This window comes from Peromyscus eremicus, chromosome 1, assembly GCF_949786415.1.
Source record: "Peromyscus eremicus chromosome 1, PerEre_H2_v1, whole genome shotgun sequence".
NCBI classification, from domain to species: domain Eukaryota; kingdom Metazoa; phylum Chordata; class Mammalia; order Rodentia; family Cricetidae; genus Peromyscus; species Peromyscus eremicus.
Window position 1 is genome coordinate 54,715,919 of NC_081416.1, and position 274,483 is coordinate 54,990,401.

Genomic DNA, 274,483 nt, shown 5'->3' on the forward strand with positions numbered 1-274,483 from the left:
TTGGGCTCTAGTGTGAGGAGATTCAGTCCATGGTGGTGGAGAAGTCGTGAATGGGAGTAGATACATACACTGTATCTAGTTAGGAAGCAGAGAGAAAGGAAAGCCAACTAGCTGAGCTACTTCCTCCTTGCCTCTTATTCCCTGGGACTCCACTCCATGGAATGGTACCACTCATAATCTCCCATTGGTTAAACTCACTGGGATTCCAGCTCAAACATGACAGACCTGTCTTCTAGATGGTCTGAAATCCCGTCAAATTGACAATGAACCCTAACTGTCACAGGGACTGTAGTGAGCAGCCTCGTGGGGCAGTGTGGAAGGAAGGGAAAAGCCCTGGCCACTCTGGGGTTGTGTCTGCAGAGCTCTGAGATGTGACCTGTGGTTGATGTTTAAAGAGTGATAAGGAAGGTCTGGGTGTGAGCTATTTGGCTTCAGGGAGGCTAGTGAGGAGGAGGCTGTAGCAGCTGTCCTGGAGGCAAGAGCCGCTGACAACCGGAGTGGGCGGATTTCCCTGGACCTCATGAAAGGCTGGGTGCACGCTGGTAAGGGAGAAGGGGTGATATCCACAATGGTGGCCAGGTTTCTGGCTGGAGCCCCTAGTAGGTGGGAGGGTGATAGTTGAGACAGAGGAAGAAGGAGGTAGACACCCTAGGGTGACTGCGGTCACTTGGAGCAGGGCGAGTTTGAGTAAAACTGTCCAGTGGCTATCGCTCAGGGAGACAGAATCCTGGGTTAGAAACGAAGACTTCGGACGGATGAGCCATTAGTATGGTGAGGTCATTCAGGGAGTGTGGGAAGGACTAAAACAGGGCTTCCGGGGGTCACCGGAGGCTACTGCAGGACACTGGGAAAGCCAAGAGCAAGGCACTGCCTAAAATGAGGCTGAGAACCTATACTAAGCACCGCAGCAGGATGCCCTTGGATTTCAAGCCTCACTCCCCTCGGCTTCTCCAGGGCGAGTTCTGGGGTCTGATCCCAAGCCGGCGGCTCTGCCCCAGCTGGAGTTGTGTTTAGCCAGGTCCTTGGGTAGTACACCCTTGCTTCAGGCCCGCCCCTGGGCCCGCCCCCTAAGCTTGTGCACCCAGCGTTTATGTAGGAGACCACAGACCAGCTGCCCAACACTTGCTGCTGCTCCGCAGGGAGGAGTCTTCACAAGGGCCTGTTGTTCCCAGGGGTCTAACTTTTGCAGCTCGCCCATCACATACTTAAAGGCTCTCAGCACAGGGGTTTCCCCACAAGCACGTCGCCACACCACCCGGCGCTAAGTTCTCGCAAAGCGTGTGCGCGGCCGAAAAGACTGGCCCTCTGGCCGGTACTATTAGCTGCTACGCCTGCGCAAAACAAAACCGGAAGTGTATCCAGCTTTAGCACAGGAGCCATCGTCTGGCCTTTGTTTAGGTTTCTGGGGCTGTAGGTTTTAGAGATCCTCTCGGAACATAGTATCAAAAGTACTGGGGCAGGCTTGAGATTTTTGTTAGTTTTGCTTTTGTGAAACAAGGTCTCCCTGTGTAGCCATCACGGGCCTTGAACAGATCTTCCTGCCTTTGCCTCCGGGGAGCTATGATCAAAGGCATGCGCCACCAAGCCCAGCTTTTTGGGGAGCGGTGTGGTGGAGTGAACAAGCTGTTCTGAGACAGTGTTGCACATAACTCAGGTTGGTGTCAAACTCAAAGTCCTCGAGATGACCTTGAACTGATCACCAGGGATGCAAAGTAGCTGTTTTGTTTCGGCCTAAGCTCCCACCTCAGCCTCCCAACTGCTATGCAGGGTTCTTCATTATTCCCGGGGTAATCTCAGCACCATCTCCTTGCCAGGCTGTGTATCTCTGCTAACACAACACCTGGAACAAGTGGGATCTCCAGCACCGGAAGGGACTTCACCCCACAACTCCTGGGCCCTATTGGGCCTTTTGCGATGGTGGTGGGAGCCCTGCCCTAGTAGCTGGTACATCTACCAGATGGGAACCGAGATTTTCGGGGGCACCCGCAGGTCCCAGGCCTCTAGACGACAGTACAAAGTCACTCAATTATTTCACCATCGTCAAACCTAAAATGATCAGCAGTGTTCAGTGTTTGCTGAAAGACTGCGACTCTCTTGCCAGCATGGTAACACATTTATTAGTTCAGAGTTAGAAAGAGCAAGAGTCCAATAGCTTTCTCAAAGACCGTCTTGTGGCTGAGCTTCTAGCCTGCCCTCCTGGCTCCACACAATTGCCCTGCTATTAAGGCACTTGAGAAAAAGGGGAGCAGGGATGTCTCAGACCAAACTCCCTCAGGATCCTGAAGGTGGCCAGCACTATCCCACCTGTTCCCCTCAGCCACAGCTCAGCATGGAAAGAGCCGGCGAGGCAGGAGTGCCACAGGAGGGAATCGGGCCGTCATGTGCTGGTGTCAGGCAGCGCCACACAGGGGCTGCTCTTAGGAGCATTGCTTTGCATCAAGGTGTACAGGAATCCATGTTGAGGAAGACACTTGATAATAAGGCTTTATGGCCTTTAGGCCACAGCTCCAGCAAGCCCCCCTCTCTAGGAGAGTGCTAGAACTGGAGGATGGAAGAGAGATTCCAGAGGCATGGGAGAAGAGTCAGTCCTCCCAGCTCCATCCAGAGAAGTTAATGCTTCTGCTTAAGCACCTCCAAAAAGAGAGTGAGATACTGCCAATAAAAGAATAAAATGTGCCACCCCAGAAGATATCACCCAAAGAAGTCAGGAGCAGTTGGAGCATGCTCCCCAGAATCAGTAAGTGCTTTGGGAAGGCTCCAATACCCTGAAACCTGGTGCTCCGAGCAGGGCCGGCCGGCGTCAGCCCCTTACGAGCTGATCTGACTCAGAAGAGCTGAGAAGTCCATGTCCGCAATGGAGGAGAAGTCTTCATCCCCTGAGAGGCCATTGGGAAGCCCCGAGGTCCCCAGGGATGTGGGAGCTGGGTCAGGGGGCCTCTGGGACCCTGTCACTAGCCGAGTTATAGCTTCGGGGTACTCCATCAGCATGGGCTCAGCTGTGGGGTGAGACATGGACACGCCCTGGTTCAGGAGCTGCTGAAACTCTGAGTTGTCGACAGATGCCAGGTCTGAGAACACACCCGGGTCTGTGCTGCCGCCAAGCAAGGCCCCCAAGTCTTCATCAGCATCAAACTGCAGGTGTAGCAGAGCTTCGGACAGTGTGCCTTCCCCAGCCGGGGTGCTCTTTGGAAGAGGTGGGGCCAGGCTTTGGGGAGGACCTGGGGCTAGAACTGAGACAGGGGCTGGGGGCTGTGCCAGAGCTGGTACCATGGCAGAGGAGGGGACCAAGGTTTGGGCCAGGACTGGAGCAGAGGATGGGGCTAAGGACAAGGCCTGGTTTGAGATCTGCCCAGATGGTAACACCATGGGGGAAAACTCCTCAAAGCTGATGGTGCTGAGGGGTGCTGGAAAGGTATAGGACTGGGGGGCTGGAGGAAAAGACAGAGAGGGAAGGGTCAGAAAAAGTACTAGAGACATACCTACCTACTCGTCCTCCACACTCAGCCCCTCACTAGAATGCTTAGACTCAGTCCCCTTCTAGGGGATCAAAATCTGACCTGTAGGGTCCACTTCCAAGGGCCACACTGAGATGTTCCCTGACTACTGGAGTTCACAAAGCTCTCACCCCTCATGTTTAAAGTTCTCCTCACACAACAAATGCAAAACCAACTGAGAGGATGAACCATGGAACCTGGGTTGGTGGTGAGCATGTGCCACTTTCTGAGCCACACACCAGAACTCACGACCTGTTGTTTCGTTTTACTACACTGTGTGTGAATGTTTTGCCTGCTCTTACATATGTGCACTGCATGAACGTGGTGCCCTTGCAGACCTGAAGAGGGCAGTGGATCCCCTGGAACTGGAGTTGCAGACAGTTGTGAGCCACCATGTGGGCGCTGAGAAAATAACCCAAGACCTCTGCAAGAGCAGCCAGTGCTCTTAAGCACTGAACCATCTCTCCAGCCCCATAACTTCTATCTTTGGAGGTGATTTCTTCTTTCTAAATTCAATCAAGAGCCAAGGGCAGAGACTATCTATTTCCAATGTCTGTATCTCAAGGTATCCAACTCAGGGTTTATTTAGCCCCTTGGTACTGGGTATTGAATCTAGGGCCTCATGCATGCCAGGCAAGCACTCTATCACTGAGCTATATCCTAGCCCTGCTTTTACTTTTTAATTTGAAACCAGGTTCTTCAAGATGGCCTTGAACTAAACCCTGTAGTCCAGGATGGCCTTGGACCCATGACCCTCCTGCCACACCCTCCTGAGCAGCTGGGACTGCAGGCCGTTAGCACAAGGCCTGGACCTAGCTCAGACTTTAACTGGATTATGGCTGCAGACTTCCATGGACACTAACACTCTCAGGAAATTGCTGGTTACCGTGCCACACTTTCAAAGCCTCAAGTTTATCAACCTGTGTGGAGCCCAAAAATCCACACCTGCACTGCTCCCTGGATGATCCTGACAGAACCGCAGGCCTCACCCTTGAAAAGCATGGGCCCTAGAGAGGGTAGGCTTCAGAACTCTGCAGGTGAGACCAATGTCTGCTCAGTTCCCCTCCAGAAGATACTGCAACTTCAGTCTGAACAAATGTGACCCTCATTCAAGTTGGACAAGGGGGTTCCTTACCTGGCTTGGGGACAGTTGCGCTTCGAGAAGGCACAGCAATACGCCGTGGTGGAGGCCGGGGTTCAGTGGGTCCTGCAGGACAAAAGCTAGGTCAGCTTTAATTCTCCAGGTGTCTCTCACCTCTCACCGACTCTAGAGCTTGGCCATCAGCTCACTCCTCCCCTCAGGCCCCTCATCTCACCAGTGAAAGGACTCTTCTTCATGATGCTCTTGAAGGTCTCATAGGTCCTCTTGCGTTTCTCTTCAATCCGGTGGCGGTCATCTGGGAAAACATATGGACGGTAGGTAGGGTTTCCACTCCTTAGCTGGGCTCCAGTTCTCCCTGGGGCCCTTTCAGGAGGGCAGTAGGGTCATATTTTCCTAAGACCTATTCTCCCAACAGTTAAGAAGGGATGTGTGACTCTCTGAGAAGGGGCTGAATGGATCTCCCTGCTCCCCTTTGGTTTTTTGGAGACAGACTCTCATTATATAGCCCTGGCTGTTTTGGAACTCACAATGTAGACTAGGCTGACTTCAAACACTGAAATTCACCTGCCTCTGCCTCCAGAGTGCTGTGAGGAAAGGCCTTTGTTGGTTGAATCTTGGCCCCTGGGTGATGCTAAGTAAGGGATCCGTGCTCCAGGGAACAAGAGGCTGCAGCTCACTATCACCTGTGCTGCTCACCTAAGCATCCACCTAGGCCTAGAGGGAAAGAGTGCACTGAGCATCGCATGTCAGCCCAAGACTTCCACAGACTCATCTCAGGTAAAGGCTCCAGCCTTCAGCTTGAAGCTTTCAGAACTGCTTAGAGTGCCTCAGTTTCTTTCCTCCAAAGTGAACTTCATCAATTCATGTCACACAATTTCTTTTTCCTGTCTCTCCCATTGTCTGTCCTAGCACCCAAACCGGAAACTGTGGAATTATCCTGACCATTATCTACCAATACTACCTCAACACAACTGCCAAGCACATCCTCTGCTGGCTTTCCTCCTAGCCACTGGAGATAGGTAAACACAAGAGGCTTAATCCTCAAAAACATGACCTTCAAGAGTGCCAGGATGCCCATTCTAACCTTTGGGCTAGTGAGCTGGCTCAGCAGATAAAGGCAAGTTCAGTTTCTAGGACACCATGGTGGAAGGAGAAAACCGAAAACTGACTCCTGCAAGTTGTTCTCTGACCTCCATCTGCATGACCTCCACACATGCAAATAAATAAAAGGTAAAAATAAATAAATAAATAAAAATTTAAAAAAGTGTTGCCAGGTGTGGTAGCACATATATTCAGAGGTTGGCAGATCTCTGCAAATTCAAGGCTGGCCTTGTCTACATAGCAAGTTCCAAGGAAGAGAGGACTGCATAGCGAGATTCTGCTTCAAAACAAAACAAAACAAAAGGCCAGGAGCACCAAGGATGCTCACACCCATGAACAAGATAAGGAGCAGCCCCGGAAGTGAAGTTGGGAGGTCTGACAAGAGATGCTCAGGGAAGACAGGTGGTGTGAGATGGTCATGAACACTCAGGCCAAGCATTCCAAGCAGAGGCCATGGCAACACACACATCCTGAGGTGAAGCTGCTCGTGTCTGTCACAGGCAAAAAGGCCACGGTGCCGAAGGGTGACCTAGGAGGACAGCAATAGACGTGATCTTCACCTTTGCCATCCCCTCTACAAGGCACACACTCCATCTTCTTTTCCTGAACCACTGCACGGTCTTCCAAAATGGCCTCCCAGCCTCAGTGTTTGCCCCCCAAGACAGGGTTTCTCTGTGTATCCCTGGCCGCTGTAGAATTCGCTCTGTAGACCAGACTAAAGAGATGCGCCTGTCTCTGCCTCCCAAGTGCTGGGATTAAAGGCATATACCACCACTGCCCTCAGTCCAGATTTTTAAAAACTAATTTATGGAGGCTAGAGAGATGGCTCAGTGGTTAGGAGCACTGGCTGCTCTTCCAGAAGTCCTGAGTTCAATTCCCAGCAACCACACGGTGGCTCACAACCATCTGTAATGAGATCTAATGCCCTCTTCTGACAAGCAGGCATACATGCAAATAGAGCACTCATATACATAAAATACATAAATAAATAAATCTTTTAAAACAATTAGCTGGGTGGTGGTGGTGAATGCCTTTAATCCTCAGCACTCAGGAGGCAGAGGCAGGCGGATCTCTGAGTTCAAGGTCAGCCTGGTCTACAGAGCGAGCTCCAGGACAGCCAGAGCTACACAGAGAAACCCTGTCTTAAACAAACAAACAAAACCACTAATTTATTATGTTTAGAGTGTGTGTGTGTGTGTGTGTGTGTGTGTGTGTACCACAGCAAGAGTGAGGTCAGAGGACAACTTGAGAGTCAATTATCTCCTTTTATCATGTGGATCAAACTCAGGTCATCAGGCTTGGTGTCACGTGTCTTTACTCAGAGCCATATTGCCAGCTTTCTTCTTTTTTGAGACAAGATCTCATGTAGCTTTGGCTGGCCTCAAGCTTACTATGTAGTCAAGGATGACCTTGAATTCTGATCCTCCTGCTTCCACCTCCCCAGTGCTGGGATTACAAGTGTGTAGCACCATGCCTGGTCTAAGTGATGGGATTGAATTCAAGGTAATGGAATGACAGACGACCCTCTATCAACTGAGCTGTGGCCCTGCCCCAAGTCTCTCCATCTCTAACACTCTGCTCAGAGAAGCCAGACTAAGCCTCCAGCTCAGCTCATGTCAAGTCTCTTCCCTGGGGCTTTCAGAATGAAACCCCAGATGCAGCTAAGCCTAACAAGGTCACCCTTTGTCTGGGCTTGCTCACTGCCTGAAGACAGCTCCCACCACAGATGTCTCTGAATAGGCTGTATACTCCCCAACATCCCTGTCCTTCCAGGACTAGGCCACTGACCTGAAGAAAACACTTCAGGTCCTTCTCCCAGGTAAATGCCACCTCCTCCATCTTCAGCTCCCTGCATCTGCACTTTCTTAGCATTCGAACACATCCCCATTTGGTGTGTTATTTACATATCTGCCTGTCTACTAAGCTTGTGAAGGGCAGGGAATTTGTCTCATTATAAAACAAAACAGCAGAGCCTGGTGGCGCACACCTTTGATCCCAGCACTCAGGAGGCAGAGGCAGGGGGATCTCTGTGAGTTGGAGGCCAGCCTGGTCTACAGAGTGAGTTCCAGGACAGCTAAAGCAACACAGAGAAATCCTGTTTGAAAAAAAAAACAAAAACACAGCCCCCCCCCCCATTTAGTTATTTACTTCCTGTGTATGGTTTTGCCAGCATGTATGTTTGTGCACCATGTGCATGCCTGGTGCCCTCGAAGCCCTGGGACTGGAGTTACAGTGGTTGTGGGCTGTCATTTATGTGCTAGGAATTGAACCCAGGTCCCCTGGAAGAGCAGCCAGTGCTCTGAACCACTGAGCCGTCTGCAGCCCTGTCCCGTTTGTTTTTTCACGTAGAGCACAAGGCATGGGCCCTGACTGTGCTCTAAGCCTCGAGCAAAATGAAGCTGGGTTACATGGTAGTGGCAAGGGACACAGGTGGCTCGAAGTCCACAAGCCAAGTGACCTTGGTCCAGATGCACCACTGCCTCTACTGCTAGGGAGTTCAGGTAACTCTCTCCCTCAGAAGGTGACGAGAGGTTAAAGTCATTTAAGGAGCTGCTCACAGCAAGGGCAGATACAGCAGACAGAGCTGAGCAAGTTGGGTGCCACATTACATAAGGGAAGAAATGGATTCTGACTATAATTCTATGTTGCTGAACAGCGGGGACAATCTTAAGACATGCTGTTTGGCAGATCTGTCATTGTATGAACATCTATTTTACTATTACTATTTATTTATGTGTGTGTGGTGCTTGCACGTGTTCATGGAGATGTATGCATGTGTGTGCAGATGTGTACATGAGTGTGTCAAGGCTCAATACTGACTGTCTGCCTCTACCACTCTCCACCTTATTTTTTTGTTTTTCCCCGAGACAGGGTTTCTCTGTGTAGCTTTCTGCCTGTTTGTATGTGTGTACACCACATGCTGCCTAGTGCCCGCAGAGTTCAGAAGAGTGTCAGATCCCCTGGAACGAGACATGATGTGAGCCACCATGTGGGTCCTGGGAATGAAGCCTGGCTCCTCTGGAAGAACAGCAAATGCTCTTGACCACTGAGCCACCTCTCCAGCGCCACCCACCTGATTTATTTAGTTATTTATTCTATTTATTTATTTATTTATTTGAGACAAGATCTCACTATATAGCCCTGGCTGGCCTGGAACTTGTTATGTAGACCAGGTTGGCCACAAACTCACAGAGATCTGCCTGTCTTTGCCTCCCAAGTGCTGGGATTAAAGGAATTCACTGCCATGTCCAGCCCACTTTATCTTTTGAGCCAGGACCTCTCACTGAATCTGGATCACCTTGATTCAGCAAGGCTGCCTGGCCAAGTAGTTCTAGAGGTCTGTCTGTCTCCATACCATCCACAGGCTCGTTATACTGGAGCACCCAGCTAGTTATATGAGCATCTTAAAGCATCCTTACACAGACTAAGACACTTACATCATTAGACAATGTAGTCCTCCCCGCACCCACAAGACAGGGTTTCTCTGTGGAGCCCTGGCTGTCCTGGAACTAACTCTATAGACCAGGCTGGCCTCGAACTCAGAGATCCATCTGCCTCTGCCTCCCAAGAGCTGGGATTAAAGGCTTGATCCACCACTGCCCATGTAGTCTTATGTGACCACCATGGTGTATATGTGTGGTCTGTCTTTGACAGAAATATTATGCGCAATGAATATAGTATGTATAAATCCTAAGTGCTGGTTCTAGACATCCAGCCTGGTCTTTCTCCCAGCTGTGGTACAGAAACAAGCCTTGGTACTGCCCTCCCTAGCTTCACACCTGTGTCTGGCAGGTACTGGAACTCCATGGGCTCACTGAGCTCCCGATCAGAGGGCCGCCGAAGCTGCATGGAGACACGCACAGGAGCCTGCAGGCTGGGGTCAGCATATGGAGGCGTTCGGAACACAATGGCCACTTGCCGGTGCACATCAGCTTGAGAAAAGGAACCTCGTGCCTCCCAGCCTGGTCCGGTGAAATATACCTCGATGTCTTCTGCAGGAGATAGCAGCAGTATGGGTCAGTATGTCTGAACCCCAATAGACCTCAGTCCCCAACTCCTGATACATTTTCCCTGAGACATCACCCTGTTTCCCCTGAAGCCACTGAGAGTCCGGGCACTCGTCACCCTACTCAGCCTCACCCCTCCCCTCTCGGTGCACAGAGCCCAGTGTGTACCTTTCTGCACCTTGTCACACAGCAAGAAGATCTCATCCCCACCAAGGCAGCTCCCAGAGTTTCGGTTTACTCGGCAGATCTTGAGCTCAGCAGTGTTGGGGGCGCCTGAGAGTGTGACAAGGAAGGAAACCCTGAGCCATCAGGGTTCTCCAGTGTACCCCACAGGAGAGGTAACAGCCATGCCCAGCAAGCTCCATGCAGCTTGCTGACCAGTCTGCAGACCGTTCTACCTGCTCTTCACCTCAACCAATTCAAAAACTGTGTCCCTGCTGTGGGGGGCACGGCTTTAGAAAGAGGGACACAGCAACACAGAGAGCAAGCTGCTGTCCTTCACAGACCGGACAGCCCAGAGGAAACAGTCTGACCACACCTTGTCTCCCTCCAGCCAACCAAGCATATTTCCAGCTTTGCTTCATCCCTCCTCACTCCCAGTTTGTACTGGTTTCCGGTCCTTGGGGCTCCAGAGTCCCTCTGTTCTCATTTACCCTGCTGCCTGTTAAAGACTGCAATCCATCAGCCCAGGTCATCTGACAGCTTCCTGTGAGCTGCTACTGTTGAAGCATCACAGTCTAGCATTATCTGGTTCCTGGGAGTTTGCTTCCTAAAGTCCTGAGCACAGTTCCTGGCACATTAGCATCTCAACACAAGATATGGGAAAACAGCCACTCCCCATCAGGCTCCTGGGCATCCTGGAAGCTTCCAATGGAGGGCAACTCTGGGTCTTCTCTGCCCTGTCCCCTGCCAGCATAACTGGAGGACTAAAGGGAGGCCAGACCTCTTCTCACACACCACACCCACCCACCCCAGCCTCCTTTCTCTTCCCAGGCCCTCCCTTTCCCTCACTGTAGATGGCCACTCACGGTTATCAAAAATCGGATGAGAGAGGACAGGGGTCAGGCGGAGGGGCCTGCCTGATGGGTCCCGCACTGTCACCTGGAAGCAGAGGCGCACTGCATTCAGGTCATAGTCCCCACGCTGCTCCTCTATGGGAACTGTCAGAAAAACAAAGAGTCAGGGTGGGCAGGCAGTTCTGAGTGAAGAGGAGACACGTAAAACACAAGGCTTAGAGAGGAAGACAAACTGTAGACCCATCACTGGCTCTACTGCCACGTGGAAGACAGGACCCCTCTCTAGGCCTGACTCTCAACGGTAAAATGTGAGTGTATACCACACTGGCACCGAGATTCCACTTAACTGTCTGCCTGGCCATGGAGGGAGATGCGTGCCAGAGGCCCTGGGGAGGTGATGGGGATGCGTGTACCCCAGGTAGGCCTGTCTTTGCTTTGCTCCTACCTTGAAAGGGGTTGTTGTTGGTCTGGATGCGCTGGCTGATGGCTTGCTCCAGGTCTCGCTTCTTCACACACTGGATCCCCAGGTTCTGGAAGCTACGGTGTCTCAGGCATCAGTTAGCCGCCTTCGGCAAAGCCCCTTCCTCCTTTCCCCCTCCCCAGGCCCCGGGTCTAGGTTTTGCACACTCTATCAGCTTCCCACTGCGCTGCGATGAAACCCACTCCTTTGGGAGGCCTCTGTGGGACCCGGGCCGTCAAGTCTCCAGGCCAGTGTCCCACCCCCAGCCACAGGGGCGTCTTTTCCCACTGCTAAGCACACTACACTTATTCCCTCCTCAAGGTCACTGCATTTCTTTCTTGTGCATGGAATGTTCTTTTCGCCTCGTCTGGTTTTTCTCACCACTTAAGTGTTAGCAGAAAGGCCTTCTGTAACCTTCCAACCCACGTCATGAGACCAACGGCAGGACATGGTGGTACATGCCTGTTATCCTTGGAGTTGAGAGGAAGAGGCAGGTGAAATCTAGTGAGTTCAAGGCCAGCTTGGGCTATATGAGACTGTCTCCAAGTAATGAGGCCATCCTCCTTCTTCCAATTTATTCCTGTGTTTTCTTTTCGTCATAGAAATTATTATTCTCTAGTGGTATCTCGTCTATCTGTTTATACAATTATTTATCAGCTGGTTTTACCAGCCGGTATTTAAGCTCCAGGAGAGTCGTTACGGGTGTCTTTCTCATACAGGAGACACTAAGGGACTGGCTTGTCTAGCCTCAAGGGTCTGTGGCTCTAAGGTGATAAGGTGATCCTTATCTCATGGAGTTCCTGTCTGTCAAAGAATTTAAGACAAAGGAGACCTGTTTGCAGAGCCAGGAACAGAGAGAGCACGGACTCAGAACTCTGCCTGTGTCTAGAAAGGGGTAACACTGTAACAGCTGCCTGGCCCTCTGCCTGCTCCTACCCTGCCTCCCATCCCCTGACCTCACCCCACCCCTGGCCTGTAAAGAACTCACCTATGGATGCAGCGGTCTGGGCAGAGCTCAGCCTCATAGAAGCCATCCCGGCAGTCTTTCCCCACAAGTTCGTGTGGATGCGGCCGGTGAGGTGGGTCCTTGGTGACCAGGGAGATGCGAACCGTTCCCGGTCCCGTGTAACCATTGATCTGTCCAAAGTACAGAGTACTCTAGGGGCCAGCAATCCCAAACCTGGCTCCTAGACACAGGGCACGGTGGCAGGGAGGCAAGTCCGCCGGGGGGCTCCACGGTGCCTTCCAGCACATCGGTCCCCAGCTCCCGCCCCTGGGGGCTGGTGCCTACCTTGATGGTGGGGTGCGTCTTGGTGGTATCTGTGCTCCTCTCACCGGGGATGCTGCCTGCCGAGCGACCCTCGCACTTGTAGCGGAAGCGCATGCCCCGCTGCTTGGGCTGCTCGATGATCTCCACATAGGGCCCAGAAGCCTGGGCCGGCTCTGTGGGTGACAAAGCCGGCCATCAGGTGCTGCCCCCATGACCCCTCCTCCAGGCCAGCCCCTGTCCACTGAGGGAGGATGGCCCACTTACCCGAGGGGAAGATGAGGGGAAATAGATCTGAAAAGGAAAGGCACATTGTCAGTAAACTCCATGGCCCATCCTCACCAGGGAAGGCGCGACAGAGCCAAGCTCCCTCCCAAGGAAACTGAGCCAAGACCCCACAACCTGCCTTGATAGGGGACCCCGTAAAGAAGACAGCAGCATCTCTCTACTAGAGAAAAGGGGGCAGAGAGGCATCCCTCTGCCCGGGGAAACTGAGTCAATGCCTATTTTACGATCATAAGGGGCACTGAGGAAGGACACTACCCCTCTCTCTTCTTCAGGGGGCACTGAGTCAGATACTTTCTCCCTTACAAGGAAAGGAAGACAGAGCTAATCGCACCGACACGGTGTGGCGGGGGTGGGGGGCGCCGAGGAAACTGAGTCAAAATTCACCCGCACTCCCACCCAGGAAGGACACTGAGTCAAGCCGCCCTCCACTGAGAGGGGTAACTGAGTCAGACCCCTCGCAGCCCGCCCCGCCCCGTGCCACCCTCCGGCCTGAGGCTCCCTGCGCAGCACCCCGCGGCGCAGAAAGGGGCGGAAGACGGCGCGCGCGCGCGGGGGGGTGGGGGGACTCCCGGCGCGGGCCCCGGGGCTCGAGGACAGCCACCCCGCGGGGCCAGAGGGCCGCCTCACCTTCCATGGCCGGGGTCCCGGGGGCGGGGCCGGGGTCGCAGCTCAGCCCGCGGCGCGCTAAAGCGAAGCCATTCGCCAGAGGCGGAAATGCGCGGCGCGCGCCCGCCGTCGCGTCACTGCCCGGAATCCGGCCGCGCCTGCGCGCTGCGCTGCCGCCACCGACGCGCGTGGGGGCCGCGGGCAGGTGTGCCGCTGGCGCCGGGCCCGGGAGGTGTGCGGCGCTCAGGCGGGGGACACCGGGGCGCGGAGGGGGGGGCGCCGAGGCTCTTCGTCCCGAGGCCCGGCCCGGCTGCAGGCCGCTCCCGGGCTGCGCAGCGCAGCTCGCTCGGGGTCCCGGCCCCGCCTGGAGGGCGGGCCCGCGATTACTCACTCTGTTTTTAGGGGATTTCGGGTCCTGTTCCCCGCCCCGCTCTGATCGCAGACGTTTGGTGATGTCACCCTGGCCGGCTCTGGAGCAGAGCCAGGGCTGCTGGCAGGCTGCGGCCCTTCGCCGTGAGCAGGGAGAGGCCCGGGCCTGCTGCGCCCGCAGAGGCCGGTGACTGAATTCCACACGGTTTCCTAACCGTGCCAGGCCTTCTGGGGATCGCGGCGCGTTGTAGGCCATATGATGCTCCCCAACCTAGATCCAGTGCGCGCGGGAGTCGGGGAGCCGGGCTCCGCGTTGCCCGCTTCACCGTGACTGAAGCCGTGGGGTGAGGGCTGGACACCTGTGCCTCTCTAAGGACTTGATTTAAGAGTCCCGGAGGGCAATGAGTGCTGGAAGACACCCTGGGTCAAACCCCAGGGCTTCGGCTCTGCAGATAGGTGCTGTCTGCTAAAGTCTAACCCTTAGGGATCTCCGGACCAGCCAGGGTCACACCTTGCTTGCATCTCCTGAAGGCCGACTTGGGCCCAAGCTCCAGCGATGAAACCATTTGCAGGGTGCGAAGATTGCCACCTAGGTGTGCCGTGGAGTGTGGGGACCCGGGCTGGAGTACTCTCCACCCCAGGCTGCTTTCCCAATGCCAGAATGAGAAGGCTTCAGCACATGGAGAAAGACTTATTTTCTCTGAATTCATTCTAAATTAGGAAATCATGTGGGAATTGGAAAAGATTGGAAATTCTGACTTGCTTTCCCAGGCTCTGAAAAAACAGGAAGACAAAAGTGAAAATAGTTACCGCCCCTCCCACTCATTTCAGTCTTCTCAGTTGGCGAAGAGTAGAAAAAGCAGTTTACTGTTTTGCGGGGGCGACTTCAAGGCGACAGAATGAATTATGATCTCTGATTAATGGCGCACAGCCATCATTGAACCTCTCATGTACCACTTTTAAAAACTGACATATAACTCAAATCAAAACGAATACCAGTGTGTGGGGGGCCATCCCACCCCTACTTTTCCCCAGAGTACTCTTGAGTAGAAGTACCAGGAAATATTAGATAGAAGGATAGAGGGGAGAGAAACAGATAGAAAACACAGGATAAACTGGGTGCTGGTGGCATACGCCTTTAATCCCAGCACTCGGGAGGCAGAGGCAAGAGGATCTCTGGGTTTGAGGCCAGTGTAGTCTAGTCTACATAGCAAGTTCCAGGACAGCAAAGACTGCGTAGACCCTGACTCAAAATAAAAAAATAATGAAAAGAGCTTTGTTTACATAGGGAGTTCTGGACCAGCCAGGGCTACACAGTGAAACTTTGTCTCAAAGTGCTACAACACTTGCCTAGCATGCTGGAGACCCTGGTTTCCATCCAATACTCCAGGAAAAAGTCAAGAAAATTAAGGGAATACATGGGACACTGACTTCACTCATGGTCACCAATGTGCCCCTCACTGTCCATTCCTTTTTTTTTTTTTTTTATCTCTTGAGTTCAGGCTCCTCCCATGCATATTTCTGCATTTTAAAGAAAAACCTGTTCACATACACACATCCGTGTGGGAGCATGCTACCATCACGTGGAGGTCAGAGGACAATTTGCCAGTCAGTTCAATTCTTTCTTTTCACCATGTGGGTCCTGGGGATCAAACAGACCCTCAGACTTGGTGGCATGTGACAAGTGCCTTTCTGTCTTTCTTTGGGGGAGGGGTTTTTATGACAGGGTTTCTCCATGTAGCCTTGGCTGTCCTGAAACTCACTGTGTAGATCAGGCTAGCCTTGAACTCAGAGATCTACTTGCATCTGCCTCCTGAGTGCTGGGATTAAATGCTTTTACCACTACTGCCCAGTGACAGGTGCCTTTCTGAGGCATCTCAGCCAGTTTTGTTTTGTGAAATGGGGTCCTGCTATGTATCCCAGGCTGGCCCAGAACTCATTGTGCAATTCAAGGTGGCCTCACTTTGGACAATCCCCTTGCCTCAGGCTCCTAAATGCTGGGACTGTAGGCATCACCAGCACAACCAGTACTGCTAATTTGGTTTTTGTTTTTTTCATGTTACACATTTCCAAAGTTCATCTATCTTAAAGTTCATTCATCCCCTGTCCTCAAAAAGGGTACTCTTTGAGACAGGGTCTCCACTATGTAGCCTTGGCTGGCTTGGAACTTGCTGTGTACACAAGGCTGGCCTTGAGCTCCAAGAGATCTGCCTGCCTCTACCTGCCTCTCCTCCTGAGTGCTGGGATTAAAGACACACACCAGCACACACAGCAGAAATGACTTAGTTAGTTTAGAGTCTATTATTACTGTGTGTCATGCCATGTATGCACGTGCGGGGCAGAGGGCAGCTTGTGGAGGAGTCAGCTTTCTTCTTCCATCACTGTGTGGGTTCTGGAGATGAAAGTTTGGTCACTGGGTTTGTGAGCGAGCACCTCACCCACTGAGCCATCTCACAAGCCGTAAATCGATTTTTCAAAGGAATGGACTTTGAGAGAATGAGGAGAAAAGAAAAAACCACAAGGCAGAGAAGTGTGGAATAGAAAAGAAACAAAGACATTAGCTGTTTGGGTAGTTTTCTCTTGTGAAGGAGTAGAGAAAGTCAATGCTATGTGCTAAAGACAAAAGTCCAAAGATCATGGTGTCCCCTCAAAAGGCTGAGGACTCCGGTCTGGGACTCCAGATATAGGATGCAGTCTTTGTTTCTGGGTGGACCTTGGACATAGGTACACCACACATTCACTCAGATTAAGCAAAACAATGGCCACTAAGTCCATGGTAAGCACTACCGTGGACTTCTGGTCCCCCTTCCTCCACCTCTGCATTGCTAGGGTTTCAACCCCTGAAAGCCCATGGTAGAAGGAGAGACCGACTTCCAACCTCCACATGCCTGGGCATGCATCCCCCCCCCCACTAAATAAATAAAGAAGAAGTAAATCTAATGAATGCTCATTTTTAAGCATATTTAATGTGCTTCAGTTGATTATGAAGTTAAAGTTGTTCATTGTTGGCTAGTGGAGACCTCTTCAGGTTGGTTCTTTAGCCCTGTTGACACTATCCTGGAAGCCTGGTAGCTTCCTTGCTGTCTGGTGTGAAATAATGTTCCCAGGCTTATTTGGTAAATTTTCTGCCCAGAGCTATGACTTTTATTTATTTATTTACTTATTTATTTATTGCTACAGGTCAATCCTAGAGCTTTGCAGCAAACTGTTAGAGAATTTTTATTTTATTCTATTTTATTTTAGTTAGGTTTTTTTGAGACAGAGTCTTTTATTTTGTTTTCTGTTTGTTTTTTGAGACAAGGCTTTTCTGTGTAGCCCTGGCTGTTCGGGAACTCACTCTGGCTGGCCTCCTCCCTCTGCCTCCTGAGTGCTGGCATTAAAGACGTGAGCCATCACCACCTGGCTTGAGACAGAGTCTCATGTATGAGTTTGTGTGAACTTGTGCATATGAGTGCAGGTGTCTGCAGAGTCCAGAAGGGGATGACAGATTCCCAGAGCTGCAATTACAGTTACTTGTGAATGTGAGATGCCAGATGTGGGTGCTAGAAACCAAACCAGGATTCTCTGCGAGAACAGTACCTGTTCTTAACTGCTCAGCCACTGCTTCCTCAAGTCTGATGGCCTGCATGAGTCTGATGCCTGGTGGAAGGAGAGAGCCAATTCCTACAAGTTATCTTCTGGTCTCCATACATGTGCTGTAGAATGTGCTCACACACACACACACACACACACACACACACACACACGTAATAAAAATTTTAACGTAGTATGTCAGGTGTTCATTCCAATTTATGATTACAGACTACAGTTGAACTTAGCATTGTTTGTTTCCTTATGTATTTATTTTGTGGTACTGCGGATCAAACTCAGGCCTTGCATATCCTAGGCACGTGCTCTATCATTGAGCTACATTCCTAGTGCCTTCATTATTTTAAACATTTCACTTTTGTCAAAAAACAGGCAAACCAGGTGGTACAGGTCTGTAATTCCAGCTTCTTAGGGAGGTTGAAGTAGAAAGATTAAAAGTTCATGTGGTGATATTTTGTTTGTGATCTAACAAATAAAGCCTGCCTGAAGATCAGAGGGCAGAGCCAACCACTTGTTACCCTTAGAGGCCGGGCAATGGTGGCATACACCTTTAATCCCCATACTCGGGAGGTAGAGGCAGACAGATCTCTGTGAGTTAAAAGCCACCCTGGGATACTCAAGACTGATCCAGCCTAAAAGAGAAACAGAGCCAGGCAGTGGTGGCACACACCTTTGATTCCAGCCCTTGAGATCTCACACCTTTAATCCCAGCACTAGGGAGGTGGAGACAGGAAGTGATATGGCTGGGAGGAGAGAGGAATATAAGGTAGTTGGAGCCAGGAGCTCACTGTATTTAGTCTGAGGATTCGTGGAGACAGGATCTTGCTCCCTTTCAGGCTAAGGATTGGGTAGAGTTAAGAAGTCTCTCTAGTGGCTGGCTCCTTTATCGATCTTTCAGCATTTACCCTGATATCTGGCTCCAGGTTTTTATTATTAAGACCAATTAGGACTTGTATTACAAGTTCAAGGCTACCTGGGCTACAGAGTAAGTTCAGAGCCAGCCTGGATAACATAGTGAGACACTGGAAATGTGTGGTTCAGTATAGGGCACTTGCCTATAATGTTCCAGGTCCTAAGTCTATTAACATTCTCTCTCTCTCTCTCTCTCTCTCTCTCTCTCTCTCTCTCTCTCTCTCTCTCTCTCTCAACACTAAATACATAAGTGTACAAAATGTTTTAAGTTAGTGTAGTGGTTTAAATACAAATGGCCCCCATAGGCTCATATTTCAATGTTTGATCATCAGAGTGGCACTGCTTGAGAGGGATTAGGACATGTGGATTAGGATGTGCCTTGTTGTAGTAGGTGTGGCCTTGTAGTAGGTGTGGCCTTGTTGTAGTAGGTGTGGCCTTGTTGTAGTGGGTGTGGCCTTGGTGGAGTGTGTCACTGGGGGTGGGCTTTGGGGTTTCAAAAGCCCAAGCCTGGCTTAGTGGCTCTCTCTTCCTGCTGCCTGCAGATCTAGATGTAGAACTCTCAGCTACTTCTCTAGCGCCATGACTGCCTGCATGCCACAATGCTTCCCACCATGATGATAACGGACTAAACCTCTGAAACTATAGGCCACCACCTCAGTTGAATATTTTCCTTTATAAGAGTTGCCATGGTCATGGTGTCTTTTCACAGCAATAGAGTAGTGACCAAGATAGAAGTTGGTACAGTGAGCAGGGTATTGTGACAGGCCCGAAGACATGCTGCTTGTTGGTGGAATGTGGATTTTGGATTAGGAAAGCAGTTGAGTGCATTAAGCAGAGCTTATGGGCCATACTAGTGGAAGCATGAAAGACAGCACTGGGGATGATTTGAACTGTGGAGGCCCAGCTCAAGAAGTTTTCAGAGGGGGAGAATATTAGTAAGTATCCTAGACACCATTCTTGTGATATTTTGGTGAAGAATGTGGCTGCTTTATGCCCTTGTCCAGAAGAAAAAAAAATCTGCCTGAGGCTAAATTAAAGAGTTTTGAATTAATAATGTTGGCAGAGATTTCAAGATAGCTTAGTATTGACTGTGTCGAGTGGTTATTAGTGGCCAGTCCTATGAAGGTCTATAATGAGAAGGAGTAAGCTGAGAAAGGAAAAATACAAAAGGTATAGTTTGAGGAGAAAAGGAGCGTCAGGAAAAGTAATGGACCTAAGTCCTGTGCTCAAGAAGATAAGAAGCAGGGAAAAGCCTGATGCTAAATGGAATAAAGGGAGTAGTGACCTCAGGACAAAATCCCACCCAGCTAAGCTTTCAACTTGTGAAAGGGATTAAAGAAAAGCTTAAGCAGTGAAGGAAACTATCAAAAACAGAAAGCTAGTGGAAATGTGTTTGAACGAGGGGACCAAGTTCCAGCCCCAGCAATCAGAATTACTTGTTAACTTCAGCCATGTGGTTGTGGCTTTAGAGATGCCAGAGTCATGGGATACCTGCTGAGGAGAGCTGCTAACAAGGAGTGACATCAGACATTGGTGATGCAGAGTTTGGAGTTTGCCAAGTGGTTTGGTTTGTTTTTTTTTTTTTTTTTTTGTTTTGTTTTGTTTTTGTTTTTCGAGACAGGGTTTCTCTGTGTAGCTTTGCGCCTTTTCCTGGAACTCACTTGGTAGCCCAGGCTGGCCTCGAACTCACAGAGATCCGCCTGGCTCTGCCTCCCAAGTGCTGGGATTAAAGGCGTGCGCCACCACCGCCCAGCTGCCAAGTGGTTTTTGATCTTGGTTTGGTTCAGCATTTCCTCACTACTAGGCTCCCTTTCCTCCCTTTTGAAATGGTGATGTATATCCTGTGATCTGCTTTTTAATTATGATTTTACAGAGGGTTACAGTTAAGTGGTTGTCATGAGACTCAGAAGAGACTTTGAGCTTTGGAATCTTAAATAGTATTGAGACTTTTATAGATTATGGGGACTTCTGAAGTTGAACTGAATGCATTTTTGCATTATGATGTGGGGGCCAGGGAGTAGAATGTGGTGGTTTGAATAAGAATGACCTCCATAGGCTTATATATTTGAATATTTGATCGTCAGGCAGTGGCACTACTTGAGAGAAATCAGGAGGTGCAGCCTTGTTGGAGTATGTACAGCCTTGTTGAAGGAAGTGTGTCACTGGGGGTGGGCTCTGGGGTTTCAAAAGCCAAGCCTGTCCCAGTGTCTCTCTCTTCCTGCTGTCTGAGGATCTGGATGTAGAACTCTGAGCTACTTCTCCAACACCACGTCTGCCTGTGCGCCACCATGCTTTACACCATAATGATAAAGGGTTAAACCTCTGAAACTGTAAACTGTAACCAAGCTAGTAACAGCACTCCTGCATGGCCTCTGCATCAGCTCCTGATTCCAGGTTCCTGGCCTGTCTGAGTTCCTGCCCTGATTTCCCTCAGTCACAGACTGTTCCCTGAAAGTGTAAGCTAAAATCAATTCTTTCCTCCCCAAGTTGCTTTGGTCAAGGTGTTTCATTGCAGCAATAGTGGCCCTGAGAATAGTTAGATTTGAGGGCTGGGGGATGGCTGGGAATCCCCAGCATCCACAGCAATTCTGGGCAGGAATGGAGGCGCAAAGGAAATTCTAGTTCCCAGCACTCACTTAGGAGGCAGGAACAAGGAATCCTGGAGCAAGCTGCCTAGATTGACTTCCTGAATGGTGAGCTCCTGGTTCAGTTGAGAGACTACCTGAATCTGTTAGAGGAGCATTGTAGGGAGCACAGCTTGGACTAAGCATGGGAGAAACCAGGACTGTCAATCATGCAGGCCTGTTTTCTTCAGTGGAAGGAAATGAATGATGCCTAGTTACCTGGAATGTCAGAGTGAAAAGTGGTCTATCGACCTGGTGATTTCCTTGCTACTGTGTTAGGAGCCAGCCTCCACCTGAGTCCCCCATAGCCTGAGCACTGTTCAGGCCCTAATCCTGCAGTGAACTGAACACATCCCTATGAAATAGCTCTCACGTTCTTTGCATCCTCCACAATAGACTCTATCCTTACGCTTATCATAGATGCTTCTTTAGGCCCTAGCCCTGAGCTCTGTGTATCAGCCAATAGAATCCACTTTTATTATTAAGGTCACAGATCACAAGTTCAACTGTTTTTAAATGTGTAAGGAAAGTAAACCCCAAGGTCATTCTCTGGGAGGCTATGACCCACTGTCTACAAAGATAGCACTGTCCCCAATTTCCTTCTTCACCTCTCACAGATCGTCCCCCGCTCCTTCCATAGGCCATGGTCAAGGAAAACATGCCGTGTCAATCTCCATATGCCTGCACATTCAAGTGCATGTGTACACACAAACACCTACACGGGAACCTGAGTACAACACATGCACACACGTGCGCTGGCTAGTTTTCTGTCAAGCTGACACAAGCTAGAGACATATGTAAGAATAATGAACCTCAGTGGATTCAGCCCTATTTTATTTTATTTATTTTTTAACTGCCGTTTCTATGAGTTCTAGGCCAGCAAAGGCTATACAGTGGGTCCCTGTCTCAAAAATAAAGTAAAATAATGTGTGTGTATATATATGTGTTTGTGTGGGGGTATACACACTTAAGTGCCCTCATAGGTCAGAAGTGCAGAACTCCTAGAGCTGGAGTTACAAGCCCTTGTGAGCAACCCATTGAGAGTGACTGGAACTGAATATGGGTCCTCTGCAAGAGAGCAAGTACTCGAAACCACTGGGCCATCTTTCCAGCCTCCCATGTATATTCTTTACCCACGGCACCCTCTTGATCACTATAGCTCTGTAGTAAGTTTTGAAATCAGGAAGTGCTACTTCTCCAAATTTGTTCTCATTTTCAGATTGTTCTGGCTATGAGGAGTCCCTTCAGATCACCTCCCACTCTACAGACCCAATGTGGATTCATATTCAGTCACTGTGGGCCAGACAAGATGAGCACTAGGAACTGAGCCCCAGTTCTCTGCTCTTTCTGGACTACCGAGCTGTTTCTCTAGTTCACTATTCACGAGTGTAGTGACCTAATATTGACAAGAAGACCAACAACACCTCCAAACAATTCAAAAATGGATGTGGAATTTAAATAGACATTTCTCCAGAGAAGAAACATCAATGGCCAATAGGTCATGAAAGGATGGTTGAGAACATTAGCTATCAGGGAGACAAAACCCACTGAGAGCATGCTGGGATGGCGTTATCAGGAAAACAGACGATAGGAAGGATGGAGGAGATCTGAACCACATAGACTATAAGTGGGAATATAAAAGAGTGCATCCGCTGAGGGATAAAATAGCTCTCCTGAAAAAAGATAGGCAGACTTATTACACAATGCAGCATTCTGCTTCTAGATACAGACAGGAATCATTGGAAAGCAGGAAGCCAAATATGTTTGCACCTCCATCATTATAATAATCCAAATATTCATCAATGGACAAGCAATGATTAGCTTCATTTGTCAACATGATGGCCCAAGAGACGTGCAGATGGCTGAAAAGACACTTCTGAGTATTAGTGTGAGGGTGTTTCTAGAAGTCAGCACAGAATCAGTAGACTGAATGAAAACGACTAGCCAGGTATGGTGGCCCTTACCTGTAATCCCAGCACCCAGAAGGCCGAGGTAGAAGATATCAAGTTTCAGGACAGTGCGAGCGAGCTATGCAGTCAGACTCTGTCTCCTAACATCAAACAAACAAACAAACAAACAAACAAAAACCCCAGCAGGCTAGGGAGATGGCTCATGGGTAAAGTGCTCACTATTTAAGCATGAAGAGCTGCGTTCGAATCCTCAGAGCCTATGTGGTAGCAGTAGCACCTGTAATCCCAGCACTTAGATGAGAGCCAAAGGCAGGAGAATTTCCAGAAGCTCAAGGGCCAGCTATAAACAGCTGTGGGATGGTCTGTATGTCAAGTGTGTTGCTGATTGGTCAATAAATAAATCACTGATTGGCCAGTGGCCAGGCAGGAAGTATAGGCGGGACAAGGAGGAGAATAAAGCTGGGAAATGGAAGGCTGAGTCAGAGAGACACTGCCAGCCGCCACGATGACAAACAGCATGTGAAGATGCTGGTAAGCCACGAGCCATGTGGCAAGGTATAGATTTATAGAAATGGATTAATTTAAGCTGTAAGAACAGTTAGCATGAAGCCTGCCACGGCCATACAGTTTGTAACCAATATAAGTCTCTGTGTTTACTTGGTCAGGTCTGAGAGGCTGTGGGACTGGCAGGTGAGAGAGATTTGTCCTGACTGTGGGCCAGACAGGAAAACTCTAGCTACAAACATCTTCAAACAAGAAAGGGACTGTTGTGTGGTATTTTGTTTGTATTCTGACAAATAAAGCTTGCCTGGAGATCAGAGGATGGAGCTAGCCACTAGTTAACCATAGAGGCCAGGCAGTGGTGGCACAGACCTTTAATCCCAGCACTTGGAAGAAGGAAGCAGGAAGATCAGGAGTTCAAGGCCACCCTGGGCTACACGAGATTGAATCAGTCTAAAAGAAAAACAGAGCAGGCCGGGCAGTGGGGGTGCACACCTTTAATCCCAACACTCAGGAGGCAGTGGCAGGAGGATCTCTGTGAGTTCGAGGCCAGCCTAGGCTACAGAGCAAGTCCAGGACATCTAGACAGAGAAACCCTGTCTCAAAAAAACAAAGAGAGAGAGAGAAAGAGAGACAGAGAGAGAAAGAGAGACAGAGAGACAGAAAGAGAGAGAGACAGAGAGAGACAGAGAGAGAGACAGAGACAGAAGAGAGACAGAGACAGACAGAGAGACAGAGACAGACAGAGAGAGAGACAGACAGAGAGACAGAGACAGAGAGAGGGAGAGAGAGAGAGAGAAACAGAGCCAGGTGCTGGTGGAACACACCTTTAATCCCAGCACTAGGGAGGCAGCGATAGGAATATAAGGTGGGTGGAGACAGGATCTCATCCCATTCAGTCTGAGGATTTGTAGAGGTGTCACAGTAGCTGACTGCTCTGCTTCTCTGATCTTTCAGCTTTCACCCTATCTGACTCCGGGTTTGTATTAAGACTATTTAGGATCATGCTTCATCTGGCATCCAAGTTTTGGGGCACAAATGTGTGAAAAAGCCACTGGCAGGTTGCTTTGTGGCCACTGGCACATGCCTGAGCTGGGGGAGCGGGAGGGGGCGTGGGGGCGGGAGGAGAGCAGGAGGGGGGCAGAAGGGGGGGTGAGGGGAGCAGGGCTTCTGCCAGAGTCACTGCCTCGCTGGCTAAGTTTTCCTTTCTTTTTTCCCCAAGCCCTCTGAGTGAGGTTGGGATTTTTCTTTTCTTTTTTTGGTTTTTTGAGATAGGGTCTCTCTGTGAAGCAGTCCTGGCTGTCCTGGAACTCACTCTGTAGACCATGTTGGCCTCCGACTCACAAAGATCTGATTGCCTCTGCCTCCCGAGTGATGGGATTAAAGGTGTATGCCACCACCGCCCAGTGGGTTTGGGATTTTTTTTCTGTTGCAGCCTCTCAGCAACAAAGTCCACAGTCACTTGGGCTCCAAATGCTGCCAGTGCAGCGTGCCGCAATCAGCGCCGTTTACCATCCTTTCGGTTTCTCTCTAAAAAAGTTGGTTGATATTGAGTGGCTCAAAGCCCTTATGATTCTGTTCAAAAGTCAGAATTATATGCTATTCTCATGGTATTATTAGATTTTCTAGAACCTCTTAAGACAGTTACTGACTCTTAATATGCAGAAAGAGTTGTTTTACATATTGAAATTGCTGAATTTATTACAGATGACACAGAATTGACTTTGTTATTTATTTAGTTATAAGAAATAATCAGAAATAGAAATCATCCCTTATATATAACACATATTAGATCCCCTATGGGTCTGCCAGGCCCTCTAGCACAAGGTCATGATGAAATTGATCAACTATTGGTAGGAAATGTGCTAGAAGCCTCAGAATTTTATAAAAAACATCATGTCAATAACAAGGGTTTGAAAAAAGATTTTTCTATCACTTGGCAACAAGCCAAGGAAATTATAAGAAAATGTCCTACTTGTTCCTTGTATAACCAAACTCCACTAACTGCAGGAAGTAATCCAAAGGGTACTCAAAGAAATGAAATTTGGCAAATGGACATGTTTCATTTTGCAGTGTTTGGAAAATTAAAATATGTATACCACACCATAGATACATATTCAGTATTTCAATGGGCAACTGCTTTGAGTTCTAAAAAGGCTGATTCTGTAATCACACATTTGTTAGAAGTTATCACCATTATGGGAATACCTGTACAAATTAAGACTGACAATGCTCCAGCATATGTCTCTGTTAAAATGAAACAAGTTTTTTGCATATTACAATATAAAGCATATTACAGGTATACCACACAATCCTACAGGGCAAGCAGTTATAGAATATCTAATCAAAGTCTAAAAGATATGCTTAATAAACAGAAAGGGGTAATAAAGACCCCCAGAGATAGATTGCACAGTGCTTTATTAACTTTAAATTTTCTGGTTTTTCAAGACAGGGTTTTTTTGTTTGTGTTTTTGTTTTTTTCTGGAGCTGAGGACCGAACCCAGGGCCTTGCGTTTGCTAGGCAAGCACTCTACCACTGAGCTAAATCCCCAGCCCCTAAATTTTCTAAATGCTAATGAGAAAGGAATGACACCTGAGGAGAGACATTGGTTAATAGAAAAAAACTGCTGAATTAAATCAGCCTGTATACTTTAAAGATGTGTTGACCTCAGAATGGAAACCACGATATGTGTTATGTTGGGGAAGAAGATTTGCTTTTGTTTCCACAGAAGAAAAGCTATGGCTACCATCAAAACTGATAAAGATTGATTCGAACAGGAGAGACCGCTTGATTAGAAGAGGTGATAGTTCATCAACCAGCATGACCATTCAATCTAAACTAACTTCTAAACTAACAAGTGCTTTTCATTTGATCAGATATAACTTGTCAATAGGGAAACTCCCCAAAGTTAGGGTTGGGGCAGGGTTTTGTTTTTGTCTTTCAGGTGAATGAAGGCAACCAGCTATGGAATCTGAAGACCACTGGACAAATTTGATATCCGAAGAAAAAGAATGAATTATTCAGAGAAAATGTCCCAAGAAAAAGAGTAAATTGGCCTATTGATCTGTCACATTTCCAACAGAATAAAATTTCATAAATCTTCCCAGATGTTTGTTTCTGTTGTTTTCTAAAAACATATAAGGCAAATGGTCTTTTTGTAGTCCCAATTCAATGAAAAATTAAAACTGGCACCAGGTAGTGGAGTGGTGGTGCATGCCTTTAATCCCAGCCCTTAAGAGGCAGAGCCAGGTGGATTTCTGTGAGTTCAAGGCTAGCCTGGTCTACAGAGTGTGATCCAGGACAGGCACCAAAACTACACAGAGAAACCCTGTCTCGAAAAACAAAAACAAAAACAAACAAAAAAATTAAAGCTGGCTTTGGGGTTGTAGTGTGGCTCTCTCCTTCTCTAAACTGAAGCATGCTTGTAAAAGGAAAATCTAAAAATCTCTGTCTCATGTCAGAAGAGCCACCTGATATGGGATAGAAGAAAAATCAAATAAGGGACTATTCTATTGCCACTAACCTCATAATCCTTTGGTTTTATTTTGACCCTTTAAAACTTCTTTAGGTATAAATATTATCTAAAAATTTATAATATATATATTTTAAAAGACTTTTTGTCATGATATTAATGGTCATATAGAGTACTAACTAATTATAGAAAAAGACTTCATTTAACATCCTGTACATGATTTCAGGTTTGAGTCTCTATCAGGTAACTAGGAATTAAGCTTTTGTACTCTGTATATAACAAATTATGATTCTTTAACCTCTTTGAGATCTGCTGCATATGACATTTAAAATATTTAAGTTTTATGCAGTGAACCATGACCGTGCCTAACAGCAATCTTTGAAGTCTCCAAAAGGAGAATGGGGCCCCACAAGGACGATTCCACCAGGACTAGGGTAATGCCACTAAGCTAACAAACACCACCCAAAGATCGGCTTTGGACTACAAACAGCTAAAGACAATTTCAAGGTGGCTAGCTGAGATGGTCCAGCCTCAGAGACTGCTCTAGCCAGGACTTGAGTTAAGCCCTGCACTTTGCTATTACACAGAGACTGGACAACAAATGATACAGCTAGCTCTCCCAGGACTTGACAATTATTTCAATTTTTTTCAGGGTCCCCTAAAGATGCCACCATCCCCAGACAGCAGGAAGTAATTTTAAAAATACAACACCCACATTCCTAAGAGGTGGGTGTTATTAAGTGGTGCAATGTTATTCATTAAGTGGCACTGTTTACCATGAAGAAAAGCCATGAGGTACAACAAAACCCACTATAAGAGTTTATTGAGAAGGGAACAGAAGGGTGCACAGGCCTATGGAACAACAGTGCAGGAAGAGCGGGGAGGAATAGGTGGAACCTGCTTTTATAGGTTATCCCTGCACATGTGCATATGGGCTTACGTAGCTACACCACGTGTGCTCATAGATTACATGACCACGCCATGCTCAGATTACGTGATCACACAGCACACAGATTACATAAGGACATAAGGCCCTGGGATGACTAAGCATCTTGCCTAGCTACTGGAAAGCGCATGTGCAGTCATGGGGGCATGGCTAGGAATTCTAACAGTGGAGTGGGAGGGTTTTGGTCATTCAGTGGGTTATGGATACTTGTCATCATTTAGGGGCATTAGTTCCAAGTTGTTATTGGTAATTCAGGAAAAAAGCTGAACAAAGGAGATTAGATTCAGGGATCTCATTCTAAAAAGAAAAAGGAAGGTACATAAATAGGATAAAAGGGTAGATTATTGAATCTACTTTTTTATTTTTCTTTCAAGACAGAGTTTCTCTGTGTAGTTTTGGTGCCTGTCCTGGATCTCACTCTGTAGACCAGGTTGGCCTCGAACTCACAGAGATCCACCTGGCTGTGCCTCCCAAGTGCTGGGATTAAAGGCATGCGCCACCACTGCCTGTCTTGAATCTACTTTTAAACCAAAAAAAAAAAAAATCCAACTACTAGTCTTAAATATTTTACATTAATATGGCTTTTTGTTTATTGATACAAATTTGAGGTTATTTTTGTTATACTATATATATGTTTCTACTCTTGTTTAAGATACTTTTGTATATTGATACAAATTTAACAAAAAAGTTATTTTTGTTAGAATGTACTGTACATACATTTCTACTCTTGTTCAAGGTATTATACCTATACAGCTCATTTAACAATGTAATATAAATTTCTAGTGCTTGAACATTATTACAAACTATTCAGGATAATAAAGAAATGAAGGATAGTAGTTAGTCACTTATTACAATCAAACTTGTAGTCAAGTTAGGTATGTTTTCAAGGTTAAACAGGTATCTATTTTAGATAGACAGGTGGTCTTCAAACAATTCAGAGATCTATAGAATATGGCATTTAGGATGTATTAATAATGTAATGTTTTTTATGACAATGAGACAGGTCTGCTCCTGGCAGCACCAATCTACTTCAGAGAAAATCATGGGCATCAAAAAATTCCATATGGAGTTTACTTTCTTCTTGGCAAAAGTTAGCCACTGGGCAAGAAACTGCTCTTGCCTCGACTGCTGACAGTATGCTGCTGGACAAGCAGGACACAAAAGAAAGTGACTGCAGAACTTTGCCAAGACAAGGGGGACAGTCCTTCAAAAATCCTGCTTCACAGTTAAGTCTGTCAGATATTCTAGGCCTGCAGACTGAAGATGGATGCTCCAACATTGCAGAGGAACCTTGGGTGACTGTCCAGGCAGCCAGCTGTTTCTGTCATTTCTTAATGTTGGAAGTTGTTTGCTCTGTACTTCCTGTTTACTCAGGTAATATTATAGCCTTCTCAGGTCTCTGATATAGTTGAAGACTAGATAGTTATAGTTTTCCTTGTCAACAAATTCAGAAAAGAAACTCACAAGAGGTGTAAAGTGTATAAAGTTGAAAAACATTAAAAGATAGTTTTCGGTTGGTAATGCAAGTTAGGATAGAAAGTAAATTAGGTACAACACTTTGAACTCACCAAGATAAGATTGATAATGGAGTATTTTCTCTGAAGTTGTCAAATGCTAATGGACTAGACATTGTTAATGTAATTATGGCCTGTATATATTTGTATAGTTATTGTACTTATTGTATATAGTTTTTCTATGTTAGTTAAAAACCTCTTTTTATTTAGACAAAAAGTGGGGGAAATGTGTGATATTTTGTTTGTGTTTTGACAAATAAAGCTTTCTTGGAGTCAGAGAGTGGAGCTAGCCACTACTTATCCATAGAGGTTGGAGGACCATAGAGAGAGGGACAGGAAGCATTAAGGTAGGGCTGAGACAGGATCTCAGCCCAAAGGTCGGAGGAACAGAAGTAGGAAGTCATTAGTGACTGCTCCTCTGCTTCTCTGACCTTTCAGGTTATTAGCCTGATATCCGATTCCTGGTTTTTATTGATAAGATTAATTGGATTTATGTTTCATCTCTGTGTAGCCCTGGCTGTCCTGGATCTTACTCTGTAGACCAGGCTGTCCTTGAACTCACAGAGATCTGCCTGCCTCTGCCTCCCAAGTGCTGAGATTAAAGGCATGTGCTACCACCACCTGACACTGTCTCAATTTTGTGCTTGTCTTGTGTGAGTCAGCTGTTGAAAGTTCTAGAGTGCAATGATGCCATACCAGGAAGACAGCATTCCATACAACTGTACCCCTTCCTCCAGCTCTGTTCCCTTCCACATCCTCTTCTATGAGAGTCTCTGAGCTTGGAGGGGTGATACAGATACTAATTCTCTTCAGTGTGGCAAGCTATAAGTCTCTTCAGCAACAGCTGCCTACTACAGAACACACACACAAAACAAAACAGCAAACATTGAAAAAAACCATAGCCAGACAGTGGTGGTATATCTTTATTCCCAGTACTCTGGAGGCAGAGGCAGACTGATCTCTGTGAGTTCAAGGCCAGCCTGGTCCTACACAGCTAGTTCCAGGGCTACACAGAGAAACCCTGTCTCAAAAAACAAACAAACAAAAACATCAATATGTCTCTGATCAGAACTGATCAGCTGTAATTATGGGCAAAAGTGTAAACATTTAGAAGGCATTGTGACAGGCATGTCCATTTAATAAAACAACATCAGATATGGGATGTGGCTGCACATGCCTTCAATCGCAGCACCTAGGAGACATAGGCAGAGGCAGGTAGGGTTCTCAAGTTTGAGACTAGCCTGTTCACATAGCGAGTTCCAAGCCAGCCAGCACTGCATAGTGAGACCCTGTAGTGGTTTAAATGAGAATGACTTCCATAGATCCTTATATTTGAATATTTGGTTCCTCATTAGTAGACTGTTTAGGAAGGATTAAGAGGTATGGCATTGCTAGAGGAGGTATGTCACTGGAGGTAGGCTTTGAGATTTTAGTCCAGGTCTAGTTAGTCTCTCTCTCTCTCTCTCTTTCTCTCTCTCTCTCTCTCTCTCTCTCTCTCTCTCTCTCTCTCTCTCTCTCTCATCATCTCTCCTCTCCCTCCTCTTTCCCTTACTGCTGTGTACAGACGGGGTGTAAAGTTCTCAGCTACTGCCCCAGCACCACACCTGCTTGCCAGCTGCCATGTCTTTCACCATAATGGTCACCCACTGTAATCCTCTGAAATGGTAAGAAAGCCCCCACTTAAATGATTTCTTTTATGAGAGTTAATTTGGTCATGATGTCTCTTCACAGCAGTAGATCAGTGACTAAGATAGACCCTTACGCAAACAAACAAGTAACTTCCCTAATAGGACATGACATTCCCAGCCCCATGTTTTTTAACTAGGTTTACAATAAATTTGTTTATTCATTTATTTTTGAGATGGGTCCTCTTATAGCCCAGGCTGGTCTCCAGCTAACTATATAGCCAATGATAACCTTGAATTTCTTAATTTACTGTCTCTAACTCACAGGCATATGAAACCATGTTGGGTCTATGTGGTTGTTGGGGTTGAACTCAGAGCTGCGTGCATGCTAGGCAAGCACAAGCCTGATCCTTTTCATTCTAATTAAATTAGAATTAAATTTTAATTAATAGCAAGTTCCAGGCCAGCCAGGGCTTGAAGAGAAAAGAAGAAAAGAATGAACACGAAGAATGTAGCTTAGTAATAGAATGCTTGCTTCTTTTAATTCTAATGTTAATTTGTTATCATTGTGTGTGTGTGTATGTGTATGATTACTAGCTTGCACATTCCACAGCATGTATATGGAGGTCAGGGGACTTTTAGGAGTTGGTCTCTCCTTCCATTATGGGATCCTGGGAGTCATCACAAGTCATAGTCCTTTTACCTGCTGAGTCATCTTGATGGTCCTTATTCTCTTAAAATTACATTTTAAATGTGTGCATGTATGTGTGTGTGTGTGTGTGTGTGTGTGTGTGTGTGTCTGTCTGTCTGTCTGTCTGTGGTCGAATGCTTGACATGGATTGTATGTGAAGGTCAGAGAACAGCTTTCCAGAGCTGGTTCTCTCCTTCCACCGTCTGAGTCCTGGAGCTGGAACTTGGGTAGTAAGGCTTGGCAGCAGGCACCTTTACCTGCTTGCTGAGCCACTTCACTGGCAGCGGTCTAGTTCTCACAGGAGGAAGTCACGTTGCAAGGATGTCGCCAGAGAAGGAAAAGATTAGGGGCCATTGTTATAACCAATCTACCACAAAGAGTCCGGATCCTGATTTTAGAGATTGTACACGATGTTGATTTTTCCAAAGATAAGTGTGTGATTTCAAGGAGCTGATGACAGTCTTTCCTAAACAATCACACAAATTAAAAGTTTTCAGTGGAGATTGTCTAAATTTGGAGTTCATGCCCATGATCAGGTTATTTTAATTTCTTGTCCTATTTATTAACAATGTTTGTGATAAAATGAGTATTGATTTTATTAACCACTTTCCTTTTATCTACAGAGGATCTGTGGTTTTCTTCCTTATCTCCTACTGTGGAGAATGGCATAATTCTCCTAATAGCACCAACTATACCACCTCGTATAATGAAGCTGGCCCTAACTTGGTGGTGGTGCATTGATCACACTATTGAATTTAATGCATTGGTATTCAGTAGGGGCTTTAGTTTCGCTGTCATATTTGTAAATGAAATGGCAGCAGTTTTACTCTTTTGAAACTATTTGAGGGGAGCTGGGGAGATGGTTCAACAGTTACGAGCACTGGCTCCTCTATCAGAGGGCCAGATTCCCAGCACCCATATGGTGGCTTATAACCATCTACAACTCTAGTCCCATGGGATCCACTGCCCTCTTCTGGCCTCCACAGGCCACTATTATATTGTATGTTGTCATGCATGAGAACATTACACTCATACATAAAAAATTAAATAAATCTAAAATAAAATAGGCATAGAGGCAAGCATTAGAGTTAGAGACCCAGAGCCTATGCGAAAGCTGGACGTGGCCTGTGTCTATAACCCCAGCACTGAGTGGGGATGGAGACAGGAAGCTCCTGGAGGGTCCGTGTTTAACCAAATCCATCAGTAGTAGGCTCAGTAAGAGACCCTGTCTCAATACAAAGTAAGGTAGAGGGGCTGGGGCTGAGATGGCCCAGTTTAGGTGTTTGTGGAGCAAGACCAGAGTTCTGATTTCCAGAACCCAATGGCTATCAGGTGTGTGTGGTGAGTCACCTGCAATTCCAGCCTTGGAAGGAAGAGACAGGATATCCTGGGAGAACGCTGGCTAGTGTTCCCAAGTCTGGATTTGTTTTAGAACTTCTGCCTCAAAGAATAAGGTGGAGGGGCTGGAGAGATAGCTCATCAGTTAAGAGCACTTGCACTCTGTTCCTAGCATCCACATCAGTCTGTGCAGGGGCAGCTTGAAGGGATCTGATGCCCTCTTCTGGCCTCTAAGGGTGCCAGCATACACAAGCACATATTAACAAACACACATAAATAAAAATATTTTTTTTAAAAAAGAATAAAGTGAAAGAGTAATTAAAATTAGGGATATCAACCTAGAGCCTCCACAAGCATGTGCCCACACATATGAACACACATACATATAGGCACACACACCACACTCATACACATGAAAGAATTAAAAAGGAAAAGGAACAAATAAGAAAATAAGGTGGGGGGCTGGAGAGATGACTCAGAGGTTAAGAGCACTGACTGCTCTTCCAGAGGTCCTGAGTTCAATTCCCAGCAACCACATGGTGGCTCACAACCATCTGTAATGAGATCTGATGCCCTCTTCTGGCCTGCAGGGATACATGCTGTATACAGAATAAATAAATAAATCTTTAAAAAAACAAAAAAGAAAAGAAAAGAAGGTGGAAGCCAGGTGGTGATGCACACCTTTAATCCCAGTACTTGGGAGGCAGAGGCAGGCAAACTCTGTGAGTTTGAGGTCAGTCTGGTGTACAGAGTGAGTTCCAGGAAAGTCAGGACTGTTACAGAGGGAAAGCTTGTCTGAAAAAAGTCAAGAGAAAAAAGAAAGAAAATAAGTTGGAGATTAACAAGACACCCAAAGTTGACCTCTGACCTACATACACACATACACAAACACACACACACACACACACACACACACACACACACACACACACACACAGAGAGAGACCAGTGCACTCTCATACACATGCACGCGCGCGCGCACGCGCACACACACACACACACACACACACACACACACACACACAAATGCATATACATGGACATTAAAAAATGAAAAGTAAAATTATGTTTCAGGGATGAAAAAGCATGGTGAGTTGAGGTCAGCCTGGGCCACATGAAACTCCATTTGGGGATTTAAGTCAACTGGATACACCTCTAGCACCACATAAACTTGGTGGTTCATGCTATACTTGAGAGATGAAATCCAAGGTCATCCTTGGCCACACACTGAGTTCAGGACCAGCCTAAGACACAAGACCCTGTCTCAAGAAATTGTTCTGATGAACTGAGCCACACCCACTGTGCCATTGATTCCTAATACATTACCTGTCCTTTCTGCTTTTCCCCTGCCCAATGCCTCGGAGAACCCAGGTCCTTGCTAAGCAAGTACTCTACTACTGAGCCACATTCTCTGTATCCACCCTTTTTCTTTTTCTCTTTCCTTCCTTCCTTCCTTTCTTCTTTTCAATACAGGTCTTACTCTGTAGCCCTGGCTGGCCTGGAACTTGCTATGTAGATCAGGCTGGCCTCAAAATATTGTATTTTGTTTTGTTTTGAAGGAAACAAAAGGCAGCTGGATGGTGGTGGCACACAACTTTAATCCCAGCACTCAGGAGGCAGAGGCAGGTAAGTCTCTGAGTTCCAGGCCAGCCTGATCTACTGAGTGAGTTCCAGGACAGCCAGGGTTACAGATAAATCTGGTCTTTGAAAAAAACAAGAAACAAGAAAAAAATGAGGGGGGGAGGCACAACAAACAAGCAAACCAAACCCCACCACATTTATTAAGTGCCCACAACCTAACAAGGCCGGTTTCCCAGGAGGGACTCTGTGTACAGAGTCATAATGTGAGGATCCAAGTGAGGAGCTCCATCTTCTCTGAATGGCCTTTCTTGCCAGCTATGGGACCTCTTTGGTGCCAGAGATTTGTGACACTGGACTTTATTTTTTTTTGCCTGAGGACTTGCCTACTGGCAAATATGGATGGGGACCCTGGCCCAGCTTCAGGCCCTTCCCCAGTTTGAGTTTGTCCAGCCCTGTGCCAACCGGGGCTCCTCAGCACCAGCATAGCCTCTGGGCTGTCTTTGGCAGTCAAGTGTCGAGACCATATGTGAGGGAGTACTCCTGTCATGGGAGACACAGATACTGTCAGAGACGGTCAGTGTGATGGCCTGGAAGAGATTAGAGCTGGCATTTCCTGCAGAGATTGAAAGATGCCACAGGACACAGGAGAGGATGTAGCATGGTGAAGTGGCTCCATCGGGGAAGAAATTGGTGTGGAGGGTCATATCCCCTGCTGCTGGGTAGGACTTGAAGATGGGGATGACAATCTGGATGAACACAGAGAAGACAGGTTGCTCCCTTGACTTGAGAGCAAATGGACAACGTTGAAGAAGACGATCAGCCCAGAAGGATGCTGTTCAAACATTTCTGTAGACAAACCAGGAAAGCTGACGTCTGGAGCAGGATCTGGAACAGGAAGTAGGGAAGTGTAGACTGCAGGGGAATATTGGGAGCTGAGCGGAATGAGGAATAAAACTATCACCACCAGGCTTCCCACATACACTATGCCATAGTCCCAAGAGAAGACCCAGGGACTTTGCTCTTTACTCCCACGTGTCTATACTGCCGCTGGAGAAGATAAAGAATTCCTGGGACAGGGACAGGCATGGTGGCGCATGCCTTTAGTCCCAGCATTCAGGAGGCAGAGGCAGGCAGATCCCTGTGAGTTCAAGGCCAGCCTGGTCTACAGAGTGAGTTCCAGGACAACCAGGGCTACACAGAGAAACCCTGCCTTGAAAGACCAAAAATTAATTAATTAATTAAAAGAATTCCTGAGACAAACAAGGTGATTGGTGGCAGAGACTAGTATGTTTCTAAGGCAAGAGAAATAACACCAATGAGTGCATTAATTATTTTTCTTTTTTTCCAAGACAGGGTTTCTCTGTGTAGTTTTGGTGCCTGTTCTAGCTCTCTCGCTCTGTAGACCAGGCTGGTCTTGAACTCATAGAGATCCGCCTGGTTCTGCCTCCTGAGTGCTGGGATTAAAAGCATGCGCCACCACCACCAGACTGAACACACTAATTTTCATCATGGTGTTAAAAATAAGAAAACAGCAAGCCAGGCAGCGGTAGTGTACGCCTTTAATCCCAGCACTCAGGAGGCAGAGCCAAGTGGATCTCTGTGCATCCCAGGCCAGCCTGGTCTACAGAGCGAGATCCAGGACAGGCTCCAAAACTACACAGAGAAACCCTGTCTTGAAAAAGACCAAACGAAATAAAGAAAGAAAAAAAGAAACAAAGAAAGAAAGAAAGGGAAGCTAGAGAGATTGCTCAGTGGTTAAGAGCACTGACTGCTCTTCCAGAGGTCCTGAGTTCCATTCCCAGCAACCACATGGTGGCTCAAAACCACCTATAATGAGACCTGGTACCCTCTTATGGCCTGCAGGGACACATGCAAGCAGAACACTGTATATATAATAAATAAATCTTAAAAAAAACAAGACAAAAAACCCCAGCAAAGGTGTTGTGGATAACACAGGTAGATTTAGCAACACAATACAATTTAGGCCATGTCGGAATTTAGCAGAGGCAGGTGAGTTCAAGGACAGCCTGGTCTACAGAGTGAGTTCCAGGACAGCCAAGGCTACATAGAGAAACCCTGTCTCAAAATAAATTATTTTATATGTGTGAGTGTTTTGCCTGCATGTATGCATGTGAACACATGTGTTCCTGGTTTCCAAGGAGTACAGAAGAGGATGTTAGATTGTCTAGAATTGGGAGTTACAGATGATGAGCTGCCATGTGGGTGCTGGGGATCAAACCCAGGTCCTCTGGAAGAGCAGCAAGTGCTTTTAACTATTAAGCCATCTCTCCAGCACCAAGTTAATATATATTTGTCTCCCTAGTGCTGGGATTAAAGGCATCTACTACCATATCCTCTGTTTTTCTTTTGTTGTATTTAGATAACAATGTAAGTCATCTTGGAATTCTACTCTGATCCATTCCCTGGAAAGATGCCAAGTTTGAGTAGGACCCAGAGAAAAGAGAGCTCTACTCATGTTCAGAAGGCGGTGGCTGGGCCCCTGATCATCATAAATTAGGGACTATTAGCCTCACCAAGTTCCATGTAATGTATCAGGCTCGGGAAGATCCAAAAGGCCCAAGTTTCATAGCCATATGGCCTGAGCTCTACCTGTCTCTGTTGCCTCAATACCTCTTCCTTAACTCTTGGGAGTTTCCAATGGCCAACTAATGGAGAAGAAAAACTCGGGATGGGCCAGTGGAAAGCAGAAGGAGCCAAAAATGGTCTGCTTGGGTTCTTCAGTCTCAACCAGGGTAAAAAAAAAAAAAAAAAAAAACCAAAAAAAAACCAGCAGTGTGTAAGGAAATGTTTAAAAACTTCAAGCATCAGACTTGGTCATGTACTTCGTGTGCAAGGAGAAATAAGTGGCCTGGAAGAGGGGTATGCATGGAATCCTGAGCAGTGGTGAATGCTGTAGATGGTCAGTCAGGGGCCTGGAAGTGCGGGATTGAGAGATCAAAGGCAAGTGGGCCTGGGAGAATGATGGCAGCGTATACATGTCTGAGTCTCATCATTTTATTGTGGATGCTGGCCAGCTTTTGTTTGGGTCCATCCTAATGTTATACAACTGGTCCACAAGTGTAGTACCATAATGACGTGAGATGCAGGGTATATATGGCTTAATAACGGGCTTCCCTTTGATCACAGATGGTGCCAAGTTAATCGCATTCGAGGTCCCTTCTGCTCTAGGGTTTTTGTGATTGGTTCATAGTGGAACCAGTGAGTTGTGGGAACTGTGAGGAGTGGAGGAAGCCCTGAGTGGATATGTGCTGCTGACATCAGCATGGCCATGTTAAGGACAATTGCCTCAGACCCACGGGAAAAATGGCAAAGCCTTCCCCCAGGAGCGAGCCTCAGAGGGCTGACAAGCTTTCCCTGGCCCATGTTCAGATCTTGATAGTATGTGCAGAAAATGTTCACCATAGCTTTTTCTCATATTTACAGCCTAGTACTGCTCACCTACAAAGACTACTCCTATGAAATTAGCTAACCCTGCTGTTTGAGCAAAAACCATTAAAACCCACCTCCTTGATTCATCTGTAGGTGTAACCCCAATTATCTGTTCAACTATAGAAACACTGAGCTTCCAGGGGACTGAGGCTTCTCCATCAGAGAGCCCAGGTCACCTGATCCCAGATGCTCTGTCTGTGCATCTGTCTTTTCTTCATTCTCTTACTACTCTAGTCAATTCCCAGGGCACACAAGGACTCAGCAGGCCAGGGATTGCCTTCCCTGCTTGTATGCTTTTGTAAGGCTTACCTGGCTCTACCAAACTGTCCTTGATTTTTACCGAAGTATAAGGTAGCAATGGCCACATCACCACTGAAAGATGATGCCACTGACTTGACAGGATGCTGGCGGGACCCAGGCTGGAGAACTGAGGTGTGAGGATGGAAATGGTGCCTGTCACCAGTCCCAGTGGCTATCTGGGACAATTTGTGTCCCCTGTCCTTATAGCTCTCAACCCTCTGGATGAGTGCTCCTGGTTGGGGTGGTGAGAGATGTTTCTAGCAAGGATGAAAGCAAGCTTCTGCCAAGGAGCCCGTGACTGCTGCTTAGTCATGCTGAGATTCAAGCCTGGTAGCTAGGCAACCAGCAGAAAAGCAATTCTGGGTTTGGAGGGCTAGTGCAGTAGGTATCAGTACATACTATTTCTGTGGAGAAAATGAGTTCAGTTCCCAGTACCCACAACCACCTATAACTCCAGTTCCAAGTAATCTAATACCTCTTCTGGCCTCCTCAGGCACCTGCACACTTATGCACATGTAGATACATTCATAATAATAACAATTAAAAAAAGGCTAGGTGGTAGTAGCACGTACCTTTGATCCCAGCAATCAAGGCAGAGGCAGGCAGATCTCTGTGAGTTTGAGGCCAGCCTGGTCTACAGAGAGAGCTCCAGGACAGCCAGGTCTACACAGAGAAACCCTGTCTCAAAACAGACAAACAAAAACATATCTCCAAAAAGCAATAATAATAAATACTTTAAACTCAGTTAAATCAAAAGACAGAGAGAGAGCAAGACTAGTCTGTAAGCCCCCCTCTTTAGGTACACGATTTCAGAGTCAAGCTGTCAGTTTCTCTGAGAAACATCTGTACTGTCAGGATTTGACTTCTGCCTCCGGTGCTCTCCTAATAACGGCACCTTCCTGGAGCCTGGGATAGTACCCAATACTGACAGGGAACTGTCTAACTCCAAAGTACACCACACTAGAATTCACTTTGGATATTTAAGGATAGCACAACCAAGCATCTTTGTACCTGCTAACTGGTTTGTTTACCTTGCAAGTGATCTATCTTAGTTCCCTGGCCCTGGGAACCAGCCCTTGGGCTCATGTCCAGCATGGTAATGATAGCCAGTGTTTATTGGGATGGGCTGTGTGCCAAATGTTGAGCTAAATACTGTTCAAATGTTATTATCACTACATCTAACGATTACAGCCAGCCTTTATAGTACCGTTAATATCACACCATTATAGGTCAGTTGATATGCTGGATATCAAGTGACATGTCAGGCACACAGCTTAATTGGGGGCAGGAGTGGCAAGGAGATGACCCAGTGCTGTCTCTCCTGACTAGTTTTATGTCAACTTGACACGAGCTAGAGTCATCGAAGAGGGACTCTGAACTGAGAAAATGCCTTCATAAGATTTGTCTGTAGTCAAGTCTGGAATGCATTTTCTTCATTAGTGATTGATGTGAGAGGCCCCAGGCCACTGTGGGTGGTACCATCTCTGAGCAAATAGTCCTGGGGTCTGTAAAAAAGTAGGCAGAACAAGCTACTGGGAGCAAGCTAGTAAGCAGCATTCCTTCATGGCCTCTGCATCATTCCTGCCCTGACTTCCCTAGATGTTAAATAAGCTGTAACATGAAATAAACCCTTTTCTCCCAGGGTGCTTTTGGTCATGGTGTTTATCACAGCAACAGAAACCCTAAATAAGACAGTCTGATTCCAGAGATATCGAACATGCTCCTATAATTACAGTTCTTGGGAGGCTGAGGCAGGAGGATCATGTATTTGAGGCCAGCCTAGGACTCAGGAACAAAGCAATAAAAAAGAGAGGGAGGGCAAAAGCTCCCTTCTAAACGGTAGCTGTCAGAGTGACGGACCTGCTGGATGGCGCCTCGGGCATGTCAGAATTCCTTCCGTCCTCCCTGTGGCCCCACAGCACTGAGCTCAGGTAATGGGATGCTGCTCTGAGCAGTGCTAGCAGACCAAGGTCCTTAATGTAGCACAAAATCTACTTCCCTTCGACTTCGTGGGATGGTCAGCTTCCTGCCTGATGGAGTTTTATAAAAAACACAGGCTGGCGCCTCCCACCCTAGGGAATCCTCACACTGGTATTTACCTCAACTGGTATTTACAGCAGCCCTGGATATAGCAATATAGGTAAGCTAAGTGGTCACCCAGGTAGAGTGACATATTTTATTTTACTCTCCCCCAACAGAATCTCTCTGTGTAGCCCTGGCTGTCCTAGAACTCTCTGTAGATCAGGCTGGCCTCAAACTCAACTTACAGAGATCCTCCTGCCTCTGCTCCCAAGTGCTGGCATTAAAGGTGTATACACCCAGCTATTACTTTACTTTTTTGTTGTTGTTGTTTTGTTTTGTTTTGTTTTGTTTTGTTTTTTTTGAGACAGGGTTTCTCTGTGTAGCCTTGGCTGTTCTGGAACTTACTCTGTAGACCAGGCTGGCCTCAGACTCACAGAGATCTGCCTGTCTCTGCCTCCAAAGTGCTGGGATTACAGGTGTGTGCCACTACCGCTCAGCTTTACTTTTTTTTTTTTTTTTTTTTTTTTTTGGTTTTTCGAGACAGGGTTTCTCTGTGTAGCTTTGCGCCTTTTCCTGGAACTCACTTGGTAGCCCAGGCTGGCCTCGAACTCACAGAGATCCTCCTGGTTCTGCCTCCCGAGTGCTGGGATTAAAGGCGTGCGCCACCACCGCCCGGCTTCAGCTTTACTTTTTGAGACAAGTCTTATTATAAAGTCCTGTTTGGCCTAGAATTCATTAAGCAGACCAGCCTAGCCTCAAAGTCAGAGCTCTGTCTGCTGCTGTCTCCCCAGTACTAGGATTAAAATACAGCTTATTTTATTTTATACAAATTCTCACTACATAGCCCAACCTGGCCTTGAATTTGATAGCCTCTTGCCTTGGCCTTCCTCTTATTGGGACTGCAAATATGGGCCACCACACCTGGACAGAGATGACATTTTAGAGGGGAGACAGCAAGTTTCCATGTTGACAACCCCTCATACCCTGTTTCTGTGATCTTTCCAGCTTTTTGGATCTGACAGCCTTTGGATATGTAGTCCTAGATAAGATAGCTACACAAAGAACAATACCTTGGGTTTGGGTTTGACTCTGATGACCCATGGGGTGCTCTCCCTCATTCCCTGGGCTTGGAGTGTCCAAATATCCAGGACAACCTTCACGATTCGCTCTGGCCATATGCTAAGTAAGAAGGAAAGAAAACCCTACTGCCCCATCAGGACACAGCCAGTAAGAAGTCAGCAAGACAAGCCCAACTCGTGGCCTCCTTCCTCTTCCGAATCCCATTCTGGTTGATCTACTTTTAAAGGGTGTCCTTGATGCTGGAAAGATGGCTTAGTGGTTAAAAGCACTGGCTGTTCTTTCAGAATACCCCAATTATTTCCCAGCACCCATATGCTGGCTCACCATCTTTAAATCTAGCACCAGGAGATCAGATGCTCCTTCCTGGCTTCTGCTGGCATCAGGCAGTCATGTAGTGCACAGACATACATGAGGCCAAACACCCATACATATTTTTTTTTTTGTCCTGAAGCTCACTCTGTATACCAAGCTGACCTCAAACTCACAGAGATCTACTTGCCTCTGCCTCCCACCATCCCGCAGAAAGATCCACTTCTAATCCGATCTCTGGGGTGGGAAAGACACTCTTTTAATCTGGATCTTTAAAATGAGAAGACTCACCTCTAATTTCCGGACACACCTGCTGCTGGAAGCCTATATAAGGGCACGGAAGGAGGGTTTGCCTGCGTAGTCTTGGCTGTCCTAGATATCGCTCTGTAGACCAGGCTGGCCTTGAACTTACAGAGATCCCCTACCTCTGACAGGAGTGCTGGGATTAAAGGTGGGATTACCATCGCCTGGCAGAAGCTTTTACACGTTGCCTACTTGCTCTCATTCTCCCTAGCAAGTCCATTCCTTCACTGTCATTAAAGTCTACTTCTTTGAGATTCCTGTATATACTGAAGGCCAGCTGAGACAGCCATCCTTGTGGACTGATTAACTACTGGATTATTGAACCTTCCGTTTATAGGGCCACATATATACTTTCTTTTTCTCGAGACAGGGTTTCTCTGTGTAACAGCCCTAGCTGTCCTGGAACTTGCTGTGTAGACCAGGCTGGCCTCCAACTCAAGAGATTTGCCTGCCTCTGCTCCCCCCCCCCCCAGTGCTAGGTGCTAGGATTAATGGCGTGCGCCACCACGCCTTTAAAATAGCCTTCTGATATTTTAAAAAGAGAAACCCAATAAAGAAAACTTAAAGAAAAAACTTGCTAAGTCCCTACGCCTTTGCAACGATATGCAAACACGTGGCTGGGTCTTTAAATCTCTTTAGCCCTATGGACTCTCCAGGGTTAAAACCTCACTTCCCAGCTTCTTACTCAGGGCGACGCTTCCCGCTGCCACTACGAGGCGCCCAAACAAAGCCTCGGGTCAAAGCCTAAACACTTCATCTGCGTGACCCGCGTCGCACCCGTGGGCGTCACGTGACAGGCTCGGTTTTCCTCCAATCGCAGTGCGAGTTGTGGGGATTCCATCTATGACTTGGTCTCAGGCTTACACCACCCTGTTCTTCCATTCCTGAAATGGGCTTGATCCCTGCTATCAGCCAGCCAGTAGCGACTCTCAAGTGTTAGACTCTCAAGTAACTTCGAGGAGCTCGGGCCTGTAGCTCACTCACTTCCGGAAGTGACGTTTCCCAGAGGGGCCGGAAGTGGCCGTGGAGGGAGGGAAGATGGCGGAGGTGGTGAGTCCGGTGCCCGGGGCGGGGCGGAGGGAGCCAGGGGAGGTGGGTAGAGCCCGAGGCCCCCCAGTAGCCGACCCTGGCGCCGCGCTGTCTCCCCAGGGGGAGATAATCGAGGGCTGCCGCCTGCCCGTGCTGCGGCGCAACCAGGACAACGAAGATGAGTGGCGTGAGTGACGTCGGGGGGCGGGTCCAAGGAACCAGAGGGCGAGGGGCGGGAGGGAGTCAACGAGCACACGGGAGAGGGAGGGGCTTCTGCAATCCTGGGGCGGTCGCAGATACTCGGAAGGAGGGGCGTGGCTTTCAGACGTACGGAGATGAGCCGGGCGGGGCTTGCAGAGAGGTGTCTCTTGGAGACTAAATAGGTCTTGAGCCAACCCTTCTAGGTGCTGGGGCATAGGAATCCAGCCTGGAGGTGGAATTCAGGTCGAAGGGTGGAGTCTCATGACCTGGCTTGGCTAAGACCCCCTGTCTGTGTTGTTCCCATAGCCCTGGCTGAGATCCTGAGCGTGAAGGACATCAGTGGCCGGAAGCTTTTCTATGTCCATTACATTGATTGTGAGTCCTGGGCCCGGCAAAGTGGGGTTGCTGGATAGGGTTGAGGGCAGCCTCTGGCATTCCCTCCTGAACCATTTCCACTGCTGCAGTCAACAAACGTCTGGATGAATGGGTGACTCACGAGCGGCTGGACTTAAAGAAGATCCAGTTCCCCAAGAAAGAGGCCAAGACCCCTACCAAGAACGGACTTCCTGGGTCCCGCCCCGGCTCTCCCGAAAGAGAGGTGGTGAGTAGGTCCCCCATTTCACGTTTCTCTCCTGCCTCTTCCTTCTCGCATCTCTTGGCCTCGGGTTCCTGAATGGGCAGGAGGCAGCATTCTCCTGCCATGACTTCAGCTTGCAAAGGATGGGGGCCAAATTGCAGGTGTAGCTTCCAGAGTCCACTATTGCCTTGCTTTAGAGAAGGCAGAGGGTGGGATTGGATCACTCCATGTTGAGGGGCCCATCAGCCCCTTCGCCATCCCACCACCATCCCCACCCCAGAGGAAGACTCTGGACCTATCTCTACAGCCGGCCTCCGCCCAGGCCAGCGGGAAGACCTTGCCAATCCCGGTCCAGATCACACTCCGCTTCAACCTGCCCAAGGAGCGGGAGGCCATTCCCGGTGGCGAGCCCGACCAGCCGCTCTCCTCCAGCTCCTGCCTGCAACCCAACCACCGCTCAACGGTACCCTCAGCAATTCCAGGGACCTTGCTTTCTTCTCAGGTCCCACCTTCTCTACCTTCTGACCCACCTTTCTTGGTTTCTCTCTGCAGAAACGGAAGGTGGAGGTGGTTTCACCAGCAACTCCAGTGCCCAGCGAGACAGCCCCAGCCTCAGTTTTCCCCCAGGTGAGTCTTCCAGTTCTTTTCCGTGTTTTACAAGATTTAGTTTTATTTTATGTGTATGATTGTTTTGTCTGAGTTATGTATGTGCACCACTTGCATGCCTGGTGCCCATGGCCAGAAAAGGGCATTGGGTCCGTTGAGACTGGAGTTAGAGATGGTTGTGAGCCACCGTGTATGCTGGGGAAGGAGTCCTGTCCTCTGGAAGAGCAGTCAAGGTTCTTAACTGCTGAGCCACCTTGACAGCCCTCCAGTCTTTCCTCCCTCTTCATCTTTCTCTTCTTCTCATCCACAGAATGGGTCAGCCCGTAGGGCAGTGGCAGCACAGCCAGGCCGGAAGAGGAAATCTAATTGCTTGGGCACTGATGAGGTGGGTATCAAGGAATAGAGAGAGGAAGAGGAAAGCTGGGTGAAGGAGACGGATTTGGGCCAAGAGAGTTCATTCAGTGACTAATTTAAAAGCAAACAGGAAGCTGGGCGGTGGTGGCGGCCCACGCCTTTAATTCTAGCAACTTGGGAGGCAGAGGCAGGCAGATCTCTGAATTTGAGGCCAGCCTGGTCTACAGAGTGAGTTCCAGGACAGCCAGGGATACACAGAGAAACCCTATCTCAAGGGGGGTGAGGACGGACACAAAAACAAATGAGGTGGTAGGCAGTAAGGGTGTTGATGAGATTAAGAGCCAGGCAGAGGTCAAGGGGGCACTTCTGGAGAAGGAACTGGTTAGGCAAACCAGTCTTTGTCAGGAATATTTTACTGAAGCTTCTCCCCAACTAGCAAGCCAAAAATAGTTTATTGTTTTGAAGATTTTTTGTTATAAAGCTGTTATTCTTAGCAAAATTAATGCATGTTCATCTCAGGAAGTATGAAAAATACAAATAAATAGGAAAAAAAAAGGAGCCAGGCAGATTAGCTATTGGGTGATTTTTTTTTTTTTTTTTTTTAATCACAGTTTCTCAGTTTTGGTTTATTTCGGAAAGAAGATTATGGTGCTTTGCCCTTATTTGATGTTATGCTTGAAGGAAGAAACCTGTGTCTGGGTTGAGAGCCATGTTCTGCTGATCTGTCTGCTACACTCTACTATCTCCCACTTGCCTTGGGCAGGACTCTCAGGACAGCTCAGATGGAATACCATCAGCGCCACGAATGACTGGCAGCTTGGTGTCTGACCGGAGTCACGACGACATTGTCACCCGGATGAAGAACATCGAGTGTATTGAGCTTGGCCGGCATCGCCTCAAGCCGTGGTACTTCTCCCCGTACCCACAGGAGCTCACCACACTACCTGTCCTCTACCTGTGCGAATTTTGCCTCAAATATGGCCGTAGCCTCAAGTGTCTGCAGCGCCACTTGGTATGAGGGGTCTTGGGAGGCTGCCTACCCAGTATACCCACACCAGTCCCCACCTGATCCTCCTTTTGTCCTTAGACCAAATGTGACCTCCGGCACCCTCCAGGCAATGAAATTTACCGCAAGGGCACCATCTCCTTTTTTGAGATTGATGGACGGAAAAACAAGGTTAGTGGCTGGGGCAACAGGCCCAGAATAAGTCATATGAACAACTTTTTCCTGCCCACAACACTTGACAACTCCGGTTCAACCTGTTTTTATTGAAGCCCGGATGTAGAGCAGGGGCTGCAGGAATGTACAGAATACTAGGATTTAGACATGCTATTCCCTGAGAGTCACTGTCCATGGCAGGCAGTAGCACACATACCACAGCTCTTCAGATCCCAGTGTGAGAAGTGTTGTGAAGCACAGGGTAAGTTAGCCGAGTTCAAAGGAAGCCATCAATCAGAACTTTTAGGCAGTGCATGCCTGTAATCCTAACACTCAGAAAAGTCCTGAGTTCAAGGTTAACCTGGGCTATAGTGAGTTCCAAGCCAACCTGGGCTATAAAGTGAGAGAGACCTTGTTTGGAGGAACCCAAAACAAACAGCAACAAAAATAAAAACTTATGGTGGCAAAGGTCAAATCTAAAATTAGAAGCAGTTTAAAGAACAGTTTAACCCAGCATGGTAATCACAGCACCCAGGAGGCTGAGGCCGGAGCATTTGAAACTCAAGGCTAGCTAATAAGATCCTTTCTCAAAAACAAAAAGGATCGTGGATGGGTATGATGGCACATGCTGTAATCCCAGCACTCAGGAAGCAGAGGCAGGTGGATCTCTGCTGGTCTGTAAGGAGTTCTGGGCCTGCTAGGGGTATACAGTCAAATCCTATTTTGAGAAAGTGTCCAGGTTGACCTGTGAACCTGGACATGAAGGAGAGAACATGTCTAAGGCAGTTCTAAGCAGCTGAGTTCAGAGATGCGAGACTGGCACAGGACAGTATGTGTGAAAAGTACAAGGAAAGGGGCGGGGATGAGGCAAGACTTGAAGGCCAGAGGTCTAGTGGCAGGAACAAGATCAGTGGAGGAGCAGGTTTGGGTCTTGTAGGTGAGAAGTTTAGAGCCCCTTGAGATACACACCTCTCTTGGGCCTCCAGGATAATTGAGGGAGAGAGGCAGGTACCAGGATTAGTGTGTGTGGCGGGGGGGGGGGGGGGGGGGGGGGGGGGGGGAGCTCAAGAAAAAGACAAAGTCACACACTCTCCCCCTCCCCCCCCTTTTTTTTTTCCTTTGGTTTTTCAAGACAAGGTTTCCCTGTGTAGCCCTGGCTGTCCTGGAACTCACTATGTAGTTCAGGCTGGCCTCAAACTCACAGAGATTTGCCTGCCTCTGCCTCCTGAGTGCTGGAATTAAAGGTGTGTGCCACCAACTGCTCTGTGTTAAGTGTGGTGTCTGAGAAAATGATCAGCAGGTGGTTACAAAGCTATCTAAAATTCCTCTAGAAATCATGTGTGTGGTAAAGCAGCCAGTCCAAGTTTTACAGGAAGAACCACTAAGGCTGGCATTTTCTTAAACCTCCACTGGAGAATAGCAGACCAGTTCCCAAGAGGCATCACTATGGCTAGAGCATTAGGGTTTTGACACCCAAGGACAGCCACATGGGTAGAACTTCTCTCCTAAGACTGAGCGTGAGGCTAACTTCATGGGAAAACCTTTTTAAAAGGGGGGCAGGGGACAGCAATGATGGTGCACGCCTTTATTCCCAGCACTGGGGAGGCAGAGGCAGACAGGTCTATAGAGTGAGTTCCAGAACAGCCAGGGCTACAGAGAAAACAAACAAAAAGGTCTCACTAGGTAGCCCTAGCTGACTAACTTCAAACTTAACATCCTGCCTCTGCCTCCTAAGTGCTGAGATTATCAGCATACACTACCACGCCTGACTTGGAAGTTGACTCTTGTTAAGTGGGACAGGGCAGGGCCGGCTTTACTGGGTATATGCTCACCAGGGGGGCAGGCAGCTAGACACTAGTACACATGCTCCTAGACACTTACGTGGCCCTTAGCCAGGTGGTGGTGGTGGTGGCACACACATTTAACCCCAGCACTCCGGAGGCAGAGGCAGGTGGATCTGAGTTTGAGGCCAGCCTGGTCTACAGAGTGAGATCCAGGACAACAAGGACTACACACACACAAAAAAAAAAAAACCCTGTCTCAGAAAAAAAGAAGTGGTCCTTACCTAAGCAGTGATGATGGACTGACTGGTGGGTCAGGGTCCTAGGAGGGAAGCTCACCACCAGTCAACTGCAGTAGCTCATCCTCAGAGCCCTTGAAATGGCTCAGTGGGTAGAAATCCTTGTCACACAACCTGAGCACTTCAGTCCACTGTGGGCGGAGAGAATGGACTCCCAAGAGGCTCCTGACTTCCACATGCATATTGTGGTACATGTACCCTTGCAGTCACATATGCCACAGTAAAAAGTAACTCTTTATAGTACCCCCAGAGTGCTGACAGGCCCTTTTCTTTACAGAGTTACTCACAAAACCTGTGTCTTCTGGCCAAGTGCTTCCTCGACCACAAGACACTGTACTATGACACAGACCCCTTCCTCTTCTACGTGATGACGGAGTATGACTGCAAGGGCTTCCACATTGTGGGCTACTTCTCCAAGGTCAGCGCTCACCCAGACTGTCCCTCAGCCGTGCCCTGAGCCAGGCCTTCCATAAAATCCACCTATTCTTCCAGGAAAAAGAATCTACAGAAGATTACAATGTGGCCTGTATCCTGACTCTGCCTCCCTATCAGCGCCGGGGCTATGGCAAGCTGCTTATTGAGTTCAGTGAGTATGTGCTGCCTGACCAGGAGTCTGGGAGGCTGACAGGCCCAAGCGGGTATGGGTGTCCCTTCATCTGTGCTTCACATGCAGACATGCCAAGCACCAGGAGAGCTGCCAGAAATAAAGGGGGCACTCTCCCAAGGTCCTTTCCTCAAGTAACTACCCTATTTCTCGGAGTGGGTACCCAGCACCCACTTCTCTTTGGTTAAAGGTTTAAGTGTCACCCAACTTTTCCCGTCTGGAGCAGCTCAGCTCCTCATGTTCATCTCTGGGTGTGTACCATAGTAAGTACCTGGTTATGTCACCAGGCATGCCCTGAGCCTTGTAGGCAGTAGATGTCCAAAAGGCTGTTTAATCCACTAAAAGATGAACTTGTACCCTGTTCCTTTGTCAGGCTAGTCTTTTAAAGCCTGGGAGGGCTTTGACCCCTTCTCATCACAGGTGGGCTCTTAACTCTGCAATCACATTTTGTTTTCTAGTGTTAGTTAACCCATCCATGCCCATTCCATTCACTTAACTATTCTCTGATCTAGGGAAGAAGCCTTAGCTTTTCTGCTGGTGAAACACAGATGCTTTACTTGTTCAAAGTCAGGATCTGTTTGGAATATTTTATTAGTTGAGTGGTTCCAAGTTGGGAATCACATTCTCTGGAAACTCAGCCCGGGAGAGCAGGTGAAAGGAAACTCAGGGGACAGACCACAGAAGTGCCATGAGCCTGATAAAAGGGCAGGAGGCAATCACTGGACAGGGTCAGGAACTCAGAACTATAGAGGCAAGTATGGCATCCAGTGGGTTCATGGGACTGTACACCATGGATCCAACAGTTGAGTAGGAACCCCTATGTTCTCTTCCCCTTCCGGCTTCCTCTCTAGACACCAGCCTCTCCGGCCCATCTTGTCCAGGGGAGATTGAGCAAAGAGGGTAAGACTAGCCAACAGAGATATAGCCAGGAGCAGAAAGTGTTGTCAGTATAGCTGAAGGTAAGGGAGGGTTTCTCCAAACTAATTGGGACATCTCCCAGGGCCCTGGCGAGAGAATAAAGAGCTGTCAGCTCTGCAGGACCTAAAGGTCTCATCATGAACTGTCCGGCAGTGCCTAGTGGTCAGCACAGTAAGAAGGAAAGGGCCATTACAGAGGTCAGTTACCTGGCTCTGAGGAAGCACCACTGTACTTTTTTGTTACATCCTCAACCACCCAGCCCATCCTGGTGGTAGGAGCAGCTGACACTCCCAGGATCACAGCTAGGGAAATCAATGACACTGAAAAGTATCCTCCAAGTATACTCAGATCATAAAGGACTCCCTTACCACCCTCCCAATGCCCCAGACACAGGCTGGGATGGCAGAGGAAGATCTAGCACTTGCATCCCATTAGCTTTCAGTGGCTAGCAAGTGCCCTGTTATAGCCGTTTGTCTAGGTGCTTTCAGCTCCCCTCTATCTCAGCAGGCAGGGAAGCTACTCATCCATTACCAGGAGTACCACAGCCTAGCTCTACCAGTATCTGCTCTTTCTTACTGCTGTGTACACCTGTGATGCTTATTCAGCCTCTTGTGCTCCATTGCTTTAGGCTATGAACTCTCTAAAGTAGAAGGGAAGACGGGGACTCCTGAGAAGCCCCTGTCAGATCTTGGCCTCCTATCCTATCGAAGTTATTGGTCCCAAACCATCTTGGAGATCCTGATGGGACTGAAGTCAGAGAGCGGGGAGAGGCCACAGATTACCATCAAGTGAGCCCGAATGCCCAGCTGGGGGTGCATGGTAGGACCTGTCTGTTCCTGGGGCTCCTGGGGACAGATGAATACCCTCAGGGGTCCTAACTTTTGCCCTCCCGCAGTGAGATCAGTGAAATCACCAGTATCAAGAAAGAAGATGTCATCTCCACGCTGCAGTATCTCAATCTCATCAATTACTACAAGGTTAGGAGGCACACTAAGGGGATAGGTGAAGGGGTACATGTGGGAGACCCTATGCGCTGACCACATGCTGGGTCTACCTCTTGCCTAGGGCCAGTACATCCTCACTCTGTCAGAGGACATCGTGGATGGGCATGAGCGGGCTATGCTCAAGCGGCTCCTTCGGATTGACTCCAAGTGTCTGCACTTCACTCCCAAAGACTGGAGCAAGAGAGGGAAGTGGTGACCAGACACTGCCCATGGCAGCACCGAGAGAGCTGGCGGAAATGGGGCTGGCAGGCTGCCCTGTCCCTTCCAAGAGGCACACCAAGGGAGGCGGGCTGAGGACAGCTCCAAAAGGAGAGGCCTAGGAGGGGCCAACTAGTGGCCAGTACCAAGGCAAGCTCAGGGCTAGGCCAACTCCCAGGATAGCTGGCTTATCGGCCCAGGTCTGCTCTGAACACAGGGACCAGAGGGATCCAGGCAGCTGTGTACATTGAGACGGGTGGGAGCATTCTGTACAGAGGACTGGCGATTGTAAACATTTCTTTTGTAAAGGAGGAGCTGGAGGATGGGGTGGGTGCTGGTTGTAAAATTCTGGCCCCTCTTGCCCCCAGCAATAAATTGTTTATATAGGCAGAGGTATCAAAAGTTCTTGCCAGGTGGGGTGTCATGCCAGGGTGCTAAGGTGCCCACAGACGCACAGGTGTTGTGAAGAGCTCATTTATTGGGATTAGAACAGTGGCTCCAAAGTGAATTTATTGCTGGCTTACTGGTGTGAAGGGATCTGTGACTTTCATTTTCATGCTCTGGCTCTCAGTCCTCAGGCACCTGTGCGTGAATCTGCAACAGGAGTCACTTCTACTATGTGACTTCTCATACAAAACAGGTGGGAACCCAGCTGCTCAGGGTGATAGCCCCTTCTAAGAAGGCCAGATGATAGAGGTGGGGAGTGCCTCCCACCACTCCTCAGTCTGATCCTCCAGAGTCATGGTCCCCATGGTGCTCACTACCCTAAAAACCCCAAATCACTAGGGATGATTCAAACCGGGTGGGAGGGCGGGCCGAGCCTAGCGGGGAAAGGGCTCATGTGTGTACTCACCGCTGCAGCGAGGCTGGGCCAACCTAGGGCCCTGTGCACTTTGGCATCCGGGCCAGGGACCGTTTCAAGACCCCACAGGGTGAAGTGGCTAAAACTGCCGGTGGCTCCGATAAAGCGGTCCTAGGAAAGGCCGGGTTCAGAATCATGACGGCAGCTACTACCCTCACCTGTGCCTACCCTCTCCCTCTGCTCACGAAATCGCGCTCCAGCGGTGCCTGCGCCTCGTCCGTTTTGTCTTCCGCGTCCCCCGAGAAGTTCAGCTTCTCTATCAGCCCCTCTCCCATCTCCTCCGTCACCATCACGAATCCCGAAAAACCGGGCGGCACAGCTACCTCCTCGCCCCGCAGGCTGCGACCCCGAAACGACACCTGCAGCCCTGCGGGAGGAACATTCAAAGCCCATCAGGCAGGCCTGGCCCCCTGGGAATGTGCCGGCGGCTTCTCCCGCGAACCACCAAGCCCGTGAGCTCCGTAGCCTGCGCGGGGCCTGCCGGGACTTACCGTCTGCACCGCGGCGCACCGCGGGAGTGAAGAAGCGTTCCACCGGAGCGGGCCGGCTCACCAGAACCTCGCAGGGCAGGAGGTGCAGCGTGGCCGGCTCGGCGTCATGCAGCGAGCCAGGGCGCAAGTGGACGCGCTGTTTACCGCCCGCCGTTTCCTCTGGGCTCTCCATCCCGGACGCTCCCGGGCTCAAGCAAAACCTGGCGGGTGAGGCGCGCGGGGCCTGTCGGGAGACCGAGCACGCTCGGCGCAGAGTCTTATGGGAATCGTAGTCCTTTCTCGGGGGCGCCCTCTGCGAAGACACGCCTTCTTGTGGTCAAGTCTTCATTTTTAATTTTTTAAATCTTTAATTGGGTGTGATCTCATCCTCGGGCCTCCACTTCCCGGTGCTGAGGTTTACAGGCTTGTGCCACCACGCCCAGCCCTAACATTTTATGGTTTTTGCTGGCTGTAAAAAACCGAAATGGATTCCTAGAAGAGTCCTATTTATATAGGTTGTCTGGTAAATTATTAATTTGTTAGTTTGTTTGTTTGTTTTTGTTTTTTCGAGACAGGATTTCTCTGCGTCTTTGGAGTCTATCCTGGAACTCACTCTGTAGACCAAACTGGCCTCAAACTCACAGAGATCTGCCCGTCTCTGTGTTCTGAGTGCTGGGACTAAAGGCATGCGCCACCACTGACCGGCAAATTATTGATTTTTGATAGTGATGAGGATTGAACTCAGGGCCTTGAACATAATAAGCAAATACTTCAGAATCACAACTCTGTAGGATAAAGGACCACGAAAAGAACACCCTATCCCTGACTTGAACCCCATTCCTGGAACCAGGGCCAAGGAAAGAACACCTTGCCCCTGTCCTGTCTCCTAGCCCCAAGACTTGAAAATCCCCGGTGACTCGCAGGCCAAACAATGTTTTAAAGTTGGCAGCCAATCGATACTTCCGGCTGCGTTGTAGTTTTCCCCTAGCTCACTCTGTGTGTGTGTGTGTGTGTGTGTGTGTGTGTGTGTGTGTGTGTTCCAAAAACCCTATAAAAGCCCTCCCTCCTGCCAACTCTCTGCTGTCTCTTCCCCGTTCAGAAGCAGCTGCCACTCTGGGTTTCTCTCCAACAGATACCCTTGTACTGGAAAACACTTTTAGACCCCAGTCTAGGTTATTTGTTTTTTAAATAAGGGACATGAATCCATTTCTCAAATGCATTTTTCTCTGTGTTACTTGTCTTGCAGAGCTTTGTATATGTATGGTAATTCTTGCTGTAAAGAAAAAAAAATTTTTTTTTGAAACAGGGTTCCTCTGCATATTCCTGGCTGTTCTGGAACTCACTAGGCAGAATAAACTGGCCTTGAGCCCAGAGTTCTGCCTGTCTTTGACCCCCACGTTCTGAGATTAAAGGTACATGCTACTACTGCCCAACAAAGACAACTTTTTATAGTCACTGTAAGAGATTGGTATTGGCTCAGGACCCCAAGACCAAGTTCTCAGCACAAAGGAGATTTACTTGCCCCAGAGTGCCAGAAAGTAGGAAATGAGACAAAGAAAAGAGATAGAAGATGAGGGAGAGGAAAGAGGGGTATTTGTCCAGGAGTGGGACAAAGGACTGCCTTTGAATAGAGATGAGACAGATGTGGCCCATAGGCAAATGGCAGTTTATAAAGGTACGGAGGAAACCCTGTATTAGGATGAGGTGTTTAAATTTAATTGGGCATGTTAATTAGGTGAGCCAAAGGGGGCTTTTGATTGCTGGACTTCAATACTTTGATTGCTGGACTTTGGTAGTCAGCCTCAAGAGGAGGAAGTGGCCAAATAAGGGCATAGACCTTGGCGGCTAGCTTTAGGAATGTAATCTAACGGTTTTTAGCAAAGAAGAGGGAGTGGGGGAAGGGCAAGGCCTGCCAAAGCCATGTTTGTCATGCTCAAGTTGGCTAGAATTCCTTCAGTCACGGCTGTGGAACAATCTTTGTACATTGTAAATACGTATTACTCTCATAGGTTAATAGAGAACTGACTGGCCTATAGCTAGGTAGGAAGAGATTGGGCTGGAGAGCCAGACTAGGAGAACACTGGGAAGAAGGGCAGTCTGAGGAGTCTCAAGCCAGACAGAGGAAGCAGGAAGTGTAGAAAATGAGGTTGTAACAAGCCATAAGCCATGTGGTAGAACTTAGATAAGAAATATCATTTAATTTATGAGTTAGTAAAAAGCCTAAGCTATTGGCCGAACATTTATAATTAATATTAAGTCTCTATGTCAGTTATTTGGGAGCAGCTGGTGGGACAGAGCTGACCTGTGGTCCTGACCAAAAAAAAAACTCCACCTACAATTTTGTACACTGTAAATATGTATTACTCTCCTTGATTAATAAAAAGCTGATTGGCCGATGGCTAGGCAGGATATTTGGGGCAGAAAGAATGCTAAGAAGGAGGGCAGAACTCAGGAGTTACAAGCAGACTCAGAGAGAAGCAAGATGAACGTACCATGTTGAAAGAAGGTATCATCATGTGGCAGAGGGTAGATAAGAAATGTGGGTTAATTTAAAATGTAAGAGTTAACTAGCAACAAGTATAAGCTATCAACTGAGGTTTCATAATTAATAAGTCTTGGTGTCATTTATTTGGAAGCAGCTGCCAGGACACAGAGAAACTCTGCCTATAAGTCACATTTCCTTTTGAATTTTAAATCACTTATTTAGGGGAGGAGTGTGCCATGGAGCACTGTGGAGACCAGAGGCCTAATTGTTGGGCTTGTTTCTCTCTCCACCATGCAGGTCCTGGGTTCTCAAAATCAAATTAAGATGGGCACAAGCATCTTTACCTGGTGGACTACCTTGTCAGGCCCCTGTAGTTGGATTTTCAACATTTTCTCATGTCAGTTTTTTGAAACGCCTTTTGGTTTTCAGTTCAGCTCTTTTTTGTTTGTTTGTTTGTTTTTGTTTTTCAGATACAAGGTTTCTCTGTGTAGCCCTGGATGTCCTGGAACTTGCTCTGTAGACCAGGCTGGCCAGGAACTCACAGAGATCCATCTGCCTCTGCCTCCCAAGTACTAGAATTTAAGGTGGGTGCCATAACCTCCTGGCTCTTCAGCTCTTTCTAATGTTCATTGGTTCAGATACCCAATACATGATGTCAAGTTTTTCCATAAATCAAATAAATATAGAACTGTAAATGAGGGGAGGGGGAAACTATAAATGTTAGTCAAATTTCATTAAATCATAGATGTATTATATAATTTATTATATAAGTATATAGTTTATTAATTTATAGAATGGAAAAAGCATTGTTAGACAGCCAAATATTCTATACAGATATTAATTTTTAAATTTTAATTGCTTACCTAGATACTTGAAGAATAACGTTTGCTGTTCCTAGTATTTTCATTTTCTTGGCTGTTCTCCTTCAAATTGTGATGGATTTGCTTTATTACATGTTTAGTTCTTTTTTTAATGGCACTGTTGTTCAGTTGAACATATGTTCACCAAATATCAACACTGGATAGGGCTACTTTGTGGTTTTTCAAGGGCAAAACACAAATGGAACCACTCCACAGTCATGCCTGATCACTGGCAAAATATGGGCGGGCACTGTCCAAATCACAAAATTAAACATCCTTCTCTTTCTAGTGACAGTGGTTGCTGCAGCTTTACTAATTATAGTATCACCTCAGTCTGGTCTTTCTGGTCTCTCTGTGAAGATTTGTTGAGCCATTCTATCACAGGGCCTAGAGAGAAGGCTCAGAGCTGGCTGGCTAACTTAAAGAAAGTCTTGCTTTAGTTTTTGATCAAAATAAAATCGGCAGCATGTGGTGGTGTGAGCCGGTAATAGCAGCACTGAGAGAGGCGGAGGCAGGAGGATCAAGAGTTGAAGGCTGGGGCAGTTCAGATGGCCCAGCAGGCAAAGGTACCTTGCCACCAAGCCTGACCAAACTGAGTTCAATTCCCAGGACCCGCTGGTAGAAAGAGAATCAACCTCCAAAGATCGTCCTGTGACCTTCACACATGTGCCTAAAGACACACACACAGAAACAAGAATTGAAAGTCCTCTTCAGCTGTATAGTAAGTTTGAGGATAGCCTGGATTGCATGAATCCCTGTGTTGAAATAACAAATGAATAAGTTATTTCATTTATTCGCTTGTCTGTTTTAAGTCTATTTGTATAGTGGTGAGGTTTTCCTGGTAAGTTCTATATTACATATAATAATATATAATAATATATATATATTTCTCGGTAATTTATATTTGTTTCTATTATAATTGGTTTTTCTATTGTATTTTCTAATTTGTCCTTAGCTGTACCAAGGACTGACACACTTTTTCTGTGTGAGTAAACCATTTAGTTTTAATGAACTATAGTTTCTCTAACAACTACTCAGCCTTGCGTTCCAGTATAAAAACTGCCGCAGATGGGGCTGGAGAGACAGCCCAGTAGTTGAGAATGACTTCTGTTCTTCTGGAGCACCTGAGTTGGGTTCTCAGCACCCAGGTTGGGCTGTTCACAATTACCCATAACTCCAGAGGCTCTGAAGCCCTCACCTGGATCCTGAGGGTACTACACTCACGGAAGTGTACATACCCATACATAGACACACAAATATACACATAATTAAAAATAAAAATAAAGGCCTGTGTGGAGACACACGCCTTTAATCCCAGCACTCAGGAGGCAGAGGCAGGTGGGTCTTTGTGAGTTTGAGGTCAGCCCAGTCTATCTAGAATTCTAGGCCAGCTGGGCCTAGATAATGAGACCTTGTCTCAAAAAAATAGAAACAAATAAAAATAAAATATTTAAAGAAACAAACAAACAAACAAAAAACCCTCAGCCACAGACAATACATAAATGAGTGAGCATAGCTGTGCTCCAATAAAACAGTATTTGCAGAAGCAGGCAGTTGGGCTAGATCGGCCCTACCAGCCATAATTTTCAGATCCTTCCTCTCAGGTAAAGTTGTTAGCTGTTAATATATTAATTTTCCCTGGGTACCTACCAAATTCTTCCGTTGCTCTTGATATTTTCATTGTGTCTTCTTGGGTTCTCCAGAATTAGTCTTCTCACTTTCAAATGATAATTTTGCCTTTCGTTCCATCTTGAAATTTGTTTTCTAACTGTCTTGACTAGCGCTGCCGGAAAATCCCAGACATTACTAGTATTATGTCTAGAACATTCTTTTCTGTTTTCTGAAACTTCGATGGGAATTCTCCTGCAAGTTCAATCATCATGAAGTTACCATTTGAAATGTTATGTCTTGTTAAGGCATCCGATGTCTCTGGCATCCTCAGACACCTGTGCTCTCTCTCTCTCTCTCTCTCTCTCTCTCTCTCTCTCTCTCTCTCTCTCTCTCTCTCTCTCTCTCTCTCTCTCTCTCTCTCTCTCTCTCCACACACATACACACACACAAACAAACAAACAAACAAACAAACAAACAAACACAAAATAAAATCTGAAGGTGGGGAGGAGCGAAGGTCAGTCTCTCTCTGGCCCAGAATGGCCCTGCTTAGACAATCCAGGTAATCCAACACTGGCTACCTGCATGCTGAGGAGGCGGAGAATTTGATGATTCCATAAAGTTGGCCATCTCCTTCCACAGAACCAATCTGGTGCTTGTGGCCTGGAGTTTCCTGGAGAGTTGTCAGTATCCAGTCCCAGTTGGAAAGTCTAAGAGGCTGGAATCTCAGATAGCAGAAGCCATCTGAGTGAGGAGGTAGGTGGGGGTGGGGTGAAGGCAGACAGATGGACTGAAATAGGAAGGTGCTGCCCCCTTAGGGTGAGTATTCCCTCACAGACAGGCCCAGAGCTTTGTCTACTAGGTGATTGATTCTAAAGCCTGTGGCTGTCACAGGACAACTTTCAGGAGTCAGTTCTCCCTGCCACCACGTGGGTTCCGAGAATTGAACTCGGGTTATCAGGCTTAGTGGCAAGCACCCTTATCAACTGAGCCATCTCACCAGCCCAGTAGTCTGGCTGTTTAACTTACTATATTATATAAACTTTAGAATCAGCTTGTTGATATAAAAATAATAACTATTGCCGGGCAGTGGCAGCACAGACCTTTAATCCAGCACTCAGGAGGCAGAGGCAGGTAGATCTTTGAATTCTACGCCAGTCTAGTCTACAGAGCAAGTTCCAGAACAGCCAGGGCTACACAGAGAACACAAAACAAATAAACAAACAAACAAAAAACTGGGGGAGCTGGAGAGATGGCAAAGCAGTTAAGAACACTGGCTGCTCCTCCAGAGGACCCGGGTTCAATTCCCACAAGGCAGCTCACAACTGTCTGTAACTACAGTTCCAGGGCATCGGACACCGCCACACAGACATCCATGCAAGCAAAACAACAATGCACAGAAATTATTTTTAAATCATTAAAAAAACCTTTCTGATATTTTGATTGACATTTCATTTAATCTAGATATCAAGTTAGGTAGTACAGATATCTTCCTAACCATGAACATGAAATAGATGGCCAATTATTTAGTTCTTTGTTTGTTTGTTTGTTTTTCGAGACAGGGTTTCTCTGTGTAGATTTGGCACCTTTCCTGGAACTCACTCTGTAGCCCAGGCTGGCCTCGAACTCACAAAGATCCTCCTGGCTCTGCCTCCCGAGTGCTGGGATTAAAGGCGTGCACTTTTTTATACAGCTATGCCATCTGTAAACAGTTTTATCGTCCTCCCCCCCAGATCTTTCTTCTTCTTCCTCTTCTCCTCCTCCTCCTCTTCCTCCTCCTCCTCCTCCTCATCCCCCTCCTCCTTTTCTTCTTTTCTTCTTGTATTAGTGAGGACTTCCAGTATGATTTCTGAAAGGAGTGTGGAGGAAAGACATCCTTGGCTTCGGTCTGATCTTACCTGGCAATCTAGCTTCTCACCATTAGGTAGAACATTAGTCGTAAATGTTCTTTTCTTCATCTCCTTTTGTGGTGATGAACCCAGGGTCTCACACACAGTAGGCCAGCACTCTACACTGTCATGTATCCCAAGATCTTCTGGGTTTTGTTTGTTTGCTTGCTTGGTTTGTTGAGACAGTGACCCAGGCTAGCCTTAAACTCACTGTAATACTACTACTTCCACCCAGCTTTATTACTTGCTTTTTGTTTTTTTGAGACAAGGTTTATTTGTGTAATAGCCCTGGTTGTCTTGGAACTAGCTCTGTAGACCAGGCTGGCCTTGAACTCAGAGATCCGCCTGCCTCTGCCTCCTGAGTGCTGGGATTAAAGGTGTGCGCCACCACCACTGCCCAGCTTTATTACTTACTTCTGCAAAAAGTTTATTACAATGTACAACAGACTTCAAGATAACACTTCATTCTAGCTACAGGAGGCAAAAGATGTATTAGGTAATCCAGATGTTAATTAGGCATGGAAGAGGGGACACCTCAGGGACAAGACACAGCCTCCTCCTGACCACATCTCTTCCTTCCACCTGGGGCCAGGCCCTTCCCTGCAGCCTTGGCTTTCCGCTGTCAACCTTCTGCTCCACTTTGTTCCTACTCTGCCTCTCCTTGTCCATCTCCAGGGTCTGCTTCTTGGGCTCTTTCAGCGGCTCTTTCTTGTGACCTTCACCAGATCTTGGTCCTTTTGTGTCCTCACGTCCCCGCCACCCCAGGGTCTCACTAAATTGGCCTTGAATTTATGACCCTCCTGCCTAATTAGTTGGGATTATAGGCCTCTCCCAGAGCTTGTTTTTATATAATTCTAATAATTTACCATTACCTCCTCACTCTGTTCCACTTGTAGGAAATAGTTCTTTTTTTGTCAGCTTTTATTTATTTTTTTATGTATTATAAAATCTTTATTGACAAATAATTCACATAGTATACAATTTCTCTGTTTGCACAATTTGATAGACTTTTTAGTCCAGCATCCTCATAGGCCCATGACACCATCACCACTTTCTATTCTAGAACATTGCTGTCTTCAATTTCATACACACATATAATGTATGGTGATTACATTCCACCTTATTTATTTATTTATTTATTTATTTGGTTTTTCGAGACAGGGTCTCTCTGTGTAGCTTTGCGCCTTTCCTGGAACTCACTTGGTAGCCCAGGCTGGCCTCAAACTCACAGAGATCCGCCTGGCTCTGCCTCCCGAGTGCTGGGATTAAAGGCGTGCGCCACCACCACCCGGCCACCTTATTTTTTTAAATGAACATAATATTTGCAATTGTAATCATTTCTAAGTTCACTATTCAGTGGCATGAATTACATTCAAGATATTAATTACACTCATGATATTCATTAATTACATTCATGATATTAATTACATTTGTGGTATTCATTGATTACATTCGCAGTATTCATTCAATAACTATATTTATGATATTCATTAATTACATTAATTGTATTGATTTATTACACTCATGATATTATGTCCTGATACTACTGTCCATTTGTGGGGCTTTTCCATCACACAAAACAGAAACTCTGTACTTAGGAAATCATTGCTCTATATTCCTTTCTTCTCCATCTTGAGATAACGTCTAATCTTTCTGTCTCTATGAATTTGTATATTCTATATATTTCATGTAATACAATTCTAGGGAGCTGGAGGGATGGCTCAGTGGTTAAGAACACTAGCTGTTCTTCCAGAGGTCCGGAGTTCAACTCCCAGCAACCACATGGTGGCTACAACCATCCATAATGAGATCTGGCATACATGCAGACAGAACACTGTATACATAATAAATAAATAAAATCTAAAAAAAAAAAAAGAAAAAAAGACAAAAAAAGGGTTGGGGATTTAGCTCAGTGGTAGAGCACTCGCCTAGCAAGCCCAAGGCCCTGGGTTCGATCCTCAGCTCCAAAAAAAAAAAAAAATACAATTCTATAGTATTTGTCCCCTTTTTTAAATGTAAAATTTTATGTAAAACTGCATGAGAAATAATACACAGATAGCTTGAACATAAAAACAGGTTATAATTTAAGAGTCCAGGGTTATTTGAAACTGGAAAATATTTTCTCTGTAGAAAATAGTAAAAATGATAACATTTCCCAATAAGCCCTTTTAAGCCAAATAATAGCTGGATTGTACATATAAATATTGATTAGATTCTGGGATACAGAAGAAACCTGTCTTCATCTATTCAGAAAGCTATGTTTTACTTAAGTTGTGTAAGTGAGATTCCTATTCATCTTCCCCTTCATTGTTTGATTTACGGCAGACATTTTTCTATAGGCTAATCCATAATCTAAAAGGATTTTAGCCTCCCCTTCTGAAAGTACAGCCAGCATATCCTTTCATCAGCTTGATACGGTACAAATTCTTATCCCAATAGTGAAATGTTTCACTAAAGCTGGCCCAGTGATTGGGCAAAACCAAAACTTATTATAAGCCACAGTCATCCTAGGGTCCTCCCTGCTAGGGAGCCTCGCTGGATCTGTGGGTTGCAGTCTGATTGTCCATTGTTTTATATCTAGTATCCACATATGAGTGAGTACACACCATGTTTGTCGAGAGTCTGGGTTACCTCACTCATGGTAACCCAGACTGGATGATATTTTCTAGTTCCATCCATTTGCCTGCAAATTTCATGATGTCATTGTTTTTCTCTGCTGAGTAGTACTCCATTGTGTATACACACCACATTTTCTTAATCCATTCTTCAGTTAACAGGCATCTAGGTTGTTTCCAGGTTCTGGCTGTTACGAATAATGCTGCTATGAACATAACTGAGCATGTAACTTTGTGGTATGATTGAGCATTCCTTGGATATATGCCCAAGAGTGGTATGGCTGGGTCTTGAAGTAGATCGATTCCCAATTTTCTGAGAAACCACCATACTGATTTCCACAGTGGTTGTACAAATTTGCATTCCCACCAACAGTGGAGGAGTGTTCCCTTTGCTCTGCATCCTCTCCAGCATAGACTGTCATTAGTGTTTTTGATCTTAGCCATTCTGACAGGTGTAATCAGAGTCATTCTGATTTGCATTTCTCTGATGACTAAGGATGTTGAGCATTTCTTTAAATGTCTTTCAGCCATTTGAGATTCTTCTTTTGATAATTCTCTGTTTAGCTCTTTAGCCCACTTTTTAATTGTTCAATATTTTGATGTCTAGTTTCTTGAGTTCTTTATATACTTAGGAGATCAGTCCTCTGTCAGGTGTGGGGTTGGTGAAGGTCTTTTCCCATTCTGTAGGCTGTCTTTTTGTCTTATTGACTGTGCCTTTTGCCCTACAAAAGCTTCTCAGTTTCAAGAGTTCCCATTTATTAATTGTTGCTCTCAGTGTCTGTGCTGCTGGTGTTATATTTAGGAAGTGATCTCCTGTGCCAATGCGTTCAAGAGTACTTCCTACTTTCTTTTCTGTCAAGTTCAGTGTAACTGGATTTATGTTGAGGTCTTTGATCCACTTGGACTTCAGTTTTGTGCATGGTGACAGATATGGATCTATTTGCAATCTTTTACATATTGACATCCAGTTATGCCAGCACCATTTGTTGAAGATACTTTCTTTTTTCTATTGTATAGTTTTGGCTCCTTTGTCAAAAATCAGGTGTTCATATGTGTGTGGATTAATGTCAGGGTCTTCAATTCAATTCCATTGGTCTGTATGTCAGTTTTTATGCCAGTACCAAGCTGTTTTTATTACTATAGCTCTATAGTAGAGCTTGAGTTCAGGGATGGTGATGCCTCCAGAGCTTGCTTTATTATACAGGATTCTTTTAGCTACCCTGGGTCTTTTGTTTTTCCATATGAAGTTGAGTATTGTTCTTTCCAAGTCTGTGAAGAATTGTGTTGGGATTTTGATGGGGATTGCACTGAATCTGTAGATTGCTTTTGGTAAGATTGCCATTTTTACTATGTTAATCCTACATATCCATGAACATGGGAGATCTTTCCATTTTCTTATATCTTCAATTTCTTTCTTCAGAGACTTAAAGTTTTTATCATACACGTCTTTCACTTGTTTAGTGTTACACCACGATATTTTATATTATTTGTGGCTATTGTAAAGGGTGATGTTTCTCGGATTTCTTTCTCTTCCCTTTTATCATTTGTATATAGGAAGGCTACTGATTTTTTTTAGTTGATCTTGTATCCTGCCACTTTACTGAAGGAGTTGATCAGCTGTAGGAGTTCTCTGGTAGAATGTTTGGGGTTACTTATGTATACTATCATATCATCTGCAAATAGTGGAAGTTTGACTTCTTCCTTTCCAATTTCTATCCCTTTGATCTCCTTTTGTTGTCTTATTGCTCTAGCTAGAACTTCAAGTACTATATTGAATAAATATGGGGAGAGTGGACAGCCTTGTCTTGTTCTTGATTTTAGTGGAATTGCTTTGAGTTTCTCTCTGTTTAATTTGATGGGGGCTGTTGGCTTGCTGTAAATTGCTTTTATTATGTTTAGGTATGTTCCCTGTATTCCTGATCTCTCTAAGACTTTTATCATGAAGGGGTGTTGGATTTTGTCAAAGGCTTTTTCAGCATCTAATGAGATGACCATGTGGTTTTTTTTCTTTCCGTTTGTTTGTATGGTGTATTACACTGACAGATCTGAATGCTTGAACCATCCCTGGGATGAAGGCTACTTGGTCATGGTGGATAATTTTTTTTTGATGTATTCTTGGATTTGGTTTGCCAATATATTTTTTTTTTTTTTGGTTTTTCGAGACAGGGTTTCTCTGTGTAGCTTTGTGCCTCTCCTGGAACTCACTTGGTAGCCCAGGCTGGCCTCGAACTCACAGAGATTCACCTGGCTCTGCCTCCTGAGTGCTGGGATTAAAGGCGTGTGCCACCACCGCCCGGCGGTTTGCCAATATTTTGTTGAGTATTTTTACATCAATGTTCATGAGGGAGATTGGTCTGTAATTCTCTTTCTTTGTTGCATGTTTTTGTGGTTTGGGTATGAGGGTAACTGTAGCCTCATAAAAAGAGTTTGGTAATGTTCCTTCTGTTTCTATTATGTGGAACAATTTAAAGAGTATTGGAACTAGCTCTTCTTTGAAAATCTGGTAGACTTCTGTGCTGAAACCATCTGGTCCTGGACTTTTTTTTTTTTTTTTTTTTTTTGGTTGGGAGACTTTTAATGACTGTCTCTATTTCCTTAGGGGTTATTGGTCTACTTAAATATTTTATCTGGTCTTGATTTAACTTTGGTATGTGGTACCTATCCAGAAAATTGTCCATTTCTTTCAGATTTTCCAATTTTGTGAAGTACAGGTTTTTGAAGTATGACCTGATGATTCTCTGGATTTCCTCGTTGTCTGTTGTTATCTCTCCCTTTTCATTTCTGATTTTGTTAATTTTGGATGCTCTCTCTCTCTGCCTTTTGGTTAATTTGGATAGGGGTTTGTCTATCTTGTTGATTGTTTTCAAAGAACCAATTCTTTGTTTCATTGATTCTTTGTATTGTTCTGTTTCTATTTCATTGATTTCAGTCCTCAATTTGATTATTTCCTGGTGTCTATTCCTCCTGGGTGAGTTTGTTTCTTTTTGTTCTAAAGCTTTCAAGTGTACTGTTAAGTCACAGCATTAGTGTGAGATTTCTCCAACTTCTTTATGTAGGCATTTAGTACTATGAATTTTCCTCTTAGCATTGCTTTCATAGTGTCCCATACATTTGGATATGTTGTACTATCATTTTCATTGAATTCTAGGAAATCTTCAATTTCTTTCTTTATTTCTTCCTTCACCCATTGGTGTTTCAGTTGGGCATTATTCAGTTTCCATGAGTTTGTAGGCTTTCTATAATTTTTGTTGTTGAAATCTAACTTTAAGACATGGTGGTCCGATTAAATACAGGAGGTTATTCCAATGTTTTTGTATCTGTTGAGATTTGCTTTGTGACCAAGCATGTGGTCAGTTTTCAAGAAGGTTCCATGGGGTTCTGAGAAGAAGGTATATTCTTTTGTGTTAGGGTGGAATGTTCTATAGATATCTATTACGTCAATTTGAGTCATAACACCTGTTAGGTCCTTTATTTCTCTGTTAAGTTTCAGTCTGGTAGATCTGTCTATTGGTGAGAGTGATGTGTTGAAATCTCCCACTACTAGTGTGTGGGGTTTGATGTGCATTTTAAGCTTTAGTAATGTTTCTTTTACAACTGTGGGTGCCTTTGTATTTGGGGTATAAATGTTCAGAATTGAGACTTTATCTTGGTGGATTTTCCCTGTGAGAAATATGTAATGTCCTTCCTGATCTCTTTCAATTGATTTTAGTTTGAAGTCTATTTTATTAGATATTAGGATAGCTACACCAGCTTGCTTCTTAAGTCCATTTGATTGGAAAGCCTTTTCCCAGCCTTTTACTCTGAGGTAGTGTCTGTCTTTGAGGGGTGTTTCTTGTATGCAGCAGAAGTATGGATCCTGTTTTCATATCCATTCTGTGAGCCTGTGTCTTTTTATAGGTGAGTTGAGACCATTGATATTGATGGATATTAATGACCAGTGATTATTAATTCCTGTTATTTTTTGGTGGTAGTGTTGTGTGTTTCCCTTCTTTGGTATTTGTTGGTGTGGGATTATGGAAATAGTTCTTTAAAAAATATATATTTATGTGTATGTATGTGTACCACAGGAGCCCAAGGAGTTCAAGAAGGCATTCAGTCCTCCAGAACTGGAGTTATGGATGGTTGAGAGCTACCGTGTGTGCTGAGAATTGGACCTAGGTCATCTGCAAGAGCAGCCATTGCTCTTAACTGCTGAGTCATCTCTGTAGCTCCATGGATATATATATATATTTTTTTTTTGGTTTTTTTGAGACAAGGTTTCTCTGTGTAGCTTTGTGCCTTTCCTGGAACTCACTTGGTAGCCCAGGCTGGCCTTGAACTCACAGAGATCCGCCTGCCTCTGTCTCCCGAGTGCTGGGATTAAAGGCATGTGCCACCACTGCCCGGCCCTGGATAAATTCTTTATCAAAATGAAGAAGTTTCTGTACTAGTTCGCTGAGTTGGTTTTGTTTTTGAATCATGAACAGTGCAGGGTTTTTGTCACATATTTTCTCCATGTATTGGTATTACATGTAGTATTTCTCCTGTAAATTGTTCTTTAGTATATCACATTAATCTTGTTTGTTTGTTTTTGAGACAGTTTCTCAGTAAACAGTCCTGGCTGGCTTCAAACTCACTAAGTAGACCAGGCTGGCCTCTAACTCCCAGAGTTCTGCTTGCCTCTGCCTCCCAAGTGCTGAGATTAAAGGCTTTTGTTCTTGGAGCTCAGAAAAGGACGTCATAGTGCAGGCTTTCTGGTGACCATCTCCTGTGCTGGTACTCATCAGGAGCCAAAGCACTGGAACAAACAACTCCTATACTCACTAACTATCACTAACTTGTTAGTAATTTACCATTGTACTCCTCCAGAGATCTCCAAGTAGCATAAAAGTATGGAGATGTTTAAATTTTACATTATGTTATGGTAAACAGTCAAATTTCTACCTCAAAGTGGGGGTGTAGGTGAAGAAACTTTTTCCATATATATGTGTGTGTGTGTGTGTGTGTGTGTGTGTGTGTGTGTGTGTGTGTGTGTGTGTAGGTTTCTCTGTGTAATTTTGGAGCCTGTCCTGGATCTCTCTCTGTAGACCAGGCTGGCCTCAAACTCAGAGATCTGCCTGGTTCTGCCTCCCGAGTGCTGGGATTAAAGGCATGCACCACTGCCACCTGGCCAAAGATTATTTTTTATATTTATTTATTTATTTTTAGAGACAGGGTCTCTCCACAGCTCTTCCTCTTTGCTTCTCCGTCTCCCCAGTGCTGGCATTAAAGGTGTGTGCCACCATGCCTGGCTAAAGATCATTTTTTAATTAACTGTAGATTTGTAAGTCAGCTTATTAAGTATTTAGGAAATATAGTGAGATTTGTAAGTCAGCTTATTAAGTATTTAGGAAATATAGTGAGGCTGTGAAAATTTTGTCTGATACTTCTGCAGTATAATTTGCTATATTAAAATTCATTTTTCAGAATAAGAAATTTTCAGGAAAAAAGACATTTCACTATATGAATTGGGGTGGGAGACACCAGGGCACAGACAATGGCCATCAGTAGTCTTCCAGTTCATAAAGTACCTGGCCTGATGAGTTTATCTATGAGCTTAACGAAAACATTTAGGGCAAACGATACCAATTCCCTGAAGTCTCTTCCTGAAGTTAGAAGCCAGGGGACAACTTTCCTACTTCTCGGTTGCATCAGCATCGGCCTCATACCAAAACCAAGTAAGGACACTATTTAAAAAACTCCACAGAACAGTATCTGTCATGAACATAGATGTAGAAATCCATGACAAAATTTGGCAAAATAAAAGATAGAACCATAACTTGGTAATAAAACTCTGGCAAGAAGGTGTAAGAGCCTGGATTTGAACTGTGTGCATAGAAATGCCTGTTGGTAACCACAGCACTTGAGAGGGTGAGGTAAGAGAATCATGGATTCAAGGACAGTATGACTTACATTTATTCAAGTGCTTATCTCCTTAGGTGTCCCCCAGAGCTGAGGACCGAACCCAGGGCCTTGCACTTGCTAGACAAGTGCTCTACCACTGAGCTAAATCCCTAACCCCGTGGGATTTATTTCAAGAGTGGCAGACTGGTTTAACATTAAAAAAAAAAATTCAATAGGCAGTGGTGGCACCTTTCATCCTTTAATCCCAGCACTCAGGAGGCAGAGGCAGGCGGATCTCTGTGAGTTCCAGTCCAGCCTGGTCTACAGAGTGAGATCCAGGACAGCCAGGGCTACACAGAGAAACCCTGTCTCGAAAAACAAAAACCAAAGGGGGGAGGGACACAAAAGCTTGTTCAGATAGCTGGAGGATAGCACATCAGAGCACATGGAAACACACTTTGCCCTGTGTGTCCCTTCCATTTAATTATTCATCTGTATCTTTTGTGATATGTTTAAAATTTTTAAATTATATGAATGTGTGTGTGTCTCTACATAGGAATGGATGCATGGGTGCAGGGACCTGTAGAGGCCAGACAAAAGCATGGGATCCCCAGGAGCCTGAGTCACAGGTGGCTACAGGCTGTTGGACATGGGTGCTGGAAACTGAACCCTGTAGTCCCCTGAAATATACTTTTGCTTGTTAAGACAGTCTCACTATGAACCCACTAGCCGGCTTTGAACTTGAAGCCTCAGGCTTTGGACTGTTAGGATTATAGGCACGCACCACCAGACCTGGCAATGTAATATCCTTTTATAATAAGCAGGCGAAGGTAAGTAGAATGTCCCTTAGTAATTACCAAATTTTGGGCTGGAGAGATAGCTCAGTGGTTAAGAGCAATGGCTGCTCTTCCAGAGGTCCTGAGTTCAATTCCCAGCACCCACATGGCTGCTCACAACTGTCTGTAACTTCAGTTCCATGGGATCCAACACCCTTAATGTAGATGTGAATGCAGACAAAACACCCATGCACATAAAATAAAATTAAACCTTAAAAAAAAAAAGCCAGGTGGTGGTGGCACATGCCTTTCATCCCAGCACTGGGAATGCAGAGACACAGGTGGATCTTTGTGAGTTCAAGGCCAGCCTGGTCTACAGAGCGAGTTCCGGGACAGGCTCCAAAACTACACAGAGAAACCCTGTCTCGAAAAAACAAACCAACACCAAACAACAAAGGAAATGACCAAATCTAGAGAAGTGGTTATAGAATCCCTGATTAGCCTGTTGGTCAGAATCACAGGCCATAACCTGGGGCTTGTTAGTGGTATCTGAATTGTAACACACAGCAGGTAACTTGTTTGGGTGGGTGAAGCTGTCATCTGGTGTCCAGCACTGAAGGAGTGGGTGAACCAAACAGAGGTCCACGGACGGGTAGGAAGACGGGAGTAAGACAGAGACTTCATCATTACACGGGCTGACTATCCCTGTGTGTGCATGTGTGTGTGGTCCTGTGAATGGGTGTGTGCGCATGTGTGTGTAGTAGGCTAGAGGTGGGTACTGGGTGTCTGATTACTATTCACCTCACCAAGGCAGGGCCTCTCAATGAACTTGGGGTTTGCTGATTCAGCTACACTGCTTGCTAAAAAGCTCCAGCCAGGAAAATAGTGGTGCACACCTTTAATCCCAACACTTGGGAGGCAGAGGCAGGTCAATCCCTGTGAGTTCGAGGCCAGCCTGGTCTACAGAGTGAGTTCCAGGGCAGCCAGGGCTACACAGAGAAACCCTGTCTCACCACCTGGCTTTCCATGGGTGCTGGGGTCTAACTGAGGTCCTCATGTCTGGGCACTTTGCTGAGCTGTTCCCCAGCCTCCTGACCTATTATCCTTATTGTAGACTCAGGCTTAACGCACTTCTTGTATTCATACGAAAAGAACTGCTTTTCTAGGTCCTTTCACTACTGTGATGAAAACTGGATCACACTACTGAGATAGTCTCTGAATTAGACATGGGGATGTCAAGGCTCTCTCTAGCAGCAGCAGCAGGTCTCTGGCTTAGTGGGCATGAGGAGAGGCAGCACCCACTCCCCATGCCAGATCACCAAGAGGAGCTGGGCTGCAGACAGGGGGGTTTGTCCAGTGGTGGCTTCTGTAGAACCTACTTCTCTAGCTTTCCTAAGAATTGTGTAAGGAACTGACCTATATCCTTTCTCTACTCAAACCAGCTGGAGAAGTTTCTAGAATGGCTACCTTCCTGATTTGGCAATGGCTTCCAAGGCGAATGCTATGTAACTGCTTCTTCCTCATTGAAATATTTCCTCAGGCTCAGAAGACTCAGGAAACTTAGGCTCTGGGAGCTCAGAAAGTTACAGGATTGGTGAGGCCCATCCCTCACATTATAAAAGCAGTCAACAGTTGCTTTGGGGAACCTCAGGTGGAACTGTCCGCAAGACCTGTAAAAGCTCCAGCAAGGCAGCTTTCGGGAACGGTCACCCACGCCTTTTTTGAGATACAGCTGTTTTCGAGTCATACTCTCCTAAGTAACTCCAAATCCACTCACTGGCTCATTAGCTAGGCTTGAATGGAACTTTTCCTTTGGTCTGTTGTAGATGTCCTATCTAGGATGAAAAGTCACTCAACAGTAACGATCCCCTGCCACAGCTTGCACTTGAACCTGGCCTTTTGACACAAACTGGCCCAAGCCTTCTTTCCCCTCTTAGACTGACTTGTAAGAAACCAGAGCGGGCTGGCGGGGTTAATCAAACACACCCACACAACCACGATGGCCCTTTCCCCAGAACAACTCAGGCCCAAGGTCATCCTTCCACTCAGCACTGACTGACAGCTGCTTCGGCACATCCTACTGGGGCTTCTCAGGGCTCGAAGGGCAGGAGACTGTGGCTCCTGCACATCTCTGAGTGTGGCAATGGAGGCTGGCCATGGGACGACAAAATACTACTCCCTCCCAGCCGAGTGACCTCAGGAAAGTCACTGAACTCCTTCAGCTGGAGATTTCCTCAGCTGCAGGGAGAGACCTGCAGCAATGTAACAAGGAAAACCCCAGCCTGGTGCCTGGCAACAGTAATGCCTTCAATGTATCTGCATCCTCAGTGTCTTGCACATTTGGAGAAGGAAGCTTCACATTTGGAGAAGGAGAACAAGTTTCCACCTGAGAAGATTCCTAAGCACAGACTGGATTTCCCGGGGGGGGGGGGGGGTGTGTGCCATTAAAAGATGGGCTTTTTAAAAATCAGATCACATGGGCCCTCCATCTGCTCAGAACCTTGCCAGCACACACCCTCTCTACAGCTGGTTCCAACCAGCACTGCCCAGGAAGGGACCATCTAGTCACCAAGCCTTCTCTCCATGGTCCGGGCTGTTAGCTTATTGTGCTATGTAGTCTGAGCTCAGCTGGGGCAGAGTGAGGAGGCCCAACTTCAGTCTCTAGCCTTCACATGAAGTCACAGAGTGATCCTGGGCTAAGCCAAACCTCATGGGAAGCATATTGTTCGTACTATCCTAGCAGGGTTGTGGAGGTCTGCAGGACTGGGTCCAGTCTGGATCTTTTCTGGGGCTTAAGATCCAACCCCAGGAAGTCTGCTCCTAACAAGGGTTCAAAAGAAAACAAGCCAGTGAGAGCCGTCAGTGAATGTGATTTTATGGGGCAGGAGCTACAAGAATATGCTCCTTTGGCAGTCCCTTGGACCACCCCCTAAGAGCAACAAGTTCTGCCCCACCTGGTTTTACTCAGCGGGCAGCAAGGCCACGGAGGTAGTCCCCCGCCAGGGGCAGCACGGCCCAGTTATCGGTCCTCAGGGCCACAGGCACACCATCCACCTGAGCGGTCTCCAGCCGCAGCAGCAACATGGAGTCAGGGGGCAGGCGGACAGCTATGAGGTAGGTGGTGGGGGGCTGAGCCACCACCACAAAGGGCTCTAGGTGTCGGGACACCAAGGCGTCCAGGCCCTGTGGCCCAAGTGGACACCACAAACGACTTTCTACACCCTTTGGCAGGCAGGAGTTCCAGAGATCATCAAAGAAACACCGCTCAGAGCCCTTGGGGAGCTGGGGGAAAGGCAGGAAGAGGTCATCAAAGTTCACAGACAAGGGTGGCAGGTGGGCATGGCACGTGAGGCCAGCAGATGTGGTATAAAGAGCCTGGGCATGGAGGCGGGTAGGGGCTGGGCATCGGGGCTTCAAGGGCAGGCACAGAGGGTATGTGGGCCGTCCTGGACCCAAGCAGGGTATGTGGACAGCCTCCAAAGGCTCATAGAGCTGTCCTTCCACACGGAAGCGCAGCTCCAGAGAGTAGACAGGAACCTCCAGAGCCTCCACCTGCAGATGCAGCACCAGGAGTGGGCCTTTGGCCTTCTGAGGCCCCACACTCAACTGAATTGGAGCTGGAGTCTCCCGCACCATGAGCGTTGATACGAAGCCCTGGTTCTCAGCCACCAGTGATGAGGCCAGTGCAGGGGCAGCAAGCGAGGGGCCCAGGGCCATCCCCAACTTGGGACTTGACAGATGGGAAAAGAGGATATAGTACAGTCGGGCATGGTCCCGTCCATCAGCATCCTCGAGCCGCCTGGCCAGTACCTGCAGCAAGTCTGCCAGGCCATCTCCCCCACCTGTCCGCAGCAGGGCACGGCATACCCGCAGCAGGGCCTGCTGGAGGCCCCAGTCAGTGCAGTGTATGGCTGCAGCCTGTAGAAAGCTGAGGGTGGCACGCTGGGCATCATCTCCCTCTGCCACCCTCGCTAGCATGCGCAGGTGCCAGCGAAGTGACTGGCTCTTGCCTGGCCTGGCTACCACCTCTTGCTGCAGCACCGCCCTGAGGGGCTCTCTCAGCTCAGGGCTTACCTGCTCTAAGAGATCCACAAAGTGGGGAGCCAGGGAGGGCCGAGCTCGGTAGAGCTGGGCCAGTCCATGGATCAAAGATGTCCGTACTGTAGGTTGCCCAGCTAGGCAGCTGGCAATGAGATACGAGGCCTGGAAACAGAGAGTGGCCAAGGCCTGGGGACCATCATCTAGGGCTGCCCTCTGCTGCAGGCCAGCCAGAAGCTCCTGTAGGTACCGCTGTGGGCTCTGAACCTGGCCTTTCTCCTCTTCCTCGGCATCAGCACAGAGCAGGCACAGCAAATGCAGGCGAGCCAAGAGGACCATTGGGTCGTGCAGGAGACTGGGCATGAGGCCCCGGCACAGCTGGGGACCCAACAGCAGCGGGGCAGCCTCTTCCCCTTCCGGACCTAGCGGACAATTCTCTGGGAAGCTCAGGATGCAGTGCAGGTAAAGGAGGTGTGTGGGTGAGGGCAAGGCGGGGTGCTGGGCCACCAAGGCGAGCCTGCGGAGCAGCAGGGCTTCATCCTGAGCAGTGAACAGGGCCTCACCAAAGGCTGCCTTGAGAGCCAGAACTGAGTGTAACAGCGTCAGCTGCGCTGTGCCCAGCAGCCGAACTAGCTGTGGCTTGAAGAGCACTGGTGGCTGTCCCCGAAGACCCCGAAGGGCCCAGCCCAACAGCCACAGAAGCTGAGCCTGAGCCACAGGAGTGAGCAGGTAGGAAGTGTCCAGAAGCTGGGCCACTGCAGCCTTCAGCTCTCGGGCCTCGTCGGGGCTGGGCTCTAGCAATGGAAAGCCATGAGCCTCCTCCTCAGCTGTGGGCCAGCTGGGTGCCTGGGGCTGGCGATGGGCATCCCGCTCTTCAGCTCGTGTCCAGTCCCAGGCACAACTCCCAACGGAGGAGACCCCAGCCACAAGCAGGCCTTGCAGCCCAGCCCCAGCCCCAGCCCCGGGTGGTACCACCAAGGTGTTGTGCAGAACAAGGGCCAGCAGCAGGCTGACAGGCTGGATGGGACCCATTTGCCCTAGGAGGCTACGCAGCATCCCCAGGGAGGGAGCCAGCAGCCCGGGCTTACAGCGCTCAAGTTCTCCCAGGCATTCACACGCTGTGGCCTGTAGGTGGCGCTGTTCAGAGGTGGTTCCAAAGCTTCGTCCCATGTCTCGGCCTGAAGCTAAACCAAGCAGAAGGGGCAGGAGCCGGCAGGAAGCTCCCGAGGTGGGTCCCAGAGCACCTCCTGACACCAGGGCTGTGGTGGCTGCCAACAGCAGGAGCCTCCGGAGAGCTGAAGGTTTTGAGGGCAGGAGGACAAGTGTGTCCAACAAGGAGGTGGCAGCAGCCTCTGCGGCAGGTGCATCAGGCCACAGTTTGTCGGAGTACTCCAAGCTCAGTGTCAGTAAGGAAACCTGAGATGGGGGATTTAAGAGGGACCCATGAAGATGAGGTTCAGCACGCAGTGGGTACGCAGCAACCATGTGGCCCACAGCAGGGCACACGGGCAGTACCTACCTTGGTCTGCTCGCTTAGCTTTTCACTCCTTAGGTCACTCAGCAGGTCGCGACCCAAGTCCTCACCTTCGGCACCTGCCAGGAAGGCGGATGGGCTGGCTCGGAAAGCCCCCAGGCGCTGGGCCCAGGCTTCACGACTCAGGGGCCCCATGGTCAGTCATGCACTAAGTTCTCTGCAGAGGGAAGGAGGGAGCATCAGGCCCTCCGCCACTGACACGCGGCGAGGACGCGCCCGGCCTTCACGGCCGCCAGAGGGTGCCCGGGTCCTCCACCGCCCCGGAGGGGGCTGCTGTCACCCTAGGCCGGTCTTGCAGACCCCAACAGACCCCCAGTGCCCAAGTCCCCAAGCTGAGAGCTGGAGGCTTCGGGGATGAGGCCGAAAGCAGCAGCGCAAGCCCCTGCGGGCTGAGGACCGCCGCGATCAGGGTGGGGGTACCCGGGAGGTGCGTGCCGAGGGCTCATTAGGCCGCCCGCCTACGAGGGCACCGAAACCACAGCGTCGCCCGGGCCCCTGGCGCCCGTGGTAACGGGCCGGCCTCTCTCACCGCTTGAGTCAGCTGCCGCGGGCGCTCGGTCGGCTCCTTCCGGGCTGGCAGGCTGGCGGCGCGGGCCGGGGCGGGGCGCGCGGCGCGTGGGCGGCCGGGACCGGGCGAGCCCAGAGGCGGGGCGTAACGGAGCCTCCGCCTGCCACGCCCGCCAGGTCCGCAGGTGCCGACACGCCGGTTTCGCCAGGTCTGAGTAACTGTCTCGCTCTGCAGGCCCCCTGCCCCGAAACCGCCGCAGGCACGGGCAGAGGCGGGGTTTGGTGGGCCGAGCTCCCGGCCCGCTCCCCGACGGGGTGCGTTCCCAGGCCCTCGAGCCGAACGAACAGCGGCTTGGGCAGATCGGGAAGGCCGCCAGCGCGTCCCCTAGCCGCCCCGCACGGCACTCAGGACTGCGCGCTACGGCCCGGCGGCCGCTGGGGGGCGCGCGGGGCGCACTCCCAGGGCAGAGCAGGAAGAGCAAGGCGCCGGTGACGGTGGGACCGGTCGGACCGGCGCCGCGGGGCTTGGCTTGGCGTCCTCAACGCTGACCGGGCGCGGGGGAGACACCCCGCTCTGCTTGGGGGCGAGAAGCCGGCGCCAGGGTCGCAGCCGGATGGTAGCCGCTGACCTTTGTCCGAAGCCGCGTCGATTGCGAATAGGGGTCGGGCAGGCTGGAGTAACAGCGGGCTGGACCGGCCTTAAGCCGCCGCGAAGCCGAAAAACAACGGGACCAGGACTTTGGCTGTGCCTGCTGGTGGGGCCTGGAGGGTCACTCAGCTCGCAGCACGACTAACGTGTACTGAGAAACCAAAGCTTGAGTAGAGAGACTGGACTGCCGGAGACCTAGGACCAAGGAGTGCACTCCGTACTGGAGTCCAGAGGGCTGGATCCAGGCTGCGCCTCGGGAACTGGGCCTGTGGCTCAGGAGACCCAGGCTGTGGGTATCCACTGGCCTCGAGTTTCCAGGGCACAGAACTACTGGCGTCCAAATCTCGCCGCCCACCATCCTCAAGCCTCCTGCCAGCTTTGGTGAAGATGAAACTCCTGAGTCCCCTTGGCTACCCAAGCCCCTCTCTACCCTATACACACACACACACACACACACACACACACACACACGAGTGGTGAGGTAGAATCCTAAAAGGAAGGGTGCCTGGGTCCCCAGAACGAGGATAGGAGAGTGGGGATGGAGATGGGAGCGGGGGGAGGGGCAGGTCCAGCTAGAAGACCTTGTTGGGCCTCCTCTGGGCTCTGGCTCCATAGCTGACTCACAGGCGACAGCCCTAAACCACTTCCCTCTAGGTGCCTCAGTTTCCCCATCTATAAATTGGGAGTGATGACTCCTGTCCAAGGAGCTTTGGGGTGGGGCGCCTGGCTAATTAGACCTAAGATGAAAGAGGCCGGGATGAGAGCCGCCCTGGGCTGGGACGGCAGGTTGGAGTAGGAGCCTGTCTGGTTTCCCTGTCTGAGGCCCAGAGGGCGCTGGTAACTGCAGGGCCTGTCTCCCAGCTCTCCAGGAGCCAGGAACGATTATTAAATCCTGTTACAGTTGAGGAGAGAGGCTTCCAGGGGTCAGGGAGTCCAACTCTGGCTGTGTCCCAAGCTTCTGATGCTGTAGCCTCCCTGGGCTTGGGGTCTTTGAGGTGGCATGTGTGGTTTCCAGTACTGTGATGGATGTATCTTCCTGAACTCACCAGGACTCATGGCAACCCTGGGTACCGAGGGTGGGTGCCTGACACGCATGAACTTTCAGGAGCCCAGAAAAAGAGAAAAGGTGTAAGTCTGTTGCACAAAGCCCCAGAACCGCTTGTAAGTAGAACTGGGCTTCTGCTATCCTCAGGTCTCTTGATGTCCGAGTTCCGGAGCGGGCCCTGTTCTCATCTGCCTGCCCAAGTGTCCTCTATGGGAGGTGTTCGCTTTGTCCTGGCAACAGACTGGGCATAAGAGGTGCCTTTAGCTCACCCTCAGGCCCTCCTGAGAGAGTGGCATGTCTGGTGTGACAGGAGTCCCCATTTGTTGCCCTCCCCATGCAGGACAGTTCTGAGGGAACCCCAGACATTATGCTGGAGACGGAAAAGTTAGTCCTTGAATGGACCTGGGCCTTGACTTTCTTTTTGTTTCATATAATTTTTATTGAGCCAATGGGAATTTCCCATCATGTACCCCAATCCCACTCATCTCCCAGTCCTTCCGTGGTGCCCCCACCCTTGTATCCTCCCCCCTACTTTCTTATCTGTAAAAATGGGACCTAAAACAACCTCCTCCCTATAGCACCGGGGCTGTGGCACATGGATACTTCACAAAAGGAGTCATGGACCAAGAAGCACAGTAGGGACCAAGGCAGGGTTCGGGTGGAGGGTTGTTGCAGATGGGCACAGTTTTCCTTTGCAGTGATAAAAACTGTCTTGGCTAGTTTTAATGTCACCTTGACACAGATAGAGTTATCTGAAAGGAGGGAGCGAAACTCAATTGAGAAACGCCTCCATAAGATCCAGCTGTAGGGCATTTTCTTAGTGATTGATGGGGGAGGACCCAGCCCATGGTGGGTGGCGCCAGCCCATTTTGGGTGGTGCCATCCCTGGGCTGGTGGTCCTGGATTCTATACGAAAGCAGGCTGAGCAAGCCATGAGGAGCAAGCCAGTAAGCAGCACCCCTCCATGGCCTCTGCATCCAGGTTCCTGTCCTGACTTCTTTTTGTGATGGACTACAATGAGGAAGTGTAAGCCAAATAAACCCATTCCTCCCCAACTTGCTTTTGGTCATGGTGTTTCGTCGCAGCAATAGGAACGTTAACTGAGACAGAAAGCTTCTGGACTTAGGGTGATGGCTGTAGAACTCCCTGAGACTAAAACCCCAGAACCATGCATTTTTGTGAGGATGAATGTTGTGGTTCATGGATGATAATAAAGCTATTTAACATGGTGTTAGTTGGGTTGGCCATGGTGGTATATACCTTTAATCCCAGCACTCAGGATGCAGCGATGAGTTTCAGACCAACCTGATCTATATAATGAGTTCCAGACAGGCCAGGACTACATAGTGAGGCTGTCCCCACCCACCCACCCAAAAAAGATGTTACTGCCAGCCTGTAATCAGAGCTACTCAAGAACCTGAGGCAGAAAGGTCAAAACTTGAAGATTTGTCTACAGAGAAATCGAGGTCAACTAGACTAGGCTAGCTTAGCAAGACCCTGTCTCAGGAAGCAACAGGAGAAAGGGTAGTAAGGGCTTGCTTAGCATGCACAAGGCTAGTGCCATGGCATGGTCAAATAAATAATTAAAAAATGGTGGTGTAGCCGGGCAGCGGTGGTGCACACCTTTAATCCCAGCACTCGGGAGGCAGAGCCAGGCAGATCTCTGTGAGTTCGAGGCCAGCCTGGTCTACAGAGCGAGATCCAGGAAAGACACCAAAACTACACAGAGAAACCCTGTCTCAAACCACCCCCCGCCCAAAAAAAAAAATGGTGTTGCAAATAGGATCCCTTAGGGCTGGGGCTTGCTGCACAAATATGAAAGCTGAGTGTGGCAGTGAGCATCTATGACCCTAGTGCTAGGGAGACAGAAACAAAAGGATCCTGGGAACTTAGCCAGTCTAGCCAATCAGTGAGCTCCAGGTTCAGTGAGAGGCCCTGTCTAAAATGAAAGAAACAAAGAAAGTGAGAAAGAGAAGCAAGAAGAGAGTGTGTGTGGGGAGTAACTGAAGAAGACACCTGACTTCAATTCCTGGTCTTTATATACGTGTAAGCACACACACACACACACATGAAGTATGCATGCAGACATACAAAAATAATATAAAAGATACAAATAAACAGGTCCTAGAAAACCTAGAGCTGGCAGGATGACAAACGGAACAAAATGTCATCGTGAAAGACAATACACAGAGAGCAGAGTCCAGGGGGAGACGTGACAATGGGGACAAGGATTCAGCTGGGGCATCAGCTCTAGGAAGAAGGGACATTTGTTAGAAACCCAGGTAGGAAGAAGTGTAGTTGCAGAAGAGGCTAAGCTGAGCCAAGATGGCGGAGAGCTGGGGTGGAGGAAGGCAGGGTATTGGGCACACAGGGAAACTGCAGGGAGGCAGAGGTCCTCAGAACAGGGCGCTCGGGGCCAGGGATGCTCTCTCTATTGAAGGGAGATGGGGGGCGTGGGTTTTCACAGCATCTGTGGCTTGTTGTGGGGCTGGCAGGGAGTCAGGGGCAGGTGAACTCTGGCAGGGGCTTGGCCTCGGTGGTAAGTAGAGGAAGAGGGGTCGGGAAGGAGAGAGGCTGTGGGGCTGTGGCACTTGGAGGCTGGTGACTCCAACATCAGAGACAGAAAGAATGTGGAGACTGAGCTGGCCTAAAACTAGCAGATGGGACCTGTGGCTGCTGTGGTGGAGTTTCACTCCACTCTTTGGTACCTGCCAACAGCAACCAGCTCCACTCCACAGACCTTGGCTAAAAACCATCTCTCCTGCCTATGGTCCCCAGCCTTTTGCCATAAAGCTAGGGGTGGCCTCGAATCAGGAGCTTTGCAGCCTCTATGGGCCTATTCCCAAACCGGACTGGAAGAGCTGCTGGTTAGCAGGGTATGGTAGCAGAGGCTACTAATGCCAGCACTTGGGAGATGGAGACAGGAAAAACAACATTATCCTCAGCCGGATAGGGAGATAGGGCCGGCCTGGGCTGTTGGACACCTGGCTTAGCTCAGGGAAAGAGGCTCAGGCAGCTGCACCCCATCGGCCTGCGCCAAAGGGCTGTCTACTGCAGATCTGCGGTCTCCTAGGCCAAGGTAATTCTGCACAGACTCTTGACTACCAGAAGTCAGAGCCAGAACTAGGAGCCTGATGTCACAGCTAGGGAAACTGAGGCCCTTAGAGGGTAGGTGACTTGGCCCAGATTCACAGCACTAACCGTCTACAGCTGGGTTCTGTGTCTTTTCAGCATGTGTCTATGATGATTCTTTGTGCTTTAGGCTTCCAGGTTCACGGACTCTTCCCCATCTCCCTCCCATCCTGGCTCCTCCTAAGGGCTTCTATGAGAACGGGAAGGAGTAGTTATGAACACTCGCCCTCTACCCAATGCCCTTCCTAACTCCTCAGCCTCACTGGGATGGGAATTGAGCACCACATTGAGAAAGCGTGCATTGGGCATCATGGTCCTTGCTTGCTGGGGCTCCTCTTCCCTTCACCCTCGTGTCCTCTACACCAACAGGTGATGATGTCACTCAAGACACATGACTCATGGCTTGGTTTTCACTGTGACTCAACCTGCCATTCTTACATGGACCATTTCAGTAGCTCCAACACAGCCCTGGTCTCCTTCCTGACACCTCTCTGCCCCTACTCAGCACATCACAGGTCACCTCATGACCCACCTTCAGCTTCCTTCCCTTCCAGCATCCCGCATCGGCTGCCACAGCCGCACACACTAGATTGGTTTTCTGCCATGGGCCTTGGTCCCAGCTTTTCCTTCTGCTTATGCTCTTTGCCGTTTTGTCCAGCCGGCTCCCACCTCTCATTCAGACCTCAGGAACCCCACCTGCCAACACCGCAACACCCTAGTTAATCCCTCCATATTGCAGTACCTATTGTTTGCCTTGCATTGTAAAATCCCCGGAGCTAGTACCTACAGGGCACTCATGAACTATCTGGGAGCTGAATCAAGAAAGAGAGGAACGTTGGCCGGGTAGAAGTGTCCCCTCACAGTGCTTAGCTCAGACCCAAGTTCACGTACCTTGTCTAGCTCCAGGGTGCCCATGACCCCAAAGCTCACAGGCAAACCCACAAGAGTGTTTTGTTTGACCTATTCTACCGGTTAGCATCTGGCTCAACGGGGAGATGCTTGCTGAGCAAGCATGAGGACTTGCACTCGGGCCCCCAGTACCCATGTGCACCTGTAACCCTGTGCTGGGGGATGGAGACAGGAAAATCTCTGGAGTTCACTGCTCAGCCAGCCTACCGAAACCATGAGTTCCAGGTCCAGTGAGAGGCCCTATCTTTTTCACTTTCTACTTTTTGAGACAGTCTCTCTACATAGCCTGGCTCCCCTGGAACTCGTTATTTAGACCAGGATGGCCTTGAACTCACAGAGATAAACCTGCCTCTGACTCCCAAATGCTGGGATTAAAGGTGTGTGCCACCACAGTCGATAGATAGACACTCTCTTAAAAAAAAAAAAAAAAAAAAAAAAGTGGAATAGCCGTAGAGATGGCTCATCAGTTAAGAGCACCTGTTGCTGTTCCAAAGGATCTGAGATCAATTCCCAGCACCCACATAGCCACTCAGCGCTGCTTGCAACTCCAGTCCCAGTACATCTGGTGCCCACATCTGGCCTCCTCAAGCACCAGGCATGCATGTGATACACAGACACATATATGCAGGCAACACACTCATACACATAAAAGAAGTAAAAAGCTGGGTAGTGGTGGTGCACGCCTTTAATCCTAGCACTAGAGAGGCAGAGGCAGGTGGATCTTTGTGAGTTCGAGACCAGCCTGGTCTACAAAGTGAGTTCCAGGACAGGCTCCAAAGCTACACAGAGAAATCCTGTCTTGAAGGAAAAAAAGAAAGAAAGAAAGAAAGAAAGAAAGAAAGAAAGAAAGAAAGAAAGAAAGAAAGAAAGAAAGAAAAGAAAAGAAATAAGTAAATATGTAAAGGCCGAGACCCCACTGGGGCTGCAGCAGCAGACAGATGGACACAGATGCATCTCTCCTGGACCTCGCCCTGCTCACGGTGACTCTGTACCAGTGGAGACACTCAACTGGCGGGCCTCACCCATTTAAGCTCTCCACCTGGCTTCCTGGACATCCAAACTACTCTCTGATGAGAAAGCCTAGCTTTGTGTCCAGGGTCCCCTGTGAAGACTTCACTATAGACTCTCCTGGCGCTCACTGGGACCAGCCGGTCGGACTGGCACTACAAAGGAGCTCAAGAAATACTGTGGAACCTGGGCACGCTTGTAATTCCCTGCACTCAGGAGGCAGAGGCAGGCAGATCTCTGTGAGCTCAAGGCCAGCCTGGGCTACATAGAAAGTCCCAGGACAGACAGACAACAATACATAGAAAGACCCTGTCTCAAAAAAAAAAAAAAAAAAAAAAAAAAAAAAGTAATGGGTTTCACTGAGGGGAAAAGAAAGCAAGACAGACAGGCTGTGAAGTGAGCCAAGTTGGGCATGGTGGCACACACTTTTCATGCCAGCACTCGGGAGGCAGAAGCAGAAGGATCTCTGAGTTCAAGGCCACCTGGTCTACAGAGCAAGTTCCAGGACATCCAGAGCTACACGGAGAAACCCTGTCTCAAAAAAGCAGAGAGAGAGAGAGAGAGAGAGAGAGAGAGAGAGGCCGAATTCAGCTGCCTCCTAGACAATCCATGTTGCTGCCCCAGGATTTATTACTAAAGATAAGCATACAGTAGGTGCTCACTTAGTGTCAGTTGAAGAGCAAGGTCCAAGAGCAGAATGAAAAGTGGATAGAGCAGAGTGGACTATGGTAGACAGCTCTCCAGGGACAGCAAGGGGAAGCGGTAAACCTTAATGGCTCCTAAGAAATGCCACAGCGCTTTCCCAGTAACCCAGTGAGGTAGATGATAGGATTCTACAGGAAGAGAGTCAAACTACTTCCTACTCAGTGAGGAGGAGGCCGGTGTGTCTCCCTCATCCATTCATCTTCACAGAGATCCTGGGAAATGCACAGGGTCTCTCCAAGTATTCCCACTTTTGAAATGGCCTCTGAATGCCTTTGAGCCCACCCTAACCACTTCCTCCTCTCCTTTTTGCTTTCATTGTGCAGATGTGTGCATGGCACCAGTTCCACAGTGTGCCTGTGGGGTCACTTTTCTCTTTCCACCACGTGGGTCCTGGGAGTCGAGCCTTCGTCTCTTTGGACTCTCGTTTTGCTTTTGAGATAGGATTTGACGAGGAAACTTAGGCTGGCCTCTGACGCTCAGCTTTCCTGTCTCAGCTTCCCACGTGCTGGATTACGACCGGTGACTCCTGACTTTTGAACTGTGTGAATTCATTTATCAGACTAATTTCCCTCACAATCTGTTCCCGAAAACATTGAACACTATGCGAGAAAGGCATACTGAGGTCTGGAGTCTAAAATGTTAGCAGCCTTTAACTGCAGGTTCTGTTCCTGCCTTTAATAGGTCAGCCAGTAAAAGAAACCCAGCCACGGCCCAAGTGTCACAGTGAAGTGGTTCATGAAGGCCACGGAACACTCCCGGGCAGTTCAACAGGGGTGGGGCATCATTCCAAGGGGCCTGCTGAAGAATACAGCAGTGTGGATGAGGAGTAGTTGCTTGCTAAGTTCCCACCCAGGGAGGGTACTGGCTGCAACAGGCAAAAGAGGACTGGGTCAGACCTCAGCTGGGGTCCTCACCCTCTGGTCTTTTGCAGATTTCCGGAACCCGAAATCTGGCTACTTATGATCAGGAGAGTTTGGGCGAATGCCTCCGCCTATATGCCAAGGCGCTGGCCTCAGTTAAGTTGGACTCAGGGCAGTTTAAACGCCTGCACAATCGGAAGGCAGGCTCGAGCTTTGGATTTGCAGGCGCGTCCGAGCCTCCGGGTCCACGCGTTCCTGCTGCCTTGCGTGCCTTCCCGCAGGAAGCCGATGCCCAGCAAATACCTCTGTGCTGAACCAAGAATTGCTCAGCCTGGCCTTGGGGATCCGGGGCCGCTGGGTTCCCGCCTGGCGGCTTTGTACCTCTCAGGGCGCCCCAGGCGCGTCAGGCTGGGTCCGGGCCTGTTGGGCGAGTTTTATGTCATCGCCCACGGAGCGTGCGAGCGCCGGTGCAAATAACGTTGCCCTCCCTTCTTTCCGGTGCCTGCTCCCTCCGAAACTCTAGTTTGCAAACCTGAGCACGCCGGGCAGGGCAGGTCCGGGGCGGGCCGAGTGCTGTTGGGTGGGGGTACCGGAGCCCGCCCCCCCTCTCACCCCCGTCGGGCCGTCCCCCCTCCCACCCCCGACGAGCCGCCCCGCCCGGGCCGCGAGGCCACCTCACCCGCAGCGGAATGGAAACCGGTTCGACAGGTAACAAATAGGTGGGTTGTCACCGTTATTTCCCAACGCATGCGCCATCGCTCTCCTGGCCACTCCAAGCTAATTAGATCAGATCAACACCCCCACCCCACCCCCGCCCGAGCCACCAACACACACCGCCGCGAGCCAATAAAGCGTGAACCCGTCCGTCCAGCTCGCACTTGAAGACATCGCAAGCGGCCGCAGGGACGCCAGTCGAGCCAAGGGACGCTCACTGGGCGCTTCTCGATCCGGGTGCACCTGGCTGCACCCGCTTTGCGGGCACCGGCGACCTTCGGCGGAGTTGGAAGTGCCACGCGCGGTCCCTAGTACTCTTTTTCCTCAGAACGTGGGCACGCCTCGGCGACTCCTTTCTTGAACTGTCCCCATTCCCGCGCCTCAGCCCCGAAAAGGTGGGACGACCACTCGGACTCGACTTACGGGAGCGAAGCGCGCCGGGCCAGCAGGGATCCAAGATGCCCCGTGCGTTCCTGGTGAAGAAGCCATGCGTCTCCACGTGCAAGAGAAACTGGAGCGAACTCCCGGACGAGGAGCGCGGCGAGATCTACGTGCCAGGTGAGGCACCGCGGGCTCCCGGCGCCGGGAGGGCGGGGCGCACGGACGAGCGGTCGGCGCCGGTCAGCGGCGCGTGGGGGACGCGGATTCCCGCCGCAGGCCGAAGCCCGGCGCGGGAGGAGCGCAGGTCGGGGGGAAGGGGCCCCAAGCCGAGGCTCCGCCACTCTCAGGCTCGGGATCGCACGCCCGCGCCGCGTCGCAGGGGACGCAGCGGGGTGTGTCACCGCTCAGAGGACACCCCACCCCCACCCCCTCTGCTCTCGCGTCGTAAATCCAGAAAACCTGGACTTTCATGAGGCAGGAGAGGAGCACTGGAGCGATGCCACTTCGGAGGGGAGGGCGGGGGACTGGAAAGGAGCTGGAGTTTCCGCTGAGACTTGGGCTACATTGTAAAGGAAAACTTGGAGCTTTAGTCCACCCCACAACACTGCTCGGGATAAGATAAGAGAGATGAGGTTCAGGGCCACCGAGTTTCCCTGGCCTCCAGCCTGATGGTCCAGGAGCTGCTGAGAAATACACCTGATGCACCTTGCTTGCCCTTGAGACAAGGTGGTGTTGGGTCCCACCTCTGTTCACCCTTGCAGAGGACCCTAAGCCAAAGATGGTTCTGGAGCCCACCCCACACCTACGGTACATACTCCAGGAAGCTGGTGTACCTAGTTTATTTAGGGAAGACGCCTTGACAGCCTTTGTATCAACTTCCTCCAGCTGCATCTTCCTGGAGCCCTAGGACACTTCAGCTCCCGATACAAAAATCCTAGGTCGGGAGGCCAGCGCCTTCTCAACTCCCTGCTCCCCGGCCTTGGGGGTGGGGCAGGAGCGCACTACCCTGAGCCTCCGGGGGGGGGGGGGGAGTGTGGTAATTAACCAACCGACTTTGACCCTTGATCAGCAGGCTCTCTGGCACCACCCAGGCTTTTAAGAAAGTGGGGGAAATGAGGGTGGTGAGGGAGGGACCCTGTGTGGGTTCGTGCCTTAATTTCTCTCTTGAATAAGCTGTTGGTGTCTTGGGTGTAAGTGGGTGTTTTGGGCGAGTACTGCCAGGATCCAGTGGTGGTAGGAAGTTTTACCCTTATCTCGAGGTGCTGTAAGGCTGTTCTGAAGGCTTCTTAAACAAGGGAACGGGCCACAAGGCCCTAGAATCCCCAGTGTGGGGAAACAGGAGGCAAAAAGGGGAGGGTACCTCCTCACCTGAGGTGTGGGCTTGGGATTTTGTGATTTCTGCCTGGCTAAGTGTTCTGGCCAAGTGTCCAGTGCTCCACCTCCGGAAGGGCCAGTGAGGGACACAGCCCCTTCCTTGCTCCAGCCTCCTCTCCAGCCTGTGTTTGACTTGCTGCTCAGCTGCTCCTTGGGATCTGATAAACTGAACTTGGACTGTGCTAAAGGTGAGCTGTGTCTGAGCCAGGCTAGAGTGCTGTTATTTTAGTTTTATTTCACATCCCAATCAGTAACAGATCATATGTTGACTTTCACAGAGGACAAAGATATACTGCTGGTTCAAATCATTAAGACTTCCTAGGGTTCTAGACATTTTTTTTCCAGAACAGATCTGAGGGACACAAGACCAGAGACCTGGTCCCACAGCCTGTCCCATCGAGTAGATAGGGGGCCTCTGTGGTCGCTGCCACCTCCTACTGCTGTCCTGATGAGGAGACACTCAGGCAGTTGTTCCCTCTCTCGGGATTGCCCGGGGTGGGAAATAAGCTCTTGGGAGATTTTCCCTCATTGGTTGAATGAAGAGAAAGACCTGTGTGTAGAAGTTACAGGACTCAGTTCCCTCCTGTAAGTTAGGTGGCCCACTGGAGCCACAGTCTTTCCCACAGTTCTGGAAATAAAAAAGGAATGGCCTCAGTCTACGCTTGGATGCCTCGGAAGGCTGGAGTGCAAGGGGTGTGTTATGTCTCCTGGCTGAACCATTCCATCACCAGCCAGCCATGACCCCAGGAGCCGGCTAGGCACGTTTCTGTCACCCTACCTCACAGACTCTGGGGGCATGGTTTGACCAGCTAAGCAATGACCCCATTCCCAGTGGGAGGGCTGGGGAACATGGGAGTGTGCGAGTTCTGACCTTCCCGCCAGCGATTTCTAAGACCCTCAAAGCATCATGGAGACCACCTGGAGGGGAAGGTTTACCATACACTGAGGTGCTGTGTTGTGGGCCTGACCTAGGAACTGCACTTGACAGTCATCACTTCAGCCTTCCTCTGACACAAGCTTCCAGAGTCTTCTCCCAGGGCAGAGTCACTCCTTCGGCTTTGCTGAGGACACAGCTGGGAGCTGGGAGCCTGCAATGGAAGATAGGCAAGTGAGGGGATGATCCACTCCCTACCGAAGACAGCAGAGTTTGGGGTTCACTTGGCTTCTCCCCACCATCCACCGTCTCTCCTGGTACAGGAGTCTCTGTTTGGTTGTGTGTTTACTGTGGTGACAGGGAAGGATGAAGCAGGTAGCTGTAGCTGGGGGTAAATTCCACTCCTGCACTATGGAAGGGTTCAGGGAACTGCTGTGGGACAGTTCCTCTGGAGCGGGTCCTTGCTGAGTGAGTGACAGTCAGGAAGGGACCTGGGGACAGATTGAGCCTGAAAACTGGAACTCCGGGAGAATTCCAGGAGCCTCTTTCAGGCTCTGAGGCCCCCCACTTCCAAGCCTCGCCTCCAGGAATAGTCTGGCTTGTTGATCTGTTCTGGCAGCACATGTCCAAAGTTCAAAAGCTACGTACAGTACACACCTGTAATCTCGGCACTTAGATGGAGCAAGCGGGAAGATCTGTAGTTCAAGGCCAACCTCAAACACAACAAATTTGAGGCCATCTGAGACCTTGTCTCAAAGAAACAAACAAACACGCTGAAGACCGGGTCATCCAGGAGCCCCTGGTATTCCTCCAGATAACATGGCCCAGCCTGACACTGCTCTAGATGGCATAGGGACTTGACCAACTTGTCATTATTGCTGTTTGAGACAGGGTCTCACTGTGTAACTCTGGCTGTCCTGGAACTCACTATGTTATGTAGACCAGGCTGGCCTCTAACTCACAGAGATCTGTTTGTCACCAAGCTGGGCATTTTTTGTTGTTTTTTGAGACAGCGTTTCTCTGTGTAGCCCTGGCTGTGCTGGTACAATTTTGTAGACCAGGCTGGCCTTGAACTTAGAGATCTGCCAGGCTGAGTAGGACTGGCTGAAAAGTCAGCTGTGGGCTCCAGGTCATGTAGCATGTGTGGGAAGGCGGAGTTTCTTCCAGGAGTGTTCCAGCCACTGCTGAGAGTACTGGGCAGTGAAGAGGTCAGCTAGCCAGGACATGGAGAGAAGAGCAGCTGGAGAAGCAACTCTCACCTGTCTCGGGAGACACTGTCACCCAAGCTGCCCAGGCTTGGATGTCCTAGGGCAGACGCTGCTACACTGTCCCAGAAAAGGCGGTGAGGACAGTGCTTGAGGCTGGGGAGGACAGGGAGCACAGCTTAGCCACTGTCGGTGCGTGTGGCATGGTCCATTTCCAGCGCACAGCGTCTGAGAGGCAGGTGGAGCCCGGTCTGTGCCGAGTGAGCCGGTGAAGGATGCGGCAGCAAGTACAGCTCTCGTCCGTTCAGGGCCAGGCCCCGGACGAGGGCCAAGAGCGGAGTCTAACTTGAGCACAGACACCGAACGGAAGGGAAGCAGTTGGGAAGGAGACAGACAGCTCCTGCCTTGAGAACACCAACATCCCACAGAAGGGCAACAAAAGGCTAAGAGACAGGCCTGTGACGCTCTGGCGCAGCAGCATCTGCCAGTTGGCTGCCGCCGCCGTTCCTTTTAGGTGATGGCTAGCTGACCGGCAGGACTAAGGGAGCTGAACACAAGGGACCCAGCCCTTCGAGATCAGTGTAAAAGGCAGCCTAAAGCCAGCCTGAGGTGTGCAGACCCACATTCAGAACAGAGTTGATACACACACACACACACACACACACACACACACACACACACACACACACATCAGCACCTGTATGGTCAGCTGGGGACCCGAAATTTCAGGCATCCACACATCAGCTTAACCTGCTCTCCCCAGAAAGCTGGGGATCAGGCCCATGGGCAGCCGTGTCTTGAGACCTTTTATGGGCTAGGCCCTGGCAATCTGCCTGGTATTTGGGCCAGTGACAAAGAAAGGGGACCTGTAGAGGGTAAGGGAGGAGATGGCCCGTGGATGGGCAGCCTTTTCAAATCTGGTCTGCTGCTCCAGGCCAGCTCTGTAACATCGGGTAAAGGCAATAGGAGAGAACTTACCAGCTCCCGAGGGAGGAGAGAGAGGGCTAGCTGGGTTGGCCTTGCCACACTCCGTGGCTGTGGGTGGAGGCAATGAGTAGTAGCCACAGCAGCCACTGCCTTGCAGGAAACATCTAATTAGGGGACAGAGAGGAGCACCAGCAAGGCCCAACCAGTTTTGCCTCCTGCCATTCAGTGGCACTCAGGATAGGCGGATAGCATGCCAGTGGATACTCCCTGTGCGTGCGGCCCTGGGAGACACACACTTGTGGGGGTGGCAGGGAGACAGGTTTGGTGGGGTGGGTAAGTTGAGGCAAACACCCCCACCCTGGCAGTCTTATTGGCCCTTTGCTCAGGGTAGAGGCAGCATGGAGTGCCCATCTAGCCAGCTGGGTCCTGTCTGCTGTCCCCAGCAGCCTTTCCAGGTTTGTGGAGGACAAGGAAGGGTAAGGGCTCGTCCTCTACGATGGACTGCTGTCCTTAGACTCCCAGCTCAGCCTTTCCTCCATAGAGCCAAGTGTGACAGCTCCCCTGCCAGGCTGTCACTCTACCCTCGGCTGATCCTCCACCCAGGCCGGGTGGCCGGGCTGGCGTTCAGAAGCCGCACTCACACCAACCCAAACTAACAGAATGAGTGGTAGAGGTGTCTGCTCTTCTCTGCTTGGGTTGAGAAACGGGAACTGTCATCTAGTTTTGGACTTTCAGCCAGGGTGTGTCTGGTGAGTGCGCACCAGAGCCTCCACCGCTCTGACCACACTCCCCTGTCCTCGTCCTGGGTGTCACACAGGTCCCTCTATAGGCAGACCGGTCTCTGAAGGCTGGACTCACAGCTTGAGGCCGACACCAGTCAGCACAGCTCAGAGAGAGGTAGTATGCCAGCTCAGGTGCCAGGCCAGGGCCAGGCGCTAGTGAATCAACTCCTGGAATGAGGTGGCTCATTAAGGTCCCCCCACCCCCTGGACAGACGGACGCCAGCGCTAGAAGAACGGGTTCTGGGCGGCAGGCAGGCGCGTTCTTCCTCTGTCAGACCTTTGTTGTGTTTTGAGGGGGCGAGAATTGGGCCTCTCCCGAAACTCAAGTACTTTTGTATTTACCTTCCCCCACAGTCCTGGCGGTCCCCCAGAAGAGGTGAGGGTGATAGTCTAAGCCTGGGTCCTTGCCCTCCATTCACATCCCTGGCTTGGAATACACTACTCAGAGGGCCTAGCTTGAGGCCCTGAAATCCTATCCTATCCTGAGTTGGTTGGATTCATCATCCTTTCTGTACCAGCCCCCGTCTCGACTTTTCCTTCTGAAACTAGGAAACTTCCTAATTTATAGGTTTTTAAGTACAGAGCTTAGGCTGTATTGACTAATTGGAAAATTATACTTCTTGTCCCAGTTCTGTTGGCCTTGAGACCTCCTGCCTGTCTTTGTCCTATAAGGACTGGGGCTCAGGGTCCCAGCCCAGCCTTGTAGGCCTGGCCCGTTTAGTTCACGGTGTCTGCTGAGGGGAGCGGCCTTGTCAAAGGGCTGCCAGGTATCGGTGATGCCACTGCATTGCCGGAGGGCGCCCAGCCTGACTGCCACAGTGAGCGGTCCGCAGTGGGGGAGGGTTGTGTAAGCGCTGGGCAGGGCGCCCAGAGACTGACTGTTACGAGCATCATCCACCTGCTGCTCCCGGGCCTCCTCCCTCTCCACCCACCTGGCCTCTTTGCTGACAGAGCTGTGCCCAGCCTCAGTCCAGAAGTCCTGATGGGCTACAGTAACAGGGATTGGTCAGGTCAGAGGAGGAAAGGCCAGGACCACCCAAACCCCAAAGGCCTGCCCATAGGGGAGGCCCAAAAGGGTCCAGACTGCCAAGGACCCTTCAAGGACTAGAATGAGTCTGAAGGAGCTTTGACTGGCCAGGGCCTCCAGCGGTGCCCTTTGTCCCTAGAGGAGTAAGGGCATTCTGGAATCCAGAGCGACTGGCCCAGGTGGGGCAGGCAGACACTTTGCAGCATAATTGGCAGGGCAGCTCAGTCCTCCCAGTTCCGCTAAGAGAAGTTACTCAGGGGGCAGTGGCTCTTGGCTGGCGTCACCTGTAATTACCTTAATGGGGCAGGAGGGAGGTGCAGCATCTGATGGCCTGGGGCCCGCCCTGCTCTACCACAGGCCTGCAGCGGGAGGAGTGGAGGCTACAGATCCCAGCCTTCTTGCTTAGGGATCTTCCTGGAGCTCCAGTGGATCTTTTCCCACCCACCCTCATCTGCTGCTCTTCTCTCTGCAGTCAGCCTGGGCTTCTGCCCACCACCACCCTACCGGGAACCAGAGCCATCCGTGGCCGAACCCCCTCCTTGCCCTCTGGCTTTGGACATGAGCCTTCGGGACTCCAGCTATAGTGTGGCCCCAGGGCCCTGCGTGGTGGCCCAGCTACCCCCTGAAGATGTGAGCCATCTGACAGATCCCCAGAGCAGAGACCAGGGTTTCCTACGGACCAAGATGAAGGTAATAACTTTCATTCTGTCTTGAGGTCCAGGGTCATGTATAGAGACAGATCTGGGGCACAGATATGACACAGGGGACCTGGACTGCAACTTTTACAGAGACTCACTTAGCTGGAGCGCACGGAGGAAAGAAGCAGATAGGAAGTGAGATTATCTAACCCTTTGGAGTCTGTACCAGCGAGTGTTCCAATCTCATTTCTGGCCACAAAAGACAAGAGAGCTAAAGAGCCACCCTTTTACATAAAGTCTCAAGGTGACAAAGCTAGCTAGAGCCAGGCCCAGTTGTTTCTTGCAGAGACCTATATGGGCTGCAGGGAGCAAGAAGTCCGGATCAGTGGGAGAGTTAGCTGTTCCTTAAAGCATATGGCAGTGAGTGGGGTGTGCACAGGGCAGGAGCATCCCCTACCCCACCCTCACTCACGCTCAGTAGCACCACATGGGGCAGTACAGATGGCTTGTGACAGAGGAGAGGAAGCAGCCAGCTGTCCTGGCTGGGTGGACACTCCCAAAGCCCCAGGGCCTGGGAGCACCTGCCAGCAGAGATCTAGCGGAAGGGTGTCCCTCTGGGGCCATCTCTCGTGTCAAAAGCCTAGATATGGCTGGAAGGAGAGTTCTGTCCCTTCCCTTCCTACCTGCAAAGGCCAGGGGTAGATAATGGGAGAGGGGAGGCTATGATTGGCCACAGCCAGACACTAGGACTCTCCTGATCTTTAAAGCATCCCTCATCCTCCTTGCCAGCCTTTCCTCTACACCTCAGACTCCTACAGGTAGGGAGAGCAGAACACAGGACAGGACAGCACAGGAGACAGAGGACCAGGTCCTGTTCCAAAGAGGGAGGGGTACCAAATAGAAGTGTGGTGTGACAGATGCCCAGGATCTCAGGAGGAGTGGCTAGTGGCAGGCCCCTGACAGTCACTGTATGTGAACAGAGTTAGGGAAGAGAACTGGTCACTCAGCCACACCTTTGTAGTCACGCACGCCTAGAATGCTGCCGCAGCTACTCTAAACAGTGTCTGGTGGTGCCACCAGGGTGTGTCACATGGCCCAGACAAGGAGCAGGAGGGTGGTAGAGATGGAGTAAGACCTGCATTGAGCAATGGGCAAGGGGCCATGACATTAGTCTTTCTACCATTGCATACATTTGAAAGTTTCCATAATTTAAAAAAAAAAAAATGATGGCGCTGGAGAAATGGATCGTCAGTCTTCCGGTCCTTGTCCAGAGGACCCGGGTTCAATTCCCAGCACCCACATGGCCCCTCACAGCTGTCTGTAACTCCAGTTCCAAGGAATAAGACATCTTCTGGCTGCTGTGGGCACGGGGCAAGCATGTGATGCACAGACATGACATATGCATGCAGGCAAAACACCCATAAACATAAAATAAACAATTCTATAAAAAGCAAGAAAACTGTTTCTAAGGCTGAAGATCTAGCTCGGTGGGTAGAGCGCTTGCCTTACATACACAAAACCCTGAGTCCAAACCTCAGCCCCACGGAGACCAGGTAGAATGAATGGCACACTCCTGTTACCCCAGCACTTGGGAGGTAAAGGCAGGAGGATGGGAAGTTCAAGGTGACAGCCTCAAAAGGGGTTTTGGGGACCCAACAGGAAACTGGGCCAATACCCAGAGGTTCTTTGCAGCTAGCTCCTCTTAGCAAATGGCACAGGCTATGGCCTCTGGAGGGTGGGCCTGCTTTTCTTTAGTGCTGTGGGGCCGGAAGGGGCTGGCAGATCTGCCAGTCTATAGCCCTGATTTCTAGATACCTTCCTCACCCACAGGTGACCTTGGGGGACAGTCCGAACGGAGACCTTTTCACCTGTCACATCTGCCAGAAGGCCTTCACTTACCAGCGCATGCTGAATCGACACATGAAATGTCACAACGATGTCAAAAGGCACCTGTGCACGTACTGTGGGAAGGGCTTCAATGACACCTTTGACCTCAAGAGACACGTCAGAACCCACACTGGTAAGTAAAGTCTGTGTGCAGAAGGAATGCCTCAGACCTACCTGGGACCTGGGAGGTACATCCCCAAGCTTAGGGCAGAGTCCTGGATTCATAACCAAGGACTCAATTCCAAAGTCATTTGTTGGTTACTCAGCAGTCAGGTGACCTGACCTTTCTGTGTGTGGACGCTCCAGACAGGCTCCACAGTCCCTGTCAGGCCCTGATGCTGACCCCTGTTGTCCTCAGGTGTGCGGCCCTACAAGTGCAGCCTGTGTGACAAGGCCTTCACCCAGCGCTGCTCTCTCGAGTCTCACCTCAAGAAGATCCATGGCGTGCAGCAGAAGTATGCATACAAGGAGCGCCGGGCCAAGCTCTATGTGTGTGAAGAGTGTGGCTGCACATCTGAGAGTCAGGAGGGTCATGTCCTGCACCTCAAGGAAAACCACCCCGACAGCCCACTGCTACGCAAGACCTCCAAGAAAGTGGCTGTGGCCCTGCAGAACACTGTCACTTCCCTGCTGCAGGGCAGCCCCCACCTCTGAGCAGCACAGGCCCCAGGAAGGACCAGGTTTACCTCCCTGCTGCCTAGCTGGTTCACCTTCCTGCAGCCTCTTGCCAGAACACCAGTGATCAGGACCAGAGCCCTAACGCCTCATGCTAGGCACACCTATGCACTCAGGCACTGACTTCTGCTCACTTTTGGAAGTCTGTCTTACAGGCAGAGTCCTTCTGTGCTTGAGACGATGGGTGCCTGTGTCTGCGCAGGGGTGAGGCCAAGTGATTAAAAACAGCTGCTTAGAGAGACAGGCCCTGCTTCCTTGCAGCAGAACTCTGGACATGTGTTGAGGGGGGGGCCTGAGTACAAGATGGGCAGTGGAGCCCCACGGACCGCAGAGCCAAGACCCCGGCAAAGAGCATCCCTGCAGACCGCCGTGGCGGCAAGGCTGGCAGAGGCTCACATACCTGCAGGGCTAATTCTCAGGGTTCCAAGGGCTCTGCCCTTTCGTCAGAGGCCCACATGTGTACAGCCATGTTGGTGCTTGTGTGTGTGTGTGTGTGTGTGTCACACTGCTTTATGTGTGACTTAGTCACATGTGCACCCACGGCCTTCCATATCACCTCATTCTTAAGAGACCAACCACGAGGTGCCAAGGAGGTTCTAGTCCCTTTTTTAAAGATGACAAATGTACAGATATTAATATATTTTTGGTGCCCACAGTAAGATTGTTTTTTAAAAGGGATGGAGCTGGCTTTTTCTCCAACCCTATTGATTCTATTTATCCTGGACATTTCAAACCTCCTCTGTGCCTTGGTTCTGGGGGTGGTGATGCAGACTCACCCTGTTCTCTGAGCTGTTCCATTAAAGACCTTCCTGCCCTGCCAGAAGATGCATTGTTCTTCCTGCCCTGCCCCTGGACAGTGCCTCACCTCTCTCTCTCTTCCTTCCCTGGCATCACCTCCTTCCACATGCTTCTCCAGACCCCAGTTTTCCTGGTAAGCCTGATGACAGCTGACTGGGTGTGGCTAAGGCTGGGGGTAGGTCCTACTTCGACCATATGGGCTGGTAATTTTTTGACACCAACTCCAAGTCCACCGTCTAAAGTACTAAGACAAGGGCAGGAACAGGCTGGGAGTCTGAGTTTTTTCCTGGCCAAGTCAAAAATTCTTGAGCAGCAGCAAAATTTGAGACAATAATAATCCACATACCAGAAACTTTGAGAGGGAGCCTGTCTGATGGTTAATAAAGCATCTCTGCTGTTTTCTGTTTTCCAAATGCCTGTGGACTGAGTGGCTCCTCTGAGGGAGTGGGTCTTTGTCCACTAGTGTATTTGGTTATCCTGCTGAGAACAGAAAAAGGTTGTAGGTCAAAAGGGTATGTCTCTCATGGGTCCAAGGAGTTACAGGCAACCTGCAGAGAATGAGAGTCAGACCCACAAGACAGGCCCAGAACATGACAGCTGGGAAGCCCCTGGATGCCAAACATAGTACAATCTCCCCTACCTTCCTGGGGCAGTACATGCACAAACCCAGGATCTGGCCCCAGCCTCAGACTCACTCAAGAGGACAGAATCTTCTTAGACCATCTCTGGATGGAGTGTAGACTGATATGGAGACTTGCTTGTTTTGTGTCTGGGCTGCTTATCCTCTTAAGTTCTCAAATGTAAGACTCACTGTTTCCATCTCTGTCTTTAAGCCAGTTGGAGGCCACTATAAGCTTGTTTTACAACCTTCTATTCAACTAGTAAGTCAGAGAACTGCTATTTTCTGTATCGCTGGGGTTTGTTTGTGTTTTCCTCTTGGAGCTCATTTTCTCTCATGCAGAGAAATCTCTAATGCATTAAAACAGTTGCTGCTTCTTGCCATGCCTTTTCCGTTCTTAGCCACCTGGGTTGATGTCAAGACCTGACCTAAGCTGGGCATGGTGACAAACCCTTTAATCCTAGCACTCAGGAGACAGAGAGGCAGGTGGGTCTTTGAGTTTGAGGCTAGCCTCATCTACAGATCAAGTTCTAGGCTAGCCAGGATTACATAGTGAGACCCTGCCCTGCCCAGAGCTGGCAGTTGTATACCTGTAATCTCTTAGGGGTTCAGACAGCAGCAGCAGCAGCAGGAGCAGCAGCAGCAGCAGGAGCAGCAGCAACACAACCACACCAACAACTCAGGTGGATCAGAGGCAGAAGGGCAGACTCGGCTACTCAACAAGTTGAATGGTGATGTGAGGCCCAGTCTCAAAATAACAACAATAAAAAGGGACTTGCCCCAGCTGGATGGAGCTAGGTCTCAGGTGGTCGGTGTCTCTGACCCTAGTCAGGCTGCTTTGATCTAGGGGATGGGGCAGGGGGCCTTGGGATTTCTTCATCTGCCTAATGCTCAGGTCTTCTACTAAGGGTCCGCATGGGCTCAGAGTTTCTAGATCTGGACAAATACTTGGGGAATTTATCCTAATCCCTTCCCAGAAACTTGTCAGGGTTGGACCAAATGGAAAGTAACCACATCCCCAAAGAGGGGACACAAAGTATCATTTCCAGTAAGATCCTAGGGATGACCACACACAGCACTTGTTGGTCCCTGGCACAGGAAGTACTTTGCACAGATGACCTTACCTGACTCCAGGAAGCCTCAGTTAGATTCTGTCATTGTCCCCAAGCCCAGTAAAGGGGAGTCTCACAACTAGGAGTAGGATCAGATTAGCATCACCTAGCCTGACCTGGCAGCCTGTGCCAAGAAGTCCCCACACCTGCTAGCAGAGAACTACATAATGGTGCATGGAAGGCAAAATTCAATAATTGTTATTGTTAATAAGGAGATGTAGGCTCCCCCTAAAAAAAGACAATGCAATCTTAGAAGTGTGGTCTCAGCTGGATGTAGTGGCACACACCCATAATCCCAACATTTGGTGGCTGAGGCAGGAGGATCTGGAGTTGGAGGCCAGCCTGGTCAGCAGGATTAGTGTAAAATTCAGTCCTTTGACATGAAAGGAGGTCATGACTTCCAGGTCCAATGGCCGTTCCTAAGTTGGCAGAGCTGGACGGAAATGCTCGTGAACAGACAGAAAGGAAAGAAAAGACTGGAAGTGTGGATCAGTCAGAAGGCTGTGCCTGACTCTCAGAAAACAAACAAACCAGGATGGAGAGCATTGCTGCCCCAACTCTGAATGCCTCCTTCCACATCCAGCTGGTCACCAAGGTCAGACGGTTGCAGGGAAAGAGCAGGGCCTTAATCAAGAGGCAGGGTTGGTCCAGCCCTCTCCGTCTGTAAGACCTTAGGCAATCTCTCAGTCTCCTCATCTATAAAATGGGTGGATCCTAAGTTCCAAAGTCTCTTTCTGCCCTGAAGAGTCTGGAGCCTTGCTTCAAGAACCCTCTGGAAGAAATGTCTGACAAACTACAGTGGAGATGAGGTTGCCTGAGGTTGGCAAAAAGGCCCTTGAGGAGAGGCAGACTAGGGAAAAGTCATGTCACAGGAGGAAAGAAAGTTTCTTTAAAAATTATTATTATTATTATTATTATTATTATTATTATTATTATTATTATTATTTGTTTTTAGACAGAGACTATGTATCCCTGGCTGGCCTGGAACTCTATGCAGGCCAGACTAGCCTCAGCCTCACAGAGATCTTCCTACCTCTGCCTCCCAAGTGCTGGGACTGAAGGTCTGGACCACCACTGCCAGCTTTTGATTATATTTTGTCTACTTATTTTGTGTGCATGTGTATGTATGCTCACAGGGGTGCATAAAAGCCCAAAGACAACTTTCAGGGGTCAGCTATTCCTTTTTACCACACTAGGTCATGGGGATCAAATTCAGGGATTCAGACTTTGTGACAAAAACCTTTATCCACTGAACCATCTTGCCAGCCCAAGGAGGAAAACTTTCTTCAGCTGGTTCCTACCACAGAACCTGGGCCAGTGAGATACCGGGGCTAGATGGGTGCTGACACCATTAAAGAACTTAAGAGCCTTCCAGGCCTGGCCTGGCCATGGAGGAGGAGTGGGGACCTTACAGGGCTGCTGGCTGAGAAAGCCTGGGGAGCCATTGTCAAGAATGATCACAAGTTCCCACTCCAGGGATTACAGGCAGGGCAAAAGTAATCTCCAAACTCCTTCACCTACAGTTCTGTGAGACTGGGTGAAAGTACTGTGGCCATGACTTCCGGATATAATGGCCATCCCTAAAAAGGCAGACCTGGAAGAAGATGCTGATGAATGGACAGGATGGGAAGTGTGGGATCAGTCGGGAGGCTGTACCTGGCCATGTCTGGGGTGGTGAAGGCCTGGCTTACTGTGGGAAGGGACTTCTATGATCCATCCTCTGGGTCTACTCTCCCAGGTTATAGCAGTCACCTGATCTAAGCTGTCCCCTTCTCATGTCCAAAACCAACATGCTTCCTTCCCACCCCTACTAGCCCCTCCCTAAGTTACTGGATCCTGTTTGGACACCTGCTCTCCTGCCCAGGCTGACAGGCAGAAAGGGCCATGTTGGCTCTTCTGATGCATCAACGTGTTCCACTCTGCCTGTGTTCCCTGTCCCCTGCCTGCAGCTCCCCCTGCGGACACCAGGCTGGAGGCATAAGGGGACCATAGCAGAACCAGTGCCAGAGGATTAGTGGAGAATGGAGATCCAGGCTGGAGAAGGCAGGCATGTTACAGACTGGGCCTCCTGAGCCAGTGAGATACTTCAGTGTGTAGAGGCCTGAACCTGACTACCTGAGTTCAATCCCCAGGACAAACACAGTGGAAGGAGGGAACTGGCTCTTGCAAGGTGTCCTCTGACCTCCATGTATACACAAATAAACAAATGTAATTTTAAAAACACAACAAATTGGAACTTCCTAGGTTCCTTTGGGGTCATAGTGTTTGTCAGCCTGTTGTCTCTGCTAATTTATAAATCTGTATGGATGCATGCTTGCTGTCCTTCCCTCTCCCCCCTTTATCTCAGGATAGATCATTTTCCATTTATATATATATATATAGAGAGAGAGACTATAATGGACCTGGGACCTGAAACCGTGGAACATAAAGCCATGGAGGTGGGAGGGGGGCTTCTATAAAATGGTTGTATTTATTTTTACCCAAATCAAACTTTTAAAACACAATGAGACCTGTCTCAAAACACCAACAGGAATCTTAAAAGGTGACCAGAGTAGTGAGAGGTAGCAGCTGGATCACTGTAACATCTGTTCCAATACACACATCAGTTTCACTTCAACTGCTGACTTGAGGGAGAACTGACAGAGGACATGGCCCCTTCCTATATCTGTCCCAACCCCTATCATCAACAGAGAAGAAATCCAGGTAGTAGCTACCCACAGCAGACAGGACGTGAGTACCACAGAGTATCCAGGCTACTAAGTCAAGATGCTGACGTCGTCACTGCAGAATGAACCATGGTGAGAACCCCCGACATTCATGTGAAGACTAAAACAAGAGAAGTTCCAGTGGCACCAAAAGCTGTGTGGCACTTGCTATGAACTCCAAAGTTCTTAGAGCAGGACTGCTTCAGGCACACACAAACAATCCTGTGACCACAGGCAATCACTGCTTCCGTTTATTGAGCTCCTACTATGCGCTGGGCCGTGGCGTGTTGGGTCTCTGACATCATCTCTAATCCCTATAACAACCTGTAGAGGTAGCTATTATTGAGTCTATTTTTGGACACAGAACTGAGGCTTAGGGAGATGAACCATCATGCTCTAGGTCACACTTGTGAGTGGTGAGCCACACTCCAAAGTTTGGTTATTGTCTGGAACTCTCTGTTTCTGAAATAAGAGGTCCTTTGTGTTTCCTTGTGATGGTTATGTGGCCATCGAGCACTGTGTCAGGTTTGGTGTGGAAGCTTTGGGGGTCCGAAGATGAATCAGAGCACCCCTCCAGAAGTTCACAGCTCTTGGGAAAAACAAACCTCACAGCCCATGTACCACAGCAGGGTGGGCACACCTATGGTCAGAAGGAGACAGCAGGGGTACTGAAGGCAGCATGGCATCCAGTCCTCCAGACACTGGCTTCAAGCAGACATCTCTCGGGCTCCTTGGTGTCACTCCATGTGGACACGGAAGAGAAGAATAAGGAAGGGAAGGTCCAGTATCCACACCTCCTATCTGTTGCCTATGTCACACCTGGCATCTCACTGAGCCCTCCTACCCTGAAGAGTTGTTACTGTCACTTTACAGACACAGAGAGACTGGCTTACCAAGATTAAGAAAACAGCACGGTCACCAAGCAGGTCACTGTTTTTCCTGGAGGTGTGTGAATGTGACAAAGGAAAAGCCAGAGACCTGGAAGGGAGACCAACGGTGCCAGGAGAACCCGAGTCTGCCAAGGTGGCATCTGCACCTCTAGATGGGACAGGAGAGGACAGCAGAGGGACGATGCAGCCTGGGAGATGCAGAGTAGGTCAGCATGTTCCAAAGCCGTATCAGAGCCCTGGTGAACTCCCAGCATCCACCCCCAACATAGCCTGACCTCCTCCCTAGAGTTCCACTTTTCCATAATCATGTAAGAAACTCAGCCTGTCCTCACTTCCTCTGCTCAGCCAGTCCAGCCGGCTGGAGCCTGGCCCTCTCCCTGCCTCCTCCGCCCATGGGGGGACTCTAGGTAACAGGCCTAGGCGCCTTCCCCTCCCCACGCGCAGCAGCGGATGAGTCGCTGGAAGACAGCAGGAGAACTGGAAAGACTTGAGTCCCTTCTGCCAGCGGCACAAACAACCTGCCAGCGGTAATACCAGAGCAAAGGACCAGGGAGGAAGAGGGCAGGCTGGCCACCCCCAGCCTGTGCCAGCACAACTCTGCCACTTGGGACCTTGCCTAGAAGCAAGAGGGACCTGCAGACATAGGGTCTCTGTTCCATTTCCATAAAAATATAATACACCTGCACTTCCACCCTCCCATAAGGAGTTCTTAGAAATAGAGGCTCCTGCTAGAATCAGCATGTGTATAACTGGTGGGTAGGCCCAGAATATGACAGTAACATGTATCTCTGGCATACACCTTTTGTCTGTTTGGGGTATTATTTTTTAGACAGGGTCTCACTATGTAGTCCTGGCTGGCCTGGAACTTGATTATGTAGAATAGTCTGGCCTTGAACTCACAGAGATCTGCCTGCCTCTGTCCTCCAAGTACTCTGACAGCAGGTGTATTTCTGTCATTTGTTTTTCCTGGAGACCAGGATTAAATCAGAGGTGTGGCCATACCTATCCCATCTGGTTAGTAGGTAACTTCTGTAGATAAACCAAGATGGCAGCTGAATAAAATCCTCTAGTAGGGGTGAGGGTAGGAAGAGATTTTACATAGCCATAAGAGAAATAAAATACACAACACACACACACACACACACACACACACACACACACACACACACTAAGCTGGGTGGTGGTGGTGGTGGTGGTGGTGGTGGTGGTGGTGGTGGTGGTGCACACCTTTAATCCCAGCACTTGGGAGGCAGGCAGGTAAATCTCTGAGTTCAAGGCCAGCCTAGTCTACAAGCTACTTCTAGGACAGCCAGGACTACACAGAGAAACCCTATCTGGAAAACAACAACAACAAATAGACAAACAAACAAACTAGTAAATAAAATAGTAGCTCACAATTATAATCCCAGCCTTGGGAGTAGAGGCAGGAGGATCAGAAATTCAAGGTCATCCTCAGCTATATAGTGGACTTGAGGCCAGCCAGAACTCTACAATACTCTATTTAAAAATAAAAAATCAATCAATAATAAAAATAAAGAAAACCAAAGCCAAGTGTGATGGGACAGGCCTTTATTCCCAGAGCTCAGGAGGTGAGTCTGTGAGTTTGAGGTTAACCTGGTCTACATGGCAAGTTCCAAGCCAGCCAGGGCTACATAGTAAGACCCTACCTTAGAAAAAAAAAAAAAAAAGAAAGAAAACAAGCAAATTAGCATGAGTAAGCTATTCATGAGCTAGCTAGCTTCAAACAACAAAAGTCATATTAAAAATTTCACGTTTCTTCATAATCAAAGAAATAAAATTAGATTTTTTTTTTTTGAGACAGTTTCATACTCTGTAGTCCTGGCTGGCCTGGAACTCACTCTGTAGACCAAGACAGCCCTGAATTCACAGAGCTACACCTGCCTCTGCCTCCCAAGTGCTGGGAAAAGGTGTGTACCACATGCCTGGCTTATACATTTTATTATAACAAAAGTACATCCTATAACTGTTAGTAAGATGAACATGATGATGTATGCTTGTAATCCCAGAATGAGGTAGGAAGAACTAGTTGCCACAAGTTTGAGGCCAGCCTGAGCTACATAGTAGTAACTTCCAGGCCAACCTGAGCTACCTAGTGAGACATTATCTCAAGACAAACAAAAAGGAGAACTAAATAAACCAAACAACAGCTTGTTTGTATGCTGGCACTTGAGAGGTGGAGGTGAGAGGGTCAGGATATCCACAGGGAGAGGGAGATTAAGATCAACCTAGGCTGAACCACCACAACCACCACAACCACCATCACCACAACAACAACCACAACCACCACCACCACCACAACAACAACCACAACCACCATAACAACAACAACCACCATAACAACAACAACCACCACCACCACCACAACAACAACCATCATAACAACAACCACCATAACAACAACAACCACAACAACAACCACCACCACCACAACAACCACCACCACCACAACAACAACCACAACCACCATAACAACAACAACCACCATAACAACAACCACCACCACAACAACAACCAGCACAGCCACCACTACAACCACCACCACCACAACAACAACCATAACAACAACCACCACCACCACAACCACCACAACAACAACATGATGGGATGGTTTTTGGTTCACAAGTATAATCCCAGGCTAATAATGCATGAGGAATAACGAGTTTGAACTACACTATGAGTTCTAGGCTACCCTGGGATACCTTGAGACCCTGTTTCAAAAACAAATAAACAAACACTAGGTAACACTGAGCTACAGCCATTTCATCAAGGTCGACTGGCTGACTTCAAGGAAGATCTTTGCTCTCATGAGACTCAATGTCTATAAACTACAGTGACAGGAAAGCAGAATTGGGAGGATGAACTAAAATTCACTGCTTTGGCACTACAAACCTCTAAATGCATGTTGAATGTTATAACTAATGACACTCCATTTTTATTTAAGTCTGGCAAGAAACCAAGCAAGCTGCTGAGGTCAAGTTAGCAGGAGCTGCTGGGAATACTGGCACATTGGCAGTGAGAGACGATTTTTCATATACAATTTAGGCAAGTTTTTGAATTTCCAGGTCCATAGTGATACAAAATAACAAGACAGTGTTTGGTAATCTTTGAGGAAAGAATGTTAAAGGCCCTGATGAGACATCCTGGCTAGTCATGTACTGGGCACAGAAGGAAAACAACACAAAATCCAGAGACCTATGACCTCCTTCACCTGTACTTGTTTACTGATGCTTTGGCAAAATGCTTGGGGGCTGAGTTGGGTGGACCGAGGATGCCAAGGCTTGTCATCTAAGGAAACTGGGAGAGGCTGGGCGGTGATTCCGGTTAGATGGGTCCCCACCCTGCACGAGGCAGGTAGGCATGCTCGTGAATCATAAGCCCCTCTTGTTCAGAGCCGTTCAGCGAGTTCTCACAGTCCCACTGGCAGCTCTCACGTGGCACAGTCCAGAATAGTCTTCAGTTTGCCTAACTGAAATGGATTTGCCATGACGAACTGGCTAAGCACTGGCCACGCTTGGAGACGCTTAATTGTGGCACTCATGTCTTCTAAATGAGAAGCATGAGCCTCGACTCGACTTAAGTTGTGTGTGTTTGTTTATTTTTAGACTGTCTTGCTGTAGTTCCTCCTCCCAGCTCTGCCTCCTGAGCGCTCCGATGAGAAGCATGCGCTGCCACCCCTGCCCTCAAACGCCCCTCCTTTTGCTCTTTCAATGATGCCCTATCCATCTCTTCCTGTTTGGGAATTCTTCTCATCGTTCTTCTCCTTCCTTGGTTTCTCCTACCTCATATCTGTCTTTTTCTCTCTCTCTCTCTCTCTCTCAATCCAGCCACTACCTTCCTCCATGTTCTTCATGCCACAGGCACCTGCACCCTGGAGCCATCCCCTAACCCATGCCAGGTGTTCTGAGTTCAAGCACAGGGAAGACCATGTGATACAGGGTGCCTTGGGCCAGCAGCTGGTCAGCAGAGGGAGGCGCTGCCCTTTCTGTCTGGGGCCACCCAGGCTGTGAGTACCCAAGCCTCCTCACTCACTCCATCTCCCAGTTCACACACTTCTCTTCCACTTGCCTGCCGGCTCTCCTCCTGCTCTCCCCGCCCCACCCCCCACCTCTCTCATGGAGCCCTGGGTTTCATCTACCCCTTGCTGGTGCTGACGTGCCCTAGACGGAAAGCAAGCTCTGCGGCAGGTGTGCTTTCACCTGGTGAACTGAGCGGCACAGGCTGCTGCTGTCAAGGGTGGGAGAAGGCAGCAAGGAACAGCAGCCTCCTGCTTCCTTGGATTCCTCTGGTTCAGCTGCTGCTCCTCTGCTCCAGCTCCCCGTTTATCCCCGCTATCCAGCGGAGTGTGGAGACCTGGACAGGATGGAGTTCTTCCTGTCTCTTTTGTGCCTTAGAACCCTACCCACTATGTTTTTTCTAATCCAAATCTCGTTTCGAAATCTCCTGCCAGAGGGGTTTCCCAGCCCCTCCCGGTTTTGAATCGACCTGCTGATTACAGCACTCCTGAATGAGGAGTAGAGATGTTAGGTGGGACTGTCCTGGCGCTGGGCCCAGGGACACTCCTGTGAACAACACTCATCGTACTAGCAGCATCTAGACAAACAACCTTGTTCCCTGCCTCCTGTTCTAAGGAAAACCAGGTAGGAGCGAGTGAAGGCCGAGGACTGGCTAGGCAGCAGATAGCACCCTGCCATATTCCCCCTCCGGGGCAGCAGCTTCAGGTCAGCCTGCATGGGGTGTCCTCTCTGGGGAGCGACCGGACCCTCTTCCCCCGTGTCTAATGGGAGCTGGTCTGCCTTTAATTCCCCACCTCTGGCTTAGCAGGCTAGATTTTCAGACCCATACCCCAGGAGCAGTGTCTATAAGAAACACAAACCTGGCTCTGTCCTTCATGTGCTGGGCTGTGGCTCTGGGCCAAGCTCATTCTTCACAAGACATGACCCTGAGGCTGATGTGAGGACAGAACATCACGTCTGCATCATGTTCTAGCCAACAAAATATTTCAGACTGTTCACAGTCTCACTTCTTGTTTGGTTGGTTGTTTTGAGACAGAGTCTCACAAAGCCCAGACTGGCCTCGAACTCACTACAGAGCTAAAAATAACCTCTACCCTGCACAAAGGCTGTTTCTGTATCCAGTTCCCAAAGAGCCAGCCCCTGTTTGCAAATGAAAGCACCGTAGACAAAATGGACGTCTGGCTGTTCTAGAGGTTCCTGTCGCCCTCTCAGAAAGGTGAATGCTGCTGACACCTGATGCCAGCAAGCTCTTGTTCCAGTACAGGGCATCTATCACAGTTGCCTCACTTTAGCTGAGGCCAAAGCATTCAACTGTCTGGCAGTGATCACTGTAGGGGAGCAGGATTCTAGCCCTGCTGCATATACATTTGCATATACACATGCCCCCAAAGACAAGATAAGATCCACTCTCGGCCCAAGAGTATCTCATGGTAACTGCAAAGGAGAAAGGGCCTCATGGAAAGACAAGGATGAGGGTGTGGGTCCTCATCTTCCTGGACTAAGGCCTTGGTGGAATGGCTGGTTATTAGCTTTGCCTTTGCAAACATATTCTTACATGCCCCCCCCATTATACACACACACATACATACACACACACACACACACACACACACACACACACACATACACACACACAAATAGTCTGGAGTATAGACCCGTGAGCACTGGCCTAGCACACACAAGTTCTAGGGTCAATTGTCAGCACCACAAAAATAAAAATAAGCTGGAGTCTACCTTAGTTATATGTTAACTGCCTAGCATGTGTGAGGCTCTGGTACCCCACAAAGAAAAAAAAAAAAAAAAAAGACCAGGCTTGGGGGCGCATACCTTTAATCAGTCTAGCTCTAGGAAAGCAGAAACAAGAAGATCTGAAATTCAAAATCATCCTCACCCAAATGAAAGGTTCTAGGCCAGGGTGGAATGAGAATTTGTCTTAAAAAAATAAATCATTATAGTAACCGGAGAGCAATAGAAGGCACTCAGTATAACCTCTGACCTCCACACATACACGGAACTCAGAAAGACTACTCACCACCAAGGGTGGTACTTGGTGGCAGAAGCCTAGCAATGGTATCTGTGGGTGACTTGCTGGCTCCCCTGTGACCAAGCATTTGGCTTCCACACCCTTGTCCATCTCCAGAGCTGCCACTCACAAATGGTTTTTGTTGATTTATTTTCATCTTTTTAACACAGACTTGGGCCGGCCAGCTGGCTCAGTGCTAGCCAACAAACCTAATGATACGAGTTCGATCTCATGTGGGTCTTTGCTGGTGGTCCCCTGACTTCTACACTCAAGCTGTGGCATTCATTTACCAGCACATGTACACAAACACACACAAATAAATAAATGTAACAGAAAAAATTTAAGACAGTGACTCCTGTAGTCCAATCTGGCCTTAAACTCACTATGCAGCTAAGGCTAGCCTTGAACTCCTGATCTTCCTGCCTACACCTCCTGAGTTTTAGGTTTATAGTACCAGGTCCAGCTCAAATATTTTCCGAAGAAGAGTTTTTGGCACCTAAATGAATGCTATAGGCCCATGCCGTTGATGTAATGAAATTACACAATCAGGCTTTCCTTCTCCTCCCAGGCTCCCGAGTTACTGCAGCATCTTTATAATCTGCTCAGCCTTCACTGCTGCCCAGTCCTCATTCACGCCACTGTCAGACTCCTCTCCACAGATAGAACGAGCTCCTCAGACTTCTGGGATTCCCAGAGTCTCCTGAGAACGTCTCCTCCCCACAACCCGGTCTTTGAATTTCTTCATCCTCAAGGCTTTGCTCTGAATGACCCTCATGAGTGCAGTGGTTCTTCTACACTTAGCCATAACATCTGTCTCATTCAAAATCCAATCCCATACCAGGCCTTCAAGCCTCTAATCTTAGCTCCTTAGGAGGTTGAGGCAGGAGGATCACAAGTTCAAGCCTGCCTGTGCTACAAAGTGAATTGAAGGCCACCCAGGGAAAATTGGTGAGCTCCCTGCCTCCCCCAAAAAGAGCTGGGTATTGTGGTCCACACCTTTAGTCTCACCACTAAAGAGGTAGAGGCAGGAGGATCCAGAATTCAAGCCCCCGACCAGGGAGATGGTTCTGCAGGTAGAAATGCTTGTCACTAGGGCTGAAGAGCTGGGCTACTGCCCTGCAGCCCACATGATAAAAGGAGAGGACCAACTTCCCAGGGTGTCTCTCTCTCTCTCTCTCTCTCTCTCTCTCTCTCTCTCTCTCTCTCTCTCTCTCTCTCTCACACACACACACACACACACACACACACACACACACACAGAGGAATTCAGTTCAAGGTCATCCTCGGCTCCATGTTGATTTGAGGCCAGCCTGAACAACATGAGAGATCCTGCCTCAAATAACAAGCTATCAGGCTGGAGAGATGGCTCAGTGGTTAAGAGCACTGGCTGCTCAGAGGACGTTGGTTCAATTCCCAGCACCCACGTGGTGGTTCACAACTGTCTGTAACTCCAGTCTCAGAGAATCCAATGCCTTCTTCTGACTTCATCAGACACCACCAGGAATGCATGTGATGCCCAGACACGCATGCAGACAAAACACCCAGACACACGGAAGAAAGAAGGAAAGATGATACCTTAATTTTTAAGAAAAGAACCCAATAAATAGAAGGAGAGAAAGGTGAGGTGGCTGGGTGGGTCCTTACCCATGTGGCAGCACTTGCTGTAAAGCCTGACAACCCCAGAGTCTACAGTGGAAAGAGGGACTGACTCCCACAGCAGCACTCTGACCACACATGTGACACACACACACACAGCAAAACCTTCTTTAGATTTATTTGTTATGTGTGTGAGTGTTCTGACTATATGCACGTAAGCGCACCACATGCATGCTTGGTGCCAAGGAAGCCAGAAGTAAGCACTGGATCCCGTGGAACTGGAATTACAGATGCTTGTTAGCCATTGTGGGTGCTGGGAACCAAACTAGGGTCCTGCACAAGAACAACAAGTGCTCTTAACCGCTGAGCCAACTCCAACCCCACCCCACCCCCAATTTTTAAATGTAATAATAACAACAACAAAAGAAGTATGGAATAATGTTTACCTAACATGTCCCAGGCCCTAGAGTAAACCCAAGGACTGAAAGGAGAGAAAAGGGATGGGGGAGTGCCTTTTGAGGTTCAGTGGTTAAAAGACTCTACTGCTCTTGAAGTGGACCGGGTTCAATTCCTAGCACCTATGTTGGGCAGCTCACAATCACCTGCAACTCCAGTTCCAAGGGGGAGCTGATGCTTCTAGTCCGTGCAGGTACCTGCACTCACATGCACATACCCATACATGTCACTAAAAATGAAATACTTTTTAAGTGCAGCTCCTTTACTACCCCTGGTGTATTTAAGTGAAGGAAAGCTTCTGATAGGCTTTACATGTCACAGGCCGAACGGAGGGCCATTGTCCAAAGAGAGCTGGTATAGAAAGAGATGCCTGTGGAGCGTCAGGACCTCTGACGTGGGCCTACTTGTGCGGTTGGGCAGGCAGCCTCACCCACAAAGCCCACTGGCATGGAGGTTACAAGGCTTGTGGCTGCCTTGATGTTCTTGGACTCTTGGCTGTTTTGGAAAGGATGCCAGGTGAAGAGGTTAACCATTTCCCTGCTGCTTCCCCTTTGAAAACATCTCATCAAGGTGCGTCAGAGGAAACCGGCTTTTGATCTCACCTATTATTAGCCCTGAGACAGGGCGGAAGCACACTCACCCCAGACATGGGGAGGAGCAGGAGCCGCTGGAGCTATTAGCCCCTTTTGGAGATAAGGCTGTTGATGTTAAGTCAGGAAAAACCAACTCCAGCATAGAACCCTTTGTAATCGACTGGGTAGCATGCCTTACTTGTCTTGGGCACCATCCCCAGGCCAGAAGACAGAAAATCTAGTGGGGATCACTAATTTATATATATATATATATATATAGTCTCCCAAACATCCAAGGAAGGGAGGGAGAGAAGGAGGGGGAAGGGAGATAAGAGGAGAGGAGAAGGAGGGAAGAAGTAAAAAGGCAAAAGTCTTTTCATTTCCCCAAATTATAAGGGGCTGGGGCTGGGCATGATAGCCTGTGTCTTGTCATTCCAGCACACGGGACACTAAGGCAGAAGGGCTGCCTAGAGTCCCAGGCCACGGGTGATGCAGCTCAGCTGGCAAAGGACTTCCCTAGCACGCACAAAGCCCTGGATTTGATGCCAGCACTTCATAGACCTGTACGTAATGGTGCATGCCTACAATCTCGCACTTGAGAGGTAGAGTCAGGGGATCAGAGGCGGAACGTCATCCTTTGCTACATAGTGAGTTTGATGCCAGCCTGGGCTACAGAAGACTCTATAGAAAGGAGGAAGGAGAGGAGAAAGGAAGGAAGATTAGGAGGGAGGGAGGGAAGGATGTAGAAGAAAGAGAGTGAAGGGAGGATTGGAGGGAGGGAGGGAGGGATGTAGGAATGGTGGCACACCTATAATCTCAGCATTTGGGAGGCAGAGCAGGTCAGCCTGACTACATAGTGAGTTTAAGACCAACTTGAGTTACAGAGTGAGACCTTGTCTAAATAAATAAATAATATTATAGAAATATACTTATAAAATACACCAATATAATGTTATTTTATTAAATAATATAAATAAATAGATAAGTAGATGCCTCAGTGGGTTAAGGCAGTTGCTGCTAAGACCGACTGGCCAGAGTCATTGCTGGGACCCACGTGGTAGAAGGAAAGAGCTGACTCCGGCCTCCACGCCTGTGCTGTGGCACGTGTGCCCACAACTACACACGTGCATATCCTCACACACACATTATTAGTTAAAAACCCAGAAGGAATGGGGAAGAGCCTTCAGGTGAACCAGCCACCTGTTACCATAAAGTCGGAGAAGTACAAATAAAGCCCTGTTCCTGCTCTACGACCAAAGACAACACGAAATTCTGTGTGTGTGCGCGCGTGTGTGTGTGTGTGTGTGTGTGTGTATGTGTGTGTATGTGTGGTGTGTGTATGTCGTATGTGTGTGTGTGTGGTATGTGTGTGTGTATGTGTGGTGTGTGTGTATGTATATGTGTGCGTGGTGTGTGTGTATATGTGTGTGTATGTGTGGTGTGTGTGTGTGTATGTGGTATGTGTGTGTGTGTGGTATGTGTGTGTGTATGTGTGGTGTGTGTGTGTATGTATGTGTGTGCGTGGTGTGTGTGTGTATGTGTGTGTGTATGTGCGGTGTGTGTGTATGTGTGGTGTGTGTGTGTATGTGTGTGTGTATGTGTGGTGTGTGTGTATGTGTGGTGTGTGTGTGTGTATGTGGTATGTGTGTGTATGTGTGGTGTGTGTGTATGTGTGGTGTGTATCTGTGTGTGTATGTGTGGTGTGTATCTGTGTGTATGTGTGGTATGTGTGTGTATGTGTGTGTATGTGTGGTGTGTGTGTATGTGGTATGTGTGTGTATGTGTGGTGTGTGTGTGTATGTGTGGTGTGTGTGTATGTGGTATGTGTGTGTGTGTGGTATGTGTGTGTATGTATGTGTGGTGTGTGTGTGTATGTATGTGTGGTGTGTATATGTGTGTGTATGTGTGGTGTGTGTGTGTATGTGTGTGTGTATGTGTGGTGTGTGTGTATGTGTGGTGTGTGTGTGTGTATGTGGTGTGTGTGTGTATGTGTGGTGTGTGTGTATGTGTGGTGTGTATCTGTGTGTGTATGTGTGGTGTGTATCTGTGTGTATGTGTGGTATGTGTGTGTATGTGTGTGTATGTGTGGTGTGTGTGTATGTGGTATGTGTGTGTATGTGTGGTGTGTGTGTGTATGTGTGGTGTGTGTGTATGTGGTATGTGTGTGTGTGTGGTATGTGTGTGTGTATGTGTGGTGTGTGTGTATGTATGTGTGGTGTGTGTGTGTGTGTATGTGGTGTGTGTGTGTATGTGTGGTGTGTGTGTATGTGTGGTGTGTGTATGTATGTGTGGTGTGTATCTGTGTGTGTATGTGTGGTGTGTGTGTATGTATGTGTGTGCGTGGTGTGTGTGTGTGTATGTGTGTGTGTATGTGCGGTGTGTGTGTGTGTGTGTGTGTGTGTGTGTGTGTGTGTGTGTGTGTGTGGAGATGGGGTTTGACCCTCAACTCTGGCAGTCTGACAGTTCAGAATGATGTCAAGACTTTGCCTGAACTTGAACCACTCCTCCATCCTGTGCTGCAAGATACAAACCAGACATCACTCCGCCCTGTCTTCTACGAACTGTAAATGACAGAGACGCTCACTGGAGTCATTAGAAGAAACGCTGGCCAAGAGCTCTGAGAAGGGTTAGGTGTGGCGTGAAGCCCTCCATGTATTTCTCTAAGGCAAACATGTAGTCAAAAATACAAGTGGTTTAATGAGCTTATAAACGTGGAGTGACTCTTCACATCTTACAGTGAGGTCTAGAGTTCAACCATCTCAGCATCAAAGCGCCTATGCGGTGTTCAGCCCTGACCACTTCCTCTAGCCTCCTCTTGCTTCTCCTCAGTTTACTGTTCTACCCAGTTAACTGGCTGGCCTAAACAACCGGACCTCCAGTGCTTGTGGGGAAGAAAATAACTCTTGGTACAAGAAGATGTTGCTGATGTCTTCGCCTTTCCTTTATTCCCTCCTTCACCTGACCACCTCACACAGCACTGGTACCTTGCCGGCTCACCATCCTCTCAGAAGAGAAGAGTGCGTCCAGGCTCAGCTTTTCAGCTCACAAGGCTCTTTGATGCTTCAGTTTGTTCTAGCTCTTTTCCAGCTTCCCATCTACAGAGTTCCTGAGGGATAACTGAGCTGAACAGAGATGCACAGTGTCTTGCTGTCAGGGCAGGAAACACCCTATAGCAACACCGTCCCACATGTCCCACTCATGTGACTTGAGTTTGTCACAGCCTCTGGGGCTCCTCTTGAGGCAGCAGAGGGTGAGGCAACTTGTCTGTGGCTTCCTTGGCCACAGTGGGATTTCCTGGTCTTCACTTGCATTTTCTTTCCCAGAGCTAAAATCTGTTCACTGCCACCTTCCACTTCTGGTCCGTGCAAGAGACAGACAGGCCTCCAGCTGAACACTGTCTACTCTTTCCAGAGCCCCAGGACAGCGCTACTGCTGTTCAGGGCTACCGGTTACCTTGCTGTCCAACACCACACAACTAATATCTACTAATTAAACAGTCAGGCAACCGTATAATTAGGTCAGCTGCATGTACTCTTGAGCCTTTGGCTCCCTCCCTTTCTCTCCAGGATTAGAGCATTGACAGGGAATTTCTCACTGGTCCAATGTAGAAACAGTCTTCTCATACCCCAAGTGGTCTCTTTAGTCTACACGCACCCTGGATAGTCCAGGACTTCTGGCAGCTGCCCCAATAACCCAAGCTTTCTCTGTGACCTTCTGTTTCTTCAGACTCTGCTGTTCACATTTGACTCCCTGTGCCTTCAAGAGTAGACCATAGGGACCAGCAAGATGTCCAGTGGGTAAAGGTGCTTGCCACCAAACCTGATACCATGGTAAGTTCAATCCCCAGGGCCCACATAGTGAAAGGAGAGAAGCAACTCCCAAATATTTTCCTCTGCTCAACACACACACACACACACACACACACACACACACACACACTCATACACACACACACACACACACACACACACAAACACTATTAATTGTTTTAAAAGAATAGAACCTAGATAAAGAGAAATCCTAATCTTTTACATACTGGATTTTGGAAAACAATTAGGATGTGCTAAGAATTAATGACACAAAAGTTCCTGACCCCCACTCCTGAACCAGTTGAGATGCATTTGTCCCTTCTGCAAGGTGGCATGACTCCATGAGATAGGCATCTGGGATCTGTGTTCCTGCTTCCCAGCTGGACTAAGGCCCAACAGCTACCTTCAAGGCTCCTCAAGCCATCACTAAAAACAGCCTGGAGGTGACAGTTCCCTCCAGGAGAGAGTGCCATCTCAGTCCCTACCTTTGATGCAGACAGAGGACTCAGGAAAGGATGTCCTGTGATGTAACAGCCCAGATGCGAGTGCGGAAGGGGTATCAGCAGAAAGCCTGGGGAGCAGGTCTGCTCTGGAAGTCTTAGGAAGTAAAGGACAGAACAGAAACAGAGTCAAACTCCAAGGTTCACTGCCTGCTGCTTCCTTGCGGGTCATCTTTCTAGCAAATGTTTCTGTGGATGTGAAACTTACATTTATTCTGATTTCATCCTTTTTTCAGTTAGAGGAGATCACCGGGCTCTGATTTGTTCCAGCTTGGGTCAGAAGGGTCAATGGATGGATTGCTGTATGAGTAGACATCAAATATGCCAAACACCACTACAGGTGTTGTCTCTCAGGGAACTGGGGACCGGCAGTGAGCACTGAGCATTGGCTTCTTGTATTAGCCCTTATGTGGGAGAGGGACTGTTTGTTTGTTTTTTTGGTTTTTCGAGACAGGGTTTCTCTGTGTAGCTTTGCGCCTTTCCTGGAACTCGCTCTGTAGACCAGGCTGGCCTTGAACTCACAGAGATTTGCCTGCCTCTGCCTCCCGAGTGCTGGGATTAAAGGCGTGCGCCACCAACGCCCGGCTTTTTTTTTTTTTTTTTCAAAATAGGATCTCAGCCGGGCAGTGGTGACTTGCCACCAAGCTGCCCAACATGATCCCAAAAGGCTCATCTCCAATTGGATTGCCAGACCCCTGGTTTTCATTCAAGAACTGCCACTGTAAAGAGCCGCTCAGAGTTTCTGGTTTCCTCTCCCTCTTCCCCACTGCTCCAGCAGAGCCCTGACACACGCAAGCCCAGCAGGAGCCAACAGGATGAACTCTATAAAGTAACGCTCTCCCAAGCTCGTTTGCCTCAGCAAAACCAGCACTTTCCTGGACTGCTCTCCATCACACACACCTTGTTTTCTTCTCATTCTCATCTTTGATTTTTTTTATTGCCAAATAAAAAGTTTGCCACCTCAACAACAAAAAGGAAGACTGATTTCTACCCTGAAACATCAAAAATCCTTTAAGGTTTTATACACAAGTAATTATTACAAAGGACTGGAGTCATAAGAGAAGAAATGGAATCGAAAGTATTCCAGGTAGCTGTGGGGCGCTCTGGGGACATCTCTGCCAGCCTGCCCTCTCCACGCCACTCCTAAGGAGAAAAGGCCTATGGTGGCTGACAGGTCTCTTAGGTGAATACATTTTTGGAATTGACAACTGAGGGGTGATCTGACAATGGTCGTTGTGTCTTCTGTCTGAGAAATAGAGACTGTCCCAGAAATCAGAGGGCACCTGGTTGTGCACAGGACAGCTCCGGGAAGAGGTCATTCTTTGCCACCTGCTGCTCAAAACAGCACAAAGGGCCTTCACATTTTCTCCTCATTCTCTCCAGCCTGTTCTCCTTAGACACCAAGTTCATTAAGCTGATTAAAGCAGATATTGAAACAGTTCAACCAGATCAATTTATCACAATTTCCATTTTAATCCCCCCCCCCCCGCAGCCAGCTCCCTCCCTTAAGAGACATATTAGCAGTCAATGAACATAACTCTGCATCTGTTAACTCTGAGCAAGAGGTTTTTATGGTCTTGTATCAAACTGGCTCTTTCCGGATTAAAAAGTAATTATTCCAAAAGACGGCTTTATGGTTAAAATTAAACTAGCTGAAAGCTGTTAGAACCTGGACTTTGGACAAATGCCAAAGAGAGCAGTTCTGGGCATCTTTTGAGAGAAAGGGGAGGAACTCACCAGAAAGAAGAAATCTTAAACAAATGAGCATATGTAAAAACAATAATAATAATAATAAGGAAAATGCTAAACCTGTTCCACCACCCTCCTTCAGTTAGAGGCACTTTTAACATTAGGAAAGCGAAACCAGCTGTGGGTGGGGTGCAGCTGCTGCCAGGTCATCCTGCCTGAAGAAACCCAAGATTGTGCCTACATGAGGGACGTGCAGCCATGGCACAGTGGCAACAACCAGCTGGCAGTTGGTGCGGCTCCTTGTGTGGGGATTGGGCATGGGGATGAGGCAGGTCCGTGTGTGTGTGTGTGTGTGTGTGTGTGTGTGTGTGTGTGTGTGTGTGTGTGGTCACTGGCTCACTGTTCGAGGTAACTTGCTGTGGTTTGTTATTCCATAGTTTGATTAAGAAACAAGCAGCTAGGACAACATAAGAGGGCACTAGTGAGCAAGAAAAAGCCCTGGGGCGCCGAGAGCTTGCTGGGTCAGGAGAACTAGAGTTCCGGTAGGTGTGGTGGGGTAGGGACCACAGCACGGCAACCCGCGGAGCCAAGACGGTTCCGCAGCGCTCTCTGCTGGACGACTGCGATCACACCCGCGGCTGGCGAGATGCTGGGCTCCCCGGGCTCGCCTGTATGTAGTCCGCCTTCTCAGCCTGCCCTCTGTTGGACACGCCTTCCACCTTCACCAGGCCTTAGACTACAGGCCCGCCAGGTGGCGTTAGGCAAAATCTGACAGGGGATGGGGGAGCGCGGAGAGGAGGGTTCACTTCCACATCTATAAAACGGTAATAGTGACCACACTGCTGGCCCCGTTTATGTCAGGGGCTGTTCTCCAGCAGCAGATGAAAAGGCTGTTTTACCCGCCCCTTCCTACTTCCACCCTCACGTGACCCCATTCGTTTCCTTGGAAGATCTTTCTCCCCCGTGTCCCTGAAAAAGAAAGTCACTGTTCAGGGAGAATTGCAGCTCCCTTGTTCACAATCCGACCCCCACCCTTTCCGTACTGGGGATTGAGCCCAAGGCCTAGCAAAGGTGAGCACTCTGTGGCTGAGCCAGATCCAACTTTCTTCTTCTCTTCGAGACAAGCAGATCTGACATATACCCTGCATCAGTCTCCTCCATAGCTGGGATTACAGGCCTGCACCACCATGCCCGGATCACAGGTATTTCTTCTCTTAAAAAAAATTGTTGCCGGGTAGTGGTGGTGCATGTCTTTAATCCCAGCACTTAAGAGGCAGAGGCAGGCGGATCTCAGTGAGTTTGAGGCCAGCCTGGTCTACAGAGTGAGTTCCAGGATAACAAGGGCTACACAGAGAAACCTTGTCTCGGAAAAAAAAAATTGTTTTGGCAGGGGCCGGACAGATGGACCATCAATTAGGCACACTTGTTGCTCTGCAGCGAATCCATGTTTGGTTCCCAGAACCCACAAGGTGGCTCACAACAATCTGTAACTACAGTGCCAATACATCAGATGCCCTCTTCTGGCCTCCACAGGCACCAGGCAAACATGTAGTGCACAGACATAAATGCAGGCAAAATACTCAAACACATAAAGTAAAATAAATCTAAAGAATAAAATAAATTCCATTACGTTATTTATCTATTTGCATTTGGAGGAAAGGTACATGGTGGGGCTCATTGCTATCTGGAGCTGTGGTTTATAGAAATAATTCTCTCCTACCATGTGGGTCTTGGACATAAAACTATAACAGGGCCCCAGACCTTCGTAGGCCACAAGACCTTAGCACAACCGGCTCTGGTGGAAATACCTTTTAAGCTGTAACACTCAGCACATAGACAGCACCACCTGCCAAAACTTAAACAAAGACCCAATCCAGCAAAGTCCACAGTTCTGGGGATGTCTCTCAATGTACTAATCTTGCTTTTTAGCTTCTGTAGTTCTGCTTCTGGTTAACCGTTATTGTTAACTGGAGTATGTCAACCAAGGACATGGTTTTTGTGCTTAAAAATTCACCCTAAGAATGGCTTGGGGGCTACCCTGGGATCCCTAACACCCAGTGTAGTCGCTGGCTAGCTAATAAAGACTTTCTATTGGCTTAAACCCATGTTTGAGCAGTGTTCTCTGGTGAGTACCCCACAACAAAACCTTTATCTCTTGAGCCATTTCACTGGCTTTCACAAGTACTTGACACAATTTCCTTCTTTCTTTCTCTGTCCTTCCTCCCTTGTTCCTTCCCTTCCTCCTTTCCCAGGGTTTCATGTATCTCAGGCTGACCTTGAACTTGCTATATGGCCAGATATGACCTTAGCCCTCTCATACTCCTGCCCCCACCTCCTAAACTGCTGAGATTACAGGCAATACCTACCACAGCTGGTCTACAGGGCTGGGGATCAGACCCAGGGCTTCATGTGTGCAGGCCAGCGCTCTATCACCTGAGCTGCATCCCTCGGCCCCAAAGCATCTGTTTCCTGCAGGCACGGTCCATAATTTAACTTGCTGTCAATTATATGCTCAGTGTCTAAAACCCGACAAGCTTTGTGTTCTCCTATTCGACATTGTTGTTCTTGTGTCCTTAGGAACTACCTACCATAGTACCCAGGAGTAGGTGCTGGATAAGTGTCTGTTGAATCAGCACACAGATGAACCATGGGACTGGCACAACAGCTGGAAATGGAAAGAACAAAGATAGATTGGGAGGAGGGATCCTATTTCAAGAGTGTTGGCTGGTGGCACACGCCTTTAATCCCTGTACTTGGGAGGCTGAAGCAGGTAGATGTCTGTTAGTTTCAGGCTAGCTTGGTCTACATAGTGAGTTCTAGGCCAGCCAGAGTTACATGGTGAGATCCTGTCTAAAAAAAGAGTGGCAGCATAAATTTCTATTAACACCATGGAGCTGAAGTGACGGCTCATCCGTTAAAAGCTCTAGCTGTGCAAGCCTGAGAACCTGAATTCCATCTCTGGATCCCTGGAATCCATAGTGGGCGGGAGAATTGAGTTGTCCTCTGACTTCCACATGTGCGCCATGACAAACACAGGCTGTGGCACACATATGCCCCCATTTCCACATGTGTACACATACACACTAATAATACATTTAAAAATATTTTTTAAAAAAGAAAAACATGGGGCTGGGGAGGTACTGCATGGTTGAGCACCTGCCTAGCATGTGTGATGCCTCGGGTTCAATCCTAAAACTGCAAAATAAACAAGAAATAAAACAGAAGAGCAGGGCTTTCTTTTGAACTAGAGTTTGAAACACATTTTAAACCTGGGAGGTGCTGCTTTCACAATACAGTGAATGCACTAAATGCCACTGGACTGTAACTTTAAAAATGGCTAATTATATGTTATGTGATTCCACCTCAATAATAAAAAATGAAGGACAGGACTGTAATATAATAATTATGGTCCTTGATCGTTAAAGCATTACAAATCCTCGATGAAATCAACACAAAGAGCTCAGCTCTCGTGTAGCCTGGTGGTTTCCACAAGTGGGTCACTGAAGAGATTCCCTCCAGCACACCACATGTGCACACAGGGAAGTGGGAACAACAGATAACGCCGTGACTCCTTAGTCTCCGTGGGCCTGGACACGCGCCCCACCAATGCTCTGCCCTTGTTCCTCTGCCTGGAAGCAACTGCCCCAAACAGGCCCTTGGCTGCCCCACTACGTTCCTCTTCTGCTCCATGTCTCCTCCTTCCAGTCTAGCTGCTTGGTTCTGTTTGTTTGTTTGTTTGTGGCATGGCATCTTTATATAGCTTTGGCTGGCCTAGAGCTGCTTCATTTGCAGACCAGGCTGGCCTCAAACTCACAAAAATTTGCCTGTCTCTGCCTCCCAAATACTGAGATTAAAGGCATATACCTCTACACACAGCTCAAAATGAGAGGCATCACCCAGCAATTGATGGGAGCAGATGCAGAGACCAAACACTAATCGGGGCCAGGGGAACCCCACAGAAGAGGGCAGGAAGGATTATAGGAGCCAGAGGAGTCGAAAACACCATGAGAACACAACCCACAGAATCAACTAAGCAGGGCTCATAGGGACTCACAGAGACAGTGACAATGATGGGCCCTGGATGAGTCTGAGCTAGGTCCTGTGCATGTATGTTGTGGTTGTTAACTTGGTGTTCTTGTGGGACTCCTAACAGTGGGGGTTGGGGCGTCTCTAACTCTTGCCGGCACTTGGGACCCTTTTCCTCCTACTGGGTTGCCTCGACCAGCCTTGATAGGAGCGTTTGTGCCTAATCTCATTGTAACTTGTTTTGCCATGCCATAACTTGTTGATATCCCTGGGAGGCCTGCTCTTTTTCTGAAAGGAAACGGAGCAGTGGATCTGGGGGAGGGGGGGGACTGGAAGGAGTGGAGGGAGGGGAATCTGCAGTTGGTGTAATGTATGATGGAAGCATTTTTTAAAAAGATAAAGGAAAAGAAAAGAGAAATAAGAGATCAGAAAAAGTAAAATGAATAAATAAAATACTTGATAATGAGCGGCTGGAGAAATGGTTAAGAGCACCTGTTGCCCTCGCAGAGGACCCAGGTCGGGTACCCAGCTTCCATATTGTGGCTCACAAACATCTGTAACTCCAGTTCCAAGGAATCTAATGCCCTCTTCTGACCTCTGAGGGCACCAGACATGCTCATGGGGCATAGACATATATGCAGGCAAAACACTCATACACATAAAGTAAAATAAAAGTAAAATTTTTTTAAAGAATATTTTTTTAAAACTTTATTTTATGTGCATTGGTGTGAGGGTGTCAGATCCCCTGGAACTGGAATTACAGACAGTTGTGAGCTGCCATGTGGGTGCTGGCAATTGAACCCGGGTCCTCTGGAAGAGCAGCCAGTGCTCTTAACTGCTGGGTAATCTCTCCAGGCCCCAATAAAAGTAAATTTAAAAAAGAACTTGAGCCAGCATGGTGGCGCACGCCTTTAATCCCAGCACTCAGGAGGCAGAGCCAGGCGGATCTCTGTGAGTTCAAGGCCAGCCTGGGCTACAGAGTGAGATCCAGGACAGGCACCAAAACTACACAGAGAAGCCCTGTCTTGGAAAACAAACAAACAAACAAACAAACAAACAAACAAACAAACAAAAAAAGAACTTGAACCGATTAAAGTGGATTGAAAAATTAAAAGATAACTTGATAATAAAGTACCTAATTTGCCAACCTCACTCTTCATTTGCCAACCTCGCCAAACTCCCTCTCAGTGGTGCAGGAACATGTTGTCAACCTTGAGTAAATTTAAAACTTTCTAAAAATGTCTGAAATCGAATCTCTAGAGAAAACATTTGGCTCTCTGAATGTGGCACACATACAGTCGTATACATATATCCACGTGTTTTCCCTGAAGACTTCCTTATAGAGCAGCTAAAGTATACAGCTCAAAATCTAAGCACATGATTCTTCACAGAACAACAAAAACCCACCAAAATTTGCATATCAAGTCCTTACTTTTGCCATTTTCCACCGCCTAGATATAGTGAAGGCTTTGTATCTTTTAATTTTTTTGGTATTTTAAGACAGGGTCTCCCTAGATAGACCAGGCTGTTCTCGAACTCAGAGTGATTCTCCTGCCTCAGCCTCCTAAAGTCTGAGGGGATTACAGACATGGACCACTATGCCTGTTGCTATATGTGGGAGGCCAGCTCCCACCTTTTAAAGGGTTCCTATGAGGAGGAGAGAGGAATAAAAAACTTTTAGATAGAAAGACAGCAGAGAGGAGAAATACAGAAACACAGGATAGCTTCGGGAGGACCTGGATCAAAATCCACCAGCCCCTTCTGGCTCTTCAAAAGGTCTTTTTATAACAATGCCAAGGGGTGGGGCAAAAGACATCCTCCTTGCTAGATCAAAGCATACTGCACAGCCAAGTGCAGACCCTTCCAAATACCTGGTAACCACACCTGTGGTTCAATAATCCCCTTATGCAGCCCTGCTGGGTAAAGCAAGCTCAGATTCTTGGACCCTGAGTATGTTCTCATTAGGAAACCTCTGTGGGTCTCTACAGCTATATTGCAATTAAAAGAATTTTTTTGTTTTTCCAGACAGGGTCTCACTGTGTAGCCCTAGCTGACCTGGCTATGTAGGCCAGGCTGACTTCAAACCCATAGAAATCTACCTGCCTCTGTCTCCTGAGGGCAGGGACTAAAATTGTGCACCACCATGTCTGGCCTATGTTGCATTTGATCAGTGCTGATTTCAGGAACTATGACCTTTGTCCTGCAGCAACTGTACATAACCCTCCTCCCTATGGGCTCAAGCATGGTAAGTACTGAGGTGTTCGGGTTTTATTTTTGGTTTTTTGTTTTTTTTTTTTTAATTCTCACAGCATGAAGAAAAAAGCAAACAAAAAACCTATTATATCTCACATCCCTTCAAACTCAAAGGGATATTTAGGCAGCAAGGGAGGCCTGGGCCCTACATGGATTAAAGCACAGACTAGCATCTAATGCAAGCTGAGTGGTTCCCCTCACAGAGGAACAAGAGGTGCAAACAGGCCCTGCAGAGGTGGGCTGGGAGCACTCTGGCTGAAGAAGGCACACAGGCCCTAGGTAAAGGAATCAGACAGGTGTCTATGTTTGCTGTGTGGGTCTAGTGTGGCCAGATAGTCTCAATTTTTCTTTTCTTTTCTTTTCTTTCTTTCTGGTTTTTTTTTGTTGTTGTTGTTGTTGTTGTTGTTGTTGTTGTTGTTGTTGTTGTTTGGAGGCAGGGTTTCTCTGTGTAGTCCTGGCTATCCTGTATCTCACTCTATAGAGACCAGGCTGGCCTCGAACTCACAGAGATCCGCCTGACTCTGCCTCCCGAGTACTGGGATTAAGGGCGTGCGCCGCCGCTGCTGCCCATCTTAGTCTCAGTTTTTCAGGAAAATACAGAAACCTAGATTTTACTGTGGATCTCAAAATTTTTTAAAGTTCATTAGTTCCAAAAATGAGCCCAATATAACATGCCTGTGCCTTGAAATAGTGCACAGTGTGCTTTGGGGAGCAGGAAGCAGTTATAGACCTAAATCTACCAAATTAAGTGTTACAGATGTGTTCTCTTCCTTTTTCTCTGTTTCCTGTTTTGTTGTTGTTTGTTTGTTTGAGACAAGGTCTCATATAGGCCAGGCTAGACTCCATTCATTACCTATCCAAGGATGACTTTAAACTCCTGCTCATCCTCCCTTCAGTTCCTAAGTGCTGGGATTACAGGCATGCTCCACCACACAGTTTTTATCAACTGCTTCCCAGGGACATGACCTGACTTCCAATTACTTGACAGTGGTAATCTGTCAGCTGGTGAAGCTACAACATAGTGAGAATGAATGCTGATCCCCCTGGGTTCAAAGCCAATCTCTAACACTTACAGTCAGCACAAACTAGCAATGTCACTTAGGTTGAGCACTCTATCTTCAATTTTTTTTTGGGGGGGGGCAGTTCAAGGCAGAGTTTCTCTGTATAGCTTTGGAGCCTGTCCTGGAACTCACTCTATAGACCAGGCTGGCCTCAAACTCACAGAGATCTGCCTGCCTCTGCCTTCCGAGTGCTGGGATTAAAGGCATGAGCAAATACAGCTCAGCTATCTTCAATTTTTATGACCCATAAAACTCATATAATAAGACAATTCCTGGCTAGTGAGATGGCTCTGTGGATAAAAGCATCTGCTGTGCAAGCCTGACAAACTGAGTTCGAATCCCAGAGCCCATATTAAAAACAACAAAATAAAGCTGGAATCGAAGCATGCATCTGTAATCCCAGCACTCCTGAAGAGAGATGAGAAGCAGAAACAACAAGGATCCTGCTTCAATAAGGTGTAAAGCAAGACTCTACTCCCAAGAGCTGTCTTCTGACAGCCATACAATGTGCCATGGTACACACCCACACCTCACACATACACTAATAAGTAAATTTTAAAAACTTACTGTAGCTGCATTCCTGCTGAGCTACTCCTGGCTCACAATCCCTCCCAGAAGGCTATTTGGGGATTAAGTGACAAAGGTGAAGAACCCATTGCAGAGGAAGCCCCCGAAGTACACCCAGCCAGCACTGTCTGTGAATCGGGCGCCTCCTTTCTCACCACTTAGTCACAATGAATGAGTAAGCCTTGCTTGAACAGGATGGTTTTTAGAGACAGGGTTTCTCTGTGTAGCCCTAGTTGTCCTGGAGCTCCCTCTGTAGACCAGGCTGGCCTAGAACTCAGAGACCTGCCTGCCTCTGCCCCTTGAGTACTGGGATTAAAGGTGTGTGGTGGTGCCGCCACCGCCAGCGCCGCCGCCGCCGCCGCCGCCGCCGCCGCCGCCGCCGCCACCACCACCACCCAGCTTTGAAAAGGATTTCTAAACTTGCCCAAAACCTCTTTTCTCTTTATTCCCACTCTTTGCTTTGGTTCATAGCCTTCTTTCTCCACCCTCAACTATTACAATTATCTGATATCGTATCTCTTGCTTAGGTGCCCCCTCACCCAGGCCTAGGTGATTCCATCTCTTGGCTTAGTCATTTACATAAGTGAAATACAGTTCTGATGTTGTCACTCACCCTATAACCTACAGAACAAAGTCTAAATTCTTTCATCAAGGCTCTTCCCATGCTCACATCTGATTAGCCTGGACTTCCTGCTTTATTCTTCCTACTTTAGCCATTCAGTTTCCCATCACGGCCCTCAGGGGACAATCTTTCTGTTAAAATTTGTCCTCCATGTTCACTTGTATGGTCTCTGTTCCTTCTGACTCTTCTTTTCTTTCTTTATTACTTTTTTTTTCAGTCTGATTATATAGCCCTGGATGGCTTAGAATTCTCCAAGTAGACCAGGTTGATCTTGAACTCACAGAGATCCACCTGCCTCTGCCTCCTGAGTGCTGGGATTAAAGGAGTGCACCACTGCACCTGGCCCTTCTTACCTTTGTAAATCCAGCCCCAATCTCTACTATAGAGCATTTCCTGACGCATTACTAACTTGCTTCTGCAGTTGGGCCTGCCCAGCCTCTTTAAATCCATCTCATCATTCCTTGGAATACACTTGCTGATATATCTGTCCCAGTGTGAGAAAAGACACAAAGAACAAGGACCTGGTCTTGTTTTCCCTACATTTCCAGCCAGGATATAATAAGTGTTCAGTGCTTGCTGAATGAATTAGGCCATTGAAACAAAAGCCAAATAATAATAATAATAATAATAATAATAATAATAATAATAATGGTATTACTTTCAAAATCCTGTTATAAGAAAAACAGGTGTAGTGGGCATAGTGATGCATGCCTTTAATCCCAGCACTCAAGTGGCAGAGACAAGTGGATTTCTCTGAGTTCAAGGCCAGCCTAGTTTAGTGAGCTCCAGGATGGCCAGAGCTATATAATGAGATCTTATCTTGAAAACAAACAAACAAACAAAAAAGAAAAGAAAAGGAAGACGGACTACTGGAAATATACAAAGACAAAAAAAAGGGGGGGGGGCAACAGAAATACATAAAATCCACTCAGAAGCCCTTACTCCCAGAAATGTGTGCATTTTGGTTAACTATAGCAGAAAAGGTTAGTAAACACATAAAACCCAGACAGGTGAGATTTTGTGGGCCTGTTACCTCAGTTATTGGGAATCTGAGGGAATCATGAGTTCAGTGCCAACCTAGAGAACATAGCAAGAACTTTCAATTTAAAATGGGGGCTGATATAGCAATTCATACCTTTAATTCTAGCATGTTGAAGGCAGAAGCAGGTGGAGTTCTGTGAGTTCAAGGCCAAGCTAGTCTACACAGCAGTTCTAGGCCAGCCTGAGCTACAGAGTAAGAACTTGTCTCAACAAATAAACAAACAATTAAACCTTCTAGCTATCTAGATAGTTTGACACATCTGCACTTACAAGGCAGTTGGCATTTGTCATAGTAACTTGATCTATCCTCACTGGTGTCTGTGGTCTTGGTGAAATGAATCTGATATCTCAGGTTAAGAACTTACCCAGCCAAAGAACAGAAAGCTGATAATTTGGTCAGAATCTGCATATCCTGACGTGTAGTTCATTTCCCATACAAGGGCAAATGCTGTCTTGATCTTGTGCCCAAGAAAGTGTCTTTTAAAGGATGACAATACCTCAGCTCACAAAGAGTCACCAGAGGAATCTTCAAATGATGGTCTCAGGTAGATATAGGTCTAGGGAAGAAAATAAACATTACTTTTTGCATTTATGTTTTTTTAAGATTTTTTATGTATATGAGTGTCTTATCTGCATGTGTATCTGTACACCACGTTTGTGCAGTGCCCGAGGATGTCAGAAGAGGGCATCAGAATTGGAATTTCAGATGGTTGTGAGCCACCATGTGGGTGCTGAACTTGAACCCCAGTCCCCTGGAAGAGCAATCAGTGCTCTTAAAGGTTGAGCCATATCTGCAGCCCCTGAATTTATGTCCTTACACACATGCCACTGAAGTGCTTTTTCTCAAGCTTCCCTGAGTGAATGGAAGGGCTGTGTATCAGCTTCTCCCCCTACCCCAGGCAGAGCTTGCTTTGGTGGACTAGGAAACTAGGTCAGCTAGTCCAGAAACAATGGAGACCAATGTACAGCCGAGTAGGGTGGCTCTGAAGTCAGGTTGTCTGAGTTACAGCCTGGCTTTGGCAGTTTTGAGTTGGTAGACTTGGTAGAGGAACAGTTCCCATTGCAAAGAACTGAGCAAAGGGTTAAAGGATGAGAACATGCATAGTGCTTGGCACGTACCTATTCATCTTACCTGCTTATAACAAGAAGCCAGAAAATGTTATCAGTATCATTCACTTGCAACAAGATCTTATGACCAAAGAAAGGCAGCCATGGCCATGCACATTTGTAATCCCCACATTTAGGAGACTGAGACAGGATCAAGAGGCTGAGGTCAGCCGGGCAGTGGTGGCACCTGACTTTAACCCCAGCACTCAAGAGGCAGAGGCAGAGGCAGGCGGATCTCTATGAGTTCGAGGCCAGCCTGGTCTACAGAATGAGTTCCAGGACAGACTCCAACATTACACAGAGAAACCTTGTTTCAAAAAACCTTTTAAAAAAAAGAGGGTGCTTGAGGTCACTTGGGGCTACATAACAAGTTCAAGACCAGCCTAGGGCATATAGCGAGACCCTGCCTTGAAAAAAAAAAAAGAGTGCTGTAGAGATGACTCAGTGATTAAGAGCACTTGTTGATTTTGCAGAGAACCTGGCTCATACAACCATCTGTAACTCTAGTTGCAAAGGATCCAACACTCTCTCCCTGGCTTCTATGGGCACAGCACCCATGTGCTGCCCATACATACACATAAGCAAAACACTCACACATGTAAAAATAAATCTCTTTTAAAATTTTTAAATGAGGGGCTGGAGAGATGGCTCAGTGGTTAAGAGCACTGACTGCTCTTCCAGAGGTCCTGAGTTCAATTCCCAGCAACCATATGGTGGTTCACAGCCATACATAATGAGATCAGGTGCCCTCTTCTGGCCTGCAGGCAGGCAGACATACAGACAGAACACTGTATACATAATAAATAAATCTTCAAAAAAATGTTTAAATGAGTACATAAAAAAGATCCTGTTAGTAGGCTTGAGTCATCAGAAGCTTATCTTTACAACTCTACCCATTTCCACTATCTCTACTTTATTGTCCAACTACGGGATCAGAGTTCTCAGAAAATGGAGGAAGGAGCAACCAATCAGCTTCGGACCAAGGGAAAGGCAGAAATATCAGGGACAGAGAGCAGAAAACAGGCCATAGCCACAGAATGGCTTGCTGTACAACTGGCTCCAGCATAAAAATAGATCTGGTGTCCCCGTCGCCATGCTGGAGGAAAATAAAGCACATCTTCAAGCTGCTGAGTGCATGTCCTGTGCTCAGACAAAGCTCAGGTTCAAGTACGGAAGAGACACCTGCGGCTCCACAGAGCTGTGAGACAGTCTAACACACAGGGAAATTATTGCAATGATTTATCCCTTGATGGTAAATGGTAAAGTCAATGAATGCATTACATTGATTCCATGAATACATGCTTACTGTCTACTATGTACCAGGACGAGGGCTGCCCCCACACAGACACACATTTCTGTTCCCATGGAGCTTACATGCTAGAGGAGACAGACAGATGATTTTTTGTTTGTTTATTTTTCAAGACAGGGTTTCTCTGTAGCTTTGTGCCTTTCCTGGATTTGGCTCTGTAGACCAGGCTGGCCTCGAACTCACAGAGATCCACCTGGCTCTGCCTCCCGAGTGCTGGGATTAAAGGCATGCGCCACCACCGCCCGGCTCAGACAGATGATTAACAACTACTACAGGTATGCTGTGGTTTGTAAGTCTAACACTCGGGGCTAAAGCAGGAAGACTGGGAGTGTGAGACAGGCTGAGCAACACAGTAAGATTCTGGAGTGGTGTTGGATGGACTGGCACAATAGCTCACTTTCTCTGGAAGCTATCAGATGATGCAACTGACCAACATAAGGAGAGGAGGGATGGAGAAATTATCTTAGGGCTAACCGTGTGCACAAAAAATATAGCAAAGGGCTAAAAAATCTTTTGGACTCTTGGGGGAAAACCTAGGCAAGAATACACAAGAAACTTAAGGAGAGCTCCCTTTCGGTTGAGGATTTCATAGAGGCGAAAAACAGCTGAGGAGTTGGTGAGAACATGGAGATTAAGAGCTTGGAGCAGGGACGCCTTTAATCCTAGCACTCAGGGATGGAGCCATCTCCGTGGGACCAAACATTGTGCCTGGGGCCAACCCAGGGCCCAGCTGCCGATCCTGCAAAGCCCAACAACTTGGAGGTGTTGGTGAGATTACCCTACTGATCAACCTGTTCTGCTGAGACCCATTCGGGGGAGGTTTCAGAAGCCTGTAGCCTGCACTCTGAGGAAATAAGATCAGCTGAGGAGTGGGCGAGCGACCTGAGAGCGTAAGAGAAGGAGCCGTCCAGCCACCGAACCAGATCACCAGAATCATAAGCCCACCCTACTTACTGGAAACAGGTGAGGCCCCATCTCTGGACCGGCAGACCAGGTCTCTAGCCCCTAAGCCCCAGCCATCAGAGCCCCAGGGACCAGGCAGCTACCTTTCCCTGCTCCCTCACCAAAAAAAAACCCAGCCCCTTCAAACCCAACAACCACTGGAGCCATAAGCCCACCCTGCACCAATTGGGAACAATTGTTCCCTGAGACAGAACCCACTAACACTGATTGAACTAAGCTGCTCCCAGAGAAACAGAGTCCAACAGCACCAATTTGACCAAGAACTCCTAGTGGACCAAGACTGTCAATTAGAACAAGAGAAGCACCTTCAGACACAGACACCACCTGCAACGAGCAGAGGAAGAGATGAGTAGACGCCAGTGCGAAAATACAGGCAACATCATAAAGACCTATATGACAACATCAGAACCTAGCGATTCCACACCTGCAAGACCTGAACATACCAACACAGAAGAAATCAATCCTAAAAATGACTAAGAAGATGATAGATTTAAAGAGGAAATGAAAAACTCCCTTAAAGAGGAAATAAAAAATTCCCTTAAAGAAATGGAAGAAAAAAACAAACAAAAAATTGGAAGAAATCAAAGAAAGCCAAGAAAAAGTAATTAAACAGATAAAGGAAACAGTTCAAGATTTGAAAATTGAAATCGAGACAATAAAGAAGAAACTTAAGGAAAAAGCATAAGGCAGCCGAGTGTGGAGGCTCACATTTGTAATCCTAGCTGAGACAAGAGTGTGTTTGAGGCCAGCCTGGGTTGCACTGTGACTTGTAGGCAAATTTGGGCTACAGACTGAGACCTTGTCAATCATAAACGAAGGCTGGAGAAGTACCAGGGTTGGCAGAGTGCTTGCCGAACATGACCGAAGGCCCAGGTTCCAGCCTCAGCACCACACAAACTGAATGCAGGCTCACACCTGCCATCTCAGCACTCTGGAGGTGGAGGAAGATCACAAGTTCAAGGTCATTATTGACCACATATTGAGTTCCAGAATTTGAAGCCAGCCTGGGCTACCTAAGACTCTGTCTCAACACACACACACATACACACACACAAACACCACACCACACCACCACCACCAATAATAACGACAAAAGACATGAGGCTAGCATATGCTTATGACACTTATAATATGAAATTTATATTCAGAAATTGTGCTTTTAAAAAAATAACCAGGGGCTGGAGAGATAGCTCAGAGGTTAAGAGCACTGACTGTTCTTCCAGAGGTCCTGAGTTCAATTCCCAGCAACCACATGGTGGCTCACAACCATCTGTAATGAGATCTGGCGCCCTCTTCTGTATACATAATGAATAAATAAATCTTTAAAAAAAAAAAAATAATAACCAGAGGAGAAAGGGGGTGAAAAAAAGATTTTGGAGACAGAGTCTCTATTACGTAGTCCTGGCTGTCCTAGAACTCACTCTGTAGACCACACTGGCCTAGAACTCAAGAGATCTGCCTGCTTCTGCCTCCTGAGTTCTGGGAATAAAGTTGTGTGCCACCAAGCCAGGCTTGGTGAAATATTCTCCTATCCTACTCATTCTACTACCTCTACCATCAGGACATAAGAACCTATCTTGATAATGGAGTCGTCGTCTTCTTTTTTTTTTTTTTTTTTAATGTGTCTTCGTCTGTGCACCATATGTGTACTTGGTGCCCGAGGTGGTGGTGAGCCGCCATGTGGGTGCTGGGAATAGAACTGGGTCTTTTGTAAGAACAATAAGTGCTCTTACCCACTGAGCCAACTCTCCAGCCCTAATGGAGTCTTGACAATAGATACTCGAGGCCTTTTCTGCTCCTTAGGAAGAGGGTAGATTGTGGATAAGATATAAAAGGCTTAAGTCAAGTAGTACAAGCCTGTATTACCAACACTCAGGAGGATTGAGCTTTTGATGTCAGCCAGAGCTAAGAGGAAGCCCTGTTTCAAAAAAGGAACAAATATTCTAGTACTTGGGAGGCAAAGACAGGTAGATCTTTGTATTTGAGAGGCCAGCCTGGACATCCTGGTGTACATATAGTTCCAGGCCAGCCAAGGGAACATATCTAGATCATTATCATCATCATCATCATCATCATCAACACACACACACCATGTGATCAGATGAATAATTAAAAATGAAAGATGGGCCAGGTAGTGGTGGCACACACCTTCGATCCCAGCACTAGGCGGGCAGAGGCAGATGGATCTCTGTGAGTTTGAGGCTAGCCTGGTCTACAGAGTGAGTTCCAGGATGGCCAGGGCTACACAGAGAAACCCTGTCTTGAAAAGCCGGAAAAAAAAAAAAAGCAAAGCAAAAGATGGAAATATTCAGGAACAAATAGAATACCTTTACATTAAGTATGGGCATTCAAATCTGATGTGAGGATGAAGTGAACCTGTGAAAAAGGAATTAGTTACTAGTGAGGATGAGTTTGGTCCAGATACATAGGGCTCTTGTAAGAGGGCTGTCAAAACAGACGGTAAAATTGGTTGCATGGGCTGTATAGAAATATCAACAAACCTAAACGCCGTGGCAGGAAGTGGCTTCTCGGTTCCTTCACTTTAATTGTCACTCCTCCTCCCGCTGTTTCACTGCAGGAGCCCCTCGGGTTTTGGTGTCTGCATCAGACACCTCACCTGTTTGCTGCTTCTCCACAGCCCTCTGTGTCCATCCTTTATCTGCTTTTTTACATCCTGCTACATCTCCTATGCCTGACCATGTATATCTGCCAAACCAGCCCACTCTAGACTCATTTCTCCAACAGTTCTTCAAAACTGAAGCAGTTTCCTTCTACTTAGCATTCATTCCCAATCTTTTTTTCTCCTTTAAAATGTTCCCATTTTTCCTTCCCACTCTTCCTTTCCATTGATATCAGCTTGGCCTCCACACCCATAATTCTGCTCATTCCCATGCTCCTTTCAGGTCCAGAATCCTCCCTCATATTTACCCTTTCTGGATCAACAAAATTTTGCTTTGCTCTAGCTTCTCTTTGACTTCCAATACTTCTCCAGTCTCCTTCTTCACAGTCAATTCTTTATCCACCTGATTCCCGGGAACCGTCTACAGTTGTGTCTTTCTCTTCCATAGGAACAGATTCATCAGCAGTGTCTTCCATTTCATCCAAGACGACATTGTCAATTTCCCCCCCTTTCTCTGCTCCTTCATCTCCCCCTTCTACACTTTCAGAAGGAATTTGCATTTCCTGACTCATATTTTCCATCATACTTTCATCACCAGTAATACTTATCACTCTTTCAGGAGCCTCTTCGGTTGTACTTCCAGTTAGTGAATGCTCTTCCACGCTTACACTTCCGGTTAGTGATTGCTCTTCCAGCTTCATCTCGCTGGATTGTACTTTCTCAATATTTGACTCCACTTTATCTTCGGTGGATCTCAAATTTTTACCAGTCCTTAGCTTCTCTCCACTGGACCTTAATTTCTCTCTACTCAACCTCTTTTCATCACTTGACCTCACCTTCTCTTTGGAGGATCCCCGCCTCTCTCCACTGTCAGAGACCTTCTCTCTGAGGGACCCCCGTTTCTCTCCACTGTCAGAGGCCTTCTCTCTGAGGGACCCCCGTTTTTCTCCACTGTCAGAGGCCTTCTCTCTGAGGGACCCCCGTTTCTCTCCACTGTCAGAGGGCTTCTCTCTGAGGGACCCCCGTTTCTCTCCACTGTCAGAGGGCTTCTCTCTGAGGGACCCCCGTTTCTCTCCACTGTCCGACACCTTCTTTCTGATGGAACCCCGTTTCTCTCCGCTGTCCGACACCTTCTTTCTGATGGAACCCCGTTTCTCTCCACTGTCGGAGGTCTTCTCTCTGAGGGACCCCCGTTTCTCTCCACTGTCCGACACCTTCTCTCTGAGGGACCCCCGTTTCTCTCCACTGTCGGAGGCCTTCTCTCTGAGGGACCCCCGTTTCTCTCCACTGTCGGAGGCCTTCTTTCTGATGGAACCCCGTTTCTCTCCACTGTCCGACACTTCTCTAATGGACCCCCGTTTCTCCCTACTGTCTGTTTTCTCTACAACAGACCTCCGCTTCTCTCCCGAGGACACCCGTTTCTCTCTCTTGTACATCAAGTTCTCTCCACTTGACTCCAACTCCTCACTCTGCCTCAGTTGATCCCCTCTGGACCCCAAGTCCCCTCCACTGGTCCTCTGCTTGTCCTTAGACTCTGTCATCTCTGCACTCTTAGATACAGATCCAGTTTTGAGTCTGTCCTCCTGCTGTCTCCAAATCTCTGAGCTGTCATCCTCCAAACTTGCTGGAGCCTGTGATGTCCTTCCTACATTGTTCGGGAGCTTTGTGTCCACCCTTTGTGTCGATCTCTCTTTCGAGATCTTCTTCCCCACAACTTCCAGCTTCCAGTTCTCAGATTCCAACTTGGGGTCCCACAGTTTAGACTTTTGCAGGTTTCTGTCCAAGAGTTCCACTCTCTTTCCAATCACGACGAGCCCATTCCAGGGCGCCCACACCTTCTCTTTCTCTCGCACTGGCGCCTTCTTGCAGAGTGGCTCTGGTGGCGATCGCCTGGGGACGTGGGCCTTGGCCTTGCTCCGAGTGCCCCGTGCCCGGGCCTTACTGCGTCCCCGCGGCCCCCTAAACTGCTTACTCCGTACTTTCGCGCTCGGGTGTGAAACCTTGAACGGAGCCTCTTTCTCCACAGACATTGCCGCCTGCCCTCGGCCCTAGCCCCGCCGACCCACTCGGGTTCCCCATTCCCCTTTACCCAACCCTCCCTCCCTCCCTCGCCCCCTCCAGACTCCCCGCCCCGCCCACCGCCCGGTGGCGCCAAGATGGACTAGTGCGCATGTGCAGCTGCGCGTGGGGTTAAAAGGAGGCGGGGCCCGGAACGGCCGCGTTGGTAGGGTCCACCCACGGGACCGGCACGGGACCTCTGTGACCCTAGAGCTACTCGGGCTCTGCCCTATCCTGGACCGGCTCTCTGGCGCCGCTTAAAAGGTGGCACAGGATCGACAGGCCTCACAGCCAATAGCAGCTCTCGTGGTAGACCCGGTGCCCAGTCAGGAGCAGCTCCAGGCTGTAGGAACCACGCCGGGAGGTGGCAGAGAGTGTCGGTCAGCTGATAGGATCCCTGCAGGGCCCCCTCATCCGAGCTCTTGGAACGCGCAGGCTGTGCGTCCCAGCTAAGGATTCTTGTGCGTCCCAGCTAAGGAGCACTATGGAGGAGTATCATCAAGAGGCTGGGAAAGAGCGTAAGGTAAAGGAAGGAGCACAGCCCCTTCCTACTCCACCTCATGCCATCATACCATACCAAGCAAGGGAAGACGGCCACTCGATGGCCTCTGCATAGTCAGGGTTTTACCTCAGTCTGCATAGATGGAATCGGACCCGTCATTGTTACTGGCTTGATGGGGAGAACAAGGCAGTCTGCAAGTGACTGAGAGAGAGAGAATCCTGTTGAGTTTACAGGCTCACCTGTGCATTTGTGTTCATATATTTATAAGACCATCCATTCATTCTTCATTTTTTTTCCTTTCAGCCTCATTCAGTAGTTATTGAGGATTTTCGTTGTTTGGGAACTTGCAGAAATATGCACTGGAGGTAGGGTTGAAGGCTCTGGTGAGCTGTGGCAGAGGTAGGGGATGGAACCGTTATGGTCCATTCTGGAAGTCACATTTCCCTGAAGCAGCCACCAAGCAAAGTAGATTTGAGTAGAGATAAACATCAAGAAGGAAGCCAGGGACTAGGGGCCTTTCTGCACCAAGAAGCTAGGCTGCCTGTGTTTGAAGGTGAGGAGTCGGGAGAGTGAGGACAAAAAGCCTGCCTTGGGACCGTCAGAGAATCCAAGAAGTTGAGAGTGGGATTCAAGTGGAATTTGGAAGAATAAGAGGGGCTGAACCTGGCTTTCTGTTCACATATGTTCAAATTAGAAAATATGTATAAATAGCTGGGCATGGTGGTGCACACCTTTAACCCTGGAACTCTAGAGGCAGAGGCAGGAAAATCTCTGAGTTCAAGGCCAGCCTGGTCTACGTAGAGAGTTCTAGGCCAGCCAAGGCTATGTAGTGAGACCTTGTCTCAAAAGTAGAATATATATACATATATATGTTATTTGTATACATATGTTTATATATATGCTTAGAATATGTTTACAAAGTGATTAGAAGCCAAGTGTAATCCCAGCACTTTTGAGGGTGAGGCAGGAGGATTACCACCAGTTTGAGGCCTGCCTAAGCTACAGTGTGAGACTGCCATAAGTACATAAATATATTTCTTTATTCGAACAATGCCTAGCATATTATAAGGCCAAATATAAGTGTTACTTATTGGTATTGTTGTGGTTGTTACTATTATCAAATGGGTTACTATATGTTCTGAGAGTATGTTGGACTATTAAACTGATGAGTGTACTCCAGATTTGTAGGGACCATACTTTCCAAAAATCCTTTTTAATTTTCATCCTGTAGGTTCAATACTGCCTTCACAAAGTGCATCTTTCAAATGGAGAGGCAGGGCCAGTGGTTAAGAGTTCTTGCTGCTCTTGCAAAGGATCTGAGTTTGGTTCTCAGCATCCACATCAGGAGGTTCCCAGCTGCCTATAACTTCAGCTACGTGGGGCTCTGGTGCCCTCTTCCGGCCTCCTTGGTTACTTGCACTCAAATGTGCATACTCATGCACACACACATACATATAAAATTTAAAAGTTTAAATTAGGGCTGGAGAGATGACTCAGAGGTTAAGAGCACTGACTGCTCTTCCAGAGGTCCTGAGTTCAATTCCCAGCAACCACATGGTGGCTCAAAACCATCTGTAATGAGATCTAGCACCCTCTTCTGTATACATAATAAATAAATAAATCTTTAAAAAAAAAGTTTAAATTAAATGTAGAGACATTAAAAGGAACACTAAAAGACTTGGAAAATGTGTCTTAGTGGTACATTGCTTGCCTAGCAAGGTCCCCAGTTTGAGCCTTAGCACTTCAAAAATAATCAATAATGATGATGATAAATACAAGCAAAAATATAATCGAGGAGAAAGTGTAACAATATAAAATATTTGATTAATCTTATTAAAGACAAGGGGCTGGAGAGATGGCTCAGAGGTTAAGAGCACTGGCTCTTCTTCCAGAGGTCCTGAGTTCAATTCCCAGAAACCACATGGTGGCTCACAACCATCTGTAATAAGATCTGGTGCCCTCTTCTGGCCTGAAAGCCTACATGTAGGCAGAATATTGTATACATAATAAATAAAAAAAAAAAAAGAAAAAAGCCGGGCGGTGGTGGCGCACGCCTTTAATCCCAGCACTCGCGAGGCAGAGGCAGGCGGATCTCTGTGAGTTCGAGGCCAGCCTGGGCTACCAAGTGAGTTCCAGGAAAGGCGCGAAGCTACACAGAGAAACCTTGTCTCGAAAAAAACCAAAAAAAAAAAAAAAAAAAGAAAGAAAAAAGACAAGAAAATAATAATAGAAAGGTAAGACACAGCCGGGCAATGGTAGTGCATGCCTCTAATCCCAGGACTTGGGAGGCAGAGGCAGTTGAATCTCTGAGCTTGAGGCCAGCCTGGTCTACAGAGTGACTTCCAGGACAGCCAGGGCTACACAGAGAAACCTTGTCTCGGGAAAAAAAAAAAAAAAAAAAAAAAAGGTGAGAGACACAGCAGCACAAAGAAATGATATATGTCTGAGGATGGATATGCTGTTACCTGATCCAGTCTTACACACTGTTTATGTACAACATGTTCAGATGTCACACTGGAGCCAGGTGTAGTGGCACAAACCTGGAATCCTAGCACTTAGGAGTTGGAGTCAAGAGGATCAGGAGTTCAAGATCATTCTTAACTACATTGTGAGGTAGAAGCCAGCCTGAGCCACAAAAGGAGACCCTGTCTCAAAATGAAACAAAGAGCGGAACAAAACAACAATGACCATTTCTTGTAAAAAGCCTGTACAAGTTTTCAGTACATAGAAATGACAAATTTTTACGAAGACGTAAATTCACTGGACAGTGGTGATACACGCCTTTAATCCCAGCACTAGGAAGGCAGAGGCAGGCGGATCTCTGTGTGTTTGAGACCAACCTGGTCTACAGAGCGAGATCCAGGAAAAGCCAGGGTGACACAAAGAAACCCTGTCTTGAAAAACCAAAATAATAGTAAGAAGGTGAAAATGCTAATTACCCTGATTTGATCATTTCACATTATACACCTATACCAAATTATCATCACTGTAACCAAAAATATGTAAAAATGTGTCAATTCAAAGAAACTTTTAGAAAAGACATTTCTGGCCAGTGAGATGGCTCTGTAGGTAAAGGCCCTTGCCACCAAGCCTAATAACCTAAGTTTGATCCCAAGACCCACATGATAGAAAGTGAGACTCCTACAAGCTGTCCTCTGACCTATATACATGACATGACACACATGCATACACTAACAGATAAATCAAATATAATAAAAAGATATTTTTCCCTGAATGCCTCAAGGGATTTAGCTATGGACATATTTACACTTAGAGATAACTTTGGAGAAGTTTTAATTTTTTATTTAATTAATTCATTTATGTATTTATTTATTTATTTTGGTTTTTTGAGACACAGTTTCTCTGTGTAACGGTCCTAACTGTCCTAGAACTTGTTTTGTAGACCAGGCTGGCCTCGAACTCACAGAGATCAGCCTGCCTCTGCCTCCCAAGTGCTGGGATTAAAGGCATGTGCCATCACCACTCGGCTAGAGAGGTTTTAAATTGCACATTCAGTTCCTATAAGCAAGTCTACAGATACTTTTTTCAGATTTGATAAGGTTGCATATTTTTAAAGAATTTGTCCAAGCCCTGAAAAATCACCTAATCTATTTGAGCTAAACTTGTTCATATAGATAGTATCTTTTATTTTATTTTTATTATTGTATTTATTTATTTGGTTTTTTGTTTTTGTTTTTGAGACAGGGTTTCTCTGAGTAGCCCTGCCTATCTTGGAACTTGCTCTGTAGACCAGGCTGGCCTTGAACTCACAGAGATCGGCCTGCCTCTGCCTCCCAAGTGCTGGGATTGAAGGCATGTGCCATCACTGTCCCGCAACACTATCTTTTGTATTTGTTTTGTTTTTTGTTTTGAGACAAGGTCTCACTCTGTAGGCTGAGAAACTGTCTCAAAACAAAACAAAACAAAAAAAGAAAGAAAGAAAAATAGGTATTAGTTTATTTTAAAGTACAGAATGTCATTTTTGTGTTTTTGAGATAGGGTCTCCTTATATAATCCTGTTGCACCTCATACTTTGGTAATCCTTCTTGCTTATCCTCCTAAAGGTTGTAATTACATATTTGAGCCACCATACCCAGCTGGAATGCTTGGCTTTTTGTTTTTTGTTTTTTGTGTTTCTTTTCGAGACAGGTAAATGCTTGGCTTTTAATTGAAATGTTTAGGACATTTATAATTATTGAAATTACCCATATATAGTTGACTAAAACCTTACCATCTTACTTTGCATTTTTTCTTGATTCCATTTTTTTCCTGCTATGTGTGTATGGTGAGTTCAGTGTTCAAATGTGTATTGGTTGTGCATGTGGAAGGCCTGAGGTTAATGTCTTTTTTCAAAATATTTACTTTTATTTCGTGTATATGTGTTGTAACGGTTGTGGGTTCACGCAGGTCCAAGGAAAGAAGACACAGATGCCCTCTAAGGATGAAATTTTTAGCCTTTTCAGCTGCAGGAGGATCAGCTCTGGCGGATTGACTGTCACTTAGCAAAGGGCCTTTATTGTTACCCAGTTCCCATCTTTAGCAAGTCAGTATCCTACACCTAAACCTCTTCTCTAAGTTCTCCAAAGGGACCATGCCAATGCAGATTCTCAATCAGGAGACCTATTGGTTTGCCAAGTCCTCCCCCAACCAAGTACTGCACAGACTTTGCACTCTTAGGAAATGCTAGACAAGATTGACATGTTTCAAATGGAAGGTACTGGAGACAAAAGGTAGCAGTCAGAAAAGGCAGATCAAAGCCAGGTGCTAACACACACACACACACACACACACACACACACACACAAACCAGCTGCAGCTCTGCAGGAGTGCTCCCTACATGTATGAGTGTTTGCCTACATGATGCCTGTGCACTGTGTCAATCTATGGGTGTTTGCCTACATGATGCCTGTGCACTGTGTCAATCTATGGGTGTTTGCCTACATGATGCCTGTGCACTGTGTCAATCTATGGGTGTTTGCCTACATGATGCCTGTGCACTGTGTCAATCTATGGGTGTTTGCCTACATGATGCCTGTGCACTGTGTCAATCAGTGCTGGAGGAAGTCAGAATCCCCTGGCACTGGAGTTATAGACAGTTGTTAGCCACCGAGTGGATGCTGGACATTGAACCTGGATCTCCTGGAAGAGCAGCCAAATGCTCTTAACTGCTGAGCCATCTCTCTGGCTCCTGGTGATGTCTTTTAATTGATCCCAGAGTTTGCCATTTGAGCTAACCTGGCTAGCCAGCCTGCTCTGAAGATTCCCTGTCTCTCCCTGTCATAAGCTAGGGTTATAAATGGTGTACCATGCCTACCTGGCTCTTATATGAGTTCTGGGGATCCCCACCCCTGCCCCCTGCTTATATAGCAAGCACTTTACCTATCACCCCAGCCTCCCACCTGTTTTGTTTTTTTTAAGATCTTAAAAATTACTTTTAACTATGTATAGGTGTGTGTGTCTGCATGCGGTATATGCCTGTGAGTGCAGGTGCCCTCAGGGGCCAGAAGTATCAGATCCCCTGGAGCTGGAGTTACAAAGGGTTATAAGCCACTGATTATTTTGGGTATTGGGAACCGTATTTGTTCTTCTGGAAGAACAGCAGGTTACTCAATGCTCAGCCAGCTCTGTAGCCCCTGCTTTTCTTTCTCATAATATAGCCCAGACTCACTGTGTAGCCCAGGTTACCTTGAATTCTGCCCATGCTTCTCCTTCCTCAGCCTACTGGATGCTGGAATTTCATGCTTCTACATCATGCTTAGTGTGTCTTGCTTATCCTTTTAAATTTTGTTACAAAGATTTATTTTTATTATTTGTGTGAATGTCTCTATGTCTGTTCGAGTATATGCACATGTGTGTAAAAGTGCCCATGGAGTTCAGAAGAAGTTCAAGCTGGCCTTGAACTCACAGAGATTGGTCTGCCTCTGATAGAAAAATATGGGCCATCATTTCTGCCATACAACAATTTTTTAATCTTTTTTGTTTTGTTTTAATTTTTTTGGTTTTTTGTTTTTGGTTTTTGTTTTAGAGATAGGGTTTCTTTATGTGGTCTTGACTGCTCTACAACTAGTTCTGTAGCCCAGGCTGGCCTCAAAATCATACAGATCTGCCTGCCTCTGCCTCCCTCGTGCCTGGATTTTGACTTCAATTTTTGCTTCATTGTATGAGTGTTTTGTCTGCATGTGTGTCTGTGCACCATATTTATTTATGCTTTGTGCCATGGAGGCCAGAAGACTGTGTCAGATCCTCTGGAACTAGAATTATAGACAGTTGTGAGCTGCCGTGTGGGTGCTGGGAGAAACAGCAGCAAATGGCCTTGCATGTGTAATATTTAAGAAGAGAATGAGGGGAGGTGTGTGTTGAAATGGGCTAGGATGTGGTGGTGTGTTTTGAATGGGCATGTTAATTAGATGAAGCAAAGGGGCTTTTGATTGCTGGACTTCAATAGTTTGATAGCTGGACCTTGGTAGTCAGCCTCAGGAGGAAGAAGTGGCCAAATAAGGGAATAATTCTTGGGGGCCAGCTTTAGGATTGTAATATAATGGTTTTAGCTAGACAGAGGGGATGGGGAGAAGGACAAGGCCTGCCAGAGCCATGCTCTGCACACCCAAGCCGGCCAGAGTCCCTTCAGAGATAGAGAAGAGCTGCTGTGAGAGATGTGTGGAGATCAAAGGACAACCTTTGGGATTCTGTTTCCTCTTTCCCCTATGGGTTCCAGTTCCAGAAAGCAAACTCGGGTCACCAGGTTTTATACAACAAGTGCTTTTACCCATGGAGCCATCTAGCTAGCCCGCAAATGGGATATCCTAAATTACATATATTGGCCAACACTTGGCAGATGGAGGCATGGTGAAGAGTTTGAGGCTGTCATCAGCTACATATAACTCCAAAGAACAAAAACAAAAACTTATTGTCAAAAACATTTTAAGAAAAAGGGAAAAGAGTCCAGATGTGACGGATGGTTCATGCCAGTAAACCCAGCCACTCCAGAGGATTGGACAGGACAGCCAGTTTGGCTCAGACTGCCAAGCCTGATGACCCGAGTTCAATCCCCCAAACCATTTGGTGGAAGGAGGAAACTGACTCCTTCCAAGTTGTCCTCTGACTGCCCCATGTTGCCCCTATACATAAATAAGTGAATGTAAATGTTTAAAATAGTTTTTAAATCAAAACAAACAGAAAAACCAAGCCTTAACAATAGCTACTTGCTAGCCTGTGCAGGACCTTGGGTCCATCCCCGGCATTGCAACAGAAAGGAGAAAGACATACTAGGACGCACACTGTAAAATATGATCAAGTTAGTTTAGTGAGATAGTGTGTCAGGGTGGTAGTTCTTTAGCAAGGCAATATTCTGGGAATGCAAGGTGCTCAGCGTTTGAAACCAGCCAATGAGATCCAGCGCAAATCCAACTAGGAAGCTTGGTTTGTCGTTGCGCCCCACCCCCACCCCGGCAGCCCCTGCCCCCCACCCCTCGCGGGGGCCCTGTGCAAACGACCCCCAGTTGCCCGGTGCTGCCGGTTACAGGAGCATCTCTCCGCTGCCTGGTCATATGTTGCAAAAACCAAGAAGCAGGAGCCGCCCTGGTGCCCAGCCCAGGAGCGGCCGCCACTGTGGCCCAGGTATCCCTGGGGAGGTCCCGAGGGGGCACGCACACCCAGACACCTCGCAGGGTACCGCAGGCACCTTGTCAAAGACCTTCCGCAGGGCCCAGGCCACCCCAGCCCCGGAAATCCGGACTCAGAAGCAGCTGGAGTTGAAGGTGGCAGAGCTGGTGCAGTTCTTGCTGATTAAGGACCAGAGGAAGATCCCCATCAAGCGGAGTGGTATCCTGAAGCACATCATCCGAGACTACAAGGATATCTTCCCAGACCTGCTCAAGCTGGCTGCTGAGCGGCTCCACTACGTGTTCGGGTACAAGCTGGTAGAACTTGAACCCAAGAGCAACTCCTACATCCTCGTCAACGCCCTGGAGCCGGTGGAGGAGGATGCTGAGGTGAGAGGCAACCAGGGAACGCCCACCACCGGCCTCCTGATGATTATTTTAGGGCTCATCTTTATGAATGGCCACAGCATCCCAGAAACCGAAGTCTGGGATTTTCTACGTCGTTTGGGGGTGTATCCCACCAAGAAGCATTCAGTTTTCGGAGATCCGAAGAAACTCATTACTGAAGACTTCGTGAGACAGCGCTACCTGGTGTCCCGAAGGATACCTCACACAGATCCTGTGGACTGTGAGCTCCAGTGGGGTCCACGAGCAAATCTGGAAACCAGTAAGATGAAAGTTCTTAAATTTGTGGCCAAAGTCCACAAGCAAGATCCCAAGGACTGGCCCACACAGTACTGTGAGGCTTTGGCGGAAGAACAGAGCAGGGTCAGACAGGAATCCAGTGGCCCAGCCCCGACTTCTTGAAATAAATGCTTGGGATTCCCAAGCATGAGCCAGAAGAATAGGGAACATGGGGGTGGAAGGAGCATATTTCCACAACTATTAAAATGTATTATCTTTAAGATGTGTTTCAGTTTCTTTTTTCTTTTAGAATTGTGATATTCTATGATACTGTGCCTATGCTGGGCGATGGTGGCACACACCTTTAATCCCAGCTCTCAGGAGGCAGAGACAGGCAGATCTCTGAGTTCGAGGCCAGCCTGGTCTACAGAGTGAGTTCCAGGGCAGCTAGGGCTACACAGAGAAGCCCTCTCTCGAGAAAAAAAAAAAAAAAAAAAAGTGTTATTTTCCATTTACAGATATTATTGTGTGTGCATGGTGCGTGTAAATGCATATGTGTGCCATGCACGTGTAGAGGTCATGGGACAATTTATGGAAGCTAGTGCTCACCTTCCACAGTGTGGGATGTGAGAATCTGCTCAGGCTTGGTGGCAAGCACCCATACCCCTTGAGCCAGGTCACCTGCTGATATTTGGGTGTTTTGTCTTGAGACCCAGTTTCCTTGTGAAGCTCTGGCTGTCCTGGAACTCATTCTAGACCAGGCTGGTCTCAAACTCAGAGATCCGCCTGCCTCTGCCAAAGGAGTGCTGGGATTAAAGGCCTGTGTTACACCCCATGGCAGGGTTTTTTATCTTTAGTTGTTATTTTTAAACAGGGTCTCGTGTAACCCAGGTTGATCTCAAACTCCTGATCTTCCCCCTCTTGAAAGCTGCGGAGTCAGGCATGGTGGTCACACAGCTCTAATCTCAGCACTCTGGAGGCAATGGTGGGAAAATTAACTAGGGTTGGAAGCTAGCCTGAGCTACATAGTTTCAGGCCAGCCTGGGCTACATAGCAATACCCTGTCTCACAAAACCAAGTACTAATATTAATAAACCATTTTAAGTATTTTTAAATTCTATGTGTGTGGGTATATGCATATGAAATCAGGTACCCTCAGAGGCCAGAAGATGTTGGGTCCCCTGCAGCTGGAGTTACAGATAGTTGTTAGCTGCCTGACATGGGTGCGTGAAGCCCAGTTCCCTTTATTTTTAATTTTATTTGATGTGTATGGGTGTTTTATTGCATGTATATCTGTGCACGGTGTTCACATCTGGTGCAGAAGACATAGGATTTCCTGGGACTGGTGTTACAGATTGTTTTAAAATGACATATGGGTGCAGGGGATTGAACTCCAGAGCAGTAGTGCTCTTAACTGCTGAGTCATCTCATGAACCCCAAAATAAAAATTTTAAAGCAGAGTAACAGAAAAATCCACAAAATTATCCTGAGAAAGAGAGAGAAATTTAATAAAAATCAGCAGGCATCTAAGGAGCATCATTAATATGACAAAAGGTAGGTAAGTATACCTTCTGTTTGGTTATTGTTTTTTAAAAAAAAATTGTTGTGTGTGTGTATGTGTGTACATGTGATGCCATAGCACGTCAGAGAACAGCTCTGTAGTCATTTCTTTCCTTCTCTTTACATGGTTCCGTTAAGCTTTCAAGACAAGTGCTATAACCGCAGAGCCTTCTTGCTGGCCCCAGCACTCAATTTTGAAAGCATTTTTTTTTCTTTAAACTTTTTAAAATTAATTTTGGTTTATTCTATGCATTTGAATGTTTTGCCTTCATGTATCTGTGTTCACCATGTGCCTGTCTGGTGCCCTCAGGAGGTCAGAAGAGGGTGTTGGATCCCTTGAAATTGAAGTTAGAGATGGTTGTGAGTATCAGTGCTGAGAACTGAACTCGAGTCAGCCAGTGCTCCTGACCATTGGCCATCTATCCATCTCTAGCCCCTGTTTTCTTTATAGTTACATTTTTATTTATTTATTGGGGGTGTGTGCTATGACAAGTGTCTTAGGGTTTTTATTGCTATGAGGAGACACTATGACCATGGCAACTCTTATAAAGGAAAACATTTAATTGAGGTGGCTTATAGATCCAGAGGTTTACTCTGTTATCATCATGGCAGGACATGGCGGCATATAAGCAGGCATGGTGCTGGAGAAGGAGCTATGTCTTGACCCCACACACAATAGCAAGTGGTCTGAGACACTGAGTGTAGTGAGCAAAGGAGACCTCAAAGCTCACTCCCACAATGACACACTTCCTCCAACAAGGCCACACTTCCTAATAGTGCCACTCCCTTTGGGGGTCATTTTCTTTCAAACCACCACATTCTATTCCCTGGCCCCCAAAGGCTTATAGCCATATCATAATGCAAAAATGCATTCAGTCCAACTTCAAAAGTCCCCATTGTCTATAACAGTCTCAAACCTATTTAAAAGTCTAAAGTTCAAATCCTCTTCTGAGATTGATGCAATCTCTCTCTCTCTCTCTCTCTCTCTCTCTCTCTCTCTCTCTCTCTTTGGTTTTTTCAAGGCAGGGTTTCTCTGTGTAGCTTTGGAGCCTATCCTGGAACTCGTTCTGTAGACCAGGCTGGCCTCAAACTCACAGAGATCCACCTGCCTCTGCCTCCAGAGTGCTGGGATTAAAGGTGTGCGTGCCCGGCTCATGCAGTCTCTTAACTGTAATCTCCTTTAAAATAAAAATAAAAAAGGAGATCACATACTTCCAACATATTGTGCCACTCCCTGTTAGCTGCTCTCCTCAGCAGGTATCCCACGACTCTGGCATCTCTAACGTCTTGGGGTCTCCAAGGCAATCCAGGCTTCTCCTTCACAGCTTCATGAAATGGTCTCTCTAGGCCTCCATTCAGGGACACCCCTGACACATGCCTGGTCTCAGTGGCTTCCCTTAGTCGCAGAGGCAAATTCCACAGCCCATTTCTTCTATTCTTAACTCCAGAACCACGTGGCCAAAGCTGCTAAATTCTGCTGCTCACTGGGTGGGTCTGGAACACGGTCCCCTCATTCAATCTTTACCACTTTCTGCTTTTGAGGGTTTCTCTCATTGCCTCAGCTTGACTGTCCTTCCTGAAACTGATCTACAGACCAGGCTGGCCTCAAAACTCAGAGATCCGCCGGGCGGTGGTGGTGCACGCCTTTAATCCCAGCACTCGGGAGGCAGAGCCAGGCGGATCTCTGTGAGTTCGAGGCCAGCCTGGGCTACCAAGTGAGTTCCAGGAAAGGCGCAAAGCCACACAGAGAAACCCTGTCTCGAAAAACAAAAACAAAAAAAAACAAAAAAAAACAAAACAAAACAAAACAAAACAAAAAAACAGAGATCCACCAACCTCTGCTTTCTGAATACTGAGATTAAAGGTGTGCACTATCACACCCAGCTCTAAGCTTTTCTTTAATTCCTTACCACAAGTTGGAAACTTAGCTGAGTGGGGTCTTGCCCTGAGGTCACTATTGCCTTTATTTCATTTCTTAGTCTCTTTGTCTCCTTGAACACAGAATTTCCACTCCCTGGTACTCCTTTTCTCCTAAAATTGTACATCTGACCACACAACTAGGTTGTGTTGACATTTTCTCTGCCTCAGTTAATGGAGTTAATCTAAATCTCTTCATTTTAGCCTCAGGCAGACTCTTCAGACAAGGGCAAAAAGCAGCCACATTCTTCACCAAAATATCACAAGAACGATCTCTAGACAACATACTAAAATTCTTCTTCTCTGAAACATCTTGAGCCAGCTCCCACAGTTCAAATCACTCTCAGCACCATTGTCTTCCATGCTCCTACTAGTACGGCCCATTAAGCAATGCTTAAAGCATTCCATTGCTTTTCTAACCCAAAGTATCAAAGTCCAAATTTTCCAAACAAAAACATGGTCAGGTCTATCACCTCAGTCCCTGGTACCAACTTCTGTCTTTGGGGTTCTATTGCTGGAAAGAAACACCATGACCAAAGCTACTTTTTTTTTTTTTTTTTAGACAGGGTTTCTCTGTGAAACAGTCCTGGCTGTCCTGGAACTCACTCTGTAGACCAGGCTGGCCTCGAACTCACAAAGATCCACCTGCTCTGCCTCCTAAATGCTGGGATTAAAGGCATGCACCACCACCACCCAGCCATAGCTACTCTTATAAAGGAAAACATTTAATTGGGATGGCTCGCTTACAGTTTCAGAGGTTTAGTCCGTTATCATCATGGTGGGACATGGCAGCATGCAGACAGACATGGTGCTGGAGAAGGAGCTAATAATGCAGAAGGGGCTACATCTTGATCCCATAGACAACAGGAAGTGGTCTGAGACACTGGGTATAACTTGAGCATAGGAAACCTCAAAGACCACCCCCACAGTGACACACCTCCATCAACAAGGCACACCTACTCCAACAAGGCCATACTTCCTAATAGTGTATCTTAGTTAGGGTTACTATTACTATGACAAAACACTATGACCAAAAAGCAAGTTGGGGAGAAAAGGGTTTATTAGGCTTACACTTCCATATTGCTGTTCATTATCAAAGGAAGTCAGGACAGGAACCTATTAAGGGCAGGATCCTGGAGGCAGGAGCTGATGCAGAGCCATGGAGGCTTGTTTCCCATGGCTCACTCAGCTCATATTCTTTTAGAATCCAGGACCAGCAGCCCAGGGATGGCCCCACCCATGATGGGCTGGGCCCTCCCGCATTGATCACTAATTGAGAAAATGCCTTACAGCTGGATCTCAAGGAGGCATTTCCTCAGCTGAGGCTCCGTCCTCTGATGACTCTAGTGTGTGTCAAGTTGACACACAAAACCACCCAGTACCTAGTGCCACACCCTTTGGGGCTATTTTCTCTCAAACCACCACAAGTATGTGGAGGTGAGAGGGAAATTTGAGGGAGTCGGTTCTCGCCTTCTGAGTAGCTCCTGGAGGTCACATTGGACTCATGCTTGGCAGCAGGTGACATTACCACTTGAGCTGTCCATCAACCCTCCAGCTCTCTTTCCTTCTTATGAGCTAGTGTTTCACGTGGGTCAGACTGGCCTTGAACTCACTGCATAGTCAAATCTGGCCTTGAACTCTGTCCACAGTCTCTTGAAGTTATTATGGGCTTGAACTCTTGATCTTCGTGCCTGCACCTCCCAAGTGATGGTGTGCTTTGCCACACCCAGCTGGAAAGTCATTGTCTATGATGAGAAACCACCAAGGGTTTCCTTGATCACTGTACCTATCTCTTACGCATGGTAGTGGAGGACTAGTAAGTCAGGAACAGGGAACAAAGACTGGAAAGGAAAGAGTAAAACTTACTTAACTTATAGGTTACATAACAGTAAATCCAAAAGTCTAAAAACTAATGACAAATTTAGCAAGGTATTATAGTTATTTATAGAAGTAGTGCTGGCTGTAGTAATATATGCCTTTAATCCCAGCACTGGGGAGGCAGAGGCAGGCAGATCTCTGAGTTTGAGGTCAGCCTGAACCACATAGAGTTCCAGGCAGGCAATGAGCTACACAAAGTAACCATGTTTCAAAAAATAAATAAGTATGTAACCGAAATAAAATAACTAAGGCTGGAGTTTAGATCAGTGGTAGAACATTTGCTTTGCAAGTATGAGGCATGAGTCCATGCCCAGCACCACAGGAATAATAATAATAGTAGTAGTAATAATATAAAATATAGGAACCCGGCACAATGGCTCATTGCCTGAATCCTAATACTGAGGCCAAGACAGAAGGATTGCTATGAGTTAAAGGCCAGCCTGATCTATAGATCAAGTTCCAGGCCAGTCAGGGCTAAATAGTAAGATGCTGTCTTAAAAAAAAAAAATCCAAATCCCTGGTAAGAGCATAATCTGTTGTTCAATGGGTAACAGAAGTCAAAACCCCATGTGTAGGCCTGACGTGCATTCCTCTAGTAATGCTGCTCGCGTGGCAAAGGACAATGTCGCACATCCGCCGGCCTGGAACTCCAGGCCCTCTCACTTGTAACTCTACTTCCGGCTGTTTTATTTTGCTTGGGTCAGGATCTCACTCTGTAGCCCAGGCCTGACTGAAATTCATTATTGTCTTTAACCCCAGGCTGGCCTTAAACTTACAGCAGTCCTCCTGTCTCATTTTCCCAAATACTGTGATTATAGGTACAAGACACCAAGCCAGGCTTACAAAGGCTTTTTTTTTTTTTTTTTTTTTTAAGTCTTTCAAAACAGGGTTTCTCTGTGTAGCCCTGGCTGTTCAGGAACTCGCTCTGTAGACCAGGCTGTCCTCAAATTCACAAAGATCCTCCTGCCTCTGCTTTGAGTGCTGGGATTAAAGATGTGTGCCACCACTGCCCAGCACAAAGGCAACTTAAAACCCATTCAGGTCCCGTAAGAAAGCAGTTCTCATACCTGACAGACGTGAGGACTTAGGGCCTTCAAGAGCAGTGAAGGCATTCTGCCTGCCTCTGAGGGTGGGAGCCGCCGGGGAAATGTTTGGTTGGTAATGGTGCTGCTCTGAGCGGGGTCTGCAGAGAGGGAGGAGGACAAAGCAGCTTCACTTCCTCACTTGGCCCTCTCTCCCCACAGCCTTCCTCCGTGGATCTGCAGGGAGACAGCTCCTTACAGGTGGAGATTTCTGATGCAGTGAGTGAGCGGGACAAAGTAAAGTTCACTGTTCAAACCAAGGTAAGGTGCCTGTTGGCCAGGAGACGGGAGGCAGAACCAGTGCAGCTTCTAGCCCTTAGGAAGCCGTCAGCCCTGAGCTGAGGCGCCACCTTCCTGAATGAAATCACAGGCTTCCCATGGGGTGCAGGGTGGGAATGCCAAAAGTGGGTGCTGAGCAGGTTTGGTGAGGGCAGCTTTTGGGGGAGATGAGCTCTTATGCAGGTCTCTGGGCTTCCAGAGTGGCCTCCCTCAGTTTGCCCAGCCTGAGTTCTCAGTGGTTCGGCAGCACGAAGAATTCATCTGGCTACACGACACCTATGTGGACAACGAGGAGTATGCTGGCCTCATTGTGAGGAGGGGCTGGGCTGGGCTGTGAGGGCAGGCCGGGAACATGGGTTAGGACACAGGCTTTGATGGCCTCCTTGGCAATCCATCCCTCCTTTGAGCAGATTCCTCCAGCCCCTCCCAGGCCAGACTTTGAGGCTTCAAGGGAGAAGCTGCAGAAGTTGGGTGAGGGAGACAGCTCCATCACCCGGGAAGAGTTTGCCAAGATGAAGCAGGAGCTAGAGGCGTGAGTGTCCAAACCCCATCCTTCCCCATCCCCAGAGCTCCAGGGTTTCTTCTCCAACTATGTCCAGAGAGCCTGACCTCTGGCCCCAGGTCTGCTGAGGGAGAGGGGGAGCCATGATGATGGGAGCCCAGTGTGGTTGTCAAGCTGCTCATGCTCCGACAGGGAGTACCTGGCCATCTTTAAGAAGACTGTTGCAATGCATGAAGTCTTCCTGCAGCGCCTGGCAGCCCATCCCACCCTGCGTCAGGATCACAACTTCTCTGTCTTCTTGGAATACAGCCAGGATGTGAGCTGGTTGAGAATGCTGGGATCTGAGACCAGGGCTGGGGAATCAGGCCTGAGAATTTCTCTCAGTTTGCTCCCTGTGTGGGTGGCATTTGACCAGGGTAGAAGGTACCAATGCCCCACACTAGTACCTCCCCCTCCCCCGTGTGCTTAGCTGAGTGTTCGAGAGAAGAACAGGAAGGAGGTCTTGGGAGGGTTCCTGAGGAACATCGTCAGATCTGCAGATGAAGTCCTCATCACCGGCATATCAGGGCTCAAGGTGACCCTCGGGCTGTGGGAGGGAAGCCACTGGTTGGGCCTACCCTGGGCTGCCAGGGAATAGTGACACACTGAGCATTGGTGCCACCATGCTCCTGACAACTGGATAAGAAGTGTTCTTTTTCCATCCTTTAGGAGGTAGATGACTTCTTTGAGCATGAGAGGACCTTCCTAGTAGAATACCACAACCGAATCCGAGATACCTGCCAGAGGGCTGACCGGGTTATGCACTCCCACAAGTGTATGAGGGGTTGAAGGTCTCACACCATGGGTGGGGCTTGACATGTAGACTTAGGGGCTCTGATTGAATTGCTCTCCAACAGGCCTGGCAGATGACTACATACCTATATCTGCTGCGCTGAGCAGTCTCGGAAGCCGGGAAGTCAGCCAGCTCAAGAGGTAAGGACTCACATCCTTATCCTCTCCCCGTGCCTCCAATACTGTGTGTACCCATGAGGTGTGTGCACTCTACAGAAATCCAGGTTGGGGAAAGGGGTTGTGCAGAAGCGTCTGAAGCGGTTATGGGAGAGATTCTGAGGGTTTGAGGGCAGAGAGGCCTTGAGCTGCCCCCAGATTCCTGCCTTCCACCTCCCAGGAGCTTCCTGAAACTGGCCGAGCTCTTTGAACGACTGAGGGTAAGTGCCACCTTCTGCACTCGGGGACTTCTGTGGAGAGCCTTCTGGGATGGGTGGGATGGGTGGCTCCCACTCTAGACTGCTTTACAAAGAAATGGAATGGAGCCAGGCTGTGGTGGTGTACACCTTTAATCCCAGCACCTGGGAAGCAGAGGCAGATAGATCTCTGAAGTTTGAGGCCAGCCAGCCTGGTCTACAGCATGAGTTCTGGGACAGCTAAGCCTACAACAAAGAAATCCTGTTTTCAAAAACAAAAAAGAAAAGTAATACGGAAATGCAAAAAGCATGCCATTCTAAGTGAGTGTATGAAATGGGTGAGGGGTGGGAGCAAGGCACAAAGTACCACACACCTCTGGACGACTGCCTTGAGCCACCAACATTCGGTTGAGACACATAATTCTCAAACTCTTTTCCAAAGTCCATGGAGTATGCCAGTCTCTCTGAAATGTGTGCTCAAGGGCCTTGTCCACCTCAGAACCTACCCAAGATACAGGGCCCTTAGTGTGCCCTTTGGGTTTTTTTGTGATCTGGTCATGGCCACCCTACTCTGCTTTGCCTATGTAACCAACTGAGTATGTGGTTCACTAGGCTTGTACACACACATACACACACTTCCCTGGCCTGCCTTCTGAAACTCAGAACCTGATCCACAGTAGTCACCAAGCAGTCCTCCCCTGGATATGTAGAGGAAGGACCTCCAACCCTTTAGTCCGTTTCTCAAGCCCCTTCCCAGTCTCACCTTCCTGACACAGAAGCTGGAAGGCCGGGTCGCCTCTGATGAGGACCTGAAGCTGTCTGACATGCTGAGATACTACATGCGAGACTCACAGGCAGCCAAGGTGAGGTGGCCCTCAGTACTCAGGGATGGAGGCCATGTGGGGAGGGCAGGCAGCAAAACCCATGGCAACAGTCATCTGTGCTGATGGCCTCAGGACCTGCTGTACCGGCGGCTTCGGGCACTGGCTGACTACGAGAATGCCAACAAGGCACTGGACAAAGCTCGTACGAGGAACCGGGAAGTGCGACCAGCAGAGAGCCACCAACAGCTGTGCTGCCAGCGCCTTGAGCGTCTCTCTGACTCCGCCAGGCAGGGTGAGCCCTGAAGCCTGGCATGGCCCCCGGAAACAGCCATTGACCGTCCTTACTCCTTTTCACTCTTCTCTCCAGAGCTCATGAACTTCAAGTCCCGCCGGGTCTCCTCTTTCCGTAAGAATCTCATTGAGTTGGCAGAGCTGGAGCTCAAACATGCCAGGGTGAGGAGGGACCACTCACTGCCCACTCCTCCATGAGCTGTTCCGCTCTTCTTCCTCATGGGGGGGGGGGGTGATGATGGTAAGCAGCAGTGTACAGCCAGGCCTAAGGTCAAGGTAATGCCTCCACTCCTGGGGCCAGGATTTTCCCTCTTCACTGGGTGGTAGGAAGGGGACTGGGAGGCTGAGCAATGAATACAACAGTCCCTTAAGGACTTTTCTCCTGCAGGCCAGCACACTGCTTCTGCGGAACACCCTTGTTGCCCTTAAGGGAGAGCCCTAGTGAATCAAGATGCTACTCTGAGACCTTCAATGACAAGAGTCCTCATCTCCTACCATCTCCCCATAGAGATGCCCCCTTCTCTACCAAAGCAGCCAGTAGCCATACCCCACTCAGGAACCTATTTTTCCTCAAACCCAGGCCCAAAGACAATTGGCCTGCCTGACAGGGCAGCACGGGGGACACAATTGGCCACAGGTAAGCAGTTTCCAGGGACCCTAGCCTTCCTCACAGCAGGCTTAGTCAAGTCTCCACACCTCCACCCCATCTCTGGCTTTTGAATTCCCATCTGTTCTTTACAAATAAACAGCCTGGTTTTATAGCCAGGGGATCTGCTGCTTGCCTTTACTTTTCACAGGACACCACCCTATCAACAAGACATGATGGGAGCCCACACACTGGGGACTCAGAGGCAGTCCTGCAATCCCACAGCTTTTTTTTCTTAATTTTCTTTGTTTGCCACCTGTGTGCCTAGTCCCTGTGGGGGGTTCTAAGAAGGCATCAGAACTGCAACTGGAGTTATAGATGGCTATGAGCCTCCATGTGGGTGCTGGGAACTGAACCTGGGTCCTTAGGAAGAACAACCGGTACTCTTAACCACTGAGCAATCTCTCCAGCCCATCCCACAGCTCTTTATCAAATGACAATAGGTTTATACTTTTGAGATCTGTATCAATCTGTTGGTTGCTATAGCTTAGAGGGAAGGAGTGCTCACCTGGGTTCAATGCTCAACACGGCAGAAAAACAGGTTAATATTCAGTATTCTTCCTATACCTGTCTTACCTTAATCTTACACAAAAGAGTAAAATGGGCCAACCTTAATGGGTCTGTGGCCTTAGTGAGAAATCAGAGAACATGTAGCATAAAACCTCAATAAAGGGGAAAAAAACGGCCTCTGATTGGGGAAGATTTAAACTCAGGTACTACCCCAGTTCACCTGCCCTAGAGCACAGCTTCTGCAGTCCTCAGGGCACAGGCTGGGATCCACAGAAATGCTAGTAAAATGCTCAAAGCTTTAGCTCTAGTAATAGGAGGTGGGGCTCTAGACACCTGGGTCTGAAGTCCTGGGCTCCACCTGGCTGACCCACCCTGAATGGACTCCAGCCACAAAGGCCAAAGGCCCAACTTAAGCTGCTCACAGCACCACTGAACCTGACACTAGGGTGAGCCAGTCACCTCAGGGGGAGGAAAGGCAGAGATCTAACAGAACCTTAAAAAGCAGAGAAAATAGTTCAACAGATCGACCTGAGAAAACTGTACTCAACCATACGTGGAAAGGGGATCAATGCACCTCACTGTCCACTATGAAGACCCAGTAACAGTGAGTTTCAGGTGTGACACACTCTGGACCCAACCCCCTAGGCACCACCAACCCCAGCACCCCACCTCAAAAGGGAGGCTTAGTCACTGGGGTCTAGGATAGAGGCATAGCCAGGAAAACCACTGATCCTTACCTGTGATCCCCATCACAGGGTCCCCCCAACCCTAAACCCAAAAAGCCACCTTGTTAATTAGCCTTTTTATTTTTTTTGTTTTGTTTTGTTTTAATTGAAGGTCCCTTACTGGTCCTGCTTCCATGAGTGGCCGAGAACAAGGGGAAGGGGAGGCAACCAGCTGGGCAGGGAGGGTCATTTCCACATTTCATTTACACACAGAACTAAACAGACAAGCACAGAGTCACTATTGTGGTTAGAAGTTGGCAGCATGGGATGGGGGGATGAGGAGTAGGGGTGTCGTTAAAAAAAAAAAAAAAAGCAGGCTCCCCCCAAACTGGGTGCCTGGGAAGGGACTTGGTCTGCTTCAACCCAAGAGGAATCAGAAGATAAAAGCAGTTTGGGAAGGCCAGAACCGTCAGGGTGGAGGGAGGAGGACGGTCCAGGGGGTGGGGGGGACATTTGGCAACTGGGGTGAAGGGATTACCCTCCCCCTGCTGGGATCCCCCCAGCCCCTCCGGTCTGGCAGGAAAGGGGCAGCCTGCAACACCCATGAGCAGGTCTGGGGCTGCTAGATGCTCCAGGCAGGGGGCTGGAGGCGGCTCACAAAGGCTTGCCCTCCAGAGAGATCACAGCGCTGCCACCTAGTTTTTCTGCCAGGGTGCAGCGGTCCTTGACCTCCTCGTAGCAGTTGGCTTGCAATTCGTGCTTGATTCCTAAAGAGAAAGAACAGTGAGCAGGAAGCACTGGGGTGGGGAGTTTGGGTCTGGGAGGCAGCCATCAGAGCAGATGGAAGGAACAAGGTACCACCCAGGCAGGAGAATGGAGGGCCTGTTATTGTCATCTATCCCACACAGCAGTCATGACTCACATAGAAGGGCGTACAAAGAAAGGACCCTTACCTGTCAGCTTCTTCTTGATGGCATCCTTGGAGCTGGCATAGATCATTTTGCTCTTAAGGGGTGCACTCTCAGGGGCCCTGAAGACAAAGCAGGAGACTGCTGCAGCTACCCCAGGCAATAGATGACTCAAGAAGAGAAACCCCCAGGATGCTCAACAGAGCATGGCCCGCATTAATTTTGTGACCACCCTGACCCCCAAACCTAGGCTGATTTCTGCTAAGCTCTTTCAAGAAAGGGAAGAGGTAGCAGGCAAGAGAGCCTGAACAAGGAGCTCACCAGAAGATGAACACCAGGTCCTCCTTCTTGCTCTCCTTGGTCTCATAGGTTGCATCATAGAGAGCATAGCGGCAGTCCTTGTCTGGCAGCATCTTGACAAATGTGGTGTAGGGGTCGTCCACAGTCTGCCCCACATCTCCTACCAGGATCTCCTTGCCCTCCTCCAGGATGATGTTCTTCTTGTCCTCACTCAGGCAGAAGAGCACTGCCTTCTTACGTTTCTTCACTTCTTCTGGCGTTGAAGACTTGCGCACTTTCATGTCATTGAACACCTTGATGACACCATCGGAGACAGCTACACCAGAGGCCTGAGGGACAAGCCAAATAATACACCTTGTAAGGGAAAGAATTCTGAGGTATTCTCTCCAGTTACAGGAAACCTCAGCCAGGATACCAAAAGGTACAGCTTTCAGTCACAGAAAACTAGTAATATCCCTGCAGACACAAGATGCTGCGCCCCCCTCCATACAATTCATCTTCTAAGGACTAGTTGGGACAAACCCCTTGCAAGGGAGAGAACCAATGATCTATTTCAACTCTCCCATTAAAGGTTAGAAACAGTATTTGTTAAAAAGAAAACATAAGCAGGAATGGTGGAACGTGTCTTTCCCTGAGTTCCAGTACAGTCGGGTGTCACAGAAACCCTGTCTCTATAAAAAGAAAGAAAAAAAGAAAACAAAAAAACCTTTGCTGACTCGTGAACACCAAATTCAAAGAATCTGAAGGTTACTGATTGGGTTGACACCACTCAGCCTCTAGATTTTTTAATGACAACTTAGGACAGATACAAAAGGGAGACCGAGCACCTGGGCCATAGACTCATCTTCGAGAAAGACGGGAAGAGAACTTCACAAAGACACCAACAGCTGCTCAACAGTTCATTACGTCCACCAGAGCCTTCAATACAGTCATCGCATAAACGACACTTCCCCGCCAAGATCTCCCAAACACGAGAATTACAACCCCCAATTAGGGCCCTTGTGGGCAACTCCCTATCATCCAAGAGTGATGTAGAGTCCTAAAGATCACTGACAAATTAATAGGTCAAGCTGTAGTGCCCCAAATCGTCAAAAACTTTCTACTATGTATGGCCTTGGGGGACGACCCAATCAGAAATCTGTAACCAACCCCCCAACCATGGAACTGCAGAGGAAGCTAGCCACGTGATTCACCCGCTTCCGGAGTAGGCGGGGAAAGGAGATTGGGTTAGGCTCAGGGCCTCCCCGAGACACTCGTATCCCAGAGGCGGCGGAACCTATGGTGTCTCAAAGCACAAGAATCGCCTTTAGGAATAGGCGTGAGCCCCGTCAGCTTTGAGAGGCAGAACCGGCTATTCACACAAGCATCAGTTTTCCAGGCCCTCAGGCTGAACATAAGAGCTGGGTGGCTTCCGGGCGGTACCCGCCTGGGTCACTTCCCTAAACGCGCGGCTCCACCCTCGGCCCCATCCGGCAAGGGCCTAGTTCGTCCAAAGCTGCAGCCGGGATGGCTGGGCCCAAGCATGTGCGCACGCGCTGGTGCACAGCGCCGTTCCAGCCCTAGCCCGAAGTACAGTGAACAGAGAAGGCAGTGTGTAATCGCTCTTTCTAGAATAGGGGCTAAAGGACTCACTCCCGGACTGGCGGTGCAAGGTCCTAGTCTCAGGAGCCAGTGCCTCAACCACGTCCACGAAGCCCTAGCATCCCCCAAGAGCCAAGCTGCCCCCGCCCCTTCCAGACGGCGGCATCCCTGCCACCTGCTGTGGAGACAAACCCATCCGCAGAGGGAGGGTGATGAGAGGAAAGGAACAGCTCTTGGGTGGGGCGCGCGCAGACACCTCTCGCGCGCGCTTTTCCCTAGCGGCCCCGGGGCAGGGTTTGGATGCCGCGTGCTCTGGTCCAGCGCGCGCCATCAAGAACCGGCGAGCGTTGCCCGAGGCTGGACCCCTCCCCCACGGCCAGTGTCCGCGCGGGCGCAAAAGCGGAATGGGGGAGGGGAAAGGAGCCAGGGGGCGCGCGAGCGACGTCCGAATCGGCCCTTCCCAGCGCCCACGGGCGCGCACGCGCGGCCTGCCCTTCAATGCAAGACCCTTAATCTCGCTCGGGGCGCTGGGGGAGGGGATACTGAGAACGCTTCTCTGCCGCCCCCACCCCACCCGGCGCGCAAGCGACTGATCACGAAACCGCCTCCCTCGGGCACAGTGGCCTAGTGCTCACCATGTTTCCGGAAGCGAAAGGGAGACAGGGAGAGCTATAGAAGAACTGAGCCGCCGCAGCTGCTGCCGGGATCCGACTGAACGCGGCCTCTCCCGGCCCCTTCCGTTTAGTAGGATCCGCACAATGAGGGGCGGGGCGGGCTTCCGGCGCTCGCCGCGCGGGCCGACGGGAAATGAAGTCCAAGGATTTTGCACCGAAGAGGAGCTAGTTGCGCCTGGGTTCCGCAGAGCCTGAGGCTCCGGGGAGTAGGCGGAGGCCAAGAGGCGGGGCTATTGCACGGAGAGTGAGCCCATTGGTGCAATGGACCAGGAAACGCTTAGCTGAGCAAGAGGCTCATGGCTTGATAAGATGACCTGAAAATAATTATGTCCTGAGTCTCTTTTTTTCCCAAAGTGAAGTGGTTTTCCGTTATTTATGGTTCCTGATGATCAAGAGTTTACTTTTCTGAATCACTAGCTTGGAATCAGCTTCCAAAGAATCTCAAATATAACGGTGTCTTCGAGCCAGTAGACATGTGGAAAGTCACTGTTGTCTCCTAAGAGGTCGTATGAAATTTCAACAAAGAATAGAATTTTAACAAATGGAAAATGTTACAATAAAGAGTTTAAGAGCAAGCCGGGCAGTGGTGGCCCACACGTTTAAGCCCAGCACTCAGGAGGCAGAGGCAGCCGGGTCTACAGAGTGAGTTCCAGGACAGCCAGGACTGTTACATAGAGAAACCCTCCCTGTCTCAAAAAAAAGTTCGAGAGTTTTGGTTTTGTTTAAAGACATTTGACAAATTCTTGGGTCAAATATAATTCATGGGGGAAGGGTGGAGAGTTGTGCATTAAAGACTTCTTTACATTTCCGTTACCAGGCGATAAGAAAAGGAATACTTATTTGAACTTAGCTCTCAAGTCGATAGGTTTATGGTTATTTTAACACAAAAACTGAGACAATCTATGGGAGCAAGAGCTTAAAATAAACTGGGTTGGAGACTCCAGGAACATTTCTTTGACCTCGGACAATGATCATGGCCTCACACTGCAGGAAAAGAGGGCAAGGTGGCAAGCAGGTTAGAGGAAAACGAAACTGGGGCCCTTGACCTCCCCATAAGTAGAATAAAGGGTGTAAATATGCAGCAACCCCGGGAATGAGGCAACTCGCAGAGCATGCCGGGGATTGTAGTCAGAGGCCTCCCGCGGCACTCAGGCGGAGCTGCTGAGTTGCAGGTGGCGGCCGAAGCTGGAACCCCCTCTCCCAAGTGCCCCGCCTAAAGAATTGGCTAGCTCCACCTTCTTCGAGCCTCGCGGTTTCCCGAGCAACGGAGGAGGGGCTACGCAGTTACCCTGGAGACGCACTCCTTCCGCCCCCGGCCGCGGGATGCCCTAGATGTCCTTATTAGGGAATGAGACTCCAGAGGGCGTGCCCAGCCCGAGCGCCAGCTTCAGGCTCCTTATAAGGCTGCCTGAGGAAGGAGGAGGGCGCGGAAAGCTAGCCTGAGAAGAGGGTCGGCCAGTGAGGCGGCCGACGACTTCCGGCATGACAGCTGGAGATCTTGAACTGTTCCAATCCCTGAAGAGACCCCTGTGTTTTATTGATCCTTGTGTCCCTCAACCTGAGATAGCTGTCCCCGCCCCCCTCCCCGCAAAGTGCCCACCTTCAGACTCCGAGAGCCTCCTCCACTTTCAGTGAACCACAAGAGCCAAGTGTCTACTAGCCTCTTCAAGATCCAACCATGTGCCCACATTCGACCTCTCCACCTGCCAGGATGCACCTCATACCACACCCACCTCCCCGTTCCCTTAGCCTGAGCTTCTGTGTTCGTCCCCGACATTGCACCCTCACATTTCGAGATCTTTCTGCTACACCTGCCTTACCTTTATTTCATCCCTTGTACCCCTTCATAGATGTCCCTCCCACAGATATTCTTGCACTTGTGTCCCACCCTCTCCCCCACTTTTCTCAAGCCCTCTTTTCCCAGCCTCTTCTACAATTCCCTGGAAATAGCCTTATGAGACCTTGAAGCAAGCCAAGTTCAGGCACCTAAGCGTCTCCCCAGCCAGCCCTCCCAGTCACAGGGGGCGCTGTCCGTCTTTTTAATTGTCAGCACAAAATGATCCTGCTCTCGAATTTTGGGGTCAGAGGAAGGGGCGGGTCAAAGCTCTGTAGCCTGGCTGGGGCTTGTCCAAAGGGCTGACGCTGGCGGGGCATGGGGGCGGTTCTAAGGAAAGGTGGTACAGACCTAATCTCCCTCCAGCCTCTTGCTGTATAGTACAAAGCGGGGGGCATTCCTTCAGCTAGGTTGGAGAGGTCCCACCCTCAATCAGGTGTTCCTATACCAACTGCAGAACTGTCGGGGCTCTAGTCTCAGGGGTTTTTTTTTAGGCTCTAAAAGAGCCAGTCTAGATATTATGGCAGCACCGGTCCGCTTGGGCCGGAAGCGCCCACTGCCTGTTTGCCCCAACCCACTCTTCGTTCGTTGGCTGACCGAGTGGCGGGACGAGGCAGCCAGCAGAGGGCGCCACACGCGCTTTGTGTTTCAAAAGGTGAGTCCCAGCTGGGTCTTCTGGAGAGGGAGCCAGATGGTCCAAGTATCCAGGCTTAATGAGTTCCTTTCTCCCCTTTGCTCTCCAGGCACTGCGCTCCCTCCGACGGTACCCCTTACCTCTGCGCAGCGGGAAGGAAGCCAAGATCCTTCAGCACTTCGGAGACAGGCTCTGCCGGATGCTGGACGAGCGGCTGAAGCAGCACCTAGCTTCAGGCGGTGAGCGCCTAAGTTAATGATCCCCTAAATTTCCTGGGTGCAGGCTGTGTCTACCTTGGATACCTTAGCTTCAAATTCCCCGCTCTCAAGTAGTTGCTTTTGGACCCAGGGCTAGTGATTGACACTCTGTTAACTTCGTAGTTCTCACGTACAAAGCTAGCCGACTGAGATGCGGTGGGTGACGTTGTGAAATGAGTCTGTAATCCCTGCATTTAGGAGGTGAGGGTAAGAGGATCAGGAGTTCAAGGGTAGCCTGGGCTACTTGAGACTGTCCCAAAAAATGACAAGGGGTTAGGCATGGTGATGCATGCTTTTAATCCCAACACTCAGAGGAGACAAATGCAGGAGGATCTTTATGAGTTCGAGGCCAGCCAGAGCTTCACCCAATGAGACCCTGTCTCAAAACCAAAACACCAGTTCCAGAGGATCCAGCCCCCACTTCTGGCCTCTTCTAGCATTGCATTCAAGTGATGCATAGACATACACACAGGCAAAACACTCATATACATATAATAAAACAGAAATGTTTTTAAATATGACACCAAAATTCACAAAGTGAGCAGAAGCATCAAGGCTCCTCCTGGCATCCAAATTGGGTGCAGGACTGACTTTCTTCTGTCCTCTGCAGGTGACCATGCCCCCAGCGTACCATCTGGAGAGAAGAATCAAGCCAGTGAAAAGCCACCTGCTCAAGTCCAGGACTCCTTAATGCCAGTGAGGATTGGGAAAGGAAGTAGAAAGCTAAATGGGAGGGTTGAAAGTAGGACTTCTTGGTCTGAGGGATTAAACAGCCCTGGGTCCAGCTCTTATTGATTTAGACTGGCCTGGGACAGTCTCTCACTCTCTGTAAGAGACACTATCTTAATTCCTAAGTAGGATTATTGAGACAGCTGTAGATAGAGTTCCAAAGGAAGCTGCTAAGTGATCCGGTTCAGAAAGCTGTGGGATTTCTACAGTGACTTTGTTTTCCAGTTGTCGTAGCTGGAGGCTGGGCCTGACACATACCCCCAACCCTTGCCCCTGCTCTGGCCACCATCACCTTCCAGATTTTCAGGGCTTTATAGCATCTCCCTCTCCAGGCCCATGTAGCCTGCTGAGACCTCAGCTGACACTTACAAACATTTGAATTCAGAGCCCTGCTGTCTCTCAGGTTCCCACCCAGCCTCAGGCAGGAAGCACTGGTGGCTATTGGCCATCACAGAACTCAGGTGCCCGTGTGGTCCTGCTGCAGCTCTACAGGGAACACCTGGTAAGTGTCTCCCCAAGTCAGTTGCGTGGGTGAGGCCGACTCACAGAAGTGCCTTGGCAGTGGTCATGCTGGCCACTCCGTATCGGGTTGAGGAATCCTGCCCTGAACCTACCCTCTTTCTACCATGCTTTCAGAATCCTGATGGCCACAGCTTCCTTACCAAGGAGGAGCTGCTGCAGAAATGTGCCCAGAAGGCCCCCAGGGTGAGCATTCAGCTGAGATTGGGCAGGTAGAGACCACTGTGGTCTTCCTGCATGGCAGGCAGCCTTGGTATGAAACCTGATCCAATTATGGCATATGGTTAGCAGCACAGGAAGTTTAGGCTTGGGGGTACTAGGGCCTCTCTGAGGGTCTCCTTTCCTTTTCACAGGTAGTTCCTGGAAGTTCAAGACCCTGGCCTGCCCTCCGAGGCCTCCTCCACAGGAACCTGGTCCTCAGAACACATCGGCCATCCAGGTGTGGGCCAGCTGCAGGGAGCACAAGAGGCAGGGATGAGCACATGCAGGAGTTAGGACCTTCTTAGGCTCTGTAATTCTGCAGCAGATCTCAGACCTGGTGCTCCTGAGGTTGAGGAAGGCCAGCCTTCCCACTGAGAGCCTGAGGTTGGAGGACCTGCAAAGTATGAGCAGCTGAGGGGAAGGATGAAAGGTCTGGTATTAGAGCAGGGAGCTGCGCAAACATTTGACATGTCTTAAAATTTGGCTGATTAGAGGTGCCAGAATATTCAAGGGAGGAGAGTGTGGTGCTGAGTGAAAATAGGGGGGAGGAGTTGTGAGACTTGCATTGCAAAGCTGAGACAGCCTTAGGAGGTCCTGAGGAAGCCAAGCTGAGGGACGGAGAAAGAGGACGTGGGGAGCCATTGAACTTATACCAAGGAGGGTAAAGCTCACCTAGCTTGGGGCAGCAGAGCTTGCCAGCTATAAAGAGGGTAAAACTGGCTTCTCCACCTCCCAGGTACGCACTGACACCAGAGGGCCTGGAGCTGGCCCAAAAGCTGGCCCAGGCAGAAGGCCTGAGCACTCTGAACATTGGCATCAGGCCAGAGGAGCCCCATGGAGAGGAGTCAGCAGCCCCAGAAGCCACCACATCAGAACCGTAAGGAAGGAAGGGAAAATGGGGGCAACTGTGTCTCGGACCTCTGTTGAGCCACAGCCGCCCGTGAGTTGTGGGGGACTGCCCTGGCACTGAGGGTTCTGGCCTTATGCACAGCCCCCATTCCCTCACAGTGGCACCAGTGAAGGTGGCATCCAGCGGCCACCACTGGAGCTGAGGCCTGGTGAGTACCGAGTGCTGTTATGTGTGGACACTGGAGAAACCAGAGGGTGAGTGAAGTGGGGCAGCCTCGAGAACAACTAGAGGGCGCTGAAGGGTGGAGGGGCCTGGCTCGCCCTGACCTGGGCCTTCTTTCTTGAAATGCTAGGGCAGGACACAGGCCAGAAATGCTCCGAGAGTTACAGCGGCTGCATGTACCCCACACAGTACGGAAGCTGCACGTTGGGGACTTTGTGTGGGTAGCACAGGAGACCAAGCCCAGAGACCCAGGTAAAGGGTCATGGGCAGGCATTGGAGGCTGGCATGGGTGGGCTGGGGGAAGACTGTAAGACTTTTTTTTTTTTAAATAATTTATTTAACTTTATTTTATGTGCGTTGGTATGAAGGTGTCAGATCCCCTGGAACTGGAGTTAGAGACAGTTGTGAGCTGCTATGTGGGTGGTGGGAATTGAACCTGGGTCCTCTGGGACAGCAGCCAGTGCTCTTAACTGCTGAGCCATCTCTCCAGCCCCGACAATAAGACTCTTTTTGACTTCTTGGCAGCAAGACCTGGGGAGTTAGTCTTGGACCACATTGTGGAACGCAAGCGGCTGGATGACCTGTGCAGCAGCATCATTGACGGCCGTTTTCGAGAGCAGAAGGTACCTCAGCCTGCTCACTCCTTACTTCAGCCTAGACAAAGCTGTTGGGTGGTCTCAAAGCGGAGCACCAGAGGCCTCCAGCCATTCCCATTTGGAGCCTCTTTTAAGCCATGCTGGCACACAGTAAGAACGCAAGGTTTTCTAGGCTGCCTGAGAAACTTAAAGACGCCTTGAGTACCTGTCCCTGGAGACCTCAGATAAACAAGAGCCAAACCTCTAGGATTGGAAATGCAGAAGCAGCGGGGCTCACCCTAGGGTCACAGAGGCTAATAACAGGCCTCCAAGGGTGGCTTGGAGGATGTGTAACGTTCAGAGGTTCACGGCTTTCCTACAGCAGTCATAGCAAGAGCCTGTGTGGAGTGTGGAGACACACACACACGATTTATGATATATAATTTATTTTATGGTGCATTGCCTGCATGTATGTCTGTGCAAGGGTAAGGGTGTCAGATCTTAAGAGTTACAGACAGTTGTGAGCTGCCATGTGAATGCTGGGAATTGAACCTGGGTCCTCTAGAGGAGTAGTCAGTGTTGTTAACCACTGAGCCATTTCTCCAACCCTGTCTCCTTGTAATCTTAATGTGATATGATGGCCAGCCCAGACACGTAGGCATTTGGGCCTGGGCCTGACCCACCCTGCTTCTGCCTGCCTTCCCAGTTCCGCCTGAAGCGCTGTGGCCTGGGACACCGGGTGTACTTGGTGGAGGAACATGGGTCTGTCCACAACCTCAGCCTTCCTGAGAGTACCTTGCTGCAGGCTGTCACTAACACCCAGGTGAGCTGGAAGGGCAGGGGCAGGCTGGCAGATTTTGTAGTCCGTGGATTAGGCCAGGAGCCACCTCCCGTGGGTACTCTTCTCTAGGTCATTGACGGCTTCTTTGTGAAGCGTACCATGGACATTAAGGAGTCAGCTGGCTACCTGGCCCTTTTGACAAAGGGCCTAGAAAGACTTTATCAGGTGAGCAGATGCCTCCGACCAGCACTGGACCCTCACCTGGTCTTTGCTGCCCAAGCAAGGAAAGGTGGGCGAGATCCTGGTTTCTCAGGTTTCCCACTGAGGCCCAGGAAAGGAATGGCTGGGGGTTAACCCTTAGAGCCTTCCCTAGCCTCAGTCCCCTCTTCTGTCAGGGCCACACACTACGCAGCCGCCCCTGGGAAACCCCAGGGGATGCTGAATCGGGAACAAGACCTTCCACAAATCCTCTCTGCTCACTCCTCACCTTCAGTGACTTCAATGCAGAAGCCGTCAAGAACAAGGTACCACCCTTGCCTTGCCTCTGCTTAGGTGACCTGGTCCCAGATCACCCCTAATATAGGCCAATCCCAACCCCAGGCCCAGTCTGTGCGAGAAGTATTTGCCCGGCAGCTGATGCAGGTGCGTGGACTGAGTGGGGAGAAGGCAGCGGCCCTGGTGGACCGATACAGCACACCTGCCAGGTACACCCCAGAGAGCCGCCGGGTTCCTCTGCCCTTCCTGTGTGGAGGTCAGCTTCACCAGTGCTTTTGGAGAAAGCTTGGCTCTGTGTGGGAGCCTTGGAAGGTTCTGTCCCAGTGTTTCCGAGGAAGGGGGAGGGCAGGCCGGATGGAAGGGGCCCTCTATCACCAGGATCAGGAAGTGTGCAGTGTCCAGATTCCTCCACTCTAGGCTGAACCCCGCCTGCCTTAGCTCTCATGCTGCTGGCCCTATAGTCAGCCGTTGTATGCCCCACCCCCAGTCTCCTGGCTGCCTATGATGCCTGTGCCACCCCTAAGGAGCAGGAGATGCTGTTGAGCACTGTCAAGTGTGGGCGTCTGCAGAGGTAAGGGTAAGACGACCTGGAGAGAAGACGGGGTTGCCTGAGGCACTGGGCCAACCTTCTGATTCTCTTCTTGCAGAAATCTGGGGCCTGCTCTGAGCAGGACCCTGTACCAGCTATACTGCAGCCACAGCCCTCTGACCTGAGCTACACCTGAAGACACACCCCGGCACCCATATCTATCTCTATGAAGGCTAGTCAGCCTTTTACCTGGGATCCTTTGGGCTATAATAAAAATCTAAATGTTGGTGGTCTTAGGAGTTAAGGAATATGCAGGAACTGGGGACTATACCTTGCAAGCCTGTGGCTTTTGTTTTGTAGTATTGGTGGTGGAACCCATAGCCTCATGCATGCTAGGCAATTCTTCTTCCACACAGCAATGATATGCAACCTTGCAGTGTTTCCCTACCCCAGGCTGGCCTGGAATTCCCAGTCTTCCTAGGCCCACCTTCCAAGTCCTGAAGTTAAAGGTGTGGACCACTGTACCTGGTCTATATTGTTCTTCTTTTTTTTTTTTTTTTTTTTTTTTTTTTTGGTTTTTCGAGACAGGGTTTCTCTGTGTAGCTTTGCGCCTTTCCTGGGACTCACTTGGTAGCCCAGGCTGGCCTCGAACTCACAGAGATCCACCTGGCTCTGCCTCCCGAGTGCTGGGATTAAAGGCGTGCGCCACCACCGCCCGGCTGTTCTTCTTTTTAAGGCAAGCTCCTGGCTAAACATAGTTGTACACAGTTATAATAAGCACTTAATTTGTGATAGGCCAGACCCTATGCAAAAATAATAGATAATGCTGCTTAGGTGTTGGGCATTCCCTGGTCAAGGAGATGGAGTCAATGGGGCACTGTAGCTTTGAGTGTAACTAAGTGACCCCCGGTCAAATAAGTTTCTTTGACAAAAGACACCACAACTTGGGATAGAAAGGTGTTCTCAGTCCAGTTGCCTCATTTTGGTGATTGGAGAACAGTAGGGCTCGTCCAAATGCAGAGTTTGGGGTAAGGCTAGGATGGTAAACCCAGACCTCCAGGCACTGACCTGAATGTGGTTTCTGGGCCCTAGCCTCAGCCAAGCTCTGTGTTAAAGCCTGAAGTGTACACTCCTTAGAACTCCCTGCGCAGGTTGATTATGAAGGATGACTCTTGGCTCTGGAACCTTCTCAGCCTGAATGCAGAGAGGACCCTTCGGGTGAAATTTGCCTGCTGCTTTCACAAGCCCAGCCCCTTCCCAGGCTGAGGTTACTCACCCACCTTGGCCACTAGGACTCCTTTCTCCCTTTATTGTCCTTCACGTCATTGTCTCTTTAAGCAGAACAGTCATCCCTAAACCCCAGGCTCCTTAAGCTATGGGAGGGAGAAAGAAAGGGGCCCCACCCAACCCTTCCCTGAGGGTCTCCTTCAGAAGGCGTAGGCTCCCACAAAGACGGTGAGTCTCAGTACGGAGCTGGCCCGGTAGCTCATAAGAGAGTTCATGGTGACCATCTCCAGGTCCAGCACATACTCCCGGGGTCCTGTCACTGGCCTGGCAAGAACCAGCATGGCACTGACATTGTTGATTTGCTGCAGGACATAGAGATTGTGTTAGCCTAGGAGCCAGGACCCTACTCCAGCATCAACCCCCTGCCCTGTGGCCGTGAGGCTTGGAAACTGTCTGACCAGGTTGCTGCTCAAGTTCTCATCCAGCTCTGACATTTCTCTTCCCCTCCAGTGCCCAAGTCCCTGCCCCTGGTTCTCCTCTGACCCTGTCCACCTCGATTTTCCTCCATGACTACCTGATGACTCAAGTTTTGGAAATGATGGGTCTTTGGTGACATAGGCTGGCCCACTTCCCCCTTCAAAGTATTCAAGTCTCTGTCTCTGTCTATCTGTCTGTCTGTCATTGTTTTGGGGCTGGGAAAGGAACTAAGAGCTAGAATGGTAAGCACATGTTCTGCCACGGTGCTGTTCTGAAAGGAGAAATAAGTTTTGATGCCAGACACCTCAATGCTGGAGACAGCATTAAGGACCATGGGTTCAAGGTCATCACACCTACACCAGCTGTCTTGCCCTTGCCAGCAAAGCTCGAGTCTCTGATACCAGCCCTGCAGGAACTATATTTCCTGTTTTATAAATAAGGATGTCAAAGCCAAAGAGGAGAAACCAATACTGGGACTCAAACCCCATTAATCACTAGAATTGCCTGGAAACGTAGAAATCTCTTGACTTCCGACAGGAGCCCAGCTTCCCCATTTAAATGGCTGATTATTCAAGTCAACTGGGTGTGAGCAGAGAAGCACCTTACCCTAATGTAGAAGTCCCCTTGTGTGTTTCCAGCACGGATCTGAAAGGCATTGTAGGCACCAGGGTAGACAGAGGTTGCCTGGATCTGAAACACGTCCGCAGGCACACTTCGCTCCGAGGTGATGCTCATGTAGCGGTGTACAATGGATGAAGGTTGTTCTCGACACAGGGGGTTGGAGACAGGGCAGAGGCAGCGGCTAGAGACCCCAAGACATGATGGGAATGAGGGCCCATTTCCCAAATACCCACCTCCTAAAGAGGAAAACCCAAGGATAACTCCCATGAGACATCATGGGTACTCACCAGCCTGATTAAACCAGTTAGCCCCCACAGACCTCTGGGAATTGTAGTTACCGCTGGAAACTGCCATCAGGTTGACTCACTTGTCCGACACTTGGACATAGGGCTCCATGCAACGGTTGGTGTCCACACAGCGGTAGCCCCCATGGAAGTTCACACAGGTTTGGGACTCAGAACATTGGTGTGCACCTGATTCACACTCGTCAATGTCTGTGCCAAGGGAAGTGAGGTTGGACTCTGGGACTCAAGAGTAAGCTACCCGACTCTAAAATCCCACCCACCAGAAGCGCCTGTACCTTGGCAGAGCCTCGTGGCCAGCAGCTGGTAGCCTTGTGGGCAGTGACAGGAGAAGCGGCCTGGCTCATTGACACAGCGATACTGGCAGAGGTAACTGGAGTAGCTGCACTCATCGATATCTGAGGGAGGGTGGGGATGAGGACCCTGGGCCAAAGGTAGGCTTCACAACTAAGGCCCACAGACACTGAGAGAGCCCAGCCCCCCACAAGGCTGGATGTGGGAAGAGAGAAGGGGTGAGATAAACCCAGTAATGCTCAGAAGGGGGACTGACTGTTTCAAAGGAGGCTAGAGGGGCTGGGGATATAACTCGGTGGTAGAGTACTTGCCTAACACGCTGGAGGCTCTATGTTCCATCCCAGCACAGAAAGGGAGAGGAAAAAGAAAAGAAAGAATAGAGACTTGGCATGTTGCTGAATGTCTACAATCCCAGCACTTGGGAGGTAAAGGCAGGAGGGTTATAGCAAGTTCTAGGCCAGCTTGTCCACCCAGGGAGTCCAGCCAGGATTATATAGCGAGTTCAAGGCCAGCCAGGGCTACATAAAATCCTGCCTCAAAAAACAAATGGAGTGCTGGGCGGTGATGGCGCACACCTTTAATCCCAGCACTTGGGAGGCAGAACCAGGCGGATCTCTGTGAGTTCAAGGCCAGCCTGGTCTACAAAGCGAGTTCCAGGTCAGGCTCCAAAGCTACACAGAGAAACCTTGTCTCAAAAAACAAAACAAACAGGGTGTTTGATCACAACACTTGGGAGGCAGAGGCAATCATATCTGTTTGAGGCCAGCCTGGTCTACATAAGAGACTCTAGGCCAGCCAGGGCTACAGAGTGAGACCCTGTCTCAAAACAAGAACAGGCAGACATTCCAGCTCATAAGGGATCTCTTCCTCAGGACTTTAAGAATATTTAAGAAACAACGCACCAGCCCAACATGGTGGCCCGTGCCTTTGATCCCAGCACTACTCAGCAGGTCTCTGTAGGCTAGTCTGGTCTATACAGAGAGCTTCAGGATAGCCAGGGTTATATAGACTGTGTATCAAAAGGCACCAGGACTCTAGAGGCTTGGGCCTAAGTCCTACTAAGTAGTTCTAGGAAAGGTCCATTTCCATGCCAGTCAAATGAGTGGGCTGGACTGGAGGAGTGCCACAGGCCTAACCTGCAACCTGCAGTCAGGATACCCGACTTCTGCAGCGTGTGCACGCCACATGCAGCACGCTGTCTCTTTGCTTTTGTGCTTTTCACACAACTGAGCACCAACGATGCGTTTCACAGCAGAGCATAAAATAAATGGAGGGCATGTCAGGTAACATGGTGAGAGGCCTGGGGTCAAGCCCTGGCCCCATCTCATCTTTTCTGTCTGAACTTTGACAAATCACTTCATCTCTGTAAGTGGAAAGATGAAAGTCACCATGTTCTCTGGCCTTTCTGCTTGCTTTTTACAATCCTGCCAACACACCTGGAGGAATATCAGTGTTTGCAAAAATAAATCATCACTGACCAGATTAAATGAGACTGAGCATGTAAGTTATAAACAAGTGGGTGTCCCACTTTTGCTGCCTGAGTTGACAAAGCCGATTATCATGGTCCCTCTCCATATTCCAAATAACCTGTTTACGGTAGAAATGTGCCCAGAAAGAAGAGAGATGTGTCCTAGTGCAGGATTGCAGTGTAAGTCAACTCAACTTCCAGGAAGACTGGCACCCACACCCTTCCCTGTCTCTCCAACAAGCTTCAGTAGGGCCTAACATACCATCCCCACCAAGCTGGGAGAGCCCAGCAACCAGCTCAGGATGGAGTACATGGAGGTCTGTAGGTGCAGAGAATGAGACATGGAAGCCTCAAACAAATGACTATGTGCCTGGAGTTGGTCCAATATGTTGCGAGTCCTGGGGGGACCAATGCACTACCCAGTAGCACAAGTGGACTCTCACCACTGCAGGAGAAGCCGTCCCGGTGCAGCTCATAGCCTTGGTTACAACGACACAGGAAGGTCCCATAGGAGTTGAAGCAGCGTTGCTCACATGGGGCTCCCATGTCACACTCATTCACATCTGCGGGTGCCAGAGAAAACAGGTAAAAGCAGAGGCACAGCCCAGAGCCTCCCCCCACTACTCGGGCTCAGGAAGGAGATCCTGCCCCCATCCCACACATCTCTACCCAGGACCCCAGAGCCTCACCCACACAAGAGCGGTTGTTAGGTCCCAGCTGGAATCCTGGCTCACACTGGCAGCGAAAGGAGCCGGGCAGGTTCACACATCGGTGCTGGCAATAGCGGTAGCGACACTCGTCTATGTCTGAGAGGGAGGCGGGAGGGAGAGCGGGGCACAAGTCAGGTGGGGCCTGAGCCGGCCGAGGCAGAAGCCTCTGCAGCCATGCTCCCTCCTGGCTTTGCCGGGGAGCTGAGATGGGCCACCCACATTTAGTCTTCTGTGTCTAGTGACAGGAGGGTACCAGGAGCAGAGCGCTGGGATAAAGATAAGGCATTAGGTCAAGAGCCAGACCAAAGTCACAAAACAAGAACTGGGAAAGCCGTTCTCTGAACTCACCCACACACTCCGGCCCGATTTTTCGGTAACCGTCAGGGCAGGTGCACTGGTAGGAACCAGGCAGGTTATGGCAGTCCTGGCTAGGGCGACAGTCATGCACAGCCTGGGCGCACTCGTCCACATCTGTGAGAGACACCGTCCAGCCCTTACCTGGAGTCCCGTAAGTTACTGACCATGTCAGGCACCTCATTTTAGGAGGAGGTGGCCCATACTGGACATCATTCGCATGGGTGCATGGGTAGCTGGCACCAAACCATGACCATGTGACATAGGCCCTCCCAACAGCACAAAAATACAGTCCACCAGGGGGCCACCAGGAAAAGCACCAACTAGGTGAGCATATAAAACAAAGCCTTGTAGGGTCTGATGGCACACACTTTTAATTCTAGCACTCGGGAGGCAGAGGCAGGAGAATCCCCATGATCTCCAAGCCAGATCCAGCTTGGATCTCCAATCCAAGCCAGCCAGAGCTACAGAGTTCCAAATCAGCTAGAGCTGCATAGTGAGATCCTGTCTTTAAATAAATAAATAAAGATTTGTCCATTTACATCCCTCAGCTGACTCTAGACCAGGATCTCCCCTCCTCCAAGGCCAATGGTCCTCAAGGCTGAGTCCAGAGCAAAAAGCCGGCAGAGGCTGGGAGCAAAGCTCTTGCAGGTCTGCACAGGAAGTGAGGGAGCCGCTAGGGACTTGAGCCGCTAGGGACTTCCTGGGCCTGCAGACCATGCACTGGGCTGCAGCAGGTGAGGATTTGGGTATCTCTCTGAGGAGCCAGAGTCCTCTCTCAGCAAGGAAGGTGCATGAAGTTTGCAGTATTTAGTGTGGAAAATTATCTTATTTTGTTAATTCATTAATGCTTTTGCGATAGACTCTCATGTAGCTCAGGTTGGTCTCAAACTCCTTATACGACTGAGGGTAACCTTTAATTTCTGATCTTACTGCTTCTACCTCCCTAGTGGTGGGATTTAAAGTGTGCACCACATTTGTTTTATGTGGTGTGGGGATCAAACCCAGAGACTCTGTCTCAAAACACAAAGCACATACACAGCTGGGCAGTGGTGGCGCATGCCTTTAATACTAGCACTCAGCACTTGGGAGGCAGAGGAAGGTAGATCTCTGTGAGTTCGAGGCCAGCCTCGTCTACAGGATGAGTTCCAGGACAGCCAGGGCTACACACAGAGAAACCCTATCTCAAAAAACCAAAACCAAAACCAAAACAAAAACAAAAACAAGAAACAAACAAACAAAAAAGGGACAGTAGAAGGATTAAAACAAATATCAAATATGAAGTATGTCGGATGATACCATGATAAAAACCTGTTACTTTGTACACTAAATACAATTAATTTAAAAAAAAAAAGCCTGGTAAGAGGTCTGGAAGCCTAGGTGCCAGCCAGCATGTCTCCCCACTTACCCACACAGCTCTCCTGTTCATCAGGCTCATAGCCTGGTGGGCAGGGATTAGGGTGTTGAGCAGGGGGCACTGGTGGTGGAGGTCCTTCGCCATGTAGGTCATTGATGACGGCAGCAGATCGAGGCAGACACAAATAGCCTCCATAGTGGTTGATGCATTTCATTTCACCTTTGCAGGCCTCAGGGATGGTCAGGCACTCATTGACATCTGCAGAGAGGGGCCTGCTGGGCACAGCCAGTCACCTGGGCTGGCCCTGGAGGTAGTGGGAGGCAGAAGCCCAACTTGGCCTTCTCTAAGCTGAGCAACAGAGCAAGGCTTTCTCTCTGCTCAGCAAACTAAGGCTGCTGACCCAGAACCCCTCCCAGGAATTTGCAGGACTGGGAGTAGGGCCACCTATTTCCACTGCTGTCCCTATTCTCCTGCCTCCAAGGGAGTTTCCATTCCTCCTCAAAACCCTGCCTTTACCTCTGCCCAAGAGTAATTTGCAGGCCTCCTGACCCCCAGAGTGTACTGCTCTCCCAGGTTGCACTGGGATAAAGAGCTGGGCTTAGAGAGTAGAGAGCAGTTCAGGGAAGGTGTGCATATTTCCGTCTCTCTCTGGGCAATCGCCAGGGGCTCTCTTGCCTACTGCAGATAGAGGCTCAGGCTGTCGGGCTTCTTGAAGGGGCAGGGCTCCTAACTGAGTGGCACAAGGCAACCACGGCTGGCTTTGGCTTAGCCAAGCTGGACAGTGAAAAGGCCCTCAGGTTCCTGCGGTGCTCTAGGAGACAGGGTATCCCTGGGAAACAATGGTCCCCTTCCCGGTTCCTGGAGATGGCTAGTACCCCAGGCATACTCACCCCGGCAGTGCTGGCTGTCTGCGTCCCACTCATACCCATCTGTACACTCCTGGAAGGGAACCCGATGTGGCCAGTGACCACCCTGGCAGTCTCCTCCAACTAGCCAGGCCAAAACCAGGGCCTGAGTCCAGTCATACTCAGGTCAGCTCCACACAATGGCCCCCAGCCTTCCACCAACCAAGCAGGGGAGAATCTTCCCCAGAGCAGCCACCCCGGGATCCTGGTCCCGCTATCTCTTCCCATCCCATCCCAAGCTGGTGGCCCCACGGTCCCCACCGTGTAGCTGTCCGGCTCTTCGGAATCCTGTGGAGACGCTGCTCCCAAGAGCAGCAGCAAAAGCGCCCAGAGCAGTAAAGACCCGGGGAGGCAGGAGGCAAAAGGGAGCATCCTGGGGCTGGGAGGTGGTGGGCAGGGGTCAGGGGCCTCTGCCACGACACCCCCCATTCCCTGTATCAGGAAGGGAAGCCTGGGTCCCCAGCTGTCGTCTCAGGACTGTGTAGGGAGCAGCGGAGCCTTCCAAAGCAGGCCCGCAATCCCGGACCGCCCCGCCCCGCCCCCGCCCCGCGAGTCGTGGAGCGCAGGCCTCTCGGCTTCGTAGCGCGGACTCGGCCGCGCCGCGGCCCGCGCCCTCCCTCCGCCGCGGCCACTCACTCGTTGACTCCGGCAGTGCCTGCGGGCGGACGGACGGACCGCGCAGCTCGCTGGACGCGCGGCCCCAGGAAGCGCCCCCCGCCCGCCCGCCTGCCCGCCGCGGCCCACCCCGGCGCCTCCGCCCGCCCTTCGGCGGATTCCTGAGCCCGCGCCAGGGGGAGGGACCCCGACCCCCCGGCTTCTCCGCCCGGAGCCGGCCCCAGGCCCCCACCCGGTCCCCCGCGGCGCCGCCTGGAGCCGCCTGCGGGCGCCTGGCCAGAGTTCCCCCAAAGCTTGGGTCCTTGGGCAACTGACCTTGATGTTTGGCCCCCAAGCGTACCTGGTGACCCCAGACCCGCACTCAAAATGTCATCCTGTCCACCTAGACCCTATCTAACCTGGGCCCCCAGAACCCCATGCTGTGCACTCGCACCTCGGCTGGAGCTAAACATCCCGACCCTGATGCTGCGCCTCTCGGAACAGACTAGGCATTTAATTCTCAAACCTCCAAATGCTGCTACTTTCAGAGTTTTAGCCTGTGCTCCCACACCGTCACTTAGATGGTCTCAAAACTTCATCCAAGGTTTCCGGACTCTCGCCCAGGCATACAGTTAATTGTCCAGCTCCCTGTGGCCGTGAGCTCCGCGGCCTCCAGGTGGTCTCTCTATCAGGGCACTTCTTCCCCTGAGCCTGCCTGCGCTAAGCCACACTAGTGTGGGGGCGAGGGCAGCAATTGTCTTGGCCCGAAATGAATGGAAGCCCCCCCCCGGGGGGGCGGCAAGCTTGAACTTGGGCACGGAGGACACTAGGGCCCGGTGCCAGCCCTTTCCCGACCCTCTTCCCACCCAGGTCCCCCACCCAGTTTCCGCCTCCGTCCCCAACAGAGATCATGCCTTGAGGGCGGAGTCTGGGTGCCTCGAGCTCCCAGGAAGGGGCGAACGGGCGGGACTTCGCGTTGCCCACGTCTCAGGGCGGGACTAGACGGGAAAGGACTGCGTGTCCAGGGTTCCCGTGCCTGGCCTATACTGCAATAGCCCGACCTTCCTTTCCCTTACTCAACCTCTTCCCTTTTTTTTTTTTTTTTTTTTTGTCTTTTTGAGACAGATTCTTACAAAAGAGCTCTGGCTGTTCTGGAACCCACTATGTAGACCAGGCTGGTCTTGAACTCACAGAGATCCACCTGCCTCTGCCTCCCAGGTGCTGGGATGAAAGGCATGCACCACTATGCCCAGCTCTACCATGATTTTTTTAAAATCTGCTTCCTTTCATTTAATTGTCTGTGTGTGGTATATTCTCGTGCGCCTATATGCTGGTGCGGGCTATTGGTCTCCACCTTATGTGTTAAGACAGGGTCTGTCACTGAATCTGGAGTTCACTGTTTCAGCTAGACTGGTTGGCCAGTGTGCTCTCAGGGCCTGCCTGTCTCCACATCCCAGGTCCTCCAGCACTGGGTGACAGACAGCCATCACCACCACATTTGGCTTTTATGCTAGTGCAGGGGATCTGAACTCAGGCCCTCGTGATCTGTGACAAGCACCTTATCCACTGAGCCATCTCCCCAGCTTCTTAGAAAAAAAAATTATTTATTTTTAATGACATGTATATGTCTGCATCTGTGTGCAGGTATGCACACCTGAGTGCAGATGTCCACAGAGGCCAGAGGTGTTCCCTAGATCTGGAGTTACAGGCAGTTGTGAGCTGCCTGATGTGGGTGTTGAGAACCAAACTCAGGTCATCTGAAAGAGGAATACTGGAGCCATTTTTCCAGCTCTGTCTTATTTATTTTTAAACAATAGAGGGCTAGGGGTGTAGCTCAGTAGTACCCTGCTTGTTTATCAGTTACCAAGACCCAAGGTTCAATCCCAGTAACCCCCACAGACAGACACACACACACACACACACACACACACACACACACTGAAGTAGAACAAAGCAGAGAGAGGCAAAAAAAAAAAAAAAAAAAAAAAAGAAAGAAAGAAAAGTGTGGGGAGCAGATGAAGTCCTGAGTGAACGTGTATTTCGGTATTAGCAAAGCCATGTCAAGGACCCCTGTCGCTAAGACCTGTGGGAATGGCAGGGCCTTCTCCGGGCCAGGCTCAGAGAATGGCAAGGCCTTTGGTGAGTGTGAGAGTGTGGATGCTGACAGTGTGTGCATTTTGAAAGCCCAGATGATTGAAGCCTGAGATGGCTCCCCTGCAGAGACCCCCTAAGGAGATTAGCTAACTGTCCTCCCTCAGCTCAAATCATAAACTGGCTGAGTTTCCAGGCTGCTGGGATGTCTCCCTCAGAACACATGGCCCACCAGATTCAGTATGCATGTCTGTTATTTCTTCATTCCCCATTGCCCAATCAGGCCAATCTCAAAGCCCTGCTGGTGGAAACAGAAAACGAAAGAAAAATAAATAAAAGAAAAAGAACCTGGCCTGGTGGCGTAAGCTTTTAATCCCAGCACTTGGGAAGGGGAGGCAAGCAGATGTCCAAAGAGAGACCCTGTCTCAAATATACAAATACATGTGCACACGCACGCGCGCACCCCCACCACCACCACCAATTTTTTGTTTGTTTTCAGACAGGGTCTCTTTACATAGCCCTGGCTGTCCTGGAACTCACTATGTAGACCAGACTAGTCTCCAGTGCAGAGATCCACCTGCCTCTGCTTCTTGAGTGCTAGGATTAAAGCACTCAAGAAATCCACTATACTGGATTACATATATATATGTGCATAATATTGAAGGTAAGTTGCAGCTGGGCAATGTGGTGCATGACTTTAATTCCAGCTCCTGGGAGGCAGAGGCAGGTATATCTCTGTGAGTTCAAGGCCAGCCTAGTCTAAATAGTGAGTTCCAGGACACTGGAGAGCCAGAGGTACATAGTGAGACCCTGTCTCGAAAACAACACTAAAACAAAAAACAAAACAATAACAAAATCCCAAAACCAAAAAGATAAACTGCACAGTAAGTGATTTATGTCTCAGTTAATCTGTTTGTTATTGCTGTGTGAAATAGTGTCTCATATAGCCCATGCTGGTCTGGAACTTCCTATGAAAACAGGCTAGCCTTGAACATCTGGAAAGCCTCTTGTCTCAGCTCCCATGTGCTGGAATTAAAGGCATAAGCCACTATAATCACCTACTAAAGCTGTTACTAATGCAAATAAAAACTCCTGATTATTGAGATCTAACCACCCCAGGCACTGGACCGGACACTCCACATCCTCTTGTGAAGCCAGAGCTAGGATATCACTGCTCCTCCACAGATGACAGGGGCTGACAGATTGGCCCCAGGTGCCACCAAAGTAACAAGAACAATGTTAGAACTCAAGTCCCCCTGACTCTAAGACTACACCTTGTCCCACATTAGAAGGAGAAGGAGCTATCACGTGAAAACCGGGCCAGGCTCTCGGAGTGTCATCCCTGAAGAACTGGTGCCGCCCTTCAGAGGCACTAAGACCCAGAGGGAGACGACTCAAAGCATCATCGATGACTCCAACTTGGGCATGAACCTCTCTGATTTCGCACCATTAAGCCCAAGTCATCCTGCCCTTGGAGCTGCCTTCCCAAAGGCTTCCTCTGACCTTTGCCACCCCAGTGACTGCCTAGCCTCACTGGGTTGGCATCAAGTCCCTCTGAAACTTCCTATTTGGTTGCTTTCTCTTTCCTAAAACATAAATGAGGTTCCTGGTCTCATAGCCCGGCTCCGTCTGCTTGCTGGGCAGGAGCAACAGGACAGACATGAGTAGTAAGTGATCAAGAGGGGGAGAGCCATTCATTCATTTTCATGCTTGTGAGTGGCCCCCGCCGATCACACGTGCCAGGTACCAAGGACACAGCACTGCCCAAAACACATCAAACCTGTCCTTGCAGAGCTCATGGTTGAGAGATGGAAGGGACCGGAAAAAAGGCCCCAGCTCCTTCCTTTTAGCCTTCCACAAGACAGAACCTGAATAACATTGTATGGCACCTACATGGGACCCACACAGCTAAGATCCACTTGGGGGCATGTGATTGGGCTCCGGGGCCATTGGGCTAGGCATCTGTGGACATCCTGTCTGCTGCATTTTAATGAAAGCAGCATTATTTTTTACTTGTTTGTTTTCCTCTTTTTTTAAGCATTATTTTTAAAATTATTTATTTATTTTTAATGTGCATTGGTGTTTTGTTTTGCCTGTTGGGTCTTCTGAACTGGAGTTACAGACAGTTGTGAGCTGCCCTGTGGATGCTGGGAACTGAACCTGGGTCCTCTGCAAGAGCAGCCTGTGTTCTTTTTTTTTTTTTTTTTTTATTTTATTTATTTATTGTGTATACAGTGTTCTGACTGCACACCAGAAGAGGGCACCAGATCTCATTACAGATGGCTGTGAGCCACCATGTGGTTGCTGGGAATTGAACTCAGGACCTCTGGAAGAGCAGCCAGTGCTCTTAACCTCTGAGCCATCTCTCCAGCCCGCAGCCTGTGTTCTTAACCGCTGAGCCATCTCTCCAGTCCTTTCAGCATTATTTATTTATTTATTTATTTATTTATTTATTTATTTATTTATTTAGGTTTTTCGAGACAGGGTTTCTCTGTGTAGCTTTGCGCCTTTCCTGGAACTCGCTTTGGAGACCAGGCTGGCCTCGATCTCACAGAGATCCGCCTGCCTCTGCCTCCCGAGTGCTGGGATTAAAGGCGTGCGCCACCACCGCCCGGCTCAGCATTACTGTCCCAGGGAGAGATATGGAGAACATAACAATTCTGAGACAATTCCCAAGGAAGAGATGAGGTAGAAAGCATATAAATGGATGACTCCCAGGGACAGACCCCTCCTCCTTCACCTCAACCACAACCCCTGGAAAGCCAGCTCTTTGCACCTATCCCTGGTCCTGGCTGATGTTTCCCAGTCTAGAGGTTGCAGGGGGGGGAGAGCAGTCCAAGGCTCCACTCAGAACGGAGGCAGCAGTCAACAGGTATGAAGGTGCTGCCCAGTCCCTGACCACACAAGCTCTGGGCTCGATTTTTCTGTGATACTTTCTGCTGTCTTTCTCCTCATTCATAGACCATGTCGAGGAAGAGAAATGGGACAGAAGCTGACTACAAGTTTTCAGTCAACTAATACACACTGACATCTGTAATCTATCAGCTTTCGGTCATCCAATACACACTGACATCTGGAATCAAAAGTTCTCAGGTCTAAGCAGGAGGATCTGGCATTGAAGGTCTTCCTAAGGAGTTTAAGGCCAGCCTGGGCTACACGAGACTCAGTTCCTTCCCTCACAAAAGAACCCCCAAACTGCCTGGTATGATAGCACTCGCCTTTAATCCCAGAACTCAAGCAAATATTTGTGAATTTAAGGTTAACCTGGTCTACACGGATGGAAAGTTTTAGAGTAGCCCGGGTTACATAGTGAGACCCTGTCTCAACAACATCAAATGAACAAAACAACCCAAACTAACTGAATACTCATGGAGCCTGCCCACATTTCCGGATGGTCTAGACACAGACAGATCGGATACTTCTGTGTGGTTGGGAGAGGAGTGGGCAGAAGTGTGAAAGACGCTCAAGAGGCCATAAACAGATGTACCCAAGGCTGGGGACTCAAACAGAGAAGGTTTCTTAAAGAAAGTGGCTTATGTTGACTGGGGTTCCCAGGAAAAGCAAGACGGAGTCCCTAAAGGATGTGGACCACCACTCATCCCTGTGTGAACACCAGACACATGTAGCTTGTCCTGTCCAGGTTTTCCATCATGGCGGTGATGTTGATATCACTGTCCACTTGGATCTACCTCCCTGTTTCCTTAAAGAGAGATTTGTCTTTCTATCCCCAGAATGGTCTGGAACAGGGTAGCCAAGAGCTGCTATTGAAAAGAAGTTGGTGGGGGACAGCCAGTCAGGTGGGAGGAGGGTCTACCTCTACCCTAAGCCTGGTTTCCCCTCGTGGTTTCTCCAGCTCCGCCCTTTCCAACGTGGTCTGCACAGCTTCCTGCCCCCCAGCACTCGTGGCTGCACCATGATGCTGACTACCCACCTCTCCTACTTTCTGGCCCTGTTGACAGCAGGCCAAGCCCTCAGTGGCTCCCTCCTCACCAAGGTAAATGCTTCTAACTTGCTCTCCATGTCTTTCCTGGCCCGGCCCATGCCTGGGGTCTTCTTTTTATGAACTGGCATATTTTTCTCTTCCTTTGAAATTTTCTTAAGACAGGGTCTCACAGGGAATGAAGGCAGGAGGATCTCTGTGAGTTTGAGGCCATCCTGGTCTACATAGTGAGTTCCAGGACAAACAGGGCTATCTATGTAAAGACTCTGTCTAGGGGTTGGGGACGTAGCTCAGTGGTAGAGCGCTTGCCTAGCAAGCGCAAGGTCCTGGGTTCAGTCCTTAACTCCAGGAAAAAAAAAAAAAAAAAGACTCTGTCTAAAAAAATGGGGTTGGGGGGCTCACTTTGTAGCCCAAGTTGGCCTTTAACTATGCAGCCCAGGCTGGCTTCACTGGCTTAAAACGCTCAGCTGTCTTCCTGTCTCAGCCTCTTGAATGCTGGAATGAGCATTCAATTACAGGGTGAGCTGTCCTGTGTGGCTTTATCTTTCCCATTTCTCAGAGGAAGCAGTTGAGGCTAACATGTGGTTGTTCACATTGAGAAGAGAAGAGAATGCCTGATGACCCCTTAGCCCTGTCCTTGTACCTTGTACGGGTATAAGGATGAGTTTACAATGATTCTTTCCTGTACCGCTCCCCACTTTGGCTCCTTGTCAGGATGCAGGTCCCCGCCCACTGGAGCTGATAGAAGTCTTCAAGCTGTTCCAGATCAAGTACAACCGGAGCTACTCAAACCCGGCAGGTATCATGGGCACAGATGTTTCCAGTCTCGTTTCCTTTGTCTACTTAAGAGATGAACTCATGGCTTGGGATGGGGAAAGACCTGGCCCAGGGTACTGAGTGGGAAACAGGGTCCACAGTGTACTCCTTGGCTTCCCTAAAGTATGATGGGAATGGAATGATCCCCACTCTGCAGCCACCTAACTGTGACTCCAGGCAGGGAGTGGAGGACCACCATCTCGTCACATTTTCAATTAGCAAATCCCCAAGAATACTCATTTTGTCTCCAAGGGGGCAACTCTCTGTCCCCTATCCTTGTCCTGTTTATCCTGGCTCTGCCCCAAGTTACCAGCTGTTCTTGCTTTTGCTCTGAGTTTCATCTCCCACAAAAGGTCGTGTGTGTGTGTGTGTGTGTGTGTGTGTGTGTGTGTGTGTGTGTGTATATGCATACGTGCCGCTATGCCCCACACCCACACCCCACACATTCACCTCCCATACCTGTGGTCAAATGTGTGAAGAAGAGGCAGGGAAGGTGCAGCCCACAGGTACAGGAAACCTATCTCCAGCCATTTTAACTTTCTGTGTTACTGCCTACAGAGGACTTTCTCAGCTTCCTCCTTGAGTGGGCCTCTTGGTGCCTCTGAGGGAAGTTCTAACCTCATGTGGGCTGGATAACCACTTTCTTGCAGTGGGGTGGTAGTGATGGGGGCTATAGGAAAGAGCCAGCACTCACCTGGGTGGGTGTGGATGACCCAACCAGTGGCCACTTCCTGCCCCGAGGGAGACCAGCCTGCAACAGCTCCTTTTTGGTCTAGAGTATGCTCGCCGTCTGGACATCTTTGCACACAACCTGGCCCAGGCTCAACGGCTGCAGGAGGAAGACTTGGGCACGGCAGAGTTTGGGGAGACTCCATTCAGTGACCTCACAGGTACCAGAGACCTCCTAGCCCATAGGTCGTGGGTAGGGTGTCTGGCAGATGGACAGAGCAAATCTTCCCCTTTCAAGACCAGCCTGGTGACTGCCCCAAATCCCAGGGCACAAGGCAGAAACTAACAGGCCAAGGGCAGGTGTAGAGGTTACATTCAAACAAGCTGGACCTCTCGAGGCCTCAGCATCCTCGCCTGATGCCTCTGAAGGTATCATAGAAATGGGAAGCGCTGGGGTTGGGGATTTAGCTCAGTGGTAGAGCACTAGCACAAGGCCCTGGGTTTGGTCCTCAGCTCCCCCCCCCCCCCAAAAAAAAAAAAAAAAGAAATGGGAAGAGCCAAGGTCAGCTGGAAAGGGAGAATATAGAAGAGTGTCAAACCTGTGACCTCTGCAACCCTGTTTGTCCCTAGAGGAGGAGTTTGGCCAGCTATACGGGCATCAGAGGGCACCTGAAAGGATCCCCAACATAGTCAAAAAGGCAGGATCTGAAAAGTGGGGGGAATCAGTGCCCTCTACCTGTGACTGGCGTAAGGCAGCAAACATCATCTCATCGATCAAGAACCAGGTATCTGCCCCGACCCAGTTCGGCCCAGCCTACCCCAGGAGGGGGAATGAGGTCGAGGCCTTGATGCCTTACCTGTCCCACCCTCTCCCACTCAGAAAAACTGCGGGTGCTGCTGGGCCATAGCAGCAGCGGATAACATCGAGGCCCTGTGGCGCATCAAACACCACCAGTTTGTGGAAGTCTCTGTGCAAGGTATGGCGGGGAGAAGATGTGTGACAGGGAAGGATGGAGGGTCTAGGGGCCAGCTCACCTCTACTGTTCCTTTCTGCCCCAGAGCTGCTGGACTGTGACCGCTGTGGAAATGGCTGCAAAGGTGGCTTTGTGTGGGATGCATATGTAACTGTCCTCAACAACAGTTGAGTACCAGGCCTTGTGGGAGGGCAGTGGGGATGGAGGGTGGTCAGTCGCCGAGCCCCCTTCCTGGTCTTGTCTTCAGGTGGCCTGGCCAGCAAAAAGGATTACCCATTCCAGGGGCACCCCAACCCCAACGGGTGCCTAGCCAAGAAGTACAAGAAGGTGGCCTGGATCCAAGATTTCACCATGTTGTCCAGTAACGAGCAGGGTATGGCCAGGGTGGACATAGGGGCTGGGGGGCAGAGAAACCAGAATGGAGGCAGACAGGCCTGGCCGTGGGAGACACGATTAAAGTCCATTCCCCTGCGAGAAGGGCAGCAGCCTCAGGGGAGGCGGGGCTTGATGGCATACTCAAGACTCTTTAGTAATTATCCTTTTCCAGTAATTGCAGGCTACCTGGCTACCCATGGCCCTGTCACTGTGACTATCAACATGAAGCTACTACAGGTAGGTGGAGTAGGGGAAGAGAGAAGCGGCCTATGGAAGAGACAGCCCCAGACTCAGCTCCTCTATCCCCCACCCCTGCAGGGCTACCAGAAGGGTGTGATCAAGGCCACACACACTACCTGTGACCCCCAACATGTGGACCATTCAGTCCTGCTGGTGGGTTTTGGCAAGGGCAAGGAGAAGGGAGGCATACGGTCAGGGACGCTCTTGTCCCAGTCTCGCAAACCTCGCCGCTCTGTGCCGTACTGGATCCTGAAGAACTCCTGGGGAGCCGAATGGGGCGAGAAGGTGAGTAGAGTGGATGGAGTGGGGTGGGGATGGGGCAGACTAGTTTCTTCTCTGCCTTCCGGCACTGATAGCCCCTAACTTCCTAGGGCTACTTCAGGCTATACCGGGGAAACAACAGCTGCGGTATCACCAAGTACCCGGTCACAGCTCGTGTGGACCGTCCAGTGAAGAGGCAACCAGTCTCTTGCCCACCTTGAGGCTAGCAGCCACCCCTCAGCCTCTCCCACAGGGCCACTACCCTCCTTGTCAGCCCTACCCTAAGTTCTTCCTGGCTTCCTCATCATCTCTGTATGGCTTCATAAACCAAGACATGATCCCTGGCTCCTGAGTGGTTTGAGCCGGGGTGTGAAGAGGGAAGGTGGGGGTACAGAGACCTCATCTGGGTCATGGTCCAGTCCCTGAGGTGGTAGTATTAACATCCTCACACATCCATGGCATGGCACTTGGAACACATGGGTGCACACTGTGCAAGTCCCCAGGAGCTCCTCAACCTGGAACAAGGACCAGTCTCCAAATTTATGGCAACTTTATTGTCAGGGTGTGCAGGAGTGGGGAGGAGAGGGGCTTTAGTCATGATAGAGGCGCAGAAGGCAGCCACGGAGGGTACCCATGTAGCGGTCCCAGAGGGCCTGGTGCCTGCAACGACAGTAACAACTGTGAGAGCCGACGTCCATCCACAGCACGCCTGCCACACTGCTGAGAACGCCTTCTATGCCTGAACCCACTGAGAGTTCCTACACACACACACACACACACACACACACACACACACACACACAGTTTGTTTTTGGAGACAGAGTCTCGCTCTGTAGCCCAGGCTGGCCTGGAAAACAGTGGTAATCCTCATGCTCCAACTTCTCAAGTCTGGGACTACAGACTTGAGCCATTACGCCTGGCTTCCCTCTCCCCACTCCCCACGCTGTACTGAGGATTGAACTGAGGGCCTTGCTCACCGTGGATAAGTATACCCTTACCAAGCTACACGCCTAGACTAATTTCCACAGTCTAATGATTCTTCTGGTTTTAGCCTCAGTTTACATTTGAGAAAGCTAAAGCACAGAAGGGTAAGTAACTTGCCTAAGGTCACAGAGAAGAGGTGGAACTTCCACCCACAGGGTAGTGCAATAGGAAACCTGAGTCTACTGGAGGGAAGACAAGTTAGCCAGCGGGCCTGGCGCCTCTTACCGGAAACCGTCCAGGGAGTGGACAGACGCTGAATACTGGTTGAGGAAGAGTCTCACGTCACTCAGTGGCCAGTGGTCAGAGCGGCAGGGTTCCACAAACTGTAGACCCGAAGAAACAAGCAACACCATCAGAACCGCTAAGAGACAGGACAGGATGGGGATCAGGGTGTGGGACAGGATCGCTCACCTTCTCCACAAGGTCCACAAATAGGTCTCTGACATCCTTATTGTGGGTCAGCTTGGCAGCCACATTCACCAGCCCCCGGGACAGATTCTGTGGGGCAGGGATCTTGGGAGTTCTGTCTTCTGCCTCAGAAGCTGGAGGCTGAGCACTGAGGCTGGGAGAGGGCCAGGCCCCTCCCCAAATCTATCCACCTCCCTCAATCAATCCAGTCCCTTTTGTTATGAGTTTGGGCCCCCTCATAGGCAGGTACACAGAGTAGCAGTGCCACCTGCTGGTCAGTTTCGGGCATGAGCAGAGTTGCCCAGCAGGGACAGAACACAGAAAGCCCCTGACACTAGTGGGGGGGGGGGGGGGACACGGAAGGGCCTGGAGAGGGCCACAGACCTTGAAGTTGGTTTCCATCTCAGAGAAGACACCCAGCTTTCCCCGGAGGGCAGTACACACCAGGCTGTAGGAAGATAGGGTCATACCTATAGCCATCGAAGACCATTTTATACCCTGTCTCATGGATCCCCAAAGTCACCTCTTATGCAAGTCTAGAAGGTCCTTGTCAGCTACTAAAACCTTGAGCTCCTTCAAGTCTTGGAGAAACTCCTTGTCTAAGTCCACATCCATGTCATCCATCTGGGAGTCTGCGAAGACCATGAAAGAGTTGTGGGTGGTTGAGAGACCATCTTATGAGGTCCTGAACCTTCCTCACCACTACGTCACTGGGATCTCAGAGATGGAAGGTGGAATGATATGCCCTAGGCCACACAGCAGTGAGCCCTTGGCCTTCAGACAGAGTGCATGTGGAGTAAGTGGACCATAGGTAGCGGTGGCCTGGGGTTGAGGGCTGAAGAAGGATGCTGGGTACTGTGGACGCTACAGGAAGAGCTGCTGGCAGGGAACCGGTTCCCAAGAAGGCAGGGAATGTTCAGGCACCTGGGTCAGAGGGGGCCTCACCGACGGCTCCAAGAGTCCAGTTCTGGATCATAAGCTCCGCACAGAAGGCAAAGTCACCAAAGCTCAGGTACTGCAGCTTTTTCTTTCCTGTTTCAAAGCGGTTGTTGGCAAAAAAGACGATGGCTGCATAATCTCTGCAGGCAGGGGACAGGGGCTCTCTTAGGACTAGAAATAAGGCAGGGGACGGGGGCTCTCTTAGGACTAGAAATAAGGCAGGGGACGGGGGCTCTCTTAGGACTAGAAATAAGGCAGGGGACGGTGGCTCTCTTAGGACTAGAAATAAGGCAGGGGACGGGGGCTCTCTTAGGACTAGAAATAAGGCAGGGGACGGGGGCTCTCTTAGGACTAGAAATAAGGCAGGGGACGGGGGCTCTCTTAGGACTAGAAATAAGGCAGGGGACGGGGGCTCTCTTAGGACTAGAAATAAGGCAGGGGACGGGGGCTCTCTTAGGACTAGAAATAAGGCAGGGGACGGGGGCTCTCTTAGGACTAGAAATAAGGCAGGGGACGGGGGCTCTCTTAGGACTAGAAATAAGGCAGGGGACGGGGGCTCTCTTAGGACTAGAAATAAGGCAGGGGACGGGGGCTCTCTTAGGACTAGAAATAAGGCAGGGGACAGGGGCTCTCTTAGGACTAGAAATACCTTCTCACAGTGCCTATAAGGGTCTTGATCAGTAGGGGTTTTTTTGGGGGGTGCGGGGGTTTCGAGACAGTGTTTCTCTGTGTAACAGCTCTGGCTGTCCTGGAACTTGCTTTGTAGACCAGGCTGATCTTAAACTCAGAGATCTGCCTGCCTCTGCTTCCTGAGTGCTGGGGTTAAAAGTGTGTGCCATCACCACCTGACTACTTAATAACTATTCTTTTTTTTTTTAGATTTATTTATTATGTATACAGTATCCCTGCAGGCCAGAAGAGGGCACCAGATCTCATTACAGATGGTTGTGAGCCACCATGTGGTTGCTGGGAATTGAACTCAGGACCTCTGGAAGAACAGTCAGTGCTCTTAACCTCTGAGCTATCTCTCCAGCCCCCTATTCTTTTTTTTTTTTTTTTTTTTTTTTTTTCTTTTTTTTGAGACAGGGTTTCTCTGTGTAGCTTTTTGCCTTTCCTGGATCTCGCTCTGTAGACCAGGCTGGCCTCGAACTCACAGATATCTGCCTGCCTCTGCCTCCCGAGTGCTGGGATTAAAGGTGTGCGCCACCACCGCCCGACTTTAATAACTATTCTTGAAGAAACTTTTTGTTGTTTTAAATCTCTCTTAGCAGGTAATCCTATCTGTAATCTTGGTTAAGCATTTTAGTCCTGGCCTGCTTCTGCTTTAACTCACCCTGTGACCAGCCACAGAACATTTCTTTACCAAACTTCCATCTTTGAAAAGAGAAGGTTCAGCTAGTCTTCCCAAGGAAATGTGGCCTCTGGAAGGCCACACTATCATCACCGAGCATGCTTCACAAATGCCTTAACGCTGGCCAATTTGACGCAATTTACAGGTCATTAATAGAGTAATCCTTTCTCCCGAATAGTCAGAAGGTAAAAGGGTTAGGATGGGAGGGTGTGCCAGTCGAAGGGCTGAGGAAACTGTGCGGTCAGGGAGATTGCTGGCCCCTCACCTGGCTAGGCGGTCGGAGAGGAGGAAATGTTGCTGGATGTTATCCACCAGGGAGCCCCGCATCTCTTCCACCACCTTGAAGACTCGCTTAAAATTGTCAAACTGTAGAGCAGTTAAGGAAGGAAGAAGACTGGTTGGAGGTGCTTGTGCATGAACTGGTATGGCACCACTCCCTCTCCTGCTCACCTATCCAGTTGGCAGGTACTGATTTCCCACCAGTTATTCCTTCAACACATGACTTGGGTTTTTGTTTGTTTGTTTGTTTCGAGACAAGGTCTCACTGTGTAACTCTGGCTGTCCTGGATCTCACTACTTAGACCAGGCTGGCCTCAAACTCACAGAGATCCACCTGCTCCTGCCTCTCTAGTGCTGGGACTAAAGGTGTGCACCACCACACCCAGCATGACTAGGTATTCAACAAATGTTTGCCAGCTTTGGGCATTTTTTCCTTGAGAGAAAGTTAATTCCCTGCTCCTGTGCTTAGTTCAATTTAGTATCCCGATCTCTGGTTCCTCAAGAGCCTGACTGAGAATGGATTCTCCTGAGTAACTTGAAATGAGGCTGCACACGCAGAGCTTATGAGACACAAAGGAAAGGTATCCAAGGCCTATAAAGGTTGTAGCAAGACACAGTCATACTTACAGCCATACACCCTGGGACTTCTCCCTCGGAGAAAAGGCTCATGGACACTACCAAAAAGGCACATGGATAAGGTAGCACCTAGCTCCCTGCTGTGGATTTCAAGGGGTAGATATAACCCAAGCACAGTACCTTCCAGGCAGGAGCACCATGAACAAGAACAAGCTTGGGGCTCAAGAAATGTAAGGCTAGAGAGGTCTGCAGGGACCCACCCAGAGTCTGAAGGTCAAGGACAGTGGGAGTCAATGAAAATCTATAAGCAAAGGAAAGCCAGTCAGCACTGGGCCTAGGAAAGGTCACTCTGGCCAAATGGGAGGAGGAGGAAGAAGACTGCATATGAAGAAGCTGCTTCCACAACCACAGGCTGGAAGTGGAGCCAGGGCACTGGGAGCTGGGGTCGTGAGCAGAGTGGGTGGGTTAGGTGGGATATGCTATATATGTGGAACCCACCTGCCTCCGGCAGCTCTTGAGGGTAATTCCTGTTTTGGTGCTGATGTCATCCAGGTCTTTCTTGGTACCTTTGGACAGCTTCTTGCCCAAGACCTCCCGAACAAAGGCCTCGTCAAAAGTGTAGTACCTTGTGGAGGCATAGGACATGACTGGTGATCCATTAAGGAAGGGGAAGGGAGTCTGGGGTTGGTTCCTTCTGTTCTCAACTTTCTGATTTCCTGGGTACGTCCTATCCTCCCTGAGCCTCAGTTTCAGTCTGCAAAATGGGTATAAGCCAAACTGATTGACATTCCCGTCATCCCCCAGGTGAGCACCTCTCGATGAGGAGCGCCTGCCGGGAGGGAGGGATCTGGAAGATGAGCTGGTGCAGCAGCTTCGGCGGCGCGTGCAGCAGACGCTCGAGCATGTGAAAGGTGCGGTAGTGGTCCATGGTGTCGCTCTGCAGCACTCCTGCGGTGGCGCCTGTCTGCTCCAGGATTCCGGAGCGCACTCGCAGAGCCACCGCATCGTTCACTAGGGAGACGGCACTACCATAAGGTCTGCTGAACCCAGAGACCCTCCAGGGGTTCCAGCTCCAATCCTTCTCCATCCCTGACTCCCACAGACGGTCCACTTCCCTAAGTGAAGCCTAAGTCCTGGCCACGCCCCCTCTCTCACCCCAAACAACTGCTTCCCGGGAGGGCGCTACACAGACCTGAGTAACCATCCAGCCAGAGGCGATACACATCTTCATCTATAAGTGTCGTGTTCCCCACGAAAATGTCTAGTTCGCTGGTCATGGCGAAGCCCAGGCCGGGTGCGCCCCGAGCTGGAGCTAGCACGGCCCAGGGCCGGGCAAGCCGCCGCAGAGCCACTTCCGGGAGTGCGGAGATTTCGCTCCGGGCACCCGGAGCCAGCGAAGGACCACTTCCGGGACGAAGCGGTAGGAAGCAGTAGCTCTGTCTTCATTTGTCACCCCTGCTAGAGGTTGTCTGGAAGACCTCCGGATAGCCTTCTTGCAATCTCCCCTGTCTTGCAGATTCTCCCATTTCTTCCTTCTGTCTCTCCCACCTTCTCAGCCCTCTCAAGTTCCCAATTTTGACTGTAGGCTAAATTAGAATGTTTCCGAGGCTTTATTCTAAATTGCTGTGTGTGTAATTCATCAGACAGATGAACATCTTTCTTGTTCCCGCCATGTATTTTATTTTTATTATTTTGAAGTATGTGTATGCAGGGTGAGGGTATGTGCATGTGTGTACAGGTGCCCTCGGAGACCAGATGTATCAGATCGCCTGGAGCTGGAATTACTGGCAACTGTGAGTCACCGGTATGGGAACTGAACTCAGCTCCTCTTCAAGAGCCGTACTTGCTCATAGCCACTGAGCCATCTCTCCAGCCCCCACTATGGTTTTTCACCGCATACTACACCCCCACACAAGCTGTGATTTCTCTTAAAGTCTTTCAGAGCTCTGCCTGGCAGTAGGCATCTGCAGGGCCATCTATCTGGGAAGGCTTTCCATTGTCTTCTTTGTCTTCTCATAAAGCAGTAAAAGCTCTGACACAGGAGCCACCAAGCCTGACAGCCCAAGTTTGATCTCCAGGACCCATATTGTGTAAGGAAAACCCACTCCAGCAAGCTGTTGTCTGACCTCCTCACATGCACTGTTGCACATACACATAAATATAGTTTACTTTTTTAATTACTAAAAAAAAATAATTAGCCTTTAATCCCAGCACTCGGGAGACAGAGGCAGGTGGATCTCTTGAGTTTGAGGCCAGCCTGGTTGGTCTACAAAGTGAGTTCCAGGACACCCAGGGCTGTTACACAGAGAAAACCTGTTTACCTGGTGTTTAAGAGTCAGCCCTGAAGCCGGGTAGTGGTGGCATATCTCTGTGAATTCATAGTGAGGCAGGTGGATCTCTGTGAGTTCGTGGCCAGCCTGATCTACAGAGCGAGTTTTGTGACAGCCAGTGATACACACAGAGAAATCCTGTCTCAGGGGAAAAACAAAACCCTTCAGCCCTGACAGCAATGGGGTGGCAGCTCTAATCCCAGCACTCGGGAGGCGGAGGCAGGTGGATCTCTGAGTTTAAGGCCAGCCTGGTCTACAGAGTGAGTTCGAGGAGAGTTAGGGCTACACAGAGAAATCCTGTCTCAATAAATAAATAAATAAATAAATAAATAAATGAATAAATAAATAAATAAATAAATAAATAAAAAGCTCTATACAGGTCAGTTTAACTCAGCCCTAGAAGCCTAGAACCTAGAAGGCAGGAAGTCCTGGACATCCTGGTTAACGAAGCTAGGTCTCTCACTCCACCTCTGCCCCCTAGAAACAGCATATTCTAGGGTCTCTAGGGAGATCTCTCTCACCCCCAATCAGCATCCACCCAGTTCTCATACTAGAGACCTGGGCAGTCTCCCAAATTCCTCTCTTGAAGCGTTCACAGCTGTAGACGTGCCGGCTGGTGCCTCTAGTGTCTGCTTCTTCCTCTCCGCCCACTGGCTCCGCCTCCTCCTCCTCTGTGCAGCTCCCTTTGTTAATTGATACAGTGTTATTAATCTTGTGCACACCCTGCGGCCAGAATCTACCCCACACAGCACAGTTGAAGGCTTCTTTTGGAGGTGGGAGGGACAAAGTCTCCTACAGCTCAGACTGGTCTTGAACTTGCTAGGGGAGGATGGCCTTGAATTCCTGACGCTCCTGCCTCCCCCCCTTCCTAGTGCTGAGATTACTGGCATATGCCAACACAACTGGCTCCTTTGAACAGTCTTTTAAAAATGTATATTTTCCTAGTTGTGGTGGCTCATGCTTGTAATTCCTACACAGAGGCCAGAGGCCAGAGAATCTCTGAGCTGGAGGCCAGCCTGATCTACGCAGACACTTTCAGGCCACCCAGGATTCCATATTGAGACCCTGTGTCAAACAAAACAAAACATTTAAAAATATTATTTCCTTGTTTCAAATTTTTACTGGCCTTTGGAAACCCTGCAGTCCAGCATTGCAAGCCCTTAGGAATTTGGCTTCTAGCGGGGGTGGGGGGGTGGGGGGGTGGATGGGGGGTCCGGGGGGATGGGGGGGACACACACACAGGCCTTTAATCCCAGCACTTGAGAGGCAGGTGGAGCTCTGTAAATTCAAGGCCTGTCTGGTCTACAGAGCAAATTCTAGGACAGCCAAGGCTACAGAGAGAAGCCCTGTCTCAAAAAAACAAAAAACAAAAACAAAAACAAAAAAAAAACCAACAAAAAAAAACCCAACAAAAAGAAAAAGAAAGAAAAAGAATTTGGCTTCTACCCACCCTTGAAGCTCGGCTAGTCTAAACTGTCCTCAATCTTCCAGCTTCAAGCACTGGGATTACAGGACGGAAGACATCAATATGCCCAGCTCTTCAAAGCCTCCTCATCCCACCACTTTCCATTTACCTACACTTACCAGAATTTCAAAACCATCCTCATTTATTCCTAATGTAGCTGGACTCTTGGGGGCATCCATGTCTTTTACCACACTTCCGCTTTCTCTCCTATCCCTTTTCTCTATTGGCAGTCTTTTATCTTGTTTTGTTTTTAAGACAAGGTCTCTACATAGCCCTGTCTGTCCTGGAACTCTATGCAGTCTCATGCATCTTTTAGGGCCCCTCAGATATTTCCTCTTTGGGAACTACTTTGGGGGTTCCAGAGACTACTTCTGCATCATATCCTTCTTTTATGGTGCAAGAATGAACTAGAGCCTTGCACTTGCTAGGCAAGTGCATTCATTGAGCCATATGCTCAGTGTGAACTTGGATGCCCTCTCTCTCTCCAAAAGGTTTTATTTCAAATTGTCTGTGTGTGTGCACATGGAGGCTAGAAGAAAGTGGCAGATGTCCTGGAGTTACAAGTGGCTGTGAGCCTCCCAGAGAGGAGTGAATGCTGAGTTCTTAGCTCAGGTCCTTTCCAGGAGCAGCACTACTAAGCGACCTCTCTAGCCCCCCACCCCTCACCCCTGCCCCCAGCTCTTTTCCTTTTTCCTTCTTTTGTCAGATTTTGACCTTTTGGGTCAAGATCAGGATTCTGGTCAAATTTCTTTCTTTCTGGTTTTTGTTTGTTTGTTTGTTTGTTTTTGTTTTTGTTTGGTTTTTCGAGACAGGGTTTCTCTGTATAGCTTTGCGCCAGTCCTGGAACTCACTCTGTAGCCCAGGCTGGCCTTGAACTCACAGAGATCCGCCTGTCTCTGCCTCCCGAGTGCTGGGATTAAAGGCGTGCGCCACCAACCGCCTGGCCAAATTTATTTCTATACAGGCATTTCACACAACAAAAGTTTATTAAACAAACAAATCCTTTGGATGGCCCATCCTGCAGGCAGGAAACGTTCCCTGGGAAGGAGGGGTGGTTGATAATGAGCCAGGACCTTCGGTCTCTGGATTCGCAGTAGCTGGAAGTGATGCTTGAGAGTTCTGGCAAAGGATGAAGAGCCTGGGAAGCCATCTGTTTAGGTTCTCTCGCGGGGTGGGCAGGAGTCAAAGGCAGACTCCTGAATATCCGTTCTCAAAAAGTGCTTGAGGAGATTTGGGACATGGAGACCCGCAACGTCGTCGAGTCCTGCTGAGATGACCATAGAAGGAGAGGACAGAGAAGGTCCCTACTGTTAGAGGGTCGTCACACCTAGGTCTGGAGTAGGCCAGCGAAGAGGAGCTACAGGCTTAGGCTCCGCCCCTTCCCAGGAGACTTTCCGGATTGGCTGTCCGTCTTCAATATCGAGAGGCCCCGCCCCGGCGCGCGCCCTGCCTCGTGCCCACCCCGGGGTGGCTGCTGCATCCTACGCTGTCTCTTCCACCGCTTGCCTTCCTCCGAGCCAGAGCCCGGGCCGGAGCCTGAGCGGCAGCCGGCCCGAGGAGGGGCTCCAGAGCCTCGGCGGCGGGCGGGCGATGCTGCAGCTGCCTGATCAGCCATGGAGGCCGAAGCAGGCGGCCTGGAGGAGCTGACGGACGAGGAGATGGCGGCGCTGGGTAAGGAGGAGCTGGTGCGGCGCCTGCGGCGGGAGGAGGCGGCGCGCCTGGCAGCGCTGGTGCAGCGCGGCCGCCTGATGCAGGAGGTGAATCGGCAGCTGCAGGGTCACCTGGGCGAGATCCGTGAGCTCAAGCAGCTTAACCGGCGCCTGCAGGCGGAGAACCGGGAGCTGCGCGATCTCTGCTGCTTCCTGGACTCGGAGCGCCAGCGGGGACGGCGTGCAGCGCGCCAGTGGCAGCTCTTCGGGACCCAAGCATCCCGGGCGGTGCGCGAGGACCTGGGTGGCTGTTGGCAGAAGCTAGCCGAGCTGGAAGGCCGCCAGGAGGAGCTGCTGCGGGAAAACCTGGCGCTTAAGGAGCTTTGCCTGGCACTGGGCGAAGAGTGGGGCCCCCGCGGTGGCCCTGGCGGCGCTGTGGGCTCAGGCGCCGGGCCCACACCCGAGCTCGCCCTGCCCCCGTGCGGACCCCGTGACTTAGGCGATGGAAGTTCCAGCACTGGCAGTGTGGGCAGCCCAGATCAGTTGCCTCTAGCCTGCTCCCCCGATGACTGAGGGCGCCGCATTTTCCACGCCAACGCCTGCCCGAGTTGCTCCGTGAGCGCGGAGACTGCTGTGGACCTCTAGACCTGGTCGCTGCTTCAGCTGAGCACCAGGGCGCTGGCATGGACTGAAAAAGCCCTGGTACTGAGGAAGACCCCTTGCTCTTGCTGGCAGAGCAGTAGGGGAATGGAGGCTGAAGTGGAGGGACTTGCTGGGTGGTTGGGTGGGGACTAATAAACTGGGAAGGAAGCAGAGCCCGAAGCCTGGCCAGCCTGTGTCTGGAACTCGCCGGGGTTGGGAAGAGGGCGGAAATCCAAAGACGCGGTGCAGTTCCCATCCGGAGGGACTGCAGAACTAAGGGCTGACTCCTCATTACCAGGAGTTTGGGGTGGGATTTAGGGCAGTGGTAGACCACTTACTCCCCCGATGGGCGCCGAGACAAGCCGAAATCCGGCCCCTGAAGTGGCTCCCGCTCCCTTCCAGGCTCCTTCCTGTCCAAAACAATGGGGCAGGAAGCAGGTGTTGGGGGCCTAAAGCCCACTGGCTGCCTGTTCGGAAGGTGGAATGGTATAACATGGTCTCACCCCACCCCCAGTCCTTAAGACAGGAACAGTTTAGGTCCCCAAGGGGAAAAACTGATAATCTTGTTTGCTTGCACTCCGGAACATTCTCAGTCTTTCAGCACAGGAGACGACGCAGAGCCCCATTCTTCAGATGAGAATATCGAAGTCTAAAAATATATGGTAGTTTCTTCAAGGTCACAGCAGAGACTGGACCCTAGAGCTCCTGTTCCAAACGGTCTCCTTTAGTCTCTGGCTCCAACATGACAATTCAGACTAGAGCTTCAAGCCTTTTATTCCATTTTGGAAGGGTTTGTATAAAAATAGTCTCTTTAGGAAAATAAATAGCAGCTGCCCTTGATGTGGAGGCTTGGATACCCTGGAACTAAAGGCTTCTCAAAGCTGGGGAGTGCAGCTCAGCTCATCACAGAAGCCACCGGTGCCTCCTGAGTTGTGCCCTTCAGGAGGAGCCTGCAGGATGCCCTGGTGCTGCTGGCAGTGGAGCTGTGTAAGTTAGTGTTCTAGGCTAGTGGAAGGGCACCTTCTGTCTGGGTCACATGAAGAAAGCGACATAGTGTGAGAGTGGTCCACTGGGGATCTACCGTCTGGGCTGCCAGGATTTCTCTGGCCCAAAGGGGACATACTTTGTCTCTAATTTTGTGCAAATTATGATAGGCCAGCTCTAGAGAAACAGTGAGCAGCTTTGGGGACCCCCAAGCTGGCTCTACATCAAAGCATAATATGTTTGTTCTAATCTGAAGAGAGAGAGGACCTGCTGGTTTGGGGGGGCATGGATGTGGTCCAGGCCTGCTGGATCAGTGGGAGAAAGGAGGTGGCTAGGGGGAGCCCCAGCAAGGGGTGTGGCTGGGTGCCTCACAAAGCCAGGAGTGTGGGAGAACCCAGGGGGTCGGAGGAAGGGTCACCGCTGCTGCTGCTGCTTTTCCGATGAGCTGAGGAGCAAGGTTCTGGTGTGCTCGGATAGGTGAAAACCAGGCTGGGCGTGAAGGGGGTCAGAGAGGGTGTGGTCATGAGCGTGGGGGTATGCAGTGCTTCCGGTTCAAGTACAGGCCCTGGAGAAAGGGAGATACAAGGTACCGGGCGGCAGGGGGCTGGTGGGCTGCCGGCGCCGCTGGTGCTGCCGGTACCACCCGTGTCCTTATCTCCTTCTGGGATTTTGCAGATGGGGCGGTGGGCTTCCAGCACCAGCTCAAGGCGCTCCTTCTGCTTCTGCAGCTCTTCAATCTCTCGCTGCAGGCCGGATTTCTCATCCTCCAATTTGTCGGTCTCCTTTAGAGGATTAGGAGAAATTTAGGAGGGCTAAAGATCTCCAAGCCTCAGGCTGGAGCATGGGGGTTGTGCCTGGAGTCCCCACCAAGTCTGGACTGCAACTCCCATGAGACCCTGGGAGAAAATGGGCATGACTCCATCAGGCCCAGGGCATCACAGGAGAATAACCTACCAACATCTCTGCTTTGAGGCCCACGGCAAATAATTTTTTTTTCTTTTTCTTTTTCTTTTTTTTTTTTTTTTTGAGACAGAGTTTTTCTGTGTAACAGCCCTGGCTGTTCTGGAACTCGCTGTGTAGACCAGGCTGGCCTCAAACTCACAAAGATTCGCCTGCCTCTGCCCCTTGAGTGCTGGGATTAAAAGCATGCGCCATCATCTACCGGCGGCGGCAAATAATTTTTAATCCACATTTCCTTATCCTTTTCCCAGGACTTCCCCTTGAACAGGGAGGAGGGCGGGGTGTGGTGGAGTTTCTCGTGCTCCGGGGAACCAAGGCCCCTGTTAGGCTCCGTGGGCCCAGGGCCCGGGAACCCTCAGTGCCAGCCGATGCTCACCGCCTGCAGGAAGTCTGTCAGTTCCTTTCTCCGGTTTCTGCACTTAGCCGCAGCTAACTTGTTTCTTTCGCGCCTCACCCTGCGACGCTCTTCCTCCTCTGGGCTGATCTAGGTTGGGAGAGAAAAGGGGGGATAGTGAGGCTGACCCTGGACCACCAGCTGCCCTGAGCCGGTCAACCACCTGGGGGCCTTTCCGTCAGCCTCTAGTTTAGGTACCACCGAAACACAACTGCTTCTCTGTACCAGGCGCTCCTCACCTGATTGGTAAAATTTCCAGCTCGCACCTAGCTTTACTGCTGGTTTCTTTCCTGTGGTGCTTTACCCGCTCCATAAACTTTGACCTTCCTTCTGTCCTTCCTCAGCTTAGGACTCAACTAAGATGTTGAAAGCCTTACTTCCCCGGGCGTTCCTCCTGAGTCTGCCAGACTCGATTATCTCTTTATAGGACCCTCAGCCTCTCATCTGTGGAAGACGGAATTTCTTCCTTCCCCGAGGAGCTATGAATCAGAGGAGGTGCTCATGAGTGTCAAAAGTTACTGGGAATCTACTGCGCCAGCAAAGTACTTTATAGGATTTTTCTCTTGTTCAGTGCTTGGGATCAGCCCACTGTCTGGTACGTCCTAGCTGGGCAAAGGCTCTACCACCGAGTTATACCCCTAGCCCTTAAATAGATTCTTTTTGCTTTTTGTAGTTTTGTTTCTTTGTATTTGAGACTGGATCTCACTGTGTAGCCCTGGCTGGCCTAGAACTTGCTCTGTAGACCAGGCTGGCCTGGAACTCACAGAGATCCACCTGCTTCTGCCTCCCAGGTGTTAGGATGGAAGATGTGTGCCACCATACCTGGCTTGTTGGCTTATTTTGTATTTTTATTTTTTTTAAATAATTTATTTTTTTATTTTATGTGCATGGGTGTTTTGCCTGCACGTATGTCTGTGTGAGGATGCCAGATCACCTGGAAGTGGAGTTACAGACAGTTGTGAGCTGCCATGTGGGTGCTGGGGATTGAACCCACGTCCTCTGGAAGAGCTGCCAATGCTCTTAACCACTTAGCCATCTCTCCAGCCCATTTTGTCTTTTTAAAAGAGACAAGGTCTCATGTATCCCAGGCTAGCCTTAAACTCAACATATAGCCAAGGCTGGCCTCAAACTCCTGATTCTTCTGCCTCCGCCTCTAGGCTACTAGGATTACAGGCTTCCATCATTACTTCCAGCTTCCTTGTATGGGTTCTTTCTTGTTGTTTGTTTGATTTTTGAGACAGGGTTTCTCTGTGTAACAGCCCTTGGCTGTCTTGGGACTCACTCTGTAGACCAGGCTGGCCTCAAACTCAGAGATCCACCTACCTGTGCCTCCCGATTCTTTGTGTGTGTTTGTTGGTATGGTGCTGGAAGCTGACATTGGGTGTCTTCCTCAACCTCCCGAGTCTGTGTGTGTGTGTGTGTGTGTGTGTGTGTGTGTGTGTGTGTGTGTGTGTGTGTGTGGTGTGGTGGCGGAAGCTGACACTGGTGTCCTCTTCAATTCTCCACCTTATTTCTTTTTGAGACAAGATCTCTCACTGAACCTGGAGCCTGTTCGTTTGGCTAGACTTGCTGGGTAGTGAGCTACTGGGAACCGTCTGTCTCAGCCTGCTCCCCTCCCCATGCTGGGGTTACGAAAGCTACTCTTGGCCTCTATGTGGGCGCTAGGGATCCAAACTCAGGTCCTCATGTGATAGTCACTTGCCTGACTGAACCATCGGCCTGTCTTCCTACATAGGGTCTTTTTTGGTTTGTTTTTGCTTTTTCAAGACAGAGTTTCTCTATGTAAAAGCCCTGGCTATCCTTGAACTCACAAAGATCTGCATGCCTCTGCCTTCTGAGTGCTGGGACTAAAGGCATGTGCCACCATGCCTGGCTAGAGTCTTAAAACATTGTGTGTGTGTGATCACAAGTATGCCATAGCACTGTGGAGGTCAAGATAACTTTTAGGAGGTCAGTTTGCTCCTTCCACTACATGGGTTTCAGGGATTGAACTCAGATCATCAGGCTTGGTAGCAAGTACCTTTACCCACTGAGCCATCTCATCAACACTCCCTACATATCCTTTTTTTTTTTTTTTTAAGATTAAAAAATTTAGTTCAGAGCCAGGCAGTGGTGGCACACGCCTTTAATCCCAGCACTCGGGAGGCAGAGCCAGGCGGATCTCTGTGAGTTCGAGGCCAGCCTGGGCTACCAAGTGAGTTCCAGGAGAGGCGCAAAGCTACATAGAGAAACCCTGTCTCGAAAAACTAAAAAAAAAAAAAAAAAAAAAAAAAAAAAAATTTAGTTCAGGGCAAGCCTGGTCTACAAAGTGAGTTCTAGGACAACCAGGGCTGTTACATAGAGAAACCCTGTCTTGAAAACCAAAAAAAACAAAACAAACAAAAAAATTATGTGTCTGAGAGTTTTGCCTCTGTGTGTGTGTGTGTGTGTGTGTGTGTGTGTGTGTGTGTGTGTGTGATTACCACAAGCTTGCAGTGCTGGTGTAGACCAGAAGAGGGCTTCAGAACCTTTGGAGGGAATTATGGACAGTGAGTTTCCATATGGGTGCTGGAAATGGGACCTCGGTCCTTTACAAAAGCAGCCAGTGCTAACCTCTGTTACTCAGAGGTAACAGTGAGTCACCTCTCCAGACCTCAGCAGACTCTCATGTAAGGAGCTGAAGCTCAGTTCCAGAGCAGGATTTAACATTCACTCGATTCACACTGAGTGAAAGGCCGTCTGATGGAGCCACCTGCCCCAGGAGGACCCTACCCACCACAGCTCCAACCCAACAGCACCCATGATCAAAAGGAAACACTCAGGACAGGGCTAACGGAAGGAAGTGCAGAAGGGTTGGCCAGCCTCTTGCTCTAAACCAGTTGATCAGAGTTAAGCTATTCCGTTGCTGGAAAGCCTGCTGCTGGCTGATCTCTGGTCAGTCTCCCAAGGTCTTGCCCTCCCTCTTCATCCTCTCCCCACCATCATGGCAAAGATTTGTGTCTGTGTTTACTTGGGAACATATGCATGCAGCATACACTGGGGATTGATCCAGGGCATGCTCTTCACCACAGAGTTACCAACCCCAGCCAGAGTTGTTTCTACAACTTATTTTTTCCTAGGCAACATTTAAGTCAAGTATTCTTTTGTTGTTTGGTTATTTGAAATAGGGTTTATGTATCCCAGGCTGACCTTAAACTTCCCATGTTTCTGAGACTGGATTTGAATCGATCCTCCTGTCTCCACCTCCTAAGTACTGGAATTCCAGGCATGCACCTTCATGCCCAGCAAAACCAACTTTTTAGAATGGAGACCTCACCCCACTACACTCTCATAGTACTCCAGGAGGTACTCAGGAAAGTGGTGCTATGGCCTTAAAGATCCTCCATCTCAGTTCAGGTATCCTACCTGGCATACACCTGTAATCCTAGCACTTGGGAAATTGAGGCAGGAGGAGTTCAAATTCAAGGCTAGCTTGGGCTGCATAGCAAGACCCTAGCTCAAATAAGCAAACAAAAACACCCTATTCATTTTAGAAAGGACTCCAGGGAGGCGAAAGTTCTCCACTCACTTTGTCTAGAACCTTCTGTGAGCTCCCATTGAGACATTAGGCTTTGGGAGTTGAGTAGACCTGAGGCCAGTCCTGTCTCATTACTCATTATTTGTATGGACTGTACAAGTGACTACCCTTCTGTGTCTTCACTTCCTCTGCTGGGAGATGGAAAACTTGAGATACATTTCCCATTCATTTTTTGTTTGTTTTTTTGAGACAGGGTTACTCTGTGTAACCTGTTCTGGAATTCACTTTGTAGACAAAGGTGGCCTACAACTCAGAGATCTGCCTGCCTCTGTATCCCAAGTGCTGGGACTAAAGGCGTATGCCACCACTATCTGGCTTCCCATTCACTTTTTGTGAGCATTAAAAGAAATAGAGAAACGGAGATTCAGGGAATGTTGAACACTGGTCCTATTCTTCTTTCACCCCAAGGTACATAGACAACATAAGTCTATCCACTCCATGCATGCCACACAGTGGAGACCCCCCTCATTTGCACATACCCACTTTACACGCTGTCCCCCTCCTGCATTCTTGTTCCTCCAACCCCATTCCCAAGAAGATTCTTTCAGCTTTCCAAACATGAATCCTGTCTGTGGTTTAGGTTAACATGCAGCCTTCTCCAGGAAGCTTTCCTTGACTCACAAGTGACCTTTCGCCTCTTTTTTGGCCTCCCAGGGACTCCTATGGGCAACAGGAGTTCTCTCATAGCAAGATCCTGTCCCCTGCCTCCTAGGACCCCTAAGGGCTATCGAAAGTGCAACACCTCTGTTCCTTACCTGCTCACAGGGCCGGCGACGCACCCCTGGAGGTGGCCCTAGGGCTCGTATGACTCCTGGTCGGGGCTGAGGGGGACTGTACTGGGGATAGGCCAGAGGTCGGGGATAGCCACCAGGTCCCAGGAAATGAGGCTGCACCATCCACTGCAATTCCTGGCTGCCACTCACAGCATTGATGCTTGGCACAAGGTGGAACTTCTGAGAAATAAGAGCAGAGGGTTAGTGATGAGGTGAATTGAGGGGCTTGCAGGGGACAGAGGCTATCCTTCTGTCTACTCTCAATGCAGATCTGGGAGACCACAAGGAACACAATTTGGTGATCAGAATCTTGTTCATGAGCTGTGTGACTTTGGGTAGATCACAAAATGTCTCTTTACCTCTGTTTCCTCAAGAGATAATTCTCACCAAGTATGAACTGTTCCAACTACTTTATAAATAGTGACTCATACAGCTGGCACAATCACGTCTTCATTTTCAGACGGGACAGCAGTTGTCCATAGACCCACAGCCAGCAAGTAGAACCTGAGATGGGAGCCCAAATGGCTGGGCTCTCTCACTCATTCCTGCCCCCATCCTCACAAAAGAGCACAAATTCAGCTTAGCTCCCAAGGCAGCTCTGAGAATCTGGTAAGGGAATTTGTTTGGGGGGACAGGATCTCATGTAGCTGCGGCTAGACTCACTCTTGACCCTCCTGCCTCCACCTCCCAAGCACCGAGACTCTAGGCATGCAGCACTACACCTGACTGGAGAATGTGTGTAACAGCCTCTTAGGGGAGTTAGGTGCTGCCGGGCGGTGGTGGCTGGCTGGAGCCCTTAATCCCAGCATTTGGGAGGCAGAGGCAGGCCGATCTCTGTGAGGTTGAGGCCAGCCGGGGCTGTTACACAGAGCAACCCTGTCTGGAAAGGCTGTCTCATTTGAAGGATCGGCTTTGTGACTGGGGCAAGTCATTTAGCCTCAAGGTTACTTCAGTTTTCTTGTTCTTAATATCATGCAACAACATTTCATTGCTGCCGAGAAGCCGGCTCTTATAGCTCAGAAATCAGAGTTTAATTGGCTTTTAATTTTTTTTTATTTTATTTTTTGAGACAGGGTTTCTCTATTATGTAACTTAACTCACTTTGTAGACCAAATGGGTCTTGAACTTCCAGAGATCAGCCTGCCTCTGCCTCTGCCTCTGCCTCATGAATGCTGGGATTAAAGCCATGCCCAGCTGTCAATTTGAAATTTTGAAGGCTCAAAATTGATGGGATTTTGGAGTTCATAAAATAAGGTAAAGAGATGAAAAGCCCTCCATAGGAGGCCTGGCATTCTTTACTCCTTTTTCTGCCAGAAATCTGAGGCATGTGTTGGGATTGGGTAGGGGTGGGGGTGTGGAGGGGTGTGAGTATTCTGGGGAAGAGAACTGGGTTTAAGCCCTGTGAGCTAAGGGTGTGGGGCCCCTTCTGTCCAGGAAACACCTCATATGCCTAGGCAAGCCTGGACAGCTATGTCCCCAGTACTGGGGGGACACAGTAGCTGAATGACCCCAGTTCTGAGCTAGAAGCATCGCCAGGGGCATCTCCCGCTCCTAGGTCGTCGGTCCCAAGGGCCGTTTGGGGCCAGGAAGGGAGGGGCACCCAGGGTGACTCAGCCGCAGTGACTCGGTTCGCTGTGACTCGGCGGAACGGACGCAGCTCCTTCCCTCCCCTGGCGACACGTGCTCGTGGCTCTTCGACAGGAAATGGGCACCTGCAACCTCTCAAGTGCTCCTAGCCAGCTGTGGGAACCGTCGGGTGCCGAGAGTATGGGGCGCAAGAGTGGCCTGGTGGATGAGCTGCCACATGTCCCAACACTTCGTGGTCTCCATTTGTCTTAGGGAGTGGAGAGTCAGTCTCCAGGAACCCCTCAGAGCCACTGTCTGGGACCCACAGGAATCTACTGAGTTCAAAAGGATGGGGACTTGACCGGACAGAGGGACACGGACAAACTAGAAGCGACACACGGACAGTCACAGACAGACTGCTAAGGATTCGCTGTCCTGGCCGGGTTCTAATGTCCCCCTCCCCCAATCTCCCGTGTGCCCAAACTCTAGGTCCCGGTTATTAAGCTGGAGATGGAGCACTCACTCTGATCCTGCTCAGTCTTGGGATGGGGCAGGTGGAACACCATATTTAGGGGCTGACAAGAGAAAATAAAGACCATAGCGGAGACAGAGGAGCAGCTTGACATTCAGCTAGGGAGATACGGGCGGGCAGGCGGGCGAAAAGGGGGATTCGCAGATCTTCGCTCCTCCAGCTGCGCCTGCTCCCCTGGGTACGGGGGACACCGGTTCCTGGGCTGCGCAGAACGTGCAGGATCCTCGGTCGCGACCACCAGAGGCAGACGCTGCTCGGGGTCCCGGTCCTAATCCCGGAGCAAACCAGACTAACTCCAGCATCTCCAACGCTGTCCAACCCCAGGTCCCCTCGGGGGTCCGGCCAGCCTCACCTGCTGCTGAGCGGTCTGTGCCTGCGCTTGCGGGGGCTGCGCGGGGCGACCGTACGCGCTGCCGGCCCCGGAGCTCGGTCCCGGTTCCCCGAAGTCTCGGTACATGCCCTGGGCTGGATGCTCCGTAGGGTCCGCGTCGGCGGCTGCGGTTCTGACTCACTCGCGCCTCGCGGAGTCTTGTCTTTTTTATGAATGAAAAGTTTTCGGGCTGAACCACTTGCTCCGCGGGGGGTGGGGGGCGTGTCGCAGCGGCGCCTCTCACCTCTCGGAATGAGCCGCTGTGGGCCGGTCCGCACCGAATTTCACGACCCCCTGCTTTGGTGGCCAGCAGCCTCTACTGAGGGAAAGCGACCGACTTGGCGTCCCCTAGCCTCTGCGGTGGCCCCGCCCCCTCTGACGCAGCTGCCCATACATGGTGCAATTTCCTCGCCGCGCCTAGGTGCAGCGAGGATTCCCCTTGACGCACCAAGCTGAGGTTGGGGCTTGCAGGTGCGCCCCGCCCCGTCTGGGCTAGCCAAGGTTCCCAAAGCCATAAAACAGGTAGCCGATTGGCCTCGCTCGGGGCTTTAGAAAGAAGAACCGGAAAACTACCTGGAAACTATTGAAGTGAATTATAAGTATGATCATTATTTACCTGGCAGGAATCATCTCAACTGTCACCCAAGTATGCCGTCCTGGCTTAAGGCCACTCCTCTGGAATCGGGGTGGGAAGTTTGTTTGCTTGAGTTTACTCTGTTTATTGTTTGTCGAGGGAGGTTGGTTGGGACAGGGTTTCAGGTATCTTAGGCTGGCCTTGAACTTGGTACTTAGTTGAGGCTGTACTTGAACTCCTGATCCTTCACCTCTCAGGTGCTGGAATGTCCTACCATCATGCCTGATTTTTTTGGTTTTAGATAGGGTCTCATGTAGCCCAGGTTGGTCTTGAACTCCTTATGTAGCTTAGGATAACCTGGAGCTGCTGATCTTCTTGCCTTCACCTCCTGAGTGGAGGGCAGATATTACAGGCATGTGCCACCACACCCAGTTTCAACTAGTGTCACGGCCTCTGATAGACGAAAAAGTAAGTGACAAACCAAGGTTACAAAAATGTTAGATTTTAACACTAAACGAAATGACACTTAGGGTACCCACAGATAGAAAGCACCATAATTGTATTCAAGACAGTCTCTGGAGCTATCACAAGTTTTAATCCAGGCCTCTACAGGCAGAGCCTACAGAAGGACACAGATGCAATCGATGAGGCTTCTTGACTAGAGGCACGCCTCCAGTTCTGTGTGTGTGTCACCAGCCTTCTTTGGAAGTATGTGAAAGGTCTTTGTGAGGGTGAGGCCTTGGCCAAATGTCCTGGGGAAGTAGGTGCCATCATAACCCCCATTTTACAGATGGGGAAAACTGAGGTTGATAGGTATTGAAACGAGTTGCCCAAGGCCACTGAGTAAGCGGCTGAGTCTGGTGACCAAGTCAGGCCATCAGAGCTTTGAGCCCTCACACTGTGCATACATGTAGGATGTCAGGCTGGAAGGACCCCAAAGCTCCCTTCTCAGCTTCTTTCCACTTCAGAAGGTCACCAGCCTAGAGCCTTTTCGTTGCTCTGATTGTATGAAACGCCTGTCATCCTCAAGAGAAATCACAGCAGTTTGCCAGAAAGAGAAATGCAGGCATGGGGGGGGGTGCTGGGAGAGCAAGAGAGGAGCCTTGGGGGCAGTGAGACCCAGAGGAAGAATAGGAATATGTACGTGGTGGACTCCAAAAGCTCTGGGTTCTGGGTTTGAATTCTGGATAGGCTGACCATCCGCTGCATGTCCTGGATGACTCACACAATCTCTCTGAGCTCCTGTTTCCTCATTTGTGAAATGGAGACGGTGATAACTACATCTGAGGAGTGCTAGAGATATACATACAATAACGTCACAGGGACAGGCGTGGTGGTGGTGAACGCCTGTGATATTGCAGTACTGGAGGACAGGAGAAGCTCAAAGTCTGCATCTGCTACAAAATGAGGACAGTCTCTGTCTCAAAAAAACAAAACAGGGCTTCAGAGATAGCTCAGCAGGTCAAAGTGCTTGCCACAACAGGCCTGACCACCTGAGTTTGCACCCTGGAGCATGTGGTGTCGGGAAGAGAACTGATTCTCAAAAGTTGCCCCATGATCTCCTCATGAGTGTTGTGGTACATGTACTCTTGCATGTGCACACACTCACACACCACACCACACACACACACACACACACACACACACACACCACACACACACACACACACACACACACACACACACACGACTGATCTTTAAATTCTTTGGCTGACCAGAGCTAGACAGATGACATCAACAGCCAGGTGATGGCACATAGGAGAATTGACCTGAGTCCAACTTGACTGCATACATCCTCCTGCTGCAAAAAAGATTACCCTACCTTCTCCTCACACTGTCTGTGGCAGCTGAGCAGGGCCCAGGTCTCCAGTGCAGTGTGTGTACGTGACTTGAAAGTCCCTTCCTGCTCTAACTGTGGAGCCACAAGAGGCCCTTTCAGAACCAGCACATTCCAAGCTTCTCAGTCATTAACTCCTGCCTTGCGGTTGCACAGACGTTCCCCATGTCTGACCTCACCAGCTCCCAGCCAGGGAGCCAGAGGAGAACCCCAGGTACTGCAGTGACGACTGGGAAGCCACTGTCCCTGGGTTTCTGTGTGTGCTTGGTTCAGAGGCCTCCCATCTGGGAGCCCGGAGACACCCCCCCCCTGAGCTGCGGTGGGGCCAAAGGAGGCGAAGGATGGAAGTTTGGCATCCAGTAGGTTCTCAGGGCCACCAGGGAGTTGGAGGTGATGTTTATGTTGTGCAGTTTCTATTCTCTTTTTAAATTAAAGTTTACTTTTTTAATTGAGGTGAAATTCACATAACATACAATTAACCATTTTAAGTGTACAGTTCGGTGTCATTTAGTGCATTCACAACGTTGTGTAACCACCGCCTCTCTCTGCTTTCAAAACTTTATTGGTCCAGAAAAACACCCCGTGTCCATTAAGTAATCACTCCCCATTTACTCCTTGCCCCATCCCCTGGTAACCACTAATCTTTCTGTGGATATGGCTTTGCCCATTCTGAGCATTTCACGTAAATGGAGTCACACGCTATGTGACCTTTTCTGTCTGGCTTCTTTCATTCGCCATAAAGATTTTCAAGGCTCATTTGTGTTTTCCCTTGGATTTGATAATTTGTCCTTTTTTTGTGACTAAATAATATTCCATGCTATGTACGTACCACAGATTATTCATAAGTCCTTGGACTTCATGCTGCCGTCACTTTGGGTTGGATATAAATAATCATTCTATGAAGATTGGAGTACCAGTCTTTGTGAGAACAAAGGCTTTCATTGCTCTCAGGCATTTGCCTTGAGTGGAATTGGTGCGTCTCCCTCGGGAGCCTCCAGACAATTCTCCAAAGTAGCTGTACCCCTGCTCATCTTCCTGTACCACTGCTCATCTTCCTGTACCACTGCGCACCTTCCTGTACCACTGCGCACCTTCCTGTACCTCTGCTCACCTTCCTGTACCACTGCGCATCTTCCTGTACCACTGCGCACCTTGCTGTACCACTGCTCATCTTCCTGTACCACTGCGCACCTTCCTGTACCACTGCGCACCTTCCTGTACCACTGCTCACCTTCCTGTACCACTGCGCACCTTCCTGTACCACTGCTCATCTTCCTGTACCACTGCGCACCTTCCTGTACCACTGCTCATCTTCCTGTACCACTGCGCACCTTCCTGTACCACTGCGCACCTTCCTGTACCACTGCTCACCTTCCTGTACCACTGCGCACCTTCCTGTACCTCTGCGCACCTTCCTGTACCACTGCTCACCTCCCTGTACCACTGCTCATCTTCCTGTACCACTGCGTACCTTCCTATACCACTGCGTGTCTTCCCCATCGGTGTGTGGGGCCTCGAATCTCTCCAAATCATGCCAACCCTAGTTAGTTTCCAGCTGGGGATTTAAAAACTAAGGAATAGGGGCTGGAGAGATGGCTCAGCAGTTGAGAGCACTGGCTGTTCTTCCAAAGGAGTTCAATTCCCAGCACCCGCATGTTGGCTTACGACAGTCTGTAGCTCCAGTTCCAGGGAATCCAAGAGTACCAGGGATCCATGTGGTGCACAGACACACATGTAGACAAAACACCCAAAGACATAAAATAAATACATAATTTTTTTTAAAAAAATTAAAGACTAGTGGATACAAGGTGGCATCTCATTGGGTTTTATTTACATTTCCTTAGTGAGCAGAGAGTATTCCCACATGCTTGTTGGCCTCTTTTTGTTGTTGTTTTGAAACAGGGTCTCTCTGTGTAGTCCTGGCCATTCTGGCACTCACTCTATAGACTAGGCTGTCCTTGAACTCAGAAAGATCCGCCTGCCTCTCCCTCCCAAGTGTGCCACCACCACCTGGCTTGTTGGCCTCTTATATACAGTATCTATCCAAGTCCTTTGTCCATTTCTGTGATCAGAGATTTTCTTCTTTTTGTAAATCAGGGGCTTATGTAGCCCAGGCTGGCCTCCAACTTCCTATGTAGGTAAGGAGGATCTTGAATATCTGATCCTTCTGTTTCTGCCTCCCAAGTGCTGGGGTCACAGCTGTGGGACACCACACTTGGTTTTTCTTTTTTATTTTATTTTCTTTCCTTCTTTTTTTTATTTTAAATAGAGATGTGTAGTAGTTTTTATATATTCTGAATATAAACCCTTATGATTTGCAAATGTGTCTTTCTCATTCTATTGTGTTTGTTGAAAGGCAGGGTCTTGATGTGTAGCCCAGGATTCTGACTTTTGACTCAGAATCCTCCTCTCTCCACCTCTCTGGTGATTGTATTACAGGTTTATCCCGTGACATCTGGCTCTTAGCTGTCTTCACAGTTTTTATTATATTTGTATTTATTTTGTGGGCACAGCTGTTGTGTGGATGTCAGAGGACAACCTGAGAGTATGTTCTCTCCCTCTCTCCTTCCACCATATGGATCCTAGGGATTAACTGAACAAAGGTCATCAGGCACAGTGGCAGCCTCCTTTATTGAGCCATCTCACTGGGCCCTTCCTTTAAATACAGGCACACACTTGAGAGAGCACACATGCATGAACACACACACACACACACACACCTTGACTATGGTAGCGTAGCGCACACCTTCAATCCCAGTACTCAGGAGGCAGAGGCAGGTGGATCTCTGTGAGTTTGAGGCCAGCCTGGTCTACAGAGCGAGTTCCAGGACAGCCAGGACTACACAGTGAAACCCTGTATGGAATAAAATTATACGTGTATATGTGTACATATATATGTAGAGGATGCTTTTAGCCCTTGGTGTTTTTTACATAGATTAGTTTATAAAGTTCAGGTTTTCTGGCACTCACATTCTCTTGCTTCAGGCTCTGGAATGCTAGGATTACATGTATGTGCAACTATGCCTGGGACAATGTAATGTCTGATTACATGTATGTATGACTATGGCTGGGACAATGTCTGATTACATGTATGTATGACTTATGGCTGGGACAATGTCTGATTACATGTATGTATGACTATGCCTGGGACAATGTCATTTTGTTGTTTGTTTCATTTTGGAGACAGGGTCTCATGTAGCTCAGGCTGGCCTCAAACTTGCATATAGCAGAGGCTGGCCTTGAACTACTGATTCTCCTGTCTCAGTCTTTCAAATGCTGGGATTATAGCCCTGCTTTTCACACCTAGCTTGATGATGTCCTTATTCTTTTCACTATAGGGCCTTACCATGGTCAGCAATGATGTCCTTTTGATGCACAAAAGTTTAAGATTTTTGTTTAATCCAATTTATCTATTTTTTCACTTGTTGATGATGTTTCTGATAATAAATCTAGGAGTCTATTGTTCAATTTAAAGTCAGGAAGTCATCATATTTTTCATTAAGAGTTTTATAGAGTTAGCTCTTAAAGTTAAGACATTAGTTAAAATGAAATTTAACGAGGACACCACAACATCCAAAGTGTTTATTTCATTGACTTTTTGCACATACATAAGCCCCTGTAGCTGCCTGTATCAAAATAGAGGAGAATGCCATCACATGGAGAGTCCTCCTACTCTCCTGAAGATGGCTCAAGGACTCATCCAGTGTAGGACATGGTGGATAAGGCTGTCATAAGCATACCTGATATAGCCTCCGCTGGCCAGTTACGATCATTTCTCTTGGAGGTGTGTCAGGGAGGGAATGGTAGGGCCATAGTGTACGAATTTATTTGACTTCCATGGATTTTTCTCCAACTGTTCTCCAAAGTGATTGTACCATGGTACATCTTGCCTGCAGCCATCTGCTGATTACTTTTGGTGATTTTGGTTCATTTATTTTAAAAAAGTTATTTGTCTTTATTTTATGTGTGTGACTGTTTTGCCTGCATGCAGTGCTCAGGGAGGCCAGAAGAGGGCGTCAGATCTCTTGGAATTGGAATGATAGATAGTTGTTAACCACCATGTGGGTGCTGAGACCTCAACTCCAGTCCTCTGCAAGAGCAGCCAGTGCTCTTAACCATTGACCCGTCTCTCCAATCCATTTTTTTAAAATTTATTTATTATGTATACAGTATTCTGCCTGCATGTATGCCTGCAGGCCAGAAGAGGGCACTAGATCTCATTACAGGTGGTTATTAGCCACTATGTGGTTGCTGGGAATTGAACTCAGGACCTCTGGAAGAACACTCACTGCTCTTAACCTCTGAGCCAACTCTCCAGCCCCTTTTCCAATCCATTTTAAAACAAGGTCTCGTATATCCCAGGCTAGCCTCAAGTTTGTTGTGTAACTGAGGCTAGCCTTGAATTCCTGAGCCTCCTACTACCACCTCCGACTTAGAGAGGTTACAGGTATACTTGACATGTCTCTCCATGGGAATTAAAGCTGGGCCTCCCTGCACATTCTGTTTCCCCACTGTACAAAGCCTCTTCTCTCTCACAGGCTGGGGGGTGGGGAGTGTGGGTGGGGTGGGAGGTGGGGGGTGGGAGGTGGGGGTGCTCTCTTTCCATTTCCACTCCCATTGCAGCACTCAGTTTCCCCAGCCCCATTCTGGGTCAAATCTCTCGTGAAATACAGCTTGGTTCTTTGGTTCTATGAATAACTTTACTTTAAAAAAATCTTTCTAGAATGCCTTCTAAAACTGTGGTAATCTGAAGGGATTTATGTGTGTGTCTTTGTCTGTGTCTCCCTTTATCTCCCAAGTGAGGAGATATATAAAAAGGGCCACAGGCCAGGCGGTGGTGGCGCACGCCTTTAATCCCAGCACTCGGGAGGCAGAGGCAGGTGGATCTCTGTGAGTTTGAGGCCAGCCTGGTCTACAGAGCAAGCAAGATCCTGGACAGGCACCAAAACTATACAGAGAAACCCTGTGTCACCACCACCACCACCACCACCACCACCCCGCCCCTTGGGGGGGGGGGCACAGAAAGAGATGGTGGTGGTGGTGGTGGTGGTGGTGGTGGTGGTGGTGGTGGTGATTTGTTTTTCTGAGACAGGGTTTCTCTGTGCAGCAGGCTGATCTGGAACTCACTCTGTAGACCAGGCTGGCCTTGAACACCCAGAGATCTGCCTGCCTCTGCCTCCCAAGTGCTGGGATTAAAGACGTGCACCACCACTGTCTTGCAAGGAAGAGATTATTTTAGTTATTTTATTTTTTGTGTTTTATTTGTTAGTTTGTTTTGTTGAGATAGGGTCTCACCTTGTAGGTCAGGGTCAACCTGTTCTCAAATTCATGGCAATTCTCCAGTCTCAGCTTCCCAAGCGCTAGGATTACAGGTGTGAGCCACTGTGCCCAATATTTGTGTGCCATTTTATATTTTTAAAATGTTAATGATTTTTATTAATTTTTCTTTCATCTATGAGTGTTTTGCCTGCATGATGTATGTGCACCATGTGTGTGCAGTAAGCATGGAGGCCAGAGGAAAGTTATGGGACCAAGGCACACAGAGCCACCATGTGCAAGACAGCAACTGAACCCCGGTCCTCTGCAAGAGCAGCCAGTGCTCTTACCGGATTAGCCATCTCTCCAGCTCCACCTCTTTGTTATTGTTTGTTTGCTTGTTTTTGAGACAGGGTCTCACTATGTAGATCAGGCTGTCCTTGAACTCACAGAGACCCACCTGTCTCTACTTCCCAAGTGCTGGGACTAAAGGTGTGCGCCACTATGCCTGGCTACCTTTTTGTATTTTTTTTTTCAATTTATTTTTATTTTATGTGCATTGGTCTTTGCCATGGGTGTCGGGTCCCCTGGAACTGTAGTTATAGACAGTTCTGAGCTGCCGTGTGGTTGCTAGGAATCGAACCCAGGTCCTCTGGAAGAGTAGTCAGTGCTCTTAATTGATGAGCCATCCCTTAGCCCCCATCTTCTTGTATTTTGAAAGGCTTCCTCTAAGTATGTTGACAACAGTCTTATTTCTTTTAATGAGAGCTGAGGTTGGAAATACACCTGCAGTCCCAGTTACTCAGGAACCTGAGTCTAGAGGATTGCTTTAACCAACAGTTGGAGGTCAATCTGAACAACTGTTGTGGGGTATGTGTACACTGTATGAAGACATATTGCTGTGACTGGTGTACTAAAAAAGATGAACAGTCCTGGCCGGTGGTGGTGCACACCTTTAATCCCAGCACTCAGGAAGCAGAGACCGGTGGATCTCTAAGTTTGAGGCCAGCCTGGTCTACAGATCAAGTTCCAGAACAGGCTCCAAAGCTACACAGAGAAATCCTGTCTTGAAAAAAATAAAGAAAACCAAAAAACAAAACAAACAAACAAACGAACAAAGCTGAATGGCCAGCCGGGCGGTGGTGGCACACGCCTTTAATCCCAAAGCTCAGGAGGCAGAGCTAGGCAGATCTCTGTGAGTTCGAGGCCAGCCTGGTCTACAGAGCGAGATCCAGGACAGGCTCCAAAACTACACAGAGAAACCCTGTCTCAAAAAAACTAAAAAAATCGAAAACAAAAAACCCACCCAACCAACCAACCAAAAAAACAAACAAAAAAAAGCTGAATGGCCAACAGCTAGGTAGAAGGTACAGGCGGGTTTCCAGGAAGAGAAAGGAAGAGAAGGAATCTAGATGTGTGGGGGACTCCAGGGGATGCCAGGGGACACAGAGAGGAAACAAGAGGTTCAAGGTGAAAGAGAGGTACAAAGCCACATGGTAAGACGTAGATCAGTAAAACCAAGTTAAAGTTATAAGAGCTAATGGATCAAGCCTAAGCTGGGGCCAAGCTTTCCTAATTAATAAGAAGACGTTTGTGAGCTGACAGCCCAAAGAAAAATCTGACCACAAGCAACAAAGCAAGACCTTGTTTTAAAAAAAGAAATCCATTTGGCTGAGGCACGTTTTACACAACTTGCACTTTTCAGTGTTCTGGTCGTGTGTTTTAACTTACATAGCCATCTTCCAATCCAGACAGAACACATCTGCACACACACCGCCCCCCCCCCCAGAAAACCCTCCTACCCCTCTGCAGCCAATGTCCCCATCCCAGGAAATCACTTGACTCACTTCCATGGCCATAGATTAGTTTTCCCCCTGGAATTCCATAGCAATAGAGTCACACTGCATATGCTTTCAATCTGGCTCTGGCTCTCATAATCTTGTCTGTGCAGTTCCTTCATCCGTGTGTGGCTGCTCCTGACTCTTTTTTATGACAGTATAATATCCCATAGATGTACTCGTTTCATTGACCCAAATGAACTGTACTAAAGGTTGAATGGACTTGGGTATAGTACTGCAACCCGGTAACCCCAGAACTCAGGGCAAGGGAATCTCTGGAAGTTCAAAACCAGCCAGGTCTACACAGTGAGTTCCAGGCCAGCGTGGGCTACGTAGTCAGACCTTGTCACAACAAATATCAGGCAGGGTTTGGGAGGGAGAGGCCAAGATCAGTGGCTCCAGGTTATCCTGTACTACATGGCAAGTTCAAGGCCAGCCTGGGCTACATTAGAGGAAGTAGAATGGAGTTAATTTTCAGGGACTAAGGAGTGATAAAGACTTGGCCTTGGCCCCAAGACACTGACATCGTGGAGAGCTGATCAGAACATAAGGAGGCACAGCGTGGGGGCCAGAGCCTGAGAGCATCTGGGACATTCCCAGAGCCCCCAGGAAGGAAGAAAGCATTCTTTTCAGCTGGGGTGGGGGCCAGTGGGAGAAGACTTCCAGGCAGAAGAGTGCTGAAGGTCAAGGGAGACATTCCTAGGGTTGGAGGCAGTGAGCGCAGAGGCCTGTGGGTGGATAGAAGGGAAGGCCTCGGTGGCCAAGGTTCAGGGTGCCCAGTGGAATGTGTGTTGAGGGAATGAACTGCAAGGTGGGCTGGCCAGGCCTCAGCCAAGGCTCTGGAACAGCAGGCTGAAGAGCTTGCCCCAGTGGCTTGGGGACAAAATGGGTGGGGTAGATATTTGAACAGGGATGTGGCTGAAGTCTGGGGAAGGGATTGAGCCCCTTGCTGGACCCAGGGCTTTGTGACCTGGTTATTCTGACTCTTGGGGTCAAAGCAAGCCATTTGATGGGCTCAGACTGTGGAAGAGGGAGGGGCACATGTGGAGAAAGCGGTAGTCAAGGTTAGGGGCTCAGAGTGGGTGCATGGCAGCCTTCCTCCAGAACACGCTTCACTGCTGTGAGGCAGAGGAGGACCTCCCTGCCCAGAGACGGGAAGGGACTGGGATAAATGCCACAGGGTGTCAGGGGCAGCTCTGGTCTCCTCAGTCTTCCTATAGGGTTCTTGTCACCATACCAGCCACTTTCCAGACTCCAAGAAACGAGTCCAGTCCCAGCTGGGATTCTAAGGGTTATAAGACTTGGTGTCAGTCACTCTGGTCCCTCTAGGACCCCTGTCTTCTTCTTTTTTTTTGTTTTTGTTTTGTTTTTCGAGACAGGGTTTCTCTGTGTAGCTTTGCGCCTTTCCTGGAACTCACTTGGTAGACCAGGCTGGACTTGAACTCACAGAGATCCACCTGACTCTGCCTCCCGAGTGCTGGGATTAAAGGCGTGTGCCACCACTGCCCGGCTCCCTGTCTTCTTTTTAACGTTTTTACAATTTTTTATTTATTTTAAAATGTCTGTATCTGTGCCTGTGGGTGTGAGTACATGTGTACAGGTACCCAAGGAGGCCAGAGAGGCTGCCAGATGTGAGTGCTGAGAACTGAACCCCTGTTCTCCGGAATAGCAGTAAGTGGTTTTTGTTTTAGTTTTGGTTTTTTTTGAGACAAGGTTTCTCTGTGAAGCAGTCCTGGCTGTCCTGGAACTCACTCTGTAGACCAGGCTGGCCTCAAACTCACAGAGATCCGCCTGCCTCTGCCTCCCGACTATTGGGATTAAAGGCGTGACCGCCTACCTATTAGCTTTTTGAAAACAGGATCTCAGGGCTGGAGAGATGTCGAGGACCCAGGTTCAATTCCCAGCACCCACATGACAGCTTGCAACTGTCTGTAACTCCAGGACACCTTTACACAGACACACATGCAGGCAAAACTCCAGTGCACATAAAACAAAAATAAATAAATTATTAAAAAAAAAGATGGGATCTCACTAGTAGCCTTGGCTGATTTGGAACTCTATAGAGTAGGCCTTGAACTCTTAGAGATCTGCCTGCTTTGCCATCCCAAGTGCTGTGATTGAAGGCAGGTGCCATACCGCCAGACTCTTTCTTTTTCTTTCTTTCTTTTTCTTTTTTTTTTTTTTTTTTTGAGATACGGTTTCTCTGTGTAGCCCTGTCTGTCCTAGAAATTGCTCTGTAAATCAGGCTGGCCTTGATTTACCTCACAGAGATCCGCCTGCCTCTGCCTCTGCCTCTGCCTCCTGAGTGCTGGGATTAAAGGCATGCTCTACCCTGCCTGGCTCTTATTTCTTTCTTTAAAGATCCCTCTCTCTCTCTCTCTCTCTCTCTCTCTCTCTCTCTCTCTCTCTGTCTCTCTGTCTCTCTCTCTCTGTCCCTCTGTCTGTCTGTCTATCTGTCTGTCTCTCCCTGTCTCTCTCTGTCTCTCTCTGTCTCTGTCTCTCTCTCTCTCTCTGTATCTGCAGAGGCCCAAAGAGAGTGTTGAGTTCCCTAGAGCTAGGGTTATGGCACTTGTGAGCTGCCCAACATGAGTGCTAGGCATTGAACTTGGATCCTCTGGAAGAGCAGCAAGCTCTCTTAACCACCAAGCCATCATTTCTCCAGCCCGTTTCTCGTTTCTCGTTGCACATCATATACTGTGCTCCCTAAAACCAGGCGTTCCAATGGAGACCTACAGGGTGGAGGTGAGCACTGGGTCTCTCATTCCCACTTCCACTCATGCGGCTTGGGAGGCAGGAGGAGGTAACTGCATGAAATGGCCTGGGGATGCGAGGGCTGTGGGGACTGCTCTAAGAGAAGAAAAACAGACTAACTGGGGTGACGGCTGGCCAGGATACGTCAGCTGTCCTTTCTCACCCATTGTACAGATGAGCGGCTCATAGTAAGAGCAAACACATCCACAAATACTCTTTGCAATCGTTCCTCAAGCACTTTGTGTGCATTAACTCATTCCTTTCGTTACTGTGGAAACTTCCTGGCTGGGTAACCTCAGCAATTCCTTCAACTGCTACGGCTCCATTTCTTCATTTGTATATGCGTTCCTGGGTTATTTGTGGGGTGGACAGGGTAAAGCATGGCTAATGCTTAGAGGGAGAATCCTAGAAAGGCAGGAAACATGTTAGGGAGCTCTCTTACTGATAACATTGGTGCCATGAGGTCCATTTCCTCTTCTGTGTGTCCAAAATGGCTCTGCCCAATTGGCCTGACCCACAGAGTGGCCCCTGCTAAGGAAGGTTGGTGCTTGTCACCCTGTTTTTCAGCTCCTTCTAATGCCGAAGCCTAGGGCCCCCCTCCTCCAACACACACTTCCTGTCCCCACGCTCCCAAGAGCCTGGCCTGTTGATCCCAGGGGTGCCAACTCCTGCTTTGGGCCAGGAGTGGGATGAAAAGCTCATCCTGGGATGAAAGGCTGGCGGGCCTGGGCTGGACCCATAAACTGCCCCACCCGAGCTGTGAGGACCTCCAGGCACTGGTGTAAACTGAGTCATGGGGGGCAAGGGAGTGAGTCATGTAGCCTGTGAGAGAGAGCCAAGTGGGGCAAAGCACGCCTGTGTGGGGCCACTGGCCACGCCTCATCGAGTCACAGCTCTTAGGCCCCCTGGAGTACCTGCAGTCCCCTGGCCTCGGGCAGAGGGGAACAGGACCCTCTGTGCCAGTGGGTGATAATGCCAGGCTTTCACTTCATGTCTGTATGTGCATGTGTGTGCATGCCTGTGTCTGTGTGTACGTTTCTGTGGGTGAGGGTGTGAATGTGTACACTTTGTGTGTATCTCTGTATGTGTCTGTGCATGTGCATTTGTGTGTGTGTGCACACGATGCAGGAGGTGAGCATCAAGACCGGAAAGGAAAGCTCTGGGCACAGGATCGGGGTTTGGTCAAAAGTCAAAGCTCGCTGGCGGCGGCGGCGGCGGCGGCGGCGGCGGCGGCGGCGGCGGAGCACGCCTTTAATCCCAGCACTGAGCCAGGTGGATCTCTGTGAGTTCGAGGCCAGCTTGGTGTACAGAGCGAGATCCAGGACAGGCTCCAAAACTACACAGAGAAACCCTGTCTCGAAAAAAACAAAACAAAACAAAAAAGTCAAAGCTCTGGAGAGATTCTGGTGGGAACACTTCACTGCCCTCTCCTGGCCTCTGAAGATTTGGCTGATTTTCTGGGGCAGTCAGTTTTCTCTCCCTTCAGGGGGCCCCAAAGGAGGAGCCAGGGCCTGGTATGGGACATGGCTGTCTTCCAGGGTTCCCAGCAGGCAGACTTGGGGCCAATGGTAGAAGACCCACAAAAATCAATCCCAAGGAGGCCTCTGACCCTAGGAGCTGGAACTGCTCAGAGACCAGGACAGAATGCCCCGATGCCCTAACGTAGAAGACAGAGGAGCTGTGAGGACTGCCAGAACTTCTGTAGCCTTGACTTCGGCCAAGTTCTTATTTTGTTTTGTTTTGAGACAGGGTCTCATGTAGGCCAGGCTAGCCTCAACCCTGCTGAATAGCTGAGGTTGGACTTGAACTCCTAACCTTTCCGTCTCTATCTCTTAGGTGCAAAGATGATAAACATGTACCGCCATGCCTGGCTCAACTTTGACTAGCTTACTTAGCACTTTTGGCCTCACTTTTCTCATCAATAAAAGGAGTGCTGTGAGGCGTGGAGTGAGTTAATGCAGGTAAGGTGCCCTGCATGTGCTGGGAAAGAGCAGGCCTGTATACATGTTTGCTCTTATGATAAGCTTTGGTTGCTTCACTTATAAAATAGAAGACACCTGAGGTATCCTGTCCAGCCTTCATTCTGGTTGCAATCTCTGGTTTCCTTTCCTGGGAAGCTGTCTCCACAAGCCTGCCACCCTGCCCGCACAGCCTTCTGCCTAACCTCAGGTTTACTGTGCTCTCCTAGAGGCCAGTGACCAAAGAAAACCCGGGCAGAAGGTTTCTCAGACTAGTGCCTTTAGCTTTACCCCTCAATGCCTGGGGGATGCACGTCACAGACGTGGGGAGTTTCCCTCCTCAGTGAATCAGCTGTGTGACCCAATCTTCATCCCTGCCAAGGCCCCTCCCAGTCAGCAGGAGTGGGGCGCAGCTGGCCTACTAGGAAAATCCCCCAAATCCTGCCAAAGCTTTGGCTGAGGTGTCTTCCTATTCAGCTGTCTCCAGTACTCCTGGATTCTGCCCCCAGGTCCATGCGGGAGTCGGGAGCAGATAGAGCCTCCCCCCTTCCAGAACATCTTCTTGTCTCTCTGGCCTCTGTCACACTTCTCTCACTTTTATTAGGGGAGCAGACACAGGGGCTTGTGCAAATTTGGCCAGCCCCTCCACAGTCCGGGCGCTTCTGTACCCCCATGTAAGTAGGAGCTGGCTAAGAGAGGCCCTGCTGGCCAGGTTTGGGAGCCCTTGGCTTGCCAGGGTGCCATCCTCCATGTAGGCTGGAGTGACCCTTCCTTTTCAGATAGGCCCTCAGCGTCTTGGTCAGTATTGAAGGAGTCTCTGTTTGGGCCCAGCCTGTCTCCCAAGTGCTCGGAGACCCTACCTTGTGTGCCTCACAAGTCAATCCTCTGTCCCTCAGGGCAGTATTTCTTTCTGCAGTACCCCTGCCCTCAACAGCACTTTCATTAACAAGATTTAACGATGCATCAGATGCCCTGGAGTTGAATTATCTGGGCTGAAATCTTGGCTCTGCCATCTGATTGCTCTGCATCCTTGAGACAATTAACTGGAATTCTCTGGTCTCAGTTTCCCCTTCTACAAAACGTAATAACAACAGAGCTAGAGGCTGGAGAGATGGCACACAGGAGTTAAGCACTGGCTACACTTCCAGAAGATCCAGGTCTGATTCCAAGTGCCCACATGGTAGATCACAACCATCTGTAACTCCTGTGCCAGGGGATCCAACATCCTTGTCTGGCCTCCCTGGGTACCATGAACACATGTGGCACACAGACATACACACAGGTACAACACCCATACACATAAAATATTTTTAAAATAAAAGAACTGAACAGCTTAGATGGGATAATGTAGGTAAATGTTGAGCACAGTGTCAGGCTCTTATTAATAAGATGAGGAGACTGAGGCCTGGAGACCAAGGCTGGCTTTCATGCAATCACCCAGTACTCAAGAATGTTATTTGAGCCGGAAGTGGTGGCGCATGCCTTTAGTCCCAGCAGAGGTAGGCGGATCTCTGTGAGATCAAGGCCAGCTTGGTCTACAGAGTTCCAGGACAGCCAGGGCTACACAGAGAAACCCTGTCTTGAAACTTCCCCCCACCCCCAAAAAAAGAACATTTGGTGCTTGCACCAGGCTTGGGTGCTGAAGATACCCTGAGAATAAGCCAATCACTTTCCTCCAAAGTCCCCAGACATATAGATGAGAGCCACAAGTGAAACATGGTTGGAGAGCTAGTGGACCATTAGCTGGGAGAGTTGGTGTCAGGTATGCAGATAGAGACTACCCATCAACAAAGACACCAAAGTGGAAAAAAGCCAGAATGTGGTTTTTGTTTTTTTTTTAAAAAAAAAAATCCATATGAACAGAGAGAGATGAAACAGGAGGGACTCACAGGCAATTACTTCTTTCATTTAATAACCTCTGGAGAGGGTTGTTCTGGGCTAGAAGCTGAAATGTAGACACTGCCCCTGCCTTAGTTTGGGTCTGTGGTTTCGGGACCAGCAGGAGACAGCTATCAACCAGGTGATTGCTAAGTAACTGCTGATTCTGTGATCAGTACACACAACAGGGGTTCAAGCAGAAGGAAGGCCTGAGGCCCCATGCTCCATGCCAAGGTGGTAAAGGACGTGTCAGTTGGCTTCAGTGGGGTGCAGACACAGATGTGCCCAAGGACTGCTGAGACAGCTGTTGGGGACCTGGTCAATTCCAGTCCAGGAGAGCAGACCTTGTTCTTCACTGCTGTAGAGAACCGCAGAAGGCCCTTCAGTAGGAGAGGAGTGGGAGCATCTCTACAGAGTGATCTGTGGACCTGGCTGGAGGGGAAGGGGCAGGGAAGGAGATGTGGGGTGGAGGAGCCTAGTGGCTGTCATCATAGTTTTGGAGACAATGAGGAAGGGCAAGGGGCCAGGCAGGGCCATAGAGATGGAGAGGAGGGATGTGTCAGGCTTTGTACGGGAAGAGAACCTGGGCTGTCTGTACCACGTGGACATCTTTGTGGGAACTCAAGACTCTGCCAGGACGCCACTCCCCTGCCTAGGGAAAGTTGGCCCACTTTTGTCAAGTGCAAAGCATTGACAGGCAGGCAGGCAGGCAGGGCACCTGGCTCTAGGGACTTCCCAGGTTTGGGCTGAGGTGGACTCAGTCTTGGGGAAACTCAGGGTAGGGAGGAAGTTGGGGAGGGGGTTAAGCCAGCATCTCATGACTCAGCCATTTCCACCCAGTCAGCCCAGTGGCATCTCCGCTCCTCTGCTCCAAATTCCAACTTGGTGAGGCTGCTGGAGGCTGAGTCAGCGCTGGCACGGCACGGCACGAGAGCAACATCTCTAGGGGCTCTCTGCCAACACCTAGCCCCCAACCAAGGCGAGGCCAGGCACTGGTTTGGGGAGATAACATGGTGCCGAAGCCAGGCCCCTGAGGCTACAGCAGCCATGCAGGAGAGGATGGCCAGATGATCATGTGAGTGTCCATGCTCTGTGGGCTGTGAAGGTGTCTCTCTGGGTCAAGAAGCACACTCTGCCTGAGAAGGGAGGGATCAGAGGCAAGTCCCGGCTCTGCTCACTCACTGAGTCACCCCCATTATCCTTTCTCCTATTGGCCACAATTCCTCTCTGCTTTTGAGAGAGGGTCATGTAGCTTTGCTTGTCCTGGAACTTGCTATGTAACACCAGGCTGTCCTCTAACTCCCAGAGATCCGTCGGCCTCTGCCTCACCGGTACTAGGATTAAGTGTGCACCACACCTCATGGTAATTCCTTGACAGCAGGATGGGGCCAGTATCTCCTTAATGAGGTCATGAGAGTTGAGTGGCCCATGTGGAAGTGCTTTGTAAACTATTCAGTGGCTTCTGGATAGGGTGGCAGAAGTGAATGCCAACACCAGGGCTTCTGGAGACACCTAATCCATGGATGTTCAGCTGCTCACTGGCTAGGCTGTTCCAGCCCAGGGTGTTGAAATCCAGCCTATCTCCGTTTACAAAACTATGTGACCAGCCTGGAACTGCAGGGACAGACAGTGTGCCTTTATCTAAGTTCTGAAGCATGCACATAGTGGTTCAGACCTGTGATTCTAGCACTAAGAAGCTATGGCAGGAAGATCAGAACTGAGAGACCAAATTGTGCTATATCACTGTTTCAAAATTGTGGAGGCAGAGGGCCTATGGATGTAGCTCCGCTGGCAGAATGCCCAGCAGCATTAAACCCTGGTTTAATCTCAGTTACTGCATAGCTGGGAAGCACTAAACTGGGTGTGAGTGTGCACACCTGAAATCCCAACACTCAAGTGTAGGCAGAGGATCATAAACTCAAGATGAGCATGTTTGAATCCCAGCACGTGGGAGGCAGCATTAGGCCTTGATTCCAAGGCCAACTTGGTTTACACAGCCAGATCCAGGCCAGCTAGAGCCACATAATGAAACTGTTTTTTTAAAAACAAAGCCTGAGCAACTAAGATGGCTTAGTAGATAAAGGTGCTTGCCTGACCAGAGCTGGATCCTTGGGACCTACACCGTGGAGGGAAAACTGACTTCTCCAAATGTGTACATGAGACGAACTAGCCTCTGAACCGTCCTAAAAAGTAATTTCATATTTTATTAGTTTTAATATTTTGTAAAGACCCATTTTTCTGCATATGGGTGTTTTTTCCTGTATATGTCTCTGAACCATGTGTGCAGTGCCTGCAGAGGCCAGAAGAGGTCATCTTAGCCCCTAGAACTGGAGTTAGAGGCCATTACTAGCCACCTGTGAATGCTGGGAATTAAACCCACCATCCTCTGGAAGAGTAATCAGTACTCTTAAGTACTGAGCCAAGTCCCCAGGCTCTTTAACCTCCCCTCCCCCCTCCCCCCCCCTCCAGGAACTCACAGATATCCACCTGCCTATGCTTCCCAAGTGCTAGGATTAAAGGCATGTGCCACCATGAACATCATTTTTTAAAAACCTAAAAACTGAGGGTAGTGGTACAGGCCTTTAAACCTAGCACTTTGGGAGGTATAAGCAGGTAGATCTCTGTGAGTTCAAGACCAGCCTGGTTTACATAGTGAGTTCCAGAAGACCCAGGGCTACAAAGTGACACCCTGTCTCGATAAAATTTAAGTCTAAAAACAAATACATCTTGAGGTCAAAGAGTAGCCCCTTGGGCCTTCCTGGAAAGACCTAAGACACTGATTCTGATCCATGTGTGCAGAGGTTCTCAGAAGTGAAAGGCACCATCTTCATTGCTGAGGGAGGAAGAAAAAGAAGGCCTCAGAGCTGCCTCTTCTGGCCCTGCCTTTCCTCAGGAGCCAAAGCAGGCAACCATCAGGACACTTTTTTTTTTTTTTCCAAGACAGGGTTTCTCTGTGTAGTTTTGGTGCCTGTTCTGGAACTCACTCTGTACTCCAGGCTGGTCTCGAACTCACAGAGATCTGCCTGGCTCTGCCTCCCTAGTGCTGGGATTAAAGGCGTGTGCCACCGCCACCCAGCTCCAGGACAATATTTTTTAAAAACACTCAAGACACAGACCCAAGCTGGGTTTTATTGAAATGCCAGGAGCAGGCACATGTCAAGGTAGTCAGGGAAGGGATGTTGGTGATGCAGGCTATGAATTTGCAGGGAGGAGAGCCCTATGTCCATGACCCTGCATCCTCTCTTGGCCCGAATATATAGGCCCCAACAGCATGCTCAGTCCTTGTAGGTCCCTGCCACCCGGGCTATGATGGCTCCAAGGGCAGGGACTGGAAGCACTAAGTGTTCTCCCTTAGGAGGGAGGAGAGGAAAGGGAGATGCAGGGTGAGTAGGTAGGGGATAGAGGTGGCCAGGGTAGGCTTTCTTGAGTGTCTGCACCCAAGCTGTGGTCCTGGGCAGTGGCAGGAGCAGCATCAAAGAGGGCAGCTGAGGGCCCGGCCCTCAGGGAGCCCAAGCCCCAGCCTGTGGGGGCTGGAGTCAACCCAGCAGAGAGAAGTTCAAAGGGACTGAGTATAGACAGTTCCCAAGTCAATTAGTCCTCAGAGCTAGGGAGCTTGGCCTTCTCGGGACAAGGAAGAAAAGAAAGAAGGATCCATCCCCGGCAGGGGAGCAAAAGGTGGTCTCTCCCACTTGGCCCCACTAGGTCAGTTCTACATTGTTGGCACGGTCCAGCACTCGAGAGCCACGGGCATTGCCTCCAAGCTGGAAACGGCTCTCATAGAGAGTGGGGCAAAGGTGCCAGCGGTTGGCTCGGTAGATGCCCAGGTAGGTGTAGACATCAGGTTTGTAAGTGAGCAAGCACTTAATGCCTGCAGCACGGATGGCAGAATCTGCCTCCAGCACACCCAAGCGGTCCGTGAAGTCGTCCGTGTAAACACAGATGACCTGGCGCCCACCCTCCTTGGCCCGTGGGCTCACCTTGGCCACCTGAAGACGGCCTTCAACTACAGCCCTGGCAATGCCAGCCCAGGCATGGTCCAGCTTAAAGCCAGGTGCTAGGTGAATCAGCCACTTGCCAGAGAGCACATGGTGGGTGATGGCCAGCTGGCGCAGGGTACCTGGTGTGATGGGCCGCCCACTGGTCTGCAGAGCCTCCCAGGCTGCCTGCAGCCCTTGAACATCCCCTGAGTTGGGGGTGTAACCCTGCCCATAGGCTGCAATCCAACCCACAGGTTCAGAGTTAGGTGAACCTGGGTCCCCATAGCGAGTAACTTGAGATGGTGGGTACTTGGCCAACCAGGCATCCAGCTCTGAGGCAGGCGTAGTACGGGCGTCAAATACCAGCCAGGGATCCATGTCGGCTGCCATGGCCTCTGCAGCCAGGTGCTCAGCAGTGAAGCCGTCCTCACGGCCACCTGGAGAGTCCTCCTCTTCCAGCTCCTCATTTGGTTCCATCCTGTTGTGAGGGAACTGAGTCAGAGGAGGTTTGAGAAAGTAAATATCAAGTGCTGGGTCCTAGAGTGTGCCAGGCACTGCGTTAAACTGTGTGGCCGTGGGCAAGACTTAACGTCTGTGCCTCAGTTGCTTCATCTTTACAATGGGATAACAACTGATCCTGTCTAGATTTGTCTTTAAAATAAAATGCCTGAGGTCACATCGCTATTGTTAGTATTACTTTCACTGCTTACAAACAAGGAAATTGAAACTCTGAGAAAAGGGACTTGCCCAAGGTCACGTCTGTAGTAAGTGGAACAGCTGAAGCGCGAATTGGCACAGGACTCTGCTACACCTCTTGACTAGAGACCAGCAGGTAGCACGGCACTGCCATTTAAGGGATGCAGGCAAAACGCACGTTGCCTACCCTCAGGGGTGGCTGTGGAAGGCTAGGCCTCCCCGATCATCCATTTGGGGCACACTTAAAGACCGGGACACTGAGGCCTAAAGAGGGCAGAGGCCCATCCGGAGCCAATGGGCGGCGTCCAGACTCGAACCTGATCTGGATAGAGCCTGCAGGAGGGCCAGGCCCCCGTCCTACCACACCCGCCGCCATTAGTGCCCACAGCCTAAGGGTTGCCCCCGCCCCGCGGCTGCCCCTCTCGCCGCCCCGCAGTCACCTTCGGCCTTCGCTCCGTTCCGCGCCAACCCAACTTCGGGCCCGGCTCCGTTCCTGCCCGGGGTCCGCGCCGCCACCCCCGCCGCGTCCCGCCCCTGCCACGGCCGCCGCCGCCGCCGCCATCTTAGGGTCCCGCCACCTCAACAACAACTTTATAGACAAACGCAATCACGGGGCGGGGCCAGAGGCGGAACCAGCCGGTTGGGGGCGGGGGCTGCAGGGGAAGGGGCGGGGCCAGCGCGAGATTCCTGGGAGGAGCCGGCCCGCAGGGGGCGGGGCTAACGTTCGTACTTCAAGTTTGGGGGCGGGTGGGCGTGGCGGGCGATCCCTGAGAAGGACGCGCAGCGCCCCGGAGGCTCCCAAAGCAAAGAGCCTCTGGGTTAGGGGAGCCGCTCTTCGACGGGCGGCGCTAGGACCCTGCGGGTAGCGGCGGGGGCGGAGCAGGCGGCAGCAGGACCCGGGGGAACCGCGGCGGGCCGGCGGCGAACAGGCCCGGAGCCGGGAGGCTGCGGGCGGCGGCGCTGGGCCCGGCGCGGCGGGAGAGGCCCCGAGATGCCAAGCAAGAAGAAGAAGTACAACGCGCGGTTTCCGCCGGTGAGCACGTGGCCGAGCTGGGCCTCAGCGGGTTGGACTCCCGGGAGGCTCGGGCCCAGGTCCTGCCGGTGGGGGGGCGGGTGCCTTTAGGTGCTCGCGGCCTGACGCCCCGCCCCCTTCCCTGCCCTAGTGGCTATGTGCCTCCCGCCCCCTTCTCTCGGGATACCCCCCGGCTGCCCCCGGCCCTCCTGCAGGGACGCAGGCCACGGCGTCCGAGCTCTGCCTCCTTCCTTCGGCAGGCGCGGATCAAGAAGATCATGCAGACTGACGAAGAGATTGGGAAGGTGGCGGCGGCTGTGCCTGTCATCATCTGTATCCTACTAGGGGCTGGCTGGGCTGAGGGGCGTGGGGCGGGACTTCGGTACTCCCCTCTTCCGATTCTCCTTGACGCCCCTCAGCCCGGGCGCTTGAGCTCTTCCTGGAGTCTCTGCTGAAGAAGGCTTGCCAGGTGACCCAGTCTCGAAATGCCAAAACCATGACCACGTCCCACCTGTGAGTGGCTGCAGAGCTGGGACGGGCTTGTGATGAGGCAGCGTCCTGACGGGGGAGTGGTGGGAGTCTCAGGGAGTCTGAGCCAGTTTGGTGGGTTTGCACTGAGGTAGGGAGGGATTAGGTGTTCCAGGTGGAGGGAATAACTAGAGCCAAGCCCTGGAGGCCGGGTGGAAGTGGGGAGGGGTGTTTCTCATCTTCCAGTATCATGACACGGAAAAGCTGTTTGATATCCTTCCGTAAGTGGTCCCTTTGAACGCCTTCCTCTCCCGCTTCTTCCAGGAAGCAGTGCATTGAGCTGGAGCAGCAATTTGACTTCTTGAAAGACTTGGTGGCATCCGTGCCTGACATGCAGGGGGATGGGGAGGATAACCACATGGATGGGGACAAGGGTCCTCGAAGGTGGGTAGCCAAGACCAGGTATATAGGTGGGAAAGGCCAAGGCCACAGGGTTGGGGGTGGCTGGGGGGTGAACAGGAGGAGAGAGTCCTCTGGGCAGATGGACTGTACCTTCCCGAAGGGGCCGGAAACCAGGCAGCAGTGGCAGGAAGAATGGAGGCACCGGAAGCAAAGGCAAAGACAAGAAGCTGTCTGGGACAGACTCAGAACAGGAGGTGAGTGAGGCCAGCTCCCTGATGGGAAAGGTAGCCTGCACTGGGCAACACTGCCTGGAGGCCTGCTCTTACCCTTATCAGATCTCTTGAGTACCTCTGTCTCCATGTGTAAATTCTGACAGGCCTATCTCTGCTCTCCAAGGGGTCTGGGCTTCCCAGTGATGGGCCCAGGCCTTCTCTCATTAACCCTGACCCTTGGTGTACTCATAGGAGGAGTCTGAGGACACAGATACTGATGGGGAAGAGGAGATACCACAGCCTCCACCCCAAGCCAGTCACCCCCCTACCCACTTTCAGAGGTAAGCAGCCCAGGGACACCAGATGGGAGCATGCCAAACTCCTCAGAGCCAGTTTGACTTCCCTAGCTGCTTGGTGGTGGTGGTGATTGGTGGTGACCGACTTAGGGAGTGGGAGGGGACCTTAACCACAAGAGACTGTCCTAAGAAGGTCTGTTCTCACCGTAGTTGGGGAGAGAACCTGGATAGTACTCTCTCTGGGCCCTTCTCTCCTAGCGGGGCTTGGCTCCTGTGATATCATGGGTGGCTTGTACCACATCTGCCTCTGGAGGATGGCAGTAGGCCTGTGGGTTGGGCAGAGCACAGTATCATGCCCTGATTGTCTCCATTTTCTGTCCTGCAGCCCTCCGACCCCCTTCATGCCCTTCACCTCTCCTCTGCCTTTGCCCCCAGCGCCCCCTGGCCCCTCAGCACCTGATGCAGAGGATGAAGAAGACTATGACTCCTAGCGCCCACTGCCCCTTACCCCAGGGCATATACCCCCTTTAGTTAGTATTAGTTGCTCTGGGGAGAAAACAAAGATGGAATTGTTCTTAAATTTATTAAAAAAAAAAAAAAAGAAAGAAAGAAAAAGAAAGAGGATTTTGGTTTCTTTCCAGTCTGTGTCCTGGGATTTGTGGCTGCATTCTTTATTTATTTTTCTCCTCGAGATAAGGTTTCTGAGTGTAACAGTCCTGGCTGTCCTGGAACTCACTCTGTAGACCAGGCTGTCCACTTGCCTCTGCCTCCCAAGTGTTGGGATTAAAGACATGTGTCCTGCGGGGTGGTGGGGTGGTGGTGGTAGTAGTGGTGCACGCCTTTAAACCCAGCACTCGGGAGGCAGAGTCAGGCGGATCTCTGTGAGTTCGAGGCCAGCCTGGTCTACAGGGCGAGATCCAGGAAAGGCGCAAAGCTACAGAGAGAAACCTTGTCTCAAAAAACCAAAAAAAAAAAAAAAAAAAAAAAAGACATGTCTCCCCACTGCCCACCTACTTACCTCCCCACATGGAGGCGGGGAAGGGCAGTGGTGGACCAGCCAGTGACTGAGTGAAAAGGGGAGTCTGGGGTACTATCAGGAGCACTGAAGAAAGGAAGATGGTCTAGGAATGGAGCTACCACATGCTGGAAGTGCTGCAGGTTAAGCCCATGTGCTGTGGGGCCTTGGGCAGCCTTCTGCCCTTCTCCGGGCTGCTGAGAGGGACAAATGGGATCAGTACTGACTGGGCCTTGAAAACTCTGGAACTCTTCAGTCAGTGCAGTGAAGGAACAGGGGGGAAAGATGGCTCAGGGTGCGCCGTGGAACAGCTTTTGAGCCGAGCAGTCCGCACACCTGTTTCTGAGCAGGCTGGGCAGCTTCAGTGCCAAAGGCAGAACACGTCTTCAGGGAGCTCTAGTGGGGGTGAAGCAGGAGAGGGCGGCCACGTGGGGTTCCTGAAGGTCCATCTGTTGACAAGCTCGCTGGCTTCTTCCAATTGGAGATTCAGGGAATCTGGGGGACATGCTGGGGTGGGGGAGGATGATGGTGGCTCCAGCCGGGGAGGCCCAGGCCTGTTTGACCTTAGGCTTGCAGACAGACTGCAGAGGGCTAAAGGAGGGTATTGGTAAGCACCTTTGCTGGTTTTCTTTGGCAAGGGTGGGACCCTTTCCCAGCTGAGGGATATGAGAGAAAAAGACAAGATTTGGTTTGAAGATCTCAAGTTTGGCTCTGATGAATTTGGGGTGCTCTTGAGGTCACTGAAGAATGTGGATTGGTCACGTTGACATGGACACCTAGAGACAGATGTATGAACTTGGAAGGGAAGGCCACCAGACAAGAGCTGCCACACCCTGAGCTATCTATACAAATGGTCTGGTAGAAGAGAGAGGACAGTTGTCAAATGCTTTGATCAAGGAAGTATCCCTAGAAGGAGAGTCTTTGCACACCTGCTTCGTAGCTATTGAGGGAGAGGAGAGCTGAGGCCATGCTGGAGCTGAGAAGGGCCTAAAGGAATGCAGGGTATGTTTACTTTTTCTCTGTAAAATGTATGTGTATGGGAGCATATAATATAATTCCTGCATTGTGCACTACATGTGTGCCTGGCACGGACAGAGGCCAGAAGAGGGCATTGAATCCCCTGGAACTAGTTTCTGATGGTTGCCAGCCACCTTGTGGGTCCTGGGAGTCTGAACCCTGGTCATTTGGAGGGGAATGCTGAGCCATGTCTCCAGCCCCCTGCTTTTTAAGGTGGCGAAAGGTGCCAGGCAGTGGTGGCGCACGCCTTTAATCACAGCACTCGGGAGGCAGAGGCAAGTGGATCTCTGTGAGTTTGAGGACAGCCTGGTCTACAAAGCAAGTTCCAGGAAAGGCACAAAACTGCACAGAGAAACCCTGTCTCAAAAAAAACAAAACAAAAAGATGGCAAAAGGTGTGGAGGATGAGAGGCACTTGCCTAACACTCACAAAACCTTGGGTGAGATCTCCGGCACTGCAAAAAAAGACGTTGAAAAGCAGGATGCAAAGTTTACCTGTGCCGTGTGAGGGAAGACAGGCTAGGGTGGGGTTTAGGACCGTGGGAGGAAAATGGCTGGGTGCTGGAGACAGACCTTCAAGGGTGCTGCCCTCCTTTCCTCCACTCCCATTTTGGATATAGTGCTGTGACTCCTCCACCCCAGCCTGAGGTGTGGGCACCTGACCCCACTTCTGGGATTGAATGGGCATGAACGGGCATGGTGCAGCCTGGTCAGCCGGTGCCATATTCTGGCTTTGGTGACTGCTGTCAGCACACCTGAGCTGGTGAGGCTGGTAGAAGGGGAACTGGGAGCTGCTGGGAACTTTGCCCACTCCTAGGCTTGAGAATGAGAATGGTGCAGGCACTGGAGCCTGAGGACGTTGGATCACCTCAGTCAGTCCCGTCAGGTGCCTGGTATGCCTGTATTTCCTAGTCACATGAGCCAGGAGGCTTCCCCCCACTCCGTGCCACCAATACCTGAAAGAACTCTGGGTACCACGGGGGCTGTGTAGCACGGGTAGGGTGTGGTTCACAGGAACATTGTTTTTTAGCTGAAGACGGGGACAAACCAAGGAAAGGCAAACACATGGGGCACCATAGCAAAGGCCATGCCTAGTGCAAGAGACTCTAAGAGCTGTGGAGTAGAATCCATCCAAGTAGTGGATTCTGGGCTGGAGAGATGGCTCAGCAGTTAAGAGCACTGATGCTCTTGTAGATGACCCAGGTTCAATTCCCACAACCCACCTGGAAGCTCACAACCATCTGTAACTTCAGTTCCAGGAGACCCAGTGTCCTCTTGCAATACACACACATGTTCATACACACATGCAGGCAAACGTACACATAAAATAAAAATGTTAGGGGGCTGGAGAGATGGCTCAGCAGATAAGAACACTGATTGCTCTTCCAGAGGACCTGAGTTCAATTCCCAGCACCCACATAGTGGCTTACAACTGTCTGTAACTTCAGTTCCAGGGGATCTGACACCCTCAGACAGACATATGTGCAGGCAAAACATCAGTGCAAATAAAATAAAAATAAATACATTATTTTAAAAAATGTTAAAAAATAAGTGGGTTCTGGGGCCAAGTGTGGTGGCACCTATAATCTCAGTAAGGCAGGAGGATCTCAAGTTTGAGGCTGGCCTGGGCAGCATAGTGCAGTTCTGTCTCCCAAGAACAAAAAGATCAGTTCTGAACTCAGGATTCATAGGATGATGGGAAGACAGAGAAACCAGGGTGCTGGGAAAAACCCTTGCTGCTGCTGCTGCTGCTGCTGCTGCTGCTGCTGCTGCTAGGCAAAAGACCTGGGGAAACACAGTGCCTGCTAGACGGTGCCTGTGAGACATCGGTGCCTGCCAGACGGTGCCAGACGGTGCCAGACAGTGCCTGGAGCCTCTACAGCCAGGCCCTGGGCTCACACCTGCACTTACTAGTCTTGGACAAGCTCTGCAGCTTCTCTGCCTTGGTTTTTCACCAGTAATGTGGGACTCATTATTGTCTGTGTTAGATGTGTGTACTACACTAGTTATACCTGTACATGGGGAAACAATACAACAGAGCACCAAATATTCAAATACAGAGTTTGCCCTTATCTAGCCTCTGCAGGTACATAGGTATATATGCACACTGGCCCATAAATCTGTGTCCAGTGTGGTGGTGCACACCTGTAATCCTAGCATTCTGGAGGCAGAGGCCGGCAGATTCCTGATTTTGAGGCAATCCTGTCTTACATAGTGAGTTCCAGGTCAGCCAGAAACACACAGGCCCTGTCTCAAAAATACAAAACAACAAAGAAATTTCTAAAAAAAGAAAAAAAAAAGAACTTAAGAATCTATCTATGCCTCTATCTATGCCGCAGCCAGTGTTCTAAATGGTGGTAATTCTGCAAACAAAATGTCCTTGGAGTTTGAAAAGGAGAGACAGATGACAACGTCCAGAAATAGCATGTCAGATGGTGACTTGTATTGTGGGGACATAGGAGTGGGGGGCACCTAGGGCAGGAAGAGGGTGACCTACCATTCTGCACCAGGCATGGGGACAACTTGAATCAGGTAAGATTTGAGTAGAAATCCTGGCAAGTAGGGGGTGAGCAGACAGCTCTGTGGGAAGGCTGGGAGGGTAGGAGCAAGTATATGGTATAGCTCGGTTCCCCTTTTCTCTTCCAGCTTCCACTTCCTTAGCCACAGCCCAGAGTTTGACTTGGTCCCATCTCGGCTGATGGGTATCCCTATGGCAACTGGCAGTCCCTCCTGGCCCAGAAGCTTTGTAGAGAAGGAAAATCTTAGTGGTGGGACAATTATAGCACATTTGCCTAGGGTACTGCTTGACACGGGTCTCAGAGGCCAGGGACGGGGCAGAGGAAGGAATGTTGGGAGTCTCAGTGACTTCCTTGAACATCTCTTCCAAGCCTGGATGACATTTCCCTTCTCCTTCCTAGGAATCATCTTCACCTCTAGTGGGAAGGTGTTACGGCCATTCAAGTACCAGGGCTTGTCAGATAAAAATCATTGTTGGCTGTGTTCCCTTCAGAGCCATCCTCCAGGGAAAGTGTCCCCACTGTCCCCAGCTTACAGAAATGAGTGAGCACCTGAGTTTTCCCTTTGGCAGAGTTGCAGATGGGGGCTTACCCAAATACTCATGCGTGTGGGGGAATGGAGCGGGCACTGTCCCAGAACCAGAGCTATGTCTTTTCTGGAGCAGGAAACAGAGCTGCAGGACACAGAAGTGACCGAGTGTGCACTCTTCTAGGCTAGGGGTATGTGTCCCGGTGGAGGAATAGCACCATGGTTCTGTCACTCTCCTAGGGGTTAGTCTCACTGCTCCTTGGTGCAGGATCCTTGGTGACAGACAGTAGGTCTGGATTTCCTCAGCATCTCCTTATAGTTCAGTGTATTGGACCCTCCACCTCCCCTTGTAAGGTGAGCTATCTTTATATTCTCAAAGAAGCTTTTCCTATTGTGTGGGGGTATTCATGTATGTGCAAATGTTTGTATGTTTTTTAAACTAAATTGTACCTGGCTTCTAGCCAGAGCACATACACACACACACACACACACACACACACACACACACACAAAAAAAAAAAAAAAAAAAAAAACCAAAAAAAACCCCACCCCCTGGTTAACCTGGAACTCTCTCTGTAGTCCAGGCTAGCCTTGAACACACACACAGGTCTGCCTGCCTCTGCCTTCCAAGTACTGGGGTTAAAGGTATGTGCCTCCATGTCCTACTCAAATGTTATTTAATTAAAACAATGAATTTGTGGGAGTGTTTTGCCTGCATGTCTGTCCGTGCACCGTGTGCATGCAATGCTCACAGAGGTCAGAAGAGGGCACTGGGTTCGCTGGAAGTGGAGTCAATAGATGGTTGTGAGTTCTCCTGTGGACACTGGGACTCTAACCCAGGTCCTCTGGAAGAGCAGCCAGTGCTGCTAACCGCTGAGCCATCTCTCCAGTCCCTCAAATGTCATTTTTTAAAAACTGAATAATCACTGGGCATGGTGGCACGCACCTGATCTCTGTGAGTTCTGGTCTACGTAGTGAGTTCCAGGATAACCAGGGTTGTGCATAGTGAGACCCTGCCTCAACAAACAAACAAAACAAGCACTAGGCAGAGAGTTGCGAGAACAGAAAGTCAGACAAGGGCTGGAGACATGGCTCAGCATCCAGCTAAGAGCACTGGATCTTTTTCTAGAGAACTTGGGTTTGATTCCCAGCACCCACATGTCAGTTCACAACCATCCACTTCCAAGGGATCCAATGCTCTCTTCTGGCTTCTTCAGGTACCAGGCATACATGTGATACACAGACATATATGCAGGTAACACCTATATACACAAAAAGCAAAATTTTTTAAAAATTAAAGAAAGTAGGACAGATGGGTGCTGTGAGAAATGGGTGAAGGGAAATCTGGGGCCAGCATGGGAGTATTTCTGTATGTAAAGCGGGGATAGTAAGAGCCTCTCCTTTAGGGATGGATGCAATTTGACACCTGAAGTTCCGGTCATGGAACCTGGCACACAGCGAACACCCATATATCCCGTGGTGAGATGGTTAATCTTGACTATCAACTTGGTGGAATTTAGATCACCATGGAAACAAATATGAGCACATCTGTGAGGGAGTTCTTAGATTAGGCTGAGGTGGAAGATCTACTGTAGATGTGGGCAGCACTAGCCTATGATTGAGGCTCTGAACAGAATAAAATGGGGAGAGCCAGCTGACTGTGGATGCAATGTGACCAGCCCCCTAACACCCCTGCCATGACTCCCCAGCCATGTTACACTGTATCCCGAAACTGAGTCAAAACAGACCCCTCTTCAAACTGCTGTGGTCAGGCATTTTGCAGTAGCTACAGGTAATTAGTCTTCATGTGCATGGAAATCAGTGCCTGGAAGCAGATGGGAAAGGCATGGAAGATACTCTGGGAGGCAGGAACAAGAAGAGGGGTGTGGGAAAGAGGAAAGTCAGTTTAAAGGGAAGGTTTTTCAGGGTTCTGTTAACCCATTGAATGCCCTAAACGAACAAGCCTGAGCTACTCAATCTCAAGCACCCTACAACCCCTGCAAGACCTCATTGTTGTTTTAAAATTACTGTGTGTGTTTTGTCTGTGTGTGTCTGTGCACCACTTGCTAGCTTGGTGAACTGCTGTGTGGGTGCTGGGAATCGAACCTGGGTCCTCTGTCCTCTGGAAGAGCAGCCAGTGATCTTACCCACTGAGCCATCTCTCCAGGCCATTGTTTAGAATGACTTATACTGATTTAGCCTGTTTTGGTTTGGTTTAGTTTTTTGATACAGAGTCTCTCTACATAGCCCTGGCTGTCCTGGAACTCACTTTGTTGACCAGGCTGGCCTCCAACTCAGAGATCCACCTGCCTTTGCCTCCTGAGTGCTGGGATTAAAGGCGTGCGCCACCATGCCCAGCCTTATCCTGTGGTCTTTTAAAATGAGTCACACTGACTTATCCTCCTATACAGGCGGGGTCCTCTGCATTATCTATCTTTTTCAATCACTCGTTCTATTTGCTGAGTACCTCCTTGGTGCACCTGTCCAGCTCCTGTGCCTAGAGGTGAATCAGGATGAAGTCCTGCTTGTCTGAAAGGTGGGCAGGACAGGGTTAATGAGCAGAGCTAAACAAATCAGCAACATGCCTGGTGTCAAGTACTGGGCAAGAAGAGACACCAGGATTGGAGCAAGAAAGAGACCTCTCAGCTCCACCTTTTCTGCTGGGGACCCCAAGGAGGCTGTTGGTGAAGGAACCAAGTGCCAGTTCCTGGGGGTAAGGCAGTGATCCCTGTTTCCAGCCACAGGTTCTCCCTTACCCAGTATCTACCTTGGATCCAGTGTTGGATTTGTCTTCCTTCCTGGTTTCTTAGACTTGTCTTCTATATATACCACACTTTTTTTTTTTTTTTAAAACGGGTCTCACTACACAGTACTGTCTGGCTTGGAACTTGCAGTGTTGACCAAGTTGGCCTCCACAGACACCTGCTGGCCTCTGCCTGCCTCCGCCTTTTGGCTGTTGTGCTACTCTGAACATTGTACCGCAGAGCCCCTGCTTCTGATCTTTGGTATATATACATGCTGAAGTGCAATTGGCAGCTAACATGGTGTGGCAGTTGGAATGGGAATGACTTAGTTACCAGCTGGTGGGCTGTTTAGGAACAATTAGGAGGTATGGCCTTGTTGGAGGAGGCATGTCACAGGGGATCCCATGCGAGGCCCAGTCTCGAACTCTCTCTGCTTGATGATCAGGATGTAAGCTCTCAGATACTGCTCCAACACCAGTCTTGCCTGCCTGCCTCCCACACTCCTGCCATGATGGCCATGGACAAACCCTCTGGAACTGTGAGCAAGTCCCCAGTGAAATGCTTTCTTTTGTGCCTTGGTCATGGTGTCTCTTCACTGCAAGAGAACAGTAACTAAGACACATGATAATTCTGTATTTAATTAACTACTTAATTGTATTTTTTTATGCGTATGAGTGTTTTTCCTGCATGTCTATGCAGTAGGTGTGTGCTTTGGAGGTCAGAAGAGGACACTGGATCCACTGGAACTTGAGTTACAGAAGGCAGTGAGCCTCCATGTGCTGGGACCAAACCCAGGTCCTTTGCAAGGGCAGTGATTCTGTCCACTGAGCCCTCCCTCCAGTCCACCACCCCACCCAACCCTGCTGCACACCCCCATTTTTTTTGAGACAGTGTCTCACGTAGCTCAGGTTAGCTTCAAACTCACTATGTAGCCAAGGATGATGTTGAACTTCTGATGCTCCTGCTTAGCTCCCGAGTGCTGGGATTAAAGCCGGGCGGTGGTGGTGCACACCTTTAATCCCAGCACTTGGGAGGCAGAGGCAGGCAGATCTCTGTGAGTTCGAGGCCAGCCTGGGCTACTAAGTGAGTTCCAGGAAAGGCGCAAAGCTACACAGAGAAACCCTGTCTCGAAAAACCAAAAAAAAAAAAAAAAAAAAAAAAAAAAAAAGGCGTGCGCCACCACTGCTGGACTGATAACTGAAGCTATTACCAGGACTTTCAGATGGGAAAATGTAAAGTATGTCATCTGATATACTTTTGTGTTTGTTACAAGATTGTTTGGCTATCCTGGGTCCTTTGAGTTTCCATATGAATTTTAAGGTCAGTTTATCAAGACTCTGTGTAGCTTTGCGCCTTTCCTGGAACTCACTCTGTAGCTGTGAGTGAGCTGGCTGGCCTTGAACTCATAGAGATCTACCTGGCTCTGCCTCCCAAGTGCTGGGATTAAAGGCGTGCGCCACCACCGCCCGGCGCCAACTGAGATTTTGACAGGGACTTAGCAGAACTGTTTTGTGGAGATTACTACTCTCTGGGCTTGTTTCAGGGACAGATGCTTTTCCTTCTGGTTAAGAATTACACTTTTGCATGGTGTGGTGGTACATGCCTTTAACCAGCACTCCAGAGGCAGAGGCACATGGATCTATGAGTTCGAGGCCAGCTTGGTCTATATAACAAGTTTCAGGCCAGACAGGGCTACATAGTGAGACCTTGTCTGAAAGCACCTGAGTTACCTGAAAGGAGCCCCTCACCCATATCGGTATCTGTACTTTGGCCTATTGTTGGTTCTCTACCTGGGGTGAGAAGACATTTCTTCATATCTCCCTAGGAGTAATGTCCTACAACATCCCTGTGCCACAAAAAGGAAGGCAGGGGATACGTGTCATGGTGCACTTGGAAATCAGAGGACAACATGTATCCGTCCTCTTCTACCGTGTGGGTCCTTTGTCTTCCATGTGGGGATCAAAATCAGGCCATCAGGCTTAGCAGCAAGCACCCTTACCAACTGAGCCATGGAGTCAGCCCCTGTCACATCCCCCCGCTGCCTTGCTAACATCTGTAACGGGCCTTCTGCATGACTTCTTAGAGAATGGACCTAGGGAACAAGTAAGGTTGCCAAGTTTCCTTTTAATCCTTGGCCTTGCCTTGACCTCTCAGTGTTTCTTGTCAGTCACTGCCCTCCTTTGGAGGGAGCCCTTACATGCAGCTAACAACTGTAGCTCCTTGCAGGAGCCCAGTGCTTGCTTCTGGCCTCTTGCAGGCACTGAATTCATGTGATACACAGACATACTTCAGGCAAAACACCCATACATATAAAATAAAAATAAGTGAATCTTATTTTTTTCCCCTGTTATTTTGCTTTTTAAGACTGAGTTTCTCTGTGAAACCCTGAATAAGACAACAGGCTTATTATTTTAATTGAAAGTTTGAATTTTGGCCAGCAGCTACTCATTCGGCAATTCTGTTCTCTTCTTCCCTTTAAATCTCATGGCATCTTCCAACCACTCGTCATGTGCTCCCCCAACTAAGAGGTGAACCCAGAGTTCCCAGAGCCAATAGGCCCTACACAGCTAGACCTTTGAGCCTAGAAAGGTTTAAAATATTCAAATACCAAAGAATAACATAAATAAACATAAAAATTTAAGTGAGGTGGAAACATTTCTAGAAAAATGTGGAATGCCCAAATTGGCACAAAACAACACAAACATGAACAGATCCAAAAACAGTGAAGAAAGTTCTAATAATCTAAGAGTCCGCTTGGACGTGGTGGTGCAGGCTAACAATCCCAGCATTTGGGAGGAAGCAGGAAGATCAAGTTCAAAGTCATCCTCAGTTACATACAGAGCGTGAGGTTAGCATGGGCTACACGAGACACTGCTTACAGAAACAAACAAACCTCCTCGAAACAGTAAGAAACAGACGAAAACTCAGGGGAAGGTCTGTGCTCAGTGGTGAGTGTACACTTAGTATTCATGAGGCTTTGTGTTCCAATCCCAGAACCAAGTAAAAGAGGGATGACTCTGTGACAGGCCTCAGTTGCTACACAGTCATAAGGACCTGTGTTGGATTCCCAGCATCCACACAGAAAAAACCTGAGAACTTGTTGGTCATGGTAGCACACACCTTTAATCCCAGTGCTCTTGAAGCAGAGGCAAGTAGAGCTCTGTGTGTTCAAGGACAACCTGGTCTACATAGTGACTTTTAGACCAGCTAGGGCTACATGTGAGATACTGTCTAAAATAAACAAAATCCATAAAAAAATCAAAACAAAAACCAAGTACACATACACATAGGCGTGCACAGAAAATGTAAGATTGAAGCACAGCTATTCTCAGCTCTGACCCATTTGCTGCCTCTTTCAGGAGCATGATATCCAGTGGGCTGGCCCTGTCATGGGCCTGGAGAGCAGAGTAATTGTATAAGATCTCACGAGGCTCAATCAGGCTGAAGGCAGGCTGAGGGACATGGCCTGCCTCAGGCATCAACTGGGTGGGCATCTTCACAGGAGCTGAGGACCCTTTGAGATGCCAAGTTCTGATGTCCCTTTCACAACAGATGGGCAAACATAGGCCTAAAGAGGTAGGAGCTTACACCAGGCCAGGTAGCAGGGGCAGAGGCAGGGTGCAGTCCTGGTCCTGTTGAATACGATCTCTGAGAGGAAGTCAGCATCATACACCTGGCTGACCCCTAGTACTTCTTGCTAGAGTCAGTCAGACTGGTCACAGCCTGGTTGTCATGGAGACGGCAGAGGGGGCAGTTCCAGAGCTAGCAGGTGGGGGTGGGAAAGGGCAGGGTACCAATATGCTAAACACTGACCAACTGTTGGCCAGGGCCACAACGGAGAGACCAAGGCAGAGCACAGAGCCCTTGGTTCCAGGGACAGCCACAAGGCTGTTCAAACTTCTATCAAGCATCTCTCCAGAAGAACAAGTGAGAGAGGTAGGCACTGCTGGGGAACTTCCAACTGCCCAGCGGCATCTTCGGCCAAGAGAAGCTAGGGCTGGCTGAGGCTCTTGAGGAACCAGAAGCCTAGAGCTCAGGTCCCGGTAACAGTTAGGAAGGCCTGGAACCGGCACCGTAGAGGACAGATGGAGCAGTCTGGGAACACGGCAGGGAGGAAAGAGCTTTTAGAAAACAGTCACTCCTTCACATCTGTTGCACTAGGTCTAGATCCCTGGGCGACATCCAAAAGAATGTGAGCCTTTGTCGTGGTTTTGTTTTGGGAGGTGGTGGTGGAGGGTTTGTTTGTTTGAGGGCTCCTACCAAATTATCTGGGCTGTCCTAGAACTCACAATGCTCCTACCTCAGTTTCCTGAATATCTGGGGCTACAGGTATGTGTCTTCATACCCAGACGTTTCCCTAAATTTAAAGAAGTCCAAACCAGGCATGCTGGTGCAGGCTGTTGTTCCAACGCTTGGGCAGTGGAGGCAGGAGGATCCATAGTTCAGAGCTATCCTCAGCCACCAGGTGGGAGACAGAGGCAGGCGAATCTCTGTGAGTTCGAGGCCAGCCTGGGCTACAGCGCGAGATCCAGGACAGGCACCAAAACTATACGGAGAAACCCTGTCTCGAAAAACCAAAACCAAACAAAACAAAACAAATGACAACAAAAACAATATAATATAATATAATATAATATAATATAATATAATATAATATAATATAATATAATATAATATAATATAATAAATTAATGGGGAACAGTATGATAATCGTATGTACACAATAAACAAATCAGGGCAATTCTCATCTCTGTGTTGGGAACATTTGGACACTTCTCTCACAGCAGAGTTCAATGGTGACAAATTTGGGATTTGGAAACAGTTGACAACATGTGTGGGTCCCAGCCCCACTACTCACCAGCCATGTGGCCTCTGCTCTTGGAAGTGCAAGAGCCTACCTAACTCTTTGCCTGAAAACGGGTAATAGCAAGCCTGCACTTCCCTGGGTGTTTCTTTGGGAAGGTCAAATATGTAACTGTCTAAAGTTCTGGTGCCTATGTGTGTGCAGCTTTTGATTGTGTGTGTGTGTGCAAGTTGAGGTCATAGAACAAGAGGTGGGAGTTGGTTCTCTCCTCTGTCATGTGGGTCCCAGGGATCAAACTCAGGTTGTCAGGCGTAGTGACATTGCCTTCACCTAGTGAGTCACCTCCCCAAACTGGGTCTGCAACTCTTGCTATTTGAACAGAAGAGGTAGTGAGTGATCAGGGAGTTTTAGAGACAGCCACAGCTGGGACAGAATGCCAAGAGAGGAAGCCCCTGGAGAGATGTAGAGTGGTACAGGAGCTGTCCTCTTCCCCTGTCTTGCCCAGGGGAGCCTTGGGAGTCGTGACAGCCTCCCGAGTCAGAGCCTCCAGCTGCAGAGGTCTCAGAGTGCAGGGCAGACGACAAGGAAAAAACGCAAGCCCCGAAGACGGAACAAGAAAGGACGAGGTTCAGCTGAGGCAGAGGAGTAAGCGGCTGGGGGTGGCCTGGGGGGTGTACTGGGGACCAGGAGGACCCTCACTCTGACTTCTGTCCTCTCCTTCAGTCTCTTCAGTTCAGCTTCTCGGAAGCCTTCCTTCCCTTTCCAGTGGGCCTGGGAGAGCTTCATCATAGATGGCCAGGCTCTGCTTCAGCAAAGTTCCTCTGTGGTCCTGGGCCAACGATCCCTGCTTTTGCCCCCAGCAGCCCCCCAGCTCAAGTCCAGGCGCAAGTCAGTAGCCAGCCTCTCAGAAGACCCCGGCTTCTGCCAGAAGACAGAAGTGCAAAACCAGGAGAGAAGATATCAGCTGGGGGGCCGGGGCAGCATTGCCCTCCCTCCGGGCAACTCAGAGAGCCAAGGGCTGGAGCCATGCAGCCAGGGTGGCTTCTGGCCACTAGGAAAAGGGTCAGGGTCAGAGTCTGAGGATGTCGCAGAGGTGGAAGGCCAGGATGATGAGGGGGCAGAGAGGGTTCTGAGCCCTGGGGAACTGCCCCAGCTCTCAGGGCAAGGCTTGACCTTGGAGGAGGAATGGATCTCAGAGGTGACAGAGGAGGAACACAGCGCCCCCCACAGGAGGAAGGGCAGCTCTCAACGTAAGGGGAGGAATTCTGGAGAGAAGGCATCTGAAGAAAGGGAGCTGCAGGGTCCTAGCCAGGGAAGCAGCTCCAGTTCCCATAGCCTCCGAAAGTCGCAGAGGGGGAAGTCCATGGCCAAGGATCTGAAGGGGCCCTGGGACCTGGAGCGGTTACACAGGCAGTTACAGGAGGAATTGGATTGCGGTGAGTGCATCTGGGAAGCCTGAGGTCCCTGGAAGCTGTGGGAGACCTGCACTCAGGTGGAGGGTTGGGGTGGCGGTGGTGGGGATAGGTAGTAGAGGTTGGGGTGGGCTAGGGATTGTCTGGGTGCTGGTTGGGACTGCCCAGTGACCCAGGAGAGAGTGTGACTCTGACTTGATTTTCCTGTGGACAGGTCCCGAAAAGCAGACCTGGAAGGCTTTGCGGGCAGCTGTCCAGGCCTCCACCAGGAATAGGAAGACCCCTACTTTGGGAGATGATGAAAGTTTCTTGTCTGCCAACTTCCCTAATCGCACCTTCCATAAACGACAGGAGGCCACTAGGTGAGGAAGAAGAGGAAGGAGAGCAAGAGCCGAGGGTGAGGGTAGATAAGGGGCCAGTTTACAAACGACACTCTCTTTCAAGTTCATTTATTCTTTGACCCATTCACCAGGCTTTCTGATTATCCATCCATCCTGCTCTTGATAATGTCCATTGTCTGTCCTACTGTATTAACACATGACACTTCTCAGTCCCTTCTTTTCTTCTAGTCACCCTTCAGCCGATTAATGTAACATATATGGAGTGTTACTGGGGGTCCTCAGGATAGGAGGGAGCAAGACTTGGGTCAGTCCCAAGAAGTTCAAGGTCTACAAAAGGAGATGGGTGGCTTATGGATGTTTAGTTCCAGCTACTTCACTTGGGCTAGAAGAAGAGACCACGGGCTCAGAGAAGCCTGGAGGCGAGGAGGCAACTGTTGGCCAAGATGAGGGCCTGAATCAGGTGTGAATGGAGAGAAGGGGACTCACTCCAGCGTTCTTTAGGGACTTAAGTGTGTGTGTATGTGGGTAACTGGAGATCAAACCCAGGGACTTGAGAATGCTAGGCTCTAATATTAAGCTATACCCTCAGCCATGCTATCTAAAAAAATTATCATATTTATTTACTTACTGTCTACGTGTGCAAGCATATGAGTACCACAGCATAGGTGTGAAGGTCAGAAGACAACTTGAAGGAGTTAGTTCTCTCCTCCTACCACCTGGGTCTGGGATTGAACTTACACTGTCAGGCCAGCCATCAAGCTCCTTTATCTGCTGAGCCATCTTGCTGTCCCAGCCCTGAGATTTTTTTTTAAAAAATTTTTTTTAAAATATGCATTTGGTGTTTTGCCATGGAACTGGAGTTACAGACAGTTGTGAGCTGCCATATGGGTGTTGAGAATTGAACCCAGGTCCTTTGGAAGAGCACTCAGTGCTCTTAACTACTGAGCAATCTCCCCAGCCCTAAGATTTATTTACTTTATTTCATGTGAATGAGTGTTTTGTCTGCATGCACGTCCACATACATGTCTGGTGCCCTTGGAGGCCCAGGAGAGGGTATCTGTTCCTTTGAACTGGAGTTGTAGATGGCTGTGAGACCCCAGGTGGGTGCTGAGAATTGGGCCTGGGTCCGAGCCCTCTCTCCATCCCCTCTATACTGTTTTTATATTCCCATCTACTATGTACAAGGGCTCCCATTTCTCCACCTGTCACCCATGTGGATGGTGGCTCGCATTTCTCAATTGTTTTGTTTGGGACAAGTCTTGCTATTTAGCCACAAATACTATGTCTGGTACTAGCTATGCCCCCCAGTTGGCACTGAACTTGCTGTAATCCTCCTGCCTCAGCCTTCCGTGTTCTAGGATTACAGGTGTATATCACCATGCCTGACCTTTTGATCATTTTCTTTTTTAAAGTTTATTTTGTGGGAGTGTAGGTGTGTATGTATAGTCCAGGGGTTGGTTCTCTGGTTCTCTCCTACCACTTTGAGACAAAACACTCATTCCCTCTCTTTTCCCTCTCTCTCTCTCTCTCTCTCTCTCTCTCTCTCTCTCTCTCTCTCTCTCTTTGGTTTTCCAAGACAGGGTTTCACTGTGTAGCCCTGACTGTTCTGGAACTCACTTTGTAGACCAGGCTGGCCTCGAACTCAGAGTTCTGCCTGTCTCTGCCTCCTGAGTGCTGGGATTAAAGGTGTGAGCCAGCACTGCCTGACAGTGTAATGGTTTCTTATGACATCAGCATATGATATTTCCAGTTCTTCTTTCTGTTAAGATGGCTTTGAAGCCCAATGTGGCGGTGCAGCCTGTAACCCCAGTTCTCGGGAGGTGGAGGCAGGAAGTTCAGAAGTTTAGTCACTCTTAGCTACAGAAAGAGTTCTGGGCCAGCCAGGGACACATAAGAAATGACATGCACAAAATACGTAGCTAGAGACAGAGATTCCTAGAAAGGAAATAGAGTAGCCAAGGGAAAGACTTGATTGATGAGAGGACATTGGCCATGATATCCAGGGAAGAATGTTCCAGGTTTGTCTAGTTGCTATTCAGCTATCCACACATTTTGCCCACGTCCTTTCGACATTTTTATTCTTCTCCCATGTATTTATGCATCTGACTGTCCATCCATCCATGTCTCAAGCTGCTGTCAAGTAAAGTGGTTAGACATCTGGCCCTTTCTCCAAGACAGATGCTGGGAAGGTATGTGAGCAGTGCAGAAAAGGTGCCAGGCTGTGTGCTGATCTCCTCGGGGCTCAGGAGGCCTCAGCTGAGCTCTACAGTGTTCAGGAGGCCTGAGCCAAGTGTTAAGAACTGGATCTCAAGCCAGGCAGTAGTGGCACATATCATTAATCCCAGCACTCAGGAGCAGAGGCAGTCGAATCTCTGAGTTTGAGTTCAGCCTGCCAGCCCGGTCTACAGAGCGACTTCTAGGACAGTCATGGCTACAGAGAGAAACCCTGTCTCAAAAAAAAAAACAAAAAACAAAAAACAACAAAACCAGCCGGGCGGTGGTGGCACACGCCTTTAATCCCAGCACTCAGGAGGCAGAGTCAGGCGGATCTCTGTGAGTTTGAGGCCAGCCTGGGCTACCAAGTGAGCCCCAGGAAAGGTGCTACACAGAGAAACCCTGTCTCGAAAAACCAACAAAACAACAAAAACCCAAAACAAACAAACAAAGAACTGGATCTCACTGTTGAAGAATAGGGTAAGGCCTTAAGGCCTTAAGCTGGTTGTAAGCCACCATGTGCAGGCTCCAGGAATCATGGATTCCATGACAAATGCCATTTGTTTCCCAGGCCCTTGGCTCTCTGAGACACATACTTCCTCCCACAGCCCCTCCCCTAAGGCTTACATGTTCCTCTATGCTTCTCTGACCTTCCTTGAATCTCCTGATCGGCCATAGACATCTCCCTTTCCTTCCCAGAAACCTGCTGCAGGCCTGGGAACAGCAGCAGCTGGAGGAGCGGCAGCAGGCCGAGAGGCGTAGGGTTCGGGAGCATCAGGTGCAGCAGCAGGTAGCTCGCTGTCTGGCGGCCTACACACCCAGAGGGAGCAGAGGGGCCTTGGCTGCTCAGCACAAACTGGAGGAGCTGAGGTAGGAGGCCAGGCTTTGGAGGGCCTGGCTGCGGCATGGCAGGGAGGGTGTGCTGGGTGTCAGGGTGCAGGACCCCACAGAAAGCAGGCCAGACCCCTTAGCTGCATTTTACCAATGAAGATGCTGAGGCCCCTGGAGCAGGGCAGGGTCAAGATCATTGAGTTATTAGTAGTAACCCCTTCAGATATTATCCTCAAGTTCAAAGCATTCTGCGTACAGTCATGATTTCAAATCTTCTTTTTTGGTTTCTTAGTGTCAGACATGCTTGTTATACAAATCGAGGATGGCTGAACACGGTGACGCACACCTTTAATCCCAGCACTCTGGAGGCAGAGGCACGCACAGTCTGGTCTAGTGAGTTATAGTCCAGCCAGGGAGACACTGTCTCAAAACAAAATGTTGAGTGGCTGGAGAGATGGCTCAGTGGTTAAGAGCCAGATGCCCTTACAAATGACCTGGGTTCAGTTCTCAGCACCCACACGGTAACTTACGATCATTTGTAACTCCAGTTTCAGGGACTCCAACCCTCTTCTTCGGGCCTTTGCAAACACCAGGCACACATGTGGTACACTTACATACATGCAGGCTAAACTCTCATAAATATAAAATACATATATTTAAATGTTGAAGATTGTAGAAACAGTTGCTGTGATAAATAGTTCCAGGGGCTCCACTCCTGGAGACAATTAGTACGCACGTTCAGCCGGAGTAATGAGTTTTATTATCTTTCCATGTTTTTGCTGTCCCCCTTTTGCGATAGGGTCTCTTTATGTACCCCGGCTGGCCTGGAAGCCAGGGTACACATGTAGACCTGGCTGTCACAGAGATCCTTCTGCCTGTCTCCTAAGTATAGGGATTAAAGGCACCACTCTGCCCAGCTCTCTTTTTCTCTTTTGTGATAGGGACTCATCTTGGTGGCCCAGGCTGTCTTGGAACTCGATATATAGACCAAGCTGACCTTGAATTTATAGCAATCCTCCTAAACCTAAGTGCTAGGATTAAAGCTTGTACCACTACACCCAACTCAGACTATATTCCTAGGAAGCAACTTCACAATTTAAGCCGTTCTTCCTAACAGGCCCTGAGTTAGGTAGTACCAACACCCACACAGTACTACAGAGGAGGAACTGAGGCCCAGAGAGCAGAGAGTTTAAATGATTTGCCCAGGTCTCAGGTAAGCCCTGGAAGATGTTTGGTTACTGTCTTAGGGTTTTTATTGCTGGTGAAGACACCATGACCACAGTAACTTTTTTTTAATTTAATTTTTTAATTATAAATGCAGGGCCATGGCTCAAGCCTTTTGCTAGCTAGCTTTTACATCTTAAATGAGCCCATAACTATGTATTGCCACATGTTCCGTGGCTTTACCTGCATCCCATTACATGTCACAGCAACTCTTATAAAAGAAAACATTTAATGGGGTGGCTTACAGTTTAGGGGTTTAGTCCATTATCATGGTGGGACAAGGCAGCATGCAGACAGACATGGTGCTGGAGAGGTAGCTGAGAGTTCTATATCTTGTGCAGGCAACAGGAAGTGAACTGTCTCATTGGGTGTGGTTTGAGCATATAGAGACCTCAAAGCCCGCCTCCACAGTGACCCACTTCCTCCAAGACCACATCTATCCAACAAGGCCACACCTCCTAATAGTGCTACTCCCTTTGGGGGCCATTTTCTTTCAAACCACCAGTTACCTTGCTACACTGAGTGCTTTAGTGCTTTAGTGCTTGCTCTTCAGTGACATGACACATAAGAGTCCCTGCAAAGGCTCAACCTCATAACATAGATAGTGTGACTAAGTACAGTTATTTAAGCCGCTGACGGGAACACCTATGGGGTCCTCTCTATGCTTGTTTTCTTTGGCTCAGGAGGTGTAGGAAGAGGCACCAAGGACTTGGCAGGGCTCAGATCACCTATGCTAAGTCAGTCTTGTTATGCCTACTTCATTTTTAAATTATTACTATTATTATTTCTATTTTAAGACAGGATCTTTCTATGTAGTCCTAGCTGTCTTGGAACTCACTATGTAGAGCAGGCTGACCTCAAACTCATAGAGATCCTCCTGTCTCTGCCTTCCTAGTACTGGGATTAAAGGCATGTGTCACCACACCTGGCTAGCTCAACTTCATAGATAACTTTACAGAACAGAGTGTCTTTTAGGGACATGTGTTGCGTCCTCGTTTCTCCTCATAAGGAACTTTTTTGAACTCACAGAGATCCTCCTGCCTCTGCTTCCCAAGTGCCAGGATTAAAGGTGTGCATCACCACTGCCTGGTAACTTCTTTTTAAAGCACTTCAGACGACAATTTGCAGAAGTCAGCTCTCTCCTTTCACCAAGTGGATCCTGGAGATTGAACTCAGGACCTCAGGCAGGGCAGCAAACACCTTTACTCACTGAGCCATCTTACACCTCCCCCACACATCTGTGTTTCTTTTGAGATAAGGCTTTCTATAGCTCAGACTGCTCTCAAATTTGTGGCAATCTGCCTGCCTTAGTCTCCTGAGCGCTGAGATTGCAAACACTTGCCAGCATGCCTTGCTAGCTCTAGCTCTTCAGGAAGCGGTAAGAATAAGGCCCATTCTCCAGCCAACAGACACATGAGAAGGGTGCTAGAGTCTTGTTGCTTCCTGCAGGGTGAAGGCACAGGTAGACCTTCCCTGGCAGTCTTCCTGCAGAGTGAAGGCACAGGTAGACCTTCCCTGGCAGTCTTCCGGCCTGCCTGGGGCAGGTGCCACAAAGGAACTCTGTCCCCATGAGATGGTCCAGTTTTACAACCGTGCTTCCCAGGAGGAGAGGCCAAGTAGAGGGACACTGTGGCAGGAGGTCTGTCATCCTGTACTTTGGAATGACAGAGGTGTTACCTACTGGCACCAGTTCTCTCTTTTTTCTTTTTTGGTGTGGACTTCCTTTCTGACAGAAATGGCAGTAGATATCCAGCAAGAAGTTGGGCATAATGGTGCACACATATCATCCCAGCTACTTAGAAAGCTGAAGCAGGGGGATAGCTTGAGGTCTGGAATTTTGAGTCCAGCCTGGGCAATACAGCCAGACTGTCTCAAAAACAAAACAAGCTTGGCATGATGGGACACGCCTGTAATCCTAGCATTTAGGAGGCTGAGAAAATAGGATTGTGCATTTTGGTCCAGCCTAGACTACAAAGCACAATTCAGTCTCTAAGACCTAAACAAATTGATGCTTAGGAGACAGCTTAGCCAGCGGAGTACTTGCTGCATGAGGACCTGGGCTGAGTCCTTAGCATTCATTTTTTTTTTTTTTAATAAAAATCAACAAAGTGAACCCAGGTGCAGCTGTGTGCACCTACAATCCCAATGCTTGGGAGGCTTGCTGACCACCTAGTCTAGCCAAATTGGTGACCTCCAGGTTCAGTGAGAGACCCTGTCTAAAAAATATAAGATGGTTGGCACAGTGGCACATTCCTTTAGTCGCAGCTCTTTGGAGGGAGTTCCAGGCTAGTCTGGTTTACATAGTGGGACCCTGTCTCAAAAAAACAAAACAAAAACTGTACAGCAAGAAAACCACAGGACATCATGTAAAAGGCAGTAGTCCTAACGCCAGCTCAAGACTGCCTCCACACCTGGGACCACTGGAAGTCTCTCTTGACTGGTGAAGACTTCTTAACAGTGCTGTGGTCCTGGCATGGTTTTCCCAGGGGATGTTGTTTTGAGTTTTTTCTCCAGGAAGGAAGCTTCCTTCCCTGGCACCTGTCCTAACACGGGAGGGCTTTCCCACAGGTGTCCAGTGTACATGCCTGAGAGCCTAGAACAAGTTTCAGATCTTGTCTGCTCATCCCTTTCATTCCTTCTGTGGGTTCTGCCACTCCATGCTGAGCATGTCTTATGTGCATTAACTGACAGATACCTAGTCCTGTGAGGAGTGAGGTTAAAAGGCAGTGTAACACTGGGCTGGGTGAGCAGACTTGCAGTCTCCGGTAAGCCAAGTTGGTCTAGAACTGTGTAGCAAAGGATAACTTCTGAGCTTACTATTGCATAATGGGTCTTTCTTTGGACTGCCAGCTCCTGAACAATGACACAGAGACTTTTTTTTCTTTTTCTTTCTTTCTTTTTTTTTTGTTTTTTTCGAGACAGGGTTTCGCTGTGTAGCTTTGCGCCTTTCCTGGAACTCACTCTGTAGCCCAGGCTGGCCTCGGTCTCACAGAGATCCACCTGCCTCGACACAGAGACTTTTTATTAATTATGAAAGTTTGGCCTTAGCTTTTAGGCTTGTTCCCACCTAGCTTTTATAACCTAAATTAACCCATTTATATTAATCTACGTTCTGCCTTGTGGCTCGTTACCTCTCCTCAGTCCTGTATGTCCAACTTATCTGTGTCTGGCTGGTGAATCTCGACCTCAGATTCTTTCCCAGAGTTCCTATCTCTGCCTGGAAGTCCCACCTATCCTCTCCTGCCTAGCTGTTGGCCATTCAGCTCTTTATTAAACCAATCAGAAGGTGCCTTAGGCAGGTGACGTTAGAGACACATTTTCACACGGTGTACAAAAAGTTTATCCCAACACTTCTGCCTGATGGATGCTGGGATTACAGGCACGTCAAACTGCAGACATGGAAGCTAAAGGACAGCTCCATGGGCTCCGGAGCTTAGACCAGAGCTGCCAGCCTTAAGTGTGGCAAGCACACTGACCTGCTGAGCCATCTAAACATCCTCAAACTGATTTTTTTTTTTTTTTTTTTTTTTTTTGGTGTTTCGAGACAGGGTTTCTCTGTGTAGCTTTGCGCCTTTCCTGGGACTCACTTGGTAGCCTAGGCTGGCCTCGAACTCACAGAGATCCACCTGGCTCTGCCTCCCGAGTGCTGGGATTAAAGGCGTGCGCCACCACCGCCCGGCCAAACTGATTTTTGTAAATAGTTTTTCTCCAGTGCAGCCCAGATCTTTCTTTTGTTTTTGACAGAGTCTCACTCTGCAATCCACACTGGCCTGGAACTTACTCCGTAGCCCAGACTGGCTTTGAATTCAGGCAGTTCTCCTCTGCCTCAGCTTCCCAGATGTTAGCCACCAGGTCCAGCTTTGGGAGATGTTCTTCTATTTGCAATAAGCTGCAAGGGGGAGAATAGGGAGGTGATTTAGGAAGGGGGAGGCTGTGCAAGCAGGAGCTCAGGAGCCAGGGCTGGTCCCTCCTTTGGGAGCGGCCAGAAGGTAGGGTAAGCCCTGGATAAACAGCCTAAACTGTTTGGGACAGGTGCTCAATCCTACAATTTTGGACGAGTCCCTCTGACCTTCCTGAGCCATCAGTAAAATGGGACAAATAAGTCCCACCCTAATAATCTCACACAAGAAATACAGGGGAAAAAAAAAAGAAATACATGGCCAGAATGGGAATGAAATGGTTTTGTAAGTCAGGGGAAACCTTTATATTAATAAGCTTCAATGAAGACCAGGAGCCTCTGGCCTGGAGAGTGTCCATGTTCAGCTGCCCAGAGGCCCGTCTTTTTCACAGGCGCAAAGAGCGACAGCGTTTTGCTGAGTACCAGGCAGAGCTGCAGGGTATCCAGCACAGGGTGCAAGCCCGGCCCTTCCTGTTCCAGCAGGCCATGCAGGTGAGGGAGACCCCTTTCTTAATAATCAGAGAACCACAGTGCCCCCAGCAGCCTTGGTGAAGAATAGGAACCTTTCTTTTCTCTCATCAGACCAACGCCAGGCTCACAGTAAATCGGCGCTTCTCCCAGGTGCTGTCAGCATTGGGAGTAGATGAGGAACAGCTGCTGGCTGAGGCAGGCAATGCAGAGGGAATCACCCAGAAACACAGGTGAGGTGGGACAAGGTATCCACACCAGCGTCTGGTCCTTCCAGTGTTCTCCATGTCACCCAGGAAGGTGGGCCAGTTACTGTTCCCACCTCCAATATGACCAGAGGAGTAGGACCTTACTCGAGGACACAGGGACAAATAAGCAGCAAAGCTAGTCTGGGACTCTCAACAGGCCAAGCAGCAGGTGCCACACTGTTACCCTATGCATACTGTCCCTGACACCTTAGAATAAGTAATCTGGTATAGAGCGGGGATTATAAGATTCACTTCACAGTAAAACACAAAACACCTTGAGACTGCAGGAGGGGTGTCCCTTCCCAGGGACTCACAGCAGCCCAGTATAAGTTAGATTTGGACCCACAGGGTAAAAGGCTGCAGTTGGGTATGGGGTGGGGTGCTATGGAGCCCATTGGCCTCCATCTGTGTCTTTAAGGAGCCACCGGTCATTTGGAGTAGATATGGAGCCCTCTTCTCAGAGCTCCCCAAAGGTAGAACACACCAGCGACCAGCCTGGAAGACTCCCCTCTCCCAGCCTGGAACCAGCACACAGTCCCTGAGATAAAAATTAAAGACTTTATGGCAAGTACAGTGTGAGATTTCTGAGCGGAGTTGGCTATGTGATAGGGGAGGGGTAGTGGCATGTGGGTGGCCTAGACTTAGCTGTTTCCCACTTATGCTGGGGACCCTGGCTGCACCCCTTCTTCAGCAAACACATGCTGTCTCTGCTTCTGAGGAGTGGGGCACCTGGAAAGCGATCAGCTGAGGCTTTTCCATGCTTTCTCTAACATACATATACCTGGGGACCTAGAAATCCTGCCTCTGAGGACTCCCAGTCTTGGAGTGGAGCTTTAAAGGAGCATGCAAATCACACCAAAACATGCCGAGATGTACTTCACAGGAAAGCCAAGAGGAGTAATTACTATCAGAAGGGAGTGAGTGTGTGAACCTTTAACTTAAAAGCCCCTCTCGCTGAGCAGCGGTGGCGCACGCCTTTAATCCCAGAACTCAGGAGGCAGAGCCAGGAGGATCTCTGTGAGTTCGAGGACAGCCTGGTCTATAGAGCGAGATCCAGGAGAGGCACCAAAACTACACGGAGAAACCCTGTCTCGAAAAACCAAAAGAAAGAAAAGAAAAAAAAAGCCCCTCTCCTCAAGACCAAAACAAAGCAACCAAACCAAACAAGCAATCAACTAGAGAAAGGGCTGGGAAAGCAAGACATGGTGGCTTGTGCCTGTAATCACAGACGGGGACCACATAATTATCGGCACAGCCTTATTTAAAAAAAAAAAAAAAAAAAAGGCCGGGCGGTGGTATTGCACGCCTTTAATCCCAGCACTCGGGAGGCAGAGGCAGGTGGATCTCTGTGAGTTTGAGGCCAGCCTGGGCTACAGAGTGAGTTCCAGGAAAAGCGCAAAGCTACACAGAGAAACCCTGTCTCGAAAAACAAAAAAAAGAAAAGAAAGAAAAACGGATATGCCAAATTTGCACTCAAGCCTGGCGTGGACGTGCACGCCTGAAATCCCAGCGACTCTCAGCACACGGGAGGTTGAAATAGAGGGACTATGGTGGGTTCGAGACCAGCCAGGGCTACCTAACAAGTAGCAGGCCAACAAAAGTTATATAGACCCTATCTTAAAAAGAAAAAAAGAAAAAAAAAGAAAAGAAAAGAAAGAAAAAGAAAACTGGAAACAAAAAACAGCGCTCAAATTTCACGGGGTTCACAGGCACAAATTCACAAATTCAAAGTTCCTTAGCAGTCCAGAGCGCAGGTTAAAAAGGCCCAACCCACCAATCCAGGGAACGTGGGACGACGGTAGCATTCGCTGGCAATACTGGTTTATTGGGGTTGCAAGGCTAGGCCTTTGGAGCTGGTTTCTTCATGAAAAAAACCTGCGGTATCTTCCAACACAGGGTGGTACCCCGGCCCCAGGGAGCCTACAAGGACATCATTGGAGAGGGGCCCGCCCACGGAGAGCCTCCGAGCACCACGAGGCTATCAGAGTGGAAGGGAAAGAGCCGCTAGCTCCGGAGATGGTGGCTTAGTGAGGTTCTAAAGTTCTTACAGCCCGAGAACAACTGTCTGACCCGAGGGAGATAAGGCTGCTTCGGCAGCCTCTACAGGTGCACATGCGCAGAGTCCCCACGCGGCCGTCGGGAACGCGTCGTCTCAATCAGTCTCTCCCAGGAGCCTTTGGAGGTTCCCAGGCAGGCCCCGGAAACAGCCGCTCTTAGTTTCCGGCAACAGGACAGCGGCGGTCGCGCGACCCGGAAGTATTCCCATTTTGCGTCGTCTGGGCTCGGTTGGCGGCCGGGCTCCAGACGAACGCACTAATCATGGGGTCGTCAAAGAAGCACCGCGGAGAGAAGGAGGCGGCCGGGACGACGGCGGCGGCGGGTGCCGGGGGCGCCGCCGAGCAGCCGCCGCGGCATCGAGAGCACAAGAAACACAAGCACCGGAGCAGCGGCGGCGGGAGCAGCGGCGGCGAACGACGGAAGCGGAGCCGCGAGCGTGGGGCCGAGCGCGGGAGCGGGAGGCGCGGGGCCGAGGCCGAGGCCCGCGGCGGGGCGCACGGTCGCGAACGAAGTCAAGCGGAGCCCTCGGAGCGGCGCGTGAAGAGGGAGAAACGCGATGACGGCTACGAGGCCGGTGAGGGCGGGGCGGGCAGGGTCTTGGGGTGCGCGGGACGGAGGGTGCAGAGTGACCTGGGGGCCTTCTGCCGCTTGTGCTAAAGACTTCCTCAGGCTGTTGGGGATTAAGGACGGACTCCCCATGTTACGCTTCATGAAGTCTGGGGTCAACTGTTTTCCTCTCCGTCTGACACTTCACAGTAAATGCGTCGGGTGGGTGAATGAAGGGGGGAGGTAGGAGCATGCACCGACAGAGGCAAGAGAAACCTGACATTGGGCGAATCGTGTTGGGTTCATGGTAGCGTCGTGAAGCAGTAACACACGCTTGGGTCTGAACACCAAGGACCCTGTGCTGTAAGCCCTGTTGAGAAATTTGGGCTTTATAATGAAGATGGTAGGGAACCAAGGATTTGAGTAGGGAAGTGCGTTGATTTACTTCATATTTTAAGAAGGTCACTGGGTTGAGAGCTTGTCAAAAATAGGACTAGAGATCCAGAGATTGGGAGAGAGGTCAACCCAACCAGGTGAAGACTGATAGTATGCATATTTCTTCGTGCAATGGGGTGAGAGAAATGGGCAGATTGAATGGGTGTTTAGGAAGTGGAATGAACAAAATTTAGTGCCTCGGCTGAGGATGGGAGAGATGAGGAATAGGGAATGACTCCTTGAGTTTTGGCGAAATGGTGTTCCTCTGTTGAAATTGCGTTTAGAAGATTAGCACATTGGAGGCAAGGGAGAATCGCACAGTTTGGGAGAGCTTTGTGGTTGGTGTGCGTGGGAAAACCTACAGTTTAAGTGGAATAGAGTGATTGGGGCTAGTGTGTATTCAGGAAACCGAAGAAGTGCCCTAGAATGTGTGGAGTGAGAACTAGGGTCAGAAGTAGAGCTTGAGGAATACCAGTAGCTCAACTGTGGGCAGAGGAACATACTCAAAAAATAGAGTAGCCAAATGGTGGGGAGGGGGGACCACAGTTGGGTCATAGGATCTGTGCAAAGAGATAATTGCTGAGAAGATGGAGTAATTAACGGTGTCACATACCACAGGGCATCAAGCAAAAACCAGAACTTTTAAACAAAGGATTGTTTTTAGTTTCTGTAGTTGAGTGATTTACCTTCATGTGTAAATATACACCTTGAGCATGCCTGGTGCCTGTGGAGGTCAGAAGAGGCCATTGGGTCTTCTGGAACTGAGTTAGATGGTTGTGAGCTGCCATATAGTACTGTGGGAACCAAACCTGGGTCCTCTGTAAGAACAGCAAGTGCTCTTATCCACTGAGACATCTCTCCAGCCCTCAAATTGAAACTTTTTTGAAAATAATCTGCTAATTGGAAAAAGGAAGACTTGGGGCTTCAGAGTTTATTTAGAAAATGGGGTCCAGAGCCTAGGTGGTGGAGGAGGGACCTGTTGGGTTTAAAGAACAGGAGATGGGCTGTGTGGAGTGTGTGTCAGGGTGACTTGGGTGTCCTGGTGGTGGCTTCCTCTGTGTGGTGTTTGTTGAAGTTCTCTCCTGTTTGTGGGGTGGGTAGAGCAGGTCCAGAGTGCTTACTTACCTATGTTCACAACATCTGGCATGGAACACACATTAGTAAGTATTCCTTGACTGCATACACTGCTGTAAGCAGAAAGTACCAGGGATGACAAACTGTGTTGTGTAGTTAGTTTTAATTCTGGTCAGTAATTGACCAGGGCTTCATGGAGGAGACGATGTTTGATCTTTGATAGAACTGTATGAGGACGAGCAGAAGGGACAGTGGAGGCTGAAGGTGAGGTGTGAGATTTGGAGTGGCCCAGTGAAGGATGCAGAAGAGGAGTCGCTTGGTCAGAAAGAAGGGTATTGGAAGAGGCAGTGTTGATAGCCAAGGGCCTGGGTAGCAGCTGCTGGGGAGCTCGGGGAGGGGGAAGGAAGGCTGCTGTTTTCTGGTGTCGCCTGCCCAGGTGCTGGTGAGGCCCTTGTCTTCCACCTTGCAGCTGGAGCCCACAGTGTTGCTTCTTGGTCCCATGTTCGTGGGTCCCTTAAGCCATGCTCCTTGTTGTTCTAGCTGCCAGCTCCAAAACCAGCTCTGGAGATGCCTCATCACTTAGCATCGAGGAGACCAAGTGAGTAGCCCTTATGTTGTTCTAGTTTTCCTCTGAGACTGGTTGCACCTGGGGCTATCACCTACAGAAACTTTTCCCTCTAAATGGAGCCAATTAGAGTTGGAATGGCCAGCCAACCAAGGGAGCTACAGTGGAGGAAATTGAGACCCAGGATGAAGGATGGGCTTCTCCTGTTAGGCATTCCCTGATCTGGAAGCCTGTGTCTTCATGTCCTCGGCTGCTGGCATTAGGGCCTGTGCGTATGGCCCTTAGAACCACTTGTTCTCACCTTGTCTCCACCTCCTGCCGATCTATAAATGCCTTGTTGCCCCATTTCTTAGGTAAACCCTAATACTTCTATCTCTTGTCTTCAGTAAACTCCGCGCAAAGTTGGGGCTGAAACCCTTGGAGGTCAATGCTGTCAAGAAAGGTGAGTGTGAGGCTGGGCTGGGGCATCTAAGTGGGAAGAAAGTGGGGATTAGCTAGCAGAGACAACTCCATTTAGTAGCCTTTGTGTGTTTTCTCAAAGGGCCAAGACTCTTCTTTGTGTCTTAGTGGGGATCTGAGATGTGCTTTTCCTGTGTGGCCTTGGCACCTTCACCCTGGCTTTAGACAGGCTAAGCGATATGCACAGTGCTGTAGGCTGTCTAAGTCGTCTTAGTGTGTTGCTTTCTTTTATTTTCTTTTGTTTTAAAACAAACATGCAAAAAAAAAAAAATGACACCAAAAAACAGACAGAAAAAAACCCACATGACTTGAGAAGCTTTGGAAGGCATAGAGGGGCAGGTTCCTGCCATACCATGTGGAGGGACAAAAGTGGGGGTTGGGGTGAGGTAGGAATAGGGAGATGAAAGTTCTTCCCCCTCTCCGGCCCCTTCTGGCCCCTGGGCTGGAAGGGGCAGGGTGAGTGGCTCCCTCCTCTCCCCACCAGCCATGGGCAAGCATAGCCTTACGTCTGGGCCCCCCTTCCAGAGGCGGGCACCAAGGAGGAGCCCGTGACAGCTGATGTCATCAACCCCATGGCCTTGCGACAGCGTGAAGAGCTACGGGAGAAGCTGGCAGCTGCCAAGGAAAAGCGTTTGCTGAACCAAAAATTGGGGTGAGGGTTTTCTGGCCAAGCAGGGAGACGCTCTCCCACGCTTCCTTACCCTGGGTCGGGCCGGGAGAGCACGTCTGGGTTCCTCCTAAGTGTTCTCCCTCCTCAGGAAAATCAAGACTTTGGGAGAGGATGACCCCTGGCTGGACGACACCGCAGCCTGGATTGAGAGGAGCCGGCAGCTGCAGAAAGAGAAGGACCTGGCAGAGAAGCGGGTGAGGACACCTGGCCGTGTGGGCCGGCTGCCGCGGTGCCCTGTGCTCAGGGGCCTTTGGGTTCTCCACAGCTCCGCTGCAAAGCCTGTCCTTTTGCATAGCTGCTTGGTAGAGTCGTGGGTGGTTTTTGGTCACTGAGGATAAAGTCACTGGTCACCCTTCCTTTCCCTATAGGCCAAGCTACTAGAGGAGATGGACCAAGAGTTTGGCGTCAGCACTTTGGTGGAGGAGGAGTTTGAGCAGAGGCGACAGGTGAAGCTGCAGCATCCAGAGACTATCGGGTGGACACTGTGGCCTTGATGTGGGCATCCCAGGGTTGGGTGCGTTCTGGCTTCTGACTTGGTGGATTCTTTGCCTGTAGGACCTTTATAGTGCCCGGGACTTGCAAGGCCTCACTGTGGAACATGCCATCGATTCCTTTCGAGAAGGGGAGACTGTGGTTCTCACCCTCAAGGACAAAGGTGAGCTGAGCTGGTTACTCCTGTGGGGTGTGGACACTGGTAAGCCGGGGCGGGTGGGAGCTCTGCCGTCTCTGCTCTGTTGCAGGAGTGCTACAGGAGGGGGAGGACGTGCTGGTGAATGTGAACATGGTGGACAAGGAGCGGGCAGACAAGAATGTGGAGCTTCGGAAGAAGAAGCCGGACTACCTGCCCTATGCGGAAGACGAGAGTATTGATGATTTGGCACAGGTTTGCTTGGGGGGCAGCTGCTGGGGCAGATGGTGTGTGGTGCTAAGAAATCTACAGTTCCATGGCTTCCCAAGAGTTGGCCTAGGTCCCAGCCACCCTCTTGTCTTGCAGCAAAAACCCCGCTCTATCCTGGCCAAATATGATGAGGAGCTGGAGGGCGAGCGACCACATTCCTTCCGTTTGGAGCAAGGTGGCATGGCTGATGGACTGAGGGAGCGTGAGCTAGAAGAGATCCGGGCTAAGTTACGGCTGCAGGCTCAGTCTCTGAGCTCTGTAGGGCCCCGGCTGGCCTCTGAGTACCTAAGTCCTGAAGAGATGGTGAGCCTCTCTTTGCCTTGTGCCTCCTCTGGTCACAAGCTGCCAACGTGAGCTTGGGAGGGAAGCTGAGTGTTGGCATAGTAGCATTTGTTCCTGGGTGAGCTGTAAATGGCAGCCCAAGGAAGTGCTAGTGTTAATGAACAGGGACCGTTGAACCAGATGGGCCTGTGTTTATGTTCAGTTCTGTCCCCAAACCAGCTTGTTTCTTGGGTGAGTCACTTAACAGCCTGGGGCACCCGTGTGGAATGGTGATGCCAGCAGCCATCTTCGGAGGCTTGCTGTGAGGAATAATAGGAACATGGAGGTAGTTGTTGTCTGGGACTTTGGGGGCCTGCATGCCCCATCCCACTCCTCTGTGCTCCTCTCTGAAGGTGACCTTCAAAAAGACCAAGCGGAGGGTGAAGAAAATCCGAAAGAAGGAGAAGGAGGTGGTCATGCGGGCAGATGACTTGCTGCCTCTTGGGGACCAGACTCAGGATGGGGACTTTGGATCCAGGTGTGCTTGAACACATTGGTGGGTATGAGGCTTGGGCCAGCCTAAAGGAACTCCATTCACTGAAGGTATGCCATTCTCTAGGCTTCGGGGCCGGGGTCGCCGTCGAGTTCCTGAGGTGGAGGAGGAGGCCCTGGAGGATGAGGAGAAGGACCCTGTGGCTCAGCCCCCACCATCGGATGATACTCGAGTAGAGAACATGGACATCAGTGACGAAGGTTCGGGGTTGGCCAGTGGGGAGCAGGGTGGGTCTGTGGGCCAAGGAGGTCGTGTGAGCAGGTGCCCTCCATGTTTCCACCAGAGGATGGGGGAGCCCTTCCATCAGGGTCCCCAGAGGTGCTGGAAGAAGATGAAGCAGAGCTGGAGCTGCAGAAGCAACTGGAGAAGGGGCGCCGTCTGCGGCAGCTGCAGCAACTGCAGCAGCTTCGAGACAGCGGTGAGAAGGTGAGGCTGGGCATGGAAGGTGACGTGTGCTTTGGGACCTGTCCCTGTGGGCATGGGGACCTGTCATTACAGGCAGCACTCACATTCCCTTAGGAGTCTCCTGTGTTTACATTTGGTTAGGACCAGATTTCTGGATTTCATTGGTAACTCCAGTGTGGTACTGATTCCATGGCTAGTAGGGAGCCCTTGGTGGGTTTGGACAGAGTGAACCTACAGAGATTAGAGGGGACACAGTTGGAAGATCCATTGTGGGTTGTAGGAATGTGGGTTCTTGAGTCTTTGTGGTATCACCCCAGAAACTTGGGGTCTGCCCACAGCCACTCCCTCCCCTAGGTGGTGGAGATTGTAAAGAAGCTGGAGTCTCGCCAGCGTGGCTGGGAGGAGGAAGAGGACCCTGAGCGGAAGGGGGCCATCGTGTTCAATGCCACTTCCGAATTCTGCCGCACGCTGGGGGAAATCCCCACCTATGGGTTGGCTGGCAACCGGGAGGAGCAGGAGGAGCTCATGGTGGGTCCCGCTGTCCCCCTGGCCTGCTATCTGTAGGGTGGTGCCTTCTGGTCCAATGCTCAAAGGTCTCAGGAGGGCTGGGGCTGCCCATCCTGACCCTGACTTCTGCTCCCAGGACTTCGAAAGGGATGAGGAGCGCTCAGCCAATGGCGGCTCTGAATCAGATGGGGAAGAGAACCTTGGCTGGAGCACCGTCAACCTGGATGAGGAGAAGCAGCAACAGGATGTGAGCACTGAGGGGTTGTGGGTGTGGGGACCCAGGCTAGTTGTCCAGTGTCCAGAGCCTCCACCCATGTAGGAGGGGTACTAAACCTCCAAGAGCCAGCTGGAGAGTCAGTTAAACTGGTCTCCTAGCCTGGCACCTGCTGGCCACTGGGTAGAAGAGATGGGGTGACCAGCTCATGCTTCCTTCTTCCTCCTCCCCACATTTCCCCACTCTAGTTCTCTGCTTCCTCTACCACCATCCTGGATGAGGAGCCCATCGTGAACAGAGGGCTGGCTGCTGCCCTGCTCCTGTGTCAGAACAAAGGTGGGCCCAGGCTAGGAGCCTTGGCAGTCAGGGCGCTGTAGCAGGGAAGGGCGGGGTGGGTGGCTGTGGGTACAGCATGGCGTCCTTGGCTCTGCACCACTGCCTCTCCCTTCTTCTCAGACTCAGTAGGAGCACCTATTCCTCTTCTGTGCCTTCAAGGCTCTGAGTCCTTGAAGAAGTGTGCTGAGCTGAACATATAACCCTGGGGTCCAGATCCCAGCTGTGCTGTCCCCTTGGGGAGGTGCCCATCTCTCGTGTCTGTTTTCTTGGTCTGTAAACCAGACATGGCATGTTTACATCCCGAGCAGGGCTCTGAGGGACCCTAGCACTCATGAAGCTGGGGCCCTGGGCCTACTCTCCTCGGGCTGTCTGCCTGAGGCATAGCAGATACCCCCTGGGTATCACAACTTCTCTGTCCCCAGGACTGCTGGAGACCACAGTACAAAAGGTGGCCCGGGTGAAGGCTCCCAATAAGTCTCTTCCCTCAGCTGTGTACTGCATCGAGGATAAGATGTGAGTCTGGCAGTGAGGGCCGGAAGCAGGGGCACGTGTGAACAGGCCTGTGAACACGAAGCAGTAGACAGCACGCAGCTCACATTGAGCCCTCTGCCTTGATCTAGGGCCGTCGATGATAAGTACAGCCGGCGTGAGGAGTACAGGGGCTTCACCCAGGACTTCAAGGAGAAGGACGGCTACAAGCCTGATGTGAAGATTGAGTATGTGGACGAGACGGGCAGGAAACTGACACCCAAGGAGGTGAGCAGCGTGCTGTGAAGATGGGGCCAGGTCAATGGTGACTAGGTCAGGATGCAGGCAGGCCCTCTCCCCCAGCAAGGCAGAACAACACTGCACGGGCCTGACTGCCTACCAGTGGGGCCTTGTGAGGTGACAGAACCCTGCCTCTATTGCTGACGGTGGTGGGCACAGCACAGCACAGCAGTCTCCATGGGCTGTCAGGAAGGCTCGACACCCGTGCTGCCTGCCATACCTGAGGGTGTCCAGCTCCCCTGACTCGTCCCTCTCGTATGTGCAGCTCCACGTTTGCTGGGTTCAGCCCCAGCTCCGAGAAGCAGGGCTCACCTGGATTCCTAGCACTCAGGTTGCACACAACCCATATATGGTTCCCGAGTCTGGGTCCATGTCCCATCCTCTGCCCTTCTTCTTTTTTTAAATTTTATTTACATTCTATGTGTGAGTGCTCCACATGTATACCTGTGTGCTGGAAAAGGGCACCAGATCTCACTACAAATGGCTGTGAGCCACCATGTGGTTGCTGGGAATTGAACTCGGGACCTCTGGAAGAACACCCAGTGTTCTTAACCACTGAGCCATCTCTCCAGCCCCCTCTTCTCTTTCTATCCCTGTGGAGCCTAATCCTGGGTTGGGAGAATCAGCACTGCCAGTCACAGCTTCGAGGCTCCCAGTGGATGCATGTGGCTCTGGTTTGGCCTAGCCTGGCAGTTCTGGTGCTCCATGCTCATGTTCTGTATCCCCAGGCCTTCCGGCAGCTGTCCCACCGCTTCCACGGGAAAGGTTCAGGCAAGATGAAGACTGAGCGGCGGATGAAGAAGCTGGATGAGGAGGCGGTGGGTCTCCGGAGGTGGGGGGTTCTGTATTTTTGGGTGCTGTAGGATGATATACTGGGCCTGCTCCCCTGTGCTGACCTACCCTGGCCCCACAGCTCCTGAAGAAGATGAGCTCCAGTGATACACCCCTGGGCACTGTGGCATTGCTCCAGGAGAAGCAGAAGGCCCAAAAGACACCATACATCGTGCTCAGTGGCAGCGGCAAGAGCATGAATGCGTGAGTAGGAGCCCTGGCTGGGCTGGGGAGGAGCACTCCACCCCCGCCTCCATCTCACACCCCTCTTTGCTCTCTTCTCCCTGCAGGAACACCATCACCAAATGAAGCCGCCTTCCTCCCTGCCCTCCCAGATATGTTAAATAAAGTCCCCTCCTTATTTTTTCCTTCCTGGTCATGCTCAGTCTAAGATCAGACCTAGGAAGCAAGGCAGGCTGGGCCTCAGTTCATGGTCAGTTCCGTGACCTGGCAAGTTACTGAACCTCTTTCAGCCTCAGAATTGCCATTTGAGCAGTCAGAATACCTGTTTCATATGTGAGGCTTCAGTGAACCCATTCACATTCACTGGTTATATAGGAGCAAGATGGGGCTGATCCTTGAGCCTGTGTGATTTGAAATCTGGTAGGTGAACAGAGGTGACAAGGGGGAAACCAGCCTATGCCCTTAAAGGACATTCCTCTGTAGGAGCTGACTCGGCTGGAACAGAAGCCCCTTGCCTCCACCCAATGGTATGTGGTCCCTGTCCACCTTAGCTACACTGGCTACATCATCCACATGGTGGTTGTTTGTAGAGGCTTGGTTACATGGGTGTTGCTAGGGCTGGATAACCCACTACCCTGTAATTTCTCTTATTACATAGTTTTCAGAGTGCCCAGCACTGCTTAGCCTTCATGGCAATGTAGAGACACCACCTCCTGTCACCTATGCTACCATGTCCATTGTGGAGTCACGAGAGTCACCTCAGGACTGGGCTGGGAGTTAGCTTGAGTGCACTTATGCACAAGGGCTGAGCCCAGTGCCTTGGGAGATGCCTACAGCTGTCCCTGGAAAGACTGGTTTCCTGGGAAGGAGCTATAGAGGAACCCCAGCCTCCCATAGACTTGTGAGATACCCTCCCCCTTCTATGGATGGCCACAAGTGGATACTTTGAGTCAGAAGATGGGTGCCCTGTTGTCACATACCACAGATCATCCCACACGGGTCACTGAGGAATGTAACAGATCACTAGAAAAAATGAATTTTAACATGTAAGCAACAGATGAGAAACCCAGTTGCTTATAAATGATACTGGGCGGTAGTTTCCCCAGAAAGAGGTCGGGTCAGTCTACTTTGACCCCTGGTTCTCATCTGTGTTCTCTCGAGTGTTTTCTCAGGAAGGTGCCAGTGGAGCTGTGCTGGGGGTGGGAGGAACTGGAACATTTCTCTTAGTCTGAGGTGTTCGTGGCATTTCAGTGTTGGTTGTCTGTGGCCATTGGGCAAAGCTTATCACACTTTTATTTTCAGGAAATTAGGTTGCTGTTGCTGTCACATCTTAGGGATAGAAGGGCCTAGGGGCTACCAAATACACTGGAGACTTGGGCTCCAGTGCAGACAGAGCCCAGCTTTGCTGTGCAGCAGATAGATAGATAAGGCTAGCAACTTACACTAGTACGTGGAACATTGTTCTAAGGGCCAATGAGTCCCTGGCGTGACCGAGGGGGGTGGTCACTAACATCAAGGGACTGGCTTTGGCTTCTGAGTTTCATAGTTTACTGCTGTGTGACTTAGCTTAAGTTACTGAATCTTGGGTTCTGAGTTGCAAGGGGAAGGCATGATGTCTGACTCCTGCTCAGGCTTCATTGAGAAATCATTTATTACCTCTAGGCCTCTCCCAGCATGATATCTCATGGAGAAGGTAGGGGTGCTCCCCATCCAGATATACTTTATAGGTACATCTTAGCCCTCAGGGTATGTTGATGGGAACCCCAGGCCACAGGACAGAAGTCCAATGCCAGTTGTGCCTTTGCCTCTTGCTCTGGAGCCCTTGTCCCTCCAGGCTATGCCTATATCTGCTGAGGTCCCCAAAACATCCTTTAAGCCCAGAGGTCATCTTCCAGCCTGGTGCTGTGCCCTCAGCTTTGGCCCATCTGTTGCAGAGATTTACTATAGTACATGCCAATAGATGAATGTGACATTACCTGGGATCTCTAATGAGTTACTCCAGCATAAATGAAAACCAGGGGGCTGGAGAGATGGCTCAGAGGTTAAGAGCACTGGCTGCTCTTCCAGAGGTCCTGAGTTCAATTCCCAGCAACCACATGGTGGCTCACAACCACCTGTAATGAGATCTGGTGCCCTCTTCTGGCCTGCAGTTATACATGCTGTATTCATAATAAATAAATCTTTAAAATAAATAAATAAATGAATGAAAACTGGGAGCAGAGACTGGACCCCTTCAGAGGTAGTTCTGAGCTCTGTGGCCTTCACCTACTCTACAGAGGGCCACTGAAAGGACAGGAATGTGTGTGGAACAAGGTTTTAGTAGAGGACATGCATAGGCACAGATGCTTCCTTAAGTCCCTTGCTTCTCAGTATGGGCACATTTAAACTGAAAAGAGACCATGCAGCCTCCTGCCCCATTCCACATGTACCCTGATGCATCTCTAGCTTTTAAACGTGGAGGGAGGGCTGCTGCTGCCTCAGTGAACACATTTCCTCTTCCTCAAAGTTGTAGGGGCTCCATTTCTTACTTTCTGTGCCTTGACTTAGACCTGGCACTGATAAAGATGTCTAGATTGCTGTCCAATACACCAAAGGAAGCTGACCCTTTGACCCTGAGCCAAACTCCTTAAAGCCCCAAGTTTGCTCCCTTCCACACATCCTTTTGAAGAGAACTGGGAGAGTTTCCTTTTCCCTTCCTGCCTGTTCCAAGGGTGCTTCCGTGTCCTATAAGCAAGTGTTTCCACAGATGCTCCTGCCCACTCCCCAAGGCAGGTGGTGCTTTTCTTGCATTCCTAATGACCCCACCTCTGGGAAGGTTGGCAGCAGTACCTTGTGGGAACTGCCACTGTTTGGGAATGACGCCATCTGAGCGCAGCAGCATGAAACACCAGTGGCCCACCAGGGTTTCACTTGATACTGGGCCACACAGATTCTGAATGGCCTGAGGTGGCTGTTCTTTATTGTATGAGGAAGAAGACCTAGGGTCCTGCAGCCAGCACAAAGAGCTGCCTTGCTGGGTGGATATGCTTATTGTGACCCCTGCTTGTAGCTGCTTCCATAGTGTTCACTGGAGAGTCACCAAAGACTGCTTGTACTATATCCCAGGAGTTGGGGGCCTGCAGTTGGAGCTGTCAGCACACCAGAGAAAACACTTCTCATACAGGATTTCTAGAGTACACCGGTAAGGTCCAGCCTAAATGGAGAACAAAAGTTTCTGGTGCTTCGTCACTTGAACATCATTTAGCCAGTGGGATTAAAGAACAAGGCAGATATTTTATAGAACCCCACTGAAGGCATTTATGAAAGGATTTCCCAGATGTGTTTCTTTATTAGAACTGGTGAACAGTATATGTTAAATTACTTTTTTTGCTGTGACCAAACACCTAGAGGATCCTTCTGTCTCCAGTGCATTGCCCTCATATTCACATACTTCCACACAAACCCACCTGGACACACACAAATAATAATAAAGGGCCAATAGAGGAATATAGAAATTGTATGGGAAAAAGAACATTTTAAAAATACAAGGGGGCTGGAGAGATGGCTCAGCAGTTAAGAGCACATACTGCTCCTCCAGAGGACCCAGGTTTGGTTCCTAGCACCCACATGGCAGCTCACAACTGCATATAATTCTAGCTCCAGGGGATACAATGCCTCTGGCTTCAGTGGGCACCTGCATAACACGCACATAACCCCACCACTACCACCACACACAATTTAACATATTAAAAAAATTTTTTTTGATACAGGGTCTCTACATAGCCTTGGCTGTACTAGAACTCACTTTGTAGACTAGGCTAGCCTGGAACTCCGATCTGCCTGCTGCTGCCCCACCCCCCATATTGGGGCTAAAGGCATGTACCACTACACTCAGCTAAAATATTCCCCCCCCCCCCCAGAGCTGAGGACCCAACCCAGGGCCTAACCCAGGGCCTTGAGCTAAATCCCCAACCCCAAAATATCTTAAAGTAATAAAAATAAAAAGTTAGGCCGGGCAGTGGTGGTGCACACTTTTAATCCCAGCACTCGGCAGGCGGATCTCTGTGAGTTCAAGGCCAGCCTGGGCTACAGAGTGAGTTCCAGGAAAGGTGCAAAGCTACACAGAGAAACTGTCTGAAAAACCAAAACCAAAACCAAAAAAAAAAAAAAAAAAAAAAAAAGCCTAATGAAGAGATCTCTCTGTGTGTGTGTGTGTGTGTGTGTGTGTGTGCGCGCGCGCGCGCCTTTGAAAGGGATATTAGGATGCTGGCCATTTCTTCCTCTTTGAGACAGGGACTCTAGCTCTGGCTGTCTTGGACTTCTTATGTAGACCGGGCTGTTCTAAAACTCAGAGCTGCCTGCCTTGGTCTCCTGTCCTGTCTTCTCTACTTTCTTGTCACAAGGTGAGAGGTCTCTGCTCCCTGAGTGATATACTGCACTATCACAGGTCCAAAGCAACATGGCCATAGCCAAGTAGCTGGGGACTAGAACTCTGGAACTGAGTCAAGATAACCCTTCCCTTTCTTGAGACAGCATCACTATGGAGCCCTGGCTGACTTCTAACTCATGATGCTACCACCCCAACCTTTTTTTTTTTTAATTTTGTGGAGCTGAGGACCGAACCCAGGGTCTTGTGCTTGCTAGGCAAGCACTCTACCACTGAGCTAAATCCCCAACCCCTCACCTCAACCTTCTTAACACTGGGGTTATAGGCATGTGCCCCTATTCTTTTGATCTCAGATGTGTTCGTGACAGGTCCCTGCATAGTGACACAGAAGGCAAATCTGTGCATTAGAGGCCAGCCAGGGCTACACAGACCTTTTTTCAAAACAACAGCAACAAAATAAAAAATCACAACAGTGCTGGCCAGAGGGCTCAGTGGGTAAAAATAATGAAAACAAAGAATTAAAAAACACCAAAAAACCAAACCAAACCAAAAACAAACCCCACACACCTTTAATTTCAGCACTTAGGAGGCAGAAGCAGATGGATGTCTGTGGATTCAAGGATAGTCTGGTCTACATAGAAAGTTCCTCAGCAGGTAGGCACTTATTTCGTGTTCAAAGCTAGCCTAGACTATATAGCAAGATGGCCTCAAAAAAACAAAATAAAGCTGGGCAGTGGTGGCACATACCTTTACTCCAAGCACTTTGGAGGCAGAGGCAGGCAGATCTCCGAGTTCAAGGCTAAGTCTGATCTAGAGTGAGTTCCAGGATGGCCAGAGCTGCACAAAGAAACCCTGTCTCAAAACAAAACAAAAACAAAAAACCCCAAACAATAATAAAATATTAGAGAAGCTGAGGTTGTAAAATAATGGTAGGACAATTTTCTATAATGCACGAGGCTCTGGCATAAAAAACCACTATAGGGCCAGGTGGCAGTGGCGCACGCCTTTAATCCCAGCACTCAGGAAGCAGAACCAGGCAAATCTCTGTGAGTTTGAGGCCAGCCTGGTCTACAGAGTGAGATCCAGGACAGCCACCAAAACTAGAGAAACCCTGTCTCGAAAAACAAAAAAAACCCAAAAAACAAACAAACACTATAAAAAACCACCACAATATATAACATGGTCTACACGCCTTTAATCCCAGCACTCAGGAGTCAAAAGTAAGCAGTTATCTGTGAATTGGAGGCCAGCCTTGTCTACATAGAGAATTCCAGGATAGCCAGGGCTATGTAGAGAGACCTTGTCTCAAATATACAACCTATGCTACTTGGCAGAGTGCTTGCCTACCAAGCACAAAGCCTCAGATTGGATCCCCTGCACTCACAACACAGGGCATGGTGGTGCATGTGTATAATCTCAGAACTGGAGCAGAGGTGGGAGCAGGAGTGCCTAGGCACATTCGTGGAGGTTAGAGAACAGCTTTCAGGAGTTGGTTCTCTCCTGCCGTCTGGATCCTGGAGTTTGAACAAGGTCTTCAGGTTTGGCAACTGTGTGCCTGAGCTATTCCACTGGCCCCGCCATGAGGACTTTTAAACGGACACAACTAAGTTGTTTCTAAAATTATGTAATGAGGAAATATGAGATGGTCTCAGGATGTAGAGTGGGGGAGCTGTGAGGTATCAAGTGTACTGCAAAATGTGTAGGCACAAAGACCCATGGGGCAGATTTTTTCAAAGTCTGAGTCCAGACTGGTGGTAGTTTTGATCCACTGGTCTCACCTTCCCAAGTAGGAAGGTTTGTTTGTTTGTTTTTCTGAGACAGGATTTCTTTATGTAGCCCTGGCTGTCCTGGAACTTGTAAATCAAGTTAGCCACTAACTCACAGAGATACAAGGTCTCTGCCTCCCCTCCCAAATGCTGCAATTAAAGACATGTGCTGTGATGCGTTTTTCTTTTTTTGAACACGATCTCACTATGTAGCTCTGGTTGGCCTAGAACTCAAGAGATCTGCCTCCCTCTGCCTTCCTAGTACTGAGATTAGAATTAAAGGTGTGAACCAACAATACCTTTCTGAATTTTTAAAAAGGCATTACCAATGAGGAAACAATGAGCCATTCAGTGAATGAGATAGGCACAAGTTAAAAAGTTAGCTCTCCTTCCTATAAATGACAGATTTCGAAAAGCTGTGATATAGTTTAGTAGAACACCAATCTACCACACCAAGTGCTAAAGGCCCTAGGTTCAATCCTTAGCACCAAACAAAACAAAAAGCTCTTCATTAAAAAATTTCAAAGAAGTTGGGCTGGAGAGATGGCTCAGAGGTTAAGAGCACTGACTGTTCTTCCAGAGTTCAATTCCCAGCAACCACATGGTGGCTCACAACCATCTGTAATGAAATCTGGCACCCTCTTCTGTATACTAAATATAAATCTCTAAATAAATAAAAAAATATATAAAAAATAAAAAATTTCAAAGAAGATAGATTATCTTTAACCCATCTGTTTTATTTTTCCATGTATATACATCTATATTTTATACATGTGTATACCCAAGGATACATTTAGTATCACAAAAAACATGAAGCCGGGGCGGTGGTGGCGCACGCCTTTAATCCCAGCACTCGGGAGGCAGAGGCAGGCGGATCTCTGTGAGTTCAAGGCCAGCCTGGGCTACCAAGTGAGTTCCAGGAAAGGAACAAAGCTACACAGGGAAACCATGTCTCGGGGGGAAAAAAAAAAAAAGAAAGAAAAAAAAGAAATGGACAAAAACATGAAGAATGGATGAGAGCTGGGGAGGGTGTGGTCACAAGATTTCCTGTTCAGAAATGAGATTCTATATAGCATATCTGAGGCCAATACACCTCCCATAATGACCATATACCCCCACCAACCAATCACCAATCCACAACAGAAAAAAATCCCTCAGAAAACAAAAGGCTCCTAAGTACAAGTCCCATAGCTCACAGTGAAAATAAGCACACAAGCACACCAGGAGTTGGCAACAGGGCCAAACAGCTCTACTGTGGGACGGAGCAAATGACCAGCAGAGGGAAGACTAAGCTGGGAGGCCAATCTTCAGGAAGATTCGGCAGTGGCTACGTTAATGCTAGCAGTGAACAGGCAGAAGCAAATCCTCCCAAGAAGTGAGAGGATAGCCGGGCGGTGGTGGCGCACACCTTTAATCCCAGCACTCAGGAGGCAGAGCCAGGTGGATCTCTGTGAGTTCAAGGTCAGCCTGGTCTACAGAGCGAGATCCAGGATAGGCAACAAAACTACAGAGAAACCCTGTCTCGAAAAATAGAAGGAAAAAAAAAAGTGAGAGGTAGTTTATAGAAGCTTGCATAGTTTGCTGAGTGCCTAGGCCACTGAAGGATCTTTGAACTAAAGTAACGAGGAGAACTATTTAAAACTAAGTAAATGTTGCTGAGGTACAAGGGGTATTACAACAGCCTTTAGTAAAAGGTTAGTAGCCCAGCCAGGGATAGTGTAATCCCAGCTCTTGGGAGTTGAGGCGGGACAGCCACTGAGTTGGTTAGCCTAGGCTACAGTGACTTTCCAAGCAAGTCTGTCCTATAGAGACCATCTCAAGAAAAAGATTATAAGAAAGTGACTATCCTGAGATTAGCAACACTCTAAGAAAACCAGGAGATGGTAAGGATAGAGGTATGCTGACCACAGACACGTTCTGGAGATGACAGGTGGGTAAGGTGAAGAGAGAGGCGCTCCGAGTGTTATTTCTATGGCAGCAGGTAGTAAGCACTGCTGCAGTACAGGATAACTAGGAAGGAAGGGAGACAGCTCACAAGGCACCGTGGGATTTGTCCTGAGCTGTGCTTAACAGGCAGATGGGTCCTAGGTCCTAGGTTACAACCTTAACTATTGGAATCAATACTCAACATACGCAGGCAATGACTGCTGTTAGTTAAGGAGCACAGGGCGAGGTACCAAGTGCCCAGAGAGGTACTCTGAACCAGTCACATGCTGCAGATCCCAGCCAAACCCTGCTTCCTTCCCACTCTACCCCCAGGTGACCAAGGCCTCCACCAAGAAAAAGGCTTTCAGGGGCTGGAGAGATGGCTCAGAGGTTAAGAGCACTGTTTGTTCTTCCAAAGGTCCTGAGTTCAATTCCCAGCAACCACATGGTGGCTCACAACCATCTGTAATGAGATCTGGCACCCTCTTCTGGCCTGCAGGGATATGTGCAGACAGAACACTGTATACATAATAAATAAATAAATCTTTAAAAAAAAAAAAAAAAAAAAAAAAAAGAAAAAGGCTTTCACTTCACCATGAGCTTCTTCCACAGAGAGCCACTCAGACACCAGTGTTAAGTCAGCACCCACCAGGGGTTTAATTCTTCTAGGTCAGTTCAGAAAGGGGCCATGCCTTGTCCCCATCCAAAAGAAAACATCTGCAGGGCACCCTGGGAATGTCCAAGCCCAGAAAAGCCAAGGGGTAGTCCCTGAGCAAGTAGAGAAGTGGACCCTTCCGGCTCAGGCTGCCTCCTCCTCCTCTTCTTCACTCTCCTCCTCACTCTCATGATACTGTCTGTGATTGGTGTTGACAAAGAGGTCAGAATCATCTTCAGAACCTGATTCTTCTCCTGAGAGCTGTGGTTCAGTGGGGAGTTCTGGCTGACTCGGTCTGTGTGAGTGAGAGGATGGAGTAAGGAACATCTGGAAAACCACATCTATAATCCAGTCTCAGAAAATCAGCACCAATAACTAAACAGTCAGGAACCGATAGGTTTCTGAAAATCCAAGAGCCCCAAACCCTGATGTGGTGGCACATGCCTGGTATTTAGGAGGCTGAGGCAGAGGATGATGAGTTTGAGGACAGCCTGGGCTACATAACTGGACCCTGACTCAAGAAATCATCCATCCATCCATCCATCCTGGAGGGTTTCTGGCAGCACAGAGCAAATAAGGAAATCCAGTCAAAGGAAAACACTAAGGATTACCTCCTACCCAACCCATCACTGGTTTTAGTAAGGAATCAACAACTCTATCAGCATCACTGACACACGTAGTGAGCTCGAATTTAGTGCTGATGCACTAAAACAGTGGTTCTCAACCTTCCTAAGGCTTCCTCTCTTTTTTGGTTTCTCGAGACAGGGTTTCTCTGTGCAGTTTTGGTACCTGTCCTGTATCGCGATCTGTAGCCCAATCTGGCCTCGAACCACGGAGATCTACCTGCCTCTCCCGAACTCACAGAGATCCACCTGCCTCTGCCTCCCGAGTGCTGGGATTAAAGGCGTGCACCACCACCGCCCAGCAGGCTTCCACACAGTTCTTCATGTTGTGGTAACCCCCAACCATAAAATTATTTCATTGTTACTTCATAACTGTAATTTTTCCTCTATTATGAATCGGAATGTAAATGTCACCTGATATGCAGGATATCTAGAATGTGACCCCCAAAGGGGTCGAGACCCCAGGTGAGAACTGCTGCACTAAGCAATTACATAAGCATTACCTTTCTTACTCGGCATAATCCTGTCTCTTAGATGAGGAAAGGTTTCATGTAACTCAGGCTGGCTTTGAACCTGCTACATGTAGCCCATGCTGGTTCAAACTCCAGCTTCCACCTTGTAACTGCCAGAATTACAGGTATGTACTACCACACCCAGTTAGGAATCTGTCTGAAGATATTAAATGATGCACCTAAAGTCACTTGCCTATTAAGTAGCAAAGCCAGCATTTTAATTTGGAGCATGTGACCTTCAAGCCATACTCATAACTATACACTCTACTATAGATGTTGGAGTTCTCAACAGGAGAAAAGCAGGATCACCTTTCTCCTTGAGGTACCAAGGTGTGAACTTGTATTTTTGTCTTCCCTGGGCTGGGGCTTGCTCCTCACCTGTTTATATTATTTTGTTTCTCAGCTACCTCGGAGAAGGCCTCAGGCCTGTGACAAGAGAAGAGTCAGGTCAGAGTACAGAGAAACCTCTCAGCAAACAGCTGTTTCCAAATGTCCCTCTGGGGACAGCAAAACCTCATCCCACCCCCACCCCATTCACTAGCAAGGATGCTACTGTCCCCAGAAGCCAGAGGGCCATCGATCAAGATTATCGTACCAGTGACCCTCCTTCTGCAGAGAGCGGACATGGTTCTTGCAGAGCACGAAAGAAATCTCAGCCTTCACTTTTTCTCCCTCTTCAATTGGGTCAACAATGAGAAAGTCCCCTGTAGGTGACAAAAGATAAAGTCATTCCTGTGTATGAAGGAGAAAATCAAGAATCAAGGCCATGATTCTGTATTGTAGAGGGATGATTCTAACCTCTCTTGATCCAGATGTTCTTGCGGTATTTGGAGGGCATGCTCACCAGGAAGCGCTGCCCTTCTGCTGTCTCTACCTCATGCAGATTGTTCCCAGGAGTCCTGAGAACCTGGTCCAGGAAAGACCAACAATTAGTTAGATCAAACACACACTGACCCTCACTGAGTCCTTCCCACACCCCAGGGGTCCAATGGGAGTAGAGAAAAGCTTAGACCAATCCCATTACCTTCACTATCTGCTGTTGGTCCGAGGGCACCATGTGCTCCCCCAGCACCTCCTGCACCACATGCTTTCTCTTGGTGGCCTGAGACATGCTGGGTTCTGTCCAGGGTTGTTAGGACGTGGAGGCTGTCAGCTCTTCTTCCAGAGTTATTTGGATGGCAGTCTTAGAATCCAGGACTGCTTCCAAGGGGAGCAGCCTTGTACGACAAAGTGCCACCTCGCCCTGTTAAAAACACGAACTTAGCCAGGCGGTGGTGGCGCACGCCTTTAATCTGAGCATTCGGGAGGCAGAGCCAGGTGGATCTCTGTGAGTTCGAGGCCAGCCTGGGCTACCAAGTGAGTTCCAGGAAAGGAACAAAGCTACACAGGGAAACCCTGTCTCGAAAAACCAAAAACCAAAACACGAACTTTACAGGACTGGACGACTTGCTGCTCTTACAGAGAATCCAGGTATGGTTCCCAGCTCTCACAGAGGCTTACCACTGCCCCTAATTCCAAGCCCAGGGGATCTAACGCCCTCTTTTGGAGACATACATGCAGCTTTTTAAAAACACTGATAAACGCTGGGTGGTGGTGGTGGTGGTGGTGGTGGCGGCGGCGGCGGCGGCGGCGGCGGCGGCGGCGGCGGCGGCGGCGGCGGCGGCGGCGCACGCCTTTAATCCCAGCACTCAGGAGGCAGAGCCAGGTGGATCGCTGTGAATTAGAGGCCAGCCTGGACTACCAAGTGAGTTCCAGGAAAGGCGCAAAGCTACACAGAGAAACCCTGTCTCGAAAAAACCAACCCCCCCCCCCAAAACACTGATAAACATAAAAAAATTAAAAATCCTTAAAAAGCAAAACACAAGCTTTAGCCAGATGCTAGTGTGTGCCTTTATTCCTAGCACTTGGTAGGCAGAGGCAGGCAGATATTTGCTGAGTTCTAAGTCTGCCTGGTCTACACAGTGAGACCCTGTCTCCAAAAAAAAAAAAAAAAAAAGAGCAAACATGACCTTTAAGGGCCAGAGAGATGTCTCAGGACCCAGCATCCACACCAGTTGATTCACAACCATCTCTAACTCCAACTTGGGGGAATCCAATGCCCTCTCTGGCCTCCAAGGGCACTTACAAAACCTACACGCTTTGCACCTTTCCTGGAACTCACTCTGTAGCCCAGGCTGACCTCGAACTCATAGAGATCCGCCTGGCTCTGCCTCCCGAGTGCTCAGATTAAAGGCGTGCGCCACCACCGACCAACACAGAGTAAATCTTAAAAACCGGCCAGCGGCGGTGGCTTACGCCTTTAATCCCAGCACTCGGAAGGCAGAGCCAGGTGGATCTCTGTGAGTTCGAGGCCAGCCTGGTCTACAGAGCGAGATCTAGGACAGGCTTCAAAGCTACACAGAGAAACCCCGTCTCGGAAAAGAACACAACAACAACAAAAAAAACCAAAACAAACCCACGAAACAAGTTTTACAGTCTCAGTTGGGGGGTGGAGATGGCTCGAGCCTTTAACCTTAAGACATCCCAACCCATGGAGGTAGAGGCAAGGGGATCTCTCTGGAAGACGGAGGCTAATCTGGTCTACATAGTGAGATGCCCTCTCAATAACAAAAAAATAAGTAAATAAAATCAGATCATGGCCCCAGGGCAGGGAAAGTCCTACGAGATCCACTCCTGTTAAAGGTCCTGCTGTGACGACGAAACCACACGCACCTTCCAGGCCGATCATTCTGACGGTCTCTTTGGGAAGTTTGAGATAAACCACTTTCCTCCACATGCCTGAACACCCCCAAGTCTAGTACAGCCATACAACAGACGCTCGACCTCCTAACACTCCGCGGTCCAGACTGACTCCACCGCACTCACCCGCTCGGCGTTACACGAGCAAGCTCCGGTCTCCAGGCGGACGCTGAAAGCAGCTCGTCCACGACTCACTTCAAGACAGAGTCAACGAAATCAGAGAAATGCGACCTGCAGGTGGTCACGACGGCCCCGCCGGTTCGGACGCTTGGCCTCAGACCTCCGCTGTTCCCGGCTCCCGTCAGCCGGCTGGAGATAGACCTGACTCGGAGGAACCCGCGAGAATTGCACTTCCGGGGCGGGGCTCTCAGTAGCCCTCCGGATGCCCCGCCCCTTCTTTGTCCGTTCCTTTAACTCTTCCCTCGACCAAGGTAGGGGCAAACCTAAGTCTTTGCGTTCCGGGTGCTGGGCAGGAAAAGGTAGTATTCTCCTCGGAGGCCTCGGTCTCACAGATGGGAAGCGCGGCCGGGGAAACAAGACCATAAAAAGCAGCGCGGCTTCCTGTGAGGGACCGGAAAACAACAACTATTGTGGGCGCCGTAGTGAGCGGCTGCGCCTCAACTCTATGGCTCTGGGTGGCTAGACGTGCCCAATGTGGGTTATTTTTTTTTTTAAGCGGCTCATAAGACGACCCGGAAGCGGAAGTGGAGGAACATTCTAGTTGCTTGAGGTATCGGCGGGAGCGGCTGAGTGGCGCGAGGAGCCGTTACCAGAGCCAGCGTTGCCGGTGAGCGTGAGCGGCGAAGCCGGGCTCCGGCGGGAGGGCGGAGGCGGCGCGCGGAGGCGGGAGGGAGAGGAGCACGCCTCGCGGAGGCGCGCCTTCGCCGCGGAGCAGCCTGGCCCCGCGGGAGGGGCGGTGCGCGGCGCGTGGAGGAGGAGGCGGGGCTGGCGGCGCGCTTGGGGCGGGGCCCGGGACCGGCGTGGCGTGGGCTTGGCGGTCTGCGGGTGCGCGGCCCTGGTTGGCCTCTGGAGGGCGGCGAGGGCAACGAGACCCTCTTCTTGCTGTTCTCACCACGTGGTCGTTCCCAGCGGGGTCCGTGTCTGCCTCGCCAAGGTCACCGAGAGTGACAGCTTCTGGGCGGGCCCCGGCCCCTGAGTCTGGCGATCTTCCCGTTGCCTTACGTGCGCCACCTGTTAGTCCAAGCCGGTGTTTCCATCCGGTCAGTACCAAAACCCAGGGCCCACGGAGAGTGGAGATTGCGGAATAGCCGGGAAAGGCCTTCCCTGGCCCTCGGTTTTCTCAGGTGTGCAATGAGGGAAATCGAGGAAGCAGCCACAATAGCTGGCCGAGGAGATTGCCCCGGGGAGTTGTGCTCTTCAGCCCTAACCTGCCTTTTTTTGGGATTCCCAGGTTAAACCTGATCAAGATGACAACCTCCCAAAAGCACCGAGACTTCGTGGCAGAGCCCATGGGGGAAAAGCCAGTGGGGAGCCTGGCCGGGATTGGTGAAGTCCTGGGCAAGAAGCTGGAGGAAAGGGGCTTTGACAAGGTGTGGGGTGGTCACAAATGCCAGGGAGGGGTAGAGTGAAAGCTGGCAACAGATGTTTCCAAGCAAAAAAAAAGTGGAAGTGAGGAAAAGTAGGGGTATGGGGAAGGTATGGACAGGGGTGGATCACTTGAAGTGGTTTGGCGGCAGCGAGGGAGGCAAGGTCATGTTTGTTTTTTTGAGACAGGGCCTCTCTGCCTCACACGTGCTGGGATTGAAGGTGTGCCCCACTGTGCCCTACCCCTTTGTGTGTTTTCAATGTCACAGAAGTGAAACTAGGCGTAGTGGGTCCCTATGACCCCAGCACTTGGGAGGTTGAGGCAAGAGGATTCCCATCGAGTCTAATGCCAGTCTAGGCAGCAAAGCAAGATCCTTTCTTAAACAAAACAACCAGAACAAAAATGGGCTTGCCTCTCAAGTACTCACAACTGACCCTGCCTGGCTTCAGAGATCGGCCCCTTCGGGGTGGTATAACATAGTCTTGTGGTTTTCGTCCGAGAGGCACTTAGCCTGCGCCCTTTCCTGTCTGCAGGCTTATGTGGTTCTCGGCCAGTTTCTGGTGCTAAAGAAAGATGAAGACCTCTTCCGAGAGTGGCTGAAAGACACGTGTGGTGCCAACGCCAAGCAGTCCCGAGACTGCTTTGGGTGCCTTCGAGAATGGTGTGACGCCTTCTTGTAATGTACTCTAGGGACTCCTCAGCCCCCCAGCCACAGAACCGAGTCTCCAGAGTCCAAAGCCGGGTGGGGCTTCTCCCCGTCCTCCATGAAGGAGAAGATTGCTGTTGTCTCACTCACCTCCTATGTGCTCCAGGGTCTTTGGGGAGTTCTCACCCCTCAGCATTTTCAATCTTTTTGGAATTTTCCCCTTGTATGCCTTGCCCCTCCTCCCCTGAAGTTCCATGGCAACAGTTACCAGCTTTCCTGAATGGATTCCTGGACCCTTTTTCCTTCCATTCACAATCTATTGGATGCCAGTTGGCTCCTTTTTGTTTTTGTTTTTTGTTTTTGGCAAAAATAGTAACTGTTCTTATAAAGAGTTTTAGATTAATAAAGTCAGTGGCCTTCATGATTGGTGTTCTGTGTTGGAAAGCAGATAGGCTGGGAGTTGTGTCTTCACCAGGGGCTGAACACATCCACCTCACTCCTTATCAGTGCAGACCGAAACTGGTAGCTTCCCTTTTCCCTCCCAAAAGGGAGCCACCCTAGCCATGTGGGCCTTGGGCAGGTGCCCTAGGTGTCCCAATTCCTGAATAATGTGGGAGAGACTGTGGGTTGATTTCTTCCTGGGAGCCAGGTAGGCCGTAGGCTTCCAGATGTCAACAGTTGGTCTAGGCAGCACCTGGTGGAAAAGTCAGTAGGAGTCAAAGGTACCAGGAAGAGGGTGGATAGGATGTGGGTAAGAGTTCACCTGCCAGTCATGTGTGTGTTCTCTTAGCCTCTGGGAAGAATGGGTGGGATTTTTGCTGTTTGCCCAGCTATCAGAGAAACGAAAAAGTTACACTTGAAAACTAAATTCCAGTCCCGTTGTTTTCAGACTCATACTGTGAACCAGCCTGAAACTAACATCTTTGAAAGTATTTTTAATTTTTTTGTTTTGGAGAGGTGAAGAGATTTGGGGCTCAGAAAAGCTAATTTGCCCATGAACTTGCTGAAAGTACATAGCCACATGAACTCAGACTGTAACTGGGGAGACTGTTTCTATGTCATGTAACCCATGCTCTCTGAGCCTTAGTTCCCTCGTGGGTGAGGGTTCTGAGGACCAGGTAAAATGCTGTTTAACACTCACTCCTGCTTGGTGTTCGTTTCTCCAAAGAAGAGCATCACTAAGCGGTGACTTGCTTATCATGCAAATGAAATGCTTTTCTGCATGTTTATTATCCAGGAAAGCAAGGATGACAGTACAAGACTGGGCATGAGAAAACTTTCATGATCTCACAATGGAGAGAATGTTAATAAGATGGTCTCCATAGTACTAGAAACTTAATCTAAAACCTGAGTAAGGAGATGAGCACGAGTGGGTGAGAGTATTTTTATCAATAAAATCCTCACCCAGAATACATACCAGAGCTGCTGTCCAGAAAAAGTCTGGGATGTGGCTCAGTTGGTAGTGTTGTGGTATACACCTCTATATTCATGACTGGAAGATATGAGGATCCAAAGTTCAAGGTCATCCTTGGCTATGAAGCAAGTTCTAGGCCAGTCTAGGGTTCATAAGATTCTATCTCCAAAAGAAAGTGGTCTGTAGAGATGGACAGGGAGTAAACATTTGCTGTGAAAGCAAGAGGACCCAAGTTCAAATCCATAGCACTCACATAAAAACGGGCATGGCTGCACTTACCCATAACACCATCACCCCATTGTTGTAGAGCAGCGGATCCCAGAAGTTTACTGGCCAGCCAGCCTGGCTGAAAGTTTCAGGTCCAGTGAGAGACCCTCTCAGCAAGTGAAGTGGAGAGTGATAGAGAAGATGCTGCCCTTCTCTGGCCTCCACACGCATAGGCAAAAGAATCACCAAACACACACGCGTGTGCACGCGTGTGCACACACACACACACACACACTCACACAAGGGGGATGCAGGCTGGGGATGTAGTTTAATGGCAGAATGCCTAGCATTTATGAGGCCCTGGATTAGAGGACACATAATGGGGAACTTGGTAGGAAATCTGAAAGGCAGCCACAAGAGATGATAGCACATGGAAAGGCTCCACTTTCATTAGAAATCAGAAAAACAAGTGCCATTAACGCCTAGCTGATTGGCAAAATTCTTAAATCAGACAATACCAGATGTTGAGCAAATGGAGCTACAGGCCCTGGTCCCTGTTGGTGGGAGTAAATTGCTGTGAGCACTCTGGAAAACACCTGAGTGTTATTTTGCAAGCCTGACACACCCAGTGAGCCATCAGTTCCATTCTTAGGACTGTGCCTGTAAGAAACTCCTGAGAACCTGCAGCAGGACATTGAGAAATGTTCACACTCCTCCACTGTTGGTGGGAGTGCAAACTTGTACAACCACTGTGGAAATCACTATGGAGGTTTCTCAGAAAATTGGGAATCAATCTACCTCAAGACCCAGCTATACCAATCTTGGGCATATACCCAAGGAATGTTCAATCATACCACAAAGATACATGCTCAACTATGTTCATAGCAGCACTATTTGTAATAGCCAGAACCTGGAAACAACCTAGATGCCCGTCAACTGAAGAATGGATTAAGAAAATGTGGTACATATACACAATGGAGTAC

General features: G+C 49.5%; 21 protein-coding genes across 47 annotated transcripts; 11 read left to right on the forward strand and 10 right to left on the reverse strand.

The window, feature by feature from the left end:
• Positions 1 to 2,094: 2,094 nt before the first annotated feature.
• On the reverse strand, positions 2,095 to 13,492 carry Rela (RELA proto-oncogene, NF-kB subunit). 2 transcript variants are annotated; one of them, XM_059262673.1, is made up of 11 exons: positions 13,363 to 13,492; positions 12,715 to 12,741; positions 12,472 to 12,623; positions 12,169 to 12,317; positions 11,166 to 11,257; positions 10,733 to 10,864; positions 9,873 to 9,977; positions 9,477 to 9,689; positions 4,811 to 4,891; positions 4,630 to 4,701; positions 2,095 to 3,428 (listed from the first exon to the last, which is right to left on the reverse strand). In XM_059262673.1, the coding sequence occupies exons 1-11, from the start codon at positions 13,367 to 13,369 to the stop codon at positions 2,809 to 2,811; spliced, it is 1,650 nt and encodes a 549-aa protein (XP_059118656.1). In that variant the 5' UTR covers positions 13,370 to 13,492; the 3' UTR covers positions 2,095 to 2,808. The 2 variants fall into 2 exon arrangements, with proteins under 2 accessions (XP_059118656.1, XP_059118662.1); XM_059262679.1 differs by lacking the exons at positions 11,166 to 11,257; positions 12,715 to 12,741; positions 13,363 to 13,492 and having other exon boundaries at positions 12,472 to 12,599.
• Positions 13,493 to 42,713: 29,221 nt separating this feature from the next.
• On the forward strand, positions 42,714 to 50,997 carry Kat5 (lysine acetyltransferase 5). 5 transcript variants are annotated; one of them, XM_059262697.1, is made up of 14 exons: positions 42,715 to 42,927; positions 43,027 to 43,093; positions 43,414 to 43,482; positions 43,572 to 43,708; positions 43,965 to 44,147; positions 44,237 to 44,311; positions 44,601 to 44,675; positions 45,408 to 45,656; positions 45,732 to 45,821; positions 48,161 to 48,301; positions 48,376 to 48,469; positions 50,034 to 50,193; positions 50,301 to 50,382; positions 50,471 to 50,997. In XM_059262697.1, the coding sequence occupies exons 1-14, from the start codon at positions 42,916 to 42,918 to the stop codon at positions 50,603 to 50,605; spliced, it is 1,569 nt and encodes a 522-aa protein (XP_059118680.1). In that variant the 5' UTR covers positions 42,715 to 42,915; the 3' UTR covers positions 50,606 to 50,997. The 5 variants fall into 5 exon arrangements, with proteins under 5 accessions (XP_059118674.1, XP_059118680.1, XP_059118687.1 ...); XM_059262704.1 differs by having other exon boundaries at positions 42,716 to 42,927; positions 43,992 to 44,147; XM_059262691.1 differs by having other exon boundaries at positions 42,714 to 43,093; positions 43,992 to 44,147.
• Positions 50,998 to 51,065: 68 nt separating this feature from the next.
• Rnaseh2c (ribonuclease H2 subunit C) lies at positions 51,066 to 52,204 on the reverse strand. Its single transcript, XM_059262726.1, has 4 exons — positions 51,961 to 52,204; positions 51,655 to 51,836; positions 51,461 to 51,580; positions 51,066 to 51,201 (listed from the first exon to the last, which is right to left on the reverse strand). The coding sequence occupies exons 1-4, from the start codon at positions 52,130 to 52,132 to the stop codon at positions 51,175 to 51,177; spliced, it is 501 nt and encodes a 166-aa protein (XP_059118709.1). The 5' UTR covers positions 52,133 to 52,204; the 3' UTR covers positions 51,066 to 51,174.
• An 18,685-nt stretch (positions 52,205 to 70,889) lies between these two features.
• Ap5b1 (adaptor related protein complex 5 subunit beta 1) lies at positions 70,890 to 74,210 on the reverse strand. Its single transcript, XM_059248809.1, has 3 exons — positions 74,136 to 74,210; positions 73,592 to 73,763; positions 70,890 to 73,488 (listed from the first exon to the last, which is right to left on the reverse strand). Exons 2-3 carry the CDS (start codon positions 73,739 to 73,741, stop codon positions 70,999 to 71,001), a joined length of 2,640 nt encoding a protein of 879 aa, XP_059104792.1. The 5' UTR covers positions 73,742 to 73,763; positions 74,136 to 74,210; the 3' UTR covers positions 70,890 to 70,998.
• Positions 74,211 to 83,073: 8,863 nt separating this feature from the next.
• Ovol1 (ovo like transcriptional repressor 1) lies at positions 83,074 to 93,728 on the forward strand. Of its 2 annotated transcripts, none has more exons than XM_059262832.1 (4): positions 83,074 to 83,693; positions 90,178 to 90,395; positions 92,174 to 92,363; positions 92,589 to 93,728. In XM_059262832.1, exons 1-4 carry the CDS (start codon positions 83,594 to 83,596, stop codon positions 92,882 to 92,884), a joined length of 804 nt encoding a protein of 267 aa, XP_059118815.1. In that variant the 5' UTR covers positions 83,074 to 83,593; the 3' UTR covers positions 92,885 to 93,728. The 2 variants fall into 2 exon arrangements, with proteins under 2 accessions (XP_059118815.1, XP_059118819.1); XM_059262836.1 differs by lacking the exon at positions 83,074 to 83,693 and adding an exon at positions 83,849 to 85,078.
• Positions 85,101 to 131,365, reverse strand: LOC131910853 (trans-Golgi network integral membrane protein 2). Of its 11 annotated transcripts, XM_059262777.1 has the most exons (7): positions 129,159 to 131,365; positions 123,644 to 123,835; positions 116,297 to 116,373; positions 112,005 to 112,116; positions 94,050 to 94,183; positions 85,859 to 85,978; positions 85,101 to 85,440 (listed from the first exon to the last, which is right to left on the reverse strand). In XM_059262777.1, the coding sequence occupies exon 1, from the start codon at positions 131,305 to 131,307 to the stop codon at positions 129,673 to 129,675; it is 1,635 nt and encodes a 544-aa protein (XP_059118760.1). In that variant the 5' UTR covers positions 131,308 to 131,365; the 3' UTR covers positions 85,101 to 85,440; positions 85,859 to 85,978; positions 94,050 to 94,183; positions 112,005 to 112,116; positions 116,297 to 116,373; positions 123,644 to 123,835; positions 129,159 to 129,672. The 11 variants fall into 11 exon arrangements, with proteins under 11 accessions (XP_059118760.1, XP_059118739.1, XP_059118722.1 ...); XM_059262756.1 differs by lacking the exon at positions 116,297 to 116,373 and having other exon boundaries at positions 94,050 to 94,180; XM_059262739.1 differs by lacking the exon at positions 116,297 to 116,373.
• A 180-nt stretch (positions 131,366 to 131,545) lies between these two features.
• On the forward strand, positions 131,546 to 150,344 carry Snx32 (sorting nexin 32). Its single transcript, XM_059262850.1, has 13 exons — positions 131,546 to 131,858; positions 146,662 to 146,760; positions 146,978 to 147,088; positions 147,189 to 147,310; positions 147,473 to 147,596; positions 147,750 to 147,854; positions 147,989 to 148,094; positions 148,177 to 148,252; positions 148,449 to 148,488; positions 149,241 to 149,327; positions 149,421 to 149,580; positions 149,656 to 149,741; positions 149,968 to 150,344. The coding sequence occupies exons 1-13, from the start codon at positions 131,820 to 131,822 to the stop codon at positions 150,019 to 150,021; spliced, it is 1,209 nt and encodes a 402-aa protein (XP_059118833.1). The 5' UTR covers positions 131,546 to 131,819; the 3' UTR covers positions 150,022 to 150,344.
• On the forward strand, positions 139,299 to 140,343 carry LOC131910918 (non-structural maintenance of chromosomes element 3 homolog). The gene has a single exon (XM_059262863.1). The coding sequence runs from the start codon at positions 139,385 to 139,387 to the stop codon at positions 140,243 to 140,245; it is 861 nt and encodes a 286-aa protein (XP_059118846.1). The 5' UTR covers positions 139,299 to 139,384; the 3' UTR covers positions 140,246 to 140,343.
• Positions 150,345 to 151,522: 1,178 nt separating the features above from the next.
• Positions 151,523 to 154,957, reverse strand: Cfl1 (cofilin 1). 3 transcript variants are annotated; one of them, XM_059262895.1, is made up of 4 exons: positions 154,825 to 154,957; positions 152,630 to 152,937; positions 152,354 to 152,430; positions 151,523 to 152,167 (listed from the first exon to the last, which is right to left on the reverse strand). In XM_059262895.1, the coding sequence occupies exons 1-4, from the start codon at positions 154,825 to 154,827 to the stop codon at positions 152,055 to 152,057; spliced, it is 501 nt and encodes a 166-aa protein (XP_059118878.1). In that variant the 5' UTR covers positions 154,828 to 154,957; the 3' UTR covers positions 151,523 to 152,054. The 3 variants fall into 3 exon arrangements, with proteins under 3 accessions (XP_059118878.1, XP_059118859.1, XP_059118869.1); XM_059262876.1 differs by lacking the exon at positions 154,825 to 154,957 and adding an exon at positions 154,365 to 154,527; XM_059262886.1 differs by lacking the exon at positions 154,825 to 154,957 and adding an exon at positions 153,436 to 153,460.
• Positions 154,958 to 156,136: 1,179 nt separating this feature from the next.
• On the forward strand, positions 156,137 to 163,013 carry Mus81 (MUS81 structure-specific endonuclease subunit). Its single transcript, XM_059262911.1, has 16 exons — positions 156,137 to 157,352; positions 157,441 to 157,570; positions 158,199 to 158,284; positions 158,721 to 158,819; positions 158,954 to 159,022; positions 159,190 to 159,275; positions 159,774 to 159,914; positions 160,046 to 160,141; positions 160,240 to 160,361; positions 160,635 to 160,732; positions 161,391 to 161,507; positions 161,595 to 161,690; positions 161,861 to 161,989; positions 162,066 to 162,169; positions 162,448 to 162,531; positions 162,608 to 163,013. Exons 1-16 carry the CDS (start codon positions 157,218 to 157,220, stop codon positions 162,672 to 162,674), a joined length of 1,659 nt encoding a protein of 552 aa, XP_059118894.1. The 5' UTR covers positions 156,137 to 157,217; the 3' UTR covers positions 162,675 to 163,013.
• Positions 163,014 to 163,449: 436 nt separating this feature from the next.
• Efemp2 (EGF containing fibulin extracellular matrix protein 2) lies at positions 163,450 to 170,921 on the reverse strand. Of its 2 annotated transcripts, XM_059262928.1 has the most exons (11): positions 170,841 to 170,921; positions 170,466 to 170,583; positions 170,190 to 170,238; positions 169,351 to 169,557; positions 167,937 to 168,059; positions 167,568 to 167,684; positions 167,322 to 167,441; positions 165,395 to 165,514; positions 165,182 to 165,308; positions 164,800 to 164,995; positions 163,450 to 164,078 (listed from the first exon to the last, which is right to left on the reverse strand). In XM_059262928.1, exons 2-11 carry the CDS (start codon positions 170,574 to 170,576, stop codon positions 163,917 to 163,919), a joined length of 1,332 nt encoding a protein of 443 aa, XP_059118911.1. In that variant the 5' UTR covers positions 170,577 to 170,583; positions 170,841 to 170,921; the 3' UTR covers positions 163,450 to 163,916. The 2 variants fall into 2 exon arrangements, with proteins under 2 accessions (XP_059118911.1, XP_059118906.1); XM_059262923.1 differs by lacking the exon at positions 170,841 to 170,921 and having other exon boundaries at positions 170,466 to 170,717.
• A 5,881-nt stretch (positions 170,922 to 176,802) lies between these two features.
• Ctsw (cathepsin W) lies at positions 176,803 to 180,492 on the forward strand. Its single transcript, XM_059248820.1, has 10 exons — positions 176,803 to 176,883; positions 177,544 to 177,628; positions 178,422 to 178,535; positions 178,945 to 179,099; positions 179,195 to 179,291; positions 179,374 to 179,454; positions 179,536 to 179,661; positions 179,836 to 179,900; positions 179,982 to 180,188; positions 180,275 to 180,492. The coding sequence occupies exons 1-10, from the start codon at positions 176,803 to 176,805 to the stop codon at positions 180,383 to 180,385; spliced, it is 1,122 nt and encodes a 373-aa protein (XP_059104803.1). The 3' UTR covers positions 180,386 to 180,492.
• A 205-nt stretch (positions 180,493 to 180,697) lies between these two features.
• Positions 180,698 to 186,059, reverse strand: Fibp (FGF1 intracellular binding protein). Of its 2 annotated transcripts, none has more exons than XM_059248843.1 (10): positions 185,894 to 186,059; positions 185,514 to 185,712; positions 185,200 to 185,326; positions 184,112 to 184,212; positions 182,502 to 182,635; positions 182,080 to 182,188; positions 181,941 to 182,004; positions 181,560 to 181,646; positions 181,374 to 181,471; positions 180,698 to 180,824 (listed from the first exon to the last, which is right to left on the reverse strand). In XM_059248843.1, exons 1-10 carry the CDS (start codon positions 185,976 to 185,978, stop codon positions 180,755 to 180,757), a joined length of 1,074 nt encoding a protein of 357 aa, XP_059104826.1. In that variant the 5' UTR covers positions 185,979 to 186,059; the 3' UTR covers positions 180,698 to 180,754. The 2 variants fall into 2 exon arrangements, with proteins under 2 accessions (XP_059104826.1, XP_059104817.1); XM_059248834.1 differs by having other exon boundaries at positions 182,481 to 182,635.
• Positions 186,060 to 189,951: 3,892 nt separating this feature from the next.
• On the forward strand, positions 189,952 to 191,627 carry Ccdc85b (coiled-coil domain containing 85B). The gene has a single exon (XM_059248905.1). It carries the CDS (start codon positions 190,110 to 190,112, stop codon positions 190,716 to 190,718), a length of 609 nt encoding a protein of 202 aa, XP_059104888.1. The 5' UTR covers positions 189,952 to 190,109; the 3' UTR covers positions 190,719 to 191,627.
• Positions 191,628 to 192,139: 512 nt separating this feature from the next.
• Fosl1 (FOS like 1, AP-1 transcription factor subunit) lies at positions 192,140 to 200,009 on the reverse strand. Of its 5 annotated transcripts, XM_059248855.1 has the most exons (4): positions 199,905 to 200,009; positions 197,437 to 197,631; positions 193,108 to 193,215; positions 192,140 to 192,553 (listed from the first exon to the last, which is right to left on the reverse strand). In XM_059248855.1, the coding sequence occupies exons 1-4, from the start codon at positions 200,007 to 200,009 to the stop codon at positions 192,140 to 192,142; spliced, it is 822 nt and encodes a 273-aa protein (XP_059104838.1). The 5 variants fall into 5 exon arrangements, with proteins under 5 accessions (XP_059104838.1, XP_059104856.1, XP_059104847.1 ...); XM_059248873.1 differs by lacking the exon at positions 197,437 to 197,631; XM_059248864.1 differs by lacking the exon at positions 193,108 to 193,215.
• Positions 200,010 to 219,123: 19,114 nt separating this feature from the next.
• Positions 219,124 to 221,360, reverse strand: C1H11orf68 (chromosome 1 C11orf68 homolog). 2 transcript variants are annotated; one of them, XM_059248919.1, is made up of 2 exons: positions 221,128 to 221,357; positions 219,124 to 220,469 (listed from the first exon to the last, which is right to left on the reverse strand). In XM_059248919.1, exons 1-2 carry the CDS (start codon positions 221,247 to 221,249, stop codon positions 219,713 to 219,715), a joined length of 879 nt encoding a protein of 292 aa, XP_059104902.1. In that variant the 5' UTR covers positions 221,250 to 221,357; the 3' UTR covers positions 219,124 to 219,712. The 2 variants fall into 2 exon arrangements, with proteins under 2 accessions (XP_059104902.1, XP_059104911.1); XM_059248928.1 differs by having other exon boundaries at positions 219,967 to 220,483; positions 221,128 to 221,360.
• A 48-nt stretch (positions 221,361 to 221,408) lies between these two features.
• On the forward strand, positions 221,409 to 223,668 carry Drap1 (DR1 associated protein 1). 2 transcript variants are annotated; one of them, XM_059248938.1, is made up of 7 exons: positions 221,409 to 221,720; positions 221,960 to 222,032; positions 222,119 to 222,212; positions 222,492 to 222,611; positions 222,709 to 222,823; positions 223,034 to 223,122; positions 223,463 to 223,668. In XM_059248938.1, exons 1-7 carry the CDS (start codon positions 221,679 to 221,681, stop codon positions 223,566 to 223,568), a joined length of 639 nt encoding a protein of 212 aa, XP_059104921.1. In that variant the 5' UTR covers positions 221,409 to 221,678; the 3' UTR covers positions 223,569 to 223,668. The 2 variants fall into 2 exon arrangements, with proteins under 2 accessions (XP_059104921.1, XP_059104929.1); XM_059248946.1 differs by having other exon boundaries at positions 221,410 to 221,720; positions 222,730 to 222,823; positions 223,463 to 223,667.
• Positions 223,669 to 234,621: 10,953 nt separating this feature from the next.
• Positions 234,622 to 246,905, forward strand: Tsga10ip (testis specific 10 interacting protein). The gene is made up of 8 exons (XM_059248960.1): positions 234,622 to 234,833; positions 236,207 to 236,346; positions 236,425 to 237,137; positions 237,328 to 237,475; positions 240,368 to 240,538; positions 246,014 to 246,113; positions 246,204 to 246,322; positions 246,756 to 246,905. Exons 1-8 carry the CDS (start codon positions 234,630 to 234,632, stop codon positions 246,877 to 246,879), a joined length of 1,719 nt encoding a protein of 572 aa, XP_059104943.1. The 5' UTR covers positions 234,622 to 234,629; the 3' UTR covers positions 246,880 to 246,905.
• Positions 246,906 to 248,562: 1,657 nt separating this feature from the next.
• Positions 248,563 to 257,285, forward strand: Sart1 (spliceosome associated factor 1, recruiter of U4/U6.U5 tri-snRNP). Its single transcript, XM_059262938.1, has 20 exons — positions 248,563 to 248,969; positions 250,991 to 251,048; positions 251,402 to 251,457; positions 252,000 to 252,126; positions 252,233 to 252,338; positions 252,513 to 252,590; positions 252,700 to 252,799; positions 252,885 to 253,027; positions 253,139 to 253,345; positions 253,717 to 253,841; positions 253,923 to 254,056; positions 254,140 to 254,282; positions 254,616 to 254,789; positions 254,905 to 255,015; positions 255,231 to 255,318; positions 255,741 to 255,831; positions 255,939 to 256,074; positions 256,815 to 256,904; positions 257,000 to 257,121; positions 257,208 to 257,285. The coding sequence occupies exons 1-20, from the start codon at positions 248,657 to 248,659 to the stop codon at positions 257,224 to 257,226; spliced, it is 2,421 nt and encodes an 806-aa protein (XP_059118921.1). The 5' UTR covers positions 248,563 to 248,656; the 3' UTR covers positions 257,227 to 257,285.
• Positions 257,286 to 265,791: 8,506 nt separating this feature from the next.
• Eif1ad (eukaryotic translation initiation factor 1A domain containing) lies at positions 265,792 to 270,566 on the reverse strand. The gene is made up of 6 exons (XM_059262956.1): positions 269,814 to 270,566; positions 267,973 to 268,191; positions 267,747 to 267,855; positions 267,544 to 267,652; positions 267,327 to 267,374; positions 265,792 to 266,108 (listed from the first exon to the last, which is right to left on the reverse strand). Exons 2-6 carry the CDS (start codon positions 268,057 to 268,059, stop codon positions 265,958 to 265,960), a joined length of 504 nt encoding a protein of 167 aa, XP_059118939.1. The 5' UTR covers positions 268,060 to 268,191; positions 269,814 to 270,566; the 3' UTR covers positions 265,792 to 265,957.
• Positions 270,150 to 272,300, forward strand: Banf1 (BAF nuclear assembly factor 1). Its single transcript, XM_059262945.1, has 3 exons — positions 270,150 to 270,474; positions 271,099 to 271,237; positions 271,767 to 272,300. Exons 2-3 carry the CDS (start codon positions 271,115 to 271,117, stop codon positions 271,911 to 271,913), a joined length of 270 nt encoding a protein of 89 aa, XP_059118928.1. The 5' UTR covers positions 270,150 to 270,474; positions 271,099 to 271,114; the 3' UTR covers positions 271,914 to 272,300.
• The last annotated feature ends 2,183 nt before the right edge of the window (positions 272,301 to 274,483 follow it).

Coding starts and splice junctions, on each gene's coding strand:
- Rela (XM_059262673.1), bottom strand. Junction 11,258..12,168: donor CCAGACCGCTGCATCCATAG/GTGAGTTCTTTA, acceptor GAGACACCGTAG/CTTCCAGAACCTGGGGATCC. Junction 10,865..11,165: donor CAACAACAACCCCTTTCAAG/GTAGGAGCAAAG, acceptor TTTTTCTGACAG/TTCCCATAGAGGAGCAGCGT.
- Kat5 (XM_059262691.1), top strand. CDS start 42,916: ATGGCGGAGGTGGTGAGTCCGGTGCCCGGGGCGGGGCGGAGGGAGCCA. Junction 43,483..43,571: donor CTATGTCCATTACATTGATT/GTGAGTCCTGGG, acceptor CCACTGCTGCAG/TCAACAAACGTCTGGATGAA. Junction 44,148..44,236: donor AACCCAACCACCGCTCAACG/GTACCCTCAGCA, acceptor TTCTCTCTGCAG/AAACGGAAGGTGGAGGTGGT.
- Rnaseh2c (XM_059262726.1), bottom strand. CDS start 52,132: ATGGAGAGCCCAGAGGAAACGGCGGGCGGTAAACAGCGCGTCCACTTG. Junction 51,837..51,960: donor GGTGCGCCGCGGTGCAGACG/GTAAGTCCCGGC, acceptor TTCCTCCCGCAG/GGCTGCAGGTGTCGTTTCGG. Junction 51,581..51,654: donor CACCGCTGGAGCGCGATTTC/GTGAGCAGAGGG, acceptor GGCCTTTCCTAG/GACCGCTTTATCGGAGCCAC.
- Ap5b1 (XM_059248809.1), bottom strand. CDS start 73,741: ATGGGGCCCCTGAGTCGTGAAGCCTGGGCCCAGCGCCTGGGGGCTTTC. Junction 73,489..73,591: donor AGCTAAGCGAGCAGACCAAG/GTAGGTACTGCC, acceptor CCCCCATCTCAG/GTTTCCTTACTGACACTGAG.
- Ovol1 (XM_059262832.1), top strand. CDS start 83,594: ATGCCCCGTGCGTTCCTGGTGAAGAAGCCATGCGTCTCCACGTGCAAG. Junction 90,396..92,173: donor TCCTACGGACCAAGATGAAG/GTAATAACTTTC, acceptor CCTCACCCACAG/GTGACCTTGGGGGACAGTCC. Junction 92,364..92,588: donor ACACGTCAGAACCCACACTG/GTAAGTAAAGTC, acceptor TGTTGTCCTCAG/GTGTGCGGCCCTACAAGTGC.
- LOC131910853 (XM_059262814.1), bottom strand. CDS start 131,307: ATGTCTGTGGAGAAAGAGGCTCCGTTCAAGGTTTCACACCCGAGCGCG.
- Snx32 (XM_059262850.1), top strand. CDS start 131,820: ATGGAGGAGTATCATCAAGAGGCTGGGAAAGAGCGTAAG. Junction 149,328..149,420: donor GAGACTCACAGGCAGCCAAG/GTGAGGTGGCCC, acceptor TGATGGCCTCAG/GACCTGCTGTACCGGCGGCT. Junction 149,742..149,967: donor TGGAGCTCAAACATGCCAGG/GTGAGGAGGGAC, acceptor TTTCTCCTGCAG/GCCAGCACACTGCTTCTGCG.
- LOC131910918 (XM_059262863.1), top strand. CDS start 139,385: ATGTTGCAAAAACCAAGAAGCAGGAGCCGCCCTGGTGCCCAGCCCAGG.
- Cfl1 (XM_059262876.1), bottom strand. CDS start 154,520: ATGGCGCGCGCTGGACCAGAGCACGCGGCATCCAAACCCTGCCCCGGG. Junction 152,938..154,364: donor TGGGTTTGTCTCCACAGCAG/GTGGCAGGGATG, acceptor CTTGTCCCTCAG/GCCTCTGGTGTAGCTGTCTC. Junction 152,431..152,629: donor GACCTGGTGTTCATCTTCTG/GTGAGCTCCTTG, acceptor CTTTGTCTTCAG/GGCCCCTGAGAGTGCACCCC.
- Mus81 (XM_059262911.1), top strand. CDS start 157,218: ATGGCAGCACCGGTCCGCTTGGGCCGGAAGCGCCCACTGCCTGTTTGC. Junction 159,276..159,773: donor AGAACACATCGGCCATCCAG/GTGTGGGCCAGC, acceptor TCCACCTCCCAG/GTACGCACTGACACCAGAGG. Junction 159,915..160,045: donor GAAGCCACCACATCAGAACC/GTAAGGAAGGAA, acceptor ATTCCCTCACAG/TGGCACCAGTGAAGGTGGCA.
- Efemp2 (XM_059262923.1), bottom strand. CDS start 170,633: ATGGGGGGTGTCGTGGCAGAGGCCCCTGACCCCTGCCCACCACCTCCC. Junction 169,558..170,189: donor AGACAGCCAGCACTGCCGGG/GTGAGTATGCCT, acceptor CCCTCTCTGCAG/ATGTCAATGAGTGCCTGACC. Junction 164,079..164,799: donor AAGGGGACTTCTACATTAGG/GTAAGGTGCTTC, acceptor TATGTCCTGCAG/CAAATCAACAATGTCAGTGC.
- Ctsw (XM_059248820.1), top strand. CDS start 176,803: ATGATGCTGACTACCCACCTCTCCTACTTTCTGGCCCTGTTGACAGCA. Junction 176,884..177,543: donor GTGGCTCCCTCCTCACCAAG/GTAAATGCTTCT, acceptor GCTCCTTGTCAG/GATGCAGGTCCCCGCCCACT. Junction 180,189..180,274: donor GAGCCGAATGGGGCGAGAAG/GTGAGTAGAGTG, acceptor CTAACTTCCTAG/GGCTACTTCAGGCTATACCG.
- Fibp (XM_059248834.1), bottom strand. CDS start 185,978: ATGACCAGCGAACTAGACATTTTCGTGGGGAACACGACACTTATAGAT. Junction 182,189..182,480: donor TGAGGCCCCCTCTGACCCAG/GTGCCTGAACAT, acceptor TGGTCTTCGCAG/ACTCCCAGATGGATGACATG. Junction 181,647..181,940: donor AGATGGAAACCAACTTCAAG/GTCTGTGGCCCT, acceptor CCTGCCCCACAG/AATCTGTCCCGGGGGCTGGT.
- Ccdc85b (XM_059248905.1), top strand. CDS start 190,110: ATGGAGGCCGAAGCAGGCGGCCTGGAGGAGCTGACGGACGAGGAGATG.
- Fosl1 (XM_059248855.1), bottom strand. CDS start 200,009: ATGTACCGAGACTTCGGGGAACCGGGACCGAGCTCCGGGGCCGGCAGC. Junction 193,216..197,436: donor GTCGCCGGCCCTGTGAGCAG/GTAAGGAACAGA, acceptor CTCCCAACCTAG/ATCAGCCCAGAGGAGGAAGA. Junction 192,554..193,107: donor TGACAGACTTCCTGCAGGCG/GTGAGCATCGGC, acceptor AATCCTCTAAAG/GAGACCGACAAATTGGAGGA.
- C1H11orf68 (XM_059248919.1), bottom strand. CDS start 221,249: ATGGCGGCGGCGGCGGCGGCCGTGGCAGGGGCGGGACGCGGCGGGGGT. Junction 220,470..221,127: donor GAACGGAGCGAAGGCCGAAG/GTGACTGCGGGG, acceptor CCCTCACAACAG/GATGGAACCAAATGAGGAGC.
- Drap1 (XM_059248938.1), top strand. CDS start 221,679: ATGCCAAGCAAGAAGAAGAAGTACAACGCGCGGTTTCCGCCG. Junction 222,033..222,118: donor GGCTGTGCCTGTCATCATCT/GTATCCTACTAG, acceptor GACGCCCCTCAG/CCCGGGCGCTTGAGCTCTTC. Junction 223,123..223,462: donor CCCCCTACCCACTTTCAGAG/GTAAGCAGCCCA, acceptor TCTGTCCTGCAG/CCCTCCGACCCCCTTCATGC.
- Tsga10ip (XM_059248960.1), top strand. CDS start 234,630: ATGGAGACGGCAGAGGGGGCAGTTCCAGAGCTAGCAGGTGGGGGTGGG. Junction 234,834..236,206: donor CAGAAGAACAAGTGAGAGAG/GTAGGCACTGCT, acceptor TGTCTTGCCCAG/GGGAGCCTTGGGAGTCGTGA. Junction 240,539..246,013: donor CACAAACTGGAGGAGCTGAG/GTAGGAGGCCAG, acceptor TCTTTTTCACAG/GCGCAAAGAGCGACAGCGTT.
- Sart1 (XM_059262938.1), top strand. CDS start 248,657: ATGGGGTCGTCAAAGAAGCACCGCGGAGAGAAGGAGGCGGCCGGGACG. Junction 254,790..254,904: donor AGGAGCAGGAGGAGCTCATG/GTGGGTCCCGCT, acceptor TTCTGCTCCCAG/GACTTCGAAAGGGATGAGGA. Junction 256,075..256,814: donor GGAAACTGACACCCAAGGAG/GTGAGCAGCGTG, acceptor CTGTATCCCCAG/GCCTTCCGGCAGCTGTCCCA.
- Eif1ad (XM_059262956.1), bottom strand. CDS start 268,059: ATGTCTCAGGCCACCAAGAGAAAGCATGTGGTGCAGGAGGTGCTGGGG. Junction 267,653..267,746: donor GAACATCTGGATCAAGAGAG/GTTAGAATCATC, acceptor TGTCACCTACAG/GGGACTTTCTCATTGTTGAC. Junction 266,109..267,326: donor AAACAAAATAATATAAACAG/GTGAGGAGCAAG, acceptor TCACTCACACAG/ACCGAGTCAGCCAGAACTCC.
- Banf1 (XM_059262945.1), top strand. CDS start 271,115: ATGACAACCTCCCAAAAGCACCGAGACTTCGTGGCAGAGCCCATGGGG. Junction 271,238..271,766: donor AGGAAAGGGGCTTTGACAAG/GTGTGGGGTGGT, acceptor TCCTGTCTGCAG/GCTTATGTGGTTCTCGGCCA.